Below are 245,709 nucleotides of genomic sequence, written 5' to 3'. Positions count from 1 at the left end.
CCCGCCATTTGGCGTGCTCCCGCACATGCGCCGTTTGCGCTAGTGCAGAACGGCGCAGCAGTGCGACCTGTCATCGGCCGTGTACCTCGGACACGGCCGATGAAAGATCCGAGTACCGGCTCCCATTGCTGGTACCATGTGACCTGCTGTGACCAATCACAGCAGGTCACATGACAGTTGTATACAATGGATGGCTTCATTCATGCCATCCATTGTATACTAGTGCCTAGCTGTGAATGGTCACAGCTAATCACATGCACATGTCATGTGATTAGCTGTGACCAAATCACAGCTAAGCACAAAAAAAAAAAAAAGCTGAATGAATCGATTTCATTCAGGTAAATGCTTGCTTATAGCAAAGTAATTCTTTGCTATAAGCAAATTGTGTAAAAAAAAAAAAAAAAAAAAATACTGATCACTTCCCCAAAGTAGTACAATGTTACTATGGTAACAGTGTACTATTTTGGTCATAGTGAAATATGAAAAAAAATCTTTAAAAAAATAAAAAAAAATGTAATAAAAAATTAAATATAATAAAAAAAAAAATATATATATATATATATATATTTTTTTCATACTGTCAACAGTCAGTGTCCCTGTTCACCGCCATGCCAGTTATATGATGACGCTGTACTGCACTGGTGACAGTATGTAAAAAAAGAAATAGTGAAAATAATTTTTTTCATTTTTTCATTTTCCGAAAAATTATGACAAAAAAATACAACTTCAAAAAACTCGCCATTCCTCTTATGAAGTACGTCGGACTGTCTACTCTGCAAAAAGGGGTCATTGGGGGATATCTGTACTGTCCTGACATTTGGGGGGATATCTGTACTGTTCTGACATTTGGGGGGATATCTGTACTGTTCTGACATTTGGGGGATATCTGTACTGTTCTGACATTCTTAGACCTCAAGAAATTAGATTGGCTGTCAGTACTTCAGGATTGATCAATATTCAGATCTATACCATAGTTTGTGAACTCTATAACTTTCCTAAAAACTAAATAATACATCCTAATTTGGGTTATTTTCACCAAAGACATGTAGCAGAATACATCTCGGCCTAAATTTATGAAGAACAATTATTTATTTGTAAACTTTTATAACAGAAACAAAGAAAATGTGTTTTTTTTTCAAAATTTTTGGTCTTTTTTTGTTAATTTAGCAAAAAATAAAAACCCCAGCGGTGATTAAATACCACCAAAAGAAAGCTCTAGTTGTGTGAAGAAAATGATAAAATTTTAGTTTGGGTACAAGGTTGTATGACCGCGCAATTGTCATTCAAAGTGTGAGAGCGCTGAAACCTGAAAAATGGCCTGGGCAGGAAGGTGTAAAATTGCCCGGTATTGAAACGGTTAAAGCAGAATCCCCCCCCCCCCCCTCACCTTTGTAGTTAAGAAAGCTGTCATTTTACAGGCGGTTGCCCTGGTCCGGCTCCTGTGTCCAGCTATGGCATGAAAAGTCAGTTGAGAGCTCTCATAGGCACACTGGTGACAGTTATCAGCAGAGGTATGATTTGAAAGTTACTGGCTGAACCTGCTCATTTGCATATCTTTGCAAAGGATTCTGGGAAATGGGTTTTGCCACCTCAGGGTTGATCAAATCTGAATTATTTGTGTTTTTAGATGGTTTACAGAGCCAGAAAGATTTGGATGCGAATATACAAGCCAAAAGAAAGATTTTAATGTTAAATTCAAATTTGACTCTCCATAGGTTGATATTTTGGTAGTTCGGGCGGTATAAAAAGACTCGAAGCTTACTGAGCAGATGGAGAGGTTGGGAAAGCTCAATGGACACCAAGTGAAGGCTCTCTCTAGGGCCAACTCAGTGACACTACTGAGGTGTAGATTCCTCTGAGGGAAGTTCATTGATACTGATGTGAGGATCTATCTGAGGGAAGTTCAGTGATTACTGACAGGAGTGAGACTCCCCCATGAGTGCTTACTACCATGAGGATCTCTCTGGGGAGTTCAGTGATACTGACAATGAGGATCTGATCTAATGAAGTTCAATGACAGGGTGAGGATGTCACCGGAGAAGTTCAGTGACACTGAGGCTTGGAAGTTGAGCGTAATGGTTGTTCCCTGTACCTCTCATTTTTAAGTGTTTTTGCAAGACCCCTTACATATATATTCTTATTATAGACAAATTTACCCCGCTAACTCCTCCCACAGTTTTTACACTACATAGTAATATACGGAAACGTGCGGATTGTTCCCGATTGGTGCGCTATCACTTGAATGGTTCACGAAATATCGCGTTTTTTGTGGTGAAATTGGTCCCATAGGAATGAATGGCGGAATGTTCAAAACTAGAGTGGGAGCTGAAAAATCAGGACATGATTTGTAAACTGCCATCACTCCCTCATTTTCAAGCCCACCTACACGTATCTTATATCAAAACGTTCGGCAATCCCCGCTGCCACTAAAAATGTCCACGGCTAAGCTATAGTCCTGATAGTTTTCACAATATCACCTTTTGTTTGCAACTCACACTGCCCATTGACTTTCATTGAAACTTCACTCGCAGCTACCTGAAATTTGAAGGGTCATTTCTAAACTGCGACTGTGCCTTCATTTTTAATATTTCAGAGACATACTATGCATCAAAATGTAGGTCTGGTTCTTGTGATTCTCACAATATAGCTCTTTGCAGTAGCATTTATACTTTTAAAACTACAAGTGTTTGAAAGTGGCAATCGCCAGTGAATTTGGCAAGTTGGAGCAGTGTGTTTATAAAAGCCCCTCTCAGCTTCCTGTGACTGACTCAGTGAGTTGCCATAGCAACCAAAGATGACTCACCAGGCAGCTGAGTGACCCAGGCTAGACTGTGAGCTGCAAAATACAAGTTGAAATGCATTTCTCAGTCTATCAGGCTTGCCATGTGCACTGCTTACATTTCATCAATCACTTGGTTAGGGTTGGATGCAAGAACACGTCACACAATTTCCCCAGAAATTGTACCTTTTCTAGTTAAGTGTTCTTGCATGGCGACCACTTCCTGTTATCTCACATATATATTCTTATTATTATAGCCAAATTTACCACCCTAACTCCTCCCACAGATTTTACACTACATAGACAGTAACATACCGAAACGTGAGGATTGTTCCCGATTGGTGTGCTATTACTTTGTGGAACGTTTCGCCGAATGGTTCACGAAATATCAGCGTTTTTGTGGTGAAATTGGTCCCATAGGAATGAATGGCGGAATGTTCAAAACTAGAGTGGGAGCTGACAAACCAGGACATGATTTCTAAACTGCCATCACTCCCTCATTTTGAAGCCCACCCAGGGGCGGACTGACCATTTGGAAACTCAGGCACTGCCCGAGGGCCCGAGGTCAGTAGGGGGCCCCATGAGATGCCCCTGGTACCTTTTTCATAAACTTTTTTGAGTTTGGGCAAGGACACAGGGGCCCCATGATCCCCTATTGCCCGGGGGGTCAGTAGGGGGCCCAATGAGATGCCCCTGGTACCTTTTTCATAGGCTTTTTTGAGTTTGGGCAAGGACACAGGGGCCCCATGATCCCCTATTGCCCGGGGGCCCCATGAGTTGTCAGTCGGCCCCTGAGCCCACCTGCACAAAATCTTATATCAAAATGTTCAGCTATCCCTGCTGCCACTAAAAATGTCCGCCCACTCCAGTTGTAGACTACTGGTGGAGGCAAGAACACTTCACACAATTTCCCCAGAAATTTTAGCTTTTCTAGTTCTTATTTTTATTCTTATTATAGCTAAATTTGCCACGCTAACTCCTCCCACAGTTTTTACACTACAAAGACAAGTAATATATCAAAACGTGCGGATTGTTCCCGATTGGTGTGCTATTACTTTGTGGAACGTTTTGCCGAATGTTTCACGAAATATCGTGGTTTTTGTGGTGAAATTTTCCTATAGGTCCCCTATAGGATAAGCTGGAGCGTGGTGGATTGCCCTCCTCTGGATGCTGGGGTGGTCAACAGGGTTTCTGGGGAATTAAATGCTCGGTACAGAGTAAAAATGGATATTGCCCATAGTGTAGTAATTAAATACCAGATTTTATTAAAGGGTTAAAATTCCAGAAAGCATTCCAAAATTAGCAGGAGATACATGCAGCTTAACCTCTTCACGCCGACCGAACGTAAATGTGCGGCCTCCCAGCGTCTGGGCCTAGACACCGAGCGGCCGCACATTTGCGTTCTATTAAAAAAAGACATATGTGCTGAGAGCGCGCGCCCTGCACGCTCCCAGCACACATGTCCGGTACTCACGGAAAGGTCCCGATCTCCTCTTTCGATCGGGACCTTTCTTGATCATGTGACGGGGTGTCACGGCGGTCACATGACCCTAAACCCAGCCCCCCGGCTGCTGAAACCCTTAAAGGGTCGGGAGGCACCGGCGCAAAGGGGTTAAAGCTGCTTGATGACTAACCAGCTTGTGTATAAAGATGGCCGCCGGACCTCCGTGTTCCGGCGGCGTCACGTCACAGCGTGCAGGCTCCTCCTTCATATTTATTTCATTTAGGATTGATGTATATGTGCCTACAAAGTCCACTGGTCCACAAACCTCACTAAAACTGAAGAGCGTTTTGAAAAATAATCCCCCCTGTGAGCAAAAGGCTTATTACTTTGCAAATTACAGCTCAGCCCTCCACAAGGGGGTAAGGTCATAGGTCAGAGATGAGTGATCAGATTCTTGGAGATTCTTGGAAAAATCCAAGAACTTCAGAATGTGCCGATATCCCCACCCCCACATAGCACCAGCTTAAGGTTGCCCTTAGAAGCTTTAATCTGTTTTCAGAATGATGGATGGTAAAAATTCAGCCTTTGCCATAATGGTGTCCCTTCAAGACCTGCCAGAACATTTATTCCGGACTTAAGAGGATGTTTGACACTAGCAGACATTCAGCGATGAGCCTTCTATAGCAAAAAGTAATGATCACTTACTGGTCCAAGAGAGATTTTAACACATTTAGGAAACCCTTTGTATACAAGTCGTTTAGATACCTGTACATCCTTGCTACTGGTATAGTGCAATTCTTGCAAAAAATTTTCCCATCAGTCACAAAACATGGAAATTAGGGCCACATATTGCCACAGGAAAGTGGAAACAGGCAAGCCTTGTAATCCTAGGATCCGCAGACCTGTGTGGTTCCTGATGTTACTATATACAGTACACATATCAATAGAGATTACTGTGCTTCCACATTTCGGGCAGCTATACCTGAGCCAACGGGTTCTCAGTCCTGGCCCATTACCAGTGAATTGCAGTCTGCAGTGGTTTACTTGCTAGAAAGCCAACCGGCTTTCCAAGGTGGAGGAGAAGTCCTCCGCTGAGGCCCCACAAGGATATAGATCCGGTCTTCACATTCTTTCAGAGCCACGGCCAGAGAAGTCCGTCTGCAGAGGCGCAATGTTATTGTCATAGGAAGCGTGGTCAGAGGTTCCAGTGCTGGCCAGTTTGAGTTGAGCTGCTGCATGTGAGAGCTGGAAGGCGGCATCAGGATGAGCGTTGTCAGGAAGCAGAGTACATTCCCTCTCCAGCATATCAGACACTCCCTTCAAGAGGTCCAGGAACCCGAAGGCAAGTGCTGCCTTTCGAAGACGATTCAACTCCTGAGAGAAAAATCACAAGCAAGAATGTCACGTGAGACAAGAAAGACACAAAACGCCATTAAAAGTAGCATCCTATATTGGAAGTACAGGAGCAGGCAGCAGAAGAGGCTATCACCACCCTGTATGCCCATCTTCTACATTGAATGTATTCTTATGGGAACAAAACCAGCTTCTTCTATGTATTCATGCCAGCATGTTTGCAGATTCTTCCAGCAAGAACGCAATGCAAGTGATGCGGTGCTGAAAACTCTCTTCTTGCAGAATACGTTTTAGGTCTGTGGGGACAATTCGCAAAGCGGTATCTTACCGCATCCAAGTATGTTTCAAAAAAAATTGTTGGCATTCACTAAAAAAAGTGTACCAAAATACAGCATGAGTTAGTGAAAACATGCGGTAATGTAACGAGTCATCAGCTGCCAGCAGGTTGTCACGCCCTCCCTGCCAAAACCATACCAGCCCACATGCCCTTTTGACAAGTCCTTTATTAAAAAAAACAAAAATATAAAAAACATCCCCTGGTTTAGAGCCCTCGTCAATCACAATGCCCGCTGCCACCGCCTTCCCAACAAAAAAAAAAAAAAAAAAAAAAAGGGCTCCGCTCCCGACATAGACTCCCCGTCTGACAGCTCTGCTGCCTGACAGTTCTTAAATAACTAAGGGGCAAGGTCAACCGGTGACCACGCCCCCCTAGTGGTATCAATGACTGGAGCAGAGCTGCCCCCCCATGTTGAGAAGGGGGGGGGGTGACTGCTTGTTCGCCCTCAGCCCCAACACCCACCCACCCCTTCCTGACCTGCATGCTCAGAAATCCCCACACCATTTTTTTTTGCTTGCCGTGGAGGTTCCCCTCAAAATCCATACCAGACCCAAAGGGCTTGCTATGGATTTTTTTTTGGGGGGGGGGGGGTTTGGAGAATGCTACTCCATACCGTTTTTTTCTTATTTTTTAATTGCTAGCAATTTTTTTTCTTCAGCAGGTGCCCAGCGGATGACTCGTTACATTACTGCATTTTTACAACGGGGCCTGGGTAGCAGGGGGAAACATATAGTGCACGCTGAGGCTTATGGGTGTGGCGGGGGTGGGGGGGTCAATTACTGGAACTTCCTAACAAACAAACCAGAAAAAAAAAAAAAAGGGCTCCGCTCCCGACAAAGACTCCCCCACAGCTCCGCTGCCTGACAGTTCTTAAATAACTAAGGGGCAAAGTCAACCGGTGACCACGCCCCCTTGTGGCATCAATTGGGGAGCAGAGCTGCCCCCCCATGTTGGGAAGGGGGGGTGACTTCTTGCTTGCCCCCAGCCCCAACACCCACCCCCCCCCCCCTTCCTGACCTGCACGCTCAGAAATCCCCACACTATTTTTTTTATTTTGCTTGCCGTGGAGGTTCCCCTCAAAATCCATACCGTTTGTTTCTTATTTTTTAATTGCTAGCAATTTTTTTTTTTCAGCAGGTGCCCCAGCAGATGACTCGTTACATTACTGCATTTTTTCATTACGAAAAGGATCCTGTTGTGTGCTGGCAGAAACCAGTGGGAAGGAGAGGAATACAATGGGGCCTGGGTAGCAGGGAGAAACATATAGTGCACACTGAGGTTTATGGGTGTGGCGGGTCAATTACTGGAACCAATCCCCTCTATAGCTCTCTCTGCAGCAGCTGAATGCCATCGGGAGGGAGAGGAGAAAAAGCCAGATTTCAGCTACTGCAGAGAGCCATACATGGAATCTGTTCCAGTAATTGCCCCCACTGTGCCAATCACCCTCCCTGCCCACATCAGATTCACCCAGCTGCCTGGGCCCCCCTGCTAGCCCGGGGCCCATACAGGAGGACAGGTGGTACCCCTTTATCCACGACCCTGTGTGACTGGGCAGACCATCACAACCCCCCGGATGATATAGCCCAACTAAAGCAATAGCAGGGCTGGGCAGAAGGGTTTAAAAATGTGTGAATTTTAAAACATACATGTTCCAAGGGTAACCTGCTAATACAGTATGCAATACATGGCCAAACGTTTGTCGTGTCCAGACAATCGCAGCTAAATAAGCTTGTTGGATGTCCCATTTCAAAATCACTGGCAATTATATGGCGCTAAATCCAAGAGCTCCACCCCCCTCATCTGCTACACTGCTATAACAGCCGCCACCATCCTGGGAGGACATTGCGCCAGATTTGTTTTAGTCATTTAGCCTGAAAGAGCACCTGTGACATCAGATATTGATACTGGATTAGAAGACTTGGCTTGCATTTGCATTCTACCAGAAAGGTGCCTGTGCAGTTCCTCCACATCAAGCCATGGGGAAGATTTACTAAACTGGAGCACTCAGAATCTGGTGCAGACGTACATGGTAACCAATCAGCTTCCAACTTCAGCTTGTTCAACTAAGCTTCGACAATAAGGCTCCATACACACTGGGGGGAGGGCGTTTTGAAACGCTGCTCAGGAAAAACCTGAGTTTTTCAGCGTTTTTAGCATTAGAGCTTTTTACAGCTAAAATACTCCTCTAGAAACCCACTAGTTCTGGGGTTTTTTTCAGCCAAAAAACACCCCTGCCAAAAAATGCTGATTCCAGTCTATGTGTGTATGGACACATGGGATAACATGCTGGGGGGTTTACTGGCTGTAGAAAGAAAAACAAAAAACATCAAAAGCCAAAAACAGCAGCTGTAAAAACATCAGGTGTGCATGAGGACTAAAACCTGGAAGCCCATTAGTTTCTATGCAGAGCCATACCAGATTTTGCATGCTCTATTGTTAGTAAATCCCCCCACCTCCATGGTGTCTATAAACCTGGCTTTGTGCACAGTTTTGCTGAACAGAAAAAAAGACCATCCTAAAACTGTTGCCACAAGGTTAGTAGCACACAATTGTCTAAAACAGCCTCTGTGAACCTTTTTAACACAGAGGAAGCCTTGATTTAACTTTCCGATCTCAGGGAACCCCTGCTAAAAATGGCTTTATTTACCATTCATGATGCATTAGTGTGATAGTCAGAGGTAAGAATTCTCCTCACACTTGTGGTCATTGGGAAGAATGCTCCTCACACTTGTGGTCATTGGGAAGAATGCTCCTCACACTTGTGGTCATTGGGAAGAATGCTCCTCACACTTGTGGTCATTGGGAAGAATGCTCCTTACACTTGTGGTCATTGGGAAGAATGCTCCTCTTACTTGTGGTCATTGGGAAGAATGCTCCTCACACTTGTGGTCATTGGGAAGAATGCTCCTCACACTTGTGGTCATTGGGAAGAATGCTCCTTACACTTGTGGTCATTGGGAAGAATGCTCCTCTTACTTGTGGTCATTGGGAAGAATGCTCCTCTTACTTGTGGTCATTGGGAAGAATGCTCCTGACACTTGTGGTCATTGGGAAGAATGCTCCTCACACTTGTGGACAGTGGGAAGAATGCTCCTCACACTTGTGGACAGTGGGAAGAATGCTCCTCACACTTGTGGACAGTGGGAAGAATGCTCCTCACACTTGTGGTCAGTGGGAAGAATGCTCCTCACACTTGTGGTCAGTGGGAAGAATGCTCCTCACACTTGTGGTCATTGGGAAGAATGCTCCTCACACTTGTGGTCAGTGGAAAGAATGCTCCTCACACTTGTGGTCAGTGGGAAGAATGCTCCTCACACTTGTGGTCAGTGGGAAGAATGCTCCTCACACTTGTGGTCATTGGGAAGAATGCTCCTCACACTCTTGGTCATTGGGAAGAATGCTCCTCACACTTGTGGTCATTGGGAAGAATGCTCCTCACACTTGTGGTCAGTGGGAAGAATGCTCCTCACACTTGTGGTCATTGGGAAGAATGCTCCTTACACTTGTGGTCATTGGGAAGAATGCTCCTCTTACTTGTGGTCATTGGGAAGAATGCTCCTCTTACTTGTGGTCATTGGGAAGAAAGCTCCTCACACTTGTGGTCATTGGGAAGAATGCTCCTCACACTTGTGGACAGTGGGAAGAATGCTCCTCACACTTGTGGACAGTGGGAAGAATGCTCCTCACACTTGTGGACAGTGGGAAGAATGCTCCTCACACTTGTGGTCAGTGGGAAGAATGCTCCTCACACTTGTGGTCAGTGGGAAGAATGCTCCTCACACTTGTGGTCATTGGGAAGAATGCTCCTCACACTTGTGGTCAGTGGAAAGAATGCTCCTCACACTTGTGGTCAGTGGGAAGAATGCTCCTCACACTTGTGGTCAGTGGGAAGAATGCTCCTCACACTTGTGGTCATTGGGAAGAATGCTCCTCACACTCTTGGTCATTGGGAAGAATGCTCCTCACACTTGTGGTCATTGGGAAGAATGCTCTTCACACTTGTGGTCAGTGGGAAGAATGCTCCTCACACTTGTGGTCATTGGGAAGAATGCTCCTCACACTTGTGGTCATTGGGAAGAATGCTCCTCACACTTGTGGTCATTGGGAAGAATGCTCTTCACACTTGTGGTCATTGGGAAGAATGCTCCTCACACTTGTGGACAGTGGGAAGAACGCTCCTCACACTTGTGGACAGTGGGAAGAACGCTCCTCACACTTGTGGACAGTGGGAAGAATGCTCCTCACACTTGTGGTCAGTGGGAAGAATGCTCCTCACACTTGTGGTCATTGGGAAGAATGCCCCTCACACTTGTGGTCATTGGGAAGAATGCTCCTCACACGTGTGGTCATTGGGAAGAATGCTCCTCACACTTGTGGTCAGTGGGAAGAATTCTCCTCACACTTGTGGTCATTGGGAAGAATGCTCCACACACTTGTGGTCATTGGGAAGAATGCTCCTCACACTTGTGGTCATTGGGAACAATGCTCCTCACACTTGTGGTCATTGGGAACAATGCTCCTCACACTTGTGGTCATTGGGAAGAATTACCCCCTTACAGATTGCTAAAAATATCAATGGTGTCAGCGGGAACTTACCTGAGAGGCAAAAATTGCTCATTGCTCAAGGAACCCCTGGCAACCTCTGGAGGAACCCTGGTTGAGAAACCCTGGCCTAAAATGTCTGAATACTGTAGCATTATTAGTACCCTTCACGGGAAACTACGAGAATCACATTTGGAGTGATGTCCACATACTGAACTTTTTGCATATAGTGTAACATACCTAAAAAGCTGGCTCAACAGCAAAACATCAGCTATAGTTCGGTATACTACCGGTACAAAATGAACAGAAAGCTGACTAGGCACAGCATCAGTGAACATCTTCCTGCAATACATCATAAAAAAAAAAAAAAAAAAGAAAGAAGAAGAAGAGCAGGCCAGCTGAGACATGATCAAAAGTTATTGCTTAATTTATTAAACACATCTTTGGAAAATACTAAAAATTAAGAAAAATTGTTACTCAAAAGATAAAGATCCCTTATAAATAAACGAAGGTGCTGTAAAATGTCCAGGCTTGGCTTCTCAACCTCAAAACAGATTCAGAGAGGCTACAGAGATGGAGCACAAGTCAGGATGGAAGAGCCGGGGATAATACCTCTATTATTCTTTTGCTTCCACTTCCTCTTTTAGGTTTGTTTGCACAGCATCCTACTAATCAAAGAATTGTTTCATCTTAAAGCAGAGTTCCACTCAATCTGTAAAAAAATAAAAGTCAGCAGCTACAAAAACTATAGCTGCTGACATTTAAAAAAACAGCCATTTACCTGTCCCACGATCCCGCGTTGCCCCCCGCCGCAGCGTTTTTTAACCGTCCGTCGTGTATTCCAGGCGCCGGCATCTTCAGTGTGGGCACACCACTTCAAGATGGCGACGGCCTCACCACAGCTGGTTTCACCAGCCGTCTTCTCTCCCCGGCGCCGGCATCTTCAGTGTGGGCACCCGGCTGTGACAGCTTGCGGCTTCACAGCCGGGTGCCCACTGCGCGAGTAGAGCTGCGCTTCCTGAATGGCCCCGTCGTCTTCTGGGACCTGTCACGTGTCCCACAAGACTTCGGGGAGGGAGGACAATTTCCGTTTCCGATCTCCTAGGCGATCGCAGTGGAAGTGGGAGCGGGTACCTGTCAAATTCGGGTACCAGCTCCTCAAAGGTACCAATCTTTAATGGGGAGCGGGGGACCAATCTTTAAAGCAGGACTTCCCCTTTTGGGTGGAACTCCGCTTTAATAAATAAAGAAGTAAAAGATATTGGGAACTTTATCTTACTTTGTAGAACGTCTGAGTTTTCTCCAGAAGTTTCCTGGCATTCCGCAGAATCTTCTGCACATCAGTCTAACAAAAAAGAAAAAGAAAAAAAAAGTAAAATGTGGCAAACAAGCAAGAGGGTTCCATACACTACTGATTTTAACAACTGCAAGAACTGCTAATTTTTAATGCTGACAACTACGGTACAATATGAGGGCGTCAATTCAAAACGGCTTTAACGCCATTTTTCTGGTGGTAGTTCCTTTAACCATTTGTCGCCCACCCTATGGCCGAATGGCGGCCGGCAAATGTCATCAGCGTTCCGTCCTCCCGCACATGCGTACTTTTCGCGCTTGCAGAGCCGCGCAGCGGCGCGATCTGTCACTGGCCGTGTACCTCAGACACGGCCAATGACAGATCTGAGTATCAGCCCCCGTTGCCAGTACCATGTGACCTGCTGTGACCAATCACAGCAGGTCACATGACAGTTGTATACAATGGATGGTTTTATTCATGCTATCCATTGTATACTACTGTCTAGCGGTGAATGGTCAAAGCTAATCACATGCACATGTCATGTGATTAGCTGTGGCCAAATCACAGCTAAGCACAAAAAAAAAAAAAAAAAAAAGAAAAAAAAAAGAAAACCCTGAATGAATCGATGTCATTCAGGTAAATGCTTGCTTATAGCAAAGTAATTCTTTGCTATAAGCAAATTGTGTAAAAAATAAAAAAATACTGATCACTGCCCCAAAGTAGTACAATGTTACTATGGTAAAATTGTACTACTTTGGACATAGTGAAATATGAAAAAAAAATATTAAAAAAAAAGAAACAAAATGTAATAAAAAATAAATAAATAAAAAAAAATATATATTTTTTTTTTTTCATACTGTCACCAGTCAGTGTCTCTGATCACCGCCATGCCAGTTATAAGAAGACGCTGTACTGCACTGGTGACAGTATGTAAAAAAAAAAAATAGTGAAAATAATTTTTTGCATTTTTTCATTTTCCGAAAAATTATGACTAAAAAAAATACAACTTCAAAAAACTCGCCACGTTTCTTATGAAGTACGTTGGACTGTCTACTCTGCAAAAATGGGTCATTTAGGGGATATCTGTACTGTTCTGAAATTCCTGGACCTCAAGAAATTAGATTGGCCGTCGGTACTTCAGGATTGATCAATATTCAGATCTATACCATAGTTTGTGAACTCTATAACTTTCCTACAAACTAAAAAATACATCCTAATTTGGGTTATTTTCACCAAAGACATGTAGCAGAATACATCTCGGCCTAAATTTATGAAGAACAATTATTTATTTGCAAACTTTTATAACAGAAACAAAGAAAAACGTGTTTTTTTTTTAATTTTTGGTCTTTTTTTGTTAATTTAGCAAAAAATAAAAACCCCGGCGGTGATTAAATACCACCAAAAGAAAGCTCTAGTTGTGTGAAGAAAATGATAAAATTTTAGTTTGGGTACAATGTTGTATGACCGCGCAATTGTCATTCAAAGTGTGAGAGCGCTGAAACCTGAAAACTGGCCTGGGCAGGAAGGTGTAAAATTGCCCGGTATTGAAATGGTTAAGAACTACGGTATGCATTGATGCTACCATACGCCTCTTCAAGAATCTATCAGTGACAAATTCTTAAAGAATTAACAAGTTTTCTGTTTAGGAAACTGGCAGTAATTAAAGTGATACTTTTTTTTTTTTTTGTAATTATTTATTGGTGAAATTAACATACAATAAAAAGAACCAGGAGAAAGATTCACCAGAATACAGGAAAAAAATCTAGACCAAGCCTGAAATAGTCACATAGAATCTTTAGGGGTTCATCAAGTTTGCATGTGAGAAGAAAGTATCAAGAGCGAATGAAACAGCACATATACTGTATGACAACAAAACAGGACCAGAACAAATCATCGGGTGATCGTTTAAATGACATCCTAAGAAAAGGAGGATTATGCCAAAGCACAAAGAGAGCGGATCGAATGTATAGTTACAAAGATGTGAAAAAGAACATAGAGAGAATATCAACCCGAGAGAGAAAAAACTCTACCAGTATCGAAAAGACATAATAGAATGGGGGGAAAAAGTGAGGGGGGACCCCACAGTAGGATACTGTAGGGGCTGGGACAGATAGGAAAAAAGAAAAACAAAGTCAGAAAGGCGCAGAGAGAGTTAAATGAAAAGGAGAGAGCAGAGGGAGAGGAGAGATGGGATATAGGAGAAACAGAACAAGAGCCTTGGGGGTTGCATCCCCTCCTGGAGTGAGAGGTCAAGCCATGTTACATAGTTAGTCTGGCTGAAAAAAGACAAAAGTCCATCCAGTTCAACCATAGAAAAAAAAAAAAGTTCTAATCCTACACCCACAGTTGATCCAGAGGAAGGCAAAAAACCCAGCAAAGCACGATCCAATTTGCTCCTGCAGGGGGAAAATTCCTTCCTGATCCCCCGAGAGGCAATCGGATATTCCCTGGATCAACTTTCCCTATAAATGTTATATCCAGTTATATCCAGGAATTTCCTACAGCAATCCACTGAGCTGGCCACAACCAACTCTTGAGGGAGTCTATTCCATATGTTCTCAGCTCAAACCTTTCCGTGTTTGGAGATTACATTTCTTTTCCTCCAGGTGTAAAGAGCGCCCCCTTGTCCTCTGTGATGACATCAGGGGGAATAACTACACCGAGTTCACTATATAACCACTGATGTATTTATACATGGAGATCATATCCCCCCTTATGTATTATACATGGAGATCATATCCCCCCTTATGTATTATACATGGAGATCATATCCCCCCTTATGTATTATACATGGAGATCATGTCCCCCCCTTATGTATTATACATAGAGATCATACCCCCCCTTATGTATTATACATGGAGATCATATCCCCCCTTATGTATTATACATGGAGATCATATCCCCCCTTATGTATTATACATGGAGATCATATCCCCCCTTATGTATTATACATGGAGATCATATCCCCCCTTATGTATTATACATGGAGATCATATCCCCCCTTATGTATTATACATGGAGATCATATCCCCCCTTATGTATTATACATGGAGATCATGTCCCCCCCTTATGTATTATACATAGAGATCATACCCCCCCTTATGTATGATACATGGAGATCATATCCCCCTTATGTATTATACATGGTGATCATATCCTCCCCTTATGTATTATACATGGAGATCATATCCCCCCCTTATGTATTATACATGGAGATCATACCCCCCCCCCCCTTATGTATTATACATGGAGATCATATCCCCCCTTATGTATTATACATGGAGATAATATCCCCCCTTATGTATTATACATGGAGATCATATCCCCCCCATATGTATTATACATGGAGATCATACCCCCCTTATGTATTATACATGGAGATCATATCCCCCTTATGTATTATACATGGAGATCATATCCTCCCCTTATGTATTATACATGGAGATCATATCCCCCTTATGTATTATACATGGAGATCATATCCTCCCCTTATGTATTATACATGGAGATCATATCCTCCCCTTATGTATTATACATGGAGATCATATCCCCCTTATGTATTATACATGGAGATCATATCCCCCCTTATGTATTATACATGGAGATCATATCCCCCCCTTATGTATTATACATGGAGATCATATCCCCCCTTATGTATTATACATGGAGATCATACCCCCCCTTATGTATTATACATGGAGATCATATCCCCCCCCTTATGTATTATACATGGAGATCATATCCCCCCCTTTATGTATTATACATGGAGATCATATCCCCCCCCCTTATGTATTATACATGGAGATCATATCCCCCCCCTTATGTATTATACATGGAGATCATATCCCCCCCTTATGTATTATACATGGAGATCATATCCCCCCCCTTATGTATTATACATGGTGATCATATCCCCCCCTTATGTATTATACATGGAGATCACATCCCCCCTTATGTATTATACATGGAGATCATATCCCCCCCCCCTTATGTATTATACATGGAGATCATATCCCCCCTTATGTATTATACATGGAGATCATATCCCCCCCCTTATGTATTATACATGGAGATCATATCCCCCCCTTATGTATTATACATGGAGATCATATCCCCCCTTATGTATTATACATGGAGATCATATCCCCCCCCTTATGTATTTTACATGGTGATCATATCCCCCCCTTATGTATTATACATGGAGATCACATCCCCCCTTATGTATTATACATGGAGATCATATCCCCCCCCCTATGTATTATACATGGAGATCATATCCCCCCTTATGTATTATACATGGAGATCATATCCCCCCCTTATGTATTATACATGGAGATCATATCCCCCCTTATGTATTATACATGGAGATCATATCCCCCTTATGTATTATACATGGAGATCATATCCCCCCCTTATGTATTATACATGGAGATCATATCCCCCCTTATGTATTATACATGGTGATCATATCCCCCCTTATGTATTACACATGGAGATCATATCCCCCCTTAATTACCTCTTCTCGAGAGAGAATAAATTCAGAGGCAAGACATTCACTGAGTATATTCAGTCAGGTATGCATCTGTAAAACACAAAATATTGCCAAGGGCGCCAGGTGTTCCAAAATATCTCATTATACAGGGTGGCCGTGAGATCCTCCATGTTCCTAAGCTCGTTCACCTTGGAGAACTACTCGCAGGTCCACAGTGGTAAGTTGTTTGAGAATGTCAGTCACCCCTCACCAAAAGGGCTGAAGCCTTGAGCACTGCCAAACGACATGGAGGAGAGTGCCACCATTGGCACCACATCGCCAACACACATCAGGAAGCTATGACGAAATATGGTGAAGTTTAGACGGCACCCGGTACCAACGTGTGAGGAGCTTATAATTGGTCTCCTGTACTTTGGTGGCCAAAGAAGACTTATGGGCAAAGTGCAAGATCTTTTCCCGTTGTAACGTGGTAAAGGAGTTGTCCAGGAAAGGACGAACAAAATTGTATAGGAAAGGACAAACAAAATTGGGTTCCAGGGGGAATAAGAGAAAAGTAGATGATGGAGAGGCTATGGTGAATTGGTTCTCCCTGGTGACATAGAGCTTCACAAGGCATTCAACTTTCAAGAAATACCAGGAGCACGCAAAATGGAAAGCAGGTAGGAGCGGAGCTGAATACCTCTCCAGAAACTCAATGGGGGATCCAACAGTCGAGTAAAATCATTGGCAAGAAGGACCCCAGTGGGATTGAGAAAGTCCACTAAGTGAGAGTAGCCAGTAGTTGTGAGACAAGCAAATTGAGGGTCTTCTTGTACTGAGGTCAGGGTTTCCCAGAATTGTAACCAGAGAATAAGGCGCTGGAGAGTTGGACGTGCTGTGGAATGCTTCTCGAGTAACTACAAGAGTGGCACCAAGAGTTGGGCGTGCTACTAGGTCGGGAGGTAAAGGACATCGCAGCCACGGCCAACACAGGGGCGTGCCCCCAGAGTCCTCCAATTCCATGGCCATTCAATGTTTGGCAGCACCATGGCAGTGCCAATCAGCCAGGCGAGTGAGGTGAGCGGCTCTATATTAGGAGCGAATATCCGGCAGCCCCCACCTCCACCTCTTAGGCAGGGTCAGAACATGGAAAGCAAAACGTGACCCCCCCATGTGACCAGATATAAGTGCGAAATAGGGCATTGACCTTCCGAAAGCTTGATGGGAAGCTTGATGGGGAGGGCTTGTAATAAGTACAGTATACGGGGCAGCACTGTCATCTTAAGTGCACTACATCGACCAAACCATGTCAGCGTAAGGGATTGCCATCGAAGAAGGTCTTCCTTAAGAGCAGAATCTGGCATAATATTAGTGCCCAGGTACCTGATTGAGTCCGTGGCCCAACGGAAAGAGAAGGAAGGGCGAAGGTGACTAAGGACCGTGGACTCGGTGGAAATATTCGGGGCCAAGGATTTCATGAGGCTGATTTTGAAGTAGCAGAGGCTACCATAGTCCCCAAGCACCTGCAAAATATTGGGCAATAAGAGGGTCGTTAAGAGAAAGAGATAAGATCGTCCGCAAACGCGGTCATTTTATGTTCCCCAGATGGTTTATGAAAACCAGAGATATTACAATCTGCTCGGATCTCACACAGAAAGGGCTCCAGCGACAAAAAAAAGATCAGAGGGGTGCGCAGCACGGAGCAGAGTCGAAAGACACTATTGGACTGAACAACACCTATAGATCTGCCCACTGCCATATGTTGTCAGTCAAATGTGGAGCAGACCTGATGGGGGAACCAATTTCTCAGTTCCCCCATCGGGCTCAGCCCATCTTCAGTATAAAACGATCCAGCCAAGCACCTGTCAGTGTGATGGGCGCAGTGGCCAAGGAGGGAGGGTGGAATGGTGCTGGGGGAAGTAGTGTGTAGTATGGATCCTCTGCTCTGTGTACTTTTCAGAGTCTTAGAACATACTAAACTCAAGCGGTTAGCTGACAGCCAGACAACAAGCATTTTAAGGTAGAGGTCAGCAGTAGCAGCCTCTATTATTTTTGTGTTTTCCTCAATAAGTATGGCGGCTGTGGCTTTAAAGCAACCTTGTTCCCAACTCTTCAAACCAACAATAAATCCACCCTGTAAAGAAAGAAGATGAATACATACTTATGTGGGTGGTGTGTTAAATCTTCACTATCATGAAGGAGTTGATCGGTCACCACCACCAACACACTTACAGCTGTCTTGGAAACCTGGTTCCTTGCCATGAACGGCGATTCCATCTGCTGGACCCTACATTTTCTACTGTATGCAATACTAAACTAGAAACATGACATACTTTGCGGTGTCTTGGATACCTGGTTCTCCGCCATGCACGGCGATTCCTTCTGCTGGACCCTACATTACTACAGTATGCAGTACTGAACTAGAAACATAACATACTTTCCTGGGTCTTGGATACCTGGCTCTCCGCCATGCACAGCGATTCCTTCTGCTGAACCCTAACATTACTACTGTATGCAGTACTGAACCGAGAACATGACATACTTTCCAGTGTCTTAGATACGTGGTTCTCCACCATGCACAGGGATTCCTTCTGCTGGACTCTACATTACTACTGTATGCAGTACTGAACCAAGAACATAACATACTTTACGGAGTCTTGGATACCTGGTTTTCCGCCACGCACGGCGATTCCTTCTGCTGAACCCTACATTACTACTGTATGCAGTACTGAACTAGGAACATGACATACTTTCTGGGGTCTTGGATACCTGGTTCTCCACCATGCATGTGATTCCTTCTGCTGGACCCTACATTACTACTGTATATAGTACTGAACCAAGAACATGACATACTTTCTGGTGTCTTGGATACCTGCTTCTCCGCCACACACAGCGATTCCTTCTGCTGGACCCTACATTACTACTGTATGTAGTACTGAACTAGAAACCTGACATACTTTCCGGTGTCCTGGATATCTGGTCCATTACCATGCACTGTGGTTCCTTCTGCTGGACCCTACATCACTACTGTATGCAATACTGAACCAAGAACATGACATACTTTCCGGAGTCTTGGGTACCTGGTTCTCTGCCATGCACAGCGATTCCTTCTGCTGGACCCTACATTACTACAGGACGCAGTACTGAACTAAGAACATACCATCAAGGCAGTTACCTGCAGCCCACCAGGTTTAATCCATACGGTTACATTCTGTGCATAGCTTCTCTTTGACTTGGGTTGCAGGGGAAATGGGCTCTTGTTGTCTTCTTCACCATATGGATTCTCCTTGGCATCTAAAAAAGAAATGTGTTCTCAGTATATGACGAATGAACATTTTACACTTTGACCAGTTGCCCTCCAGAGGATTTACCCCCCTTCCTGACCAGGCCATTTTATGCGATACGGCGCTGCGTTACTTTAACTGACAATTGCACAGTCATGCAACCCAAATGAAATTTACGTCCTTTTTTTCCCCCCACGAATATAGCTTTGTTTCGGTGGTATTTGATCGCCTGTGCGTTTTTTATTTTTTGCTCTATAAAAATAAAAAAAAAAAAAAAACCGACAATTTTGAGAAAAATAAATATTTTTTTTTGCTAATAAACATGTCCAGTAAAAAAAAAATTAAAAATCAAATATCAAGTTTCGTCATAAATTTAGGCCAAAATGTATTCTGCTCCGTGTCTTTGCTAAATAAAATCCCAATACGTGTAAATTAATTGGTTTACATGAAAGTTATAGCGTTTACAAAAGGCGGTATATATAGACTGAGATTTTTTTTTCTACTAGTAATGGCGGCGATCAGCGACGTATAGCACGACTGCAGTGGTCAATCTGACACTGGAGGGGGGGGGGGACTGACTTGGTGTCACTGACATCCCCAGTGACACCAATACAGTGATCAGTGCTAAAAAAAAGCACTGAAACTGTACTAATGGCACTGGGCAGGAAGGGGTTAACATGAGGGGCGATCAAAGGGTTAACTGTGTGCAGTGAGTTTTTTTACTAGAGGGCTGTGTGTGTGTGTGTGTGTGTATGTGTGTTTCACTGTAATCACACTGCTCTGGATGGCTGTGCTGTGCAGTGTGCCTGAGCTGACAGGGAGGAGAACAGTTAGCAAACAAACAGTCCTCTTCCGTCGGTGATCATTGGATATCACCGGGCGCCCGCGGGGGAAGCAGGTACCCAAATTTGACAGGAACCAGCTCCCACTTCCGGTCTGATCGCCTAGGTAATTGAAAGCAGAAGGTGTCCTCCCTCCCTCCCTGTAGTCTTTTGGGACACGTGACAGGTCCCAGAAGACTACAGGACCATTCATGAAGGGTGCCCACACTGAAGATGCTGCCCTTCTGGAATACAGGACGGCCGGTGAAACGGGCTGCGGGGGACACACCACGGGACCGAGGTACAGGTAAATGGCTGTTTTTTAAGTCAGAAGCTACAGTTTTTGAAGCTGCTGACTTTTAATTATTGATAGGTTGAGTGGAACTCCGCTTTAAGCTTTGACAATAAAACCTGGAAGCCGATTGGTTACTATGCACAGCTGCACCAGTTTTAGTAAATCCCCCCTAATATCTCCCAGACCAGTAACAACCAAGTATGCTAGAATGTTAAAAGGGATAGTTCACCATTACCAAAAAAACTGTCTAAGCAAGTAAAGGTGCTGGAGATGAAATCGAACTGCAGCTTTAACTATAGTTAGTTACTGTCTCCAAATATCACCCAAACTGTCCTCTGCGCCCCTCGCACGACCTCCTGCTCTCTAGGTTCCCTGGTCTTGTCCTTCCATGGTTGTCTCCAGGACTTCTCCAGAGCTTCCCCCATCCTCTGGAACTGGAACTCTCTACCCCAATTTAGCAGACTATCGCCTACTCTGCTCACTTTTAGGCGATCTCTGAAAACCTCTCTCTTCAGGGAAGCCTATCCTGCCCTCAGCCAATAATGGAATCTTTTATTCCTCCTACCAGTCCATCCCCCACAGTTACCACAGTACCGCTAGCCCCTCCCTCCTAGATTGTAAGCTCCCAGGATCAGGGCCCTCCTATCCCTCTTGTATTGAACTGTATTGTTGCTGTATTGTCTCCCGTTATATTGTAAAGTGCTGAGCAAACTGTTGGTGCCATAAATCCTGTATAATAATAATAATAGTTGGATATAGGTGTGGGCTATTTACATAACTTGCAAAGCCTGGCTGAAAAACTCTCAGGGACAGCATCAACCCATCCTGCCTTGTTGCTAGGACGTTTCTAAGACACTGCCAGTCGTACCTGCTTCCCCCCACCCCCCCAATCATCACAGGAGCATGCTCTCTAACCCCTGCACATGTGCGGTCCACTATCTTCTCCACTGCAGCATCGCTGAGCTTAGAGCTACTGCGACAGGGGAGAGAGCACATGTGTAAGGGGTTTGAATTAGTTCAGAGTGTCTTAGCAACGTCCTAGCAACAAGGCAAGCAGAATGATGCCACCCCTGGGAGTTTTTCCAGTCAGGCTTTGGGAGGTACGAAAATGACATAAAACTATAGTAGGCGAGTTATTTAAAGTGGTTGTAAAAGGTAAAAGATTTTTTTTACTTTAACCACTTCCAGTCCGGACACGTTTACCCCCTTCCTGTCCAGTCCAATTTTCAGCTTTCAGCGCTATCACACTTTGAATGACAATTGCGCGGTCATGCAACACTGCACCCATATGCAAGCAGCAGCTCTGCCGTCTCTCTTGGCTCTCAAAGGCTTGGCTGAGAGCAGTTGAAGCCACTGGCTCCTGCTGCTGTCAATCAAACCCTGCAAGCAGAGAGTGGAGGCGGGGTCAAGCTGGGCAGTGTGTCTGAATAGACACAAACAGCCTGGCTCGTGATCAAGCACGTACAAGTGTCCCCATAGGAAGCGGTTTCCTAGGGGGGTACTCGGCAGTGGGAAGGAGCCAAAAACCCTAGGGAAGGACCCCAGAAGAGGAGGATCAGGGCCACAGAGCAGGTAAGTATGTTTATTATTTCAATGGAAAATAAATGCTTTACAAATCACTTATACTTTGGTCAAAGCTTCACAGTTTGTGTCCATCTTCAAGCACCCGTGATCTGCATAGGCAGTTTCTAGTTGTCATTTAATAGATTATACTAAAAACAGTCAATGCGTTTCAGGGGGTCAGAAGAAAAACTCCCCCTTCATCAGGGCTTCAGTTAAAAGAAGCTCGAATTGACTCAAAATGGAGCTTTCCCATGTTAATCTGTGTAAGGAAGCCAACTGCTGGATCAGGAAAGATACTGGCCAGCAGTAAATGTGTGAGCAAGCTTGATCTTTTAACTGAAGCCATGATGAAGGGGTCGTTTTTTTCTAACACCTGAAACACGTTGGCTGTTTATTTGCTTTTTTTTAAATATGTAAATGAATGAATGTGGACACTCTTATCCTTTGGTCTGGTGCTCCTTCCATTGGTGCATGTTTTATTTTGAGGTAACCTGCTGGAGTACCCACTGGAGGGTAGACTTGCCTGTTGTGAGCTGCCTAAAATGAGCCAGAGAGCTCTCCGCATGTTTTTGTCTTCTCACTACATTGTATGAACGCCATTCAAAGTCCCAGCACCTCTTCTTCATACATTCTTAGTGGTCTGTCTTAACCACCTCCCGTCCGGCCGTTGTACATAAACGGCTGGATGGACGGTGGCAGTGCAGGGTCAGGTGGCCGTTTATAAAAGGCCTCCCTGCTTGTGCGAGCTCCCTGGAAGCGTGCAGCACCACGATCCGGTGCCAGCTGTGTCCTCTGAAAACAGTGGAACACCGATTGTCATACGGGACCTCTGTGCGAGGTCCCGATCATGTGATCACTGATTGGCCAATCAGTGATCACATGCAGAGTAGTAAGCAAGATGTCACTTCTGACATCGTTGCTTACTACGTGTGAAATCTGTGAATGATCACAGAGGTCACATGGTACAAGGCTATTCACAACAGCCTTATACCATGTGACAAGTTGTGACCAATCACAGCTCACACTGTAGTTCTCAATGGCAGCAAGAATGCAGCTAGAGAGAAGGAGAAATGATTGCTTTTACAGCCTTTATGGGTGTAAAAGCAATCAATGTAAAAAAAAAAAATCTTCATCACCCCCCACAAGTAGTACAGTGTCACCATGGTGACACTGTACTGCTAGGGTGACAGTGTGTAAAAAAAAAAAAAAAAAAACATAATATAAAAAAAAATAAAAATGTAAACAAAAAAAAGTTTAAAAATTATAATTTTTGGTTATAAACTAATTTGTTTTTTTTTAATAAAAAGATAACGGAATACATTTTGGCCAAGATTTATGATGAAATATTATTTATTTGCAAAATTTTATAAGAGAAAAACTTTTTTTCAAAATTTTTGGACTTTTTCATTTACATAGCAAAAAAAAAAAAATCCCTGCGGTGAATAAATACCACCAACATAAAGCTTTATCTGTCTTAAAAGAAAATGCTAAAAAATTCATATGGGTACAGTGTTGCATGACTGCGCAATTGTCGTTCAAAGTGTAACAGCTCTGAAAGCTGAAAATTGGCCTGGACAGGAAGGAGGTGAAAGTGTCCGGACTGGAAGGGGGGGAAAGTGTCCGGACTGGAAGGGGGGGAAAGTGTCCGGACTGGAAGGGGGGGAAAGTGTCCGGACTGGAAGGGGGGGAAAGTGTCCGGACTGGAAGGGGGGGGAAAGTGTCCGGACTGGAAGGGGGGGGAAAGTGTCCGGACTGGAAGGGGGGGGAAAGTGTCCGGACTGGAAGGGGGTGAAAGTGTCCGGACTGGAAGGGGCTGAAAGTGTCCGGACTGGAAGGGGCTGAAAGTGTCCGGACTGGAAGGGGGGGAAAGTGTCCGGACTGGAAGGGGGGGGAAGTGTCCGGACTGGAAGGGGCTGAAAGTGTCCGGACTGGAAGTGGTTAAGAAAACGGCTCTATAGCCTCACAGACTGATTCTTAAAACGTGGGCAACTGAAATGTAACATCTTATTAGTTCCACTGTACCAGATATAGGCCCAAGCTGCGAGATTTTCCCCAACCAGGGTAAGGGCTCTGGTCCATGCTCAAACAAAGACATCATTAGATTGGATTTCTTCTTGCTGTCAGCTTGGGAGTACAGCATACCACACCAGTCATTCCTACAGAAGTAACGGGGCAAGAAAAAAAACCAAAACAAAAAAAAAAACAAGGTTATTACCATCAAAGAGTTTATAGAATACTTATTTCGAGATATAGAACACACACACCAGCCATAAAACAGTATGACCAGCCACCTACTATTGGGTAGGTCCCCCTTTTGCCGCTAAAGCAGCCCTGACTTGTTGAGACATGGACTCCACTAGACAAAGCATCACTCTGCTTTCTCCAGCTTGCCTACTTCCTATACTGCATCCTGGTGCCATCTCTTCCCCAGGAAAGTGACACACACCTTGCCATCCACATGATATAACAAAAAAAACAAAAAACACGACTCATCAGACCAGGCCACCTTCTTCCATTGCTCCGTGGTCCAGTTCTGGGGTTCATGTGCCCATTGTAGGCACTTTTGGCTGTGGACACGGGTCATCACGGGCATCCTGACCGGTCTGCGGCTACACAGCCCCCATACACAACAATCTGCGATGCTCTGTGTGTTCTGACACCTTTCAATCAGAACCAACATTAACTTTTTCAGTAGTGTGAGCTCTAGTAGCTCTTCTATTGGACCAAACTACACAGGGCAGTCTTTGCCCCACCACGTGCATCAACGAGCCTTGGCCGCCGATGACACCGGTTTTCCTTCCTTGGACCACTTTTGTTTGGTCCTGACCCCTGCAGACTGGGAACATCACACAAGAGCTGCAATTTTGGAGTCGCACTGACCCAGTCCTCTAGTCATTACAATTTAGCCCTTATCAAAGTCGCTCAAATCCTTATGCTTGCCCATTTTTCAAAAACACATTAACTTCAGGGACAACATGTTCACTTGCTGCCTAATCCATCCCACCCACTTTCTGGTGTCATAATGAGATAACCAATGTTATTCACTTTACCGGTCACAGGCCATTATGCTATGGCGTGTGTGCGCGTGCGTGTGTAGTGACAGTAGGCAGGTGAAATCACCTGGTTGCGTCCTAGATGGACGATACATTTGTCCAAGGTTCAGACTCTATGGGGATTTGTTCCACTGGGGGGGGAAGTGCTGAGTCCTTCGGCACTGAGGTAATGAGCCCAGCTGAAGGTAGTGGGCTCATTAAGGCTGTTATAAAACTTCCCAGCCTGCTTAGGGAGTGGCTCCAACCTGGAACCAGATCTGTGCCTGAACTGACTCGGGAGCAACATATTATCTGTGTGCAGGGAGCCAAAAGCCTGTGTGGCTAGCCTCCAACTACCAGCGACTAGGTATAGCATCAGGCTGTACCTAGTGGATAGCTAGGGAAGCTGTTTGTACAGTAAGTAGTCAAGTTGGCCAGGATTTTATTTGATGTTTCTTTTTGGTCTGGCGTTTTCCTGTAAATATTGTAAATAAACTGCACCTTTTTGTTTTTTCACCTCCACTGTTGTTGTGCTGTGCCTGTGTTTTTGTGTTGTGCACCCATCCAGGGGGTCACCCCCCCCCCCCCCCGCTGCCGAGCGAACCCCATTACAATATATATATTATGTGACAGTATGAACGGCAAAGTGTTGGATGGACGATATGTGTCACCTCGCATGAGGTCATACGGTGAGGTGTAAGGTAGGGTCCACTCCGGGTTTTCGGGGCCACAATGGCAGAGGTGGTTCCGGACCAGAGTTTGGACTCCACTGATGTCCACCCACAGGTGATATAAAAAGGGCAGGGCTGGAGCAAGGAGTTGCTCGTGGCCTGGGACTCAGAGAGGTATTCTGAGAGAGCTGTGTGTATGGACTATACCTGCAAGAAAAGGTTTGCTGTTACTTTGTTTTGGTGACAGGGAGAAGCCCTTCACCTCTGAGAGAGGAATCATCTTTTGTTTAGTTAGTGCCTGGATGGCAAGGGTTTATTTTCATGTTCTGTTTATTTTCTGCAAACCTTTTAAATAAAGCTGACAACCAGTCAGATTTTGATGAAAGCCTGCTGTACGGTCTACCTTTGTCCCAGGGAAGGAGATCCCCCACCTGAGCTAACCCCACAATATATATATATATATATATACACACACACACACAGGTGAAACTCAAAAAATTTGAATATCGTGAAAAAGTCCATTTATTTCAGTAATGCAACTTAAAAGGTGAAGCTAATATATGAGATAGACTCATTACATGCAAAGCAAGATAGTTCAAGCCGTGATTTGTCATCATTGTGATGATTATGGCTTACAGCTCATGAAAACCCCAAATCCACAATCTCAGAAAATGAGAATATTGTGAAAAGGTGCAATATTCTCGGCTCAAAGTGTCCCACTCTAATCAGCTCATTAAGCCATAACACCTGTAAAGGGTTCCTGAGCCTTTAAATGGTCTCTCAGTCTGGTTCAGTAGGAATCACAATCATGGGAAAGGCTGCTGACCTGACAGTTGTGCAGAAAACCATCATTGACACCCTCCATAAGGAGGGAAAGCCTCAAAAGGTAATTGCAAAAGAAGTTGGATGTTCCCAAAGTGCTGTATCAAAGCACATTAATAGAAAGTTATGTGGAAGGGAAAAATGTGGGAAAAAAAGGTGCACAAGCAGCAGGGATGACCGCAGCCTGGAGAGGATTGTCAGGAAAAGGCCATTCAAAAGTGTTGGGGACTTTCACAAGGAGTGGACTGAGGCTGGAGTCAGTGCATCAAGAGCCATCACACACAGATGGATCCTGGACATGGGCTTCAAATGTCGCATTCCTCTTGTCAAGCCGCTCCTGAACAACAAATAACGTCAGAAGCGTCTTACCTGGGCTAAAGAAAAACAGACCTGGTCTGTTGCTCAGTGGTCCAAAGTCCTCTTTTCTGATGAGAGCAACTTTTGCATCTCATTTGGAAACCAAGGACCCCGAGTATGAAGGAAGAATGGAGAGGCCCAAGGACCCAGAGTATGGAGGAAGAATGGAGAGGCACAAGGACCCCGAGTATGGAGGAAGAATGGAGAGGCCCAAGGACCCCGAGTATGGAGGAAGAATGGAGAGGCACAAGGACCCCGAGTATGGAGGAAGAATGGAGAGGCACAAGGACCCCGAGTATAGAGGGAGAATGGAGAGGCCCAAGGACCCCGAATATGGAGGAAGAATGGAGAGGCACAAGGACCCCGAGTATGGAGGAAGAATGGAGAGGCACAAGGACCCCGAGTATGGAGGAAGAATGGAGAGGCACACACTGCCAGATGCTTGAAGTCCAGTGTGAAGTTTCCACAGTCTGTGTTGATTTGGGGAGCCATGTCATCTGCTGGTGTTGGTCCACTGTGCTTCATTAAGTCCAGGGTCAACACAGCCGTCTACCAGGAGATTTTGGAGCACTTCATGCTTCCTTCCGCAGACGAGCTTTATGGGGATGCTGACTTCATTTTCCAGCAGGACTTGGCACCTGCCCACACTGCCAAAAGCACCAAAACCTGGTTCAATGACCGTGGGATTACTGTGCTTGATTGGCAAGCAAACTCGCCTAACCTGAACCCCATAGAGAATCTATGGGGCATTGCCAAGAGAAAGATGAGAGACATGAGACCGAACAATGCAGAAGAGCTGAAGGCCGCTATTGAAGCATCCTGGTCTTCCATAACACCTCAGCAGTGCCACAGGCTGATAGCTTCCATGCCACACCGCATTGAGGCAGTATTTGCTGCAAAAGGGGCCCAAACCAAGTACTGAGTACATATGCATGCTTCTACTTTTCAGAGGTCCAATATTGTTCTATGTACAATCCTTGTTTTATTGATTGCATGGAATATTCTCATTTTCTGAGATTGTGGATTTGGGGTTTTCATGAGCTGTAAGCCATAATCATCACAATGATGACAAATCACGGCTTGAACTATCTTGCTTTGCATGTAATGAGTCTCATATATTAGTTTCACCTTTTAAGTTGCTGCACTGAAATAAATGAACTTTTGCATGATATTCTAATTTTTCGTGTTTCACCTGTGCATATATATATATATATATATACACATACACACACACACATATACACACACACACATATATATTAATATATATATATATATATTTATATACACACACATATACACACACACTTACCCCAACTGTACTAAGGCCACCATACCCTCCACCTTCAGGCTACCATGTAGAAGAACACAGAAATTTGGGATTTTTCCTGCTATCTGGCTGGCAGAATTCTCATCTTCTAAGTCATCCATGATTCCGGCCCCAATATCATCACCCTCTATGGAGACATCAAATAATTAGCACATACACTTCCAACCTGACCCAGCTAAGCCACATCTCATTAAATACTCACCTTTATTAACAGCAATAGGTAGGACCAGGTGACGAGAAAGGACAGGAGGACTGGAGATGTCCGCAATGTCAATAAAGCCAATGATTTCCAGTTCTGAAGAAAGAATACCAACAAACTGAAAATACATGCTGAAAATTCACCCTTCTGGCTCATGCAATACTGGGAGTAAAAAAAATATTTCTGTAAATTGAGTTCACCCAGCAACTATCTTAAACCTACTTTCAATCATTGCTCAATTCCTCTCCTGATTTGTATGGTCGGCGCCCTCCCCTTTCACAGCTATTAGCTTTCTCTGCCATCAATCATTTTGTTCCCAAGTGTTATATGAACAAAAGAGCACATCCTTGGCATCCTGGCTTAGGATATCAACCAGTAAATGGCACAGCTAAAGTCTTCCTCAAAGAAATTGCACTCCTCAAGTCTTCAAGGAGAAACATGCACATCTAAAGGGTGTCCAGGGATGTGTTCTTTCATGTAATGTTTTTAAAAGAAGATCCAAGGCAAAGTGCTGCAACCTTTACAATAGCCTGTTGGCCACTACCATCAAGAGACAGCAGTCAGACCCAGTGAAAACAGAATAACTTGACTGAAAAACATATAATTGCATGTTGATCGGGAAGGGGGTGGACAGGGACATGGCAAGGAATCAGCTTCAACTTACTTTGGGAGCACCTGAATTTCTCATTATATTCTTTAACTTCTGCTAAGCTGGGAGGGATATGAGCAGCACTCTGAGTCAGTCAGACTATATTGCACAATGCCCTCAGTCTATCACTGGGAGTTTGCACGTAGTAGAGGAGAGCGCAGAGAAATCCTCATCTGCGAGTCACTACTCCTTAAGACTGGTCGCAGGAATCGCATCTCTTCCCACATCCGCAACCACCCACAGCCAAACCATGCTACTCTTACGAGACACCACGCATTTTAGGCCTGCAGCGCGAGTGCGGATGCAAGAACCACAGGGACACCGCATGGTCAAAAAGACCATGAGCTGACCCTGCGGCCATGTTTTGTTGTACAGAAAACAGCCCGTAGTATTGTGAACCGAGCCTTGCTGTCAAATTGCAGGCCAAGACACATTCAAAGCCCCATAAAAGTGATCAGGCAGCTCTAGAACCTTTTATCTTAACGCCCTTTAGCCCGGGTTCACACTGATACAATGCAAAATTTGCAGCGTTTTCTGTGCGAATTCCGCACTGCATCAGAATCGCACCCCGTTCATGCGAACCGCTGCAGGTGTGTATGTTAAGTCAACAACACCCCAATAGCGGTCCACAAATCGCGGTGCGATGTGCAGAATTGGATCGCATAGGTGTGAATACCAATGCAATCCGATTCTAGTGCGGACCAAAAAAAAAAAAAAAAAGGGGTCCTGCACATTTTTGGTGCGATGTGATTAGAGCCATACAAAACGTACGGCTCCGATCGCACCGCACACAAATCGCATGGGATTTGCACAGGAATGCGGTGCGGTGGGTCCACAGTGAGTATAACAAGCATGCTTTACTGCACATACAGACTGATTGTACTGTGGTGGGTTCAGTAACACTTTAACCTCTTCCCGCCCGGCCTATGGCCAAATGGCGGCCGGCAAAAACCCTCACCTTTCCGGGTGGACGTCCTTTCGGGCATGTGCAGTTTGCGCGTCTGCAGAGCCGTGCAATCTGTCACCGGCCGTGTCGGCCGATGACAGATCTGAGTACCGGCCCTGTTGCCGGTGCCAAGTGACCTGCTGTGACCAATCACAGCAGGTCACATGACAGTTGTATACAATGGATGGCTTCATTCATGCCATCCATTGTATACTAGTGTGTCTAGCTGTGAATGGTCACAGTGATCACATGCACAAGCTGGGCCAATCACAGCCCAGCTGTGTCATGTGCTTAGCTGTGGCCAAATCACAGCTAAGCACAAAAAAAAAACCTGAATGAATCGATGTCATTCAGGTAAATGCTTGCTTATAGCAAAGTAATTTTTTGCTATAAGCAAATTGTGTAAAAAAAAAAAATACTGATCACTTTCCCAAAGTAGTACAATGTTACTATGGTAACATTGCACTACTTTGGTCATAGTGAAATCTGAAAAAAAATCTTAAAAAAAAAAAAAAATAATAATAAAAAAGTTTTTTTAAAAATATATTTTTTTTTTCATACTGTCACCAGTCAGTGTCCCTGATCACCGCCATGCCAGTTATATGATGACGCTGTACTGCACTGGTGACAGTATGTAAAAAACAAAAAGTGAAATTTTTTTTAATTTTTTAATTTTCCGAAAAAAATTATGACAAAAAAAAATACAACTTCAAAAAACTCACCATTCCTCTTATGAAATACGTTGGGACTGTCTACTCTGCAAAAAGGGGTCATTTGGGGGATATCTGTACTGTTCTGACATTTGGGGGGATATCTGTACTGTTCTGACATTTGGGGGATATCTGTACTGTTCTGACATTCTTGGACCTCAAGAAATTAGATTGGCTGTCAGTACTTCAGGATTGATCAAAATTCAGATCTATACCATAGTTTGTGAACTCTATAACTTTCCTAAAAACTAAAAAATACATCCTAATTTGGGTTATTTTCACCAAAGACATGGAGCAGAATACATCTCGGCCTAAATTTATGAAGAACAATTATTTATTTGCAAACTTTTATAACAGAAACAAAGAAAAACGTGGGTTTTTTTCAAAATTTTCGTGTCTTTTTGTTAATTTAGCAAAAAATAAAACCCCCAGAGGTGATTAAATACCACCAAAAGAAAGCTCTAGTTGTGTGAACAAAATGATAAAATTTTAGTTTGGGTACAATGTTGTATGACCGCGCAATTGTCATTCAAAATGTGAGAGCGCTGAAACCTGAAAACTGGCCTGGGCAGGAAGGGGGAAAAGTGCCCGGTATTGAAATGGTTAAGAAGCCGGTGCCTGGACCCAAAGCTGAATGAAGAATAGTCTCGGGTGAGGATATCGCTGGATCCCTGGACAGGTAAGTGTCCTTATAATAAAAGGACATTATTTACAGTATTACAGTATTTGTAGCTGCTAACTTTTTTTTTTTTGGGGGGGGGGGGGAGGCTTTAGAACCACTTAAAGTACACACTGTTGCTTTAACTAGTTGCCGACCGCAGATAGCCGAATGACGGCTTCACTGCGGCCGGCCAGTTCTGGGTGGACGTCATATGACGTCCCCCCAGAACGCGCTCTCCTCCTTAAGGTTACATCCCCCTGAGGAAGCCACGTGACCCTGTGGCGCAACGCGTAGGGGAGGGGCTCTGACGTCACGACGCCAATAGCAGCGGAACGGCGAGTACTGTCTTTGTGTGAGGGCACACATCTATACAAAAACGCTCTGTATTTATCTTGTGGAATGTGAGTTCGCATTTGTCTGGAAACGCATTAAACCCCTTTATAAAGGATAAAACACCATGTGGATATCTTTTTCTTCTATGGCCTAAACCGGAGGAATACAGGGGAGGAAGAGGTAATAGGAAATAGACCCCGGACAACACGAGGGGAGATATCTATATCCATCCATCCAGCCCTCATAACCCAGAAGGAATTGGGAGGCCATCTAGTGGAAGGAAAGTAGAACCACAGACTACCTCAATAATAATATACTTTCCATATATTTGCACAAATTAATTGGGACTATCACATGTCATTTAAAGCCAAAGGATAAGTAATACACAGCTGACACCACTATCCTTTGTTGCAATAAGTGAAGTATTGTTTGCACAGTTTTCCATCATTATTTACTGTTTATTTTTATTGTTATTTATTTTTTATATATCAATTTGATTATTACACTCCATTATATATAAATTTATCTTACATTAGTGTTTTGGGGCAACATTTGCAAATTTGCACATATTTATTTTTGCACACATATACATCACGGTGCAAGGAGGGTTTCTTTGCACATTTTTTATGTTATACAAATTAATTTTATGTACAATAAAAAAATTTTTTTAATCACAATTCAATTAATTACAGCACTGGGAGTTTTTAATATATATTATATCACAATGTATTAATATTTATGTAATATTTATTTAGATTTATTTATTTTATATATATCACATATTTCTAAGTAAACATTCACTTTGAGGAGCGCGACACATCCAATATATTATTTGTTCAGTGCCACCCGCAAGTTCCGCCCACCTGTGCCCAGCAGTGCGCCCACTAGCTCCGCCCACCTGTGCCCAGCAGATCACCCACCTGTGTCCAGCAGTGCACCCACCTGTGCCACTCTGCAGTGTCACACACCTGTGCCCAGAAGTGCCACCTACCTGTGCCCAGAAGTGCCACCCACCTGTGCCCACCCACCAGTGCTGCCCACCAGTGCCACCCACCAGTGCAGCCCAGCAGTGCTGCCAGTCAGTGCCACCAGTCAGTGCCCAGGGGTTGTGCCAGTCAGTGCCGCCAGTCAGTGCCCAGCAGTGATGCCAGTCAGTGCCGTCTATCAGTACCCATCATCAGTGTCACCTATCAGTGCCGCCTATCAGTGCTGCATATTAGTGCCGCCTATCCGTGACACCTCATTAGTGCTGTCTATCAGTGCTGCCTATCCGTGCCACCTCATTAGTACTGCCTATCAGTGCCCTTTAGTGCTGCCTATCAGTGCCCATCAGTGCCTCCTATCAGTGCCCATCAGTGCTGCCTCATCAACGCACATCAGTGAAGGAGAAAAAACACCTGTTTGAAAAATTTTATAATAGAAAGAAAGAAAAAATTTTTTTTTTTCAAATTTTTTGCACTTTTTTTATTTATAGCGCAAAAAGTAAAGCGCCCAGTGGCGATTAAATACCACCAAAAGAAAGCTCTATTTGTGAGAAAAAAATGATCAAAATTTCATATGGGTACAATGTTGCATGACCGCGCAATTGTCAATCAAAGTGCGGCAGCGCTGAAAGCTGCAAATTGGCCTGGTAAGGAAGGGGGTATAAGTGCCTGGTAGGCAAGGGGTTAATACAGACAGTAAACACCATATGACATGCCTCTACCTGTACTTAAAGATTTAGGAATTGGATCGGTCTCTTCATCTATGACAACAGATTCCGGCCTGGGGAAGACCTGGACATCAGAGGACAGGTTCCCACACTTCAGCACAGCATGGAACGGAGTGTACGCCACATCAATAAGTTTCCTGTAGGAGAAAAATGTTGTTTTACGTGGAATTAACTAAAAAAACGTCAGTTAGGAAGAGAAATCTGTCATGCTAAAAACTCAGAGCCAGCTCTACACTATAATCCTCTCACACGACAACTAATCTCTAACAAGCCCGGCAATATCCGGCAGTAAATTAACTAGAGACAGACTCCATGCAGGGCAGGCGAGCTCACTTACCCGAACATGGACTGGACATTCTTTAAGCACAGGGGCCCATCGATGGTAAAGATCTGACCCTCCCCATTATTGAGGTCAATAAGTCTTTCCAGAGTATCCAAGGAATCGGAGCTCTGCAGCTGAGGGGGTGGGGGGGACAAGAGGACAAAGAAAAGGAAATGCAATGAACACATCGTCATATATTCATAAAAAGCGTAAATTCACCCAAAAACATTCTCTCTTTATATTAGGAGAGAACGGGGGGATTACAACCACCTGCCAGGGTTAACTGCTAACCAGAGGTCTAGTTTCTCTTTTTTTTTCTCATAAGGAAGTGAAGGAAAGTCTGCAACAAGGACACAAAGGCAATATAAAGATGGCAGGAGGACCAGCCTTCCCCTATTCTACTAAAACAAAAAAAAAAACATAAAAAAACCCCCAAAACAAATAAACAAAAAAAAACAAAAACAGAAAAAAAAACCCCACTGTTTGTATTGCGGTAGATTATCCACTTACGCTCCAGAGGGTTTTACCCCCTTCATGACCAGGCCACTTTTTGCTATTCTGGACTGTGCTACTTTAACTGGTAATTGCGCTGTCACGCAACACTGTACCCAAATAGATTATCCACTTAAGCTCCAGAGGGTTTTACCCCCTTCATGACCAGGCCACTTTTTGCTATTCTGGACTGTGCTACTTTAACTGGTAATTGCGCTGTCACGCAACACTGTACCCAAATGGAATTTATATAATTTCACATTTTTTTGGTTGTATGTTATCACCATTTGGTTTTTATTTGTTATATAGACAAAAAAAGGCTGAAAATTTTGAAGACAGACAATATATTTTACTTTTTGCTATTAACCACTTGAGCCCCAGAGGATTTACCCCCCTTAATGACCACGCCTTTTTTTGCTGTTTGGCGCTGCACTAATTCAAATGATAATTGCGCGGTCATGCAATGCTGTACCCAAACGAAATTTACGTAAACTCAAAGTTAGTCATAAATTTCGGCCAAAATGTATTCTGCTCCATGTTTTTGGTAAAAAAATCCCAATAAGTGTATATTGATTGCTTTGTGTGAACGTTATAGCGTCTACAAACTATGGGATAGATACTGTAATTTATGCCTTTTTTTGCTATACAGCGCTGCACTAATTCAAATGATAATTGCGCGGTCATGCAATGCTGCACCCAAATGAAATTTACGTCCTTTATTTCACACAAATAGAGCTTTCTTTTGGTGCTATTTGATCACCTGTGCGCTTTTTATTTTTTGCACTATAATCAAAAAAAATACGAAAATTTTGAAAAAAAACAATATTTTCTACTTTAAGCTATAAAAAATATATCATAAACTACGCGTTACGCCACAGGGTCACGTGGCTTCCTCAGGGGGATGTGGGGGATCACACATCCCCCTGAGGAAGCCACGTGACCCTGTGGCGTAACGCGTAGGGGAGGGGCTCTGACGTCACGACGCCACTATCAGCGGAACGGCGAGTACTGTCTTTGTGCGAGGGCACACATTTTAAAAAAACGCTCTGTATTGCTCTGTGGAATGTGAGTTTGCATTTTTCTGGAGACGCATTAAAACCTTTTATAAAGGATAAAGCACCATGTGGGAATCTTTCTTTTTGGCCTAAATCGGAGGAGTAAAAGGGAAGAAGAGGAGATAGGAGATAGACCCCAAACAACAGGAGGGGAGATATCTATATCCATCCATCCAGCCCTCACAACCCAGAAGGAACTGGGAGGCCATCTAGTGGAAGGAAAGTAACATCACAGTCTACCTCAACAGCAATATACTTTCCATATATCTGTATAAACAGATTGGGACGATTATATGTTATCTAAGCTAAGGATAAGCAGTATATAGTTCTAATCACCACTTTAGGTTGCATAAGTGTAGTGATTATAACATATTATTTGCACAGTTTTATTATTATTTATCTTTCCATATTAATTTGGTTATTGCACTTTATTATATATATATATTTTATATAAATACCTTTTCTCATCAGCAGTTAGAGCAGTCTTGTGACTTCAATCAGTGTTCAGCTGAGCACTGGTTAAAGCTTGTAGGAGGAGTTTTCATTTTTCTCTCACTGTCCTATGAGACTGCAGGATTCCTGACCCTCTGTCTGGACAGCGTTGATCACATGCACCCTCCTGAAAAAAGAAAAAACTCTCTAGCAATACAAACCAAACCAGGGGCGGACTGACAACTCATGGGGCCCCCGGCAATAGGGGATCATGGGGCCCCTGTGTCCTTGCCCAAACTCAAAAAAGCCTATGAAAAAGGTACCAGGGATATCTCATGGGGCCCCCTACAGACCCGAGTTTCCAAATGGTCAGTCCGCCCCTGCACCAAACTGAACATGTGCAGCTTGCCCCAAGGCTCTGTCAGCAGATGGATTGGGGAAAGTAGAAGAAGGGGAGGATCAGAGAAGACAGGCTCAAACATCTTTTTTACACAATGCAGAGGAATAACACCTTAAGCTCCACAGGATTTCAAGCATGCTTTACTGCATATACAGACTGATTTTGCTGTTGTGGGTTTAGGAACACTTTAGAAACAAGGGGACTACTACTGCTAACTTGATTAGTTTTTGAAGGTACTTCGTTTTTTGTTTATTTTCTGATCCTGAATAAAACCAGCTTTCTTTTACGAAAGCTTTTTAAACTGTTACTAAACCCAGGACCCTGCATTCACTATATCTCATCTTCCACAATACAAAGAATATGGAAGTGTAATTATATTAATAAATATAAACTGGTAAATACCTTTTCTCATCAGCAGTTAGAGCAGTCTTGTGACTTCTAGCAGTGTCCAGCAGAGCACTGGTTAAAGCTTGTAGGAGTTTTCATTCTCTCCTGATTATCCTATGAGGCTACAGGACCCCTGACTCTTTGTCTGGACAGCACTGATTGGCCCTGTGCTGATCACATGCACTCTCACAAGAAAAAAAAACCCACTCTAGCAATACACACCAAACTGAGCATATGCAGCTTGCAAAGGCTCTGTTCTATCAAAGGATGGATTGGGGACAGCAGAAGAAGAGGAGGATCAGAGAAGTCAGGATCAAACATCCTTTTTACACAACGTGGAGGATTAACCCCTTAGGTTCCACAGTGAGTATAACAAGCATGTTTTACTGCATATACAGACTGATTTTACTGTTGTGGGTTTAATAACACTTTAACCACTTGCCCTCCAGAGGATTTGTCAAGTACCTGACTGAGGAACCCAAGATGCTGAAGGTGGCCTCTTGCCCAGTTTCCATCCAAGCACTTCTGATGTTGGAGACAGGGACTGCTACTGCAGGGGAAGGGCGCAAGCAGAGGTGGACTGACCATTTGGAAACTCGGGCACTGCCCGGGGGCCCGGGGTCAGAAGGGGGCCCCATGAGATGCCCCTGGTACTTTTTTCATAGGCTTTTTTGAGTCTGGGCAAGGACACAGGGGCCCCATGATCCCCTATTGCCCAGGGGCCCCATGAGTTGTCAGTCCACCCCTGGGCACAAATCCCGGAACGTTGGTGTAGAGAACTTGAACTTAGAGACTGGATGAACAGAAGAGTGGAGTCAGGTCACAATCCAAATTCTGTCACAACCAAATAGGTAGGTACAGAATCACGATCAGAATCCAGGTCAGAACCAGGCAGGGGTCAGCAGCATGCTGGCAGCGAGATATAAAATCAGCAGGCCGAATCGTAGTCACAAGTCCAGGACAGGGTTGGTAACATGGAACAAACATAACAGGGGAACCTGAAGAGAAGCTTCAGACATCATCAGGTCAGTAGTAAGGTCAGCAGGTTTTCAGGGGTACAGAATGCAGGAATTCAGAGCTGAAGACAATCCAACAATGAGGATAGGCAAATATTTGCTGGGTGCCAGGATCTGTGGCTGTGTTGTGTGTGCTGTGGCACATGCATGTGCATTTTTGTCCTTGCACGGCTTGTTGAACTCCTATGCTGTTGCTCCTCTGATTGCGTACGGATATGAGCACTCGCTACACCAGGTTCCTGACGAGGAGAGTCAAAAGAAAAGTAGGGAGTAGGTGAGGGTGGGGGGAGGTCTGGCATCACTTTCTATTCAGGCACTGAGCTTGGACAAGTGTGCAGTACCGCCCCGGTCACATCAAGCCCGACTTTGAAATCGTGTGACTTACAGTGAAGTTGCGCGATTTCAAAGTCGGGGGACATGCCGATTTTAAGTGCGATTTGAAAGACATCTGACACAGATGTATATGCAAATCGCACTAAAAGTAGTGCATGTACTATTTTAGAAATCAGTGCGGCTCTGACCAAGTCAGAACCGCACCGATATGACCGCTGTAGTTGTGGACAATAGAGTGCCACGTGGCATGCGATTTGCAAGTCGCATGGCATGCACACCGCATGCCAAGTCGCACCAAGTGCGTCCAGGGTCTTAAGGAGTTCAGACTCTCAGACTTCGCTAATGACATGTTTGTTTCAGGTCAGAGACTCAAACCATTCTGGCATAGTTAGTCTGGCTGAAAAAAAGACAAAAGTCCATCCAGTTCAACCATAAAAAAAAAAAATTATAATCCTATACCCACAGTTGATCCAGAGGAAGGCAAAAAACCCAGCAAAGCATGATCCAATTGCTCCTGCAGGGGTAATAATTCCTTCCTGATCCCCCCGAGAGGCAATTGGATATTCCCTGGATTACCTTTACCTATAAATGTTATATCCAGTTATATTCTGTGTATCCAAGAAAGAATCCAGGACTTTTTTGAAACAATCCACTGAGCTGGCCAGAACCAACTCTTGAGGGAGTCTATTCCACATTTTCACAGCTCTCACTGTGAAGAAACCTTTCTGTATTTGGAGATTACATTTCTTTTCCTTCAGACGTAAAGAGTGCTCCCTTATACATAAGGTTCAAATCTTACTCATTTAAGGGGAACATTTATTTTAAACAATTGCTACATGAATGTCCCAAGCATTCACATAGCTGTCATGAATAATTGTTGTATTTTCCCTAATATCTTTATTTTCTTTATTACCATCAGCTCCATCTAGTGACTATATTGCAGTATTTTCTTGAAATACCTTAATCAGGACAATAGCAATTTATGGCCACTAGATGGAGCTGACCATCAACAAAAATACACATATTAGGCAAAACATTTACATATTCATGAGGGCTGTGTTAAATGTTTATTTTTATAAGTAGACCTAGGTGTCTGATATGAGCAGATTTGCCATTTCCATTCTGTTTAGCGCACAAGCATACTGTATATTTGGCATGTGATCGACCATGCCAGAACAGGCAAGTCACAGGCAGTAGGCTAATGTGGCAGTTCAACATGTTATACTGTTCTGTGCAGTGGTTTTGCACAGAGCAGTCCCGATCATCCTCTTCTTTGGTCCTCCCCGCTGGCATTCCTGGCCTCTCCCCCTTGCGGAGTACCCCTGTAGCAAGCCACTGGCTATGGAGGCACTTATACGTGCTGACTCCTGAGCTGGCTCTGTGTCCATAGACACTGTGGCAAGCCAATCCAAGGGGCTGGGTACCATGTGATCGCTGTGATTAGTAATCTCAGTGATCACACGGTACTATTTACAGTGCTGTTTCCTCCCTTTCCCCTTACAACAGGGAGCAGAGAGCAGTGCTTATGAATGGGGACAAAATGAAAAGATCAGCAGCTGAAGCTGCTGATCCATTCATTTGGTTGCAGTGACAAATTCAATTATTTTAACCCTTTCATGCCCCCCTCCTCTCCTACACATGCCATCTTCATTATTATCCCCATGTGACCTGTATGTTAACCCTTCACCTCCCATATCCTGCCCATCTGAACACTAACCCCTTCTATCCTGCCACTGTATGCGACCAGTACATTAACCCCTTTAACTCCTTCCTCTGTATATGATCTGTACATTAATGTGCACCATTCCCAAACTCTGCGCCAATAGGGTCAATAGGGTTGGTGTCACCCAGTGTGGTAAAACTATGGTGTCACCCCTCCAGACTTCTCCATGGATCTCCTCCGAGTCCTCCTGTACCAGAGTCTGCCAGACCATACAGAATTGTCCAATATAAGCCCTTTTTTAGTAAAAACTCTTTGCTTCTATCCTACGAATTTCAATTCTGGTCACACGCTTGTCCGAGGTCGAAGTTCTTCACTGAAGCTGATTGGCTCCGATGATCACATGACTTGGGCATTTAAGTTCTTTGCCATTTGTTGTCTGGGTGTTAGATTCGATCACATGCGCAGTTCCTTCCTGTTCCTTAATCCCGCTTAATATTTGTTTTGTCTAATCAATCCAGAATTTGGCGCCACTGCCTTGCAAAGCACATGGAGAGGGTCTGGCCCAAATATAATTTTTGCTCTGTCAAAATTAAATTTTTTCATTTTGGTGTCACCCCCCTATGATGGTGCGATAGGTGTCACCCAGAGCGGCCCGCACACCCCGCACCCACCTAGGGACGCCACTGCTCTGTGTTTAACCCCCTCAGTACTGGCATGTCTCATCATTTCCAAAAAATGTGACAAAATAGGAGATCACCTTGGGGTGTCTGCTTTCCAAAAGAAGGGTCATCATGGGGGTGTACATACTATTCTGTTTCTATTCTATTTACTATTTTTATTTCAAAGTATATGTAAACCCTCACCTGGTAAAAATCCTGTTCAGTTTAAAATAGAAATGAAAGGCAAAACATTTGTGTATGGATATTATTATATTATTATTATACAGGATTTATATAGCGCCAACAGTTTGCTCAGCGCTTTACAATATAACGGGAGACAATACAGCAATGATACAGTTCAATACAACAGGGATAGGAGGGCCTGATCCTTGGAGCTTACAATCTAGAAAGGAGGGGCTGGTGGTACAAAAGGTAGTAACTGTGGGGGTTGGACTGGTAGGAGGAATAGAAGATTCCATTATTATCTGAGGGCAGGATAGGCTTCCCTGAAGAGATAGGTTTTCAGAGATCGCCTAAAAGTGAGCAGAGTAGGCGATAGTCTGATAAATTGGGGTAGAGAGTTCCAGAGGATGGGGGAAGCTCTGGAGAAGTCCTGGAGACGAGTATGGGAGGAGGAGACAAGGGAGCTAGAGAGTAGGAGCCTTGCAAGGAGCAGAGAGTACGGTTGGGTGATGTTTGGAGACAAGATCGGTGATGTAATTTGAGGCAGAGTTATAAATGGCTTTATAGGTTATTGTTAATGTTTTGAATTTTATCGGTTGGGGTGATGGGAAGCCAGTGGAGGGATTGGCAGAGAGGGGTGGCAGATATGGAACGGTTAGTAAGGTGGATGAGTCTGGCAGCAGCATTCATGACAGACTGAAGAGGGGATAGCCTGCGATGAGGTCGGCCAATGAGGAGGGCGTTACAATAGTCAAGGCGAGAGATAAGCAGGGAGTGAATACGTTGCTTAGTGGATTCTGAGGTTAAGAACGGGTGTATCTTGGAGATGTAGCGGAGGTGAAGTCTACAAGATTTGGACAGTGATTGGATTTGGGACTGAAAGGACAAAAAAAACATGAAAAACACCTTTTTTCTCCCTTTTTTATAAGTGATAACATTCCCTCTGTTCTCAGCTGCATAGAGAGGTGGGGGAGGAGAACCAAAATACACTGATCTTCCCAGTGAATGTTTGTGCATGGGGGTGCATTTGCAGAAAGTTTGATCATTAGTGGAGAGCAGGATGAGTTCCCAGCACAGCCAGAAAACTGACCATGCTGTGCTCTCAGCCTAGTGTGGTCAGTTTTTAATAGGGTACTGGCAGGAACACCAGGGATTTCACACAAAGAGAACAGGAGACTTTTTCATGCAAGTACACTGTACATCAGGCATATATCAGGATTATGAAATGCTGGGTTTACATATTCTTTAAGAGAGAGTAAGGCAAACAGTTTTTCTTCTATTTATAATAAAAACCTCAGCAGTTATTAAATACCACCAAAAGAAAGCTCTGTCTCACAAAAGTGATATAATTGGGTACAGCGTTGCATGATGCAGTAATTGTCGGTCAAACTATCATAGCACTGAAAACTGAAAATAGCCTGGTAATGAAGGGGAACTACAGGCTGGTATTCAGGTGTGTAAAGCGTTCCTAAACCCACAACAGTAAAATCAGTCTGTATATGCAGTAAAGCAGCTTGTTATACTCACTGTGGAACCTAAGGGGCTAATTCTCCGCATTGTGTAAAAAGGCTGCTTGATCCTGCCTTCTCTGATCCTCCCCTTCTTCTACTGTCTCCAATCCATCTCTTGATAGTACAGAGCAATAGAAGACACTCTGCACATGCTCAGTTTAGTGTGTATTGCTATGGAGTTTTTTTTTCTCTAGGAGAGAGTTTTTTCTTTTTTTCAGGAGGGTGCATGTGATCAGCACAGGGTCAATCAGCACTGCCCAGACAGAGGGTCAGGGGTCATGCAGCCTCATAGGACAGTCAGAGGAATGAAAACTCCTCCTACAAGCTTTAGCCAATGCTCATACTGCTGGTAAGAAAAGGTATTTAGCAGTTTAAATTTACTAAAAATAATTGCATTTCCATGTTGTATGTACTGTGGGAGACCAGGTATAGTGGATGCAGGGTTCTGGGTTTAGTAACACTTTAACCATCAGACAGTTGGTGTGGGGGTTTTAGAAATGGCTAAACTGATAGATGGATTTACAACATAAAAAGGCTGAGCAAGTGTAGTCTGAGAGCAAGAAGGTTATGCTGACATGTGCTGAACTAATGTCGGCCATACACGGGTCGAAATTCGACCGATTTTTCATCCGAAAATCGGACCTAAGAATACTCGGCTGATTTTCGCTCTGTTAGTGGGTCAATGGCACCGGACGATTTTCGTGGTTCCTCCCCTTTTCGGTTGAAAAATTTGTGAAAAACAACCGATTTTTGACTCAATGATGGTCAAATCGTACGATTGTTTTTCCGAAAAGAATATGTGCATGAGCTGTGACCTGGAAGGAGCAGAAGTTTCACCTGATATATTGGGTGAACTTTATGACTTGGTCGGCCGATTTTCAAAATCATCGATGGCATCATTGGATTACCGAGCGAATGACGTTTTCGATTTTCGGACGAAAAATCTTTCCGAAATTTGACCCATGTATGGCCTGCATAAGCAGATGGACAGTTTTCACCCAAAGAGGAAGAAGTACATAACTATAGAGCAACCTAAGTAGGATTATCAGCCAAGGCAGACTTTGTGGTCAAATGTTAGAGTAGACTGCATTATGGTCACTAGATGGAGCAGAGGATCATAGTAAAGATGTATTTATTTCCTACTATTATTATTATTACACAGTATTTATACAGCGCCAACGGTTTGCTCAGTGCTGTACATTATAATGGGGAACAGTACACGAGACAGTACAAAACAATACAATATAATACACGAGGGGTTTGAGGGCCCTGCTCCTTGGAGCTTACAATCTAGGAGGGAGGGGAGAGTGGTACAGGAGGAAATAGCTGTGGGGGATGGAGTGGTGGGGAGAGCGGAGGAGATCAGCAGTTAGGTGAGGGCGGGGTAGGCTTCTCTGAAGAGATGGGTTTTCAGGGTGCGTCTAAAGCTGAGGAGGGTAGGTGACAGTCTGATGGATTGGGGTAGGGAGTTCCAGAGGATGGGGGAAGCCCTGGAGAAATCCTGGAGACGGGCATGGGAGGAGGAGACCAGGGAACTAGAGAGTAGGAGGTCTTGTGAGGAGCAGAGAGTACGTTTTGGGTGGTAGATGGATATCAGGTCGGTGATGTAGTTTGGGGCAGCGTTATGAACAGCTTTGTACGTCAATGGTAATAATTTGAATTTTATGCATTGGGCAATCGGACGCCAGTGGAGGGATTGGCAGAGAGGGGTGGCGGATACGGAGCCTAGGATTGTCAGCGCCATCTATTTGCCATAATGCGGTATTTTTCTGATTCACACTATTCTGTATGAAGAACATCATTCGGCCCGGAGAGTAAATAGCCTAATATTCATTTTTGCACCTACTCACACAGAATGAATGTACATGTGACTTCACAGGACCAAGAACTCTGCAATTCTTAAAAAAAACAAAAAAAACCATACCTACAAAGATGAACTGCACCAATGGTGTGGAATTACAGTCTATGCATGCAGCCAGGGGTGTCCCTGGTGACCATCAAAATAAAGAAAAAAAAAACCCAAAGGGTTGCAGCACATTGGTCTAAATATGTATTGCTTATTGCTGTCATTTTTATTTTTTGAATGAGCAATACATTTAGCTGCAGGTCCTTTGCTTATTTTTTTTTTCATTAAAAAAAGTTGGATTTGATAAAGTGGAACAACGCTAAATCTGAGCACCACAAACCAAAAACTATTACTTAACCACTTACCCTCCAGAGAATTTACCCCCCTTCCTGACCAGGCCATTTTTTGCAATACAGCGCTGAGTTAGTGTAACTGACAATTGCGTGGTCATGCAACGCTGCACCTAAATGACATTTATGTCCTTTTTTCCCACAAATAGAGCTTTATTTTGGTGGTATTTGATCACCTGTGCATTTTTCATTATTTGCGCTATAAACAAAAAAAGACTGAAAATTTGGGAAAAAAACAATATTTTTGACTTTTTGCTATAAAACATGTCCAGAAAAAAAATTTTAAAAATCAAATTTCGGCATAATTTTAGGCCAAAATGTATTCTGCGACATGTCTTTGCTAAAAAAAAATCCCAATACGTGTAAATTAATTGGTTTACGTGAAAGTTATAGCTTCTACAAATGGCGGTATATATACTGGAATGTTTTTTTTTTTTTAATAGTAATGGCGGTGATCAGCGACCTACTGTGGCGAGCATTCTGACACTGGGGGCATTCTGACTAACTGCCACTGACATCCCCAGTGACACCAATACAGTGATCAGTGCTAAATAAAGCACTGACACTGTACTGATGGCACTGGGCAGGAAGGAGTTAACATGAGGGGTGATCAAAGTGTTAACTGTGTGCTGTTTTATTGCTTAAGCACACTGCTATGCAGAGACATACAAATCAGTGTGCAGAATCTGACAGGGGAGAGATCTGTATTGTTTACATACAGTTCTCTCCCCCATTGGAAATCCTCGGAGATCGCCGGGTGCTGGTGGGGAATCTCCGGCTGGGATTGACAGCCTAGGCCATGAATAGGGTGCACGTGCACCTCCTACCCAGAACGGCAAAATCATGTATATATATGTGATTTTGCACACCCGGGCTGCCCTGTAGCCGTATTTCTGCTATAGGGCGGCAAGGAAGTGGTTAATTAACTATATAATTCATTTTTCATATACAAAACAAACTCCTCCATCCATGTCTCCATCCTTTATTTTTCTGAGAAATCAGTTTGAAAAATATCCCCCCCCCAGCATTTCTGGACTATCTTGAGTAAGAGCAGATGGTTCATGTGGAATTTACTCCCAGGAATTCATCTGCCCTTAGCTCAGGAATGCAGGCAGCAGGGTGTGCTTAGCTGAGAAAACCTCCTCCCCTCCTGAGAACTCCTGGGATGTATGACGTCATTAGCCTAGGCATGGAAACCAGGAAGTAACTAAAAAAAGTTAAAAACAAGTAAATATGATATACTTTCCTATCTATTTACTAATGACAGTAGTATAAGGACTACAAATAGGCCATGTTGATTAAGAAAGTGAAGTTCTGCTTTAATACATCAGTGGTTCATATAGTGAACTCGGTGTAGAGCTATTCACCCTGAGGTCATCACAGAGGACAAGGGGGCACTCTTTACGTCTGGAGGAAAAGAAATGTAATCTCCAAACACAGAAAGGTTTCTTCACAGTGAGAGCTGTGAAAATGTGGAATAGACTCCCTCAAGAGTTGGTTCTGGCCAGCTCAGTGGATTGCTTTAAAAAAGTCCTGGATTCTTTCCTAGATACACAGAATATAACTGGATACTAACATTTATAGGTAAAGTTGATCCAGGGAATATCCGATTGCCTCTCGGGGGATCAGGAAGGAATTTTTTCCCTGCAGGAGCAAATTGGATCATGCTTTGCTGGGCTTTTTGCTTTCCTCTGGATCAACTGTGGGTATAGGATTATAATTTTGTTATTATTTTATTTTGTATGGTTGAACTGGTGGGCTTTTGTCTTTTTTCAGCCAGACTAACTATGCAAGTGAAAGCTTAAATTATGATGCCCTCCCTGGACTTCTAGCAAATCTGAATATACAAAAAGCAGACTAGTGCGCCACCTTCTGGCTGCATAGAAGACTGCATGATGCACAGTTTATATATATATATATACAGTAATACCTCGGTTTATGAATTTAATCCGTTCTGCGGGACTTTTTGTGAAATATTCATAAACTGAAATGCAGTTTACCATAGGAATGCACTGAAAACAAATTAATCCGTTCTGGAGGTCAGAAAAAAGTAAAAAAAAAAATCTGTTTAAAACTCTTTATAAAGTGCACTTTAAAGGCATGAATACTGTACAGGGACATGATTAAAAAAAAATGTGTAAATGCATTGAAAACCAATTAATCCGTTCGTGTTGCGAAAAAAAATGTGTAAACCGAGCCTTTATTTTCAATGGATTTTGATTTGTAAACCAAACAGGAACAATTGAGTTCTGACGTGATACTTTTTTTTATTTGCACTAACATACAATTTTGGGGACAAGCTTTCGGGGTATGTCCCCTTCTTCAAGGTCCAGGCAGTACTGGATTTGATTTGTAAACCAAACATTACATTAACCGTTCGTATTTGTATATATATAGAGAGAGTTAATTAACATTTACTATATAGTAGATAGTATTTATTTTATTGATGATTATCTGACATGAGAGCTGGAACTTTCACGTGTCTTCGAATATCGATCTTTATGACGCTATTGATCAGTATGACAACTCGCGCATGCGTGTTATCTCATTCCACTAGTAGCCCACGTGATGACATCCAGGTCCCACAATTCCTCCAGGTTTACGCACGCAACACCCGCAATATAACCACACCCCCAAGGAGGCGGGCCTGTAGATTCTATTGGCTGTAATGGCACTCAAACCCCGCCCGATCCTATTGTGGGTCGTGGTTACAGAAAATACACTGAGGTGGAGGTGGTTTCTTGCGCACGTGATATTCACCGACCAATTAGCTGTCAGTAGACGGCGATCCGCCGCACGGAGGAGGAAGTTGTTGTCGGAGCGGAGGGCGAGTGACGGGAGAGCTGAGCGATGACTCGTGAGTGTGTGAGGAGGAGGAAGAGTGAGGGGAGAGCGGGGGGTACACCGGGCGGAGGAGGACAGAGGCGCCGTCGTCTAGGCCCGAGGCTGCGGCCTCAGTGGTGCCACGTCAGAGCTGTGTGGGGGTCCCTGGAGCAGATGGAGGTGAGGGGGGACGGCGGTGTGTGATAGGGCAGGGCCATGGAGACCACACCCCCTCAGGTGAGCCTGCAGGAATTCGGTGCAAGGGTGACAACACCTACTGTACTTTATGTATGTGGGAGAAGCGTTGTCACCCTAGGACAGGAAGTTAATCAGGACTACACCTTCCTGTGCTATGGGGGGTGTTCTGTAGTGCACAGAGCTAGGAATAATGAAACTTTTTTTGTTTGTTTTAAATTCTTTTACAGAGATTATCGGGGTGTACAGGCTCCCCCAACATGGAGTGTGATGGATACACGTGCAGGAATAAGTCCTCATGCACTCTGGACGTTTGCCCAATGCTGGTAGCGTTAGCTGCGTGAAGTCGCGTTAGATTTCCAGCGGTTTTGTATCGCCGTTTATCTGCGTTAGTGTTTTTAAGTGTTTAATCCCCGTAGATAGAGCAGCAGATACGTCCCATCATAGCAGTAGGTGTAGAGCTCCCTTCACCCCGGGGCCCCGACCAGCATCAGTCCCGTATAACTCCATACAGGTGTGCAGAGAGACAGGAAGGAGGAAAGAAAAACGATGCAACTGGTAATGTCTGCCTGCCGGGGACACTCCTCACATACATGTTACAATCAGTGTTCATACTAGAAAATGACTCCGAGCCCCCCTCCCCCCGCCTGGACATCATCTGTTTCCTGAAAGCAGAAGCCCCGGAGAATAAAATGGTGGCTGCTGCAATCTTAATTAAGGCTTGGTTCACATCTGTGCGGGTGGTGCCGCTGTGGATCTGCACGAAAATCCTTGCAGCTGCACCACCCGCACAGAGGAATCCGGACCCGTGGGTGCCATTGGTTCTGATGGCACGCTGCCCACACTGGAAGACGCAACTGTACTGGGAACTAAATGGGCTCTTGTGCCCGTGCTAAACGCGGGCCACATATATGTGCACCGGGGCTAAAACCTCATCCCTTTTTCTTTATTTCACCAAGAAATTGGGTAATGTGTTTATGTGCCCTAAAAGTAAAGGGGACGTTCTGCTTTCTGTCCTCTCCCCCTCCCAACACCTTTAGGCTTTTGTTAGGGGGGGTGTTGGTACATAGTTTTGTTACATAGTTGTGTTAGGTTCCCGCTACACCCTGATTGCCAAGAGTACAACCATTCAGTCACCTCTACAGGCTCAACATCCCCCCCCCCCCCCCAACCTCTCCTGGGCAGCATGGTACCGCCACCACCTGGTGATTACTCAGAGGGGAGGAATGTCCATCCACACCCGGCTCCCCTCTGTGATGTAAGAGGATCTCCTCACTTCCTGTTTTGGTTTGATGTTTACAAGCCGTTACCAGGGTTACCAGGTAGTTCAGCATCTGATTAACCACTTGCCCTCCAGAGGATTTACCCCCCTTCCTGACCAGGCCATTTTTATGTGTTACGGCGCTGCATTACTGACAATTGCGCGGTCATGCAAATCTGCACCGTAATTAATTTTTTTTTTTTTTCCCCCCCACGAATAGAGCTTTCTTTCGGTGGTATTTGAACGCCTGTGCGTTTTTTTTTTGTTTGGTTTTGGTGTTTTGTTTTTTGCGCTATAAAAAAAACTGGAAATTGAGAAAAAAAAAAACCAATATTTTTTGACTTTTTGCTATTAACTACCTTCCGTCCAGCCGTTGTACATAAACGGCTGGACGGTGGCAGTGCAGGGTCGGGTGGCCGTTTATAAACGGCCTCCCCGCCCCCTGCTTGTGCGCGCTCCCTGGGAACACGCAGCACTGCGATCCGGTGCCCACTGTGTCCTCCGGACACAGTGAAACACAGATCGTTGTATGGGACCTCACACAGAGGTCCCGATCATGTGATCACTGATTAGCCAATCAGTGATCACATGCAGAGTAGTAAGCAAGATGTCACCTTTGACATCATTGCTTACTACATGTGAAATCTGTGAATGATCACAGTGGTCACATGGTACAAGGCTATTCACAACAGCCTTGTACCATGTGACAAGCTGTGACCAATCACAGCTCTCACAGTAGCTCTCAATGGCTGCAAGAATGCAGCCAGAGAGAGAAATGATTGCTTTTACAGCCTTTATGGGTGTAAAAGCAATCGGTGTGTAAAAAAAAAAAAAAAAAAAAAAAAATCTTCATCACCCCCCACAAGTAGTACAGTGTCACCATGGTGACACTGTACTGCTAGGGTGACAGTATGACAGTAAAAAAAAAAATGTAAAAAAAAAAGTTTAAAAATTATAATTTTTGGTTATAAACTAATTTGGTTTTTTTTTTTTTACTAAAAAGATAACGGAATAAATTTTGGCCAAGATTTATGATGAAATATTTTTTATTTGCAAAATTGTATAAGAAAAACACTTTTATTCAAAATTTGTGGACTTTTTCATTTAGCAAAAAAATATAATTCCCAGTGGTGCATAAATACCACCAAAATAAAGTGACACCAATACAGTGATCAGTGGTAAAAAAAAAAAAAAGCACTGACACTGTACTAATGGCACTGGGCAGGAAAGGGTTAACATGAGGGGCGATCAAAGGGTTAACTGTGTGCTGGGAATGTTTAAGGCTCCATGCACAGGGGGCGTTTTAATAATGCTGGTAACTTTAGCTGTGTAAGAAAGAAGCTAAAAATTTAAATATTTATTAGCTGTGTAAAGTCACACCTTTTGCAATTTTTAGAGTTTTATTTGACCAAAAACAAAATATATTTTTTTAGTCAGAAAAACATCCAAAAACATGGGTGTGCTGCAATTTACCGCATTTTTCAGCGTTAGAGCGTTTTTACATCTAAAATACTCCTCTAGAAACCCACTAGTTCTGGGGGTTTTTTTTCCAGTCAAAAAACGATTACAATCTATGTGCATGGACACATAGGATAACATGCTGGGGAGTTCACTGGCTGTAGAAAAAAATGTCAAAAGCCAAAAAAGCAGCTGTAAAACATCCAGTGTGCATGAGAACTTACTAGGGGGCGGTGTGTTGGTGCTTCACTGTAAACACACTGCTCTGGATGGCTGTGCTCTGCACAGCCATCCAGAGCAGTGTGCCGGAGCCGACAGGGAGGAGAACTGTTAGTAAACAAAACAGTCCACCTCCCTGTCAGAGATGCTCGGTAAGCATCGGCACCAGTGGGTAATCACCAGCCAGGACCCGGTGATTGATGGCCAGTAATTAAAAATTGCGTATATATAAGTGATTTTGCGCACCCATGCCGCCTTGTAGCAGTATTTCTGCTATAGGGCGGTCAGGAAGCGGTTAACCACTGATGCGACCAGTGATGTCACGGTATGTCTCTGGACTTTGTGTTTATACCATGATGATGTCTGCAGCTGCAGGTATCATCCCAGTATTGTTTTTGAGCAGCCAGCGGTTGGCTTTCTTGTAAAAGAAATCCTAAGAGCTATTTAGCTGCTGGATTGCTTTTACAAGCAGTGGGAGGGGATGTCCCTGCCTTTCGCTGCTCTCTGGAGCTCTCCTGTCCCACCGTAAGACACAAACATTCCGACAGCTTACCATAGAGGTAATTGGAGACCGGAAAAGCTCTGATCATCTCTATGTAAGAAAACAGGAGCGGCGGAGCATTTCATCACATGCGGTTTTGCAGCTGTAAACATACCCTTAGGGGTTTGAAGAAACCATCAGATCCTGCCAATATTGGTATGACCTGAAGCTTTTAAGGGCAGAGGAGAGACCTGGGGTCTACCAGACCCCAGATCTCTCAGTAAAGAGTACCTGTTACTGTCTATTGCTATCACAGAGGATATTTGTAACAAAAGTGATAAATTTAAAAAAAAATATATAAAATTTAAAAAAATTAAAACTCCCCCTCGCTCACGTACAAAGGCAAACGCACACATGAGGTATCACTGCGAAGAATTGGAGATGATCAGAGGTCTAGTGATCTGATCAGAAGAATTGTGGTGATCTGAGGTGTGAAGGTGCAGGACTTTTGATCGGAGTTCTGGGGGTTCAAGAAATGGGGCTTATCTGAGGCCTGAAGGAGCAGGAATTGGGGCTGATCTGAGGCCTGAAGGAGCAGGAATTGGGGCTGATCTGAGGCCTGAAGGAGCAGGAATTGGGGCTGATCTGAGGCCTGAAGGCATAGGAATCGGATCTAGGGCAGTAATTCTAGCACTAGAACTCCTGTGTAACTCCAGTGTAAAGTGGTAACCTGAAAAGGCATTTAGAGCGTGGATAATAAAGTTTACATCGCCTACCACCGTTGCATGGGCGTACACAATTTTAAAGCGTGACGTGTTTGGTATCTATTTATCCGGCGTAACATCATCCTTTAAATTTTATCAAACAGTTGGGTATTATTTTGTGGGTTTTTTTTTTCTGTTATTGTGTTTGAAAAACCACGGCACAAATACCATGTGACATAAAAAAAATTGCAACACCACCCAATTTATTCTCTAGAGCTTGTATATAATGTTGGGGGTTCTAAGTAATTTTGTAGAAAAATACAGATTTTTGCATGTAAACAAAGTGTCAGAATAGGCCTGGTCTTCAAGTGGTTAAACCGAGGGCAGAGGAGAGATCTGGGGTCTAATATCCCTCCATAAGAGAACCTGTCATGCTTATTGTTATCACAAGGGATGTTGTTCATCATTTGTGATAGCAATAAGGTTGATTAAAATTATAGGAACAGTGCAAAAAAAAAAAAATAAGTAAAGCACCCACCTTATTACCTAATTTTAATTTACACGAACACAATAAAATACCCAATTGTTCGATAGAATATAAAGATGTTATGTTGAGTAAATGGATACCAAACATGTCATGCTTTAAAATTGCGTCCGCCCATGGAACAGCGCCAAATTACAGTACCTAAGAGAAAAAAAAATCTCCATTGGCAACACTTTAAAAGCCTTTCCAAGTTACCAGATTTGAGCTACAGAGGAGGTCTGGCGCTAAAATTATTGCTCTCACTCTGATGTTTCGATGCAATTCCTCACTAGTGTGGTGTGATCGCCATTTACATACGTGTGTGGCAGGAACAACATCTGCTCTCTCACTGTGTGCCTAGGGCTGGATGCCTCTGGATGTGTCCTTGCTGGGCTTTCCAATCGCACAGGAAAGGCGGCGCCAGGAGGGGGGTGGGACACCCTTCTGCCATCTGTAAACGTAATCCAGCGGTTTGTTAGCTGCTCAGATTACTTTTATTTTGTAGGAAATTGCCAGGGCTTGCTGCAGCGATGACCGAAATATCGCCCTTCTCGTCCAAGGACATTTATAAGTTTACCTTGGACGGGAAGTGGTTAAAGTGTATTTTTTCCAAGAAATTTGTTCTAAAAAATGGCTGCTGAAATATTGTGCAACAAAAAAAAAATTGCAACAACCACCATTTTATTCCCCGGGGCCTCTGCTTAAAAAAACCCCCAAAACATAATGATTGGGTGTTCTGAAATGCCAGAATTGGCGTGGGGGTAAAGTGGTTAAAACTATAGACAACTTTATGTTTTAATGTTTGTGGACTGTCTTTTTATTTTAATAACTTGTTTGTCCATTTTAAAGTGATTTTAAGAGAAATCCATTCAGTGTTTAGAAATGTTTGAGCAGTTTGTAAATATGTTTTGTTATTGTGCAGGTGGAAACCAGCGTGAGCTTGCTCGAGCAAAGAATCTAAAGAAACATCAGGATAAATCGAAGAAGCCGGATGATGGATTATCAGCTGCGGCACGAAAGCAGAGGTATTTGAGTGATGATCTATTTCTGCTACAACACAGCACAAGCGCAGAATATTATTAACATTAAAGCTGGGTGCCATTCAGAGAACGCTTTGCATTTTTCTCAATGAATGCAGTGATCTCTGATTGAACAAGCTAGAGAGGTGTCACAGGGATGTTCAATCGGCGAGAGGTTTGCATTCATTGAGAAAATGCATAGTGTTCTCTAAATGGTACCTGTGCTGAGTGAGCGACCTAGTCGAGCAGACTCTTAATACGTGACCCAGAAGGCAGCAGCAATCACTAGTTTTCACAGGGATGCCACAGGTAGGGAACATGCATAGTTATTTTGGTCCAAGCTGGATAGCCATGCCTGGAAATAATCTTTAACCACCTCCCACCCGCCATATAAGGAAATGACAGGAGGACGGTGGCTCTCTTGTTCTGGGAGGACGTCATATGACGTCCTCACGTTCTAGCTGCACGTTTGCCCCCAAGGGCCCTGGGACACAGCGGATAACCGATCGCAGTAAAGAGCCAATGACATAGGGTCTATCATGTGATCAGCTGTGTCCAATCACAGCTGATTGCATGTAAATAGAAATTGCCGGTTATCTACAGTCCTCTCCTCGCGCTGACAGCGCGTGAGGAGAGCTGGTAAGCGGCATTCCTCAGAGGGAACATGTACACAAGGCACTGATGATCAGTGTAGCCCCATAGTTGCCACCTGTCAGTGCCCATAATTGCTGCCCGTCAGTGCCACCTATCAATGCTGCCTATCCATGTTTGTCAGTGCCATGTATGAGTGCTGTCTATCAGTGCAGCCTCATTAGCGCATATCAGTAAAGGAGAAAAATGATTTACAAAATTTTATAACAGAAACTAAAACTTTTTTTTTTTTCTTCAAAATTTTCAGTCTTTTTTTAAAGACTCTGTTTTAAAAATGATAAAAATTTTGTTTGGGTACAGTGTTGCGTGACTGCACAGTTGTCATTCAAAGTGCGACAGTGCTGAAAGCTGAAATTTGGCCTGGGCAGGAAGGGGGTAAAAGTGCCGGTGGTTAAAGGGATAATTCACCTTCACCAAAAGTGAAGCCTCTGCAGGTAAGGGGTGTCTGTTGATAAAAAGAAACTCTGCAGCTCTGACTAAAGTTGAATAATGTCCTTGCTATAGGTGTAGGCCATTTTATGTACCTCATGAAGCTTGGCTGGAATACTCCCTATCTACCCCTGCCTGTCAGTGGTTAATGTGATCTGAGCCACACATGTGCAGCTCTGGCCACGTTTGCGGCCTGCTCTGTGTGCTATGGCGATGTGATTCCAGTGCGCATGTGCAGAAATAGGGTTACCTCACCCCAGCCATTCAAGTGGCTAAAGATACAGAACTTAGAAGGAAGACCAGGTGTGGATTGAGGATCCAAGGACCAAGGGGAGCTCTGACAACTCAGAGCTGGAGGACTCTATGCAGGGAAGTCTGTCATAATGTACTAGTATGCACTGCATATGATTTAAACCTGTAAAGGTTCACTTCCCCCCTCCAATACTTTTCTACCACTTTAAACACTGTAGAGTAGCCTTTCTCAACCACTCTACCCTAGAGGAACTCTTGAAACCATTTTCAGATCTTGGGCACCCCCTGCCACAACCAATTCATTAGGGGGTTAATGGGAAGAATATCTCTTAAATTGGGGGTCAGTGGCGATCAGAACGTTCCCCTTACAGACAGGTAAAAAGATCATTGGCGTAATGCTGCTCTGCAGTGGCTTTGTCCCCCAAACGTTACAGGCACCATCACATGGGGAGGTCAGTCAACAGCTCATAAAACCTCTAGCAAACTCTGGAGGAACCTTAGGGTTTCATGAAACCCTAGTTGACAGTGGCTGCTGTAGAGCCTTAGGCTGGCATGTCTACATCTGAGGCCCTTGGTCCAAACTTAAAGTGGATGTAAACCCTTACATATACTCAGTGAAGTGACTGGCCTCAGCTGATATGCAGAGATTAAACAAATCCTCCTACATAAGTTGTACCTGTCTACCTGCAGTCATCTCTTCTCTACATCCAAAGTTCAGAATGTATAAAGCTTGTCTGAGCTGTCTGAAAACAGGGAGCAGAGAGCTGAAATTACACACTGCTGAGCTCCGTAAAGAGATCTCTAAGAACTGATTGGCGGTAAAGGACACACCCCCCTTCACGCAGGGTAGCAGAGCTGAGACTGTCAAGCTGCTGGAGATCCCTCCTCTGTCACCATTTTTCTCTTGGTGTCAGGGAAAACTTGTCAGAAGTGATTCCTGCTAACAGAGAAACAAAGCGGGAGACAGAGTTGACACGATGACAGAAATGACTAAGGGGTTTGTTTACTAAAGCTGGTTCACTCAGAATCTTGTGCACTTCTGCATAGAAACCAGCTTACAGTTTTTATTGCTAAAGCTTAATTCAGCAAGCTGAGGCTAGAAGCTGATTGGCTACCATGCACAGGTGCATGAGGTTCTGAGTGGATCAGCTTTAGTAAATAAACCATTAATGCTCTTGAGACAAGTAGAGGGATATGCTTTGTTCATATTTCATGTTAGAAGTTTACCGCCACTTTACAACTTGATAGAGGTGAGTGGTGGTAAGATATAGGGCTTCATGTGAAACTGGAGTTATACTTTTTTTTTTCTGTCTTCTTTCACTTATTCTAGAGATGCTCAGATAATGCAGGAAAAGCAGAAAAAGGCAATGGAGAAAAAGGACGACCCAAAATAGCATCTGTGGAACGCTGCGTGACTAAAGGCAGAAGATGACCTGAAGATCTATCATTCAGACCATGAAAAAAACATTCGACTAAATGGTTTTGTTTGCCCAGATGCAGTAATTTTTTTTCCTCGCTGTGCATTGTTCCCAGCCATTTCTTTGTCAAAAAAAACTAGTAGCGTAAAACTTTTCTGCCACATGTACATATTATAAATATACACCACTTAATCCCAAACCTGCACAAAATTCAGGCCCCTTTTTTACCTTTTAGCTTTTTCTGCATGCTGATCTACAAATGATTAAGTCAGCTATTGCAAATACCTGTCACTGAGTTTATCTCTGAACAAGGTGCTTTTACCATGACTGAAGTAACCTGTCATTTTTGTATTCACGGTAGACCTTGTCAAATATTTAATAAAGTGACTTTTTTTCCGTGAAAACTTTAAGTGTCTTTTGTAGATTTTAAGGGACCAGTCTAAAAGTTGGGAAATCTTGTTTCTGTATGATCACTTTTTGAATATAGAAAGGATTAAAAAGATCTGTGCAGGTCAGTGGGATACAGTGGCTACATTAACACTGGTGCTGCTTACAATTTGACATCTGTAACACTCACTGTCTGCCTTCTGAGACATACATCCAGACGGATGTCAAATTAGGAGCAATGGCTGTGTCCATAAATGGAACTGCCTGTATGGGGATTATTATTATACAGGATTTATTTAGCGCCAACAGTTTGCTAAGCACTTTACAATATAACGGGAGACAATACAGTTCAATACAAGAGGGATTTGAGGGCTCTGCTCTGCATCGAATAACTTTTACATGGATGTACACTGAAGTAGGCATGCTTCATATTTTTTTTTTTTTTCCACTTACAAGAATTAAGCGTGCATGAAATGTGTCTGTCCCATAACAAAGGAGGTTGGGGATAAAACAAACTTTGCTAAAGAAGTGTCTTTAGGCAGTATATGCAGTAGCCGAGTGCAGAGAGTATAGATCCATTCACATAGACATCCTATCACAACTGCCTGTTCGTTTTTTCAGGTGGATCTGAAGGGTATAACAGTGTGTGGTATGTATGGGGGAGGGTATGACACAGGACTCCATGGATAGTAGGAGAGTGGCTAGTGTTTGGCAGCACACAGCATGTACAATAGAACTTAGAATCCCTGTGCTCAAATACCATTAATTTTATTAACATTAAGACCACCCAGCATTATCCATCAAGATCCATTGGATTCCACTACACCTCTGAAGGTATACTTGGCACCAAGCCACCAGCAGCAGATCCTTTTAAGTCCTGTAAGCTGAGATGTGGGGTTGTTTTTTCAGCACATCACACAGATGCTTGATTGTATAGAGATTTGGAGGCCAAGTCAACACCTTTAAACTCATATTCCGCAAACCATTCTTGAATTTATCAGACCAGGCCATTTTCTTCCAGTGCTCAATTCTGATTCCTGCTTGCCCATCGTAGGAGCTTTTGGCTGTGGGCACCGATCAGCATAGGTACCCTGACTGGTCTGCAGCTACGCAGCCCCATATGCAACAAATGCAACAAACCGTGATGCTTTGTATGTTCTGTCACCTTTCTATTGGAACCAGCATTAACATTTTTTCAGTAGTTTGAGCTCCAGTAGTTCTTCTAATGGATCAGAGTTCACAAGCCAGCCTCCATTCCCCACATACATCAGTGATCCTTGGCTGCCATGACCGTCGCCAGTTTTCCTTCCTTGGATCACTTTTGGTCGGTCCTGCCAACTGCAGACATGAACATCCTACGAGAGCCTCGTTTTAGAGTTGCTTTGGCCCATTCTTCTAACCATCACAGTTTGGACCTTGTCAGAGTTGCTCAAACCTCTACAAAGAAACAAATAACTGTGCTCAAGTGTTAAACTATCTAAAATGGAAAACGTGTTAAAATAATATATAACATGTATTGACAAAATATTATGCAACTTCACAAAATGCTACTGTACTGAGGCTACAGGTCGGGTGAGAGGGTTCCATACCCAGATCATCAAAAGTTGCAAGTGACTGTTCAATTGTTCCTTTCAGTTCAGCACACCTTACATTTGTGGCTTATCACACTGAGGCCCAGACTGTCTAGCTTACTGCGGCCTTCTGATTAGTGCTTTATTAGCATCCTAAGCCGCAGGACTTTGCTACAGTATATGCACCCTGCGTAAAGAATCACATTAGCGTCTCTTTTCAAGTCTCTAATGCCCAAGGAACTTGCTTCTTCAGACTAGCTCACTACTTTTTGAGGAGTCCACCTCTGCTAAAGTCTGCTTCTGTCCTTTTTACAATCTAAGTAAATCTTTGTCTTCACCCTTTTGTATTAGAGATTTCATTTAAATTCAGCATTACTTTGAAGGACGAGTTTTCCTTTTCTTAGACTACAGCACCTTGAGCGAAACTTGCTTTCACACAAGGAAAAAAAATCTGAACCTTAACGTGCACCAACTAGGGCCCCATCGAGCGCACAGAAGATTGGACACTTGCTAAAAAGAGATACCTAAAAGGGGACATTGTTGCTTTTCACCAGAGATTTCACCTTCAGCATTAAACCCAGTCACCAGCAACTGAGAGCCCAAAAGTGAGTTAGTCTGACAGTTTGATAATTTCTCCCAGCTCTCTTGGGTAGAGATATCTCAGAGGCTGGTACTGATGTTAAATTCTGATTCTGCAGGACATTTGGGAGTTGCTTAAAGTGATACTGTGTTACAATATTTTGTTGAACCTTTTAAAGCATTTAACTTATATTGCATGCTCATCTACTGGTATCTTTTGTTGTGCTTGCACTCTTATTATTCTGACCTCAGTCTAACCAGAAAACGTCTGCACCCTAGACTGTTTATTTTATGGTTCCAAGCCAGGGTGTCCTCTTGGTCAAATGTTTACAGTGGTGTCGGCAGGGGTTGAGCTTCCAAAGCAGGTTCTGGGCAGACTGGGTACCCAAAAAAACTTTGACTCTTAAAGAGGTAGCGCTACATTTACAACCTTGATTACCACTTTTAAGATTGGAATAAGAAGGACCCTTTTCTAATTAATTTGGTCTAGATCTACAGAAAGTTGAATGTTATTGATATTGTTATGCCAAGAAACATTCCTTTAACCTCCCTGGCGGTCTGATTATGTCAATATTTTTGAATGTCAAAGCAGTACAGTGTTTTGCATGGAAAATTGTTTTTTTATATTATAGGTCTGTAATTCTTAGGAATAACTCACTTAAATCTGTCCAAACGAGTCTAGTAAACATCCCGGGTATGATAAAGTTTGAAACCCAAAATCATAAATTATAATTATAAAAAATAATATAATTAATTCAATAACGTAATCAAACCAAAAACACTGAATTTTGAAACTGAGCACCAAGTTCACACATCACTGAGCTTAGTTCAAGAATAGTCGCTTTCAGTGTCTGATGATGAATTTCCCCACGAATCACTATCGCACAATTCTGCAAGTGGTTCTAAATCACTATCACTGTTCTCTAGCTGGCCTAAAACTGCTTTTTGGATGCTGAGGACATTCTCAGGTTTCCAGGCAGAAAGAACAGTAACAGTGCAAGGCAGGGCATGGGACAAAACTGAGGTGAAACGGTTTGATACAGTAATGTAATCCTAACAGATTACAATGTATTGTGTGTATGTCATGTTTTTGTTTACTTTTTTTGAATCTCCCACCGGTTCCGCTCCCTGTGTTGTGGCGCTTGCAGGGAAGGGACCCCAGAGGACATCGGGGGATCGCAGGGACAAGGTAAGTTACACTACAGTGTAATCCCGAGTGTGGTTTGGGGTTACCGCTTTTGGTACTGAAAATTAACCCCAAGCCACACACGGGATTACTGCCAGGGAGGTTAAAATGGTTGCAATTTTAGCTGGCATAGCTATGTGTGGGATATACACAAAAAGACAACCGATAATCCCCCCTGACTTTTATCTGTTTAGTTTGCTCCCTTACCCACTTGCCCTTTCTAATCTTTGGTCATGTTTATAAAGACCTTTTTACCCTCAAACAGAAACAAATTAAGGCAGAATGGGCTCCTAGGCAAGGTAGTAGTTTTAACCTCCCATCCCTGACTAGAATTGATATGGATTTACACAAGGAAGGTGTCCCATTTGTACTGTCTGTATTGGCATGACCCCAATAGACACAAACTCCCTTGTAAATTTACAGGCAGGTGCACAGCTATGACCAATTGCCCTAACCCGCTAGTTTAGTGCAAGAGCATGAAGGTTGTAGCTGGGACCCCTTGACATACACTGGTCCTAGGTTCCCGATTAGGGTTGCCTTGTGGATGATCTGGCTCTATGCTGGTTGATGTGCTCTGTATGTGGAGGACAAAGTACATTCTGTATATAAGAAAATTATAGGAAATCATGCATTTCATGCAAAAGGCTTCTTTCTTGTTTGCAAATTCACAGTGCTCATCATGACTGCCATTGGCTAATGCTAAATTAGGATGTTATGTACCAAAATGCATTTCCATGTGCACATGACAACTTCCGTTTACCATAAGAGATAATGGCAGAATCTCAATGTGTCAGGAACAGACACTGTACAGGTTAGTACCAGGGGCGGACTTACCATCTGGAAACTCGGGCACTGTCCGAGAGCCCGGGGTCAGTAGGGGGCCCCATGAGATGCCCCTGGTACCTTTTTCATAGGCTTTTTTGAGTTTGGGTAAGGACACAGGGGACCCATGAGTTAGTCCGCCCCTGGTTAGTACAAGCTTGGTCTAAAAAGAGGAACAGTAGAAGAAAAGCAGACAAACATAAGATATACCAACACTCCAAATGCATAGACTGGTGCACTGTTTAATATTAATTTGACGTGAGGCAAGAATTTAGAATACTCCTACAAATCTCCTTTTTTAAAAAGATTACTTGGCTATCTGAAATGCTGACCATGGCTAAAATGGTTTCAGTATATTTTCTGAGTCATGACCTAAAACCAGTGTGCATTTGCTCAGAAGCAACAGTGTTGATTATTAACAGCAAATAGACTGGTCACTTTGAAAGAGAAATTGCATCTTGGAAAGGAATTTTACCCACAGCGTAGTGAATGAGGTGAAATTCCACTTTGCAAAGAATACCCATTCATGTGGAAGGAAAATAATAAAAAAAACAGCATGTTTGCTTGCAGATGATTGGATGATGGAAGTTAGAACTTCACCTCATTCACTAAGCTCTTGGGTAACGTTTCCATTACAAAGCGAACAGTCTTAATTGCTTATTGTAAAACAACCCCAATGACAAACTGAAACCAGAGACTCCGCTGCCATTACTGCAGGCACGTTATATTATTTGACGACTGTTGCTGTACGTTCTATTTAACAGTCAGTTTACAAAGATTATCAACTGGGTCTTTGCTCCTAAATATTGCTAGCTTCTATGGCTATTGTTGGAATATTTAGAAACAATTCAATAGCTTTAATAGCCACTTCTGAAAAAGTGATGAGCCAAGCTGAACATGGATGACCCTACACTTCAAATCCTACCCCAGATAACTATCAAAGCTGTTTTCCAAAAAAAGAGGAAACACAAATTCCTTTCTGCGACAACACATTAGGATGCATTTGCTTTATACTAACCAAAAAATCTGTGTTCCCCAATAAAGCTGGGAGGCTATTGGCTTATCTAGCCAAACCAGAATACAGCCCAACAGCTGAATCTAGAAATATAGACCACCTAGGGAACAAATACACCCAAACACCACAAATTCTGGATGCCCTCACATCCTTTTATGTGCAATTACACTGTATATCTCTACTGCCTGGTATACACTAGTACAGTGGTCTCCAAACTTTCTAAACAAAGGGCCAGTTTACCGTTGTTCAAACTTTAAGGGGGCCGCACTGTGGCCAGTGGGAGTAGAAAATGTACTGGCTTCAAGGAGTAAACCGTGCCCCATATTTGGTATTGGGGGGGGGGGGGGGGGGATAGTGCCCCATCATTGGTATCAATCGAAGAAATGGTGCCCCATCATTGGTGTCAATGGGAGGAATAGTGCCCCATTATTGATGTCAGTGGCAGGAGCTATGCCCTACTGTTGCTGACAGTGGGGGGATAATGCCCCAAGAGCTGGATAACAGCAAGCAAAGGGCCACATTCAGCCCCCAGGCCCCAGTTTGGAGACCACTGCACTAGAGAAATTAAGTTCTTGTGTAAATTATCCCTATTCCCATCACTATCATCAAGTGCTAAGGAGGACTTGCAATACCCCATTTACAAAGAAATGACCTTCAGTACCCAATTTACAAAACTTTCAATTTCTAAACTCCTAACTAGAAAACACTTGGTTTTGGATGGGTTTCCAGCAGATTGGTATGGTACATATAACACATTGTCTAACAGCGACCAGACGTATAGGTAGGGCCACCTTTGTTAATATTTTTAGTTACAATTTACAACATTCCCATGTTAACTCTGAGAGCTGTGTGATGGTCTTTTTAGATAGACACAAAGCAGTTGATGGAGTGTAGTAGCTCTATTGTTTACAAATCCTCCCCTCCCATGAATCTGGACCTAACCTGATAAGCTGGGTCGAATGTAAAGTTCTTCTTTGGCCAGAATCAGCTATGCAGTCTTCGTTCACTATTTTCAGAGGTAAGACATTGGGCTGCCTTCTGCCCCCAATACTTTTTTGCATTGGCAATGGAATCCCTTGCAATCCTGGTTTGTATCCCACCTAGATTTGAAAGCTTATGCATAAACTCCCTAGAGAAATGTATCTCACTGTACACAGACAATACTATCCTATATTTGGCAGACCCAGATCACTCCTATTCCAATGTTTTAGATATTTTCAGACATATTTGCCTTTAGATGGGTTTTATCCAGTGGATGCAGCTCCATCTAGGTACCTGGTGCCCAACATGTGGCCTGCAGGCCCTCTGTGGGTCCAGGTTACTTGGAAGCAGTTAGGCAGCAGAGTGACAGCAAGATGCAGAGTGCTGGAATGCTGTCTGTGTTCTGGCACTCAACACAGAAATAAAGATTGTATTGTGGGAGGTGTACAAGTACTACTGGGCACAGTACAATTAATTTCTGTCCTACGGATGGAGAAAGAGAAGCACATGGTAAGGTAATGACCACCAATGGGGGATGGGGGGGTTAATTTGCAATGCCACTGACCACCAATATGGTGGGGTTAACTCACTGCCATTGACCACTAATTCTAGGGGAGGGGGATTAACTTCCACTCTACTAACTACTAATGCAGCAGGTGGTGGGGGAGTTAACTATCACTGCCACTGATCACAATGCATTGGTGGGGCATGGGGGTTGGCTTTTGCTGCCACTGACCACAAATAACGGCATTTGTACTTAAAAAGGTATCCCATTCTCTTTGTATTTCTTTCATTGTGAACTGCCTGGACCTTGAAGAAGGGGACATACCCCGAAAGCTTGTCCTCAAAATGATATGTTAGTGCAAATAAAAAAAGTATCACGTCAGTACTCAATTGTTTCATTGTGTGAAATACTTAATAATCCTGACAGTATTTTTGCTTTCCTAGCCCACTGTCAGCTAACATCACTCAGCTGGTCTGGGCTCAGAAAAGATCCTGACTTTAAAGTCAGAATCCAACTAGATGCCTGGACTGGCAACTGCCTCAGCCTCTCACTGAGCCGCTGAGAGTGAGAGCCTTAGCAAGCCACTCTGCCCCCTACACAGCCCAGTGCTCCAGTGAACGCTGGAGGGGCAGAGCAGAGAGCCAGTGACTGATAGTTGCCGCTCTTTGCTTACTGAAGACCAAGAATTGAGCGACCAGGGGTATTTGATTGCTCAGTTCTAGGTCTTAGAGGTGACGGGGGACTGATGCTGCATCCAGCTAGGCGAGTATGAATGTTTGCTTTTTTTTTTTAAGCCCACACTTCTCTTTTTAAAGGGGAAGCAGGTTGTGTTTTCCTGATGCATTCTAAGCAACCTCCACTTTTCAGGGGCTGCACAACTCAGCAAAGACCAGCACTCAAAGAAGCCACATTGTGCCTGCAGTCTCTGATCCACAGTAGATGTGCAACATAATTGACTTATTGCACCCGCTATCACGTCCCTTTTTGTAAAGTGGTGGGACATAAGACCTTGATGAAGCCTGTGTGTGTTTCCCATTAGAGATTGCTAAAATATATGTAAGCCAAATCCTTAAAATCTAAGTAGTATAGGCAAATACAAACAGTGCAGCATGTTGTCCACATAAAAGTCAACAGTGCAGACTTGAAGACAAATTATTTTTTTAATCTGTAGCTTTATTCAAAGAAAACCTGGTAATCCTACCCTGAAAGACCTTGTGCAGGCCCTTTCCCTCCGATTGAGACTGCAAGTGGCAATTGTAAGACACAATGCATAGGCATGGTCCACTGTTGTCACCATCAATAATTCCTGAGAAATGCCTTGCATTCATTGCTGGAGTGCATGCATTTACAGCCATGACCAAACATTTTTACAATGGCACAAATATTAATTTTCACAAAGTCTACTTACTTAGTTCTTATGATGGCAATTTGCATATACTCCAGAATGTTATGAAGAGTGAACAAATTAATTGCGATTAATTGCAAAGTCCTTCTTTGCCATGAAAATGAACTTAATTCCAAAAAAAATTTCCATTGCAGTTCAGCCCTGCCACAAAAGGACCAGCTGACATCATGTCAGTGATTCTCTCATTAACACAGGTGTCAGTGTTGATGATGACAAGGCTGGAGATCACTCTGTCATGCTGACTGAGTTAGAATAACAGACTGGAAGCTTTAAAAGGAGGGTGGCGCTTGTAATCATTGTTCTTCCTCTGTCAACCATGGTTACCTGCAAGGAAACACGTGCAGTCATAATTGCTTTGAACAAAAAGGGGATTCACAGACAAGTATATTAATGCTACTAAGATTGCACCTAAATCAACCATTTATCAGATCATCAAGAACTTCAAGAAGAGAGGTTCAATTGTTGTGAAGAAGGCTTCAGGACGCCCAAGAAAGTCCAGTAAGCGCCAGAACTGTCTCCTAAAGTTGATTCAGCTGCAGGATTGGGGCACCACCAGTGGAGAGCTTGCTCAGGAATGGCAGTAGGCAGGAGTGAGTGCATCTGCACGCACTGTGAGGTGAAGTCTCTTGGAGGATGGCCTAGTGTCAAGAAGGGTAGCAAAGAAGCCACTTCTCTCCAAGAAAAACATCAGGGACAGACTGATATTCTGCAAAAGGTATATGGATTGGTCTGTTGAGGACTGGGGTAAAGTCATTTTCTCTAATGAATCCCCTTTTTATTTGTTTGGGGCATCTGGAAAAAGCTTTGTCCGGAGAAGAAAAGGTGAGCACTACCATCAGTCCTGTGTCATTCCAACAGTAAAGCATCCTGAGACCATTCATGTGTGGGGTTGCTTCTCAGCCAAGGGAGTGGGCTCACTCACAATTTTGCCTAAGAATGCAGCCATGAATAAAGAATGGTACAAAAACATCCTCCGAGAACAGCTTCTCCCAATCAGTTTGGTGATGAACAATGCCTTTTCCAGCATGATGGAGGACCTTGCCATAAGGCAAATGTGAAAACTAAGTGGTTGGGGAACAAAATCGAAATTTTGGGTCCATGGGCAGGAAACTCCCCAGACCTTTATCTCATTGAAAACTTGTCAATTCTCAAGAGGCGGCTGAACAAAAAAAACCCACAAATTCTGACAAACTCCAAGCACTGATCATGCAAGAATGGGCTGCCATCAGTCAGGATGTGACCCAGAAGTTGACCGATAGCATGTCAGGGCAAACTGCAGAGGTGTTGAAAAAGAAGGGTCAAAACTGCAAATATTGACTGCATAAACATAATGTAATTGTCAAGAAAAGCCTTTGACACTTATGAAATGCTTGTAATTATACTTCAGTATACCACAGTAACATCTGACAAAAAGATCTCAAAACACTGAAGCAGCAGACTTTGTGAAAATTAATATTTGTGTCATTCTAAAGCTTATGGCCACAACTGTAGATAGGTGGCTGCAGAGAGGCTTCAGGAGATAAATAGCACTGAGGGGCAATAAAGGATGAAAAATTGATTAAAAGAAGTATTTTCATTAAAAAGGGGCATTTGTTTATGATATACAGTGCTTTAGCAAAATGTATTTCAGTCACTTAGGGTTTGCAGTGGGAAAAATAATTCTTTGATCCCTTGCAGATTTTGTACGTTTGCCCACTTACATCTATGATAAAAAATTATAGACCCTTCATTTCTTTGTATTTTAAATGATAGAAACAGAATATCAACCGAAAATCCAGAAACAAACACGATACAAATGTTATAAATTGAGTTGTAGTTCAGTAAGTAAAATCGGTATTTGATCTGTAAAGAAGAGTGGACCAAAATCCCTCCTAAGATGTGTGCAAACCTGGTAACCAACTACAAGAAACATCTTACCTCTGTGCTTGCCAACAAGGGTTTCTCCACCAAGTACTAAGTCATGTTTTGCTTGGGGATCAAATACTTATTTACTCACTGAACTGCACCTCAATTTGTACCATTTGTATCATGTTTTTTTTTTCTGGATTTTTGGTTGACATTCTGTATCTATCATTTAAAATACACCTATGATAAAAATGATAGACTTTTCATTTCTTTGTAAGTGGGCAAACTTACAAAATCTGCAGGGGATCAAATAATAATTTTCCCCACTGTACATATACTTTTATTTGAAATATGCATATTGAAGGTCCAGTTATTATTTAAAGCAGAACTATACTCCTCTGTTCTCCTGCGCTGTGAATGCCCAGAGCTCCACACTGACATCTTTAGCCTGATGGCTTTCAGGTATCAATCCCCGGTTGTTTCTAGTAGCCGAGACTACATGATGTAATTTCACCATTGCTGTAATTCTTACACTGAGCTGCATGTGCGCAGCTCAGTGTACAGTGCTAACAGTCAAGTAAGTAACTTTAAAGAATAATTTCACCTTTAAAAAAATTTTTAAATAAATAAATCCACATCTTTTTGCAGGTAAAAAATTATACATTTATTATTTTTTTATCTTGGATCCTAGAAAGCATTGCACCTGCGATCAGCATATCGCAGGTTCCATGCAGGACTCCTGCAGACTTGTCAGTGTATCTGTGTGCTTGTACCTCGTATGGACAGGCAGACACACACTGACAGGAAGAGAAGGTGAACCACGACGGTGCTCAAGAGTACCATGGTAGTTACATAGTTAGTCTGGCTTAAAAAAGACAAAAGTCCATCCAGTTCAACATTAAAAAAAAAAAATTTTATAATCCTATACCCACAGTTGATCCAGAGGAAGGCAAAAAAAAAAGCCCAGCAAAGCATGATCCAATTTGCTGCTGCAGGGAAAAAAATTCCTTCCTGATACCCCGAGAGGCAATCGGATATTCCCTGGATCAACTTTACCTATAAATGTTATATCCAGTTATATTCTGTGTATCTAAGAAAGAATCCAGGACCTTTTTTTACAGTGATCCACGGAGCTGGCCAGAACCAACTCTTGAGGGAGTCTACTCCACATTTTCACAGCTTTCACTGTGAAGAAACCTTTCCGTGTTTGGAGATTACATTTCTTTTCCTCCAGACGTAAAGAGTGCCCCGTTGTCCTCTGTGATGACCTCAGAATGAATAACTCTACACAGAGTTCACTATACGAACCACTGATGTATTTATACATGTTCATCATATCCCCCCTTATGTATTATACATGGAGATCATATCCCCCCTTATGTATTATACATGGAGATCATATCCCCCCCTTATGTATTATACATGGAGATCATATCCCCCCTTATGTATTATACATGGAGATCATACCCCCCCTTATGTATTATACATGGAGATCATATCCCCCCCTTATGTATTATACATGGAGATCATATCCCCCCTTATGTATTATACATGGTGATCATATCCCCCCTTAATCTCCTCTTCTCAAGAGAGAATAAATTCAGTTCCTCTAATCTTTCCTCATAGCTGAGCTCCTCCATGCCTCTTATCAGTTTGGTTGCCCTTCTCTGTACTTTCTCCAGTTCCTCAATGTTCTTTTTGTGAATTGGTGCCCAAAACTGAACTGCATATTCCAGATGAGGTCTTACTAATGATTTGTACCGGGGGAAATGATATCTCTCTCTGGAGTCTATACCTCTTTTAATACAAGAGAGGATTTTGCTCGCTTTAGAAACCGCAGCTTGGCATTGCATGCCATTATTAAGCCTGTGATCTACCAGAACTCCCAGATCCTTCTCCACCATTGATTCCCCCAGTTGTACTTCATTGAGAACTACAAGCCAACAGCTGCAAGGGCCGTTGGTGCTTGTAGTTTTCCATTCACAAAATTCTGTGAATGAATGACGCGGCTGAGTGAATGTTTTATTTTAAATAGTGAATTAGTGACAGCTATCAAGGGGAAAAAGATCTCCCACTAGATGTCGCTAGATGCAGCGGCACCAGGAGTAGGAACATGTTGCATGTTCCACCCTAAAAACAGGTGGAACAAGTAACATGTTCCCAAAGGTGAACTTATACATAGCATGTCTCTTCTGCAATAAAAAAACCTGCCTGTTAGTTTTTTATTAGCTACTTCAGCTCCGGAAGGTGTTACCCCCCCCCCCCCTCATGAGTAAGCCATTTTTTGCTATTTAGCACGATGTTAATTTAGCTGGTAATTGCATGGTCATGCAACTCTGTACCCAAACAAAGTTTACATCATTTTTTTTCACCCAAATAGACCTTTTTTTTGGTGGTATTTGATCGCCATTGGGTTTTTTATTTTTTATTATATAAACAAAAAAAATCAACAAGTTTGAAAAAGAACAATATTTTTTAACATCTGTTATAAAACATAGCCAAGAAATCAAATTTCTTCATTAATTTAGGCCAAACTGCATTTTGCTTTATGTTTTTGGTAAAAACTAAATTCTAATAAGTGTATATTGATTGGTTTGCATGAAAGTTATAGCATCTACAAACTATCATATAAATACTGGAATTTTTTTTTTTATATACTAGTAATGGCGGCAATCAGCAACTTATATTGGGACTGCGATAGTGTGGTGGGCAATCGGACACTAGGTGGGAACTGACATGGACATCACCAGTGACACTAATACAGTGATCAGTGGTAATACTATACACTGTCACTGTATTGACACTGGATAGGAAAGGGTTAACATCTCGAGTAATCCAGGAGTTAACTGTGTGCCTAACAAGTGTTAATGTGTATAATATGCACTGCTTTTTACAAAAAAAAAATTTCTGTTTCTTCTCCCATTGCACTACAAATAGAGTGTTCCTTCTATACAGAGCCCTGTGTTGATTGTCAGCACAGGGCTCTGGTCTGTGATTGGACACAGCAAAGCAGCCAGCCAGGAATCATTAGCTGGAACATGCTGACAAACTCCTGCTGTGTACAATCACAGTGGGAGTCAGTTGGCAGGGGTGCATGCACCCTGTACCTGGAAGAGGCCAGCGACTTGCAGGTATATCACTGTGCCTGTATGGGCTGCCCGTCTGCAGTACATTGTGGGTGGGCGGGCAGCCCTTAAGTGGGCTTATTGTTTTTTGTAGGAAGCACAAAATATTCAGGAGAAAAATATATTCTGGAGACCATTTACTTGCTGCTAGCTTCCTATCTTATCTGGCCAAGTATCTTCTGTATATTCCATGGAATGGTGAGTCATGTGATCAATGCATTGTGTAATCATTGAAATATGAGTGTATCAGCTATTAAACCTTAGAGGTCATATACTGCAGCTACCAATCGGAGGGGTGGGTAGTGTCAGGGGTTGGATTTTGGAGGGTTAACATCGGTGTAGGGTAGTCCCAGTGGACATTTTTTCATCCTTGGTCCGTTCTCAAGGACTCCCCTCTCTCGAATCCCCTGTTGGGGGGTGGTGTCCCCTGGTATGCAGGATTGTTTGTCATACCTCCGATGGTTTATTACTGTCAGGAAAGGCCTGGCCATAGTGCAGGTGAAGTTCCACGGTGCACAAATATGCGCATGCACAGAGTCCTTACGAGCGAACAGATGTGCAGGCACGTGGACATAGGCGTGGGCATGCGCACTCGCGCATACCTGTCACAAATGGGCTATTTAAACTGGCTGCAGTAGATGTCCCATTGCCGTATGGTCTCATCCCTGCTTGTGTTCCCCGATTCCTGTGATTGACTCCTGATATTGAACCAGCCTGTTCCTGACCTCCGCTTGATCACTACCTGCCCTGACCTCTGGCTTGTCTTGGATTATTCTTCTGTCTCCACTCCTGTCTGATTGATCTTCCGTTGCTGACCTGACCTGTGACCCGACTACTCTTCCTCCTGCCGCTTAAGCCTGATCTGCCTGACCGATACCGAACCCGGCTCGTCTGACCCTGCATCCTCAGCACGCAGCTCTAGAGTATCCATCCATCCAGCATGGCTGCATCAGAATCCTGCTCCCTGCCTACAACTCATCAGCTATTACTGGACTGATCTCAGGCACTCATACCCCACCGTGCCCCTGCAACCGCTGTCCCACCATCAGTGGTCCTTGAGCCGGAGTTGTACGGGAGGCCTGCCTCTTCACGTCAGGCTCACGTGACAATTACTGAGTATGGTGTAAATATAATTCGCATGGAAGTTAGCCAATTAGGTGTGCAGCCTTTTTTCTATTTTGTTTTGTTGATATATTGCAGCTTACCAATCATTAGATGTGATGGCTGCATTAGTTTTTTTTTTTTTAGGCTTTCTTCCTCTGTTTTTCTCTGGTGATCTGGCCAGTAACACACCTCCTGTATTAGAGTGCCAGTCGGGGGGGGGGGCAGGGGGGAGGAAGTGTTAGCGGATAGCTAACTGATTTTGATACAATAACAAATTGAAGCCAAACTCCAGCTACACCCTATAGTCAGTTACAACAACAGTTTTGTTTTCTTTTGGGATAAAGGTATTACATGATTAAAAAAAGCTGAGCCTTGCAAGCACCCCTGTCAATGGTAAATAGTTTGTCTCAATCCTATAACTGCTACATCTGCAGGACAGCTTGTTCTGTAGAAAAACAACAGACCAGGGACGGACTGACAACTTATGGGGCCCCTGTGTCCTTACCCAAACTCAAAAAAGCCTATGAAAAAGGTACCAGGGGCATCTCATGGGGCCCCCTACTGACCCCGGGCCCTCGGGCAGTGCCCGAGTTTCCAAATGGTCAGTCCGCCCCTGCAACAGACTTACTAGCCAGATCACCAGGTGAAAATAAAGGGAACCAAGGCTAAAAGAGAATGCAGCCATCCCATCTAAGAATTGGAAGCTGCAATATACTAAATGTGTGCTTTGGGGTTTAATACTGCTTTAAATTGACCATAAAAGTTTTTTTTTTAAAGAAACATAAAAGATCGGCTTAGTGTAAATGATCTTATCATTATCTGTTGTGTATTTTAAATGTTTTATCATTCTGTTGTAACTGCACTGTGCCACTCCATGGCAAATCTTTATATAAAATGCAGTATAAAAAATACAGAAGCGCAGGCATGTAACAATTTGTAATGAGTAAGTAACTTTGCTGTAATAATACATGAAGATTATCGCTCTGAAAATATACATTTTCATTTTAACAGCAGTGTTGGTGTTACTTACCTTATCAGTGCAAAGAAATGAAAACACGATCTCAATACAAATTCCAGAATCATTGAAGCATAGCACAGATAAAGGCTGAATATGTAGAATCATTTATTCAGACTTGCATATTTTTAGGCTGTTTTGTGGTGGGCCTAGCTGCTGTGTTGGGGAGCATGTCCAACCCATTCACAGCCATGTGGTGGGGGAGCACGGTACTCTATAACCCATTCCTGCCTGGCAGAGGTTGGCCTCCTTAGACTCACTGAGGCGCTATTGGCATGGGATCTTTCCCTGAACGCCATTACAGAGGCATCCTAATCAGCACCACGCAGGAGCCAAGTCCTCTGAAAGTACACTGTGGTATCTTGCACCAAGCAATCAGAAGCAGATCCTTTGAAGAGGTTCTAAATTCATATAATTTTTTTACCCTCACCAGGGATTTCCCATATCCTTGAAGAGGAGCTGCTGGAGAAGATTTGTGCCTTTCCACTTCCGCCATCCCAGTTGTCCATCGACTTTTGCCATGAATATTATAAACGCATTGATTTTTGCCACTGTGGTTTGGCACTGATTGTGCTTACAAGTCTGTTTTTGATTACACAAGGATGCCTCTTTTCCATTCATCCTTTTCCTGCTTCACTCTTCAGCTTCTCTAACACAGCTTCTATGGTAGTAGTGGCTAAAATCTTTACAACCTTTTCTCGACTTTTGCCTCCCTGTTAGAAACGGAGAAAAAATTCAGTTCTTGTTTTTAAATAAACTACTTTATTATTGCCACTAAACTACCACCATGAAAATAAATCAAGCCATGTTCGTGCTGATAGTAATAATACATTGCACACATTGTATGGTATAGGCTGAATTATCAGGAGTAAAGCTTACATTTTCTAAGCTGTGTTGCAGTGGATCACATTATTATTATTATTATTATACAGTATTTATATAGCACCAAAGGGTTTACTCAGCGCTGTACAATAGCGAGGGGGACAGAACATGAGACAATACAGTAACAATACACTGAACGAGGGGTTCGAGGGCCCTGCTTTTTCGAGCTTACAATCTAGGAGGGAGGGGGAGAGGCACAGGAGGAAGTGGCTGTGGGGGATGGAGTGGTAGGAGGAGTGGAGGAGAACGGCTGTTAGATGAGGGTGGGGTAGGCTTCCCTAAAGAGATGGGTTTTCAGGGTGCGCCTGAAGGTGAGGAGGGTAGGTGACAGTCTGATGGATTGGGGTAGGGAGTTCCAGAGGATGGGGGAAGTCCTGGAGAAGTCCTGTAGTCAGGCATGGGAGGAGGAGACCAGGGAGCAAGAGAGTAGGAGGTCTTGTGAGGAGCACGGGTTGGGTGGTATTTGGATATCAGGTCGGTGAGGTCATTTGGGGCAACGTTATGAATGGCTTTGTATGTCAGAGCATGTCAGGAAGGTATATTATTATTATTATACAGGATTTATATAGCGCCAACAGTTTATGCAGCACTTACAATATAAAGGGGGACAGTACGATTCCAATAGAGTTCAATACAGAAGGAATAGGAGGGCCGGCTCATGGAGCTTACAATCTAAAGGGATTATTATATTTACTTGTTCATTATTTTTTTTTTTACTTTTATTCAGTTGCTTCCTGGTGTCTGACCTAGGCCATAATGATGCTATGCATCCCATGAGTTTTCAGGAGGGGAAGAGGGGCTTTCTCAGCTAAGCGCACCCACCTGCTTGCATGCCTGAGCTAAAGGCAGATGGATTTCAGGAGGTAAATGCTCCATGAATCATCTGCCCTTACTCAAGATGGCCACAGCCAGAAATGCTAGGGGGGGGGGGGTGTTTTTCAAAGTGATTTCTCCAAAAAATAAAGCATGGAGACATGGATGGGGGGGGGGGGTTGCTTTGAAAATAAAAATGAATTAAACAGTATTTTTGGTTTGTAGCTCTTAGATTCAGTGTAGTTCCACTTTAACTAGCCACATCTGAAGGAACCCCTAGCAACTGCTGATTGAGAAAGCCTGAACAGGACTTCCAGTTATGGGGGGAGAATGTGACCTCTCCCATGTGACAGTGCACCGGTCTGACCAGTCAACTGCCAGGCCCAAACGCTGTCATAAGGTCGGGACAGGGATTTCAACTACCCAGGTAATTTCCAACTCCAAAGGGCAGCATTATCGATGTAAGGCCCCATTCACTCGAGTGATTTGATATTTCATCAGAAGCACTTTCCATGCTCGATTATATACAGTGGTGCCCATTCACACCGGAGTGTAGTGTTGCTTGAAGCTCATCGCTCAAAAACAATGTATGACCTTCATTTAGGACAGAGTCACACATATTGACTCTAATAGACTTCAATGAGAACACAAGAAAAATGCATATAAAGCATTTTTGTTTGCATATTTTTTTGCCTAGTAACTAAACACAGCTTAAAGTGTTACTAAACCCAGGACCCTGCATTCACTATATCTGGTCTCCCGCAGTACACACTACATGGAAATGCAATTAGTTTAGTAAATATAAACTGCTAAATACCTTTTCTCATCAGCAGTATATAGCAGTCTTTTGACTTCTATCAGTGTCCAGCAAAGCACTGGTTAAAGCTTGTAGGAAGAGTTTTCATTTTGCTCTAGAAGGATGCAGAACCCCCTGACCTCTGTCTGGACAATGCTGATGGGAGAGTGCAAGTGATCTGCACAGGGCCAAAGAAAAACAAGACCCTCTCTAGCAATACACACCAAATGTGCAGAGTGACTCCACACAATTTATCTTATCAGGAGATAAGAGGGGGACACTGGAAGAAGGGGAGGGTCAGAGAAGTCAGGATCAAACAGCCTTTTTACACAATGCGGATTAACCCCTTAGGTTCCACAGTGAGTATAACAAGCATGCTTTACTGCATATACAGACTGATTTTACTGTTGTGGGTTTAGTAACACTGTAAGTCTAAATTGTGTGGGAAACACCTATACAAACTAAGAGATAAAAAACAAAAATAAAACAAAAATTGGTCAAGTATGAATGGGGCCAAAAAGTCTAAACAACTTTAATACATACACATGCTAGGGCCAATTTAGACAGGAGACAATTCACCTACCAGCATGTCTTTGGAGTGTGGGAGGAAACCAGAGTACCCAGAGGAAACCCATGCAGGCACAGGGAAAACATGCAAACTCCAGGCAGGTGGTGTCATGGTTAGGATTGGAACCGACAACCCTAGTGCTGATAGGTGGAATTACTAACCACTACCCAGAATCCGACTATATGGCTGCTATGAGCCCATCCTTGTATAGTGTGATGGCTGCATGATCCATTCCTTCATATTATTGGCTCTTGTGACTTAACTGACCAGGAGCAAAGGATATGAATGTATGATATATATATGTGAAAAGCGATGCATAAATTGACAGCACTATACAATTACCTGTATTAATAAAAATAATAATAATATAGATATGTGCTATACTGTTGACGGCAGTGATGGGCAGCAAATCCTTTGATACCTTGCTCTAAAACATCACATACAGATTTACCCCTGGTTCACATATATGCGGCCGTGCGGTCACGAGAGCCCATTCAATTGGATGGACTCCCGTGCCCCGTGACGCACAGAGAAAAAGTCCCTGCACTTCTGAAAAAGCAGCCCAAGGTTCCCAGTATGGTTACGTTTTCTAGTGCGGGCGGCGTGCCATTAGAACTAAAGGCCGCGGGTCCGCATTCCTCTGTGCGGGTGGTGCGGCTGCACGGATTTTCGCGCTGATCCGCAGCGGCACCACCTGCACATATGTGAACCAAGCCTTAAAGCTGATCTGCAGCTTTACCGTCACTTTAACTAGTTTGATTAGGCCAAGCTGGCCCACACAATTTACTACACTAACAGGTGTGTCCACTGGGTGGGAAGAGACCTTCCTGGCCCACACCCAGAAAAAAAAAAATTGAGTCAAGCTGAACTTTGCTCAGCCATTCATGGGCTCAGTTTTATTTCGGGTGCGATATGGGAAGTTCATGTCCCACAGCCAGAGCACAGCACTGTATACTATTATGTAGCAAAGGCTATATACCATTTATATAGTGTGTCCAGCAGGCACACGTGTTAGTGTAGGAAATAGTCATTTGGGACAACTCGAAAAGTATGAAAGTAAGAAAACGTATGTCAGTATGTCATATGGCGCATGTGCAGGATAACTGTGCGGCTGCTGTTACCACTACCTTTAAGGGAACCAGAAAGTGGATGCAAAAAAGGTAAGTCAATCAAAATCCTTTTTCTTTTTTTTTTTTAAATCAGTGTCAGATGATTTCACATCAGCATGCACTGATGAATTCTGATTTGAAATCAGGAAAAAGGGTAGGAGTCGACTTTAAAGAATTTGTGTATTTTCAATATCTCATTTAAAGCTACATGAAACAGGCCCTCCCCCATCTGTACAGTATTTTTTTGGCATTGGTACAAGTCCCCCCATGCCTTTTATTTAACAACTACTTATTTATCATCACTATAAATGGCCTGAATTGAATAGCAAGATTTGGACCCCATAGACTTCACTGGAGTTTGACAAATTTTGAGCAAAACTCACAAAACAGCTTGCAAATCAATTCTGGGCCTGTTTGATGGTCGCTATCACCAAGTATGGGGAGTGGTAAGTCACTTACCTTGTCGAGAACAACTTCACTCTTCTTTATTTCCAAAACCTTTGATAGATAGCGGCACAATTCAGCATTCGCCTCTCCTTCAGTTGGAGGAGCAGCAATGGCAACACCAACAGCCTCTGACGTTACGTCTGTCATGGAAACAGTCATATGCAGTCATTGACAAGATGAAACAGATAAAAGGCAGGCAGATTTCATATTGTAATTGCATACACTGCATGAAATGAAATGTAAAAGAATGAAAAATTTTTTTTTAAAGGGGGAGTTGAATGGAAAACCCAAACTGGAAGAAAGTGAATTGTCAGTAGAGCAGCTGTATCCAAGCTACCAGGATACATAGGACATTACATCTCCACCAGTTACAGTGCTCAGAAGGATAGAACAACATCAAAGAAACCCTAATTCTGGCTATATAATAGGAGAGCTCCCAGTCTTCTGTCATGACCACTGATTTTTGCCAAGCACTTACCGTATTTTTCGCTCCATAAGACGCACTTTTTTCCCCCAAAAAAAGGGGGGAAAATGTCAGTGCGTCTTATGGAGCGAATATAAAGCGGCCGGTCCGGTATTTCTGCCGCCACCATGTCAGAATACCGGGCCGGCCGCTCAGCTGTTCTCTCCTGCAAGGCCTTACCTGTTCCTCGCTCCAGCGTTGCAGTCTTCCCGCGCTGGCTTCTGTGACAGCCGGGTGCCCACTGCGCATGCGCTGCGCTTTGTGAATGGTCCAGTGTTTTCTCGGACACATGACAGGTCCCAGAAGGCGCTGGGCCATTCACAAAGCGCAGCGCTTCTCGCGCATACGCAGTGGGCACCCAGCTGTCACAGAAGCCGGCGCAAGAAGAAGAGGGAAAGACAACACCGCGGAAGTGGGAGCGGGTACCTGTCAAATTCAGGTACCCGCTCCCCCTCCCTCCCCAAAGGTCAGCAGTCTCTGGTCATTCCCTGCACTGTCTGCAGTCTCTGGTCATCTGTACTGTGTCCCTGGTATTTTCCCTGTACTGTGTCCGCAGTCTCTGGTCACCCCCTGTACTGTGTCCGCAGTCTCTGGTCACCCCCTGTACTGTGTACGCAGTCTCTGGTCACCCCCTGTACTGTGTACGCAGTCTCTGGTCACCCCCTGTACTGTGTACGCAGTCTCTGGTCACCCCCTGTACTGTGTCCGCAGTCTCTCGTCACCCCCTGTACTGTGTCCGCAGTCTCTCGTCACCCCCTGTACTGTGTCCGCAGTCTCTCGTCACCCCCTGTACTGTGTCCGCAGTCTCTCGTCACCCCCTGTACTGTGTCCGCAGTCTCTCGTCACCCCCTGTACTGTGTCCGCAGTCTCTCGTCACCCCCTGTACTGTGTCCGCAGTCTCTCGTCACCCCCTGTACTGTGTCCGCAGTCTCTCGTCACCCCCTGTACTGTGTCCGCAGTCTCTCGTCACCCCCTGTACTGTGTCCGCAGTCTCTCGTCACCCCCTGTACTGTGTCCGCAGTCTCTCGTCACCCCCTGTACTGTGTCCGCAGTCTCTGGTCACCCCCTGTACTGTGTCCGCAGTCTCTCGTCACCCCCTGTACTGTGTCCGCAGTCTCTGGTCACCCCCTGTACTGTGTCCGCAGTCTCTGGTCACCCCCTGTACTGTGTCCGCAGTCTCTGGTCACCCCCTGTACTGTGTCCGCAGTCTCTGGTCACCCCCTGTACTGTGTCCGCAGTCTCTGGTCATCCCCTGTACTGTGTCCGCAGTCTCTGGTCATCCCCTGTACTGTGTCCGCAGTCTCTGGTCATCCCCTGTACTGTGTCCGCAGTCTCTGGTCATCCCCTGTACTGTGTCCGCAGTCTCTGGTCATCCCCTGTACTGTGTCCGCAGTCTCTGGTCATCCCCTGTACTGTGTCCGCAGTCTCTGGTCATCCCCTGTACTGTGTCCGCAGTCTCTGGTCATCCCCTGTACTGTGTCCGCAGTCTCTGGTCATCCCCTGTACTGTGTCCGCAGTCTCTGGTCATCCCCTGTACTGTGTCCGCAGTCTCTGGTCATCCCCTGTACTGTGTCCGCAGTCTCTGGTCATCCCCTGTACTGTGTCCGCAGTCTCTGGTCATCCCCTGTACTGTGTCCGCAGTCTCTGGTCATCCCCTGTACTGTGTCCGCAGTCTCTGGTCATCCCCTGTACTGTGTCCGCAGTCTCTGGTCATCCCCTGTACTGTGTCCGCAGTCTCTGGTCATCCCCTGTACTGTGTCCGCAGTCTCTGGTCATCCCCTGTACTGTGTCCGCAGTCTCTGGTCATCCCCTGTACGGTGTCCGCAGTCTCTGGTCATCTCCTGTACGGTGTCCGCAGTCTCTGGTCATCTCCTGTACGGTGTCATCAGTCTCTGGTCATCTCCTGTAGTGTGTCATCAGTCTCTGGTCATCTCCTGTAGTGTGTCATCAGTCTCTGGTCATCTCCTGTAGTGTGTCTGCAGTCCATTGGTTCAGAATATTTTTTTTCCTTGTTTTTTGCCTCTAAAACCTAGGTGCGTCTTATATAACGAAAAATACGGTACTTTGTGAGTGCAGTTTACTTTTGTTTTTTTTTGTTTTTTTAAAAGTAGTATTACAGTCAAAGTTTTCTTTTTTGTACCTTTGCTTCATCTTGCCAATCATGTATCCAAGTGTTTCTCAACCTTTTTTCAGTCGAGGCACCCTTTAAAATTATGGAAAATCTCAATTGTTTGTAAACAAAAAAAAAATTATGGAAAATCTCAAGACACCCCATTCTAAAAGACAAAAAAAATTTCTAATAGTTTTACGGCACCATCCACACGTGTAGGACACCCAACATTAGAGGGGATTTATTCTTCCAAAGCAAATACACTTTTGCACACTGGTACTGATTAGTATTTCAATGTTCCTCTTCTTCCTCAGTTTCTCTCTTTCACTCAGCTAATGTGACCCCAGTGCTGATGGAGAGGGGCAAACAAGGATGCTGTGTAGGCATCCTCCTTATCAACTAATGATAGAATTGGTTGTTAGGATGCCGGCAGCTGGTAAGTTGTAACACTGCACAGTGAATACCTATGGCTTTAAAAGGCAAGCTTAGTCCACTTGTAGGCTTGTATGCAATTTTTTGAGCAGTTTTTAAGCATTTTGCCACGGCTCCCCTGAAAAAGCCTTAAGGCACCCTGGTTGAGAAAGGCTGATGTAACGCATATGTACAGTGGTAAGGTGGGTCTTAACACATGAATCCATGGTGGTTTAAGGTCAACATAGTGAGACCGAGCTATCACCGACTGTGGCAAGTGATCGACAAATCCGTTTTAAAAAAACAAGGTATAAATCACTTGGATACACTAAGTAGTTGTAATGATATGTACAGTTATACTAACACATGCCAAATTAGCAAAACTAGGGTCAGGTGTTAAAGGACAAGTACAGTCAAAGCTCTGTTGGCTATACTTCTCCTAGGGGATCACAACACTCCTGTGACCCGTTTTCAGCTGGCAGGCAGAAGCTTGCTGGTACTAAAGGTAATTGTTAAGAGGTTATCAGTTAAGTTATCATGTCACCCAATATTCGGTTTCTATTCAGTAGCCAAAAAAGGCATTCAAAAAAGAGGGGTTTGTGAAAAGAGATTCACAGAAAAGCGGCTACATAATGAATAGAACGTGACACTCAGAAAATTTCCAAAAATTATGCTTTATTACACATATATAGATATGACATATGGGCATATGCCCTGGTTCACCATCACCTCAGTATGAGACAATAACACACAGACCTAAAACCATATAAAATGACATCAAGACCGGTCTAAATGCATGTGCAACAGAAAGAATGACTTCAAGAGTCTAATACCTCTGCAGCGCAAGCACATAGGTGAACACTTCCATGGGGAGGTGTATCCAAAAATTGTACCATAAGTATACCATAATATTGAATATATAATAAGTGACCATATCAATCTAGTGAATCCCAATAAGGGAATCCAAAAATTATACTATGGATATATATGTATATCACATGTATGCAAGGCAGCAGCACAAAAAGCGTGAAGAAGAGAACAATAGGCCTAGGGCCTGTATGGAAAAAGACATAAATGTCCAATAAATGATACAATGCATTCCTGTGCCAGCACACGTGGTTGGGGCCCATTCATCTGTAATATGAACAGCTGTATCTCAGAGCTTTTGAATGAAAATAAGCCCCAGTTATTCCCAGGATGGGAGAAAAGATGCAAATAGCAACATTCTGCTTGAAATGGTGTCTTCACCACTGTTTGTGGACTACACACCACCTTTTGTAGAAAAAACAACAAGACATATCCCAAGGTATCTTCTGCTTGTAGAAATATATATGGTGTTATATCCTGTGTCCTACATAAAGCACCATGATGTCCCCATCCTGTAGTAAAACAAATAATGTGGGAAGTCACTGACAGAGCTTACACTCAGTAAGATATATAGATCATATAGATCACAGAGGATCATATATCTAATGTCCCGCAACAATCCACTCACCACCTGTGCTGTGGAAAATGAGAATAAAAGAAATGTCCTTCATGGGTATTGCCATACACGGCCACAGAGACCAGGGAGCCACCGCTGACATCCACCGATATACCGCGGGCTCCAGCCCCCTCTTGGCGCTTGTGCTGCTCACACTTGCCTCATGGCATGTGAAGATGGCTTCCTCCTCATGGACCAGCGTGCGTTCCACCTAGTGCGCATGACCGGAAGTGACGTAACTGACGTATGACGTCAACGCGTTTCGCCGATGGGCGTATCTCACTCAGCTTCGTCAGGACCAATACGAAGCTGAGTGAGATACGCCCATCGGCGAAACGCGTTGACGTCATACGTCAGTTACGTCACTTCCGGTCATGCGCACTAGGTGGAACGCACGCTGGTCCATGAGGAGGAAGCCATCTTCACATGCCATGAGGCAAGTGTGAGCAGCACAAGCGCCAAGAGGGGGCTGGAGCCCGCGGTATATCGGTGGATGTCAGCGGTGGCTCCCTGGTCTCTGTGGCCGTGTATGGCAATACCCATGAAGGACATTTCTTTTATTCTCATTTTCCACAGCACAGGTGGTGAGTGGATTGTTGCGGGACATTAGATATATGATCCTCTGTGATCTATATGATCTATATATCTTACTGAGTGTAAGCTCTGTCAGTGACTTCCCACATTATTTGTTTTACTACAGGATGGGGACATCATGGTGCTTTATGTAGGACACAGGATATAACACCATATATATTTCTACAAGCAGAAGATACCTTGGGATATGTCTTGTTGTTTTTTCTACAAAAGGTGGTGTGTAGTCCACAAACAGTGGTGAAGACACCATTTCAAGCAGAATGTTGCTATTTGCATCTTTTCTCCCATCCTGGGAATAACTGGGGCTTATTTTCATTCAAAAGCTCTGAGATACAGCTGTTCATATTACAGATGAATGGGCCCCAACCACGTGTGCTGGCACAGGAATGCATTGTATCATTTATTGGACATTTATGTCTTTTTCCATACAGGCCCTAGGCCTATTGTTCTCTTCTTCACGCTTTTTGTGCTGCTGCCTTGCATACATGTGATATACATATATATCCATAGTATAATTTTTGGATTCCCTTATTGGGATTCACTAGATTGATATGGTCACTTATTATATATTCAATATTATGGTATACTTATGGTACAATTTTTGGATACACCTCCCCATGGAAGTGTTCACCTATGTGCTTGCGCTGCAGAGGTATTAGACTCTTGAAGTCATTCTTTCTGTTGCACATGCATTTAGACCGGTCTTGATGTCATTTTATATGGTTTTAGGTCTGTGTGTTATTGTCTCATACTGAGGTGATGGTGAACCAGGGCATATGCCCATATGTCATATCTATATATGTGTAATAAAGCATAATTTTTGGAAATTTTCTGAGTGTCACGTTCTATTCATTATGTAGCCGCTTTTCTGTGAATCTCTTTTCACAAACCCCTCTTTTTTAGAAGCTTGCTGGTGCCTGACGTCACTCAGCCAGTGGAAGGATCCCGACTTTCGGCAGCTGGCTCAGCCTCTCATTGACCCACTTGGAGACTGAGCCAGCAGCTCAATACAGAAGCATAGCACTATACCATGTGGGACACCAGCATACCAGGCACTAGGGGTCATAACTTGTGGCCATTTGCACATCAACGCATGCACTAAAAACATAAATGAAATATATTGCGCTACATTCATTACTCAGGAAAGGCCTATGTTACTCACAAATAGTTTACCTGTTATAGCATTTTGTTTGGAACCTGGCTTAGCGTGAATAGCAATAGAAATGGATCCACTTTTATCTCTTATAACTGGACCTGTGGGCTGCGGACTCTGGGGGGCATCTTTCTTCTGACCCTTACCCTGCAAGGAAAAACAAACACTAACTCTAATAGCCTCATAACAAAATTAACATACAAAAAGTCAAAGGAAATTGAAATCAGACACACAAAGAAACACATACATGCCTAGATATTGTAGTGACAAATATATATCAGGTTTTTCAGTATTGCAGTTGCTAAAATATATTGACTGAAACTAAAACCCAAATTTTATATGTAGGAAACGCTAGTAACAAAACAGACAAAAATAATCCTCCAATCGAGAAGGATTGTGGTTGCTCTGTACAAAACCAGTACGCACAGCAGGTCAGTATAACATGTTTGTTATTTTTTTTTTTAAATAAAATTGTCTTTGATATCACTTTAAAGTGGCATTTCCCTCAATTTTCAAAAAATGCTGATGGGGTTTTTATGACAGAAATCAGTCTCTTTTGTCATAAATGCTTCCTTTTGCCAGTCAGCGGTAATGTACACTGAGCCGAGCATGCGCAGCTCAGAGTGGATTTACGGAGCCTCATCTGTGCTGTGATGATGTGACTCCTGTGTGCATACACGGGAGTGACATCATTGTGGTGCGGCCATTCAGGTGGCCAGACAGACGAAACCCAGAAGGAAGACTGTGCGAAGATGGAAGTACCCGGGACAAGCGGGAGGGCACCATTTCGCAGGTAAGTCTGTCAAAATGTGCTAATATAATGTACATGCTAGCACATTATGGCATTCCGCCTCAAACTCCGCAACATCTCCAGAATACGCCTCTTTTTAACCAATGATACCACGAAGCTCCTAATTCACTCCCTGGTTATCTCTCGCCTCAACCACTGCAACTCCCTCCTCATTGGCTTACCTGTACATAGACTATCCCCCCTCCAGTCCATCATGAATACTGCTGCCAGGCTCATCCACCTTACCAACCGTTCAGTGTCTGCTACCCCTCTCTGCCAATCGCTCCACTGGCTTCCACTCACCCAACGAATACAAATCAAAATACTAACAACAACTTACAAAGCCATCCACAACTCTGCCCCCAGACACATCACCAACCTGGTCTCAAAATATCAACCAAACCGCTGTCTTCGATCCTCCCAAGACCTTCTCTGCCCTCTAGTTCCCGTGTCACCTCCTCCCATGCTCGACTCCAGAACTTCTCCCGAGCTTCTCCCATCCTATGGAACTCCCTACCCCAATCTGTCCGACTATGTCCTAATCTATCCACCCTTAGACGATCCCTGAAAACCATTCTCTTTAAAGAAGCCTATCCTGCTTCTAACTAGTAAACTGCCATTTATTTCCTCCATTAGCTCATCCCTCCCACAGCTATTACCTTTTGTATCACTCAACCCTTCCTCCTAGATTGTAAGCTCTAACGAGCCGGGCCCTCTGTTTCCTCTTGTACCAAATGGTATTGTAACTGTAATGTCTACCTTCATTTTGTAAAGCACTGCGCAAACTGTTGGCGCTAAATCCTGTATAATAATAATAACCCACCAGAGGCCCATTCAACGACAAAAAAAAAAAAAAAGTTTAATACCACTTAAATGCAACCCTAGGCGATGCATTTTTTTTTTTAAACTAATCTGAATGCAGCCCATTGGTGTACACAGTCCCATAAATATCAGTAAACTAGAGCAGCATTTAGATCAGTGAAAAATAAAAAAAATCTGCATTAGTGGTCAGTATTTCTCATGTTTGTAAATGCATAAATCACACCCATATTTAAATATTTGGTATTCTGGAAGCTGGAGGAAATTTTACACGTGTATACATGCGTCAACACACGCACTATATGGACCATATTTGTGTTTTTTTGCTCAGGAACTTTTTGCCAGGAAGATCTGGTGTTCATATGTCAGTACTGTGTACAAGGACCCCTGAGGGCATCCATTCCATTCATTTGAATGAGAATATTAACCACTTCCTGTTCGTAGATGTCCTGGACTTGAAGTGGAGATATGGGGATGATGCCTGCAGCTACAGGCCTCCTGGTATCTTTAATTTTTTCAGCCAGCGATTCCCTCAAATATAAAAGTCATCTTAGTGGCTGGATTGCTTTTAAAGGAAGGGGGATGGGGTGCCCCCCCCCTTTCTCCACCCACTGGATCCTCTCTGGACTCTCCCGTGCGATCAGGGAGCCTGGTATCCAATTGGACGGTGCCTCCTGGTCATCATGGAGCTGGCTGTGGACTAGATAGTCCCTATGGTCCTGAGACGGGAAGCAACATCATGACATCACTTCCGGTTCTGGCAGATGTAAACTCTGCCATTTTGTCCCTGGAAAGCATGAGATCAATGGTTTTTTTAGCTCATACTCTTCAGGGTAGAGGAGATATTTGGGGTCTTATAAACCCCAGCTGTCTCCAAAAAAATTACCTGTCATGCTTTATTTTTATCACAAGGTATGTTTACATTTCTTGTGATTGGAATAAAAGTGATAAAAATAAATAAAAGGGACAGTGTAAAAAAAAAAAAAAATTAATAATAATAATTATTTAAAACCCCCCATGTTTATGTGCAGCAGTGAATTTGATAGGTCACACCCACATATGTAAACATTGTTTGCACCACACATGAGGTACAGCAGCAAATATTATAGTGATAGCAATAACTCTAGTGATAGACTTCCTCTGGAACTCTAAATTGGTAACCTGTAAAAATTTTTAACGCATCACCTATAGAGATTTTTGAGTACTGTAGTTTTGGTGCCAGTCCATGAGTGTGCGCAATTTTAAGCCTTGACATGTTAGGTATCCATTTACTCGCTACAACATCAACTTTTACACCTTACCAAAAAACTGGGATATTTACATTAAAATTCATTAAAGTGTTTTTTTTTCCCAAGCCATTCCACACAGCCGTTCACTGCCCAGATCAGCGTATTTCTCTGGTGAGTACGGCCAAGTACTCACATTAAGTTGTAACCAATGACAGGCTAAAACGGTCCACACATCATCACACATGGGAGTAATTAGGGATAGGCAAGGGCCCTGGTAGAAAACTGTTGGTGTACAGGGCCACTTATCTGTCCCCAATTACCTGAAATGGCTTCATGTGTGATCAGATGTGGAACCTCTTAGCCCGTTATTGGTTTGTACAGGACTAGCAGCTGTAGGTGAACCCTAAAGAGGAACTTCACTTCCCATCCCCCCCCCCTTACCTTTTGCAAGTGTTATGCACACAAGCACACACTGAGCAGTATGTAGTTTGTGAAGGTGTGACATTTTTTAGGTTGTATTTTACCTGCCTTTAACCACTTCAATACTGGGCACTGTCACCCCCTTCCTGCTCAGCAATTTTCAGCTTTCAGCACTGTCATACTTTGAATGACAATTGCGCGGTCATGCAACACTGTACCTATATGCAATTTTTATCATTGTTTTGAGACAGAGCTTTTTTGGTGGTATTTATTCACCACTTGTTTTTTTTTTTTCCTACACAAACAAAAGAGACCGAATATATTGTACAAAATAAAAAAAAAAAAAAAAAAAGTTAGATTCTGTTATAAAATTTTGCAAAAAAGTAATTTTTCTTCTACGCTGATAAGGCAGCACTGATATGCTGCATTGTCGGGCACTAATGAGCTGCATCGATAATTGGGGCACTGATCATCAGTGTAAATGTGTCTTGTAAGGATTGCAGGTTATCAGCTATCCTTTCCTCACACAGTGAGAGATCATGAGGAAAGGAAATGCCAATATCCGGCAAGTTTGTATACATGTGATCAGCTGTGATTGGACACAGCTGATCACATGGTAAAGGGCCGCTGTGGCCCTGTACCTCAGTCTGTAATAAGCTGTGTCTGAAGTACACAGCGATCACAGAGTGCACCTAATGTGCACCCCGCGTGTGTGTAGGGGGGAATCTGACACCAGCTAGGCGATAGGGAGATAGACGCTTAAATACTGCAGATTGTTTTGGCTATGGATACTTTCCTGAGACAAGCAATGGAAAGGGGAATGTGGTCGGGGGGGGGGGGGGGGGGGAATGGCTTTGCATTCCTCTTTCCATTGCTTGTCTCTAGAAATGTCCCACAGCGGAAACAACAATCTGCTGTTATTAAGCGTCCATCTCCTTCCTAGCTGTTGTTGGATCAGGAGTGGCAGAAGGGGTAGGTCAGACCTCACAACTAGGGTTAGAAAGCACTTAGGGCTGGTGGATCACTTTTCAGAGGGTGTTTGACAAGCAGTGTCACTGCCTGTTTTAACCCATTTAAGCCCACATCACAACCGCATGCATCACACATGGTCACAGGGGGCCCCATTCAGTAAAATAGGTCATGTGGGACGGTCAGTACTGCCAAATGAACATGTCAGGGGGCATTTTTGCTGTACAATGCCATGTGTACACCCCATCCTGTGATTGTGGGAAATGCAGGGAAAAGTCCCCGTCCCTTTTTCCAAAACACAACTGCACAGTGCTACGGTACCATGTGGATTTCCACTGTGTTTTAGATGCTGGGGATGCCACTAAGACTTAATAGTGCCCCCCCATGAGTCTGTTAAACAGCGAGGTGTTCTGGATGTGGGAAGACATGTGATCTATATGTGACCCCATACTAAGGGGTGATAGGAATGTCGCTCAATCGTGATTATACTGCCTCTACCCCAGCTGTATACAAGCACAGGGGGCAGAGTACTATAATTACTACAAGAGTACTCTACATCAGGGCTTGACCAATTTGCTTTGAACGTAGGAGCCAAATAAAAAAAAAAAAAGGAGCGAGTTTTTCCTTTAGAGTAGCGTGGGTTGTCAGAGGCAAGGCAACACTAGGGTGACAAGCTTCAGGCAATGTGATTTCCTGCACAGAAAAACCGAACCGTGTTTTAGGTGCCATTAAAAATCTGAACCTGCGTTTTGTGATCACAGCGATTCTGCAACTATCCCAAAAGTCCAGATGTGAATGGAGCCACCCTGGTTTACATATATGTGATTCTGGATGCATTTCAAACTTACAGATTCGCATGACAGGCAAGATATTATGTCTTCCTATTCAGGTGGTTCACACAGATGCCATCAAAAAGCATTTTTGAGTGCCGTCATTAAAAGGGTCCTGTGCGAGTTTGTAGCGGTGCATTCCAGACTCACAAGTGATAGAGTAGAGTGGCATGCGGAGATAAGTGATCATATAGGATTGCTATTGACAGGAGCTTTTGCAATGACGCCATCAGAACGCGGTTTCTGCACAGACGGCAATAGGGGGCGTTTCTGCACTGAAGCCAATGGGACGCGATTTTGCACTGAAGCCATCGGGATGCAGTTTTACACTGATGCCAATAGGGCGTGATTTTGCACTGAAGCCAACGGGACGTGTTTTCGCACTGAAGCCAACGGGGGGTGTTTTTTGACGCACACGCGGTTTCGCACTGACGCACACGGGGCGTGGTTTTGCACTGAAGCCAATAGGGGGTGTTTTTTGATGCACACAGGACGCAGTTTCGCACTGACGCACACGGGGCGCGGTTTCGCACTGATGCACATGGGGCGCACACAGGATGCGATTTCGCACTGCTAAACATACACAATTACAAGATGCGCACTCACCTCTCTGCTCTCCTTGCGCGGCATTGTGCGCACTCCCGCGGCTACCTGCTGAGTGGAGATCACACGGGAACGGCTGAGGCGGACGAGCATATAGATCCAGAAGGGGACTGAGCGCAGGAGGAAGAGCCGTAGGTGTGTGCTGAGCAGACTCTATAGACGTCCAATCACTTCCATGTGTACTGCAGATCTATAACTGGAGTGTGTTATGTGATCTTCACATCTCCCTACACCAAGCCATGCTGTCATGAATGTCAATGGATCACTTCCGGGTTTACATCACGTGATCACTCCCCAAAATAGGAAGAGACCTAGGGCTGTGTATAATCTGCAGACCACAGCGACCTCTACTGGCTGCACTGAAAACTCCTATTCATAAGATTCACAGCACAGAGTACGAGTGTCCGTATTAGGGGGATGATATTACAGGGTACACACTTTCGCACCCTGGAAGAACGGGGGCTCCCAATTGTTATCTGCAGACCACAGCGCCGCCTGCTGCCCACACTGCAGACTTCTTCCCATAAGATAGACTGCATAGCACAGAATACGAGTGTTATACAGCGTACAAATGGGGGGTGATAATATAGAGTACACACGGGGGAAAATACAGGGTACACAGAGGGGGGTGATAATATAGAGCAGCCTTTTTCAACCAGGGTGCCTTGAGGTTTCTTTAGGGGTGCTTTGACAAAATGCCTAACAATTGTCCAAAAATTGTATAAAAGTCAGCAGGTGGATCAAGCGTGCCTTTTAGTTATACAAAGCCCCGGTTCTCATTGTGCACCATTACAACCTTTTAGCTGCCAGCGACATAACAATCAATGATGTTGTCAGTTGATAAGGAGGACGTTGGCCATTGCGCAGCATCCTGGCTTGCACCTCGGTCACATTAGCTGAGTGAGGGTGAGAAACTGAGGGAGAAGAGAAACAATGGAATACTAGTCAGTACGAGTGTACAAAGGTATATTTGCTTTGGAAGAATAAATCACCTCTAATGCTGGGTGTCCTACATGTGTGGATGTTATTCTGCTCTGTAAAACAATTTGTTCAGTTTTTTACATTTTGTAATGGGTGTCTCAAGATTGTGGAGAATTTTGTAGGGTGCCTTGACTGAAAAAAGATTGAGAAACACTGATATAGAGAACACAAAGAGCACTGGATAGAGAGGAGGAGTCAGGAGCACTGGATAGAGAGGAGGAGTCAGGAGCACTGGATAGAGAGGAGGAGTCAGGAGCACTGGATAGAGAGGAGGAGTCAGGACCACTGGATAGAGAGGAGTCAGGAACACTGGATAGAGAGGAGGAGTCAGAAGCACTTGCGGGGGCACCCAAGAAGAGGATCGGTGGGATGAGAGTAATAGAAGGGACTTTTGAGTTAAGACTACATACTGAAATAGATTTTTTTTTAAACCAAAATTTAGTGTCACTGTAACTAATCTAGATGCATGTGAAGACACATAAATCTCTGTAGAAAACACATACAATTGGGGTTACATAGTTAGTCGGTTGAAAAAAGACAAAAGTTCATCCAGTTCAACCATTAAAAAAAATATATATATACAGTTGTGTTCAAAATAATAGCAGTGTGTTGAAAAAAGTGAATAAAGCTCAAAATCCTTCTAATAGCTTTTATTTCCATACACACAAATGCATTGGGAACACTACACATTCTATTCCAAATCAAAACATGAAGAAAAATATATCAAATTTGTGTTGATTCCTCTAAAAATAATTGAAGAAAAGTGAATATTAGACTGTTCAAAAAAATAGCAGTGTTCGGCGTATGATGAAGTCACATGACATTGTGACGTAACGCGTTGGCGTAGCGCGGTGACGTATTTCCGGCGTGGCGGCCATCTTGGTACACCTGTGCATTCAGCTGTACACCCAACAGACATATCCTCATCTGAAAGCATGAGGCTTTAATGTGGACTGGCTGCTATGTGAGTTCTTATTTACACTTGTTACATGTTCCTATGGTATAATAAATATACTACACTATGGGAGGATTCTTTTGTCTCATTCTGAGAGATTGATATTTCAACTTTTCCTGGAGAAGAGCCTGAGTGGGAATATTATATTCTGAGAGCTGTCTTGGAGTGCTTTGGTACCTGGAGGATCTGTGAGAGGGATCCACTACTGCTCTTTGACCCGCAAGGGTCGAAGGGATGAGGTGAGAGGCCAATCCAGAAGGTGGTTGGATTCATAGATCTATATACACCCAGAAACCTGCACGATTTTTTTCACTCGTGGTCACTAACAGTATAATTTGGAAGCACCGTTTACTGTTTTTCACTTACAATATTCTATTTTTGGACTTTGAGATATAAGTTTGCGTGTATCAATATTTTGGTCATTCTTTTTCACTTCACAACAGGCACGTGTGTTTTAAGTATATATATATGTGTTTGTATTTATGCACATACGTATGGATACAGTTTTTTGTGTTTCTATATTATTTTTAAGTGATTTAATTGATTTTGATAGTATTAGTAAGCACTTATAGATTAATATTGGTAATATTGTCACACTTTTTGATTTAATATTTTGGGATCCCACATTCACAAATTGATTTGAATGTAGCGCAGCATTCCTTATGTTTTATATTCACTTGATCACTGGTATATGATTTAATGCTAGCAGCTCCCTTTGGGATACATACACCCATTTATTCATTTGGTTTAATATCATTTTTAAACACACACTTGAAGCGCAGGAGGGTCACACCACTAGTGTTTGTATTCTTCTTTACAATCTCAAACATTCACTATATAAACTGAAAAATGTTTGAAGATTTTGCTTTCCTTTGAATCACTTAATGAATATTTCGTTGTAGTCGCACTGTTTCTGAGAACTGCTGTACATCTGTGTTGCATGGAGTCACCCAACTTCTGGCACCTGTGATCAGGTATTCCAGCCCAGGATGATTGGGCTACATTCCACAGTTCTTCTCTATTTCTTGGTTTTGCCTCACAAACTGCATTTTTGATGTCACCCCACAAGTTTTCTATTGGATTAAGATCCGGGGATTGGGCTGGCCACTCCATAACGTCAATCCTGTTGGTCTGGAACCAAGATGTTGCACGTTTACTGGTGTGTTTGGGGTCGTTGTCTTGTTGGAACACCCATTTCAAGGGCATTTCCTCTTCACCATAAGGTAGCATGACCTCTTCAAGTATTCTGATGTATTCAAACTGATCCATGATCCCTGGTATGCGATAAATAGGCCCAACACCGTAGTATGAGAAACATCCCCATATCATGATGCTTGCACCACCATGCTTCACTGTCTTCACAGTGTACTGTGGCTTGAATTCAGTGTTTGGGGGTCGTCTGACAAACTGTCTCCGGCCACTAGACCCAAAAAGAACAATCTTACTTTCATCAGTCCACAAAATGTTGCGCCATTTCTCTTTAGGCCAGTCAATGTGCTCTTTGGCAAATTGTAACCTCTTCCGCACGTCTCTTTCCAACAGTGGGACTTTGCGGGGGCTTCTTGCAGATAGCTTGGCTTCACATAGGCGTCTTCTAATTGTAACAGTACTCACAGGTAACTTTACACCTTCTTTGATCTTCCTGGAGCTGATTGTTGGCTGAGTCCTTGCCATTTTGGCTATTCTTCTATACATTTGAATGGTAGTTTTTCGCTTTCTTCCACGTCTTTCAGGTTTTGGTTGCCATTTTAAAGCATTTGCGATCATTTTAGCTGAGCAGCCTATCATTTTCTGCACTTCTTTATATGTTTTCCCCTCTCCAATCAACTTTTTAATCAAGGTACGCTGTTCTTTTGAACAATGTCTGGAACGACCCATTTTCCTCAGAATTTCAGAGAGAAACGCACTGTAACCAGCATGTACAACATTTGCTGCCTTCCTTCCTTAAATAAGGGCAATAATTGCCACCTGTTTTTCAAAGAATGAATGACCTCACTAATAGAACTCCACACTGCTATTATTTTGAACATGCCCCTTTCAATTAGTGATTCAATTACACAGAATCAGCAGCATGCATGTCATGACTGTTGGGTCTGTCGGATTTCTATTACTCTACTACACCTGCTAGTAAATTATTTGCCATGTAGAAATATAATTTCTACCAAAAACAGTGATTGATCAGGTTAGTGATGTCTGACTGCTATTATTTTGAACACAAATGTACATATATTCTTCTAGTTTACAATCTCTCTAATTCAGAAAAAGTTTTTTTGTTTGTTATCCTTTTACTAGTGTAGTCTAATGAGCCACCTTCCCCCCCCCCCCCCTCCTTCCTCATAGACTGCACTGATGTGTCCAGCCTCTCCCTGTGCCTACAGACAGTGTCAGGAACCATAGCAAGCAGAGACAGAAAGTGCAGTTAAAATTTCACCTTTAATGAAAACAGTAAAAATATCACAGTTCAGGAACGTAGTCAAAAACAGAAGCCAGGCTTTGATTGCCAGAGCGGGTAATCAGACGAGCCAGGGACCGGCAGCATGGAGAGGCTGGAAATGAATGGATTACGTGTTCCACCCATTGGCTATGATTGATACCTTAGCATGTCAGGTGGAGAGACCAGGAGAAATTTTCAGCAGTTCATTGCACATGCAGATTGCTAATATGTGCAAGGGACAATGGGAGGAGGTAGTCCTACTGGTGGGTGAGAGCTCCTGGATCAGAAGGTGCATGGAGGACCTGGAGCTATGGCAGTAATGTTTTTTTAACTGTGAGTGTTTATTGGCATTGTTGACCATAATAACTGCCAGTCCAGTGTTTAACCGATTAAGAGTGATGGTTTCATAATAAAAAATTGGGGTTTTAATACTACATTCATATTACTGGATTGGAAGTGATTTGAAGGTGAATCCTGATTGTTTGTTTTATAGAGTGGTGCAGTGAGCACATTACTAGTTACCTGATTGAATTATGATGCACACCCGTCAGCCCAAACATTATGACCACCCACCATAGCATGATAGCCACCCACCTAATATTTAGTAGGTCCCTTTTTTTGCCACCAAAACATCCTTGACCCATCAAGGCATGGACTGTGCTAGACAAAGCATCACACTATCTCCACCAGCTTGCCTTCTTTACTTAGTGCATCCTGGTGCCATCTCTTTCCTAGGTAACCAACGCCATCCACATGATGTAAAAGAATATGTGATTCATCAGACCAGGCCACCTTCTTCCATTGCTCCATGGTCCAGTCCTGATACTCACATGCCATTTTGGCTGTGGACACAAGTCAGTATGGGCACCCTGACCGGTCTGCAGCTACACAGCCCCATACACAACAATCTACAAAGCACTGTGTGTACTGACACCTTTCTATCAGAAACTTTTTTCAGCAGTTTGAGCTACAGTAGTTCTTCTACTGGATAAGACTACACAAGCCAGCCTTTGCTCATCAAGTGCACCCATGACCCAGTCGCCAGTTCCCTGGGTATTCTTCCTTGGACCACTTTTGGTTGGCTGAGTCCTTGCCATTTTGGCTATTCTTCTATCCATTCAAATGGTAGTTTTTCGCTTTCTTCCACGTCTTTCAGGTTTTGGTTGCCATTTTAAAGCATTTGCGATCATTTTAGCTGAGCAGCCTATCTCTTTCTGCACTTCTTTATATGTTTCCCCTCTCCAATCAACTTCTACCAAAAACAGTGATTGATCAGGTTAGTGATGTCTGACTGCTATTATTTTGAACACAACTGTATATAATCCTATACCCACAGTTGATCTAGAGAGGAAGGCAAAAAACCCAGCAAAGCATGATCCAATTTGCTGCTCCAGGGAACAAAATTCCTTCCTGATCCCCCGAGAGGGGATCAGATATTCCCTGGATCAACTTTACCTATAAATGTTAGCTACATTATTCAGTATGCAGCTTTCTACAGCAAGACGTCAAAGACGTTTTTGATCAATTTCCAGCTAGGATGTGTTTTCTGCAAAATAAATAATGCAGATAGAAGTACAAAGAAGTATAGAAGGCCATTTACGAACATTATACTAATGCTGGCCATACATGAATCAATAGCAGGAACTGGCCGAACTATGATCGCTATGTAGTCATTTCTGTTCAACAGAAGTCGATCAGTAGACCAGCTTCTGTCAAACATTCCTGCTGCAAAATCAGCATTCAATCAGCACATGCAGCCAATGAGCTGCCACACTGATCAGTGTATTCTGCCAAAAGGGGATAGATGGAGAAATCGGCTCATTTTTTTCATTCAGCTAGCTGGCTGAACAGAAAATAATTGAGCACTGTATGGCCAGCTTAAGTTGCCCCCAGCTACATCACCAACCTGGTCTCAAAATATCAACCATACCACTCTCTTCGATCCTCCCAAGACCTTCTGCTCTCTATTTCCCATGTCACCTTTTTCCATGCTCGCCTTCAGAACTTCTTCCGAGCTTCTCCCATCCTTTGGAACTCCCTACCCCAATCTGTCCGGCTATATCCTAATCTATCCACCTTTAGATGACCCCTGAATACCTTTCTCTTTAAAGAAGCTTATCCTGCTTCTAACTAATAAACTGCCATTTATTTCCTCCATCAACTCATACCCCACAGCTATTACCTTTTGTATCACTCAACCCTTTTTCCTAGATTGTAAGCTCTAACGAGCCGGGCCCTCTGTTTCCTTTTGTACCAAATTGTATAGTAACTGTAATGTCTACCTTCATTTTGTATAGCACTGCGCAAACTGTTGGTGATATATAAATCCTGTATAATAATAATATAGTTCATATGGTTATCCAAGTCAGCACAACACTGGGGAAGCTCTAACTACTATTCCTAGTAATGTCCTGGCCTATCACTTTGATGTACTCATTTACTGGCCAATAAAAATATATTACTGGCCAATTATAGGGTACATACAGAGTGAGGATGACAATACAGGGTACACACAGAGTGGGGATGATAATACAGGGTGCATACAGAGTGAGGATGATAATACAGGGTGCACACAGAGTGAGGATGATAATACAGGGTGCACATAGAGTGAGGATGATAATACAGGGTGCACACAGAGTGAGGATGATAATACAGGGTGCACATAGAGTGAGGATGATAATACAGGGTGCACATAGAGTGAGGATGATAATACAGGGTGCACACAGAGTGGGGATGATAATACTGGGGTACACACAGAGTGGGGATGATAATACAGGGTGCACACGGGGGGGGGGGGGTGATAATACAGGGTACACACAGAGTGGGGATGATAATACAGGGTGCACACAGAGTGGGGATGATTATACACAGAGGGGGAATGATAATACTGGGGTACACACAGTGTGTGGAAGGTTAAACATGGTACACACAGAGTGGGGATGATAATACAGGGTGCACACAGAGGGGGGATGATAATACAGGGTGCACACAGAGGGGGGATGATAATACAAGGTGCACACAGAGTGGGGATGATAATACAAGGTGCACGCATAGTGGGGATGATAATACAGGGTGCACGCAGAGTGGGGATGATAATACAGGGGTGCACGCAGAGTGGGGATGATAATTCAGGGTGCACACAGAGTGGGGATGATAATACAGGGTACACACAGAGTGGGGATGATAATACATTGTACACACAGAGGGAGGATGATAATACAGGGTGCACACAGAGTGGGGATGATAATACAGGGTGCACACAGAGTGAGGATGATAATACAGGGTGCACACAGAGTGAGGATGATAATACAGGGTGCACATAGAGTGAGGATGATAATACAGGGTGCACACAGAGTGAGGATGATAATACAGGGTGCACATAGAGTGAGGATGATAATACAGGGTGCACACAGAGTGGGGATGATAATACTGGGGTACACACAGAGTGGGGATGATAATACAGGGTGCATACAGAGTGAGGATGATAATACAGGGTGCACACAGAGTGAGGATGATAATACAGGGTGCACATAGAGTGAGGATGATAATACAGGGTGCACACAGAGTGGGGATGATAATACTGGGGTACACACAGAGTGGGGATGATAATACAGGGTGCACACGGGGGGGGGGTGATAATACAGGGTACACACAGAGTGGGGATGATAATACAGGGTGCACACAGAGTGGGGATGATTATACACAGAGGGGGAATGATAATACTGGGGTACACACAGTGTGTGGAAGGTTAAACATGGTACACACAGAGTGGGGATGATAATACAGGGTGCACACAGAGGGGGGATGATAATACAGGGTGCACACAGAGGGGGGATGATAATACAAGGTGCACACAGAGTGGGGATGATAATACAAGGTGCACGCATAGTGGGGATGATAATACAGGGTGCACGCAGAGTGGGGATGAGAATACAGGGGTGCACGCAGAGTGGGGATGATAATTCAGGGTGCACACAGAGTGGGGATGATAATACAGGGTACACACAGAGTGGGGATGATAATACATTGTACACACAGAGGGAGGATGATAATACAGGGTGCACGCAGAGTGGGGATGATAATACAGGGTGCACGCAGAGTGGGGATGATAATACAGGGTGCACGCAGAGTGGGGATGATAATACAGGGTGCACGCAGAGTGGGGATGATAATACCGGGGTGCACACAGAGTGAGGATGATAATACAGGGTGCACACAGAGTGAGGATGATAATACAGGGTGCACACAGGCTCAGAGTTTTAGCCCAGTAAAGCTATGTTCATGTCGGTCATGTTGGGTAATGAACACAGGTCCACTCAACTAAGCAGAGTTTCCCCCTTTAGTCCCATGGACAGTCCATGAAGGTAGGTTGCTGCACATAGTGTTCCATGGTTCAAACCGATGTCATTTATCTAAGTGCCTGCTCCTTTAGTCTTGGGGAGAGTAAAGCTCTTACCTTACCTAATCCTCTGCTTCCCCGACAGGCGGCGCTCCCACAATGGACTGTTTCTCGGTGTCATCACCTCCAGTACAGGGCTATGGTACCTGCACTGGTCTTGATGATGTTAGGATCAAAGAATGGGGGAGAAGACTCTGCGGGGACCGGTCTAGAGGATCAGGTAAGTAAAGCTGCTTATCTATGTCTGCTAGACCTAAACGAGCAATTCATCTTTGCAGTGCAGTCTCAGCCTCACTGAAAGGAATAATTTTTAAGTCCCCAGAGATTGGCTGTAAACTCGAGGCCTGTGACTTTGCCTAGGCCGATCTGATATTATCTCTTTGCTGCAGGCACAAGGAAGCCCTTCCTCACTTTCCTCTCTCCAGGGATCAGACTGCTGTAATGTAATGAGACACAAGGTAAGAGGCTGCGGAAGTTCATATTTTGAGCTTCACTTTCCCTGCAGTGTTTGTTCGGGTGGTTGAAGTGACTACGACTGAACACGCTGTGTAAATACCAAATCATAGAATGGGAAGTCACAAGAACGCCAAAATGGAGATTTCCACACTTTATTGCACATAGGGGTTCATTTACTAAAAGCAAATAGGCTGTTCACTTTGCAAGTGAAATTTAATTTCTCTTACCTTAGTGAATGTGGTCAAATTTTACATTGCAAAGAATACCCAATTATGCACAAGGAAAATTTAAAAAAAAAAAAGGAATTTTGCTCACACATGATTGGATGATGGAAATCAGCAGATCTTCACCTCATTCACCAAGCTAAGTAAAAATTCCCCTGCAAAATGAACAGCCCATTGGCCTTTAGTAAATCTATCCCATATTGTCACTTGGGTTGATTAGCCAATGTTTCACGATTGCGCACAGTCCCCTTTCTTAGGGTAACGCAATGAACTGTGTGACATTATGGGATATATTTATAAAACTTATTTTTCAAGAATGTCAGAAGCATCCGTACATGCTGAACATAACGTGCTTGTAATCATTGCTCATATCTTCAGCTCTATCTAGTGGCCAAAATGCAGGATAGTTTTCTCAGTGATTTATTTCAGAAAATGATACAGCATGGAGCTGAAAATAGAAGATACTGGCATTAAAGTATTACTAAACCCCGGACCCTGCATTCACTATATCTGGTCTCCCACAGTACACAGAATATGGAGATGCAATTATTTTAGGAAATATAAACTGATAAATACCTTTTTCTCATAAGAAATTGGAGCAGTCTTGTGACTTCTATCAGTGTCCAGCTGAGCACTGGTTAATCTTGTAGGAGGAGTTTTCATTCTCCCCTGATTGCCCTAAGAGGCTCCATACCCCTGACCCTCTGTCTAGACAGTGCTGATTGGCCCTGTGCTGATCACATGCACTCTCCCAAGAAAAAAAAAACCTCCCTAGCAATTCACACTAAACTGAGCATGTGCATGTGACTACGGGTTCAGTTTGTCTTATTAGGAGATAAGAGGTGGACATTTGAACAAGAGCAGGGGCAGAGAAGACAGGATCAAACAGCCTTTTTACACAATGCAGAGTATTAACCCCTTAGGTTCCACAGTGAGTATAACAAGCATGCTTTTCTCATCAGTAGTTAGCGCAGTTTCGTAACTTCAGAGCACTGGTTAAAGCTTGTATGAGGAGTTTTCTTTCTGCTCTAGGAGGATGCAGAACCCCTGAGCTCTGTTTGAACAGTGCTGATTGGCCCTGTGCTGATCACTTGCACTCTCCCAAGACAAAAAAAAAAACCCTCTCTAGCAATACACACTAAACTGAGCATGTGCATGAAGCTACGGGTTTGGTCTGTCTTATTAGGAGATAAGAGGTGGACATTTGAACAAGAGCAGGGGCAGAGAAGACAGGATCAAACAGCCTTTTTACACAATGCAGAGTATTAACCCCTTAGGTTCCACAGTGAGTATAACAAGCATGCTTTACTGCATATACAGACTGATGGTACTGTTGTGGGTTTAGTAACACTTTAAAGTTTAGTACACAGCACACGTCAGCAATATATATTGTTACACTACAATGTGTATACCTTGGTGTGCCTGTTCAGACCTTAGATTACTTTTTAAAGACCCATAACCAGGGGCGGACTGACCATTCGGAAACTCGGGCACTGCCCGAGGGCCCGGGGTCAGTAGGGGGCCCCATGAGATGCCCCTGGTACCTTTTTCATAGGCTTTTTTGAGTTTGGGCAAGGACACAGGGGCCCCATGATCCCCTATTGCCCGGGGGCCCCATAAGTTGTCAGTCTGCCCCTGCCCATAACACTTTAATAATCAAATTGTAGTGTTCCTAGCAGTGTCCGGGATGACCTGCCCCCTCCTACCTCCTGCACTTGTTAGTAGGCCAACACTATGGTCTGCTAATTTACTGGCCGATAGGAAGGTGTTGGATGGGGCCGGTCAGCTGAGAAAATGTTCATAATTGCATATTAGAGTGCCTCAGGATATTCAGATTGATAGAACATCTGAGTATGTGTAGGCACCACTAGGTACCTGCACTGCAGCCCTGAAATCAGTTACCATTCTTATATCTGTCCAACAGGTGAGCACTAAACCCTGCAACCTTTCTGCTCATCTAAAGAGAAGAGAAAGACGAACACAACGTACAAATACTAGTGCATGTGAGTAAACAGAAAAACGTATAAAAAGGACCCTTACATGTAAATGACTTCCTTCCTTACCAAGCCTGCTCCACAAATACAGCCACAACCCTTTTCATGTCTTCTGGAGAATATTGTCACAAGTATGATATACAATATACAGTCTGTCTATATAAATACTGGATAGAAACATTTGCAGAGATTCTCCACATCAGGTTAATCACCAGCAAATGTTTCAAAGCTAACTTCATCTTTTGCACCATTTTCCATGTTGCACCCATATTCAGAGTGGGTTCACACTGATGCGGTTGGAATTTGCAGCATTTTCAGTGCAAATTCCGCACCGCATCACAATCGCACCACGTTCATGTGAACCGCTGTGGGTGTGTATGTTAAGTTAACCACTTCCCATCCGGCCCGTGTATATAAACGGCCGGACGGGAGTATCGCATGAGTGGGTGGCCATTTATAAATGCTGCTCCTCACCCGTGCGCACTCCTTGGGACACAGCGTTACACCGATCGCTGTGCGGGACCTCTGTGTGAGGTCCTGATCATGTTATCACTGATTGGCCAATCAGTGATCACATGAATAGTAGTAAGCAAGATATCACTCCTGACATCATTGCTTACTACGTGTGAAATCTGCGAATGATCACAGAGGTCACATTGTACAAGGCTATTCACAACAGCCTTGTACCATGTGACATGCTATGACCAATCACAGCTCACACAGTATTTCTCAATGGCTGCAAGAATGCAGCCAGAGAGAAGGAGAAATGATTGCTTTTACAGCCTTTCTGGGTGTAAAAGCAATCAGTGTAAAGGAAAAATAAATTTTCATCACCCCCCACAAGTAGTACAGTGCCACTATGGTGATACTGTACTGCTAGGGTGACAGTATGTTGAACAAAAAAACAAATAATATAAAAACATAAAAAAAAAAAAATCAGAACATTTTTTGAACAATTATCATTTTTGGTTATAAACTAATTTGGGTTATGTTTTTTTTACTAAAAAGATAGCTGAATACATTCTGGCCAAGATTTATGAAGAAAGATTATTTATTTGCAAAATTTTATAAGAAAAACGCTTTTTTTCAAAATTTTTGGACTTTTTCATTTATATAGCAAAAAAATAAAAATCCCAGTGGTGAATAAATACCGCAAAATAAAGTTTTATCTGTCTCAAAAAAATGCTAAAAAATTCATATTTGTACAGAGTTGTCATTCAAAGTGTGATAGCGCTAAAAGCTGAAAATTGGCCTGGACAGGAAAGGGATGAAAGTGTCCAGACTTGAAGTGGTTAACAACACCCCAAAATCGGTCCACAAAACGCTGTGCGATGTGCAGAATTGGATCGCATAGGTGTGAACACCCATGTGATCCAATTCTAGTGCAGACAAAACAAAGGGTCCTGCACCTTTTTGGTGTGGATGCGGTGCGATTTGAACCATACAGAATGTATGGCTCAAATCGCACTGCACACAATTTGCATGTGATTTGCGCAGAATGCGGTGCAGTTCCTTTGCAAATCACGTGATGTGCCGCACCGCACAAGTGTGAACCCAGGCTCAGGGTGTAATATGTAACATTGTGCAAATGGACCGTTCTTCTCCCCTGCAGCCACTGCAACTTTTGAAATTGGTGCAGCTGTGTGGAGCCTCTCCCATACAGCCACATCAGTCACAAAGGTCTCCATGGAACATAAGTACTTATGATCCATTTACAGTCCTTCCAGCTGAAAGCCTGTACTTCTGTATGGACAGACAGCTGGAGGAAGAGTCTGCAGGAGCCCGATGTTATACTCATGATCCACTGATTGCGGGTGCAATAATTTGCAACCTCCTGTGACAAAAAAAAAATTAAATGCACATTTCTTTCTGCAAAAATATGTGCATTTATTTATTTTTTTAACGGCCAAGTGAACTTGGACATTAAAGCACAGCAACTATTGTGGTGCTGGGGAATGTGCCAACTAGAACTGTTCATAGTGCTGAAACTGTGTTTAATAAATGTATTCAAAATTATGAGAACATTTCTTAAAAGCTCTTAAAACACATGGGCGCTGATTTATTAAAGTTTTACTAAACCCAGGAGCCTGCATTCACTATATCTGGTCTCCCCGGACCCTGCATTCACTATATCTGGTCTCCCCGGACCCCGCATTCACTATATCTGGTCTCCCCGGACCCTGCATTCACTATATCTGGACTCCCACAGTACACAGAACATGGAAATGCAATTATTGTAGCAATTATAAACTGCTAAATACCTTTTCTCATCAGCAGTTAGAGCAGTCTTTTGACTTCAGAAGAGCACTGGTTAAAGCTTGTAGGATGAATTTTCTTTCTGCTCTAGGAGGATGAAGAACCCCTGACCCCTGTCTGGAGAGTGCTGATTGGCCCTGTGCTGATCACATGCCCTCTCCCAAAAAAAAAACCTCCCTATCAATTCACACTAAACTGAACATGTGCAGAAGGGCTACTGGTTCAGTTTGTCTTATCAGCATGGACATTTGAACAAGAGGAGGAGCAGAGAAGACAGGATCAAACATCCTTTTGCACAATGCAATTAACCTCTTAGGTTCCACAGTGAGTATAACAGGCATGCTTTACTGCATGTATAGGCTGAATTTACTGTTGTGGGTTTAGTAACACTTTAAAGGCAAATAGGCTGTTCACTTTGCAAGGGACTTTGCCCAAGTACTTAATGAATGAGGTGAAGTTCTGCGCTGACTTCCATCATCCAATTATGTGCAAACAAAAAAGAAGTTTTTTAAAATTTTCTTTGCACATGATTGGGTATTTTTTACAAAGTGAAATTTTACCGCATTCACTAAGCTCTGGGAAAAACTTCCTTCCAGAATGAACCACCTATTTGCCTTTAGTAAATCAACCCCACAGACTTAGTTTACTCCTGATAGATTTGAAACACTGTTCTAGAAGCTCTTTAATGCTCAACATGAGGAGTTCCATTGTATTCCATGGTGTTCGTTCACACCTGGCCTGTCATGTAAAACTCACTCCAAGCTCAGAAGTGTACATGAGCTTCTTTGGGGCAGAGTTGCGTGTTTTTGGTTCCTATAGACTTCAATGGGAGCACATGAAAAACACACATAACACGCATTTGATTTTTTCTGTCTCTCCTCCTAATAACTAACTCCATTGGCTAAAAAAGAAACCCTCAAGCCTGAAAAACCCTGTTTACAAACGTACATCTAAAAGGATAAAAATATTAATAAAAAATACTTGAAGAAGTGCAGGTGTGAATCTAAGGGTAGTTTTGATAATGCAGACCAGAGGCCAGATGTTTGATATCAGTAACACAGCGCTCTTCTTCATACGGTTCTCTGAGTCAGCACAACACTGCCGAAGCTCTAGTCAGCTGCGTAGACTATTATGGACAGCAATTCAGTCTCTCCAGGAGCTGAAGTATAATCAGCCCATTGAAATCCATTCAGCCCACTAGTGCTTGTGCAGTTCTGAAGACAGATGGCTCTGGAAAAAAAAGACATGTACTCAAAGCTGGAGTGCGGTAGGTCAGTCTGCTGGTGGAATCCAATATCTGATCTGACTTCTGCATTTTTAATTATCCCCTTCCCCAGGCCTGCATGCCATGCATCATTAGTGGTGATGAAAGCATTGACTTCAGTGCTGATGTGCCCAGGCTTCTTAGCACCCAAAGCCCAAAAGGAGCTGTTAGCATTGACTGGCTTATATGCTACCAACCCGCTCGTTGTAAGGGGCAAGTAGGTGGTCACGCCATCATGGTGACCTGGTTTTTAGGGGATCTTTGAACTCTTGTCCCATTTAACAAAGCTACATAGTTAGTCTTGTTGAAAAAAGACAAAAGTCCATCCAGTTCAACCATTGAAAAAAAAGAAAGTTATAATCCTATACCCACAGTTGATCCAGAGGAAGGCAAAAAAAAACAGCAAAGCATGATCCAATTTGCTCCTGCAGGGAAAAAAATTCCTTCCTGATCCCCCGAGAGGCAGTCGGATATTTCCTGGATCAACTTTAACTATAAATGTAGTTATATTCTGTGTATCTAGGAAAGAATCCAGGACTTTTTTAAAGCAATCCACTGAGCTGGCCAGAACCAACTCTTGAGGGACTCTATTCCACATTTTCACAGCTCTCACTGTGAAGAAACCTTTCCATGTTTGGAGATTATATTTCTTTTCCTCATGAATGAATGAGGGTTGAAAGGAAAACTTTGACCTTCATAAGAAAAACAGCTTTCAAGTATATACTGTATATAGCCAAAAAATGTTTAATTTTATAGCAAGTAGGGAAGTGTTAAAAATCCCTGTGTTAGTATGATTTTTGCTCTCTATGTCCTATTAGGGAGATTTACCATCAAGGAATTCTTCAGAGAAGCAACAGGAAATGAGAAAAAAAATCTCTGAAAAGAAAGGTACATTTCTCTCTTAGACAATCAGAGGTGGCTCTCTAATTAGGAAAATTAGGCAATCGCCTAAGGCCTCTTTCTCACAGGGGCCTTGCCGCCACCTAGCGCAGCTAGGCGGATGGTGAGCTTCCTTCTTATGGTATGGTCATTAAGCCTGGGGCAGTATGGAAATCTGGTCCCCTTAAGGATGGATGGGTGCTCAGCCTGGATACAGGGCTCCCAGGATTTCCATACTGCCCCAGGCTTGATGACCATACCATAAGAAGGAAGCTCACCATCTGCCTACCTAAGAGACCCCTGGTGGTTATATACATAAATGACCATTATCTATGCGCTTGCGGTGAGTGCGCATTTTTACCATTTGTTCCAGTCACAAGTTTGCTTAGAAATCTGCTGTTGAGAAGATCTTCCACATTTTGGATGAACTATTATTGATTGATTTTTTATGATCTATTATTTATGCTCATTATCTTTAATAACTACTTACTAGCGCTGCACTTTATTTTATCTACTGGTATTTGAAGGTTTACTGGGTTACCTTGAGTGTTACAGCTGCTATATTTAGAGCGCTCACTTTTATTACCATTTTTACTCTGTCTGTTCTTAACCATTATCAGTTGGTAGCTGCTCTTTTATTGCTTTTTATCGTCTCTATTGCTTTTTAGTATCCTATTTATTTATGGTCACTATGGGAGATATATTTGACCTCAGATTATCCAGGACCACTATTTCCGAGGACTTTTTTACACTTGACAATGATACTGATGACCTTAAAGGTCTTTTTTTACACCTGAAGAATTTGACCACAGCAGAGATTAAAACATTATGGGACATCTCATTCCTAGATAAGTACATCAAGGAACAGATGGTTCCCAGGTCACTACAACGGGACATCCGTCCTGACTCAGAGGATACCAGCAGCCACCTTGAGTGGTATCAATTCTTTAATAACGCAGGAATTGATCTACTTAAGTTTTTAATTATACGCAAAAAGAAAAAACTTGCGTACCTTGATAAGGAAATCAACCTAGTATGAGATAAATTAGCACCACTCAAGGGTAATGATAATTATAGGATTGAATCCGATAAATTGAAATTGCACATGGAGGGGGTGGAAAAAGAGCAAAGAATTAAGAAAAAGAGAAAATACCATAGGGATCATAAAGATTACTCGGACCAAGTGGTATTTAACTGGCAGAAATGTAATGAAACAACTTCTGCTCCACCCATCCCTAATCCAAAACCTCCAACATCGAGACCTAGACCATCCTTTGTTAACTATAATGGTTATGGGGATAAACCGAATACCAAGTCGTCTAATAATTATAATAACCGACAACACGATGTACCTACCTTCAAGAGGTTTGAACCCCTCCGTGATGACAATATAGGATCTAGGGATCTTCGGTGGCATCCTAATGGGCACACGCCTCGTAGAAGAAGCTACACACCTTTTTATCTCAATAACAATACCCCCTTTTGAAATACCCACACTACTACTCACCGTAATAATTTCCAACGCCAAGGTCCACATTACATGGGTCAGCAGGATAAACCCTACTATCCGTCTCCGCGTGGTGTGGCCCAACAAGCAATAATCAACCTCATATGTACAGAGCACCTCCCTCAACCCCTGAACATAATGGTAATCATCAATTCAACAACTACTCTAGACAGCCTTTTTTAGGAGGAGCTGACAGAGCGTGACGTCACTGCCGCCGGAGCCACGAGGAAGCCCGGCGGCCATCTTTAATGATGGTCAGTGCTGCCTAACTCTGCATTTGCCTGATATTTGTTGCATACTACCCTATTTTACCCCATACTTCAATAAACATTTTTCTGGATATACTACACTATGGGCACCTGTTTTTTGGCTCCTTTATGGAGCTATTAAACCTGTAGATAATCCCCACTGAATCCAGCATCCAGAGGAGGGAGCCCTGTATCCAGGCTGAGCACCCATCCATCCTTAAGGGGACCTCTGGACCCAGCAGATTTCCATACTGCCCCAGGCTTGATGACCATACCATAAGAAGGAAGCTCACCATCCGCCTACCTAAGAGACCCCTGGTGGTTATATGCATAAATGCGCATTACCTATGTGCTTGCGGTGAGTGCGCATTTTTACCATTTGTTCCAGTCACAAGTTTGCTTAGAAATCTGCTGTTGAAAAGATCTTCCACATTTTGAACTAGATATTGTACATACATTTTAAAAGCTTATCATAATTACAGAGGAGTAAGGCTCCGTTCGCACATATGCAGTTTGCTTTTTGTCCGTTTTGCAGTGCTTTTCACAGTTCGTTTTGTGTTTTTCTATATGCATTTTTGCCACGATTTTGCTGCGATTAGCTTTTTGCTCAGCTCTTTTTTTTTCTTTTAAAGTGGAATTTTTTTTTCTGCTGGGCAGAATAAAAATGCAAATTGCGGCAAAATCTCTGCAAAAATGCACTTCCATGCGATTCAGCAAAATCTCCATTGAACTCTATTGTAGCAAAAAAGCTGCTTTTCGCTTTTAAAAAGGTCCCTGGCCCTTTCTAAAAACACAGCAGCTCAAAAAAGCATAGATGTGAACTTGTTCCATAGGAATTCATGTTAAATGGACTGCAGTGCATTTCTGCAAAAAGCACTAAAAAACGCATTGGTGTGAACGGAGCCTAAATCAATTTATCATCAGCTGGCGCAATGAATTTAAAAGCAAGAAAGTAATTTACATAGTATATATGCATATCACAAACTACACTGAAGTTTGAGTCAAGGAAAATTGTTTATGCCATTGGTCTGACCTGTTGCTAGATTGCCAATGAATGTCCTCATGTATAATGATGATCTTATTAGCACAACGTGTGATTAACTAGTTGCCGACCGCAGATAGCCGAATGACGGCTGCACTGCGGCCGGCCAGTTCTGGGTGGACGTCATATGACGGCCTCCCAGAACGCGCTGGGGCGCGCACCCGGCGATCTCCATGATCGCTGTGTCCTACGGACACAGCTGATCACGTGATGTGGTAAAAGGCCGATCACAGCGGCCTTTTACCACGTGATCAGTGGTGTTCAATGACACGCTGATCAGAGGGAAATGCAAGTGCCGGTTCTCGGCTGCACTTTCCTCACGCTGTCAGATCGTGAGGAAAGTACTGCCGAGAACCGGCAGTTGTCAGAGCGGGGATCGGCACCGATCATCAGGGCACTGATGATCAGTGCCCTGATGATCGGTGCCCAGCAGTGCCACCCGCAAGTTCCGCCCACCTGTGCCCAGCAGTGCGCCCACTAGCTCCGCCCACCTGTGCCCAGCAGATCACCCACCTGTGCCCAGCAGTGCACCCACCTGTGCCACTCTGCAGTGTCACACACCTGTGCCCAGAAGTGCCACCTACCTGTGCCCAGCAGTGCCACCCACCTGTGCCCACCCACCTGTGCCCACCAGTGCCACCCACCTGTGCCCACCCACCAGTGCTGCCCACCAGTGCCACCCACCAGTGCAGCCCAGCAGTGCTGCCAGTCAGTGCCACCAGTCAGTGCCAGTCAGTGCCGCCAGTCAGTGCCCAGCAGTGATGCCAGTCAGTGCCGTCTATCAGTACCCATCATCAGTGTCGCCTATCAGTGCTGCATATTAGTGCCGCCTATCCGTGACACCTCATTAGTGCTGTCTATCAGTGCCCTTTAGTGCTGCCTATCAGTGCCCATCAGTGCTGCCTATCAGTGCCCATCAGTGCTGCCTCATCAACGTACATCAGTGAAGGAGAAAAAATACCTGTTTGAAAAATTTTATAATAGAAACAAAGAAACGTTTCTTTTTCAAATTTTTTGCATTTTTTTTATTTATAGCGCAAAAAGTAAAGCGCCCAGCGGCGATTAAATACCACCAAAAGAAAGCTCTATTTGTGAGAAAAAAATGATCAAAATTTCATATGGGTACAATGTTGCATGACTGCGCAATTGTCAATCAAAGTGCGGCAGCGCTGAAAATTGGCCTGGTAAATAAGGGGGTATAAGTGCCTGGTAGGCAAGTGGTTAAAGGAAGCCAGCCTACATAAAAGGAGAAGTTCATGTTTAGGAGCATATTACATGTTACACCCATATTTAGGGTGTAACATGTAACATGCTGCTAAGCACCCACCTCCCACTGCTAGCGCTCCCCTCTCTGTGACAGCGGGTGGGGCCACTGACACAATTTGAAAACAGAGCAGTTTCCTATGAATGAATAGATTACAATATCAGCCGCAATGCTTGCAGTTCCTAATGAATTGCAATGGTGCTGGTGAGTGCTCTGGTAGATCTTTGATTCTTTCTGTCATTCAGTAACTGCCTGCCCTTACGAGAGATACAGCAGAGAGTTTACTGAGTGTCTGCTGGATCCTGACATTGCACCTGCGATCACCCGTAGGTGCAATGCTTTACAGGCTGCAATGTAAAAACAATAATAATTTTTTTTTTTTTTTAAGGTGCAACTGAACCTAGCCTTTAGCCTGGATTCACACTTCTGCAGTGCAGCATATCGCATGTGATTCACACTGGAACTGCACCACATTCCTGTGCAAATCACATGCAAATTCTGTGTGGTGCGATTGGAGCCATATATTTTGTATGGCTCAAATCGCACCGCATCCACACCAAAAAATGTGCAGGACCCTTTTTTTGGGTCCGCACTAGAATCAGAACGCATAGGTATTCACATCCATGCAATCCGATTCTGCACATCGCACCACATTTTGCAAACTGATTTTGGGGTGTTGGTAACTTAACATATACACCCGCAGTGGTTTGCATGAACGGGGTGCGACTGTGATACGGTGCGGAATTCGCACAGAAACCGGTGCAAATTCCGCACCGCATCAGTGTCAACCCAGGCAAAAAGATTCAGTACTACGTGGCATCCATTGAGTAATGGTGCTTTGCATGATTTTATCATTCTCTTCAGTGCCAAGACAATATATTCTTAAAGTGTATTCTATTGTGCTCTGATTATAAAGAATGTGAACATTTCTTTTTTTTTTTTTTTTTTTTATAAATATTTATTAATTTTCAACAAAATTCATATTACAATCCTTTTCCCCACTTAACGGAAAAAGGAAAACAAACAAAACGATACAATTTTACAAATAATAATCTCCCTAAAATAACTCCATAACCCTCCCCAAAATGTGGACATTTCTAATCCAATCCATGGATTCCTCAGGTGAAATAAACTGAGAAGTTAGAGGACTTTGTAGTAAATCCACGTTTTCAAAATGCAGGGTGAGCACAGTTTAGAGACTGAAGATCCAGGAAAAAAATCTCTAATGCTTTTCGGGAATTTATCTTTTAGGCCTCATGCGCACAGGGCGTTTTTGCAGCCACTTTTAGGGGTGTCTGGCGTTTTTTTTTATTATTTTTACTGCTTCCAAACGACCCTCTATGTTATCATATGTGTCCATGCACACATAGACTTTTAGAGGCTCTAGTAGCAGTGTGTCCAGGAGTAGCAGTGCGCCCATCAGTGCTGCCCAGCAGTACCGTCTATCAGTGCCAGCTCATCAGTGCCGCCTATTAGTGCCTCCTATCAGTGCCCATCAGTGCTGCCTATCAGTGCAGCTTTATCAACACACATCAGTGAAGGAGAAAAATTACCTGTTTGCAAAATGTTATAATAGATACAAAGAAACTTTTTTTTTGATCTTTTTTTGTTTATAGCGCAAAAAATAAAACACCCAGCAGTGATTAAATGCCACCTAAAGAAAACTCTATTTGTGTGAAAAAAATTATAAAAATTTCATATGGGTGCAATGTTGCATGACCATACAATTGTCATTCAAAGTGTGACAGCTCTGACAGCTAAATATTGGGCTGGGAAGGAAGGGGGTATAAGTGCCCAGTAGGAAAGTGGTTATTAAAGATCTGATTCTGCCAAAGTACAGAGAGAAGAGTTTTTACTGTTAGAACAATAATACTGTGAAAAGTGAGGACTAAGCATTAGAATCTGGAAATCAAAGAGCTGATTTTTCTATACAAGGTTCACAATTTGTAGGCCTCCTGTGTTTAATAACTTGCCTGCCTTCTCCATCTAAGAATACAACAGAGTTTTCTTTGTGCACTATAATATTGTCTCTGGAAGTTAGTTGCATCTTATGAAGTTATTTCACACAGTTTATACACTGCTCCAAAAAATTAAAGGAACACTTTAGAATCAGAGTATAGCGTCAAATCAATGAAACTCCGGGGATATTAATTTGGTCAGTTAAGTAGCAGAGGGGGTTGTTAGTCAGTTTCAGCTGCTTTGGTGTTAATGAAATTACCACCAGGTGCACTAGATAGGCAACAATGAGATGGTCCCCCAAAACAGGAATGGTTTTACAGGTGGAGTGCACTGACAGTTGTTTCCCTACTCATCTTTTCTGACTGTTTTTTAAGAGTTTTGCATTTGTCTAGGGTCATTGTCATTACTGGTAGCATGAGGCCATACCTGGACCCTACAGAGGTTGCACAGGTAGTCCAACTCCTCCAGGATGGCACATCAATACGTGCCATTGCCAGAAGGTTTGCTGTGTCTCCCATCACAATCTCAAGAGCATGGAGGAGATTCCAGGAGACAGGCAGTTACTCTAGGAGAGCTGTAGAAGGTCCTTAACCCATCAGCAGGACCATTATCTTCTCCTTTGTGCAAGGAGGAACAGGATGAGCACTGCCAGAGTCCTACAAAATTACCTCCAGTAGGCCACTGGTGTGAATGTCTCTGATCAATCAGAAACAGACTTCATGAGGGTGGCCTCAAGGCACGACGTCCTGTAGTGGGCCCTGTGCTCACGCCCGGAACCACAGAGCTCGATTGGCATTTGCTATTGAACACCACAATTGGCAGGTTCACCACTGGCACCCTGTGTTTTTCACAGATGAGAGCAGGTTCACCCTGAGCACGTGACAGACGTGAAAGGGTCTGGAGAAGCCGTGGAGAACGTTATGCTGCCTGTAACATCGTTCAGCATGACCGTTTTGGTGGTGGGTCAGTGATGGTCTGGGGAGGCATATCCATGGAGGGATGCACAGACCTCTACAGGCTACACAATGGCACTCTGAGTGACATTAGGTATCAGGATGAAATCCTTGGACCCATTGTCAGACCCTACGCTGGTGCAGGGGGTCTTGGGTTCCTCCTGGTGCACCATAATGTCTGGCCTCATGTGGTGAGAGTATGCAGGCAGTTCCTGGAGGATGAAGGAATTCATACCTTTGAATGGCCCCCGCGCTTGCCTGACCTAAATCCAATAGAACACCTCTGGAATATCATGTTTCGGTCCATCCGACGCCGTCAGGTTGCACCTCGGACTGTTCAGGAGCTCATTGATGCCTTGGTCCAGATCTGGGAGGAAATACCCCCAGACACCATCCGTCGTCTCATCAGGAACATGCCACAATGTTGTCAGGCATGCATACAAGCACGTGGAGGCCATACAAACTACTGAGGACCATTTTGAGTTGCTGCAATGAAATTTCAGCAAATGGACTAGCCTGCTGCATCATTTTTTCACTTTGATTTTTGGGGTGCCTTTGAATTCAGTCCTCTGTAGGTTGATAATTTTGATTGGGGCGTCCTTATGTTCCTAACACATTACCCAGTCCAAGTCAGTATAGCTATCCAGCATAATATTTTTTCCCCATTGAGATCTGATGTGTTTTCAGTGTTCCTTTAATTTTTCTGAGCAGTATATATCTCCCTCCTCTTCTTTCATTGGAAACTATATAAAATATAAAAATGTTTTAATATTTTAATACACCTTTCAGCCTTTACCGTTGAGCCCTTTCAGAAAATCTTGCAGTCTCTCAATGGATTAATTTAATTGTACTTCTAAATCCTGAACAGAAAAAATGTTAGCACATTTAGAGCAGATTAAAGAATAATGATGTTTTTCAGAAATATTAAAATGCAGCAACAATAGTTGTTAAACAACAATTTAGCACAAACTGTTAACTTTTCTACAAATCTGTGTGGAAGGTCAACTGCATCTGTAATTGTATGATGAACCTACTTTGATCTTGTGCCCTTTGGATCTGTTGATTGAGTTGGTAGGCTGTCTTATTTATTATTTTACTTATTTATTACAGGTACTTATATAGATCTATCAATTTACACAGTGCTTTACATATATATTGTACATTCACATCAGTCCTTACCCTCAAGGGGTGTACAATCTGAGGTCCCTAACTCACATTCATACATACACATACTAGGGCCAATTTAGACAGGATCCAATTAACCTACCAGCTCTCTTGGCTTGTATATCCTACAATTCCAGTTAGGCCGGCCATACATGGGTCGATTTTCGAACGATATTTTGCTCTGTTAGTGGGCAATGGCACCGGGCGATTTTCATGGTTCCTCCCCATTTTGTTTATCAGGCATTCAGCCATTGGCTGTTTTGCTATCAGTGGTGAGGAGACTTGAATGTTGTCTGGAAAGCTCCATAAGTGAACTATGAGTTGCTAGACCACCTGCATATTATCTGTGGAGGAGAGGAGGAGTGCAAGTGCTGTACCCATTCCCAATAAGGATCACTGGTAATACCTGATATCTGACTTGGTGAATATATACTGGCTACCATTGGCAACGTCGTGAAATATATGTAACATCATTGGTACCATCAACACATGGCATTTTGGGTCAGTCCCAAACAAAGCGCTAGTGACCTACCTAGAGATAAGTGGTCATAGCACGATGGTGAGTGTACATCCATGTGGGGCACCAGTCTGAGCACTATGAAGCACTTGTCACTGTAATTGCGGAATCCAATACCAAGGAATTAGAACGTTTGCACTTTATGTTGGGACTGCACAAAAGTTTTTTTTGATTGTTATTTGTAATTATGGTTATTATTATATTTACAAATATGTTTTTTGTGTCACATTCTGTATGCGCAGTCTATATGATAGAGTTTGCATATATAAAACTCAATTTATGTATCTCCGTGGTCTGATGGGTTTGGCAGTGAACACATTTATTGTTTATGGTTTTCTCAGTGGCCCTCAAGAGCAAATGTTCTTCCCTGTCTTTAGTATAGAGATGGGGGAATAGATCGCTTAGTGCTCTCTTGAAAGTCTTAAGTTGGCTTCAGTTATGAAGAGCTATGGAGTAGTGGCTGCAGAACTGATATCAGGTCACATTTTCTGGATTGCAAAGCAATTGCACAGCTGTAATGATTAAAGTGTTACTAAAATCAGTCTGTATATTATTATTATACAGGATTTATATAGCACCAACAGTTTGCTCAGTGCTTTACAATATAAAGGGAGACAATACAGCAACAATACAGTTCAATACAAGAGGGTTAGGAGGGCCCTGCTCCTTGGAGCTTACGATCTAAGAAGGAGGGGCTGGCGTTACAAAAAGGTAATAACTGTGGGGGATGAACGTATGGGAGAAATAGAAGATTTGGTTATTAGCTGAGGGCAGGATAGGCTTCTCTGAAGAGAGAGGTTTTCAGAGATTGCCTAAAAGTGGGCAGAGTAGGCGATAGTCGGATAGATTGGGGTAGAGAGTTCCAGAGGATGGGGGAGGCTCTGGAGAAGTCCTGGAGACAAGCATGGGAGGAGGAGACAAGGGAGCTAGAGAGCAGAACATCGTGAGAGGAACGGAGAGGAATGTTTGGGTGATATTTGGAGACCAGATCGGTGATGTAATTTGGGGCAGAGTTATAAATGGCTTTATATGTTGTTGTTAATGTTTTGAATTTTATTCGTTGGGCAATGGGAAGCCAATGGAGGGATTGGCAGAGAGGGAAGACAGATATGGAATGGTTCGTAAGGTGGATGAGTCTGGCTGCAGCATTCATGATAGACTGAAGAGGGGATAGCCTGCGATTATGTAAGCCAATGAGGAGGGAGTTACAATAGTTAAGGCGAGAGATTACCAGGGAGTGAATAAGTTGCTTAGTAGTTTCCGAGGTTAGGAACGGGTGTATCTTGGAGATGTTGCGGAGGTGAAGTCTACAAGATTTGGACAGCGATTGGATTTGGGGCTGAAAGGATAGATGCGAGTCTAGGATTACACCTAGTACCCTGGCATGAGGGGAGGGACTGATGGTTGCATTATATATGCAGTAAAGCATGCTCCTTATACTCACTGTGGAACCTAAGGGGTTAATCCTCTGCATCGTGTAAAAGGATGTTTGATCCTGATCCTCCCCTTCTTCCAGTGTCCCCCTCTTATCTCCTGATAAGACATATTGTGTGGAGTCATTCTGTACATGCTCAGTTTGGTGTGTATTGCTAGAGGTTTTTTTTTTTTTTTCTTGGGAGGGTGCATGTGATCAGCACAGGGCCAATCAAAACTATCCACATAGAGGTCAGGGGTCCTGCATCCTCCTTGAGCAGAATGAACACTCCTCCTACAATTTTTAACATGTGCTCTGCTGGACACTGATAGAAATCACAAGACTGCTATATAATGCTGATGAGAAACGGTATTTAGCAGTTTATATTTACTCAAATTTTGCACTTCCATGTTCTGTGTACTGTGGGAGATGAGATATAGTAAATGCAGGGTCCTGGGTTTAGTAACACTTTAACCACATTTTAAAAGAAGTATGTAGGGTGGTGGAGGATTTGGTTACCGATACTCCAACTATGTAAACTTGTGGGCAGGGTCTTCATGCCTGTGCACTGGGGGTACCTTTACCAGGGGAGTGGTCCCTGGACCCTGCTGCACTGATGAGGCCTTGGCAATCTTTCCTTAGTTGCTGAGAGCTGCAGAATTAACCCACCTGTGACTAAAGGTACTCAGGAATCCCATGTATGCCCTCCAACCCTCTGCTGAACTGGTAATGTCCATGCCTAGTACAGGAGGTCTGGCTCTCTTTACGGATAGGTGGCCCTGATTATACATGGTAATGTTTGTGGAGATAAAGACATTAGATCTCCTAGTTGAAATTAAAAAAAAAGTTTTATTCTGTTATATCAGTTCTCTAAGTTGTTTCAGTTTTTTGTGAAATTCTCCCCAAACTTTTTTTTTCATGAACTGTAAACGGAGCTATTCACCCAATTCTGCACTCTATTAATAGTTTTGTTTACCATCATCATCTGGAGCTTGAAGATATTCTGAAGGGTCTCTTCAAATTATTTGGTTTATTTGTTGGAATCAGAAATATGTCAGAATCATCATTTTGAAAGTGAGCATAAAGAATGCTGTTGGGAAGGTTGTGATATGTCGGGTCCTAATGATGCTGTTATCAGTCTTCCTCAGCAGTGGGAATGGTCAACTAGCCAAAACCAGATTGCTCCTTTTTAAACCGAAAACGACTTATTACATTTATTTTACCCGTTAAAGCGGTAGCAAGCTCTTAGTATGAACTTGTACCGACAGGGAAGCTTGTGATAAGTCTTACCTGTAGGTTCCATCAATATCTTCTAAATTACAGCTGGTGACGTCACTGGTGCATGCACAGTAGCTCTGCATTCATGGCACACTTAGGGCTCATGTACACTGCAGCTGATAAACTCACGTTTAGGAGCTTTTCTGCGTTTTTTTTTTTTCAGCAGCCCCTGAACTCTCCCTAATGTTTTCCTATGTGTCCATGTACACTATGTTGTTTACAGTCATTTACAGGCAGTTGAGTTTACAGTCGTTTTTTTAACACAATAAACTTGCGTTCAGGAGTAGATTTTATCAGTGTTTCAAACGCTTGTAAATGTGGCTAATCGCGTTTATAAGCGCTTTTTTTTAACTGTTCTATTTCCAGATGCTGTCCATATCCTTTTTTCATCATGAAAAATGTATGCAAATCGTTTTCAAGGTACTCAAATGGACAAAACCCTGAATACAGGATGTTCCTACCAAGCTTGTCACACATTGAATGACCAATTCACACCTCAGACCTCTCCCACCCTTAGAAACAAAAGATATGTTAATGACCATTCACACCTCAAATTCCTCCTGAAGACCCCCTGCCAGGTTGCCTTAACCTCCTTGGCGGTATGATTCTTTCCGATTTTTTGTGCTGAAAGCGGTACCATTTTTTTGCATGGAAATATGTAGTTTTTTATTGTAGGATGTAATTTTTAGGAATAACTTACTGAAATCTGTACGTACAAGAGTCTAGTAAACATTCCGGATATGATAAAACTTGAAACACGAAATCATAAATTATAATTTAATAAATAATCATAAAAAATAATATAATAATAATAAATTTAATTCAATAATATAATCAAACCAAAAACACTGAAATTTGAAATACAGAGGCAAATTCGCACATCGCTGAGCAAAATCGTTTTCAGTGTCTGATGACGAATTTCCCCACGAATCATTATCACTCAATTCTGCAAGTGGTTCTGATTTACTATCGCTGTTTTAAACCGCTTTTGATGTAAAGGGACGCTTTTTGGACGCCATGGACTTTTCTAAGTTTCCAGGCAGAAAGAACAGTCAAAATGCAGGCAGGGCGCAGGACAAAGCAGTAGGGACAAAATATATGTGAAATGCATTGAAACAGCAATGACAGCAAAAATGACATTTTTTAAAAAGTTAAAATTTCCCGCTGGTTCCAGCGCCCGTACGTCCCGACGTCACAGGGACCGGAACACAGGAGCCGGATGCCAGCATCGGCCGGAGGAGATGGCCGGGGACGCTGCAGGGGACACATCGCTTGAGCAAAGGACAAGGTAAGTGCTGCAGGGACCCCCTGAGCAACGCCACATGGTAAGCCCGAGTGTAGCTCGGGGTTACCGCTCTTGGTACTGAAATTTTACCCCGAGTTACACTCGGGAAAATCGCTAAGGAGGTTAATGACTCCCTCCACCAGACACCTTTCCCACCCTTGGAAACAAAAGAAATGTTAATCAGCAACTCACAGCTAAGCTAATCACAACACATACTGCTGTCTCTGCTTCTACTCTCTGTATTTCTCTGAAACAGTCTGAAATAGTTAATAATTTATCACTTTTCTGGGCATTTGGGAGGTTCTCCTGTGCTTATCTTTAAAAAACGCTTCTAAATGCAAATGTGCATAAACACGGTATGCAAACGTGGCTAAACAGATGTTTTTAAGCAACGTTTTCCAGCAGTCATTTTCCATCGTTCAGAAGTGTCCCGTGTACATGGGGGGCCTTAGTATGCCCTGATTGCAAACAGAGCTGCAATAGTAACTCCCGTGTGCATCTGCCAGAGTGACATCATTGCGGTTCGACTGTTCAAACAGGCAGAGAGCGCAAACCTGGAAGGAAGACCAGGCGAAGATGGAAGTGCTGGGAGCGGTGACGGCACCGTTTCAAGGGTAAGTCTGTCACAATGTGTTAGTATGCGGTGCATACTAGTACATTGGGGCATAAACCTTCAAAGGGCCCTATTAAAAAAATAAAATGTAGAGATTACTACCGCTTTAATACAAAGCAGTCTTTACAGCCATAAAAAAGTATCCCCTTGTGTCTGTGTATTTATCATCTCATTGGGTATTACCTGCTGTTTGCAATTGTCCCATGTACTATCCCATGCATTATATATGGTATTTAAAAACATTTTAACACAAAGTAACCAAAAGGGATTTTAAATACACAAATCCTGCTAACTTGCCGACCTCCTCCACTCTTCCTACCACTTCATCCCCCACAGCTATCTCCTCCTGTACCACTATCCCCCCCTCCTAGATTGTAAGCTCGAAAGAGCAGGGCCCTCGATCCCCTCATGTTTTGCATTGTATTGGTATTGTTCTGTCACATGTTCTGTCCCCCTTTGTAATGTACAGCGCTGAGCGAACTATTGGCGCTTTATAAATACTGTATAATAATAATAATATGCAAAGTTTTTTGTTTTAATAAAAATTTATTTAACATAAAAATAGAGAATTTTTAATTCATTTAGCATATCATAGGCAACAGATACTATTTATTGGTGATGTCATTGAAGGTTAACATAACATATGGGTACCATCTTGTATGAACCAATCATAGTGTAGCTTACACCAGGTAGATGCCGACAGGCAGTTTTCACGTAAATGCAGTGTTGGTCAGTTATGAGAAGAATGGTACAGAGTACATTTTTGCAATATTCAGACAGATTTCCTACAGATGTAGACAAGTTACAGAGCTATGCAGTTGTTTCTCTAAATTATACAGAATATACACCCAGCCAGAACTTACTTTTGCTTTTGGATAGAGTGGCAATAGATTAGAACCCTTTGTAGTTTTCTTTTATTGCCATCTAGTTCTCCATTAAGGCTTGGTTCACACTGTCGTGACTTGGGATCCGACTTGTGAGACCCCAAGTCGCATGAAATATGAAATCCCATGTTAGTCAATGAGAGCTGTCCTAATTAGCACTACTGAAGTCGCTCCGACTTTACAAAAGGTTCCTGTACTGCTTCAAGGCAACTTCTATCTGACTTGTGCCCATAGACTTTAACCACTTGCCCTCCTGAGGATTTACCCTCCTTCATGACCAGGCCAGTTTTTGCGTTATGGCGCTGCGTTAATTTAACCTGACAATTGCGCGGTCATACAACGCTGCACCCAAATGAAATTTGTGTCCTTTTTTTCCCACAAACTGAGCTTTCTTTTGGTGGTATTTGATCGCCTGTGCGGTTTTTATTTTTTGCACAATTTTGAGAAAAAAAACAATATTTTGGATTTTTTGTTATTAGACATGTCCAGTAAAAATTTTTAAAAATTCATTCGTCATAAATTAGGCCCAAATGTATTCTGCGACATGTCTTTGCTACAAAAAATCCCAATACATGTAAATTAATTGGTTTACGTGAAAATTATAGCATTTACAAATGGTGGTATAGATAATGGGATTTTTTTTTCTTCTACTAGTAATGGCGGTGATCAGTGACTTTTAGTGGGACTGCAGCAGACATTCTGACAGTGGGGAGGACTAACTTGGTGTCATTGACACCCCAGTGACACCAATACAGTGATCAGTGCTAAAAAAAAAGCACCGACACTGTACTAATGGCACTGGGCAAGAAGGGGCTAATGTGAGGGGCGATCAAAGGGTTAACTGTGTGCTGGGAGTGTTTTACTAGGGGGTGGGGGGTGTGTTCTTCACTGTAAGCACACTGATCGGGATGGCTGTACTGTACTGTGCACAGCCATCCCGAGCAGTGTGCTTGAGCTGTCAGTGAGGAAGATTGTTTGTAATCAAAACAATCTTCCTCCCCGTCGGAGATGCTCGGTAATCACCAGGAGCCGGCGGGTAATTACCTGCTGGAACCCGGTGATTGACATTGCGTGTGCCCCCTACCCGGAAATGTAAAATCACCTATATATACGTGATTCTGCACAAAGGTGCCACCCTGTAGCAGTATTTCTGCTATAGGGCGGTCTTTAAGCGGTTAATGAAAGTCGACTCCAAGTCAGATCCTCATCTATATTGATGTGGTTTGGATCCAACATTACAGGAAGATTACCTAGGCATTCCTTGAAAGTTGCTTCAGAGTTGCTTCAAAGTTGTTCTCAAAATGCCTAGCAAAGTTGCACTGTAAGTCGCGTGACTTTCAGGTCGCAGTAGTGTGAACCAAGACTAAAATGAATTTCCTTCACTTGACTACTGTCACTATGACAGTAAGCGGCCTATTTATTAAATCAATTGCTGTGCGAATGTCTCAGGTATGCACTCAGCTGTCATGAATAATCCTCCTAATGTGCCTAATACATTCATTACCTATGTTCATCAGCTTCATCTAGTGGCCATAACTTAGTATTTTCCTGATTGAGGTATTGCAGAAAAATAGCGCATTATGGCCCCTAGATAGAGCTGACGATCATAAAAAAAAAATAAATGTATTAGGCAAATTATGAGGATAATTAAAATGCTCAAGACATTTGCACAACAAATCTTTTTTGTGTATGATATTACACAAAGTGCAAGTATTGCTACTGTAAATAAAACAAAGTTAGACAATTAAAAAAAAAGAAAAAAAATGACACACACATTGTACCTTATTCACAGTTGCTAAAATAAACGTTGTGCTGAGCGAAACAACAGATTCACTGAAATGAAAACATAATAAACTGCGAGCAGACAGTATTTATTGCAGAAGAGTCATGCAATGTCTTTTTGCCATTAAACAAATATAACTTCCCATTAGCAATCTTCTTTGGAACGCACTGAGCTCTGCAGGTGTAGTTCAGTGTTCTTTCCCAGCACATCTTGGTGCCAGCATGAACAAACTCCTGCACATATGTGTGGTGGTTATGTCAATCCCGACGAGCCAATCAAGACGGTCAAAGACCCGGCATTCAGAAGAAGCCAGCAAGGTTTTGTCGGCAGGGGTGGGGGAGTGAATTTATTTGCAGATTTTAGTTCCTGCATTATTTGGTTGCATTCCAAGCTGCACATACTCATCCACCCTTTGCATCTCCCGCTATTCAGTGACTGGATGCAAAGAGGAATACTGGTATTTCCAGGTATGGGGAGCAAATGTTTCACTCCTCTTCTTTCCATGTGACAACTGTTGTGCTTGGTGATTGGCTGCTCAGGCATCCAGCGCTGTCACATGGGGGCGGGAAGAAATCCCTCAGCTCTGCATGGTCAAAGCATAGGTTCGATCTGAAATATCATAAGAAAAATATGAAGTCTGCCACTGCTGACCACTCCTTATGAAAATGTTAATTGCCGGGTTGTCATGCTAACCTCTTGCTTCACTTCATTTAGTCACTGAGCTGGAAAAAGTATGTGGATAAAGTCTGTTAAAGCTGAACTCCAGGTATGATCTTCATGGAAAAGTACATTGATCCAACTTGGCACAACGTATACATATAATACCTGAAGGACCATTGGGGAAGCTGACAATTACTGTAGTATACAATGCCACTGCAGTGATCTTCAAGATCTTTCAGGTTCTGTGCCTTGCGGCTTCCCCTCTGCACACTGACCACAATGGGCTGCTCATTTGGCACCTCCACCATTCACATACCACCTTGTATTTTTGAAATGTATACAAGGTGTTCTCTGATTGGATGAAGTGTAGATCATTAAGGACAGTAGAAAAATAGTGCTGAACTGTAAGGTTATCTTATTGATATTGCTATCTTAACCCCTTGACACAAATAAGCGGCCTCTCGGTGTCTGGGCCTAGAAAATACATATGTGCTGAAAGCGCACGCCCTGCATGCTCTCAGCACATATTATTATTATTATACAGTATTTATAAAGCGCCGATAGTTCACTCAGCGCTGTACATTACAAAGGGGGACAGAACATGTGACAGAACAATACCAATACAATGCAAAACATGAAGGGGATCGAGGGCCCTGCTCTTTCGAGCTTACATATGTCCGTGACTCAAGGAAAGGTCACGATCTCCCCTTGCGATCGGGACCTTTTCCGATCATGTGACAGCGAATCACGGCAGTCACATGACCCTAAAACCCTGCCCCGCCTCCTGGCTTCTGAAACCCTTAAAGGATCGGGAGGTGCCAGCACTAAGAGGTTAAGGTACTGATGTTGATGTAGGTGATCTGGTTTCCAGACAGGCGGTGTCTACACCCCAGAGGATCTACCCAGAGGGTCTCCTTGGCTGGTAAGTTAACAAAAATGAAAATGGACACCACTACTAAAAGTTCAACATAAGACTTTATTCCAGTAAAGGTTAGGAGGGCAATCAGAAGAGTAGACAATGCACATCAGGGGTCCAAATCACCACAGAGATAATGGAGCCAGGAAACCAGGCAAGGCAAATAGCATTTTTGCAATGACAGAAATGGCTGTTTCCATATTTCTCATATGATAGATTTTCTTTAAAAGAACAGAGAGGAAAGGACACTACAGAATTCTGCCAGCATTTATATATATATATTGCTGAAGGGGTCTGCTTTGTAACGCAGCACTAGAGTACACTGAATGAATGCTTCAATAAGAAAACAAAAAGGTAAATGGCCTCACAGAGGAGCATTCCTTACTATTGTTCTGCCATGTGCCGCATTTACATGCCAAACCTGGAAAAACAACAATTCATCTTATATTTTCTAAAAATATGTTAGAAAGGTCAATATTATTTTATAAACATAAAATTATATTTTTTACTACTGCTAAAACAATAAAATTCCAAAATACCATAAGCGATAGATAAATATCGACAAAGACTTTTTTTTTTAGTATTAAGGCTCATTCACACGGGCGTCTAAAACACTGCATTTAAATGTGTCCAGAGATTTTGGATGCATGTAAATCTATGGGGCCATACACACACAGCTGCATCTACAAACAAAAATGTGCTCTGCATGTAGCAGCATAGAGAACATAGTAAGACACAGCTGCATCTGGAGCCGTTCATATCTGCATGTATAAATGTAAATTGACGCCTACAAGCATAAAGTCACTAGAATAATTGTAGGAGTCTAAATGTGAGCACTTTGGGTGCATATTTTTCTAGTACCTCTGCCAGCAAGAAGCTGCGTTCTGTGCAGAAAATATGCATATACCTGTGTGAATAAGCCTTGAAGGCAGTGAAGAACCAGTTGTCAGAATTAAAGTGTACCTGTCTCTGCTCACAGTGAAGCAGTTTTGTGGCTTCCCCACAATCAACCTAGCAAGGTATAAGGAACAAAGTGATGTCACTAGTCCATAAGGGCACCAGCTGTGCTATAGAGCAGTGTTTCTCAACCTTTTCTCAGTCAAGGCACCATTTAAATTGATGGACAGTCCCGAGGCACCCTTTAAAATTATGGACAGTCCCGAGGCACCCTATAAAATTATGGACAGTCCCGAGGCACCCTTTAAAATTATGGACAGTCCAGAGGCACCCTATAAAATTATGGACAGTCCAGAGGCACCCTTTCAAATTGTGAACAGTCCCGAGGCACCCTTTAAAATTATGGACAGTCCCGAGACACCCTATAAAATTATGGACAGTCCCGAGGCACCCTTTCAAATTGTGAACAGTCCCGAGGCACCCTTTCAAATTGTGGACAGGCCCGAGGCACCCTTCATAATTATAAAGGGTGCCTCGGGACTGTCCATAATTATAAAGGGTGCACTTTTTTTTTGTGGCTTCCCCACAATCAACCTAGCAAGGTATAAGGAACAAAATGATGTCACTAGTCCATAAGGGCACCAGCTGTGCTATAGAGCAGTGTTTCTCAACCTTTTCTCAGTCAAGGCACCATTTAAATTGATGGACTGTCCCGAGGCACCCTTTATAATTATGGACAGTCCAGAGGCACCCTATAAAATTATGGACAGTCCCGAGGCACCCTTTATAATTATGGACAGTCCCAAGGCACCTTTTATAATTATGGACAGTCCAGAGGCACCCTATAAAATTATGGACAGTCCAGAGGCACCCTATAAAATTATGGACAGTCCCGAGGCACCTTTTATAATTATGGACAGTCCAGAGGCACCCTATAAAATTATGGACAGTCCAGAGGCACCCTTTAAAATTATGGACAGTCTTGCAGTCTTGAGGCACCCCATTCTAAAATGTGAAGAACTATTCTAATAGTTTTATATAAAGCAGCAACATCCACACATGTAGGACACCCAGAATTAGAGGTGATTTATTCTTCCAAAGCAAATATACGTTTGCACATTGGTACTGAATAGTATTCCAGTGTTTCTTTTCTCCATGTTTTTATCCATCAATGAGCTAATGTGACCCCAGCACTGATGGAGAGGGGCATGGAGGGTCAAACTAGGATGCTGTGCAGGCAGCCGACATTCTCCTTATCAACTGATGTCATTGGTTGTCAGGACGCTGGCGGCCAGAAGGTCATAATGGTGTACAATAAAAACCTGTGGCTTTGTGTACCTAAAAGGCAAGCTTGTTCCAACCGCAGGCTTGTATACAAGTTTTGGGCAATTTTTAGATGTTTTAATAAGGCACCCCTGAAGAAACCTCAAGGCACCCTGGTTGAGAAAGGCTGCTATAGATACATACATAAGGCATAGCACAGTAAAGCTGGCCATATACTGTTTTCCTACAACCAGCAGGCTGAATGAAAAAAAACGAAGATTCCTGCATCCACACAAATGAGGGGGATGGAGGAATCAACTCCCTGCTGGAAAATTGTGAGAATACAGTGATCAGCAGCTGCAGCCATTGATTGATGGAAAGTTTCCCAACACGTCCCTTCGACAGGCGAGGATTAAACATTTGGCTTCTGCCTAGCAGGGAAGCCCTACACACCAATGGAAATTCGGCCAATCCTTGCTGGACCTGCTCAAAACAATCAACCTTTATCTTATCACTGATCTGACTTCAGTAAACTAAAATCTAATTGTTCTTTCTGGGTGACTGCACCATACACACCGTCAAAGCACTTTGCAGTGCATGATTATATAGGATGAAAGTGTTTACTGGATGTCCAAAAATGAAGATTTATAGCATTGCTTAGCAAAGTCTTTGTTCACCTGAGAGTTCAATTATTTTCCTTCTTGACAAAGAGTGGTTTTGTTCATGTTTAAAGCTTAAAAATCTAAAATTAGAGAATACAGCTGTGCAAACCATCACAGTGATATGTTCCTTCATGTTTCTACGTCACAGACTGAAATATTTAGATCTTGCAGCAACTAGTTTTCTTGTCTGGAATACTGAGCTTAGTCACTGCTTCTGTGTCTTCTTCCACAGGATTCACCGTTTTCTTCACTTCTCTGTACGGCAAAAGAAAGCACACATACATGACAATATGGTTTACGAAGCAGAAGCTACAAGTACCAAAAAGTATCTTATTATACACCTGCACTGACCGCATGATAACGCTTTCAATGACTCCCAGTTTCTGTATTTAGGATAATGAAGAAAACTAGTTGTCAGCAAATCAAGGAAATGCAAGTCTAAGGCCTCATGCACACAGGACATTTAAAAAAAGAAAAAACTCTCCTAGAACCCTTCCTCCTGGCAGCAGCGGTTTTACAGAAAAAACACCTGACGCTTGTAAGAGTATCCAACGTGTTTACAAGCATCAAGCTCTTGGGCAATAATTAATTTCATTGGCCAGAATAATAATTTATTATGGCCACTGAAATTAATCACTTGCCCTCCAGAGGATTTACCCTCCCTTCCTGACCAGGCTATTTTTTGCAATACAGCGCTGCATTATTTTAACTGACAATTGCGCGGTTATGCAATGCTGTCGATAAATAAAATTTATATCCTTTTTTCCCAACAAATAGAGCTTTCTTTTGGTGGTATTTGATCATCTCAGCTGTTTTTATTTTTTGCGCTATAAACAAAAAAAGACCAATAATTTTGAAAAAAAAAAAAAAATACTTTTTCCTAGAAAACATATCCAATAAAAAATTTAAAAAAATTTAATTTCTTCATAAATTTCGGCCAAAATGTGTTCTGCTCCATGTCTTTGCTAAAAAAAAAATCCCAGTATGTGTAAATTGATTGGTTTACGTGAAAGTTATAGCATCTACAAATGCCGGTATATATTGTATACAGGAATATTTTTTTTTATACTAGTGATGGTGGTGATTAGCGACTTATAGTGGGACTGCGGTGGGCATTCTGACACTGGGTGGGCACTAACTGTCACTGACATCCCCAGTGGCACTAACACAGTGACCAGTGCTAATAAAAAGCACTGACACTGTACTAATGACACTGGGCAGGAAGGGGTTAACATCTGGGGTGATCAAAGGGCTAACTGTGTGCTGTTTGTGTTTTATTATGGAGACATGTCCTTGCTGACAGGAGAGAGATCTGTGTTGTTTACACACAGGTCTCTCCCCTGTCAGCTTTCCCCAACAATCACTGAGTGCCAGCTGGGAATCAGCAGTCGGGATCCGGTGATTGACATCCCTAGCCACCAATAGTGGCGCGGTTAGGGTGGCGTGCGTGCCCCCTACCAGGAAATGCAAATCACGTATATATACACGTGATTTTGCGCAGCCCTGCCACCCTGTAGCAGTGCTTCTGCTACAGGATGGCGGGCAAATGGTTAATTAACACTCAAGCACTAAACGTGCCTAGCATTAGTATGCGTTTAGACATGTCAAGCATTTTTTTGCCAAAACGCTGCTGTCCCTGGACGCACTGGCCCTGGGGTTTTTAACTGCTGGTAAACACTACTGCTACTAAAAGATTCTAGAAGTCCCTGTGTGCATGGACACATAGGACAACATGGAGAGCCATTTGAAAGCTGTAAAAAAAAAAAATCCTGACGCCCCTAAAAGTGACTGCAAAAATGCCCTGTGTGCATGAGGCCTAATATATGCATTTTAAAACTGAACTTTAGGAATAAGCCAAAATGTAGCCTTGCAGTAGGCCACCACCCCACCCCCTGCACTACAAGGGTTATATGCTCATTAGGTCCAGATCATGAGTCTCCAATTGCCCACGGACCAAATGCAGCTTGCTACAGGTTCCCCCCCCAGTGTACTGTGATCAGCCCTTTAGCTGGATAATAGGACAGCCAGCATCCTAGCAACCTATGATTTACTTGCCCCAGCACAGTCAGTTTCCACCCACTGAGCTTTCTCCAATTAACTTGGTTACTAGGACTCCTGGCATCCTAGCAACCAATGATATGCTTTCTCCAACAGAAGGATGGAACCTCCTTCGTCCACACCTGCTCCTCCTCCTGTCCGGCTGCTTTACTGACTACAGCCATATTGTAAACACTGTAAGGGCTGACAACTGATAGGGAATCTGACGTAAAGGGGGACTTTGATGGGGACCTTGATGTAAAAGGGACTATGATGGTATCCCTCATGTAAGGGAGGACTCTGATAGGAAACCTGATGTTAGCAAGGGGCTGATGGAGACCTTGATGTTAGAAGGGCTCTTATGGGGGAACTTGAAGTAAGGGGGGGGGCTCTGATGGGGACCCTGATATAATGGGATACTCTGATGCAAAGGGTGATTTTGTTTTTTTTTTTTACTAAACGTTTTCTTTTGTTCTGAATAATATCATGCTGATTGCAAACAGACATCAAATAAAACATATTCATTCATATATTATTCATTGATTTATAAAACTGATTTTTTTGGCCCACGAATATTTGTAAAATAGTCAACATTGCCCTTTCCTACTGAAAAGTCTGAAGACCCCTGCTCTACATAATAGGAATTTATGGACACACCAAAATGTGAGTCCTTAATTGTTACCCAATATACAAAGTGAATCTTTCATTCTGGCTGGAGACTGTTCTGGTTCCATTTTGTGTGGGCTCCATGGCCAATCATTACTTTGTAGATATTGCAAGCATGTCTAACCAGCCTTTACATAATAATCCAGTGTAGTTGGTGTACCTGGCCAGATGTAGAACAGCTTCCACTACATTGGTTCCATCCCTTGCACTCGTCTCACAGAAGAGGGAGCCATAGGCCTAGAAATAAAAGCAGCACATTTACAGCCATGCAGACAGGTTTGCCCACATGCCATTCAATGATCAGGCTGTGTATTATCCACTTACCATCGCTAGCTTCTCTCCCATTGACGTATGAATTACTCCCGGTTCATTACTTTCTGACCGCAGGTCAGTCTTATTGCCAATTAGCATCAGGGGGATCGACCTGTCACAGGATGTCTTAGATAGAAAAATTAATTTTGTGATAAAAAATTGTAATTAGGTACTCTGATATAGTGTGTAAATGACATTACTATTATTATATATATTATTATACAGGATTTATATAGCGCCAATAGTTTGCTCAGCGCTTTACAATATAAAGGGAGACAATACAGTTCAACACAAGAGGGATGGGAGGTCCCTGCTCCTTGGAGCTTACTACAGATTTGTCTCGTCTTGGAAGAGCGTTGTTTTTATTATTATACAGGATTTATATGGAGCCAACAGTTTACGCAGCACTTTACAAAATAAGGGCAGTCAGTAGAGTTACAATACAATTCAATACAGGAGGAATCAGAGGGCTCTGCTCGATAGGCCTGGTTCACACCAATGCAGTTTGCATTTTGTCCTTTGTCTTTTTGTGCTTCTTGCGGTGCATTTTTGCACATGCGGTTGACGCATTTTCAATTTTTTTTATGCTTTTCTTTTTTTGGGACCAACTTGTTGCTGAGCAGAACAACAACATACTACATGTGTTTTCTGCAGTGTCTCTATTGAAGTCTATCGAACCAAAAACACAACCTTTTGCATTTAAAAAAGTCCCTGTCCCTTTCCAAAAACGCAGCAGCTCAAAAACGAATACATGTGAACATGTGCCATAGAAAATCATGTTAAATGAACTGTAGTGCTTTTTTGCAAAAAGCACAAAAAAATTGCATTGGTGTGAACCAGACTTTAGAGCTTACAAATTATTATTATTATTATTATACAGTATTTATAAAGCGCCAATAGTTAACTCAGCGCTGTACATTACAAAGGGGGACAGAACATGTGACAGAACAATACCAATACAATGCAAAACATGAGGGGATCGAGGGCCCTGCTCTTTCGAGCTTACAATCTAGAAGGGATGGGGCAGTGGTACAGGAGGAGATAGCTGTGGGGGATGGAGTGGTAGGAAGAGTGGAGGAGGTCAGCAAGTTAGCAGGGGATGAGGTAGGCTTCCCTGAAGAGATGGGTTTTCAGGGTGCGCCTAAAGGAGAGGAGAGTAGGTGATAATCTGATGGGTTGGGGCAGGGAGTTCCAGAGGATGGGTGACACCCTGGAGAAGTCCTGGAGGCGGGCATGGGAGGAGGAGACCAGGGAACTAGAGAGAAGGAGGTCTTGTGAGGAGCGGAGTGTGCGTGCTGGGCGGTACTTGGATATTAGGTCAGTGATGTAGTTCGGGGCAGTATGGTGGACAGCTTTGTACGTCAGTGTTAGGATTTTAAATTTGATCCGTTGCGCAATCGGAAGCCAGTGGAGGGATTGGCAGAGGGGGGTGGCGGAAATGGAGCGGTTGGAAAGGTGAATGAGTCTGGCAGCCGTATTCAGGATCGACTGAAGCGGGGATAGCCAGCAGCGAGGCAGGCCAGTGAGGAGGGAGTTGCAGTAGTCGAGTCGTGATATGATGAGGGAGTGGATGAGCTGTTTAGTGGTCTTCATACACATGGATTTCTCTTGATGAGTAAGGAGCTGCTCACATTTGTGTATTTTTGTGTCTTTTGGGTGCAGGGGGTTAAAAAAATGTTGCTTTGATGCACTGTCAAGAGCTTAATGAAAATGCACCTAAAATGTATGTAAAATGAAATGCGCTGGACAGATGTGAGCCAGCCCTAAATCTGGCCATACACATTAAAGTGATGCTAAACCCATTGTTTTTTTTTTTTATTTTAGTCCAGGAAGTCCAGACTTACATATAATATATAGTTTGCCGCCTTAAAAAAAAAACCTTTCCTGGCTTCCCAGCCAGTACCTGAACTGCTGCCCTTGCTTCCCTGTTTACAGATTTCTCCTTTGCTTAGCTGGCTCCAAAGTAGACAACCAAGTGCATGCTTCTGGCCAGGGCTGTGTGTGTCCATTAAAACACACAGCGCCTAGCAAGCCATGGCACTGTTACCTCCTTCTAGCTCCTGACAGTCAGCGCAGGTGCTTATCACAACCCCCACCCTCACCTCTCCTCTGCAAATAGGAAGTTCCAGGGAAAAGTGCTGATCATGGAGGACCCAGCAGTGGTGACAAAAACCGCAGGGTAAATGTAAGGCACGGGTGTCAAACTGGCAGCCCTCCAGCTGTTGCCAACTACAAGTCCCATGAAGCATTGCAAGATTGACAGTTGCAAGCATGACTCCCAAAGGCAGAGGCATGATGGGACTTGTAGTTTTGCAACAGCTGGAGGGCTGCCAGTTTGACACCTCTGATGTAAGGGGAAAGAGGGTTGTAATTGTAGTGGGGCTTTTTTTTTTTTACCTTAATTCTGTGAATGCATTACAGGTAAAAAATACTTCTCTTTTAGTCCTACTTTAAGTTTACATTGATTTCCCCATACATGCTAAACAGTGTGGATGGCCGAATATGCAGTGCCAGCTAATGTATTCTGACTGCCAGGACCCATGGCTATCAGGATACCTGAACAGTGCCTGCATCCGATTGGAAAAGTATAGTGAAAAAAAGAATTGTTTCAGCTCATAATTAAAGTGTATATCAAGCCAAACTCTTAGATATTAGATTTTCCACCTAGTTCCACTGGGAAAAGTTGATTAAAAAATGCCAACAGGGCCACCCACGGAATGAATTTTGACCAATTCAGCTGGGATTGAATTTTCAGCAGAAATCTGATCCATGTATAGCCTGCTTAAAGGATAAGTTCACCTTTTTGACAAAAATAATAAATGCAAATATTTTTGAAGTTAAAAAAATTAGCATTTATTATTTTTATCCAAAGGAGCCTGGAAAGCATTGCACCAGCGATCAGTAGATTGTTGATGCCATGCAGGTCTCCTGCAGACCTGTGAGAATATCTGCTTGCCATACAGGATGTACGAGCAAGCAGATATTCTCACAGGAAGCTTCAATGAACTACCACAGTGCTCCACAATGCCGTTGTAGTTCATTGAAAACTACAAGCCGACAGCTGCTAAGGCTGCCGGGACTTGTAGGCACTCATTCACAGAACTCTGTGAATGACCGACGTGGCCGTGTCGGCGGAGCCCCGCATGGCCACGCTGTTTTCAAATCTGACAGATAGTATGGAGAAGATTCTCCCCATACTATCTGCCAGAGGGAGGGGGGGTGGCAGGCACGGCTGCAACTATGGGAACATGTTACATATTCCACCCTAAAAATGGGTGGTACTTGTAACACGTTCCCAAAGGTGAACGTATTATAAAGTTTGCTTTTTCTTGTCTTAAAAAACATTTAATACTATCACAAAATCCCATTATATAACCTTTTTGTGATATACCAAAAATTATGATAATATTATAACACATTAAAAACATAAAAATTCAAATCAAATCATGAAGTGTCCAATACCAAAAAAAGTCCAAAATTTCAAACTTTCATCCAATAAGGATTGACTCCTATTTCTTTTTATTGGATGAAAGTTTGAAATTTTGGACTTTTTTTGGACACTTTTGGGACTTTTATTGGTATTGGACACTTCATGATTTGATTTGAATTTTTATGTTTTTAATGTGTTATAATGTTATCATAATTTTTGGTATATCACAAAAAGGTTATATAATTTGAACTTTCTAGGGAGAAAGTGTGACTTTTTGAGGGGATTGTGGAGGAGGTTATATATTTATTTGTTTAGCACAAAATCACACTTGGTAACAATTCCCATTTGCAAGGCTACTCATATCAAGTGTAATTCCAATTCTGAATATGTCTTCAGTAAATGTCATTATAGGAATACAATGCAGGTTTCACCAATATAACTGTTGGCTCTAACTTTAGTACAGACATCTTTGGAAATACTCAGAAATATCTCAGAAATACAAGAAAATGGCCAATCGTTGAGCTGGCTGCATAATATCCATCTACATATGCAGATACCATCATCATATAATCACATTCACCATTCTAGCTGTTTGAGATACAGTATGAGTGGATATCTTGGTCTCCCAAACCTACATGCTAAATAGACAACCTGTCTGGCTCACCTAGAATCAGGTAGTACTTCGGGGCCATAGCTCTGGTTTTTCTCTTAAGTAAAAGTAGTGACACCTCTGCTCCTAGTTTTGTGCTTGCACTGAGCATAGTCATTCATTTTTAGGTGAGCCCAGAGTGCATACATGAATTTAGTACTTTTGGGGAAAAGTGTAATAACTGCTGAAAATGGCAGAGCCGCAGTATGTGAGGACTGCCCAATCCTGGGTAAGTCAGGCAGTTTTCCTGGATTGCATGTAGTCTTGTTATGCTTAGTAATAATTAGGACAGCCGGGAGTAAATTGGAGAAAATTAACTTACACATTAAAGTCCTACTCCAGGGTTTAGAAAGAATCTACCCTTGCAGTGGGATTGCTCGCATTGCAAGGGTTAAATGCGTGTCAAGTAAATGGGGTGCAGGAAGAGGCAGGTTTATTTTCTGTATACCCTTTCTCCAGCCGGCTCTCCTGCTGCCCTGCTCCAGTCTGTGTGTGGTCCCTCGGTGTCATCACATATGTGGTGGGGGCGAGAGTGCAACTGCAGCCAAGAGCAGTTTAAGCTGGCCTTACGCTGATCAAAATTTGGCTGGTTCAGCAGAGATCAGCCAAATTTCAATCAGTGTGTGGCTGTCCCTGCTCGACAGAAGTTGGTTGTTTAATCAACGTCTGTCCAACGGATATGTTAGAAAGGCTTCCCCGATTAGCAGCTACAGCCGCTGATCTGTGTATTTTGACAGTGGCAGGTTCCGCTGTCTGAATACAATGTCCTGTCAAGAAAATTCCTCTATCCACCTCCTTTGTGTGGATGTAGGAGTCTTAGTTCACATGGATGTATTACAGCATACTCCAAGTGGGGGCCGTGTTTACCCGCATGGACATGCATAGGTGTTCCGTGCAGCCCTGTGTAGGCAGTCCCAATTATGTCATCTGTGCACTCTGGTTGCAAAGACACAGCCGCTGCTCCCAATATGACATTTGTGCGGGTGCGTGTTCCTGAATGCAGACAGTATGAGTTCTGGGGGACACACCAGTACTGATGTCAAATTGGGAGCAGCGGCTGTGTCCATGCAGCTGCAGCTCCTAATAGACATGAATGGGACTGCTCGCTACTGGATGCACAGTACATCCTTGCACAGGTGCACGCTTACATATGCCCATGTGAACAAGTCCTTACTCCTTATTCCCCTAGACATAACGAGCATGGAGTAAGGGGGTTGAGGGGGTACTGCAAGAGTAGATTTTTTCCTAATTCCTGAAGTTAGGTTTCAAGTCTAAAACTACTTAATTAGGTTGGGCATAGGTACATTTAATCTATGCCTGAGGCAGAAATAAATTTCAAGGATCTAGCACTGCACAGCACAACAAACCAAGAAAGAATCCATCCCACTGAACAACAGTAATTATCTAATAGGTGAGAGAAATCTTTCATATGGATTACAAATGTATATTACCAAGTGAAATCAATCACAAGTATTAGATGTCTGCAAATAACAGGCCTCCTCCATCCCAGCCTACCTTGATTTCATCGATCCACTGACGTACACTGAGGAAACTTGTTTCTGATGTTACATCATACATTAGAAGTACCCCGTGTGCTTTCCGGAAGTAAGACTTTGCTATGCTGCGGAACCTAAAAGGTACAAATATATATGTTGGACTTCATCAAGCATTAAATATAGGAAATGAAAGGGGTAAAAAAGAAAAAAAAGGTAATCTCTGTGCACTTACCGGAACTACAGCCCTCGCGGCTTCTAAACTGCTATATCTATAAATTCTATAGGAACGTGCATGTCTCTGGGAAAAATTGGCAAGACATATGAATCTCAATATATGTAAAAAAATGTATTTTTCTGTAGCCCCTAGCTAAGAATTCAAAGAATGCCGATTGCATGGTAATTTGGGCCAAGACTACAGCCCTGGCCAAAAGTTTTGAGAATGACACAAATGTTAATTCACCTGCAAGCAAACACATGCAGTCACCACTGCTTTGCATAAAAAGGGATTAGCAGGCAAGGATATTGCTGCTACTAAGATTGCACCTAAATCAACCATTTATCGGATCATCAAGTACTTCAAGGCGAGAGGTTCAATTGTTGTTAAAAAGGCTTCAGGGCATCCAAGAAAGTCCACCAAGCAACAGGACCATCTCCTAAAGTTTATTCAGCTGCGAGATTGGGGCACCACCTGTGCAGAGCTTGCTCAGGAATGGCAGCAGGCAAGTGTGAGTGTATTTTCATGCACAGTGAGGTGAAGACTTTTGGAGGATGGTGTGGTGTCAAGAAGGGCAGCAAAGAAGCCACTTCTCTCCAGGAAAAACATCAGGGACAGACTGATATTCTGTAAAAGGTACAGAGATTGGACTGCTGAGGAGTGGGGTAAAGTCATTTTCTCTGATGAATACCCTTTCCGATTGATTGGGGCATCTGGAAGAAACCTTGTTCGGAGAAGAAAAGGTGAGCGCTACGATCAGTCCTGTGTCATGCCAAGAGTAAAGCATCCTGAGACCATTCATGTGTAGGGTTGCTTCTCAGCCAATGGAGTGGGCTCACTCACAATTTTGCCTTACGAATGCAGCCATGAATAAAGAATGGGGTAAAGTAATTTTCTCTGATGAATCCCCTTTTTAATTGTTTGGGGCATCTGGAAAAAGCCTTGTCCGGAGAAGAAAAAGCGAGAGCTACCTTCAGTCCTGTGTCATTCCGACAGTAAAGCATCCTCAGACCATTCATGTGTAGGGTTGCTTCTCAGCCAGTGGAGTGGGCTCACTCACAATTTTGCCTAAGAACAAAGCCATGAATAAAGAATGGTACAAAAACATCCTCTGAGAACAGCTTCTCCCAACCATCCAAGAACAGTTTGGTGATGAACACTGCCTTTTCCAGCATGATGGATCTCCTTGCCATAAGGCAAATATAATAACTAAGTGGCTTGGGGAACAAAACAACAACATTTTGGGTCCATGGCCCGAAAACTCCCCAGACCTTTATCCCATTGAGAACTTGTGGTCAATCCTCAAGAGGAGGGTGAACAAATAAACCCCACAAATTCTGACAAACTCCAAGTATTTATTATGCAAGAATGGGCTGCCATCAGTCAGGATGTGACCCAGACGTTGACTGACAGCATGCCAGGGCGAATTGCAGAGGTCTTGAAAATTGACTCTTTGCATAAACTTCATGTAATTGTCAATAAAAGCCTTTGACACTTATGAAATGCTTGAAATTACATTTCAGTATACCATAGTAACATTCGACAAAAGGATCTAAAAACACTGAAGCAGCAGACTTTGTGAAAATTAATATTTGTGTCATTCTCAAAACGTTTGGCAAGGGCTGTACATGAGTGATGCTGACTTGGAGGGACTAAAAGTAGATCTAAAAGGCAATTGTTTTCATTTTGGATAGAGTAAGAGAGGGTTATAACCCGACAGGTTTTTTTTGCCATGTGTATCCCATTGAGGAGATTTCTCTTCACTTCCTGTCCCATAGCCACAACAGGAAGTGAGAAGCAATTCTTCCAATGTGAGGAAAATCCCTGGTAATCACCAGAACTAATGTTTTTATTGGAAGATTTCCCATCTATTCCTGTTCTGATGACCAATAAAATTTGGAATTTTCTTTCACTTTTGGTGACAATGGTTACCAGGACAAATAGAGATGGCAAATCTCCCTAACAGGGACACAGATAGCAATAAAAGCATGACAGATGTTCTAGTCCCTCTGCACTCTATCAACAAAAAGTTTTGACTTCAGTTATACTTTATCGCTGAAGTTTAGATATGGCAGTTTTTACAAGTACGTTGATCCAGCTTGGACCAATGTAAGTATGTATGTGCCATACCTGTGGGATCCCTATAGAAGCTGGAAATAATTGTAGTAGACACCGCTACCCTAGTGATCTCTACTAGCTTCTAGGTCTCATGCCGAGTAGCTGCCTTGCTGCTTCCTGAAAACAAGAGGTTGCCTGCTCAGCACAGGCATCATTCAGAGAATGGTTTATATTTCCTCAATGAATACAAACTTTTCTCAGATTGGACAAGGTGGAGATTGTGACATCACCACCCCACCTCTCCATCTTGTCCAATCAGAAAATGCTTTGCATTCAATGAGAAAATGCACAGTTTCCTGAATGGCTCCCATGCCAACCAAGCAACCTCCTTTGTTCAGTAAGCAGCAGGGCAGCCACTTGGCACGGGACCCAGAAGCTAGAGGACATCCCTGTAGTAGCGGTGTATACTTCTGGGATTTGCAGCTTCCACAGGGATCCCACAGGTATGGCACAAACATACACTGGCATAGCATCAGGTGTCACAGGGGTCACGTGACCCCACCTCTGTTTCAGGGGGCCTGGGTGTCTTCCCTGTGAGACAGATTTTATGCCATGCATCTTGGCCGGCTGTGGTCCTGCTACTTAGGAGCCGCTGGCATTCTCTCAGAGCCATCTGCTGGAGGCGGGACAGCTCTGCATGGAGGGCTGCCCATTTTAACAAGCATGTGATTGGCTGTTAGGATACAGGGCGGTCCTAGCAACCAATCACCAGCTTGCAGCTTGTACCACCCAGCCCTCTGTTCAGACTAGCTGTTCGTCCGTCCCTCCCTCTGGGTTCCCTAAGGGAAGACGGGGGAGGGGGGTGGCGTTGTGGGGTGGAGGACTAAGGACAATTACTGGAGGGGGGGCTGAGGATATTAATGGATGAGGGGAGGGGCTGAGGTCATTAACAGAGGGGGGATAAGGATATTAATGGGGGAGCTAAGGACTTTCATTGGTGAACGAAGGCTAAGGACATTAATTGAGGGGGGAGCTGAGGACATTTATTAGGGGTAGGCTAAGGATATTCATGGAGGGGGGGGGTCTGGGACATTAATGGGGGAGAGCTTAGGACATTAAAGGAGGAGGGCTGAGGTCATTCATGGAGGGGGAACTGAGGTCATTAATGGAGGGAGAACTGAGGTCATTAATGGAGGGAGAACTGAGGTCATTAATGGAGGGAGAACTGAGGTCATTAATGGGGGAACTGAGGATGTTAATGGAGGGGGGCTGAGAACATTAATGGAGGGGAGGGGCTGAGGACATTCATGGAGGGGTGCCGAGGACATTCATGGAGGGGTGCCAAGGACATTAATGGGGGGGCTAAGGACACTAATGGGGTGGGGCTAAGGACATTCATGTGGGGGTGAGATCATTAATGGAGGGGGGCTGAGGACATTAATGGGGTAGCTGAGGATGTTAATGGAAAGTGGGGCTGTGGACATTAATAGAGGAGCTGTGGACAATAATGAAGGGGGGGGGGCTGAAGACATTAATGGGGGGGAGCTGAGGTCATTAATGGAGGGGGAGCTAAAGTCAATAATGTAAATTTGAGTGAATTATGCACACTACACGGGTAGGGCAGCCCATTCATTTTAATGGGCTGCCCTTCCTGCAAGACCCTTTTTTTTAAAAACTGCGCTACACCAAGCCGCATGGTGCTGCAGCACCATATGGTTTGGTATACAATAAAATGTGCTGCGGAGCTGATGTGTGGGGTTGCTATTAAAAGGTCAGTGTGTGACAGCTCCAGGCCACACAGAGTCTGTGGGCCAGTCACTCTGTGAGGGGTCACTGATGTAAGGGGGGACACTGATATAAAGGTTCCCTCTTATATCAGTGTCCTCACTCCCCTCTTACATCAGTGAACTCCTTACCTTAGTGTATTCCCTCTACAGACTCTGGTGTAAAGGGGAACCCTGGTCACCAGAGCTCCCCACATCCCTCCTTACATCAGAGTCAGCAGAGTTCACCCTTACAGTGTAAGTGGAAACTTTGCAGACTCTAAGGTAAAGAGGAACTCTGCAAACTCTGATGTAAGGGGGGCTCTGACGACAAGAGAACCTCTTACATCAGAGTTCCCCTTTACACCAGAGTGTGGAGCATTCCCCTTTACATCAGGGTCCGCAGAGTTCCCCTTTACATTAAGGTCAGCAGAGTTCCCCCTTGAACTGTAAAGGGGAACTCTGATGCAAAGAGGGCTCTGGGGATGCTCGGAACTGTGATGTAAGGGAGACTCTAATGTAAATAGGGGGCCCACTGCAGAACATGCTAAAGGGTCCCGATGCATGACTGTAATAAAGGGCCCCACGACGGGAGTAAAGAGGTCTGGGATCAAAAAAAGGGGCTCGGGTCAGGGGGGCCCTTCATGGTTTCTTGCACCGGGGCCCTGAAGTTTCCAGTTACGCCTCTGCATACATACCTCCCTTCGTCCAAGCTGAACCAATATAACTATATAAAATGTGCCATTCTTAAACGTTAGCTTTAAAATAAACATGTCGTGAAAGAAATATGGTGGCTGGTATTGGCTGACTTCAGTACTTTCTAAGTCACAGACCCAGAACAAGAAGGCTCTCATCCTACCTGTCACAACGCTCTTTCAGCGTTACCTATAATGCTACCACCTCCCCCTCTCTGTTGGGGTCCCTCAAGGCTCTGTCCTCGGGCCCCTTCTCTTCTCCATCTACACCTCCTCCCTTGGCCAACTCATACACTTTCACGGCTTCAACTACCACCTCTATGCCGACGACACACAAATCTATCTCTCAACCCCCCACCTCACCCCCTCGGTCTCCTCCCGAATCACACACCTACTGAGCGACATATCAGATTGGATGTCGCTCCACTTCCTTAAACTGAACCTCTCCAAAACCGAGTTTCTTGTCTTCCCCCCAGCCCGGACCCCGCCCCCCCATTGACTTCTCCATCACATCCAACAACGCCAATATCAAACCCGCCCCGCAGGCCAGAGTACTTGGTGTCATTCTGGACTCCAACCTATCCTTCCAGCCCCAAGTCCAATCTTTAACAAACTTGTGCAGACTCCACCTCCGCAACATCGCCAAAATACACGCGTTCCTAACCCCGGAAACCACTAAACAGCTCATCCACTCCCTCATCATATCACGACTCGACTACTGCAACTCCCTCCTCACTGGCCTGCCTCGCTGCTGGCTATCCCCGCTTCAGTCCATCCTGAATACGGCTTCCAGACTCATTCACCTTTCCAACCGCTCCGTTTCCGCCACCCCCCTCTGCCAATCCCTCCACTGGCTTCTGATTGCGCAACAGATCAAATTCAAAATCCTAACATTGACGTACAAAGCCGTCCACCATACTGCCCCGAACTACATCACTGACCTAATATCCAAGTACCGCCCAGCACGCACACTCCGCTCCTCACAAGACCTCCTTCTCTCTAGTTCCCTGGTCTCCTCCTCCCATGCCCGCCTCCAGGACTTCTCCAGGGTGTCACCCATCCTCTGGAACTCCCTGCCCCAACCCATCAGATTATCACCTACTCTCCTCTCCTTTAGGCGCACCCTGAAAACCCATCTCTTCAGGGAAGCCTACCCCACCCCCTGCTAACCTGCCGACCTCCTCCACTCTTCCTACCACTCCATCCCCCACAGCTATCTCCTCCTGTACCACTATCCCCTCCCTCCTAGATTGTAAGCTCCAAGGAGCAGGGCCCTCAATACCCCCATGTTTTGCATTGTATTGGTATTGTTCTGTCACATGTTCTGTCCCCCTTTGTAATGTACAGCGCTGAGCGAACTATTGGCGCTTTATAAATACTGTATAATAATAATAATAATAATTTAGGAAACTCAGAGAAAAGTCATAACTTGTTCCATGTCAGTGACCCAAAGTATTGAAGCAAGGGGATCAGCATGGCAGTCGGGCAACTAGCATTTTCAGAATAAGAAGTCAGCAGCCTTTGTGTTTCTTTTGTGCCAGTTTTCCTTTAGCTGTGAATCATTACACATGGCATGGCTTCCCCCAATCCACCTTAGGACCGGGTACAGGTCAATCAGTCTACGGGAGTCTATGTATCAGCTGCAGGATATTATTATATATAGTTGGTTTGACTATCACTAGCTGGAGATAAGAGTGTCAGACGTGTGCAGCCATTCTCACAGGGCCTGACATATTTGCCAAGCAGGAAGCGTAATCCTGCAGGTACACCTGTAACACAGTAAACACAATCAATCTGACACTGAGAGATTACTGCACATACCTGTATGAGAAGAATGCAGAGGAGGGGGTATAGGTAAATGTTCCTATCCCATAGCTACACACCCAGCACTTAGGGTGGTTAGGAATATCAAAAAGGTCATTTTCGGTGCCTGCTATTACAGGTCATTATCAGCTTTATTATATTCCCTATATAAAAATGTTATTATAATATTGTTTCATATTTCATTTCAGACATTGCAGCAGGAGAAGCAAGACTATGTGATGAAAGGGCAACAAACTGGAACAAAGGTGTTAATTGTTTTTACTAAGGGTATTCATCCCCCCTATGTGGCCTCCTGGTAGTCTTTTAAGTGGACTTCAATGCCCAGGAGGTGGTTGGGTTTCTCTGTCTTGTGACTACTTTGATTGGCTCTCACAGTGGTCACATGATTGGTAGTCCATCCTGCTGGCAATAGATCAGAAGTCATAATGGAGAGCTGTGGGCGATGGCTTGGTCAGTGAGCTGGAAGTGCACATTGAGCGCGTTCTCCACACACAGGCTCAGGCAGCCATGGATGCACATGTGCAGCAGATGGACATTAAAGCTTACCCTCTTTGCCACCAACAAGAGATTAAATTGCACCTACAATTTGCACAGCATTGTACATTCTAATCAGTCCCTGCCCCCAAAGAGCTTGCAAATGAAGGTCCGTATCTCACATGCCTACATACACATACTAGGACCAATTTAGACAGGAGCCAATTCACCGGCTGAATGTAATATACAGAGTGCTATTTTTGAACATGAGAAGTCTTATCAGCACAGATAGGAATATATGTTCAAGGTTTGCCCATACCTTTCCTGACCAGCTGTGTCCCAGATCTGCAGCGTTGTACACTGCCCGTCAACTAGAAGTTTCTTCATTTGAAAGTCGACTCCTAAATGAAAAGAGAAGGATTCTTATCTGACGTGTTTAAAGCAATCTTGCAGTTAAAATATCATAAAACACAGGAGATAGGAAGACAGAAGAGGCTTAGCAGGCACTGCTGGTAATGTGGTGATCTGGAATCAAAATAAATATGAAGGCAGATGTAAAGCCGGTCTCAGCTAAACCCTTGACATTTTGTGCTTAAGGCCTCATTCACATGGGCGTACTTATCTGTATGTTTTTGCCCATAAGGGATGCACAAGTATTCCAGGCATCCATATGCAAGCAGTCTCATTCATGTCTGTTGGGATGCAGCGGCTGCATGGACAAAGATGCCAGTCCCAATTTGACAGCTACATAGGTGCGTGTCCCCGAACGCAGAGAGCATGCGTGCAGGAACGTGCACCTGTGCGACTGTCAATTTGGGACCACAGGCTGTGTCTGTGCAGCCACTGCATCAAAATTTGTTTGGGGAACTGTGTGGGTGCTGGCATTGGGGGACTGGAAGTACAGACTAACTTCGGAGTCCACCCGTCTGGGGTTTACTCCTGCGTTAGTCTCCTGCCGAAAGGGGAGATATGTGACGGGAGTGACTTTGGGTGGGGGGCCCATGGAACACAGCTCACTTTGGAGGGGTGGAGAGACCCCTGTCTCAGCTCCCCATATCCCTCTTATGTGTAAGTCACCCTGTGCCTGTTAGGGGTACAGGGTGGAATGTCCTGATATTGTGTAGACATGTATAAGTGGGGTGGGGGGTTGTTCATTGTTTACTGCCATGTGGTGCATACCATTGTTCTATTGTGTGTCTTGCTTGGGAGCAAACTATTATGGGATGTATGCGTTTGTGTATTGGCTTGGTGGGGGTGTCTGCTGATGTGTCTCTGGTTGCTAGATTTAGTCTACCACGCCCTGTGTCCATATGCAGGGAGGTGGGTTGTTCCTTTGAATGTTTATATCTTGTGTCTGTGTTAAAATAAAGCAGTCTATTTCCTGGTTTCCTTCAAGTCTGGTGGTTTCTAGTCTGGTATGGCCAGCGGTGTTGTCCGTGGATCTGTGTTCGGACAGGGAAACGGGAGTCTAACGGAAATACCCTAGTGTAGTGAGGGTCCAGTTCCGTTACACGAATGGGACTGCCTGCATGTGGATGCATGAAACAACTGGTGCAGGTAATGGCGGCCCTTTTCACAGGTGTTCGGATAGGTATGCCCATGTGAATGAGGCTTAAAGCTGAAATCCCAGGTATGATCTGTATTGCATACATACATTGGTCCAGCTTGGCACAATGTGACTATGCATATCTCATACCTAAGAGGTCACTGTGGAAGCTACAAATCACTGCAGTAGTTGGCACTACTACTATGATAGTTGTAATCTTCCCGTCCTGTGCCGTTTGCATAGTAACTACAGAGGGTCACTCGCTCAGCACTGCCTCTATTCACAGAATGCCTGAAATTTTTTTTAATGAATACAAGTCATTCTCTGATTGAAGGAGGAGTAGAGGAAAAGCTTTGATGTCACAATCACCACCTTGTCCAGAGAATGCCTTGCATTCATTGAAAAAAATACAAGGCGTTCTGTGAATGGAGGCAGTGCTGAGTGAAAAATTTTCTGTGGTCAGTGTGCAGAAGGGAAGTCACTTGGCATAGAATCTGAAAGATAGCAGCTATCACTATAGGCGTCACTTTTCACTCATATGCCCTTCCTCCATTCATAGAGAGCTTTTCACTGATGGAAACTACAGCTTCCTTGAATGAAGGAGCTGGCAGAAAGGGCGGGCATAGTCGGCACTCTTAGCCTATGATAGGTCCAGTGGCTCAATTACCACCGCGGCAGTGGAAGACTACTTGTCAGGAATGGACTGGCCAGCTATGGTGGGACTCACCTGCCTTTTGATCTGCAGTACTAGGGCTGGCCAGCGGGTGTTCCCAGCAATCAGAGACTCAACTTTGCAGCCAGCTAACACCTGTAACTGATTATGCTGGGGTATTTAAGGGATGGCCAGACCCACAGACTCTGCCTTGGTGTGTGTTTGTCCTGGGCCCTGTATCCTGTTTCTGTCCTGTATCCTGTTTCTGAACCGCTGCTGACTTCTCCTGCTCTGATCCCGGCTCGCTCCTGACCATCCCTCTGTCTGACCCTCTGTACCACGCTGCTTGCTACCTGTTCTGATCCCTGGCTTGTGACCCTGACCAATCTCCGCTTGCTCCCCCTGTACCTACCTGCCCTATTGATATTGACCCGGCCTGCCTGACGACGCTTGCTTGTATGTACTGTTATCTGTGGGTGGTTTGGTTTGGTTTGTTTGCACTGTATTATGTTTTAGTATTGCACTGCGTTTATGTTTGTATTGTTAGTGTTAATAAATTATATTGTTTATAACATATCTGAGGTCTGCGTTTCCCTGCGTCAGTCACACATCTCTGGTCACACCTGGGAGCCCTGACATTACACCAAGGCCAATCCTGACCAGAAGTGGCTGCACAGGGAAGCCATCTTGGCTTGTTGATGGGAAGGATGGATCTGGATGAGGTTGAGTATTTATCTCTGCTAGTGCTTGATGACAGAGAGTATGCTTATCAGACTCTGAAGGAGTATCCCCGGGATGAACTGCTAGAATGTATACGGCTCGCTCATGTTCTAGTAGATCAGGGCACAGATTTCTCTATGGTGCAGCCATTGATTCAGGTTTGTGTTGAGTTGGTTTCATCTGGTTCCCCCGAATGCAGGGATGAATTTTTGCCACCATTTAGTGCAGACCAGGTAGAGTCCCTGGTGTGGTTATTAGAGGATGATGTGGGTTACTTTCTGGAGCGTTATTCCACATGTTCACCACAGACACTAAGAGATTGTATAAACGCAGTGCAGTCATTGGCCAGACAGGCTTTGTGTAAGCTCAGCTTTGTTCAACCCATACTGCAGACATGGACAGACTTGTTGCACCCAGCCTCAGTCAGCTTACAAAAACCCAGTCCTGCTTCTAACTCTACTCCTGTATTCCCACCAGCTCCCCCAGTTACAGCCCAGTATACTTGGCTATCTACCGCATGTCAGTACCCTGTTCCCACTCGCTGCACCAATCCTGCCTTTAACCCTGTAAAAAAGCCCTCTGTAGCAACTGCTCCCTCTCCTGTTCCATCCTCCAGTTTTTCTCTGTCTCCAGCTGCTCCATTCGTTTGCAGACCTGCGTTTACTTGCAGTGCTCCAGTAGTTAAAACCAGAAAAAAGCGAAAATTCTTTCCAACCAATACCATCCTGCCAGTATCCAAACCGGTGAGCCTGCCTTCCGTGGTTCAGCCTGAAGCCTCTCCTCAGCCTGAGGCCTCTCCTCAGCCTGAGGCCTCTCCTCAGCCGGATGCCTCTCCTCAGCCGGAGGCCTCTCCTCAGCCGGATGCCTCTCCTCAGCCGGATGCCTCTCCTCAGCCGGATGCCTCTCCTCAGCCGGATGCCTCTCCTCAGCCGGATGCCTCTCCTCAGCCGGATGCTTCTCCTCAGCCTGAAGCCTCTCCTCAGCCTGAAGCCTCTCCTCAGCCTGAAGCCTCTCCTCAGCCTGAAGCCTCTCCTCAGCCTGAAGCCTCTCCTCAGCCTGAAGCCTCTCCTCAGCCTGAAGCCTCTCCTCAGCCTGATGCCTGCATTCAGCCTGATGCCGCTACTCAGCATGATGAACTGATCCAGCCCGACGATCCTATTAGGCCAGTTGACTCGATGCCCGCTGTTGATCCAGATGATCCGGTACCTGATCCAGTGCCCGCTGTCGTGCCAATTGACTCAGAGCCCGCTGTCATACCTGGTGACCCGGTGCCCACTGCCTTGCCAGATGACGCGGTGCCCGCTGGCAAGCCAAATGACCTGATGCCTGGTGACCCAGTGCCCGCTGTCATACCTGGTGACCCGATGCCCGCTGTCGAGCCAGACAATCCGATACCTGATGACCCGGTGCCCACTGTTGTGCCTGTTGACTCGGTGCCCGCAGTCTTGCCAGACGACTCGGTGCCCGCAGCCTTGCCAGACGACTCGGTGCCCGCAGTCTTGCCAGACGACTCGGTGCCCGCAGCCTTGCCAGACGACTCGGTGCCCGCAGTCCCGCCAGTTGACTCGATGCCCGCAGTCCCGCCAGTTGACTCGGTGCCCGCAGTCTTGCCAGGCGACTCGGTGCCCGCAGTCTTGCCAGGCGACTCAGTGCCCGCAGTCTTGCCAGGCGACTCGGTGCCCGCAGTCTTGCCAGGCGACTCGGTGCCTGCTGTTCCGCCAGTTGACTCGATGCCCGCTGTTCCGCCAGTTGACTCGGTGCCCGCAGTCTTGCCAGACGACTCGGTGCCCGCAGTCTTGCCAGGCGACTCGGTGCCCGCAGTCTTGCCAGGCGACTCGGTGCCCGCAGCCTTGCCAGACGACTCGGTGCCCGCAGTCCCGCCAGTTGACTCGATGCCCGCTGTTCCGCCAGTTGACTCGGTGCCCGCAGTCTTGCCAGACGACTCGGTGCCCGCTGTTCCGCCAGTCGACTCGGTGCCCGCAGTCTTGCCAGTCGACTCGGTGCCCGCAGTCTTGCCAGACGACTCGGTGCCCGCAGTCTTGCCAGACGACTCGGTGCCCGCAGTCTTGCCAGACGACTCGGTGCCCGCAGTCTTGCCAGACGACTCGGTGCCCGCTGTTCCGCCAGTTGACTCGATGCCCGCTGTTCCGCCAGTTGACTCGGTGCCCGCAGTCTTGCCAGACGACTCGGTGCCCACTGTCGTGCCTGGTGACTCGGTGCCCGCCGCTTCGTCTGGGGGCCCGAGACCTGTTGCTCCGCCTGAGGGCCCGAGACCTGTCGCTCCATCTGGGGGTCCGGCGCCCGCCGCTCCGCCTGAGGGCCCGAGACCTGTAGCTCCGCCTGGGGGTCCGGCGCCCGCCGCTCCGCATGGGGGTCCGGCGCCCGCCGCCCCGCCTGGGGGCCCGATGCCCGTCGCCCCGCCTGGGAGTCCGATGCCCGTCGCCCCGCCTGGGGGTCCGATGCCCGTCGCCCCGCCTGGGGGTCCGATGCCCGTCGCCCCGCCTGGGGGTCCGATGCCCGTCGCCCCGCCTGGGGGTCCGATGCCCGTCGCCCCGCCTGGGGGTCCGATGCCTGTCGCTCCGCCTGAGGGCCCGAGACCTGTAGTTCCGCCTGGGGGTCCGGCGCCCGCCGCTCCGCCTGGGGGTCCGAGGCCTGTCGCCCCGCCTGGGGGTCCGAGGCCTGTCGCCCCGCCTGGGGGTCCGATGCCTGTCGCCCCGCATGGGGGTCCGGCGCCCGCCGCCCCGCCTGGGGGCCCGATGCCCGTCGCCCCGCCTGGGAGTCCGATGCCTGTCGCTCCGCCTGAGGGCCCGAGACCTGTAGTTCCGCCTGGGGGTCCGGCGCCCGCCGCTCCGCCTGGGGGTCCGAGGCCTGTCGCCCCGCCTGAGGGCCCGAGACCTGTAGCTCCGCCTGGGGGTCCGGCGCCCGCCGCTCCGCATGGGGGTCCGGCGCCCGCCGCCCCGCCTGGGGGCCCGATGCCCGTCGCCCCGCCTGGGAGTCCGATGCCCGTCGCCCCGCCTGGGGGTCCGATGCCCGTCGCCCCGCCTGGGGGTCCGATGCCCGTCGCCCCGCCTGGGGGTCCGATGCCCGTCGCCCCGCCTGGGGGTCCGATGCCTGTCGCTCCGCCTGAGGGCCCGAGACCTGTAGTTCCGCCTGGGGGTCCGGCGCCCGCCGCTCCGCCTGGGGGTCCGAGGCCTGTCGCCCCGCCTGGGGGTCCGAGGCCTGTCGCCCCGCCTGGGGGTCCGATGCCTGTCGCCCCGCCTGGGGGTCCGGTGCCTGTCGCCCCGCCTGGGGGCCCGGTGCCTGTCGCCCCGCCCGGGGGCCCGGTGCCTGTCGCCCCGCCCGGGGGCCCGGTGCCTGTCGCCCCGCCCGGGGGCCCGGTGCCTGTCGCCCCGCCCGGGGGCCCGGTGCCTGTCGCTCCGCCTGGTGGCCCGGTGCCTGCTGCTTCGCCTGGTAGCCCGATGTGCCTCTGCCCGGGGTCCTGCCCGATGTGCCTCTGCCCGGAGTCCTGCCCGATGTGCCTCTGCCCGGAGTCGCCCTGCCCGGGGGCCCGGTGCCTGTCGCTCCGCCTGGTGGCCCGGTGCCTGCTGCTTCGCCTGGTAGCCCGATGTGCCTCTGCCCGGGGTCCTGCCCGATGTGCCTCTGCCCGGAGTCATGCCCGATGTGCCTCTGCCCGGAGTCCTGCCCGATGTGCCTCTGCCCGGAGTCCTGCCCGATGTGCCTCTGCCCGGAGTCCGGCCCGATGTGCCTCTGCCCGGAGTCCGGCCCGATGTGCCTCTGCCCGGAGTCCGGCCCGATGTGCCTCTGCCCGGAGTCCGGCCCGATGTGCCTCTGCCCGGAGTCCGGCCCGATGTGCCTCTGCCCGGAGTCCGGCCCGATGTGCCTCTGCCCGGAGTCCAGCCCGGTGTGCCTCTGCCCGGTGTGCCTCTGCCCGGAGTCCGGCCCGATGTGCCTCTGCCCGGAGTCCGGCCCGATGTGCCTCTGCCCGGAGTCCGGCCCGATGTGCCTCTGCCCGGAGTCCGGCCCGATGTGCCTCTGCCCGGAGTCCGGCCCGGTGTGCCTCTGCCCGCCGCTTCGTCTGGGGGCCCGAGACCTGTTGCTCCGCCTGAGGGCCCGAGACCTGTCGCTCCATCTGGGGGTCCGGCGCCCGCCGCTCCGCCTGAGGGCCCGAGACCTGTAGCTCCGCCTGGGGGTCCGGCGCCCGCCGCTCCGCATGGGGGTCCGGCGCCCGCCGCCCCGCCTGGGGGCCCGATGCCCGTCGCCCCGCCTGGGGGTCCGATGCCCGTCGCCCCGCCTGGGGGTCCGATGCCCGTCGCCCCGCCTGGGGGTCCGATGCCCGTCGCCCCGCCTGGGGGTCCGATGCCCGTCGCCCCGCCTGGGGGTCCGATGCCTGTCGCTCCGCCTGAGGGCCCGAGACCTGTAGTTCCGCCTGGGGGTCCGGCGCCCGCCGCTCCGCCTGGGGGTCCGAGGCCTGTCGCCCCGCCTGGGGGTCCGAGGCCTGTCGCCCCGCCTGGGGGTCCGATGCCTGTCGCCCCGCCTGGGGGTCCGGTGCCTGTCGCCCCGCCTGGGGGCCCGGTGCCTGTCGCCCCGCCCGGGGGCCCGGTGCCTGTCGCCCCGCCCGGGGGCCCGGTGCCTGTCGCCCCGCCCGGGGGCCCGGTGCCTGTCGCCCCGCCCGGGGGCCCGGTGCCTGTCGCTCCGCCTGGTGGCCCGGTGCCTGCTGCTTCGCCTGGTAGCCCGATGTGCCTCTGCCCGGGGTCCTGCCCGATGTGCCTCTGCCCGGAGTCCTGCCCGATGTGCCTCTGCCCGGAGTCGCCCTGCCCGGGGGCCCGGTGCCTGTCGCTCCGCCTGGTGGCCCGGTGCCTGCTGCTTCGCCTGGTAGCCCGATGTGCCTCTGCCCGGGGTCCTGCCCGATGTGCCTCTGCCCGGAGTCATGCCCGATGTGCCTCTGCCCGGAGTCCTGCCCGATGTGCCTCTGCCCGGAGTCCTGCCCGATGTGCCTCTGCCCGGAGTCCGGCCCGATGTGCCTCTGCCCGGAGTCCGGCCCGATGTGCCTCTGCCCGGAGTCCGGCCCGATGTGCCTCTGCCCGGAGTCCGGCCCGATGTGCCTCTGCCCGGAGTCCGGCCCGATGTGCCTCTGCCCGGAGTCCAGCCCGGTGTGCCTCTGCCCGGTGTGCCTCTGCCCGGAGTCCGGCCCGATGTGCCTCTGCCCGGAGTCCGGCCCGATGTGCCTCTGCCCGGAGTCCGGCCCGATGTGCCTCTGCCCGGAGTCCGGCCCGATGTGCCTCTGCCCGGAGTCCGGCCCGGTGTGCCTCTGCCCGGTGTGCCTCTGCCCGGAGTCCAGCCCGATGTGCCTCTGCCCGGAGTCCAGCCCGATGTACCGCTGCCCGGAGTCCAGCCCGATGTGCCAGTCTTTGATATCCCGCCAGTTACCAGACCCGGGCGGTGGAACATTTTTCCCAGCTAGGACTGTTTGGAGCGTCCTGAGGCCGCTCCTTGAGGGGGGGGTACTGTCAGGAATGGACTGGCCAGCTATGGTGGGACTCACCTGCCTTTTGATCTGCAGTACTAGGGCTGGCCAGCGGGTGTTCCCAGCAATCAGAGACTCAACTTTGCAGCCAGCTAACACCTGTAACTGATTATGCTGGGGTATTTAAGGGATGGCCAGACCCACAGACTCTGCCTTGGTGTGTGTTTGTCCTGGGCCCTGTATCCTGTTTCTGTCCTGCATCCTGTTTCTGAACCGCTGCTGACTTCTCCTGCTCTGATCCCGGCTCGCTCCTGACCATCCCTCTGTCTGACCCTCTGTACCACGCTGCTTGCTACCTGTTCTGATCCCTGGCTTGTGACCCTGACCAATCTCCGCTTGCTCCCCCTGTACCTACCTGCCCTATTGATATTGACCCGGCCTGCCTGACGACGCTTGCTTGTATGTACTGTTATCTGTGGGTGGTTTGGTTTGGTTTGTTTGCACTGTATTATGTTTTAGTATTGCACTGCGTTTATGTTTGTATTGTTAGTGTTAATAAATTATATTGTTTATAACATATCTGAGGTCTGCGTTTCCCTGCGTCAGTCACACATCTCTGGTCACACCTGGGAGCCCTGACACTACTGCTATGCTGGTGTATGTGTGTGTGAAAAGGGTAAGGGGGCAGAGTAGAGAAGATTTCAACTAGGATGGCTGGCATCAGTGCAAGGGACACTTCTCATTAAAGTGGTTGTAAAAAATCAAGAATGTTTACTTTCATGCATTCTATGCATGAAGATAAAAAAACCTTCTTCGTGCAGCAGTGCCCCCAGCCCCCTCAATACTTACTTGAGCCTCATCGCGATCCAATGTTGTAAAAAACAGCCTCGGCTCTCCTGGGTCTCTGCCTCCTAATTGGCTGAGACAACAAGCGGGAGCCATTGGCTCCTGCTGCTGTCAATCACAGCCAGTCAGCCAATGAGGAGAGAGGGGGAGGCGGAGCCAAGCCGTGGCTCCATGTCTGAATGGACACACGGAACAGCGGGTGCCCCCATAGCAAGCTGCTTGCTATGGGGGCACCTGACAGGCAGGAGGAGCCAGGGGAGCCTGTGGGGGACCTGGGAAGAGGAGGATCCAGGGTGCTCTGTGCAAAACCACTACAAACAGCAGGTAAGTAAAGACATGTTTGTTATTTTACAAAAAAAAAAAACCTTTAGAATCGCTTTAAACTCTCCAGTATCTTCCCGAATATAGAAGTTAAACTAACAAAAAAAAGTAACCTTTAGAATCACTTTAAATTTAAGTAGTCTCCCTTGCTCTGTTTTCTTTACTTTTAATTTTGACTAAACGTAAGGTAGTCATAGATGGTTGAAATTCAGCCAGTTCAGCCGGGACCAGATGAAATGTGACCAGTGTGTGGCCATCCCTGTTCAACAGAAGTCAATTGTTAGATCGACTTCTGCAGAATGAACAGGGTAGACAGTTCTACTGTCAGAAAACAATGTCCTGACACAGGGGATACCTTCATCCACCTCATCTATGTGGAGAAAATAATCTTGTTTTTTTTTCTTTCAGCCCACTGACTGATCAAAAATAAAATCATTATCTATGGCCAGCTTTAGGCTTTAAGCAGCAAATTACACTTTCTGAATGGAACTGCAGTTGACATTCGTGTAGTAGCACAGTGTGAGTGTGTGATTACAGGTAGCAATTTTGAATCCCCTGGGGAAGATGTGTCCAGGTATAATTGGTCAATATGATGAGCATAAATCACACATTCCTGGACATGCACACCAACAAGCCTTGTGTAATTAAGGTGCATTCCATCGGTCCATCATCCCTCAGCATACCAGTACATGAGGCTCCTAGAGTGCACCACTAGTTACCAGCCCCAGGGCAAACCTTGTCCATAGCAAGAAATTCTTGTACTACAAGACTTGGCCCCTCCCTCTGATTTCTAACATCTATAATAAAGTATATATAGGGACCCCTGTGAATAAATAAGCAGTCAGACAAAGGGGTAAGATCAGACTGCCCAATGATTTATTTTATAACTTCTAAATTAAACGTGTACTTAGATTGTGAGAGTCTTCACAAAGTAAGTTTACAAACCTTAAGGTCATTCGGATTAACAAGAGTAGGCTAGAAATTATTGAAATACAATGTGGAAATCATTACAGGATTTTACATTTTTACCATAGATACGCTTTAAGTTTAAAGCAGTATTAATCCCAATAGAAAACATTTATTATATTGCAGCGTAACAATTCTTAGATATAATGGCTGCATTAGTTTTCTTTTTAGGTTCTTTCTTCTATTTTCACCTGGTGATCCTGCCAGTGAGTCTGTTGGTTTTCAAAAGAACAAGTTCTGTGCCAGATGCATCATTTAACAAGAATGAGACAAACCATCTAACACTGGCAAGGGCACTTACAATGATCAGTTTTTATTTATTCATGTAATACCTTTATCCCAAAAAAAGAAAAACAAAAACATGTTGCTGTACCTGAATATTTATTTGTTAATGAATTTAAGTCTGCTAGTAGATCTTTATATATTCATAACTCTGCCCCAAATTACATCAACGATCTTGTCTTTAAATATCACCCAAACCGTACTCTCCGCTCCTCGCAAGACCTCCTGCTCTTTAGCTCCCTTATCTCCTCCTCCCATGCTCATCTCCAGGACTTTTCCAGAGCTTCCCCTATCCTCTGGAACTCTCTACCCCAATTTATCAGACTATCGCCTACTCTGCTCACTTTTAGGCGATCTCGGAAAACCTATCTCTTCAGGAAAGCCTATCCTGCCCTCTGCTAATAATTGAATCTTCTACTCTTTCTACCAGTCCATCCCCCACAGTTACTACCTTTTGTACCACTAGCCCCTCCCTCCTAGATTGTAAACTCCCAGGATCAGGCCCTCCTTTCCCTCTTGTATTGAACTGTATTGTTGCTGTATTGTCTCCTGTTATATTGTAAAGCGCTGAGCAAACTGTTGGCGCTATATAAATCCTGTATAATAATAATAATATCTTACATGGATATACATACAATACATTAGGCTACCCTATCAGCGGTTTGGTGGTGTTATCCCAATGAAAGGTTATTCCAGGCTGGATTCAGACCAGTACTTATTTAACAAAAAAAGATTTGAACATTTAAAAACAAAAAAATGGCAATGCTTTGTAAAGTGAATAAAACAAACTCACCTAACGTGGTAGGAATGTCTCCTCTGAATTCATTCATACATAGTCTTAGAAGGAAACTGGACTTCCCTGACCCAGCATCCCCAGCCAGAACGAGACGATAAATTGGACTTGGTGATTGAGAACCTTCTTCTATAACTAGACCTTCTTTCTGTACAGAACACAGGCACAAAATATGTTCACAAACACAAGCAAGGACCATCTGCAAATCAGTTATATCATTATTACTAATATAAAAGAGTCATCCAGGTGGTTCTCAACCACCAGGCCATAGCCCACTGTCAGATCATAGCCTTCCTCCTACCAGGCATCAAGGCAGCTGAAGATCGCCTAACCTGCCTCTGTGCCTCCTACCTCCTATAGTGTCCTCAATTTTCCAAGGTGGACCACAGTGCTCCTAAGCCTCAACAGTGCCAAACCTCCCACAGTGCCGCACAGTCTCTGCCCCCCCCCCCCCTTAGAGCTCTTAATCTCCTATGGTGTCCCTCATTGCTCCCCAACCCCTGCAATACCCTCCAGTTTTGCACAGTGCCCCTGCAAAGTCCCCACCCTCCTGGATAGACCCCAGGCCCCTCCAGAAACCCTATCCCCCACAGCTTTTCTCAGCCCTCTCCAGAAACCTCATCCCTCCACGGCCACCAAGTTTGTTGCAGAGCCCCCTAACCCATTCCCCATAACGACACCCAGCTCCACGCAGAGCCTTCTAGACTTTCAATACATATTTTGCATTGCCATACTTTTATTGTGTGAGTATAAAGTTTTGTTTTACTGTTGGGGCATGGTGGAAGGCTTTGGAAGAATTTACCAGGCCCAGGTAACAATAGGGCTGAGAACCACTGACCTAGGCCACATACTGTATATAGAAAACACATGTAACTAGAAAAACATTTTGCACCACACTATTATCTGCACTGTTTTGCAACCAACAACTAAAGTTTGTTAGGGTGCTTAAACCCCTGCACAGTGTATTCCCTCCTGGGTTCTTGAAGCAGGAGGATCTTTACAAAGGGGGTCCTACACCCCTGAAATGTTGGGATATTCCTCTTTCTCTCGCATTTCTCCAAGGAGTCCAAGTCCCAGGCCAGAATAAGGGGTGGGCAGAAGGGGTTGCTGCCCTAAGGGTGGTGGGAATGTGGGGGGGTTGTGCTTGAAGAGGTGGACTTGGGGGGGGGGGGGGGGGAGTTGTGTTAGTAGGGATGATTGGAGGGAACTTGTGCTAGAAGGGGAAATTCGGGGGAAGGAGATTAGTGCTAGGAGAAGGGATTTGTGCAGAGAGTGGGGAATTTAGAGGTGAGGAGAGAATTTATGCTCAGGGGGAAGTTTGGGAGGGGGGATTTGGGGAGGATTTGGGCTAGGAGGCAGGATTTGTACTGGGAGGGGCGAAGGGAGGGATTTTTGCTGACAGATAAAGCTCATACATTTTGGGAGGGAGCTCTATTCGGCATATTTGACATGAGCACTAGATGACCTTGTCCTGGCACTGCCTATGCATGTATTTTTTTTTGGGCTATAGACTGGAATTTACAGTGAAGCACATTCACCTTTACTGTATTATTCCTGATGTGATATTTTTACCATTTGTAATTGTGTTTACATACTGATTACAACTTTACTGTAAAATGCATTCTCGGTATGTGGTGTGGCTTACTCTATATATTTACAATTCACATACTGTATATAGGCCCAAAGATATGAGTACATCATTTCTACAATACTCTCTGACCATCTGAAACGGCTTATAAAGGGCCGAGGATATTTCTTACTTTTAAAACATGCAACCTATACAGTAGTGCTGTTGCTGATCATATTTGATTGTAGAAAACAATCTTATGAACAGTGAAAAAAATAAGAGGAAGCTCATGAACAAAGATGAGGTTTACACTTGCGTTTGGGGGGGTAAAAACATGCTGTTCTGATGTGTTTTTACAACTCCATAACCATTCCCCCTTAAGCAGCAAAAGGCAGCAGATTGAGGGTCTACACATTCCGAGACAAAATGATCTTTGGTAGGCAGTACCACCCCACCGAACATGAGTCATTTAACTGAATGGGGCTGCCCCGCAACTGAATGCAATGCATATGGTTTCAAGGCGGAGGTGCCAGTTTGTAGGTCATAAAGCAGGCGGTGAGGAGGTAACATAACACCTCCTCACTGCCAGCCAAACGCCCTCTGAAAAATGATCCACCGCTAATGTAAATGAGCCCTAAAAGATAGTCGTTTGTTTTGTACTTACTTTGGGTGTAAATGCTGGAAGTCGCCTTTTTGAAGAGGCAGTAGAACCACTGCGGCTTACAGGCTGAGATGGGGTCCATTTAGTTCTTCCATCAATTTCTGATCTGGCTTCTATTGTCTGGCAAAATAAAGACAATTATATCATGCAGCAGACTATGTAAGACTGATATTGGAAGAGCTTCAGGGTCCTATCAAATATACACCAATCAGCCATAACATTAGTACATATGACAGGTAAAGTGAATAACATTGACTATCTTGTTACAATGACACCTAAAAGTCGGTGGGATATTTTAGGCAGTAAGTTATCATGTTGTCCCTGAAGCTGATGTGTTGAAAGTAAGTTGATAAAATGTGCAAGTATAAGGATTTGAGGAACTTTGACAAGGACCAAACTGTGAAGGCTAGACGACTGGGTCAAAGCAACCACAAAACTGCAGCTCTTGTGGGATGTTACCAGTCTGCAGTGGTCAGGACCTACCAAAGTGGTCCAAGGAAGAATATCCAGGGAACTGGCGACAGGGTCATGGGTGACCAAGGCTCATTGATGCCCGTGACGAGCAAAGGCTGGCTTGTGTAGTCTTATCCAATAGAAGAACTACTGTAGCTCAAATTGCTAAAAAAAAAACTCTGATAGAAAGGTGCAGAACACACAGTGCGTTGTAGATTGTTGTGTATGGGGCTGTGTAGCCGCAGACCGGTCAGGGTGCCCATAATGACTTGTGTCCACAGCCAAAATGGCATGTGAGCATCAGGACTGGACCATGGAGCAATGGAAGAAGGTGGCCTGGTCTGATGAATCACATATTCTTTTACATCATGTGGATGGCTGGATGTGTGTGCTTTGGTTACCTAGGAAAGAGATGGCACCAGGATGCACTAAGTAAAGAAGACAAGCTGGTGGAGATAGTGTGATGCTTTGTCTAGAACAGGTCATATCTCGATGGGTCAGGGCTGTTTTGGTGGCAAAAAAAAAGGACCAACTAAATATTAGGTGGTGGCTATAATGTTATGGTGGGTGGTGGGTGTGCATCATAATTCAATCAGATAACTAGTAATGTGCTGACTACACCACTCTATAAAAACAATCAGGATTCACCTTCAAATCACTTCCAATCCAGTAATATGAATGTAGTATTAAAACCCCATTTTTTTTTATTATGAAACCATCACTGGACTGGCTAGTTATGTTCAACAATACCAATAAACACTCACAGTTGAAAAACATTACTGCCATAGCTCCAGGTCCTCCATGCACCTTCTGATCCAGGAGCTCTCACCCACCAGTAGGACTACCTCCTCCCATCGTCCCTTGCACATATTAGCAATCTGCATGTGCAATGAACTGCTGAAAATTTCCCCTGGTCTCTCCACCTGACATGCTAAGGTATCAATCATAGCAGATGGGTGGAACACGTAATCCATTCATTTCCAGCCTCTCCATGCTGCCGGTCCCTGGCTTGTCTGATTACCCGCTCTGGCATTCAAAGCCTGGCTTCTGTTTTTGACTACGTTCCTGAACTGTGATATTTTTACTCTTTTTACTTTTTTCCATTAAAGGTGAAATTTTAACTGCACTTTCTGTCTCTGCTTGCTATGGTTCCTGACACTGTCTGTAGGCACAGAGAGAGGCTGGACACATTAGTGCAGTCCATGATAAAGGAAGGGGGGGGAGGTGGCTCATTAGACTACACTAGAAATAGGATAACAAACAAAAACCTTTTTCTGAATTAGAGAGATTGTAAACTAGAAGAATATATGTCAGTATGCAAAATGCATTTTTTTTTTAATTTGGCTTCTAACAGCTCGCCCCACTCAGCATGAATAGCAAGGCAGAAAATGTCTTCTGGCGGCAGCTCCAAATTTTGATTTCTTCTTCCCTTTTAGTCCCAGTGCAACTAGTCACCAGGACAAATTGAGAGAATATCTTCCTAAGAGGGACATAGCAATAAAGACAGGACAGGGGTTCTAAGAACTCTGCCCAAAATAAAAAAAAAATAGTTTTGCTATAGATACACATAAAGGATAAGTTCACCTTTAAAAAAAAAAAACAAATCCACATTTTTTTTGCAGGTAAAAAAATGCATTTACAATTTTTTGTTTTGGGAGCCTGGAAAGCATTGCACCAGCGATCAGCAGACTGCTAGGACCTCTGCAGAACTACAAGCAGACAGCTGCAAAGACATTGGAATTTGTAGTTTTCTCATTCACAGGATACAGTGAATGAGTGACACGGCCGGGTGGGTGGGGGGAGGGCGGTAGTTTCGTAACATGTTACATCCGGAATATGGGTGTAATATGTAGCATCTTACGAAAGGTGAACTTATCCTTTAAGCAGAATAAAGCAAATGTGGATCTTTCACTGCGATCAATCAACCAGCCAATCAAGTTTCCTCCTTTGGAATGCAGAATCATAAGGAACCCGTCTGGCTGTTTTAGGCAACAGAATCTTCTTTATGGAGTGGTCATGTGCAAGGTCTGAAAATGTGGCACTTACCTCTGCTTCTGAGTTCACATAGGAGACACTTCCTTCCCAGGGCTCCTCAGAGCTCTGACTGTGGTCACTTCCAAATTCACTGGCGTAGCTATCCACATCGCTGTACCCAAGACTGCGAGGCAGGGAGACGCCACTGTCCCTACATTTATTGGCCCATGAGGCTACATCAGAAAATCTGTGATATGGATCGTCGTCTCCTCCATAGCTATTGACAAAGTCACAGCAGGAAAAGCACATTAGATATACCCCAGGTCAAACTTACAAAACTGTACAACTTATAATGCAGTAAGCTGGGCAAAACAATAGTTGCTAATAGGTGAAAGTCTCGGCATGCTTTCTTTCAACTTATCCAGTCTTATGTTTAAAAATAAAAAATACATAAGACGCCAGGGGGTGGTAAAAGCATTTTAAGCATTTAAATGGCACTGCCGCCTAAAGTGACCCATTCATATGAATGGAGCCACGCCATGCCACAACCGCCCTGCAACCACTGCACACAGTTGTGGAGTGTTGGGTCAGCATTTTTAGGGTTAAAACAGGTGATGAGGAGGCAATGTATCACCTCTCTACTGTCTGACAATCATACTCTGAAAAACGATCCACCATGGATCACTTTGCAGTGGGACATCGACAATAGCCTGCACATGTGAATAAGCCATAAAATATACAGAACATTGCTTTTAAAATTTTTGCTTTTATTATTTTTTAAACAATAAAAATATCTTGATTTTAGCTGCAGATTTCAGCAAATATGAGTAAGCCAGTTCTCTGCAACAATGAATCACCAATTTTCCCTAAAGTACTTTTTGGGATGTATTAGAATTTTCCCTCCACTATCCCTCCGAGACTCAACAGTAGGGGAGACAACATCTCTCCAAAGTCAGGGGAACCCCCCTACCCCTCACACTTTGGTAAATGATGGATTTCTTTTCCAATCATTCTCTCCTGGTAGGAATACAGGCAGTTCCTGAGTTACAAACATCCGACTTATATACAACTCATACTTGAGAACAGAGGCAGTGCGAGGTCACACTGGTCCCAGAAACCGCTGGGCAGACATTTTGCTGCTCCCCCACATGCTGCCACCTACTGCGTGGTGGATCTCTCAGCACTCCCACATCACTGCATGGCCAGGTAACCTTTCCCTATGCTATCCAAAACTTAAAAATTATTTTTTGGCTGGAGTTACACTTTAAAAATGTACCTGCTTCAACTTTGCATACAAATCAAACTTACGACCAAACCTACAGAACCTATCTTGTTTGTAACCTGGGGACTGCCTGTAATTGATATATAGATAAACCATTTGGTCGATAGTTGGAAGATATGATCATAAGTTATTGATCACATGTCTGTTTTCACCATGCAATCTCACAACCAGATCAATCAAAATGCGATCAAATTCATGTAATTCTCCTCCCATGCTCGTCTCCAGGACTTCTCCAGAGCTTCCCCCATCCTCTGGAACTCTCTACCCAATTTATCAGACTATCGCCTACACTGCTCACTTTTAGGCAATCTCTGAAAACCTCTCTCTTCAGGGAAGCCTATCCTGCCCTCAACTAATAATGGAATCTTCTATTCCTCCTACCAGTCCATCCACCACAGTTATTACCTTTTGTACCACTAGCCCCTCCCTCTTAGATTGTAAGCTCCAAGGATCAGGCCCTCCTATCCCTCTTGTATTGAACTGTATTGTTGCTGTATTGTCTCCCGTTATATTGTAAAGCGCTGAGCAAACTGTTGGCGCTATATAAATCCTGTATAATAATAATATTAATGTACAAAGCTTCTCAGTGCTGCTGATCAATGCACCATCATTTTTTCTATCTTTCACTTGGATGTTATAAGTTGTACTGAATATATACAGCTGGATAAAACAAAAACTGTCTGTCTTCATTTCAGGCTGCAAAGCAACAAAATGTGATTATTTTAGGAGAGATTGTTTTCTATACCCATGCATGGGGTTGGTATAGTTATGAATACATTTTAATGATTGTGTTGTGAAGGTTTGTACCGTGTGAACTGCACTGATGCATTTTTGTCCTTAGTTTACATTTACACCGTACCTGCTGTAAGTAATCACAGGTGGCTCTTTTTGTTGGTTTGGAGAGGACTGCTGAAATCAGAGAAGATAGATATGAGAACAATGAAATACATAATCCCTTTCTTTCTACAGCTACACACCACTTCCTTTACTGTGCACCCCCAACACATTTGTGATTTCAACTTCATTCAATTGTTCTTCCGGCTGGATTTACACCATTTGTGTACACATGTAGTAGTGAATGGGCCAATAGCGGGTTTCTTTGCCTTTCACACTAAACTGCAGAACATAGATGTAACCAACCACACAGGAAAGAATGGGTTTTCATGCAGCAAATGCAAGAGTGTTGCTGCAATAAAACAGTCAAATGTGATCGGGTCCTTACTATAGTAAAGAAACAATATATATATTGTATACACACACATATACACACTGCACACATATACAGACATCATTTCACTTGTCTAAACAGAACTCACCCGCCTGCGCTCATTTTCAAGGTTTGATAAAGCTGACCGCATGAAGTCATTACTGTCATACAGGGACTTGTTGGCCTCGCTGGAACCAGAAAAAGTAAGTTAGGACATGTGCTCATAAAAGGACAAAGGCAAAGTATTCTTGTTGAATTTCTGGGATTAAATATTCAGATTTGTTATCTGATTACTTATCTCCTTTAACAGATTGAGAATCGTGAATTAGAATGATCAAGAATTATTCATGTCGGTTTTCACCCTAGCGGCCAATCAAATTTCAACTTGAAAGGTTTACATAAATTAATTTTATTTTTTTTTAATGTTGGTTACTGTATGTGCACACTGCTCTCTTTTTTGTCCTTTGTCCCATTCACACATATACGCTTGGTGCAGTTTACATTTGTGTGGGCACAGCAATCTATTCACTTAAATTAGTTTCTGAACCGTTAGGAAATGGAGAAAAAATGTCCCTGCGCATTTTTTAAATTGCAGCCAAAATAGCACCATGTGATATTCCACACTCGAAAATGCATTGTGTAAGAATTAATGGCACTCCTGTGCGCCTGCTAAAAACCTATCCCTAACTTACCCACCCTCCTTTATCTTAACCCACCTTCATCTAAGCCAGTGTTTCTCAACTCCAGTCCTCATGGACCCCCAACAGGTCATGTTTTCAGGATTTCCCTCAGATGAAACGGCTGTGGTAATTACTAAGGCAGTGAAACTGATCAAATCACCTGTGCAAAATAATGGAAATCCTGAAAACATGACCTGTTGGGGGTCCATGAGGACTGGAATTGAGAAACACTGATCTAAGCTAACCAACCCTCCCCTATCTTAACCAACCCTCCTCCCACCTAACCCACCTTCCCTTAAATTAACCCACCCTCCTTCCACCTAACACACCTTCCCTTAAATAAACCCACACTCCTCCCACCTAACACCTCCTTCCTCCAACCTAACCCACCCTCCTCCATCTTAACCCACCCTCCTCCATCCTAACCCACCCTCCTCCATCCTAACCCACCCTCCTCCATCCTAACCCACCCTCCTCCATCCTAACCCACCCTCCTCCATCCTAACCCACCCTCCTCCATCCTAACCCACCCTCCTCCATCCTAACCCACCCTCCTCCATCCTAACCCACCCTCTTCCATCCTAACCCACCCTCTTCTATCCTAACCCACCCTCCCCTATCTTAACCAACCCTCCACCCACCTAACCAACCTTCCCTTAAATTAACCCACCCTCCTTCCACCTAACACACCTTCCCCTATCTTAACCCACCCTCCTTCCACCTAACACACCTTCCCTTAAATAAACCCACGCTGCTCCCAGCTAACACCTCCTTCCTCCAAACTAACCCACCCTCCTCCATCCTAACAAATTCTCTTCAATCCTAACCCACCCTCCTCCATCCTAACCAACTCTCTTCTATCCTAACCCACCCTCCTCCATCCTAACCAACTCTCTTCTATCCTAACCCACCCTCCTCCGACCTAACCCACCCTCCTCCATCCTAACCAACCCTCCTCCATCCTAACCAACCCTCCTCCGACCTAACCCACCCTCCTCCGACCTAACCCACCCTCCTCCGACCTAACCCACCCTCCTCCGACCTAACCCACCCTCCTCCATCCTAACCCACCCTCCTCCATCCTAACCAACTCTCCTTCGATCTATCGCACCCTCCTCCAACCTAATCCACCCTCCTCCAACCTAACCCACCCTCCTCCAACCTAACCCACCCTCCTCCAACCTAACCCACCCTCCTCCAACCTAACTTACGCTCCTCCAACCTAACTTACCCTCCTCCAACCTAACCCACCCTCCTCCAACCTAATCCACTCTCCCATTCCACAGAGTTCCCCCTTCACAGTAGCTGTGTCCCAAGACCAAAGATAAAGGGAGAAGGCCCTCTAGAAGTCTGTATGGGGCTGTAATGCACAGTGGCGACCATGACAATGAGACTTTTGGTGTCAGATGTACACAAACACTGTAGGCCGTGGCTGTTAGAACATGGTAAGTAGGCATCAGTGGAGGGTTAGGTTGGGTCAGGGTACAAAGGCAAAAAGATAAGCTGGACTACGAAAAGAGGATTTTTTTTACACTCACTTTAGTATCTGAATTTGGCTAGTAAATCCTCTGCTTTCATCTATCATTGTTTTCATCAGATCCTTCTCCCTGTGTTAAATAAAAAAGAATTACTGTATACAATTACATGTACATAATAGCTGGCACATCATCAACAGCTCCTCCAACCGCTCTCCCACAGAGCTTCCGGTTGGACCAGTGTCTGCTATCACGCTGTGACTCACCTGACGTCAATGGCCCTCAGAAGTGGCTACACACAGGCCAGATCTTTAATCTCTTTCTTTTTTTTCTGCCTGAGTGGCTCAGCCATAATCACCGCTGTGATTTACTTGAAGTGTGCTTTAAAGTTTCACAAAAAGTCTGGCCCTGCGTGTAATGAGCGACTGCAGCAAATACTAGAAGCATGATTAAATAAAGCCAACCATGTAATGATGGGAATAAGTCTCACCATAAATTCTAATAACATTTTAAAACCTTATTTGCTGTCACTTCCTATGATGAAGTCCTGTGAAGAGGGTGCAGCACCATCTGTATAGAGCCACAATTACAATGTTCATGTGCTACAAGGGAAACCTTGTACATAAAAAAATAATGCTAGTGTATTGTAATGGTGATGAGAAAAATTAAGCATGACAAGAATAGATTAAAAGAGACTGGTAGGAAATAACCTTTCCTCCTTCATCCCCCATTTGTGGCTATATTGAGATGTGATGACAAGACTAGGAATCACAATTTTTCTTGATATTTTTTTTATGAAAATAGAGACACAACCCATCTATTCCTGCTACTATTAGGCTAAGTCCACCTCGGGCGGACTCACCATTTGGAAACTCGAGCACTGCCCGAGGGCCCGAGGTCAGTAGGGGGCCCCATGAGATGCCCCTGGTACCTTTTTCATAGGCTTTTTTGAGTTTGGGTAAGGACACAGGGGCCCCATGATCCCCAATTGCCCGGGGGCCCCATGAGTTGTCAGTCCGCCCCTGGTCCACCTTATGCAAAAAAAAAAATAATAAAGGCATCCACAGTTGCAGAAAAAAAAAGTTCGCATTTTTGTGTTTTATCTCTATTTTACTATTAAATTTTGCAGATATTAAAGTAAAAAAAAGACAAATGTCTGTGATGGACCAGAAAGGTACAAACATATCCGTAACAGGAAAATAGGCATAGCCATACATATACAGTTGCAAGAAAAAGTATGTGCAATTAAACCATGGCAACATCTAATGTTTGTGTAGTATTATGTTCAGCAGACTGTGTTCTTCTATTGTTGTGACTTAGATGACGTTCAGAGCACATTTTATGCCCAATTCATGCAAAACTCCACGTAATCCCAAGGGGTTTACATACTTTTTCTTGCAACTGTAGGTGCTTTACAGTGAATTCAGTAGAAACCATAACAATTTGGTCATATTATACTGAAGAATGAGAAAGGACAAAAATCCTCAAACAGAAGCTAACCAAATACATACTAGGTATAATGATATAACCCAAACAAACAGAAAGGGGAATAGGGTTCCCATTTATAATATAGAGGAGAGAGCGTCAACATATGTGGAAGTCCATTTGGAAAACAACTCTAGGTCTAGGATGCTATCATTGAATAGTGAGCCCAAAATGGGACAATCCAAGGAGAAAAGAGAGAGAGAAAAGAGGGGGATAAAAAAAAGGGGGGGCAGGGGAGGGGTTACTTGGCCAATGAATGACAGTAGAAGGGCACGTCCACCTAACAGGATCCTGGAAGTAAGTACACACTCAAACCGTAATAGAAATAAAAGAGGCAAAATTGGAAGAGTAACAGAAACGAGTCCAAACCATCCACATGAGGCTGTGAAATTTGGATTTGTCCTCATCCCAGGCAATTATGTTTTACATATTGTTCATCCCTTGTTCAAGCCCAAGCAGCCAAAGATGATGGTTCAGGCTGACGACAGCATCTGGCAGTGACAGATCGGGCTGCTGTCAGGAAGTGCATAGACAGTATCGTGATTTGGGTATTTATCACCCACCAAGGCATCATACAAATGCAAGATTTCATCCCACAAAGGAAGAATGCACAGACATGTACCCCAAATATGAAGCATTGTGCCAGGAGCCTGCAAACAACACCAACATACATCAGGAATAGAAGGGTCAATTTTGTGAAGGGTGGTAGGGCAACGTTACCAACGAGAAAGAATACTTTAACTGTGTTCTTGGGCATAGGATGCCACCGAAAGTTTGTATGATAACGTAGTTACATGGTTAGTCTTGCTGAAAAAAGATACAAGTCCATCTAGTTCAACTATAAAAGGGAAGACAAAAAAATGATAATCCTATATCCACAGTTGATCCAGTGGTGGGCAAAAAAAACCCCAGCAAAGCATAATCTTTCCCATTTGGAAATGAATGGGGTTGGGCCCGGGTAAGATTCCTGGAGCTAAATTTGGTATATCTGAGAGAGCAGATGATTGGGTCTGCTTTGTTTTTTTTGGAATATGAACCTGCAAAGAGCTGTAACCATGATCAGTGGATTGCAGGTGCAGTACACAGGCTCCTGCAGACACTTCCTCCTGCTCCATGTCTGTACCAAGTTACTTTTGGTTACAGAGCTGGGGAAAGTGCCAATGGACTACAAGTGCAATGATCAATTGTGTCCCATTGATAACTACAAGTCCCTCTGCCATAATAGATGCAATTTATTTTTTCACAGATCTAGCACAGCCGCACTAGCTGGGGAGAACCCACAATCCTGTAAGGCCCATTGGGGGGTGGGGTGAATAGTGCAGCTTGGCACCATGTTACACTCTAAATATGGGTGTAAGTGTAGCATGATATAAAATGTGGACTAGCCCATTAAAGTATATTCAACTGTTCCTTTTTTTTCCTTTCTATGTGTTGCTTACCTTGCCCAGTGTGCCATCCTTTAGGCTACATTCACACTAGCCCTGTTTGCAAGCGGCAGACAGGCGTTTGGGAAGCGTTTTTACCGCTTCCCAAACGCCTGGGAAAATTCTGCACATTGCAGCATTGCATGCTGTTCACACGTGAGCGTTAGCGTCGTGGCAAAACGGACGCCTCTGGTCGAGTCAGGAGGAGTTGAAGCCTCCTATTCAAGTCTATGGTGCCGCTCCGCAAACGCCTAGCCGGCGTTTGCGGTGCGGTTGCGACATGGTTGCGGGGCGTATGCGGAGCGGTAACACCATTCAAACTTCATTATAGGTATTTGTGGGGTGTTTTTAACGCTTTGCAAACGCCTAGCAACCGCCGCTAAACCGCGCTACTTTCACACAGATGTGCTGCGGTTTTATCCACACCGCGGGTACAGTGCAGTCTACCGTACCTGCAGCTTTCCTTCAGGTTTGCTGCACTTAGCCATAGACTTCTATTATATCCTGCAGGTGAGGTGCACTTTCAGAATTGTGCACCAAAACTCCTGAATGCACGCGTTTTGTTGCGCTTTCAGGAACTGCACCACACCTGCAGGATATAATAGAAGTCTATGGCAAAGCACAGCCAACCCAGATGCTCCCCGCTGCACCCACAGTGCAGGTAAATCACAGCATATCAGTGTGAAAGCAGCCTTATAGGGGGCTCAGAACCAGGGGCGGACTGACAACTCATGGGGCCTCCGGGCAATAGGGGATCATGGGGCCCCTGTGTCCTTGCCCAAACTCAAAAAAGCCTATGAAAAAGGTACCAGGGGCATCTCATGGGGCCCCCTACTGACCCCGGGCCCTCGGCACTGCCAGAGTTTCCAAATGGTCAGTCCGCCCCTGCTCAGAACAGTAAGGGTTCATTTACATTTGCAGTTTGGGGGGTGGTAAAACCCCATATCTAAGATGTATTTTTACCACCCCTGAACCAACCGCACCCCCTTTAGCTGCAGTGGCCAGGGGTGTACACATGCCACAGCTGCAGCAGGAGTTAGACACCCTGTCATGGTTGGTGGGTGTAGTACCTGCCAAGCATGACCCATTGAAGTGAATGAGGCTGCTCTGCAAGTGCCCTGCAACCTTGTACAGTACAGCAAACAAGGGGTTAAAGTAGGCAGCATCTGCCTCGTGGCGATCCCTAGGTAATACTGGGATGTGTGGGAGGTGAGTGGGGGGTGGTAACGCATTTCAGAGGGACACTCCTCCTTAGTCATAACCTCATTAGTCATAACCCTGGTCACCACGAGGCAATGCATAGCACTGCAGGATGGATGGACTGGAATCTGCATGTTAATGGGGATCCCGCGCTACTGTTCTTTTACCTCCTAGATTGTAAGCTCCCAGGATCAGGCTCTCCTATCCCTCTTGTATTGAACTGTATTGTTGCTGTATTGTCTCCCGATATATTGTACAGCGCTGAGCAAACTGTTGGCGCTATATAAATCCTGTATAATAATAATAATAATAATCTTTTGAGCTCTGCTGATCTACCTGGATCTACTTGGATCTCCTGTTGAAAGCTGCAGGATCCTGGTTTGCATGGCCCTTTCAGCCCATCATTGAGCATGAATTATTGATATAACCTGTGAAGGCTGGAACTTGTAGTGCGTTGTCTGGTTTGTAAAAATTTTTTTTACCAAAAGCAATAGGGGGTTTAATTTCTGCTGTGACATGTGTACACCTTTGGCTGTTGCCGCAGCAGATGTGGAGGGTAGGGAATGAGGGCGGAAGAAACGCGACTCAACCGCATGGTTTTACCATCCCCCAACTTTATGTGTGAACGAGCACTGAATACAACTAAGGGCTCATTCACAAGTGCAGCAGGTACTGCCGTGCTGCTGCTCTGAAAAATCGATCCGAGTTCGCTTAACAGGTGCTGAGGAAGCAATATGTTGCCTCCTCACCACCTGATTTAAACCCATGATTGCCATGCAATGCCTTGCAATTGTGACACGGTAGTACGGCAATTAAAGGTTTAAATTAGGTGTGAGAGGAGACACTGTGCCCATTGATCTTTGACTTCTCCTATGTTGCTCAGATAGACCTCCACCTCTTTAAGGTTGCCTACCCCGGCCTTAAAGTTATTGAAAACCTTCAAATATTTAAAAAAAAATAATAAACATGTTAGACTTACCGGCTCTGTGTAATGGTTTTGCACAGAGCAGCCCTGATCCACCTCTTCTCAGGTCCCCTGCCAGCGCTCCTGGCTCCTCCCCCCTGCCAAGTGCCCCCATAGCAAGCCACTTGCCATGGGGGCATTTGTGCCAGCTCTGTGTGATCATTGAAACACAGAGCGTGACTTGGCCCCACCCCAAGCCTCTCCTCACTGACTGTGACTGACACCAGCAGGAGCCAATGTCTCCCACTGCTGTCTCTGAGCAGAAGAGGAGAGAGAGAGCCATTGCTCTCGTGCACAGCACTGGATGAAAATCAGGCTCAGATAAATTAAGGGGTGGAACGGTGGGACAGCAGACCACAGAATGATTTTTACTTCAACCCCTTGACGCCGATCGCACGCAAATATGTGGCCTCTCGGTGTCTGGGCCTTGATGCCGAGCGGCCGCATATTTGTGTGCGATTAGAAAATACATATGTGCTGAGAGTGCGCGCCATGCGTGCTCCCAGCACATATGTCCACGACTCCCAGAAAGGTCCCGATCTCCCCTTTCGATCGGGACCTTTTCCGATCATATGACCCCGTGATTCACCATCACGGCGGTCACATGACCCTAAAACCCCATCCCACCTCCCGGCTTCTGAAACTTTTAAAGGGCCGGGAGGCGCCGATGACAAGAGGTTAATGAATAAAGGTTGAAAAAAAAAAAACCTTCTAGCTTTACAACCACTTTAAGTTGGCTGAACGAAAAAAAGCAAAAAAAAAAACAAACAGATTCCTTCATCCATGTTAAACAGCATGGATGGACAAATCTCCCCCTGCAGCTATTACATTCTGACAGCCAGCACCGGTGGCTGTCAGAATACCCAAACAGCAGCTGTATATGATTGGATGCAGCCACTGTCCAGCCAAAAATTTTCTGTCCAGCTCATTCGATTTCTATATCAAAGGAGGTGGGAAGGTGGTAACGGGAACCATGGAGAAAATTTCAGCCGGTTCATCAGAAACAAGCCAAAATTCACATGGTCTATGGCCAGCTTTACTCTCAGTATCTAATATCCATACATTTCGGTTGCTGTGCTTTTTCCCCATACACCATTACCTTTCGTGGTGCAAGTGCTGATCAGAAAAGTCATTCTTCAGCCTGTCCAATTCAGTCTGTAGAAGGGAGATGTTGGTTTGTGTTTCTAGCAGGTTCATTTTCAGGAGCTCATTCTCCTACAGGAGGAACACAAAATTTCAGAATAAGAAAAATGTTGTCATGCCCCTAGTCATACAAATGATGATACTACTATGGGGGAGATTTACTAAGGCTGGCCATCCCTGAACACTATAGAAAAACAGTCCAGATGCATTTTTGCATGCGCGTTTTTGACGTGTGTTTGGCGCATTCTGGTGCATTTTTTATGCACTCTGGTTCATTTTTTCCCCCTCTATTTTTCTTCAATTTAAATAGGGACATGTGCGTTTTTGGTGCATTCCAGTGCATTTTTGATGCGCTTTACCACATTCCAGTACAGTTCTGTGAAGAAAAAATACAGCATGTTCTACTTTTTTTTTCTGCAACCGGAACGCAATGGAACTGCAAGCACTGATGTGAACTATGGCATTGAAAACCATATAATCTACTTTCTGTGCGTTTTGGATGTAGAAAAAAAGCAACTGAAATTCATGTAGTGTGAACTGGTCCTTATACTTTTTGGTTATGTCCATGACAGTAACGTTTACTGTACCCCCCAGGATCTCAACTGAAGGCTTTTAAAAAGTAGGATTCCTCAACAAGTATTAGCCTAAACATTATCATGTTCACTTATTAAGAAGTACAAAGGCAAGATTCTATGGCTGTTTATAAACATCTTGGAAATCAAGGGGTTAAAACTGTGGAGATTGGCACCGTTTTATTCAGCCAGCTCCTGAATATCAAGTAAAAGTGACTTGGGCAGGTGTGGTGCTCGATCACTTTTACAAAACTGTGAAATAGTTTTTCATTATTTGGCAGGCACACGCAGTTTTAAAGTGTTAATAAACCCACAACAGTAAAATCAGTCTGTATATGCAGTAAAGCATGCTTGTTATACTCACTGTGGCACCTAAGGGGTTAATCCTCTGCATTGTGTAAAAAGGCTGTTTGATCCTGAATTCTCTGTTCCTCCCATTTTTCAAGTGACCACCAGTTATCTCCAGACTGAACTGTAGGCATGCACATGCTCAATTTGGTGTGTATTGCTAGAGAGGTTTTTTTTTCTTGGGAGCGTGCATGTGATCAGCACAGGGCCAATCAGCACTGTCCAGACAGAGGTCAGAGGATTTGTATCCTCCTAGAGCAGAAAGAAAACTCCTCCTACAAGCTTTAACCAGTGCTCTGCTGAAGTCACAAGACTGCTCTAACTGCTGATGAGAAAAGGTGTTTAGCAGTTTATATTAACTAAAATAATTTCACTTCCATGTTCTGTGTACTGTGGGAGACCAGATATAGTGAATGCAGGGTCCGGGGTTTAGTAACACTTTAAAGGACAATTCACCTTTTAGAAAAAAAACAACAAATGCACATTTTTTTGCAGGTAAAAAAAAAATGTGCATTTATTATTTTTGTCTGCAGGATCCTGTACCATTGCACCGTGTGAGCCACATTTTGAAAAAATTTGGCTGCAGGGGCCGGTCTGATCGTAACATGTTACACCCTGAATATGGGTGTAACTTAAGATGTTACGAAAGGTGAACTTATCCTTTAAGGCTTGACATATTTGGTAACTATTTAATGCAACCCCATCTTTTATAATTTACCGAACAATTGGGTATTATGCTGTGTGCAGTAAAATTCAGTTTAGTGTGTGTTTTTTTCCTGAAAATATATATTTGATAATCAGTCACATAATTAAAATGCAACATAAAAATTGCAACTGCCACTATTTTATTCTACAGGACCTTTGCTTTCAGAAAAAAAATGTTTGGGGCAAAAAAAAAAATACAGGATTTTAATGTTTGCTAAAAATGTCAAAATGTCTCTAAGCATTTCTCTTGGCAAAAAGTGGTTAATATAACACATAAAGGCCAGTTTCAGCTTTTCTGTTCATCAGACTATTGTAGCCCAATAGTTTGCTCTAGAAAATTACATTTTGTTCTATCTTATTAAATAAGCGTGAATAGGAGATTCAACACTCCATATCCCTTGTAATAATGAACAGTTACGGTTGCCCTGTGTGCGACACATGCCCAGAAAATGCAATCTAAATATTTTGGGAGTGTGTAACACGCCCAATCCCTGCTCCTCCACAGCAGCTCTCTGACAGCATGAACCAACAAAGTATAACAAATAGATAAAACATTGACGCTGGAGAGGTAAAAAGGATTAAGTCCAAATGTTTGGTAACAGTCCAACTGTGTGTGGAGGGGAGGGAATGGGGAGCGGACTGTAAAAAGTTCCAATAGGTAATGGACAACAGACAGCAGCATCAGTGGCAGCACCCTTAGAGTAAAGCTGGACTCTGTAGGCAAGGAAAGAGAAGAGAGGGGCGCCAGACTAAGTGCAGCATTAAAAACTAAGTAATTTATTGCAAGGTAAAAAATTTCAACTAACTAGAAGTGAATTAGGATCAGGTATGTCACCCTAGACGTCATCCTGTATGGGTCCAGGGAGCCAATGGAGAGGGTTCAGGAGTCTGTAATGCAGGAGCTGCAGCAGAAAACCTGGTCTCCTGGGTGCTCAGTGCTTGTTGCGGCCAGTCGCTGGAGGGAAAACCAGCCTGGAACACAAATGGCGCCGGGGCAGACGTGACGTCAGACGTAGGAGCCTGGTGCCGTAAGAGGGGGTGGTTCCAGGCTGGTTTTCCCTCCAGCGACTGGCCGCAACAAACACTGAGCACCCAGGAGACCCGGTTTTCTGCTGCAGCTCCTGCATTACACACTCCTGAACCCTCTCCATTGGCTCCCGGGACCCATACAGGACGACATCTAGGGTGACATGCCTGATCCTAATTCACTTCTAGTTAGTTGACATTTTTTACCTTGCAATAAATGACTTACTTTTTAATGCTGCACTTAGTCTGGCGCCCCTTTCTTCTCTTTCCTGAACCAACAAAGTGATAGCCTGGACTTTTTTACAGAATCACAGAAGCAAATCTTATTTCTGTGTATATTGGCATTAGAAAACCTCTATGTCATACTCCTAGATTGTAAGCTCCCATGAGCAAGGCTCTCCTAACCATCTGGCATTGAACTGTATTGTCTCCCGTTATATTGTAAAGCGCTGAGCAAACTGTTGGTGCTATAGAAATCCTGTATAATAATAATACTTGCTTAAAACACTAACACTGACAGTAATGCAAACCCAGGTATCTATAGCAATAACACGTGTTTTTGCCGCGTTTAACATGCATTTAACCTGTATAACAAAAAAAAAACCCTCTCCAGACGTCTTCCAAGAGATTTTTTTTTATTAACACTTGTCAAAATGCTACAGGCATTACCATACACTTGAATGGAAGGAGTTGACAGGCTTCCACTCCTCCCAGGCTCCACATGTTGCTTCATTTTTGCCGCACTCTGACGCAAAGCAACGCAAATGTTATATGTTTGTCAGATGTTGGAGTTATGATGAAGCAATGTCATTGTTGCTTCATTGTAACTTCTATGGTTCATTCTGGTCAGATCAAAGGCATGACCTACACACTCATGCATGCCGTACAGATCCCTGGCGGCTGTGTGTATGACTGCTAACTGCAACTATTAACCTCCCCAATGCTCCCCACTCCCAGCTTGTCTGTGTCAGTTCACTGACCTGTATATTAGCTTTATGTGTATGCAGCTTGTAACATTTAGATGTGTTTGTTATGTACCTGCTCCCATTCTACCATAAAAGCAAACTATTTGCGACAGTCAATCGTGCCGTGAAGAGTGATTTTGCCTATTTGCAGTAATGTATGCATTGTGGTAACCTCAGACAGATCCTTTCACGACTTCAGTGTGTGAATTAGAAAGTAAACATTTCTCTACACAGAAACGTGCCCAATGCAAATACTGGGAACCCGCCGTGTTCCGTACACCTCACTGATCAGCGCCATGATACTGGCTGATAACGCATTAGTAACAGCTGCTCACAGCAATCCCCGTCATATCGCTGGCTGCTAGTCAATGGGATAGTTTCATCAAACGCATGCATGCACCGAGTGTAGGAACTGCCTAGACGTAGGGTCCCGCCATAAGGAACAAGAATTGAGCCGGATCTAATGGTAGGTAGAGGAAGTTCTTGGCATTCAGAAAACAAACACTACAGCTGATGATTCCAAGTTTTGCATAAACCATTATTGATAGTGTCTAACAAAAGAAAATATTAATAGACATTAAAGGCCTGTTCGCACCATTTGCATTGGGATGCAGTGGGTGAGGTTGCCCATTGCATCCCAATGCAAATGGTGTGAACAGGCCTTTAATGTCTATTAATATTTTCTTTTGTCTGGGGTTGCCCACAGCAGTTCCAACGCAAAGACAAGGCGTTTTGCCTGGTTTGCTATGAAGTCAGTTAACATCAGGAGTGCTGTAGTACTAAAGTATTATTATTATTATTATACAGGATTTATATAGCGCCAACAGTTTGCTCAGCGCTTTACAATACAACGGGAGACAATACAGTTCAATACAAGAGGGATAGGAGGGCCCTGCAGGTAAACCCTCACCTTGTACAACAACCCAATCAGTTTAAAAAAGAAATGAAAGGCAAAACATTTGTGCATAGATATAAAAAACATTATAAATACCTTTTTTCGCTATTTTATAAGTGATCACATACCTCTAAGCTCCTAATGCAGCTGACAACAGACAGCTGGGGAATAGAAAGCATCACACTGAACTTCCCAGTGAATGGCTGTGCAGGAGTGGGGGGGGGGGTTTGGGGTGTGTCAGTAGAAGTCTGATCATTGGAGGAGAGCACACTGAGTTTCCAGGATAGCTAGAGAAATGACCAAGCTAAGCTCTCCTGCTTAGCGTGGTCAGTTTTTAATAGGAAAACAGAGGAAGTGGCAGGAACAACAGAGATTTCACAAAAAGGAAACAATACAAAGAGAGCAGGATACTTTTTTATACTAGTACAGCAGGCACATAGCAGGAATATGAAATGTTGGGTTTACATACTCTTTAAATACTGCATGCAGTACTTTTTTTTTTAGCACTCTGGGTTGCAACACAGACCACTGCAGCGCAACTCTGTTGGAGTGAATACAAGTAAATGAAATGTCACTTGGGACATTTCAATAAAGTTATAACAAAAAAAAAGCAATAAAAAAAACAACAACAACAGTGCGATGTGCCAGATTTGGTGATATTGGCAGGATTGCTCCAAGAGCACACCAGCAGCCATGCACTCCGTTTCTGGTGTAAATGACCACCTAGAAAATCAGACTCTTGCTCCCACATTTAGATAATAGAAATTGCACATATAGATATAACAACTTAATAAATTACATTAGTTTTAATGGAGCATATCAAATGAGAAACAAATCTGGGAATTCCTTGTGTTTCCTATATATATATATATATATATATATATTATACACACACATAGGGGTACATTTATAAAGTATTTGCAGAGCATTCCTCCTTTGAAACTACATTTACATTTTTCTATGCGAATGCCAGCAAAATTAAAAGTTATTAAACGATTTTCTTTCCAGGTCAGAGGTTATTCATTTATAATAGCCTAAATCTGAAAAAAACAGCATTATAGCCACTAGATGAAGTTAATGATCTTAGGAACAGCTCCATCTAGTGGCTATAATGCTGTATTTTCCAGATTCACACTCAGAAATGAAGAACATCCAACCGTGTATTCAATTTAGCTGGCATTCACACAGAACAAATCTACATACAGTTTTTCAGGACAAATAGCTCTGCAAAATTTTATAAATACACCCCATATAGTATATACAAAAAAGGAGATATGGTAGGTCTTCCAAAGAAATAACTGGGATGGTAGCACTATAACATATTTCTACATTTAACATTTGCAAGACTTCCTATGTTATAGCCTCCAAACTGAAGTGGTATCATATGCAAATGTCATACCTGGGAAAGGTCAAAGATTTGATTTTTCAGCTTGGTACTTTCTTCTTTGGTTTCTTGAGCCTTCTTCTCATCTTTGTTCTACAGTATAGACAAACCACAACAAAAACTGTCATTAAAACACATGCAATACGTGATACGTGCGCAAATGGCATAAATTGTGGTCCACACTGCTTTGTGCAATCTTTTGTGTCAGCTGCAAGAAAGTTGTATTGTGACAATGATCCTATATTACATTGCCGAAAATGCAGCAGGTATCATTACAGGGCGGTTTTGGTGCATTTCGTGCCCCATTCAAATTAATGGGATGCATAATATAGCATGACAACCCATGTGCTTTAGCCTCATTCACATGGCAGTCCAGGGCCATACATACCCCGATCAATGTACTTGTGCAGCAGGTACGGCAATGTGTTTGCGATCAGCTCTGGCTGTACAAATCAATGACAGGCTGACACCGTTTTACAGGAAACAATGCATGCAGTTAGGGACAGATGGGAGACCCATACACAGGCAATATCATCCGTGTCTAACCTCAGGTTATTGCTCCATGTTCAATTGCATGTGAACAGCCATGGAGCTTGTCATTGACTTGTACAGGTTGAGTTGCAGAACCTGTTAGTCCTCACTCGCATGGGACGTTTTCATAACGCTGGTAACGTCAGCTTTTTTTAGCATTTTTGCATTAGCGTTTAGTGGTGTTTTGCCACGTTTAGCAATGTTTTCCCATGTTTTTAGCTTTTTTTAACCAAAAGAAAAAAATTTTTTTTTTGGGTAAAAAAAAAATCCAAAAATGTCGGTTGGCGGTGTTTTACCTTACCGCGTTTTTCCACGTTGTTCAGCATTAGAGCGTTTTTATAGCTAAAAAACTTTAGAAACCCACTGATTCTGGGTTTTTTTCCAGTCATAAAACATCCCAGACAGAAAATGTTGATTGCAGTCTATGTGTGTATGGACACATAGGATAACATGTTGGGGGGTTTACTGGCTGTAGAAAAAAACATCAAAAGCCAAAAACAGCCGCTGTAAAAACATCAAGTGTGCATGAGGACCTATAGGTGGCATACAATCCTGGATAGGCACGTGAATGAGGCTTTATAAGCACTGCAATAGATTGTCTTGTTCTTAATAAACCCTAAAGTCAAGTTTCAGGTAGTTCCCAACACCTATATGAGTTCACATTAGCAGACTGGCAGGCAGCCAAGTTTCTGCTCTCCATAAAAAATAAAGAAGACAAGAGCAGAGATTTAGTGCCTCTGTTTAAGAAAAAAAAATTGAAAATGAATTTCTCCACAATGACTAATACAGCGCTGACTGAGGTTTGTTTTGAAGAACTTTTTCTGCTTATGTAAATTCTTTATAGTATGCATGGTCAAGGCACTGGTACACTTTAAAGCGAAGTTCCACCCAAAAGATGAAGCTCCACTTGGTTGCCTCCTCCCCACCTCCACTGCCATATTTGGCACCTTTTGGGGGAAGCAGGTATATGGTTTTGACAGGTACCCGCTCTCACTTCCGTCTCCATTCACTCCGGCAAAGTGAGCCGAAAGTTTGGCCCTCTCCTTCCTCCTGCAGTCTCCTGGGAACCTTCACAGGTCCCAGAAGACTGCTGAACCAATCAGGAGGCACAAAGTGCTTGCGCATGTGCAGTGGGCACCCGGCTGTGAAGCCGCAAGCTGGTGCCCACAGTTGAGATGCTGGCGTCATGGAGAGAAGGGATGATGCTGGTGAGAAGATCGCTGAACTCCTGGACAGGTGTGTGTTTATTAAAAGTCAGCAGCTACAGTTTTTGTAGGTGCTGACTTTTAAGTAAACACAAAAACGGCCGTTAAGCCAGCTTGAACTGCTATTTCACCTTAAAAGTGAAATTCCTGCTGCTCCCCCCCCCCCCCCCCCATTTGTTTTTTTTTGTTTTTTTTTACAGGGAGCGGACACCTATTTCTCCCTACCTCTGCCCACAACCTACTGGGACATGTCACAGGCCCCAGGATGCTGCAGGTCCATGCACAAAGTACAGCATGACTCGCACATTCCCACAGTAATCATGGTGTCGGCAAGGACCTGAAGACCAGCATGGAACTGGTCCGGGTGAGGACACCGCTGGATCCCTGGACTGGTAAGTGTCTTTTGCAGCTGCTGACTTCATTTTTTTTTCCAGGGTGAAGATCCTTTAACGGGCTATATTTTGAAGCAATATTAAAGTAAAAAACAGAAATATATGGTATCTTGTAGTTTACCAGTTCTTATATTTGTTAGCTGCATTCATTTTCTTTTTTTTTTCTACTTTAATCAGGCCAGTAAGTTTATTTTTCAACTTCCTTTAACATACCAAACTGTCTAGCAAAAATAGCAGTTGCAGGGATGAGAAAAAGCACTAACCACTGACAGGGCAGCTTACAATGATCAGCTTTTATTCATTTATGTAAAACCTTTATCACAAAAGGAAAACAAAATGTTTCTGTAACTTCTGTGTTACTGGCAGGATCACTAGCTGAAAATAAAGCCAATAAAAAGAAAAGAAAAGTAAACTAATGGAGCCACCACCTTTAGGCTACTTTCACACTGATCTGCCACAAAAACACAGAAAAAATGCATAGGCGTTTTTACTGTGCTTTTTTCACGCTTTCTGAGTGTTTTTTAAAGGAAACTGCATCACAAACGCTCCTCAGAGGTGTTTTTCAGGCATTTTTTAGGCGTTTTCCATTGATTTCAATGGGATGAGGCGTTTTTTGGATCATTTTTTTTAACTCACCAAAGATGCCCCAAAGATGCTGCAAGTAGGAGTTTTTAAACCGCACCGCAAGCGCAACACCACATACATAGATATACATTCACATACATAGGGAAGCATTATTCTTGAGCTTTTCAGTAGATTTTTTTAATACAAAAACGCTTCAAAAACACCGCAGTGTAAAAGTAGCCTTAAGGATTGGTAAGCTTCAATATATTATATTTTTGTTTCTGGGATTAATATTGCTTTAAGGTGTAAAGTAGCGAACACACAGACCGGAATTTTTACTAACGCACATGAAAAACCTGCCTAACCACATCCACAACAGCAAAGCACTCTGAGTAATTAGACTTCACCTTTTGTCTTTATTTCCCTTCAGTTTATATTTATGAAGAACATAGAGAATACACGCCAGTAACAACATCTCTGCGTACAATTAAAAAGGATGGTATTTCAGACACTGCAGGAATGATTGTATGACTGACTTTGACATTGCGGATGCTACAGCTGGTCAGATACAATGAGGCCGAGTAGGCATTTTCAGATACATATTTATCTTTCCTTAAAATTGATGCTGCTTAATACCCAGCTACAGACATTTTTTGGAGGTTTAAAGTGTAGCCAGGCCATGCTGTGTGTGTCTATGGACACACACAGCCTGGCTCGGGAGCACCCGTATGTGTGCCCACATAGCACATAGCTTGTTATGGGGGCACGCGGAGAAGAGGAGCAGCAGACAGTGCCAGTGGGAGACTCAGAAGAGGAGGTAAGGGACCACTCTCAGGGACCACTCTCTGCAATACCATTGTATAGTGCAGGTATGTATAATAATAAAAAAAAAAATTTGACTTTACAACTGCTTTAAACCTCTTGCTGACTACACATGACCACGTATGTTCAGAAGCGGGGAGGGTGGACCTTAAAACCCACACACCGCACACATGCGTCCATGGTGGCCAATTTTTCAGCTCACAAAACTTGATATGTTACCCTGGCCATCCGGTCAATCCTGGCCTGCAGGTCTGACTTTTCGGTGTCATGCTTCCTTTGTAACTCCTGAAGAGCAGCTTCAAGTCTTTGCTGTTCCTATAAAAAAAAAGAATCAGTAATTATGTCCTTTTCATATACTGATATATGAGCAGCCATGCTAAATATGGTGTTCCACCTCTTTTCCAGCTGTTAGTTTAAATGCTACAAATTTATCAGTATAATGCAAAAAAAAATAAAATTGTAGGCTTCATAAGTATGTAAAAACATGTATACCATGCATGTACCTTAGATTGTACACTCCTTGAGGGTTAGGGACTGATGTGAATCTACAAATATATATGTAAAGTGCTACATAAATTGACAGTGCTATATAAGTACCTGTAATAAATAAATAAATAAACGTACCAACAATCTTTGGCATGTGGATAAAGAGAGCGCTCATAGTTCAGCTGCTGGAACACTCTAAGGAATCACTGGACCTTTAAACAAGAATAATAATATATAGTGCAGCGCTGGTGTATTAATTAAAAATGAACATGCTAAAATGAATACAAATAAAATAGCTCATAAAGTCCTTCCACAATTAAGTGACCATAGGTGTATGAAGGTCTTCCTCCTTATTAAGGTGACTGGTATCAGGTAGAAAAAATGCGCACTCACCGACCGCACATTTTAAATGTACTAACCTGGCAAAGATCAAAGACCACCTCTGATGAAGTGCTGTGGCACGAAAGGCCTCAGGAGGAGCCAGTAGCAAGTGTGACTTCCTAACCACTGGGACCACGAGGAGGTCCGGTGGTCTTTGATCTTTGCCGGGTTAGTACATGTTTATTTTCATATTTACCAGTCTGCTTGACGGCTAACGGTATTTGTGTGTACATGCGACCCTGGCCTAATTACTGTTGACCCAATAAAGTTCTTGAACCTACTACACTATTGGCATTCCCTCTTTCTTGACCCTCTTTTTGGAGGGTTTCAGATCTGCATCTACCACTTCTGGAGTACCTGGGACCAGGAGGGGGACCCCTGCCTGCTTATCGTTTGGAACAAAAGGGCCCTTTGTACCTGGAGGTATAGTACTGCACCCAAGGCCGATGTCAGTATTTGAGAGGGATGGTCCATGTGTCCTTAGGATCTGCATGTCTGGCTGGTTATCCGCATAAGAGTGTACACAGGCGCATTTAAAATGTGCGGTCGGTGAGTGCGCATTTTTTCTACCTGATACCAGTCACCTTAATAAGGAGGAAGACCTTCATACACCTATGGTCACTTAATTGTGGAAGGACTTTATGAGCTATTTTATTTGTATTCATTTTAGCATGTTCATTTTTAATTAATACACCAGCGCTGCACTATATATTATTACCAACAATCTTTCCCTGCGTATTATTGAAAGTGTACGTCTAACCATTTTTTCAGTTTTGGATAGAGCAGGGATGAGTTAGACCCCCTGTCCACGTGTCCAGATCTTTACTGGTGATCACTGTCACCAAGAATGAAAGCGATGTTAGGTCCGAAATTTTAGACTTGTCACCAAAACAGGAGGTTTTGCGTGTTCACCTGTTACAGGGACATCTGTTTAAGACAGGCATTCTCTACCAGCACAACTGTAATGTGGCATTCTTGCCACTGGCCTCAGGTTGCTAGGAGTTCCTTGAACTGTGGCTAACTGATCTTCCATCTGATGGTGCCTATATAGTTTCAGGTCCATTGCCACTTGGCAGAACCACTAGCACGATACCAATAATCCTTTCAGCTGACGGTAAGAGTGGCATTCCAACCAGCACTGTAAGGTGTTAATTCTTTCACTGACCACCATGGTAAGAGGCACTTATGACCCTAATGGACTGATACCTGCACATTTTGTAAAGGGTTCCTCTCAGGTAAAAAGGTTGAGAATGGCTGGTCTAAGAGGTGAATTCCACTTACTTTTTAGTGATTCTCTTACTTTCTGCTGCAACTGCAGAACAGGAAGAAGGAAAATGTCCCCAATGTGACACAGACAATAAAAAATAAACTCACAGACTGTAACCCTATTATAGCCCAAACTAAATACAGTGGGGAAAAAAATTATTTGATCCCCTGAAGATTTTATAAGTTTGTTCACCTACAAAGAAATGAAGGGTCTATATTTTTATCATAGGTGTATTTTAAATGATAGAGACAGAATATCAACCAAAAATTCAGAAAAACACATGATACAAATGTTGTAAATTGAGTTCAGTGAGTATTTCCAGTATTTAAGTGAGTTCAACAAGTATTTGATCCCCTACCAACCAACAATAATTCTGGCTCCCAGAGACTGGCTATGTACTCATGTAGTACACAGATAAGTCCTGCCAATTTAAGAAGGTGCTCCTAACGACAACTCGTAATGTGTAAAAAAAGACACCTGTCCACAGAATCTTTTTCTTCCATTCAAACCTCACCATCATGGGCAACGAGCTGTCAAAGGACATCAGGGACAAGATTGTAGACCTGCACAAGGCTGGAATGGGCTACAAGACCATCAGCAAGAAGCTTGGTGAGAAGGAGACAACTGTTGGAGCGATTATTTGCAAATGGAAGAAATACAAACTAAACATCAATTGCCCTTGATCTGGATCTTCATGCAAGATTTCGCCTCATGGGGTAAGGATGATCATGAAAAAAGTGAGAACCCACCCCGAACTACACGGGAGGTGCTTGTAAATGACCTCAAGGCAGTTGGGACCACAGTCACCAAACAAACCATTGGTAACACAATACGCCGCCATGGATTTTAACCTGCAGCCCCGGCAAGGTCCCCCTCCTCAAGAAAGCACATGTACAGACCCGTCTGAAGTTTGCCAATGAACATTTAAATGATTCAGAGAAAGTTTGGGAGAAAGTACTGTGGTTAGATGAGACCAAAATTAAGCTCTTTGGCCTTAACTCGACTTGCCATGTTTGGAGAAAGAAAAATGCTGACTGTGACCCAAAGAACATCATCCCTACAGTCAAGCATGGAGGTGGAAACATTATGCTTTGGGGCTGTTTCTCTGCTGAAGGTACAGGCCGACTTTGCGGCATTGAGGGGCTAATGGACAGGGCCATGTATTGTAAAATCTTGGATGAGAACCTTCTTCCCTCAGCCAGAACACTGAAAATGGGTCGTGGATGGGTCTTCCAGAATGACAATGACCCAAAACATACTGCCAAGGCAAAAAAGGAATGGCTCAAGAAGAAGCACATTAAGGTCATGGAGTGGCGTAACCAGTCTCGAGATCTTAATACTATAGAAAATGTATGGAGGGAGCTGAAACTTCAAGTTGCCAAGCAACAGCCAAGAAACCTTAAGGATTAGGAGAAGATCTGTAAAGAAGAGTGGACCAAAATCCCTCCTAAAATGTGTGCAAACCTGGTAACCAACTACAAGAAACGTCTGACCTCTGTGCTTGCCAACAAGGGTTTCTCCACCATGTACTAAGTCATGTTTTGCTTGGGGATCAAATATTTATTTTACTCGCTGAACTGCAACTCATTCATATCATGTGGTTTTTTTTTTTTAATTCTGGTTGATATTCTGTATGTATCATTTAAATTACACCCATGATAAAAATTATAGACCCTTCATTTCTTTGTAAATGTGCAAACTTACAAAATCTGCATGTGATCATATAATTATTTTCCCCACTGTATGTAAGTTTTGACAATACATAATTAAAATTCATTATCAGCATTTATAATATGGATTTTTTAAAAAGTAATAAATAAAGCTGATATAATCAATACTTCAAATGAAAAATTACAAAATTGAGTGACTTGTTTATTATGGCCAGCAGAGAATTACAATATTTGGTCTGATATATACAGTAGCTAAGTCACAAGTGATCAAAGACCCTTCTTTCCCAAGAGAAAACTAGTGGAGTCGAAAGAAGCTAACCGCTATTGCACTTATGTACGATGGTACAGAGGGAATGCTTACATTAGGGCTACTATGCCCTCTGCCCCACCCCTGCACCTTTTATGTGAATATAAATTGAACAGCTGTTTGCCATTTATTTTAATCTGTTTTCAGTGTTATTTATATGGAAAAAAAAGGTTTTCAGCTGCCATGATGAATCTGGGTCTTGCACAACCGCTTTACCTTTAAAATGGTCTAGGATAGCCTCATTGTTACAGGTATTCCATTTATTCTATGCCACTATGGGTATTTTCACAGATAAGAATAGAAATGAAGAGGTAGGATACTGTGTATAAGATACATTGGGGTGTAAGGTTCAAGGTGGCTATACAGCATTGCCCCAACACCTCACTTTGTATTATATAGTGAGTCCCACCATTGGTTTTGGCATTGCCATTTTGAAGGATGTTTTAATTTTGCATCTAAAATGAAAAATAAATCTACCATCAATTTAAGGTCAGATTTTGGTATGATTGCTATTTTTGTTTTCCTGCTGAATGATGGTGAGAGTAGTTAATTTTTTTTAATGTAATTAATATAGTGGGTAAGCAGGGCATTTTTATTATAGCAGACAAGATAATTTAAATTATACAGGTTTTTAGAAGACTAAATTGCTATTGCGATCTCTTCTCTTCAAAATAACAACAGTCTGGGTTCTGACGGTTATACTGCCTAATTTTATAAAACCCTCCGGGAGCCTTTAGTACCGATTCTTCCTAAAATGTACAACACAATTTCACCCGACTCTCCTTTTCCACCGCAGGCTTTGGAGGCCCATATCGCAATCTTGCCCAAACCGAGCAAAGACCCCACCTTGTGTAGGAATTAACGCCCCATCTCCTTGACCAATATTTTTATACGCCTATATTCTAAACTGATAGCTACTCGCCTCATGCCTTTATTACCGGACCTGATCCATCTTGATCAGCTGGGCATTGTCCCTGACAGGGAAGCGAGGGAGAACACCCCTAAGAGGCTCCTTTTAATGGAGTATGCCCAACGATGCAAGATACCTGCATGCCTCACTCATATCGGTTGATGCCGAGAAGACATTTGACCAGGTACATTGAATTTTTTTTTAACACACCCTGCCTCAGATAGCTTTGGGACCGAACCTGTTACATAAAATGCTTGTCCCATATAGTTACCCATCTGTGTGTATTTTCTCTAATGGTCTTCTTTCTCCTCCCATACAAATCTGTAATGGCACTCGACAGGGGTGCCCTCTTTCTCCCCTGTTGTAACTCTGGATGCATATTAAGGATGCTCCGGATCTCACCTCTCTACTGTGGACGGACGCTATCCATAGACCCATGACAGATCATTTGCCGACTGTTACCTATGGCACTTTTCGTATTTGGGACTGTTATTTGAGTAAGGGACTACTTTCTTTAAGAGTGAGTCCCCGGACACCATTATTCGGTAATGCATCTTTTTCCCAGACTATTAGAGGTTCTAGATTTCTCTCTTGGCTTAGGAGCACCATTCCTCTTTAGAGCCATATGTTGTCTGGCAGCAATCTCCTCCCTCTCTTACATATACTCCAAAATTGCCACAATCCACAGGGCATTTGGTTGGAATATACGCAGCTGCAACACTTCCTTAGACAACACCCCTCCTCGGCCTCTCTTACTAGAGCACTCACAGATTTCAAGTCATTGCTCTTCCAATTCTCCAGACCTGATCATACACTCTCCCCGATATACTGATTCCTATTGCGAGAATCCTATCCACACTCGCCCTTAGGAATGTCCAAATGGGAACAGGAACTGAGTGTATCGGCGGATGATCTTGATTGGACAACAATATTGGCATTATCTTGCAAACTGTCAGCATCTTCAGCCGCTCAAGAAAGTAATTATTGCATATTCACTATGTGGTATATGGTCCCTCGATCCTTCATAAATTTGATCCCGTTATCCCCGATGTCTGTTGGCGATGTTTGTGGGCTCCTGGCACTATGCTCTGGAGCACTGGCCTTAGCATTATCCTTTTTTGGGACAAAATTCTACAACTATTCACGGATCTAGTGGGTGCCACCTGTGATGAACGCAATGCCCAACCCTGCCCTTCTTACCTACTCGTGACAAAAGACCAGCCAATCTCACACCGTGTTGTCACTTGCGTAACAATGCCACTCTCAGCTGCACCCTGCACAAAGATTTTCCAGCTCGCGGGACCACAATCTAGGTGCCAGCAGCCTGAGAGCGATTGTCACTGGGTTAGGTTAATTACACAATTAACCCTTCAAACTCCAAACTGCCACCAGATAGCTTTGGGACTATCAACCCTTCACAATGTTAGCAAGAACAAATGTGAACAATAAACATCTGTGACACACACTGTCACCACAGACAGGTATATTCAGAGGATTATTATCAGTATCACTCTTCAAGAGATAGGGCTTCTTTAGTTTGCATTAGAATCCTTATAGATAATTTTAATACTTTTCAAAATAGGGTTTATTAATGAAAAGGTCAAATGGTGCAATGTAAATATTTACAGAAAGAAATGTTACAAATAAATAAAGAGAACAACAAAGCAACAGAGAAAAAAAAAAGAAAGGAGTTAAGAAGGCAGATTACTTGCAAAGTCCTTGGTTTTAGTCCAATTGTCCAAGCAAAAACATTGCCATGGCTCTCTTGGGTGTTCCTTGGTTGATGGTAAAATGAGAGCTCCCCTTAACCAACCATGTCAGTCCCTTTTCTGTGACATCAAAGGGGTGTGGACTGAGAACAACTGACAAATCATCCGGTTTAGGGGAGGGGTTCTAGGAGGTCACCAAATTTATGACCAAGTCGCAACTACAGTTTCATACTAATATAAATAACGTCCAGTATATGCAGGTGGTATTTTAGTGACTGGCAAGTTAATATTCAAAATTGTATTTTGAATCCAGGTGTCAGGCTCCGCCCAACGGGATCTCTAGTGGTCCACGGCACGGGGTTTCCCAGGACGCGGAGTCTAAGTCCCAGTCTGCCTTTTCACCAGGGCCCCTGATGGTGGGGATGGACTTGGTGCAAGACTGAAACCAGGTCGCGTCCCTGGGCACCCCCGGCGGCGGCAGAGGGGTCCCGCTGAGGGTATGTGCCCGGGTTGAGCCTGCTGTGAAGGGGATGACAGATCCCGATCCGAGTGGGATGGATGGGATGACAGATCCCGATCCGAGCGGGATGGATGGGATGACAGATCCCGATCCGAGCGGGATGGATGGGCAACAGATCCCGATCCGAGCGGGATGGATGGGCAACAGATCCCGATCCGAGCGGGATGGATGGGCAACTATCAGGAGTAGGCGAGGTCAGACTAGCCGGGTCGGTATTGTGCGGGCAGCGTGGTACAGGGGAGTAAGCGGAGAATGGTTGGGGTCACAAGCCAGGTTCAGCAGGTAGCGGGCAGCGCGGTACAGAGGGTCAGGCAGAAGGATGGTCAGGGACGAGCCGGGGTCAGAGCAGGAGAAGGTCAGCATAAACAGAACAGGCAGAGTTTGGCAACAAGGAAGCGTACTTACAGGAACAGGAACGAGACCTTGCGGCAACTTGGAGATGCACAGGGCAGCTTTAAATAGAGCGCCCTGCTCTCCCATTGGTGCGGCCGCGATCGCTACTGCGCATGCACGGCCGCCGCGATCGCCGAGGATTCTGCGCTCGCCGGCTGGGACGGATCGGTGGTCTGCGCATGCGCGCGCCGCCGAGGACCCGGGATCCCTGACATTGCCCCCCCCCTACGGGCAACCTTCGGATGCCCAACCGACCCCCACTCAACGGCTGGTTCCGAAAAAATTCCCGCACAAGCCTTGGGGCGTGCACATTTTGGGCCGGCTCCCATGAATTTTCCTCCGCCCCATATCCTTTCCATTTAACCAGAAACTGAGTTTGGCCTCCCCTCTTCCTGCAATCTAAGATAGCTTCAACTTCAAATTCCTCCTCCCCATCCACGTCTACTGCCTCCGGTGGCTTAGACCTTTGATCCGGGAAGGGGTCTGGAGTTGCCGGTTTTAACAGGGACACATGGAAGACCGGATGAAGCTTCATAGATTCGGGCAGTGCCAGCTCGTATGCCACCTCGTTGATCTTACGTTTGACCCGGAAAGGCCCCAAGAACTTGGGAGCCAATTTCTTCGAAGGGCAGGACATTTTCAAATTTGCGGTGGACAACCAAACCTGGTCCTCTGGCCGCAAACTCAATTCCCCTCTTCTCTTCCTATCAAACGCCCTCTTATTGTCATCCTGGGCCTTTGCCATTGCTTCCTGCAATACCTTGCTATTGGTTGACAGAAAAGTCAACATATCCTGCGTGGCTGGGACTGCGACCTCTGGGATTAGATCTGGCAGGAATACAGGGTGGAACCCATAGTTTGCGAAAAACGGGGACTGTCTAGTAGCAGAGTGACTTGCATTATTATATGCGAATTCCGCAAGCGGCAGGAGAGTAACCCAGTCGTCTTGGAGGAAGGTGGTATAGCACCTGAGGTACTGCTCTAGGGTCTGGTTTGTACGCTCCGTCTGGCCATTGGTCTGTGGGTGATAAGCTGAAGAGAACGATAACTTAATTCCCAGGGTTTCACATAGAGCTTTCCAGAACCTGGATGTAAACTGAACCCCTCTGTCAGATACAATGTCCCTGGGAATTCCGTGGAGTCTTACCACTTCCTTAATAAACACACGTGCTGTCTCAAGGGCCGTAGGTGTGTCCTTTAAAGGTACAAAATGGGCCATCTTGGACAGGCGGTCTACAATCACGAAGATTGCTGTGTGGTCCTGAGAAGGTGGAAGTTCCACGATAAAGTCAATGGAAATCATGGTCCATGGCTTGTCGGGTATGGGTAATGGGCGCAAGAGACCCCAAGCTTTATTCCTAGTGGGTTTGTTTCTCTGACACACGGGACAGGTCTTTATGTAGGTTTCGCACTCCCTGGCCATATTAGGCCACCAGAAAGTACGCTGCAGCAGCTCCAAGGTCTTACGTACCCCAAAGTGCCCGGCCAGCGGGTGATCGTGGCAGTATCCTAATACCAATGTACGGGCCTCCTCAGGGACCACAATCTGATCCTCCTTCCAAAAAAGTCCTTCCCTATTTAGTAAGGGAACACCAGGTGGACCTTGCATTCCTACGGACGCGGTCTGCAGTTGAGAATGGAGCTCCGATTGGAGAACTAAGAAATTTCCTGGGGACAGGATAGTGTCTGGCTTGGGGTTCTCTTCGGAATCCCCAAACATGCGGGAGAGCGCATCTGGTTTTGTGTTCTTAGACCCTGGCCTATAGGTTATATGGAAAAAGAACCGTGAAAAGAACAGCGCCCACCTGGCTTGACGTGGCCTCAGACGTTTAGCTGTCCTCAGATATTCTAGGTTCTTATGATCCGTAAAAATCAATATTGGGTGTACCGCCCCTTCTAACAAGTATCTCCATTCCTCTAGTGCCACCTTAATCGCCAAGAGCTCCCGATCCCCGATATCATAATTCCTTTCCGCAGGAGTTAGTTTCCTGGAGAAGAAAGCCACTGGGTGCATGAGTTCTTTGATGCCCTTCCTCTGGGACAGGATCGCCCCGACCGCATTCTCGGATGCGTCCACCTCCAAGATATATGGCAAGGACGAATCAGGGTGGCTCAGAATAGGAGCCGCCGTAAACAATTCCTTCAAGGCTTCGAAAGCCCTCTGTGCCTCAGGTGTCCATTGGAAGCGAACCCCCTGCCTGGTCAGCTGGGTGATAGGGGACACTAGGCCCGAAAAGTTCTTAATGAACTTTCTGTAGAAGTTCGCGAAGCCGATGAAGCGTTGGACCGCTTTCTTATCGGTGGGGGCTGGCCAATCTAAAATGGCCAAAACCTTTTGAGGATCCATGGCTATTCCCGTGGGAGAGATGGTTAGACCCAGAAACGAAATGCTACTCTGTTCAAAGCAGCACTTGTCTGCCTTGGCATATAAGCTGTGTTGGCGGGGCCGTTCTAACACGCGCCTCACGTGACCTCTATGGTCCTCCAGGGTTGGGGAAAAGACAAGGATATCGTCCAGGTATACAATGATGAAGATATCTAGGTAGTCCCTGAACACATCGTTTATGAAATGTTGGAAGGTGGCAGGGGCGTTGCATAGGCCGAAGGGCATAACCAAGTATTCAAAGTGTCCGAATCTGGTACGGAATGCTGTCTTCCACTCGTCCCCCTCTCTGATACGAACTAAATTATAGGCACCTCTTAAGTCTAGTTTAGTGAAGACAGATGCTGACTTCAGCCTCTGAAACAGCTCGGGGACGAGTGGTAGCGGGTAACGGTTTTTTACTGTGACCTTATTCAAGTCCCGGTAATCTACGCAGGGCCGGAGGGACTTGTCCTTTTTCTCCACAAAGAAAATGCCCGCCCCGGCTGGTGACGTGGAGGGTCTAATAAACCCCTCATGGAGGTTTTCATCTATATACTCTTTTAGTACCCCTAACTCCCGCTCGGATAAGGGGAATATCCGCCCAAATGGGATTTCCGACCCTGGGAGGAGATCAATTGGGCAGTCATAAGCTCGGTGCGGAGGGAGAGTGTCCGCCCCCCGCTTGCTAAACACATCCAGAAAATTATGGTAGACTGACGGAATGACTTGCGCCTGCTCTGCATCTGTCTCTAGACACAACAAAGTCGGTGGAATCGGGGAGATCTTAGGGAGGCAATGCTGCTGGCAGTATGGGGAGAGGAACTGCATAGAACCCGCCTTCCAGTCCACCTGGGGATTATGGGCTCGTAACCACGGGAGCCCCAAAATAATTGGAAATAGTGGGGATGCTATGGCGTCCAACCGAAGGAGTTCTTCATGATGGGTCGATATGGTAGTACGGATAGGTGGGGTCTCGTGGTCCACCACCCCTGACTTAATACGTGACCCATCTGCTAGAAAAATATTCAATCCCACCTCCTTGGTTTTGTTGCTGAACTGCAAAGTCTAAATCTATGAAGCAACTACACGCCCCAGAATCCACAATAGCCGTGGTCACCACTGTTCTCCCTGGCAGCTGAAGTGACACAGGTACCGCTAGATAACTAGTATTGCCCACACTGTTAGAAGTGACTGTAGAGAAAACAGCGGAACACTTACCCCTCTTGACTGGACAGGTACGTACCACATGGCCTGCTCCCCCACAGTAGAGGCAGAGATGGTTGGTAAGACGCCTCTGGCGTTCCTCAGGCGTAAGTGTCGGTCGGATCCTTCCCGATGGCCCGGTCTCGGGTGAATCCATGGCAACCTGATTCTGGCCTGCCGGCTGTAACTGGGTTGAGGCCTGAGGGGGTGTTCCAGTTGATCCTTGTCCTTGGTTGCATCTTTCCTGCCTGCGCTCCCGCAACCAGTGGTCAATTCGAATAGTCAAAGCTATCAAGGCCTCCAAAGTGCTAGGTATGTCTATTCGGGCCAATTCGTCCTTCAGGGATTCAGCTAACCCTACGCGGAACTGGTGGTGCAGAGCCGCCTCGTTCCATTGGCAGTCACTATGCCAACGCCTGAATTCGGCGGTATAGTCCTCCACTGTCCGGTGACCCTGCCTGAGTGTATATAGGGCCCTCTCGGCCGTTGCGGTGCGCAGCGGGTCGTCATACAAGAGGGCCATAGCCTCAAAAAATACCGTCACTGACTGCAATAGTGGGTCTCGCTTCTCTCGGAGACGGTGGGCCCAGTCTTGGGGTCCCCCCTGTAGTAGGGAAATAATGAACCCTACCCTCACCGATTCGGAGGAAAAGGTCTGAGGCTGGAGGTCAAAGTATAGCTGACAGGAGTTACGAAAGGCCCTGAATCTACTTCGGTCTCCGGAAAAACGTTCCGGTGTGGGGACACGGGGTTCTGGTGCGGGTAACAACCCCGGAGTCTTCCTAATGGGTTCCCCAGACCCCCTGGTAGAGGTAGCTAAGGTCTGCATGCGTCTGTCCAATACCGTATAACCTTCCTGTAGGCCCCTAATTCCCAGTGTAAGGGTCTCCATCTGTTGGCAGATGTCGTCCAGAGGGGAAGTTCCCCTTCCAGGCTCAGTCATGGCCGCAAGGTACTGTCAGGCTCCGCCCAACGGGATCTCTAGTGGTCTACGGCACGGGGTTTCCCAGGACACGGAGTCTAAGTCCCAGTCTGCCTTTTCACCAGGGCCCCTGATGGTGGGGATGGACTTGGTGCAAGACTGAAACCAGGTCGCGTCCCTGGGCACCCCCGGCGGCGGCAGAGGGGTCCCGCTGAGGGTATGTGCCCGGGTCGAGCCTGCTGTGAAGGGGATGACAGATCCCGATCCGAGCGGGATGGATGGGATGACAGATCCCGATCCGAGCGGGATGGATGGGATGACAGATCCCGATCCGAGCGGGATGGATGGGCAACAGATCCCGATCCGAGCGGGATGGATGGGCAACTATCAGGAGTAGGCGAGGTCAGACTAGCCGGGTCGGTATTGTGCGGGCAGCGTGGTACAGGGGGAGTAAGCGGAGAATGGTCGGGGTCACAAGCCAGGTTCAGCAGGTAGTGGGCAGCGCGGTACAGAGGGTCAGGCAGAAGGATGGTCAGGGACGAGCCGGGGTCAGAGCAGGAGAAGGTCAGCATAAACAGAACAGGCAGAGTTTGGCAACAAGGAAGCGTACTTACAGGAACAGGAACGAGACCTTGCGGCAACTTGGAGATGCACAGGGCAGCTTTAAATAGAGCGCCCTGCTCTCCCATTGGTGCGGCCGCGATCGCTACTGCGCATGCGCGGCCGCCGCGATCGCCGAGGATTCTGCGCTCGCCGGCTGGGACGGATCGGCGGTCTGCGCATGCGCGCGCCGCCGAGGACCCGGGATCCCTGACACCAGGGATACCAAACACAGCGTACCTTTGTCACCCAGGAGGCAGGAGACTGCTTTCTCCCCTTTTCTATGTGCTAACATAGTCATGTATGACCTTGATTTGTTCGGTATGATACTCCTCATTCAAATATATACCTAATATTAATGTGTCCTGTTCCTGTTGAATTCTACGAATTGTATGTGGAATTTTTACGTTGAGGAATAGACGTTTTATGGCACTGCATTCCTAGAGCCTTACTGGCCTTATATTTCTTGTGTGACAGCTTGACTGAGTTATTATTGTTTTACGATAGGTCAGAGGGAAGTGTTTTTCATGGTTCGTGGAAACAGACATCTTGCCAAGACTAATTAGCTGTTTACAGCTCTGGACAGGTCTGGACTCTGCATCTATTTGTGTTTTAGTTAAGATAAGAGGCTCTTTTGAAGTTCGTTAAAACTTACAGCTGCAAATTTCACAGTTTTCAGGAGGAGTGAGGGGAGGAAGGTCATTGCTCATGAAAAACAAAAATGGCTGTCGCATACAGGTTCCATGTTCCTATTGCGCACAATCGTTACAACACCTACCCAAACCTGCCCCAGATTACTGTATTGTTTCTGTTGCCGGGCTCCTACAAACAAACCAAAAGAAGTTTGATTAGGCATTTTCTGACCGTGGCTTGATCTGTTATAGCCAAGTGCTGCTGGCAACGGTGCCAACAGGTGCTGACCACCTACTTTGACCGCTTGGGCTTGTGAAATTATTCAGATTGAATATGTAGAAAGTATGATAGCATTGGATGAGGACAAATTGGACTCTTACAGTCTCACATGGACTGTCTGGAATAATTTCCAGTATTCTTCAAATTTTCATTCTTTTACCTCCTGTACGGTTTAATTTTCTGTTCGATTCCTGGATCCTTTCAGGAACTGGTGTTGCATTGCTGTTGGTTCAGTCAATACCTAAGGTTCTCTACCCCCTTCCCCACACCCTTGTCCCCCACCCTTTTTTTTCTTCTCACTTCCTTTTTCCTCTTTGATCTCTCTTTGCCTTCCTACATTATGTTTCTGTATATACGTCCCCCCCAGATCGTTTCTAAATAGGGCCAGAGATATACTCTCTCTGCTATTCTTATGTTCTCTCAGGTCCCTTGATATGTACCTGCAGGGAGATGTTAGATGATTTCCTTCTTTTTCTTTGATTATGCTCCTAATCTATGCTCTGATACTCTCTAGAGGGCTTCTCTTCCAGTTTCACATGCCTACTCATATATATATATATATATATATATATACACACACACACACACACACACACTGTATGTATTCCTGTTATGTACTGCCTACATAAGTGGAAACAAATCTGTAAGCACTTTATTTGCTTAGTTTGTACCCTCTTAGTATGCTTCAAGTTTTGTCTACTTGTATTGTTTATATTTTTAAAAACTTTAATAACACAGATTAAACATAAATTACACAGGTTAAAAAACTTTTGCTCCATGCTGAAACAACAGATTAGTAAATCAAAGCTCTATTCTGTATAGTTCCATCAATATGTTTTTAACACAAGATGGTTAATGCATTAAGGCAAAGGAAATTGAGAATTATAACCCCTTGCAGTCAACCGGATTAGTACAGGCAGACAATTGGTTTGTATAGCATCCTACAATTTGAACACTGCTTTCTGACCTACAGATTAAGCCACAGTATGACACATTTTCTTTGTATCTAGGAGCCAGCTAAAAAAGTTAGGAGCCAGTTTTTTTTTTTTTTTAACAAAAAAAGTTTTTTTTCCAACGACAAAACACTTTCTCTTATGTAGCACTGATGTGTATCTTTACAGATGCATGACACAGGTCTACACACAGTTATGCCTCTCAGCTTTTGCCTAATAACTTTTATAGGATCCCTAAGAATTTAATACATTAAAATTGTAATAAGTGAACAATAGTCTCCAGTCTCTGAAGGGAAACTCTGCAGACCCTGATGTAAAGGGGAACTCTGCGGCCCCCTTTACATCACAGTCCTGCATCATTCTCCTTTTCATCATGGAGTAGTAGCTAAATAGGCAGTCTGCCATCCAACAGCCTCCAGGGGGAAGCCATCCACCCTATTTTTATGAATAGTTTTGTGCCCTTGTAAAAACAAGGACAGTTTCCAACCCTGATGGGGCCCACTACTGACCCCGGTCCCTTGGGTAGTGCTTGAGTGCCTGAATGATCAGCCCACCCCCAGGTGCCAGAATGCATTTTCTAGTTGACATGGAGACCTGGCGCCTGGGACTTGTTGAGCCCTGAATTAAACTACTTTTATTAACCATATTGGCATGATTTTCTGTTTATTTAAAAGCTTAACTCGGCGTATAAAAAGAACCTCCTCTCACCCCTCCCCCCCCCCCCCCCATAACTGATAGCTACCGTGAACCCTTCCTCTAAGCCAGTCATTCTCAACAAGGGTTCTGTGGAACCCTAGGGTTTCTCTAGACATTGCAACGAGTTCCTTGCGATGTGGTTGAGGGACCTCTCATTTGAAGGACCAACACCACATTGTAGAGCCAGCCAGCAAGACATCAATGATCATTTTATCTGTAGCACAACTGTAATGCGGCATTCTTGCCACTGGCCACTGATGTAAAGGGCCTTTTTCCCAACCAACCATCAACAAATTAGTTTTAGCAGGGTTTCCCCAAGACCTGAAAATTATTTCAAGGTTTCCTTTGAGGCCAGAGGTTGAGAAAGGCTACTAATGACTGCCCAACAGCAGGATCCTCTCAGGATCTAAAAGAGAAGTGATGTTGTAGGAGGACTATCAGGGAACCGACAGCGTTATACACATCTGAAATGCTGGATTAGCAGTCCCCGCACCAGGAAAACAACGCCAACTAAAGACTTAGATGGAGGACTTAGGTGAGCATACCATTCTTCATGATAAACCATGTAGGGTGGGTTTAGAGAGAGGTTGGAGCGATTGGATGGAAGGGGGTCATGTATTGACCAGAGTTGGACTTTAATACTGTACACATAATTAAATGACAATTTAATATAGTATTCTATATTGGGATCAGTTTAGGTAAAAAGCAAAACATTGTTATAGTTCTTCAGCATACTAGATGCTCTGTCTCACCTGTCCACGCATTTGATTTTCAACTTTGGCCAAATGGTGCTGTAAGTCTTCTTCAAGTTCTGCCATCTGCATGGCTGTTGTCTCCTCAGTCCTAGAAAAAAAGAAAAATGTAAAACCTTACAGTATATGTAAACCCTCACCTTGCAAAACAACCCCCTCAGTTTATAACAGAAATGAAAAGCAAAACGTGTGCAGATGTAAAAAATATTATAAATATCTTTTTAATAAGTGATCACATACCCTCAGTTCTCAGCTGCATAAGGAGCACAGAGAGCTGGGGGAGGAGAAACAGCAGGACACTGGTCTTCCAGTGTGTGGCTGTGCAGTGTGTGTATGCGTGTGTGTGTGTGTGTGTGGGGGGGGGGGGTGAGGGTGTCAGCAGAAGTCTGGTTATTGGAGGAGAGCAGGCTGAATTCCAGCACTGCCAGAAAACTGACCGGGCTGTGCTCTTCTGCCTAGTTTGGTCAGTTTTTAATAGGAATGCAGAGGTACTGACAGGAACACTGCAGAAAACAATATTGTTATGTTTGATTAAAGAGTTTAATAACATTAAGGGGACATTTTTAACTTGAGTTTTTTCTTTTTGGTGGGTTTAAGCTTTTATAGTAGTGTAGCATAGCTTACAGGGCAGCTGTACATGTTATTTACTTGTGTTCTCATCCTGTCAGAGCAGAAATGTCAGGCCTGAGTCAGTCTGTCAGTCCTTATGGAAGCTGATCAGTCTCCAGCTTGAGCTCAGTACAATTCAATAATAAAAGAGGGTTAGGAAGGCCCTGCTCCTGGGAGCTTACAATCTAATAGGGAGTGGCAAGTAGAACAAAAAGGTAAGAACTGAGGGATAAACTGATGGGAGGAATAAAAGATTCAGTTGTTGGCTGAAGGCAGGATAGGCTGGAATCCTTTCCTGGAAAGAGGAGTTTCCAGGGATCACCTAAAAGTGGACAGAGTAGGAGATAGGTGGACAGATTGGGGCAGGGAGTTCCAGAGGATGGTGTGTGTGTATTCTTTTTTTTGGGGGGGGGCGCGTAGATACACTTTAAACCCCCTGCCCAACCTTTGGCCTGGGGGCTGCATGTAGCCCTTTGGCACTTTTTGCATGGCCCTTGAGACTCTGCAGACACTAATCTGTATTTCCTTGCTGCCTTCAGCCTAATGTTTCTTAAGCCTGGGTTGACACTGATGCTTTGCAGAATTCACATTGTTTTTTTGTCCGAATTCTGCACCGCATTTGCACCCCGTTCACGCAACAGCCCAAAATCGATTCGCAAAACGCGGTGCGATGTGCAGAATTGGAACCCATAGGTGTGAATACCCATGCAATACGATTCTAGTGCAAACCAAAAAAAGGGTCCTGCACCTTTTTTGGTGCGGATGCGGTGCGATTTGAACCATACAAAATGTATGGCTCAAATCGCACCGCACAGCATTCGCATGTGATTTGCACAGGAATGCGGTGCGGGTCCTGTGCGAATCACATGCGATATACTGCACCGTATCAGTGTGAACCCAGGCTCAGTTTATGTCTTCTGAAGCAGTGCCCAAAAACTCCTCATGTCAGCAGTCTATGGCCATCCCTTGTATCATGCCTATAGTCTTTGACCATATCCTTTTGTTTGCCTGCTGTCTTGAGTTTTATGTGGGGCCCCTTGGTAATATCAGGGCCCACACCTGAGGCCCCCATAACAAGAAAGTTGGCCACCGCTTCTTTAGACTATCATTTTGCAAAGCCTTCAGTGTTCTTCATGTATTCCTGACAGTACCTGTGTTATATTAGTTTTTTTGAGTGTCTGATATCAGTTTGGAGGAAGACATAGAAGGTCCTTACATCCTGCCACTTTGGGGCTTATTTAAAAAGCAGCGGTATGGACACTTGGACGCTACAGATTTCAAGGCATTTGTATCTCTGCAATGCAGATCAGTGGTGGGAGAGGCAAGTATGAACTCTTCTTTGCTGGTAACATTTTGTTTTTCAATACCTATTTTAGCAAGAGTCACTTTCAGCACTCATTTTAGGAAATTTATGGAATTAATGAGGTATTAAATCCCAAACCAAAAATGTGATACATTGCAGCGTACCAGTCATTAGATGTGGTGGCTGCATTTGTTTTCTTTAGGCATTTTTCCTTCTGTTTTCACCTGTATATCTGGCTAATAACACACCCTCTGTAATAGAGTGCCTCTATTCTGGATGAATGAGCACAGGGGGCACATTTGGACAGCAGCATTGTCAGTCTGGGAGAGGGAGTTGTTGGATGCGCAGTTTTAGAAACATTAACAAATTAAAGGCATACTCTAGCTCACACTTTGTAATCAGTTACAATAACAGTTTTTTCTCTTTTTGGACAAAGGTTTTATATAAATACAAATTGATCACTGTAAGCAGGGCAGCAGTTAGAAACCACAGGGCCCCATACAGCCAACCTGACAGGGCCCTTCCCAAAAGAAACACATTTTACTATGCTTTGGTTTATGAATGAAAACAGTGAATGATCATTACCGATCACTCATTGCGTTCATTCAGGAAAGGAAGGGGCTGGTAAATGTGACATATTTACCATCCCCTTCCCCACTCTCCATCCTGAAGGATCCTATTGTGCGCTTGCAGCTGCCGGTGGGAAGGAGAGGAGGGAAGCCAGGAGCATTGCGGGGGTGGGGGGCACACAGGGGGGTCCAGGGCAGCAGGGGAAAACGTATGGTGCACAGAGAAGGTGATAAGTGCAGCAGGGGGGGCATTACTGGAACCGATCACCTGTATGTCTCTCTCTCTGCAGCAGCTGAAAGCCAGCAGGAGGGAGAGGAGAAGCTTTCAGCTGATGCAGAGAGAGACATTTATCGGTTCCAGTAATTGCCTCCCCCCACTGTGCCAATCTCTCTCCCAGCTCACATCTGATTCACCCAGCTGCCTGGGCCCCACTACTGACTTGGGCCCCGTATAGGAGGACTGGTGGTACCCCATTATCCACAGCCCTGACTGTAAGCACCCCTGTCAGTGGCAATCTATTAACTGTGACATCTGCTGGAGAGCTTGTTCTGTTGAAAAACAACAGATTTACTGACCAAATCATCAGGTGAAAAAAAAAAAGAAGGAAAGCCTAAAAAAGGAAACTGATGCAATATAATAAATGTTGGCTTTTGGGTTTAATACCACTTTAAGTCTACTGCTAGAATTAATTAACATCAGTAAAACAAATGAGAAAACAGGAAGCATTTAAATAAAAAAAGCATGAAAAAGATGAGATTTGTTTCTGCACGTTCTGTGTTCAGATGGTTCAATACTATGAAGTAACATATTGTTCTGGATCACTGCCTGTAATGAAAGCTGTGGTAGATCCTCAGCACTGAAGGAATGGATTTCCGCATGGTGAGAGCATTGAACGTAGAGTATCATAATACTCCTCAAGCAGTTCCCTGCTCCATTTCTTCATGGATGAAAGGACACATTCCTCTAGTAGAGTCACGGAGATTTCACACAACATGTCAGCAAATTAAACCACCAGAGCAAACAAAGATTTCCAACATATGACATATCAGACTTTTATAAAGAGGCTCGATACTCAATAAAATAGTAAAGTCTAACCCCCTGTTCATACATTCTTAAATAGACTGCCAGTACGAAGTAGACAACTGGGGCTGATTCACATGGGAGCTGCGGCTAGCAGAGTGTGAATGAGCACCTTGTTAATGCACCTGGAGCTGCGGGCAGGATCGTGCAGAGGCAACAGGCGTGAGCGGCGTGCAGGGGTAGCTGAGCTGTTCCAAATTCAGACAGTTACTAAAATTGAAGAGTGCAAAATCTGGGGCAGCTCTGCAGAGAAACCAATCAGCTTCCAGATTTTTTTTAACTGAAGCAAAAATTGGAACTTTAGTATACAACTTAAAAAGGAGCGGACAGGCGGAATTTTAATACAGAAGAGACATGCTTTGTCTCTTCTGCATTAAAGTTACCTACCAGCCTGTCCGCTCCTGTACAGTGAGCCACGCAGGCGCAGCTCACTGCACAAAATTACCAATAAATCCTCAAAAAGTGCAGCGCCACCAAAATAACTGTGTGATAGCAAACATGTGATCAAAGAAGTACAGTATATAAAAAGTAAAATGAAATAAAATAAATTCCACATGAAATAGTTTCAAAGTCTCAGTGAAACTCAAAACAAATCCACCGCCTTGCCAGTTGTGATCATTCTTCATATAGTGTAATCAGAGGTCCACCATCACCTCCCTGTGAATTAAAAATTCACCAGCACTGATGGCCGCCATTATTACAGCATATGTGCTCATATAAAATCTTCACAACAACCAGTGTGTATGCGATATCTCCCAGTAACTGGATCAACAGGCACCTCTCAGTGGGAACAGGGCTTCATTCTTCCTCTGGAGGGCCTGTTACCTGTATATATTTGTGTAGGTTTGTTGTACTACCTTTGGGTGAGATACACAGAATATAACTGAATACTAACATTTATAGGTAAAGTTGATCCAGGGAATATCCGATTGCCTCTCGGGGATCAGGAAGGATTTTTTTCCCTGCAGGAGCAAATTGGATCATTCTTTGCTGGGTTTTTTTTGCCTTCCTCTGGATCAACTGTGGGTGTAGGATTATAACTTTTTTTTTAATGGATGAACTGGATGGACTTTTATCTTTTTTTCAGCCATATTACCTATGTGAGAGCGCCACACAGCAGAATACACAGCGTAGATTTATTCTTCGATTTGATTCAATCAAATGAAAATCTGACTGAACTCCCGGGAGCGATGCGCGGGAGTGATGTCATCCCCACCTGGCCAATGACAGCGGCCGCCGTTTGGGAAATGAAAGCTGGCTGCCTGAAGAGGTCAGCGGCCGGGTGTGGAGCCCTGGGACTGCTCAGCACTGAATCAGAGAGAGTATAGTTCTGCTTTAACTGAACAAGCAGACGTTAGAAGCCGATTGGTTTCTATGTAGAGCTTCACCAGATTTTACTCTCTCCAGTGTGTGTTCAGGTCTACTCACCCATCCCTGCATGCCTGGAAGCAGAAATACAGTGGGTATAGAAAATAATCACCCCTTCAAAATAATCACATTTTGATGCTTTGCAGCCTGAAATGAAGACAGACACTGTTTTTGTTTTATCCAGCTGGATTTACAGCTGTGCAACCTATAACATCCAAGTGAAAGATATCAACATGCCAGAAAAAGACAAAAAAGTTAAAAAACAGAATCACTGAGTTGGAAAATGGATCACCCCCTTATGTCAGTATTTTGTTGGACCACCTTTTGCTTTATTTCCAGCCTTTAGTCTGTCGGGATATGTCTCCACTAATTTTGCACATCTAGACTCTGCAATATTTGCCCATTTTTCTTTGCAGAACTGCTCAAGTTCAGTCAAATTTGATGGTGACCATTTGTGGACTGCAGTCTTCAAGTCATTCCTCAGATTTTCAATGGTGTTTAAGTCTGGGCTCTGACTAGGCCATGCAAGGACATTCACCTTTTTCTCCTTCAACCATTGTGTGGTCATTTTTGCTGTGTGCTTTGGGTTCTTGTAATGTTGGAAGGTAAACCTTTTTCCCACTGACAATTTTCTGGCAGCGGGCTCCAGATTTTCCTCAAGAATTTGATAGTATTTTGCCCCATCCATTTTTTCTTCTATCCTGACAAGTGCTCTAGTCCCTGCTGCAGAGATCCCCCATAACAGGATATTCCCACCTCCATGCTCTACTGTAGGAATGGTGTTATTTGGATGGTGAGCTGGATTGGATTTCCACCAGACATATCGTTTAGTGTTGAGTCCAAGTAATTCAATTTTAGTCTCATCTGACCAGAACACCTTTTTCCATGTGACCTCAGAATCTTCAAGGTGCATTTTGGTAAAGCTCAGTCATGACTGCATGTGGCCCGCCTTGAGGAGCGGCTTTTTTCTTGCAACCCTCCCATACAAGTCACATTTGTGGAGAATTTCTGATATTGTTGTCACATGCACACAATGACTACTCTTTGTCATAAATTCCTGCAACTGCTTCAGGGTTGCTGTAGGCCTCTTGGTTGCCTCTCTGACCAGTTTCCTCCTGGCTCTTTCATCCAGTTTGGAGCGACTTCCTGATCCAGGGAGGGTCTGTGTTGTACCAAATACCTTCCAAATCCTAATAATAGACTTCACTGTGCTTCTAGGCATTGATAAAGCCTTTGAAATGTTTTTATTTTATCCATCCCCTGACTTGTGCCTGTCCACAATTTTATCCTGGAGATCTTTTGACAGTGCCTTGCCACCCATAGCTGATTGCTTCAGTTGCACTAGCAGGGACTGAAATGCTCCTGGAAAGCTCTTTTCATGCTGAGCTAATCAAAATGACCACAGCTTACCACAGTTGAAAGTCAAATGGCTTTGTATGCCATTGAGAAGGTGATTAACTACACCTGATTGAGTCATTTTTAGGAGAGGGGGTGATTCTTTTTCCAACTCAGTGATTCTGTTTTTCATTTTTTAAATTTTTTTTCTGACATGTTGGTGTTATATCTTTTACTTGGATGTTATAAGTTGCGCTAAGTAAATACAGTTGAATAAAATAAAAACTGTGTCTGTCTTCATTTCAGCAAGGGAGAATTTCACCAGCACACCGAGGATCACCAATATGAATCCAAAAGTTTTAATGAACGATCACATAGTTACAGCAAGGCAACGTTTCAGAGTCTCACAGGATGACGATGTAACAAGCCTGATGAAGGGGTCCTGTGAGACTCCGAAACGTTGCCTTGCTGTAACTATGTGATGGTTTATTAAAACGTTTGGACCCATATTGGTGATCCTTGGTGTGCTGGTGACATTCTCCCTTGCTGATTCTGTATGGTTCAAGCCTAAAGGTGTTACACACTTTTACAAGTGCCAGGTATTTTTTACTGCCAAAATGATGCTTCCAGGACCAAAGGTTTCTAGGAGAGTTGGCAAAATCCAGTCCAGTGTGCATGAGTATTTAATTGTGGTAACTACATTAGTTTTCTTTAGGCTTTATTCCAGGACACTGCTGTGGGGGGAGGTGATATGAAGGGGGCAGAGGACACTGCTGTGGGGGAAGGTGAGGTGAAGGGGGCAGAGGACACTGCTGTGGGGGGAGGTGATATGAAGGGGGCAGAGGACACTGCTGTGGGGGAAGGTGAGGTGAAGGGGGCAGAGGACACTGCTGTGGGGGGAGGTGATGTGAAGGGGGCAGAGGACACTGCTGTGGGGGGAGGTGATATGAAGGGGGCAGAGGACACTGCTGTGGGGGGAGATGATGTGAAGGGGCAGAGGACACTGCTATGGGCAGGGCCACCCCCATAGCAGTATCCTCTACCACCCTTCTCCGCCCCCACACTAATGTTCTCTGCCCTCCCTTTCCCCCATAGCAGTGACCTCTTACTCCCTCTCCCCCCTCTCCAGTAGTGTCCTCTGCTCAACCCTTCCCTCCCATTGACAGGTATTTTCAAAATCTGATTGCCAGCAAATGGCTGGGGATTTGGATTTTACCGCCCTTTCTACCCTAGCGCCCTTAGGCAGCTGCCTAAGCAGCCTTATGCTGGCATCCAGGGGGCCTTTATTTTCCTCCTGCAGCAACTGAAAGCCAGCATGTCCTCCTCTCCCTCCCACCAGTGTACAATTGCTGCAGGAGGAAAATCCAGGGGATCAGGTCCAGTAAATGCCTCCCCAACCGCCCTACTGACACCGTCTATTTTTCAGGTAGGCTAAGCTTGTATTTTTACTGTGACATTTGTTTTATTATATTTTTCAATAATTTCCTTACCATTTAGTTAGGCCTTGCTAGTTATTATTTTTTTTTTTTTTTTTAATGGCGCTGAACCCAGGTGATCTTGGATCTCTTTCGTGTTGTTCAGTAAGATCTCCACCTCTCAAACGTTGCCTACCCCTGAGCTACACTAACATAAAGTCAGCTCCAGCTAACACTTTACAAGCACTTACAGCAACAGTTTTTTTCTTTTTGGGATAAAGTTTTTACAGAAATTAATAAAAGCTGACCATTGTATGCACCCTTGTCAGTGGTAAATAGTTTGTCTCATCCCTCTAACTGCCGCTTATGCTGGACAGTTTGTTCTATCCATTCACATTACTGTAAAAATCACATATACAAGTGATTTTTAGCCCTGGTTCACACTAAAAGCAATTTTTAAATCGTACTACTTCACCTGAAGTAGAGCAATACCAAAGCCGCAGATCAGTGCGAATTGTACCTCCGATTTCACTGGGGCTTGCAATGTTATTTAACAGAAGCTCTGAGGAAGAGGGTTCTGCCCCCGAAACGCGTCAACTCATCCGCATCACTGATTCAGCATTTGTGACTGTTTTTGTGGACCTTTTCACACTGCTTTTACTCATCGTTAGTTTGTGAGTAAATTCATTTGTCTTTCAATAAATTCGTGGTCTACCACATTAATGTACGATGAGAGTGCACCCTTGTTTTGTTCTTCCTTAGAAGTCAATGCAAGTCGCAATGAAATCAGAAAAAAGTAGTGCAGGAACTATTTTTAAAATCGCACTTCAAATCGCAATGATTAAAACAGTGCCATAGAAATACATTAGATGCAACTTCAGGTGCGATTTGTATATTGCGTGTCACATCTGAAGTCGCACCGGTGTGAACCAGGGCTTAATTACCAGCCCGAGCATAGTTGCATTGTTTTCAATAAAGCCATTCACACAGATGCGTATACATGAGCTGCTTTTACATCCGTAACACAGAATCCAAAAATATGCACCTTAAAACATGCACTTTGCCTGCTTTTAGGCCCGTAAATTAAATCTAAACAAAGGGATAAAGTAAATGATCATGAAAAGAAACCATGTACTAGACATGTGTACAGGGGCGGACTGACAACTCATGGGGCCCCTGGGCAATAGGGGATCATGGGGCCCCTGTGTCCTTGCCCACACTCAAAAAAAAAGCCTATAAAAAAGTACCAGGGGCATTTCATAGGGCCCCCTACTGACCCCGGGCCCTTGGGCAGTGCCCAAGTTCTCGAATGGTCAGTCCGCCCCTGCATGTGTAGTAACATCAGCTACATTTTTATGGCTGTTTGAAAGAGATTGCAGAATGACAGGCGTAATGGCTGGATCACCAGGTGAAAATAAAGGATAAAAGTCTGAAAAAAGAAAACTAATGTAGCCACCACATCCAAGAATTGGTAAAGCCACAATATAATATTTTTTTTCTGTTTTAAATGAGTATAAAAGATTTAAAAAAACATCCCGTCACCCATATCATGCTCACAACAAATCCCTTTACAACAAATACAAATACACATCACGTGCCCTCTTCCTATATTGTAGTAACTTTGTCTCCCATGAAAGCATGTTCATTGATCTCCATCCAGTACCAGAGGTTAGCGGGTTCTATACACATAACACAACAACAACACATAAACACACAAACCTTTTGAGGACAGATTCCAGCTTTTCAGTGTTCAGCCGCTGAGTGCGGAACTCATAGGACATGTTTTCAACCAGCCTTTCATATTGCTGAAGCAGTCCGGGCACCGGGACCCCCTGGAGTTCCTGGTATAAGTTCCATAGCTGTTCTCTGGTATCACTACAAAAAATAGAGAGATTCAAATCTTCACCAACATACATACATTAGTTGTTATATATATATATATATATATATATATATATATATATACTTTACAAATTCTGCTATAGATGACAATGATGAACAAGAAAACAGTCTTCCCTTTCCTATGCAAAAGACTTTTCCTGATTAGCTACATGGCTTTTTCATGTTACCTGCTAACATGTAAGATTACAATGTGTTCACATTTCTCCCATGTGCCTAAAACCATTTATTTGTATGTCACGGACACCAATGAGGGGGAGGAAGGTTTTAATTACTGCCACTGTCACTGACACCAATGAAGGGGAGGGAGGTTTTAGTTACTGCCACTGTCACTGACACCAATGAAGGGGAAGCAGGTTATTATTGCTGCCATTGTCACTGACACCAATGAACAGGAGGGAGGTTATTATTGCTGCCACTGTCACTGCCACCATTGATGGGGAGGGAGGCTAATATTGCTGCCACTGTCACCGACACCAATGAAATGAAGGGAGGTATTACTGCTGCCACTGTCACCGACACCAATGAAGGGGAGGGAGGTTATTATTGCTGCCACTGTCACTGACACCAATGAAGGGGAGGGAGGTTTTTATTGCTGCCACTGTCACTGACACCAATGAAGGAAGGAGGGTTATTATTCCTGCCACTGCCACTAACAAAGGGGAGGGAGGTTATTATTGCTGCCACTGACACCAATGAAGGGGAGGGAGGTTATTATTGCTGCCACTGACACCAATGAAGGGGACGGAGGTTATTATTGCTGCCACTGACACCAATGAAGGGGAGGGAGGTTATTATTACTGCCATGGTCACTGACACCAATTAAGGAGAGAGAGGTTATTATTGCTGCCACTGATACCAATAAAGGGGAGGGAGGTTACTATTGCTGCCAAGGTCACTGACACCAATGAAGGGGAGGGAGGTTATTATTGCTGCCACTGACACCAATGAAGGGGAGGGAGGTTATTATTGCTGCCAAAGTCACTGACACCAATGAAGGGGAGGGAGGTTATTATTGCTGCCACTGCCGTCAATGAAGGGGAGGGAGGTTAATATTGCTGCCACTGACACCAATGAAGGAGAGGGAGGTTATTGCTGCCACGGTCACTGACACCAATGAAGAAAGGAGGGTTATTATTGCTGTCACTGCCACCAATGAAGGGGAGGGAGGTTATTATTCCTGTCACTGTCACCGACACCAATGAAGGGGAGGGAGGTTATTATTGCTGCCACTGTCACTGACACCAATGATGGGGGGAGGGTTATTGTTGCTGCCACTGACACCAAAAAAAGAAAGGTAGGGTATTATTGCTACCACTGTCACTGACAACAATGAAGCAGAGGGAGCTTATTATTGCTAAAAAATATAAAATAAAAACTGCGCTTAGTGCGCCAATAATCAATACTCACAGACAGCTGCACTCAAGGAAACACCAAATACAAAAATGTAAAGAAAGTTAAGTAACTAAATATTGTTGCGCTGTGCCTTTAAATCTTGTGCAAACAACAAGTGCTCCATACAGATATGCAGTGCTTATAAAACACAACCATATAGAACAAATGTGTCAAAAAGAGCAATGCCTTATGAACATCAAACACAATCAATTTTATATTAAAAATACAACAGATAAATGTACTATGCCTTTAAATGATACATCAAATGAATGTACTGTGCCTTTAAATAATAAAACCATAATAAATGTCAAATAGCAATACTATAAATATACTGTATATCAATGGTGCATAAGGGACACAATTAACAGTGCTCCAGCCATCCGGCAAGAGAGAACAAATGGCAGTCCATAGTGTAAAACTCAATATTTTTATTAATAAAAAATAAGTATACATCTAGCACTGCATATTTGTAAGGCGCACTCATTGCACACATACGTTTGCCAAGATTTAAAGGCACAGCGCAGCAATATTTAGTTACTTAAGGTTAATATTGCTGCCACTTTCACAGACACCAATGCGGGGGAAGAGTTAATACGTCACCAGGGGCGGACTGACAAATCATGGTTCCCCCAGGCAATTTTGGATCATGGGGCCCCTGTGTCCTTGCCCACACTCAAAAAAGCCTATAAAAAAAGATACCAGGGGCATTTCCTGGGGCCCCCTACTGACCCTGGGCCCTCGGGCAGTGCCCGAGTGCTGGAATGGTCAGTCCGCCCCTGTAGGTCACTGTTGCTGACACCAATGAATGGTGGGGGGGTATTATCACAGTCAATGTCACTGACACCAGTGGGGGGTAATATTGTTGACTCTACTCTAAGCTGAACGGCACTTGTGCAGCCATGTCTATGGCAATATGTTGCTTTCATACAGGCTGCTGTGAGAGATGGATACAGCAGCAAAGAAGAGCAATCGTAAAGCTTCTGGGGTGGTGGTGGTGGGGGGGTAATCACCGTTATGCACATGTCTATTCTTGGTTTTATTACTATACATATTGCTATCAGCTGATATATTTTAGATTAGAAATTGTACAAAAAAAACTGACACATGGATAGGCCCTTTTACCCAGACACCACTGCTCTATATTACTTATACAGGCGTACCTCGGTTTATGAATTTATTGCGTTCTTTGGGACATTTCGTATTGCGAATAATTTGTAAATCGAAACACGATTTCACATTGGAATGTAGTGAAAACCAATTAATCCATACTGAAGGTCAGAAAAAAGTAAAAAGAAAGTCTTTCATCTATTCAAAACTCTTTATAAAGTGCACTTTAAAGGCATAAATACTGTACAGGGACATGATTAAAATAAATTTGTAAATGCATTGCAAAGCAATTAATCCGTTCCGGAGGTCAGAAAATCAGAAAAAAGTTAAAAAATGGTCTTATCTGTTCAAAACTCTTTATAAAGTGCACTTTAAAGGCACGGGGCCGGCGCTATAAACGCTTCATATTGCGAAAAAAAATTAGTAAACTGAGACATTATTTTCAATGGATTTTCATTCGTAAACCGAAAATTACATTAACTGAAGCGTTCGTAAACAGAGGTACAATGAAAAAAATCAGCGAGCTCTTAAGATAAAATCAGCAGCAAATGCACTAAAAGGGAACCAGAAACCTTCAATAGCATAAATGATCAGAGTGCAGTGCTATAAAATTAATGACGTGTCTAATATCAAATAATAAAAAGTATATAAAATTGATAATGATGCGTATAGTGCAAAAAACAAACAAACCACACACTGTAATTAAAGTGCAATAGTATAACATCAATATATGCAAAAAAAAAAAAAAAAAAATAATATATATATATATATATATATATATATATGGATGAAAGTCCATGTGGTGGTGAATTTCTGACATCAATTAGGTAGTAATGTTACGTGAAGATCCTGTGCTCAGGTGATCTCAAATACATTCCATGTGCTATTATTCTGTTCGGTGAAGTGCAGGAGATATAATACAAATGCGCACTCACCAGATGCGCATTATAAATACGCAATTTGTATAAATGGTATAATCTGCCAGAGGTCCCCTTTAAGGTGGAACGGATGTGCAGCCTGGATAGAATCTCTCTCCTCTGGATCCGGAGCAGCTCTACAGCTGTCCTTCACATGGGATTCTGAAAATTATTAGCTCAGTGCAGAGCCAAGAAAGAGGGTGCCCATAGTGTAGTATTTACTGATTTATTGCATAAAAGCATAAGTATCATCCACGTGGAGAAAAATGACATGTATAAGCAAAGCCGTGGAGTATTGCACTGACCAGCCACTCTCTAAGATGGCCACCGGACCTTCGCGAGGCTCCGGCGGCGTGACGTTTCGGCTCCTCCTCGACGCGTTTCGTGCCACGCACATTTTCAAAAGATATATATCTTTTTGCATATATTGATGTTTTACTATTGCACTTTAATTAGTGTTTTTTTTTTTTTTTTGCACAATAAGGACAATACACATCATTATCAGTTTTATATATAATTTGTTTGATATTAAACACATCATTAATTTTATAGTGCTGCACTCTTTGATCATGTAAACAGAGGTACACCTGTATATGTAGAAACTAGGCCAGTCACTAAATTATCATTTATTTCCTAGTCTTCCTTTGCCTCAACACTTTACATTCTGTGCATTTACATCAGTGCCGGCCTCAAGGAGCGTACAATCTCAGGGCCCGATCTCACATTCATACATACACATACTAGGGCTAATTCAGACAGGCCCTAGTATGTGTATGTATGAACAGAATGTGGGTCCAATGCAGTCATGGTGTGTGCTGCTCTGAAAGGTGGCAGGAGCTCAGTGGACAACCATCCCCTGAGCCTCCCTACTTTATACAGAGCAGGATGTGACGTGTGTGACGTCACTTCCTAGCCTGGAGCGGTCAGTTTCTGGGATCAGTGCACAGGGAAGCAGCAATTTGAACATGATCTGTATTCCATCAGCTGCAGTGGGGTACAATGGAGACATCCAGGGTCTAATAGACACCGAATGTCTCAAAGAGAACCTGTCACTTACATGCTACTTTTGGTCCCCTACATGATAGCAATATAAGTTCTGTAAAAAAACTAAATAACAAAACAAAAAACATTTTTTATTTAAAGAGACACATAAAAAATATTTTTTTACAGTTCCCCTCCCCCATACACACACGCAAGCAAAAACACACTGCACGTTACATATTGCTGTGCACTGATGCCACTGATGTCCACAGTGGGATCAGGAGCCGGAGCTAGTGGAACCCTACATACAGGGAGGTTTCCCGCACCACTCCTACATGAACTCAGACTCAAAGTCACTATGACAAGCTTGGGTTCACACAGCAGCTATGCAGGAAACCACGAGAATTGCACAGCATACCTGTTCAAATCGCATGCAATTCTTTGCAGTGCGATTTTAGCAAATTCATTTTGTATGGGCTCAACTCGCACTGCAAAAGTATCAGTTTCGGTATCGGGAACATTTGTGCAAGTACTCGGTATTGGCACCGATTCCGGTATTGGTATCGCTGAAACCCTAGTTTAAAATACCAGTCTTCCGATCACGAACGCTCTGACCTCTTTTCTACCAGGAGCAGAAGTTTTAGTTTGCCTCACCTGCCCGCAGCCAGTAAGGGGAAGCAGGGAATGCATAACCACGTCCCCTCTTTACACACTGCCATTTTGTTCCACTGACCACCAGCACAAGGGGACAAAGTTCCACTGACCACCAGCACAAGGGGGCAATGTTCCACTGACCACCAGCACAAAGTGGCAAAGTTCCCCTGACCACCAGCACAAAGTGACAAAGTTCCACTGACCACCAGCACAAGGGGACAAAGTTCCACTGACCACCAGCACAAGGGGACAAAGTTCCACTGACCACCAGCACAAGGGGACAAAGTTCCACTGACCACCAGCACAAGGGAGCAAAGTTCCCCTGACCACCAGCACAAAGTGACAAAGTTCCACTGACCACCAGCACAAGGGGACAAAGTTCCACTGACCACCAGCACAAGGGGACAAAGTTCCACTGACCACCAGCACAAGGGGACAAAGTTCCGCTGACCACCAGCACAAGGGGACAAAGTTCCACTGACCACCAGCACAAGGGGACAAAGTTCCACTGACCACCAGCACAAGGGGACAAAGTTCCACTGACCACCAGCACAAGGGGACAAAGTTCCACTGACCACCAGCACAAGGGAGCAAAGTTCCACTGACCACCAGCACAAGGGGGCAATGTTCCACTGACCACCAGCACAAGGGGGCAAAGTTCCACTGACCACCAGCACAAGGGGGCAAAGTTCCACTGACCACCAGCACAAGGGGGCAAAGTTCCACTGACCACCAGCACAAGCTAAATTCTTGTGTTAATGAAAGTGAATGTATTAAAACTCACAGCCAGTCCAATACATATATATCCTTGACAGCACACTGACCGGCCATGCAAAAGCTCAGACAAGTCACGGCTAATGAGTCGCGGCTCATGTTGTCATCGCCTGGCGCCGCTACTCCTTTCCGAGCATGCGCATGGTCCCTATGTGCACTATTATGCAATTCTTGGTGGTTGGGGTGATGCTGGTGCGACTTGGCTCACGTGCCGACAGAGGGCTCAGCATGCCTGCTGCGGCACGCGTGCCATAGGTTAGCCACCACTGTTATAGAGTCTCAAGGTTGCTCTTTCCTTTGGTGGATACTAGAGGGACTGAGGGACAAAGAGGAGAGTGTCCTCTTATTGCTTCCCGGTGTTGCTGGAGTATCCCACAGCTACCTGCACCCCATTCAAGTTCAAGTTTAAAATAAAGCAACAAAAAGACACCCATAGACTGTTCATTGACCCAGAAAGAGTGACCGTTGCCGTGTGCCTGGATGCCGCACCAACTTGGGGAAGAAACCTGGGACAAATCAGCGGGCCCTTCTGGGGGTGAGCACTACACTAGAACAGGGAGAACATATGCAATCAAACCAAGGACTCTAGTGCAGCTAGATACATGTGCTAACCACATACATTAAAGATACATAAAATTTAAAATGACAGGTTCATGTTGTGCATAAACTATCTAATATCACCATCAGCAAAACCTCTAATTGACATATAATGATGCATCAAATAAGCAGCACCTTTTGCTGTGGCCTCTAAAAACTCCGACATGTATAAACAGCTTTAAATGAAGCTTATTCATACATGTCTCGTCTAGAAAACCAAACCTCTGCTGAAGTTCTGCTGAATGCGTTAATTGCCAATGATTGCACGCCGCTTGCGTCCTTAATAGAGAGGCAATAAACGGGGATTATGAGTTGTATCAACATAGTAAAACAAGAAGGAGTCGCAGCAGGCTGGGGCTAGGACTGCGAAGAATGTGGGCGATGGCACGTTTCTTTTATCTTCATTAAACAGGTGTAACTCTTGAGGCTGGTTTTACGCGGCTCCTGTACCGTCAGATAGACCTGCACTGACATCTCAGGAAATGTTTGCAGTCTAGGTGGAGGATCAGAGCCATGACTCAATGAGTCAATGTGAGTCATTCAGACAGGCATTCGGCCAAACACGCTCTATCACAGTCACTGGAAGTGTTATCATACGCACAGACATATTTTATGGTTTATATTAGATGCTTAGATACTCTTGTCCCATTTAAGGCCAGCCATCTAACCATCTTCATGGTGCATGTGCTTTGTGGATTCATGTCTCTACAGTTCACTTAAAAGGATTCTGGTTGTGTCTAGGCACCAATAAGCATGAGATTTCCGGCCTCCACAGGTCTGATTTAATTGTTGCCGCCGCCTCATGACTGTTGGAGGGATGGCCAACACGTCAACGTGAGCTGCTGTACCGCTCACAGACACCCATGACAATTGACTTGACAAGGCTGCAGTTATTCACAATTATCACGGGTCTGAAGTCGTACAAGGGTTCACATTCATTTCCCTGGTTACAAAACCCATGATTAGTCATGGCACAGTGGTGGTAATGTATGGTGAGGTAGTTGGGAATCAACTGCGTAAATGAGGCCTAAGAAGGAGGTAGGTGAAGGTAATTCAATAACCTGTGACTCACATATAAAAGACGTCAAAGTCTTTTAAGCAGACCTGAAGGCAAAACATTTTTTTTTTCATTTTGGATAGAGTAAGGGAGGGCTATAATGCCTTCCCATTTGTGTCCCACTGGGGAGATTTTCCTTCACTTCCTGTCCAAGAGCCACAACAGGAAGTAAGAGGAAATCCTTCCATAGTGAGGGAAATCCGTGGTAATCACAAGAACTGTGAGTGTCCCTGTTGGAAGGTTTCTCCTCCATTGCTGTTCTGGTGACCATGCAAAATTTGGGATTTACTTTCAGTGATAATGGTCACCAGGACAAATAGAGAGGATTTATCAACTAACAACTATAAACGTTAGTTGGCAGGAGTTGCCTGCTTCCTAGCAACCAAGAACACTAGGCAACCTGAGCCACCTGCATCTTAGCAATGAAGGACACTAGTTTGCATAAACTGTCTGCACCCTAGCAACCAAAGAAGCTAGTTGGCAGGAACCCCTGGCATTCTAGCAACCAAGAACACTAGGCAGCAGGAGTTGCCTGCATCCTACCAACAAAGGATGCTAGATAGCAGGACACTAGTTAGAATTCTGGAGGAGGGGATGAGGCTCAGATCTGCGTACTTGAGGGACCTTGGCCAATCTCCTGGCAGGAGCCTGGGCATGCCGACCAAGGCAACCCTTAGCATCTTCCCACCCGGCCTATAGCAGATATACAGTCTGCTATTGGCTGAGCGGGACTCTTCTCCTTCTGAGTGGGCATCATATGACGTCCTGTCAGAAGGTGCCGCTCACGTGGAACTGTGGGTGACCCTGTTGGAAGGTTTCCCCTCTATTGCTGTTCTGGTGACCATGCAAAATTTGGGATTTGCTTTCAGTGATAACGGCCACCAGGACAAATAGAGAGGATTTATCAACCAATTAACAACTATGAACGTTAGTTGGCAGGAGTTGCCTGCTTCCTAGCAACCAAGAAAACTAGGCAGCCTGAGCCACCTGCATCTTAGCAATGAAGGACACTAGTTTGCATAAACTGCCTGAACCCTAGCATCCAAAGAGGCTAGTTGGCAGGAATCCCCGGAATTCTAGCAACCAAGAACACTAGGCAGCAGGAGTTGCCTGCATCCTACCAACAAAGAACGCTAAAAAGCAGGACACTAGTTCGAATTCTGGAGGAAGGGATGAGGCTCAGATCTGCGTATTTGAGGGACCTTAGCCAATCCTCTGGCTGGAGGCTGGGCATGGTGACCAAGGCAAACCTTAACACCTTCCCACATGGCCCATAGCAGATTTACAATCTGCTATAGGCCGAGCGGGACTCTTCTTCTTCTGAGTGGGCATCATATGACATCCTGTCAGAAGGTGCCGCTCGCGCAGAACTGCGGGTGTCCCTGCTGGAAGGTTTCTCCTCCATTGCTGTTCTGGCGACCAGAGATAATGGTCACCAGGACAAAGAGAGGATTTATCAACCAATTAACAACTATGAACGTTAGTTGGCAGGCGTTGCCTGCTTCCTAGCAACCAAGAAAACTAAGCAGCCTGAGCCACCTGCATCTTAGCAATGAAGGACACTAGTTTGCATAAACTGCCTGCACCTTAGCAACCAAAGAAGCTAGTTGGCAGGAACCCCTGGCATTCTAGCAACCAAGAACACTAGGCAGCAGGAGTTGCCTGCGTCCTACCAACAAAGGATGCTAGTTAGCAGGAGCCGCCTGCATCCTAGCAAGCATGAACAGTAGGTGGTAGTCCTAGCAACCAGAAACACAAGACAGTGGAAGGCACCTGCATCCTAACAACCAAGGACTCTAGTTGGCAGGAGCTGCCTGTGTCCAGCAACCAAGAACACTAGGAGGCAGGAGCTGCCTGCATCCTAGCAGCCAAGGATGCTAGTTGGCAGGAGTCTCTTGCATGGTAGCAACCAAGTGCACCAGGCAATAGGAGTGTCCTAGGAACTGAGAATGCTAGGTGGCATAATTTCCCTTTGCATAGTACACTGTACGCATGTAACATAAACACAAGATATTACGTATTACGAATCCAACATAATACTGAGTACGTGTTTTATCGGAACACACTTTTAAATATCAGGTGAATCATTGTCTCTTAAAAAGAAAAATGTTGATATCTTCCAGGGATTGGCCTACTGACAGAGGAGAAAAACTATTTATAGCCAACAAATATAACTATAAAATAAAACTCCATTTTTATGGACAGAATAGGAATGGGGCAGAAATTCTGGTAAAGTATGGTATGTCCAGCTAAACATTTTTGTGTTTTATACAGAAAAAGGAAGGACCGATACCCCTGTCTTGTTTTTACTGCTATCTGGGGCTCTGTTACAGAAATTTTCCTTCACTTCCTGTCCTAGTGACAATGGTTTCATCAGGCAGAAGTGAGCAAAAATTTCCAACAACAACACAGACAAAATGTAAAGTACTTGTTTGAATTAGAGTAGTGGGAAAGGTTAGAACCCCTGGCAGCAGGAGACTAGTTAGAATTCTGGAGGAGGGGATGAGGCTCAGATCTGCGTATTTGAGGGACCTTGGCCAATCCTCTGGCTGGAGGCTGGGCATGGTGACCAAGGCAATCCTTAACACCTTCCCACATGGCCCATAGCAGATTTACAATCTGCTATAGGCCGAGCGGGACTCTTCTTCTTCTGAGTGGGCACCATATGACATCCTGTCAGAAGGTTCCGCTCGCGCAGAACTGTGGGTGTCCCTGCTGGAAGGTTTCTCCTCCATTGCTGTTCTGGCGACCAGTGATAATGGTCACCAGGACAAATAGAGAGGATTTATCAACCAATTAACAACTATGAACGTTAGTTGGCAGGCGTTGCCTGCTTCCTAGCAACCAAGAAAACTAAGCAGCCTGAGCCACCTGCATCTTAGCAATAAAGGACACTAGTTTGCATAAACTGCCTGCACCTTAGCAACCAAAGAAGTTAGTTGGCAGGAACCCCTGGCATTCTAGCAACCAAGAACACTAGGCAGCAGAAGTTGCCTGCGTCCTAGCAACAAAGGATGCTAGTTAGCAGGAACCGCCTGCATCCTAGAAAGCATGAACAGTAGGTGGTAGTCCTAGCAACCAGAAACGCAAGACAGTGGAAGGCACCTGCATCCTAACAACCAAGGACTCTAGTTGGCAGGAGCTGCCTGTGTCCTAGCAGCCAAGAACACTAGGCGGCAGGAGCTGCCTGCATCCAAGCAGCCAAGGATGCTAGTTGGCAGGAGTCTCTTGCATGGTAGCAACCAAGTGCACTAGGCAATAGGAGTGTCCTAGGAACTGAGAATGCTAGGTGGCATAATTTCCCTTTGCATAGTACACTGTACGCATGTAACATTAACACAAGATATTATGTAGGACGAATCCAACATAATACTGAGTACGTGTTTTATCGGGAACACACTTTTAAATATCAGGTGAATCATTGTCTCTTAAAAAGAAAAATGTTGATATCTTCCAGGGATTGGCCTATTGACAGAGGAGAAAAACTATTTATCGCCAACAAATATAACTATAAAATAAAAATCCATTTTTATGGACAGAATAGGAATGGGGCAGGAATTCTGGTAAAGTATGGTATGTCCAGCTAAACATTTTTTTGTTTTATACAGAGAAAGGAAGGACCGATACCCCTGTCTTGCTTTTACTGCTATGTGGGGCTCTGTTACAGAAATTTTCCTTCACTTCCTGTCCTAGTGACAATGGTTTCATCAGGCAGGAAGTGAGCAAAAATTTCCAACAGCAACACAGACAAAACATAAAGTACTTGTTTGAATTAGAGTAGTGGGAAAGGTTAGAACCCCTGCCAGCTTTTTATTGCTGTTTTGTGTCCCTGCTGCAGACTTTTTCCTCACTTCCAAGTAACGCACAAAATACCACAATGCGTACTTGAGGGACCCTGGCCAATCCCATGGCAGGAGGCTGGGCAAGGCGACCAAGGAAACCCTTGACACCTTCCCGTCTGGCCTATAGCAGATTAGCTATAGCCCGAGCAGGACTCTCCTCCTTCTGAGTGGGCATCACATGACGTCCTGTCAGAAGGTGCCATGCAGCGGCCAATCACAGCCCATATGTACCATGTGATGAGCTTCCAATCACAGCTAATCACAACAAAAGACTGAATGAATCAGTTTCATTCAGTAAAAATGGTTGCTAATGTCAATGAAATGCATTGGTATTAGCAATCATAATGTGCCTAGTGTAGTACAATGTGTTCGAAAAAAAATAGTAAAAAAAAGAAAAGAAAATGTAATAAAGAAAAAAATAATAGAATAAAAATTCTTATTCTTATTTTAAATTTTTTTTTAAATACTATCACCATCAGTGTCCCAGATCACTACCACACCAGTTACATGATAACGCTGTACTGGACTGGTGACAATATGGGGGGTATTTGTATTATCCTGGCGTTTTCATGCCTCAAGAAATGAGAAGGGCAGTCAGTACATTGATAAATTGTCAGATATATGTACTATAGATTGTGGTCTCTATAACTTTCCTACAGACTAAATAATATACACTAATTTAAAGTATTTTCACCAACAAAATGTAGCACAATACATTTCGACCTAAATTTATGAAGAAAGGTTATTTATTTGCAAAATTTTATAACAGATATGAAGAAAAACATGTTTTTTTTTTAAAAAATTTAGATTTTTTTTGTTTATTTAGCAAAACATAAAAAAAAACTCAGTGGTGATTAAATACCAGCAAAAGAAAGCTCTGTTTGTGTGAAAAAAAGTATAGGAATTTGATATGGGTACAGTGTTGCATGACACTCAAAGTGCAACAACGCTGAAAGCTGAAAATTGGCCTAGGCAGGAAGGGGGTGAAAGTGCCCGGTATTGAAGTGGTTAAAGCGGAGTTGCAGCCATTTTTGTGTTTACTAACTATAGCTGCTGACTTTTAATAGACACTCACTTACCTGTCCCGGAGTCCAGCGATGTTCTCACCCGCGCAGTCCCTTCTCTTCTGTCCTCCATGGTGCCGGCATCTACACTGTGGGCACCAGGCTGTGAAAGCTTGCAGCTTCACAGTCTGGAACCCACTGCACATGCGCGAGTCGCGCTGCGCTTCCAAATTGGTCCGGCAGTCCTTTGGGATCTGTGAAAGTTCCCAGGAGACCGCGGGAGGGAGGAGGGGGATCCGAACGTCCGCCTCACTGTGACGAAATGAGCCGGAAGTGGAAGCGGGTACCTGTCAAAAACAGGTATCCACTCCCCCAAAAAAAGGTGTCAAATATGGCAGTGGAGGGGGGGAGGAGGCAAATAAGTGGAGCTTCAAGTATCTCAGAGCCTTGGACAGTCAGAGTAGTGTTAGGTGGAAGATGGACCGAGAGGAAGACGGCGGAAGATGGACCGAGAGGAAGACGGCGGAAGATGGACCGAGAGGAAGACGGCGGAAGATGGACCGAGAGGAAGACGGCGGAAGATGGACCGAGAGGAAGACGGCGGAGGATGGACCGAGAGGAAGACGGTGGAAGATGGAATGAGAGGAAGACGGTGGAGGATGGAATGAGAGGAAGACGGCGGAGGATGGACCGAGAGGAAGACGGCGGAGGATGGACTGAGAGGAAGACGGTGGAAGATGGAATGAGAGGAAGATGGTGGAGGATGGAATGAGAGGAAGACGGCGGAGGATGGACCGAGAGGAAGACGGCGGAGGATGGACTGAGAGGAAGACGGCGGAGGATGGACCGAGAGGAAGACGGCGGAGGATGGACTGAGAGGAAGACGGCGGAGGATGGACTGAGAGGAAGACGGCGGAGGATGGACTGAGAGGAAGACGGCGGAGGATGGACTGAGAGGAAGAAGGCGGAAGATGGACTGAGAGGAAGACGGCGGAAGATGAACTAAGAGGTAGACGGTTGAAGATGGACTGAGAGGAAGACTGGAATGAGCAGCCTAGGAGGGGGCCACAGAGAGAGGAGCCTACCTACAGGCAGGTCACTGGAAAAGAGGATCTCCACTGCCTGAAAATCTCCCAGGGAGGACAGCCTGTGTAGCAGGGAAGGTGCCAGCCCAGCATAAAACCTGCAGGCAGTCACCGACCCACCAAGCTAACAGCAGAGGACAGTGTGAGTACTACTGCACCCCCTGGGCCAGATAAGGGGAGAAGGCAGTCAGGTGCAAGACCCAACTAGCTTCTCATCTACAACTGTTTCTAAATTAACAGGTCTTGGGCCCCCTTGCCCAGGGAACACCCTCAGAGCAGCTGGATAGAGAGGAGGAATCATCCAGGGTCTGAGAAGGTACACTAGAAAGAGTCTTTGGAGCTCTTCAAGGAAAGAGACTGTTGCTATCCACATTTTTGTACATAGTTGCTAAGGAGTTTGTCCTCAAGTTCTGCAGTGCCTCTGGCACCCCATATACCCCTAGACCCCATCCAAGTACTTAACCCCTTAATAAAATGACAAAAAAAAGCTTAAGGACTGTTCTTTGACTCCAGTGTGCAAGGTGTGGAAAATGCGTGTTGCCTGGCCGTGCGGAGCACAGGGGGGTAGTGCTACATGAATTAACATGCAGGTTAGATGGACAAACAGATGGCCAAACAGCTATACAATTGCTTCCAATAAATACAACCCGTTAAGTTTCTATTGATCTTTTCATGCTTGTTGGAATGATTTCCTCTATTATTGCTACAGAAAGAAGTAGTGAAGAGAAGTTTCTATAACATGGACACATACATACAATAAGATTCCCCACTAAGATTTCTCTTCAACATAGCGAACACAATTATTTCACTTTTTTGTAAATGGAAGCAGACTGCATAGCCCCCTGGACTTATACAGCATTCTCAGATAGCGGATTAATTTGTAGGATACCCACCTGCCGTGTATCCTGCAAGAAAGTCTTTCAGGCCAGGTTCACACCTATGCAGCTTGCGCTTGAGCGGTTTCTGCATTGCGTTTTAGCAGCGTTTTGCTTAATTTTTTTTCATTTTTTTAAATTTTCTTGTTGTTAGGCAGAATTAAATTACAAAATGCATCAAAAACGCACTGCATGCTTTTCTGCAGCATCTCTATTGAAATCTATAGATCCAAAAACGCAAAAAAAAAAAAAGCTCTGACCATTTCCAAAAAACGCATTGGGTTAAAATGCGGAGATGTGAACCTGTCCCATAGGAAATCATGTTAAAAGAACTGCTGTGCATTTCCACAAAACGCAGCAGAAAATGCATAGGTGTGAACCTAGCCTTACAGAAAGTACAGCCGCATAGTGAGATGGATTTGCTTCCTTTAGCAACAGAGTCCACAGTATGTTTTTAAATCCAATGGGTGCTTTAACCTACTAGCACTCCTCTGCAATGGACAGAAGGTTGAATTCACATGGGTGGCAAAGGGGTGGTAAAAACATGCGGCTGATCTATGCTTTTACCCCCCTCAACAGACTACCTACAAAATAGCAGGGTGGCCGCAGTCTGTCTTTTCACATTACCGTGGCCATGGCACCTTGAGGTATAGCAATTTTAAACAGACATGCCACATTTGGCAGGCGGTTCTGCTTGCTAAATATGCCCATTGAAGATAATGGGACTGCGCCGTAATGGCGTGCCAACTGCCTACCACATGATTGTAGTGTAGTATTGCAATGCAACTTCCCGCTTAGGATTGGAAAACAAAACAACCCCTTCCCCCAACAAAAATGGGTACTCAATTGCCATGGTGGATTGCTTTTCAGAAGGGCAGTAAACTTGTCACCATCGTAAACAACGCCTAAAACCGGCCATACACTAGTATTATTTTTTTCTAAGTTTTATGTTTTAAGAATGTACCGCAAACTGTCACAGCCGCGTGCCCACACTGAAGATGCCGGCGCCGGAAACACAGGGCGGGTGGTGAAGCGAGCTGCAGGGAGGACACCGCAGGATCGAGGGACAGGTGAGTGGCTGTTTTTTTAAAAGTCAACAGCTACAGTTTTTGTAGCTGCTGACTTTTATTTTTTTTGCAGTTTGACTGGAACTCTGCATTAATGTATGGAATGCATTAGGGTAAAAAAATGTTTAACAATGAAAACCAGCGCAAACCCACATAATCAATTGCATTACTCAACTTAGAAAACCACTTAGTGTTAATAAAAATATATATAATAAATTATATATAAATAAATTAATATAAAAATATTAAATTCATAAGTCCAGTGACTAAAAATCAAGTGAAAAAAAAATCAAAAAATCCCAAAAAATATATATTTAACAGTCCCGTGACAAAAAAAATCAAATAAATTATAATTTTCATTGGATTCTTCCGTGTTTATGATCCCTTCACCATCCACCAGTGCAGAAATCAACATTAACCGCACTCACCAGATAGTAGTGAGTCACACGCCTTTCAGGAATATTAAGGGATCCTGGACCCCCTTTACTTTTTGTGAGACCTCCAAATGCTGTTTCTTCTTATGTATGGGTACCTCTTCTGCTTACTCCTCTCACCGAATCCCCCAAGGAAAATCAGGAAGAAGAAAAGACCATAGCGTGATACCGTAGTAATTTCTCCTCAAAGTAATCTCTCCAGACCACTCACATTCTTTTGCGGGATATAACCCACCTTTTATTCAAAACAACAATAATTTTCTTCCAAAGTGATCCACTTTTCAAGTACACCGACTTTTGAAGAGACCCCACAGCCTCGTATGCAGCAGGATGGCAGACCTCAGCTACAGACTCATCTGCTAAGCTAAGATGGCCCCTTGGAACGCACCGCTCGGCGTGCGCTCCACTCACCGGAAATGACGTCAGACGACGGAACAGGCAACCGGAAGTGCGTCAACGCGTTTCGCCCCACCCACAGGGCGTTATCAAGACCCTGTGGGTGGTGCGAAACGCGTTGACGCACTTCCGGTTGCCTGTTCCGTCGTCTGACGTCATTTCCGGTGAGTGGAGCGCACGCCGAGCGGTGCGTTCCAAGGGGCCATCTTAGCTTAGCAGATGAGTCTGTAGCTGAGGTCTGCCATCCTGCTGCATACGAGGCTGTGGGGTCTCTTCAAAAGTCGGTGTACTTGAAAAGTGGATCACTTTGGAAGAAAATTATTGTTGTTTTGAATAAAAGGTGGGTTATATCCCGCAAAAGAATGTGAGTGGTCTGGAGAGATTACTTTGAGGAGAAATTACTACGGTATCACGCTATGGTCTTTTCTTCTTCCTGATTTTCCTTGGGGGATTCGGTGAGAGGAGTAAGCAGAAGAGGTACCCAGACATAAGAAGAAACAGCATTTGGAGGTCTCACAAAAAGTAAAGGGGGTCCAGGAGCCCTTAATATTCCTGAAAGGCGTGTGACTCACTACTATCTGGTGAGTGCGGTTAATGTTGATTTCTGCACTGGTGGATGGTGAAGGGATCATAAACACGGAAGAATCCAATGAAAATTATAATTTATTTGATTTTTTTGTCACGGGACTGTTATATATATATTTTTTGGGATCTTTTGATTTTTTTGTCACTTGATTTTTAGTCACTGGACTTATGAATTTAATATTTTTATATTAATTTATTTATATATAATTTATTATATATATTTTTATTAACACTAAGTGGTTTTCTAAGTTGAGTAATGCAATTGATTATGTGGGTTTGCGCTGGTTTTCATTGATAAAAGTTTTTTGGTTTTTTGTACCTGTGCACAGCAGCATCTCACGGGGATTTGTATGGTTAATAGGAGAGTCCTGGGCGCTGAGGTTTTGTTTTCTTTATAAAAAAATGTTTAGACTTTAGAAGTACTTTCATAGTTACATAGTTAGTCTGGCCAAAAAAAGACAAAAGTCCATCCAGTTCAACCATTAAAAAAAAAAAAGTTATAATCCTACACCCACAGTTGATCCGGAGGAAGGCAAAAAACCCAGCAAAGCATGATCCAATTTGCTCCTGCTGGGAAAAAAAATTCCTTCCTGATCTCCCGAGAGGCAATCAGATATTCCCTGGATCAACTTTACCTATAAATGTTAGTATCCAGTTATATTCTGTGTATCTAAGAAAGAATCCAGGACTTTTTTAAAGCAATCCACTGAGCTGGCCAGAACCAATTCTTGAGGGAGTCTATTCCACATTTTCACAGCTTTCACTGTGAAGAAACCTTTCCGTGTTTGGAGATTAAATTTCTGTTCCTCCAGACGTAAAGAGTCAATCTGTGATGACCTCAGGGTCATTAACTCAGTATGTTGTGTTTGGCAGGTGGCTCTGCTTGCCAAATGTGCCAACTGAAGTCAATGGAGCTGTGCCATAATGGCGTGCCAACTGCTTAGCACATTGTTGCACTATGGTTTTGCAATGCAAATTCCCACTTGGGGTTGGAACAAAAAAAATAAAAAAAATAAAAATGGACATACACTAGTAGAACTTTGAAATTGCTCATTTTAATAATGTACCTTCGATTTTCTAATCTTTAGTGGGGTCAAATTGATCTTTGTTTTCAAACACCATAGTGAAGAGAAAATTCAAAGGAGGAGGACAGAATTCTTTTTGGTTTGCAAAACAAAATTTTTACAGTGCTCCATTTCAAAATGTTCAAACCACATTCATCCGGTCATCAAATGTACAAAGAGTTTTCATATGAATGTTCGTACAAATGTGAATGGTACAATGGTTCCCCCATTTCAGTCCTCAAGCACACGGGACGTTTTGAGAACACTGGTAACATAAGCTGTGTAAAGTCACGTTAAAAACGTGAGTTTTTCAGCTTTTTTTAATTTTTGCATTAGCGTTTAGCCGCGATTAGCTGCATTTTTCTGCGCTTGCATTTATTAGCAGTTTTTGCCAAAAAAAAATTTTCTTAGGGGTCAAAAAAAAGTCCAAAAACGCAGTTTTACAGAGTTTTACTGTGTTTTTCAGCATTTTTTACAGCTAAAAAACTCCTCTAGAATCCCACTAGTCCTGGGTTTTTTTTTCCAGCAGAAAAACGTTGATTACAGTCTGTGTGTATGGACACATAGGATAACATATTGGGGGGTTTCTAGCTGTAGAAAAAAATGTTAAAAGCCAAAAACAACCGCTGGAAAAATGTCCAGTGTGCATGAGGACTCAATAGGCTGCCCTATGTGTGTGAAAAACAAAAATAAGGTACCGGTGTGATTTTTAAAATCATGCTGTACCAAAGGGCATGGTGATGTGTTACCATGAGTTTTGGTGGGTGCGAACATCGGCGTGTATTCTAGATGCATGGGGGTACCAGTAAGAGTTAATGGCACCCGGTCATGTGTGCAAAAAGCAGTGCGTTTTTGAGTGGTGCATGAAAACGCACAATTTTGCATGCATTCCAGCATCATACCTGGTCTGAACAAGCCCTGACCCCCGGTTCACATATATGCAGCCATGCGGGCCGCGTTTTGCACAGGCACGAAACCCCATTCATGTGAATGGACTCTCGTGCCTCGTGACACACAGGGAATAAGTCCCTGCACTTCTTCTGAAAAAGCAGCCCGCATGGGAACCTCGGTTCCCAGTACGATTGCGTTTTCCAGTGCGGGCAGCGTGCCATTAAAACTAATGGCACCCACCCGTGGGTCCGCATTTCTCTGTGCGGGTGGTGCAGCTGCGTGGATTTTCATGTGGATCCGCAGCAAGACCACCCGCACAGATGTGAACCTAGCCATAGGGTTTGGATGGGCACAGCATTTTAATTAGGCATGCTGAGCACTATTACCCTCGGTTCACATATATACGGGCCGCGTTTTGCACGGGCACAAGAGCCCATTCATTTAATTGTATTCCCGTGCCCCGTGACATGCAGGGAAGAAGTCCCTGTACTTCTTTTTCGAAACGCAGCCTGCACGGGAACCTCGGTTCCCAGTAAGGTTGCGTTATCCAGTGCGGGCGGCGTGCCTTTAAAACTAATGGCACCTGCCTGTGGGTCCGCATTTCTCTGTGCGGGTGGTGCAGCTGCATGGATTTTCCTGTGGATCCGCAGCGGCACCACTCGCACAGATGTGAACCTAGGGCTAGCCCTGGGTTACACATATGCGGCCATGCGGGCTGCATTTTGCATGGGCATGAGAGCCCATTCATTTGAATGGACTCCCGTGCCCTGGGACACACAGGGAAGAAGTCCCTGCACTTCTTTGGAATCCGCAGCCCGCATGGGAACCTCGGTTCCCAGTACGGTTGCGATCTCCAGTGCGGGCGACGTACCATTAGAATTAATGGCACCCGCCCGCGGGTCCGCATTCCTCTGTGCGGGTGGTGTGACTGCACGGATTTTTGTGCGGATCCACAGCGGCACCGCCCGCACAGATGTAAACCTAGGGTTACAGTGTCACAGCCGGATGTCACCTTCATCTGCATGGAATAGGTGAGTGTAGAGATAGGAAACAGGTCATTACAAAACGATTTACTGCATATATTTAAATATATTTGTCACAAAATGTCATTACAGCCTTAAAGGCAGAATGTGGGTAAAGAAGAAAGGAAACATGAACTAATTTTTGGTGTAAATGATACAGGTATCACAGATAAGCTGAAAACAATGGCCTTCTGGTCCTTAACCTGATTCTCAGGCCTCAAATCCAAACAACATTCTTGTAACAGATTGTCCACAATTAAACAATAAAAACCTGAGAGAGGTTCTGACCCTTCTCACTCAGTCTGGGACACGAAGCGAGTTAAAATAGCTGAAACCAGGAACAAAACTGCAGGCATTGTTTGTCAAATGTTATTGCAGAATACCAGTTCTTGGATGGTGGCTGCATTAGTTTTCTTTTTGTAACCACTTCCCTCCAGAGGATTTACCCCCCCCCCCCTTCCTGACCAGGCCACTTTTTGCGATACGGCGCTGCGTTATTTTAACCGACAATTGCACGGTCATGCGATGCTGCACCTAAATGAAATGTATGTCCTTTTTTTCCAACAAATAGAGCTTTCTTTCGGTGGTGTTTGATTGCCTGTGAATTTTTTTTTTTTTTGGCTATAAACAAAAAAAGACCAAAAATATTGAAAAAAAAAACAATATTTATTACTTTTTGCTATTAAACATGTCCAGTAAAAAAAATTTTAAATTCAAATTTCGTCATAAATTTAGGCCAAAATTTAGTCTGCTCCATGTCTTTGCTAAAAAAAAATCCCAATACGTGTAAATTAATTGGTTTATGTGAAAGTTATAGCATTTACAAATGGTGGTATATATACTGTAATTTTTTTTTTATACTAGTAATGGCGGCGATCAGTGACTTATACCGGGACTGTGGCGAGCATTCTGAGGCTGGGGGGAACTGACAAACTGTCACTGACATCCCCAGTGACACTATTACAGTGATCAGTACTAATAAAAAGCACTAACACTGTACTAATGAAAGTGGGCATGAAGGGGTTAACATCTGAAGCGATCAAAAGGTTAACTGTGTGCTGCGTGTGTCTCACTGTGTCAGCACATTGCTTTGTATGGCTGTGCTATGCAGAGCCATACAAAGCAGTGTGCAGGAGCTGACAGGGGAGAGATCTGTATTGTTTACATACAGGTCTCTGACCCGTCAGTGATACTGAGCACGGAAATGCAAAATCACGTATATACAGGGGCGTCCCTAGGGTTGGTGTCACCCGGTGCGGTAACACTTGGTGTCACCCCTCCGACGATCCCCGCAGGATGGATCGGATCTGCAGATTGAGCATAATGGATCGGAGTCCAATCCATTATGCTCCCCAATCCACAGATCCGATCCATCCTGCAGGGATCGCCGCCTTGCAACCTATACGGAGTTAACTGATCTTTCAACATCGGTCCGGTCTGCACATGCTCCAGAAGTGATGTCAGATGGAGGAGGTTCCTGCTATTGCGGCCGCATTTCCTGGTTACAGACAAGTCCCAGATATTGCACAGCCTTACCTAGATCAGTTAACCCCGTATAGGTTGCAAGCCAACGATCCCCGCAAGATGGATCGGATCTGTGGATTGGGGAATAATAGATTGGACTCCCATTCATTATGCTCAATCTGCAGATCCGATCCATCTAGCGGGGATTGTTGGCTTGCTTTAATACATTCCTTTTCATGGAGCTCGTGGAGAGGGTCCGTTGTCACCTGGTGTGATAGGTATCACCTGGTGCGGCACGCACACCCTGCACCCACCTAGGGACGCCACTGCGTATATATGCGTGATTTTGCGCAGACCTACCGCCCTGTAGCAGTATCTTTTGCTACAGGGCGGCAGAAAAGCGGTTAAACCCCTCATCTTACTTCTTGCTGTCTGCGTACCATTGGGGAATTCGCTTCCTGTCCCAGAGACACAACAGAGTCAAAGTCAAAGGAAATCGCTACATAGTGAGGAGAATTCCCCTCCTAATGAGTTGTCACTGGAACAGGTATTCTGGTGACAGCACTAAAACTGTTCGAATCGAAAGAAAACTCTTCATTACGATTATCAAAAGAAAATTCTTAATTACGATTATTGAAGTAAAATTCTTTTGGAATTCGACCATTGTATATCCTGCATGACATGAGAGTAATAAAAACCCTACAGAGGCGCTAATCCTTCCCCAATACACAAGAAGCTGTGTTTTTGTTGCGGTCTCTGTACCCATTGGTTGTAAAAACAGGAGGTTGAGTCACGGTTTTTCTTTCACTAATGCAGGCCATACTTGAGTCGAATTCTAAACTAATTTTTTTTCAAAAATCAAACATTTTGTGTATTTTGTAATCCAATGATGCCACCACTGATTTTGAAATTCGACCAATCAAGCCTTCCATTTCACCTCCTGTTGCTACAGAAAAGAATTTTCATGCCTGGGAATCTCCTTTTCTTTCCAGGTCACAGCTCAATTTCATTTCTTTTTTTATTCTATTTCTCGCACAATTCTCCCATCATTGATTAGAAAATCGGTCGCTTTTTCAAAAAAATTCCTACATGCCGATCACTCAAATTTGATGGCCGCACGTAAATCGGCTGCCGCGGCTCACTAATAGTGTGATAATCGTAAGAAAATTCTTAATTACGATTGTTGAAAGAAATTTCTTAATTACGATTTTTGAAGTCAAATTCTTTTGGAATTCGACCATTGTATATCCTGCATGACACAAAAGTAATAAAAACCTTACAGAGGCGCTAATCCTTTTCCAATACACTAGCAGTTGTGTTTTTGCTGCAGTCTCTGTACCCATTGGCTGTAAAAACAAGAGGTTGAGTCACGGTTCTACGGTCACTGCATTAGGCCATACTTGAGTCGAAAATTTTTTTTTTTTAAAAATCAAACATTTTGTGTATTTTGTAATCCAACTGATTTTGAAATTCGACCAATCAAGCCTTCTATTTCACCTCCTGTTGCTACAGAAAAGAATTTTCATGGCTGGGAATCTCCTTTTCTTTCAGGTCATAGCTCAATCTCATTTCTTTTTTGATTCTATTTCTCGCACGATTCTCCCATCATTGATTAGAAAATCGTTCTCTTTTCAAAAATTTCCAACATGCCAATCACTCAAATTTGATGGCTGCACGAAAATCGTCCGTTGCTTCTGCAGCCCACTAATGGTGCAATCTTCAAAAGAAGCCCTTTCCCAATGCAATAGAAGTTGTGTCTTTGTTGCGGTCTCCGTACCCATTGGCTGTAAAAACAGGAGGTTGAATCACGGTTTTGCTGTCACTACCTTCACACCTGATGTATACATGGGGCGAATTCCGAACAAATTTTCTGCAGAAAATGAGAAATTTTGTGCGTTTTGTAATCCGATGGTGCCACCATTGATTTCAAAATCACCACTGATTTTCTAAAGAAAATTCGTTTGGAATTCGACCCATGAAGGCTGCCTTCACACTTAAGCGCTCCCAGAATTCTGGCAGAAATGCGTGTTTCTGTCCCTATTTTCGGAAAGGAGCTAAAAACGCAAAAAAATGTGCGACAAGCTGTGAAAATTTGTTCAGAATTCGCCCCATGTATACATCAGGTGTGAAGGTAGTGACAGCAAAACCGTGATTCAACCTCCTGTTTTTACAGCCAATGGGTATGGAGACCCCAACAAAAACACAACTTCTATTGCATTGGGAAAGGGTTTCTTTTGAAGATTGCACCATTAGTGGGCCGCAGAAGCATCGGACGATTTTTGTGCAGCCATCAAATTTGAGTGATCGGCATGTAGGAATGTTTTGGAAAAGCGAACGATTTTCTAATCAATGATGGGAGAATCGTGCGAGAAATAGAATCAAAAAAGAAATGAGATTGAGCTGTGACCTGGAAAGAAAAGAAGATTCCCAGCCATGAAAATTCTTTTCTGTAGCAACAAGCGGTGAAATGGAAGGCTTGATTGGTCGAATTTCAAAATCATTGGTGGCATCGTTGGATTACAAGATGCACAAAATGATTGATTTTTAAAAAAAATTAGTTTAGAATTCGACCTGCATTAGTGAAAGAAAAACCGTGACCAGGGGCGGACTGACCATTTGGAAACTCGGGCACTGCCCGAGGGCCCGGGGTTAGTAGGGGGCCCCATGAGATGCCCCTGGTACCTTTTCCATAGGCTTTTTTTGAGTTTGGGCAAGGACACAGGGGCCCCATGATCCCCTATTGCCCTGGGGCCCCATGAGTTGTCAGTCCACCCCTGCCCATGACTCAACCTCCTGTTTTTACAACCAATGGGTACAGAGACCGCAACAAAAACACAACTTCTAGTGTATTGGGGAAGGATTAGCGCCTCTGTAAGGTTTTTATCACTCTCGTGTCATGCAGGATATACAATGGTCAAATTCCAAAAGAAATTTACTTCAAAAATCGTTACTGAGAATTTTCTTTCGATAATCGTAATTAATAATTTTCTTACGATTATCACACTATTAGTGGGCCTCAGCAGCCGATTTGCGTGCGGCCATCAAATTTGAGTGATTGGCATGTTGGAAATTTTTTTAAAAATGAACGATTTTCTAATCAATGATGGGAGAATCGTGCGAGAAATAGAATCGAAAAAGAAATGAGAATGAGCTGTGACCTGGAAGGAAAAGGAGATTCCCAGCCATGAAAATTCTTTTCTGTAGCAACATGAGGTGAAATGGAAGGCTTGATTGGTCAAATTTCAAAATCAGTGGTGGCATCATTGGATTACAAGATGCACGAAATGTTTGATTTTTTAAAAAAAAAAATAGTTTTCGACTTATGTATGGCCTAATGCAGTGACCGCAGAACCGGGACTCAACCTCCTGTTTTTGCAGCCAATGGGTACAGAGACTGCAACAAAAACACAACTTTTAGTGTATTGGGGAAGGATTAGCGCCTCTGTAAGGTTTTTATCACTCTCGTGTCATGCAGGATATACAATGGTCGAATTCCAAAAGAATTTGACTTCAAAAATCGTAATTAAGAAATTTCTTACGATTATCACACTATTAGTGGGCTGCAGCAACCGATTTATGTGCGGCCATCAAATTTGAGTGATCGGCACGTAGGAATTTTTTTGAAAAAGTGACCGATTTTCTAATCAATGATGGGAGAATCGTGCGAGAAATATAATCGAAAAAGAAATGAGAATGAGCTGTGACCTGGAAAGAAAAGAAGATTCCCAACCATGAAAAGTCTTTTCTGTAGCAACAGGAGGTGAAATGGAAGGCTTGATTGGTCGAATTTCAAAATCAGTGGTGGCATCATTGGATTACAAAATGCACAAAATGTTTGATCTTTGAAAAAAAATGAGTTTAGAATTCGCCTGCATTAGTAAAAGAAACACCGTGACTCAACCTCCTGTTGTTACAGCCAATGGGTACAGAGACCGCAACAAAAACACAACTTCTAGTGTATTGGGGAAGGATTAGCGCCTCTGTAAGGTTTTTATTACTCTCATGTCATGCAGGATATACAATGGTCGAATTTCAAAAGAATTTTACTTCAAAAATCGTAATCACTTCAAGTAGAACTAAAGGCAAAACCTTATTTATTGATTTTGGATAGAATAAGGCCCCTCTCACAGGATCGCTCCGATTGAGTCCACCTGTCAGTTTTTCAGGTAGACCTGATCAGACCCTCCATTCACCTCTATGGAGCGGCGGGTGTAAATTGACTTGTGTCTGTTCACACCTGCCTGCCTCCAATCCCATTGAATTTGATCCTTTCTCCTTCCGTCCAGCACAGGGGTCTCCAAACTGCAGCCCGTGGGCCAGATGTGGCCCTCTGCTTGCCTTTATTTGGCCCCTGGGGCACTATTCTTTCCACTGACAGGCAAAATTCCTCCCACTGACACTAATGACGGGGCACTATTCCTCCCACTGACACCAATGATGGAGCATTATTCCTCCCACTGACACCAATGATGGGGCACCATTCCTCCCACTGACACCAATGATGGGGCACCATTCCTCCCACTGACACCAGTGATGGGGCACCATTCCTCCCACTGACACCAGTGATGGGGCACCATTCCTCCCACTGACACCAGTGATGGGGCACCATTCCTCCCACTGACACCAGTGATGGGGCACCATTCCTCCCACTGACACCAATGATGGGGCACCATTCCTCCCACTGACACCAATGATGGGGCACCATTCCTCCCACTGACACCAATGATGGGGCACCATTCCTCCCACTGACACCAATGATGGGGCACCATTCCTCCCACTGACACCAATGATGGGGCACTATTCATCCCACTGACACCAATGATGGGGCACTATTCCTCCAACTGACACCAATGATGGGGCACTATTCCTCCAACTGACACCAATGATGGGGCACTATTCCTCCAACTGACACCAATGATGGGGCACTATTCCTCCCACGGACACCAATGACGGGGCACTATTCCTCCCACTGACACCAATGATAGGGCACTATTCCTCCCACTGACACCAATGATGGGACACTATTCCTCCCACTGACATCAGTTATGTAATTTTTTTTTACTCCCACTGACCCCCAAGTCTATGGATTGGTTTCCTCCCACCGATGCCAGGGCATTTTCTACTTTGCCTGGCCGTAGTCAGGCTCCTCTAAAGTTTGAAGGGCATTAAACTGGCCCATTGTGTTGAATGTTCGGAGACCCCTGGTCTAGCGGATCGGAGGATAGTCGGGTGTCAATGGACAGCTGGCCCCTTTACACCCGGCCGCCCATAGAGCAGAGCGGGATATATCTGTGTCCGCTCTGCATAAACGAAGTGGATACGGACCTGTCATCCGCCTGCTCTGCACAGATGACGCACTGAGCAAAGCAGAGTCCATCCCATGTGAAAGAAGCCTAAGGAAGGATTGTAACCCCTGTCAGATTTTTTAACCTCTAAATCCCATTGGGGAAATTTCTTTCCATTTCCTCTCCCATAGCAAAAACAGGAAGTGAGAGAAAATCCCTCCAATGTGAGGGAATCCCTGGTTGTCACCATTGAAAGATTTCCCCTCTATTCTTGTTCTGGTGACAACCAAGAAATTGGGATTTTCTTCCGTTCCTGTAATAACGGTGAACAGGAGAAATAGAGAGGGGGGGGGGGGTCTCTCTCTAATGGGGACACAGACAGCAATAAAAACCTGACAGGGGTTCTGATACCTCGCCAATTTATCCAAATCTAAGAAAGTGTCACCATTATACAGATCACTTTGTGAGCAGATCACTGGGAAGGGCTCCCCCCCCCCCCACACACACACACAGAGGGCCCCCATACCTGGCCAGGCGCTGAGTCTCTCCCCCCAGCCTCCTCTCCAGCTCCTCCCAGGCGGGGGGCGGCCCGGCAGATGGGAAAGCCGACAGATTGAGAGCTTCGGAGACCTCCTCAAAGCGGGCGGCGAAGTCCTGGAAGTCGATGATACCGTCCTGATCTACATCCAGCCTGCGGAACAGGGGCCGCACCAGACTGGGCTGCACCCCCAGATCCCTGCACACCGCCGCAAAGTCCTCCAGCTCCACCAACCCGGAGCCATTCACATCGCAGGCGGCGAACAGACTCCGGAGCTGGGAGAGATCAGGGGCTGAGCCCATCCCCTCCGATGGGGGAAGGGGGGGATTCCAGCAGAGTCCTCCTAGGTGATCAACATGGGTGATACCAGCCAGAGACACCAGATCCGGAGAGGGAGAGCACTGCAACTATGTATCAATGTGAAGATCAGCACTGCAACTATGTATCAATGTGAAGATCAACACTTCCTCAATGTATACAAAGTATCAATCTGGTGATCAGCACTGACACTATGTATACAATGTATCAATGTCAATGTGTATCAAATATCAACACTTCCTTTATGTATACTATATATGTATGTAGATTGCGTCTCCCTCTGTGTATACAATGTATCAGTATGTAGATGAGCTCCCCCTCTGTGTATACAATGTATCAGTATGAAGCTGAGGTCTCCCTCTCTGTATACAATGTATCAGTATGATGATGAGGTCTCCCTCCCTGTATACAATGTATCAGTATGATGATGAGGTCTCCCTCCCTGTATACAATGTATCAGTATGTAGATCAGGTCTCCCTCCCTGTATACAATGTATCAGTATGTAGATCAGGTCTCCCTCCGTGTATACAATGTATCAGTATGTAGATCAGGTCTCCCTCCCTGTATACAATGTATCAGTATGTAGATCAGGTCTCCCTCCGTGTATACAATGTATCAGTATGTAGATGAGGTCTCCCTCCCTGTATACAATGTATCAGTATGTAGATCAGGTCTCCCTCCGTGTATACAATGTATCAGTGTGTAGATGAGGTCTCCCTCCCTGTATACAATGTATCAGTATGTAGATGAGGTCTCCCTCCCTGTATACAATGTATCAGTATGTAGATCAGGTCTCCCTCCGTGTATACAATGTATCAGTGTGTAGATCAGGTCTCCCTCCCTGTATACAATGTATCAGTATGTAGATCAGGTCTCCCTCCGTGTATACAATGTATCAGTATGTAGATGAGGTCTCCCTCCCTGTATACAATGTATCAGTGTGTAGATCAGGTCTCCCTCCCTGTATACAATGTATCAGTATGTAGATCAGGTCTCCCTCCGTGTATACAATGTATCAGTGTGTAGATCAGGTCTCCCTCCGTGTATACAATGTATCAGTATGTAGATCAGGTCTCCCTCCGTGTATACAGACAGAATGTTATATGGAGAGGAGTGTCATTCCATCCAGTTGTTGATCCCAGAAGTTGTAGAACTTCCCGCAGACTCCAGTGTAGCCATGGTCGGTGTGCTGTCAGTGTGTCTCCCGGGTAGCAGTCCTCAGTGCCCGCTCCAGGATCAGATTAGGAAGTCCGATCTCCTCTTTGCCTGCTCCAGCCTTCCCTAATGTTTCCCATACACCTTCCTTGCAGCTCCGCCCCCACACACCTCTGCGTCCCGAGGCTCCTCACAGTGCCCGCCCCCTGCTCCACCCCTCACACATTGGGTCTCGTTCTCCTTGCAGTTCCCGCCCCCTACACCACCCCTACCTCCACTCAGTGCCCGCCCTTGCTCCACCCCCCCACCTCTGTGTCCTGGGCTCCGCTCAGTGCCCGCCTCCTGCTCCACCCCTCACACATTTGGTCTCGTTCTCCTTGCAGTTCCCGCCCCCTACTCCACCCCTACCTCCACTCAGTGCCCGCCCTTGCTCCACCCCCCCCCCCCCCACACCTCTGTTTCCTGGGCTCCACTCAGTGCCCGCCTCCTGCTCCATCCCTGTACTGCTCGGTCTCTCGGGCTCTGTCCAGTACCCGCCCCTTGCTCCACCCCCACACACGCCTTTGTGTCTCCGGGCTCCGCTGAGTGCCCGCCCTTTACTCCGCTCTTGTCTCCAGCCTGCACCTAATTCTTTGGCCGTAGGCTAAGGTCAGCACAAGTGACAGTGCTGGTGTGACCACATATTTTCCGGCACACCTCACCCTCCACACAGGAGGATCACACTCTACGGATCTGCTGCAGATTGCATCATTAACCCCTTCTAGGGACCCAGATCGGAGATATGTTTGTGTCATCCTTGATCTGTTAACAACATTTTCTAAATGTTTCACAAATATGTTAAAAATCAGCATTTTTTTGCTAGAAGATTACTTAGAACCCCCAAACGTGAAATATTTCCTGAAAGCAGAGGCCCTGGAGAATAAAATGGTGGTAGCTGCAATTTTTTTTGATATTTGCAAATGCAAGTGCATAGTCCAAACGCACACGTTCCCGCGTTAAAAAATGGCTGTGTGTATAAGTGGGTGCTGCAGCGACCGTCGGCTGGAACCGAACAGAATCAGCGAGGGAGAATGTCACCAGCACACCGAGGATCACCAATATGGGTCCAAACGTTTTAATAAACCATCACATAGTTACAGCAAGGCAACGTTTCGGAGTCTCGCAGGACCCCTTCATCAGGCATGTGACCACACATTGCCTCGCAATGTGATGGTTTATTAAAACCTTTGGATCCATATTGGTGATCCTCGGTGTGCTGGTGACATTTTTTCCTTGCTGATATTTGCAAAGGCTCTTATCAAACACAATTTTTCTAGAACAAATATATGTAAAGTGGCTGTAAAGGCTCAAGGTTTTTACCTTCATGCATTCCATGGGTACATCACCCCAGCCCCCCTTACCTCCTTGGTGCTGGCCCTTTAAGGGTTTCAGAAGTCGGGGAGGTGGGGGTGGGGTTTTAGGGTCATGTGATTCACTGTCAAGGCAGTCTCATGATTGGGAAAGGTCCCGATCGAGAGAGGAGATCGGGACCTTTCCGTGAATACTTACATGTGCTGGGAACGCACAGGGCGCACGCTCTCAGCACATATGTTTCTCTTGATTGCACACAAATGTGCGGCCGTTCGGCGTCAAGGGCCAGACGCCAGGAGGCCGCACATTTGCGTGCGGCCGGCGCCAAGAGGTTAATACTCACCTAAGACCCCTCTCGATCCAGCAATGTGCGTGTGAGTCTCAGCTATCCATGACTCCCTCTCCTCATTGGCTGAGACAGCAGTGAGCCAATGAGAAGAGAGAGGGAGTGGGGCTGAGCTGCAGCTCCATGTGTGAATGAACACACAAAGTGGCTTCTGGGGAGTGCGCATACTTAGGTGCCCCCATAACAAGCTGCTTGCTGTGAGGGCATCCGACAGAAATGAGGGGCCAGGAGTGCCAGCAGGGGACCCAAGAAGAGGATCCAGTCTGCTCTGTGCAAAACCACTGCACACAGCAGGTAAGTATATATTATTATTATTATTATTATACAGTATTTATAAAGCCCCAATAGTTCGCTCAGCGCTGTACATTACGAAGGGGGACAGAAAATGTGACAGAACAATAACAATACAAGTATATACATATTTTTTTTAAATTAAGCCTTTAGAATCACTTTAAATGAATTTTAATGCACACAAACATAATATAATATCCAGTTTTTTTAAGATATAAAAAATGAGGTTGCGTCGAGTAAATAGATACCTAACATGTCAAACATTAAAACTGCGTGCACTTGTGATATTGTGAAAAACAATGGTACTCATAAATCTCCATAGGTGACACTTCAAAAGTCTTTACCCCGTTCACACCTGAGTGTAGTGGTCATTTTTTTAGTGGGCTTTTCATGCGTTAAGACGCAACGTGACTTGGGCTGCCCATTCCCTACATGAGACAAATGCCCCAAAGTAGCTACAGAGTCTTTTTGGTCATGCAGCATTAGGTATTTTTTCAGTGGGCGTTTTGTTGCACAGCAAAATGCACATCTGCTTCCTGCTGTTGGGGTGCCTTTAACAATTAATTTTGTTAATGTTTTGTCGCGCGTTTAAGAAACGTGCAGGTTTGAATGCAGCTTTAGAGTTACTTTGAGCATTGGTGCTAGAGTTATTGCTCTCACTCCATCATTCATGGTGACAGCAAAAGGAAAGGTGGTGGTGTCTGTCTCTATGTGAGAAGTGATCTCAGAGTGAGTGTGAAGACCTAGCTGATGGAGAGTGTGATGAGGCTGAAGTATTATGGGTGGAACTGCAGATGGGGGGTGTACTACAAAGGTAATCATTGGAGTTTGTTATAAGCCTCCCAGTGTTAATAAGGAAGTGGAGACTCGGCTCCTTGCACAGATTGAAAGGGCTGCAAGGGCTGGGACAGTGATAATAATGGGGGATTTTAACAACCCAGAAATTGACTGGAGTAATGGTACTGCAGGAACAGTTAAAGGGCAAAAAATTTATAAACCTACTACAGGACAATTTTCTGGTGCAGTTCATAGAGGCCCCAACTAGGAATGATGCTCTGCTGGATCTGGTAATCTCAAACCATGCAGAGCTTATTACAAATGTCCATATAAAAGAACATCTGGGTAGCAGTGACCATAACAGGATTTCATTTATTGTTAGCTGTACACAGCGAGCACATACGGGAAAAATAAAAACACTCAACTTTAAGAGAACTCATCTTCCAACGCTGAGAGCTGCTCTCCAAGACTTAGACTGGGAGGGAATATTGGCATCAATGAACACAACACAGAAATGGGAGTTCTTCAAAAAGACTGTATGTGAACACACTGCAAAATATATTCCCATGGGCAACAAGTTTAAAAGGTTAAACATCAACCTATGAGGCTTACGGCCAAACTTAAAAAAGCTATAAATAATAAGAAAAGAGCTTTTATTCAATATAAAAATGAAGGAATGCTATCATCGTTTAAACATTACAAAGAATATAACAGAATATGCAAAAAGGAGATAAAGACCACAAAAATTGAAAGCGAACAACAGATTGCAAAAGATAGCAGGACCAACCCCCAAACAATTCTTCAAATATATTAACAGTAAAAAGGTTCGGTCCAAGCATGTAGGCCCTTTACAAAATAATCTAGAGTGGGTGACTGGGGACAAAGAGAAGGAAAATGTATTAAATACCTTCTTCAGCTCTGTGTATACAAAGGAGCATGGGGGAGCTCTTGTCCATAATGGACATGGTATTGACACAGCACCAGATGATCCGCATTGGATCACAATTGATATGATCCAAAAATATTTAGACAGAATAAAGGTGAATAAAGCACCTGGACCAGATGGCATACACCCACGGGTCCATAACCACTTCCTGACCGGCCGTTGCATATGAACAGCCGGACAGTGGCAGTGCAGAGTCGGGTGGCCGTTTATAAACGGCCTCCCCACCCCCTGCTTGTGCGCACTCCCTCGGAGCGCGCAGCACCGCGACTCGGTGCCCGCTGTGTCCTCCGGACACAGTGAAACACCGATCGTCGGACGGGACCTCTGTACGAGGTCCCGATCATGTGATCACTGATTGGCCAATCAGTGATCACATGGAAAGTAGTAAGCAAGATATCACTTGTGACATCATTGCTTACTACGTGTGAAATCTGTGAATGATCACAGAGGTCACATGGTACAACGCTATTCACAACAGCCTTGTACCATGTGACAAGCTGTGACCAATTACAGCTCACTCAGTACTTCTCAATGAGTGCAAGAATGCACACAGAGAGAAAGAGAAATGATTGCTTTTACATCCTATATGGGTGTAAAAGCAATCAGTGTAAAAAAAAAAAAAAAAATCTTCATCACCCCCAAGTAATACAGTGTCACCATGGTGACACTGTACTTCTAGGGTGACAGTATGTAAAAAAAAAAAAAAAAAAAAATATATAATATAAAAAATAAAATAAAAATGTAAAAAACAATGTTTAAAAATTATAATTTTTGGTTATAAACTAATTTGGATTTTTTTTTACTAAAAGGATAATGGAATACATTGTGGCAAAGATTTATGATGAAATATTATTTATTTGCAAAATTTTATAAAAAAACACTTTATTAAAAATTTTTTGGACGTTTTCATTTACATAGCAAAAAAAAATAAAAATCCCAGCGGTGAATAAATACCACCAAAATAAATCTTTATCTGTCTCAACAAAATGGTAAAAAATTCATTTGGGTACAGTGTTTCATGACCGCGCAATTGTCATTCAAAGTGTGATAGCGCTGAAAGCTGAAAATTGCCCTGGTCAGGAAGGGGGTAAAAGTGTCCAGTCTGGAAGTGGTTAAAGAATTGAGCTCTGTCATTTCAAAGCCATTGTTTCTAATTTTTAGGGACTCTTTAATGACTGGCATAGTACTACTGGATTGGCGTAAGGCCAATTTGGTGCCAATATTTAAAAAGGGGTCAAAATCTTTACCAAGTAATTATAGAGCTGTTAGTTTAACTTCTATAGTTGGGAAGATACTGGAGAGTTTAATAAAAGACCACATAGATGAGTTCTTGCTGGAAAAAAATATTTTAAGCAACAGACAGCATGGATTCATGAAAGACAGAAGTTGTCAAACAAATCTGATTTCTTTTTATGAAGAGGTGAGCAAAACCTTGGACAGAGGGGTGGCGGTGGGTGTGGTATACTTGGACAGAGGGGTGGACGTGGTATACTTGGACAGAGGGGTGGCGGTGGACGTGGTATACTTGGACAGAGGGGTGGCAGTGGACGTGGTATACTTGGACAGAGGGGTGGCGGTGGACGTGGTATACTTGGACAGAGGGGTGGCAGTGGACGTGGTATACTTGGACAGAGGGGTGGCGGTGGACGTGGTATACTTGGACAGAGGGGTGGCGGTGGACGTGGTATACTTGGACAGAGGGGTGGCAGTGGACGTGGTATACTTGGACAGAGGGGTGGCGGTGGGCATGGTATACTTGGACAGAGGGTGGCGGTGGACGTGGTATACTTGGACAGAGGGGTGGCGGTGGGCGTGGTATACTTGGATTTTGCAAAAGCGTTTCACACAGTTCCCCACACACAGCTAATGTGTAAGGTAAAGTCTACAGGCTTGGAAAAATCAGAATGTAAATGCATCGAAAACTGGCTAAATGATCGTATTCAGAGAGTAGTGGTTAATGATTCATACTCTGAATGGTCTGGGGTCATCAGTGGTGTACCCCAAGGTTCAGTGTTGGGACCCTTACTTTTTAATATATTTATAAACAATATAGGGTCTGGGATTAAAAATACAATTTCAGTCAATTAAATACCACGGAAATAAAGCTCTATTTGTGTGAAAAAAAATGATAAAAATTTCATATGGGTACAGTGTTGCATGACTGTGCAATTGTCATTCAAAGTGCAACAGCACTGAAAGCTGAAAATTGGGGTAAAAGTGCCTGGTAGGCAAGTGGTAAAAAAATGCCCTGGATTCTTTCTTAGATACACAGAATATAACTGGATACTAACATTTATAGGTAAAGTTGATCAAGGCAGGGGCGTCCCTAGGGTTGGTGTCACCCGGTGTGGTAACACTAGGTGATACCCCCTCCGACCAGTGGTGTATTTAGATTTTCTGCTGCCCTAGACAACACAAAAATGTTGCCCCCCCCATGGGAGAGCGAGAGAGTCAATAAGTGTGTGTATGTATATTTGATTCTCTTCTTTCTCTCTCTTTCTTTCTCTTCTCACTCTCCCTCTCTCTCCCTTCCCTCTCTCTCTTCCCTCTCCCCCCTTCTCTCTCTCCTCTCACTTCCTTCTCTCCCCCCCCCCTCTCTCTTCCCCCTCTCTCTTCCCCCTTCCTCTCTTCCCCCTCTTCCTCTCTTCCCTCTCTCTTCCCCCTTCCTCTCTTCCCCCTCTTCCTCTCTTCCCTCTCTTCCCCCTCTCTCTCTTCCCCCTTCTCTCTCTCTTCCCTCTATCTCTCTTTCCCCCTCTCTCTTCCTTCCCTCTCTCTTGCCTCCCTCTCTCTTCCCTCCCTCTCTCTTCCCCTCCCCATCTCTCTTCCCTCTCTCTTTCTCTCTCTTCCCCCTCCCCCTCTCTCTTCCCTCTCTCTCTCTCTTCCCCCTCTCTACCCTCTCTCTCTTCTCTCTCTTCCCCCTCCCCCTCTCTTCCCTCTCTCTCTTCCCCCTCCCCCTCTCTTCCCTCTCTCTCTTCCCCCTCCCCCTCTCTTCCCTCTCTTTCTTCCCTCTATCCCCCTCCTCTCTCTCTCGGTCTCTCTCTCTCCCTTCTATCTCCCTCTCTGTTCCCTCTCTCCCTTCCCCCTACCCACCTCTCTCTTCCCCCCCTCTCTCTCTTCCCTCTCTGTCGTCCCTCCCCCCTCTCTCTACCTTCTATCTCTCTTCCCTCTCTCTATTCTCTCTCTTCCCTCTCTCTCCCCCCTCTTCCCTCTCTCTCCACATCCATGTCCTATCCCCCTCCTCTCTCTCTCTGTCTCTCTCTCTCCCTTCTATCTCCCTCTCTGTTCCCTCTCTCCCTTCCCCCTACCCACCTCTCTCTTCCCCCTCTCTCTCTCTTCCCTCTCTGTTGTCCCTCCCCCTCTTTCTACCTTCTATCTCTCTTCTCTCTATCTTTTCTCTCTTTCCCCCCTCTCTCTCTTTCTCTCTTCCCTCTCCCCCTCTCTCTACCTTCTCTCTCTCTCTCTCTCTTCCCTCTCTCTATTCTCTCTCTCCCCCTCTCTCTTCCCTCTCTCCCCCCATCTCTCTCTTCCCCCCCTCTCTCTCTTCCCTCTCTCTTCCCCGTCTCCTCTCTCTCTCTCTCTCTCTCTCTCTCTCTCTCTCTCTCTCTCTGCCTTCTCTCCCTCCCTCCTCTCTCTTTCTCTCTTCCCTCTCTCTCTCTTTCTCTCTTCCCTCTCTCTCTCTCTTTCTCTCTTACTGTTACTCCCGACTTTATTAGTCACAGAGATCAAGGAACAGATGTTTCTCCATCTTCTCTGTGTGAAGGGATTCTTTACCGTGGTCTCAGGATCCGTAGAGAAATAGCAGAACCCAGGTACCACCCTGGTGGCGATGGAGGGGGGTGCATTTGCCCCTTCTCAGTAGTGGAGCCACCCAGATCACTTTTACTAGACAGCCAATTGCCATCCTGGTAGCAATTAGTTATACCAAGATCATGGCTACAGCTGCAGGCTGACACCACTTGCTGACAGGCTGTAAGTATATGGCGGTCAGCAAGCTTTAAACCCCCTCTTTTCCTTTTTTTAATCCCTTGTTCAGTGTCCTAGCAACCAGTGATGCTATGTGGTGGAAAGCATTTCTAGCAATCACTGACGCTATGCAGCAAAGAGCCTTCCTAGCAACTAGTGCTGCTATTTAATGGACAACATTCTTTGCAACCAGTGACTCTAGGCAGCTGACAGCAACCTAGCAACCAGTGACACTATGGGGTTTGACTCATTTCTAGCAACCACTGACGCTATGCAGTGAACAGCTTTGCTAGCAATCAGTGGTGCTATGCAGCAGACAGCATTCCTAGCAACCAGTGACTCTAGGCAGCTGACAGCACCCTAGCAACCAGGGTCACTATGCAGTCGACAGCATTTCTAGCAACCACTGATGCTATGCAGTGAACAGCTTTGTTAGCAATCAGTGGTGCTATGCAGCAGGCAGCATTGCTAGCAACTAGTGACCCTAGGCAGCTGACAGCACCCTAGCAACCAGTGACTCTATGCAGTAGACAGCATTTCTAGCAACCAGTGTTTCTATGCAGCGAACAGCGCTCCTAGCAACTAGTGATGCTATGCAGTGGAAAGCATTCCTAGCAACCAATGATGTTATGCAGTTGACAACGTTCCTAGCAACCAGTGATGCTATGCAGTATGGTTAGATCTAGGGGGGTGCTGGAGTGGGTTGTGCCCCCACCCTCGATTTCAGTTGCCCCCTAACCAGGCAATCCGCTATGGTTGTGCTCAGGCAGGGTTGCCATCAGGAGATTCTGCCCATAAACTTATGGGCAGGCTGGCTACAGCTGGCAGAGTCTGTGACATTCTCACACTTCCCAGCCAGAACTCATTCCTCCCCTCCCTGCATACATGGAAAAGGAGAGAGAAGAATCGATCAGTTCCGCCTCCTCTCGCTGCTATCCTCTGTCTTTGCCCATCCACACTGCAATCTCCTATGTGCAGCCAATGCTGTGCCTTACAAAGGGGATGTGTGGGCAGGTGATTTGAAGCCAGCATTCAGCAGATCCATTGTGGCTGTATGATTGATGCTTCTGCCGAGCCTGCAGATCCCAGCCTGGGGAGAGTTAGCTGTTCACTGAATACTCCCCATCTACCTCCGTTCTGTCCCACACCTGCCCCCCCCCCCCATTCTTCCAGGAGCTCCACACACTTGCCCAGGTGATTTCATGTCCAGTTAAAAATTAGGGACAACTGAACTCTAATGTGAGGGGGCACTCCGCTGGATTCTGATGTAAGGGTGCACTCCGTTGGATTCTGATGTAAGGGGGCACTTCGCTGGATTCTGATATAAGGGGGAACACTGGTGGGTTCTGATGTAAGAGGGAACTCTTCTGGATTCTGATGTAAGAGGGAACTCTGCTGGATTCTGATGTAAGGGGCACTCCACTGGATTCTGATGTAAGGGTGCACTCCATTGGATTCTGATGCAAGAGGGCACTCCATTGGATTCTGATGCAAGAGGGCACTCTGTTGGACTCTGATGTAAGCGGACACTCGCTAGATTCTAATGTAAAAGGGAACTCTAGCAGATTATGATGTAAAGGGGCATTCTGCTTGACTATGATGTAAAGGGGCACTCCACTGGATTCTGATGTAAGGGGCACTCCGCTGGAACCGGATGTAAGGGGGCACTACACTGAACTCTGATGTAAGGAGGCACTCCACTGAATTCTGATGTAAGAGGGCACTATACTGGATTCTGATATAAGGGGCTCTCTGCCATGCTCTGATGTAAGGGGAGATGTAAGGTGTAATGGAGAACTCTGCTGTAAGGTGAGGCTCTGCTGTAAGGGGGGACTCTGTAGAATCTGATGTAAGGTGGTGGAACTCTGGAGACACTAATTTAAGTGGGACTTTAGAGACACAGATGTAAGGGGGGACTCTGATGTATAAAATCCATGTTGTTCATAATCCTAATTTTGTTTACATTTTGTCATGCTGTCTTGACTTTTAAATTGTAAAGCGAGGCAGATTACTTGTTATGAGTACTGCAATCACAATAAACAACCCCACTAGTAGAATGTCAATAAATCTGAAAAAAAAATTTGGATGACATCACATGATGCGATAGTAGTTTGGGCCAATGAGAAAATTAACTCAATATTCAAATGTGTTTGAAAATTTGGAATCAAGTAAAGTTGTGATTTAAATTGAATTTGTATATGTCACAATCAGTCACTTCAGTTCCACAGTGTAAAGCAGTTCTTAGCTTTGGAAAATTTGGGGCCAACAAATTTTGCATTGTTTATTCCATTGTGTCCAAAAATATTGAATAGTTTCAATGTATGAATAATGAATCCACCCAAAATATTGAAACTGAAAACTAATATATAGCAATCTTAAAAAAAAAAACTGCAAAATGTTCAAATCCACCCAGACTATCGAATATACAAAACAAACGCTGAAGATATGAAACGAATTCCGAAAACAAAACGGTTCAACGTAATGAATATGACAAAATGAAATTATTCAATGAACGAATGCATCCAAATTGAAACAAAAATTTCCAGCGTGCACATGTTTATCTATCACCTTTGCCATGTGCTAGGCAAGAATCTTAGTAAAAACGCTTCAATCCACAATTAAAAGAGGAATAGGTCTCAAAGTACATATTAATGGGTTGTTACCCTGTTTATGAAGGAGTAGAACTTGCACCTGGTACATGGAAAAAGTTACGTATAAAATAGCCTTTTAGCTAGGGAGACAATTAATTATATTTAGAACATTCTGGTGGGAGCCCATCTGGTTACATTTTTTTCCTGTTAGAGAATGAGTTGAAGGCTTCAAGTACACTGGCGGCTCCTAAACTTGAGTTTAGAAGCTTTTGGAGTTTTTTTTGCCAAAGCTCTTAAACTCGACTCCATAAAAGCCTATGTGTCCATGTACACATAGGCTTTAAAGCGGAGCTCCACCCAAAAGGGAAAGTTCTGCTTAAAGACTGGTCCCCCGCTCCCCATTAAGTATTGGCACCTTTGGGGAGCGAGGCAGGGGCCGAAATTGACAGGTGCCCGCTCCCACTTCCGCTGCAATCGCCTAGGTGATTGGAAGTGGAAGTTGTACTCCCCCCTCCCTCCCCGTAGTCTTGTGGGACACGTGACAGGTCCCAGAAGACTACAGGGCCATTCAGGAAGAGCAGCGCTACTCGCTCATGTGCAGCGGGCACCCGGCTATGAAGCCGCAAGCTGTCACAGCTGGGTGCCCACACTGAAGATGCCAGTGCCTGGAACACCAGACGGCTGGTTAAATGGGTTGCAGGAAGCACACCTCAGGATCGAGGGACAGGTGAGTGGTTGTTTTTTAAAAGTCAGCAGCTATAGTTTTCGTAGCTGCTGATTTTTATTTTTTTACAATGTGAGTGGAACTCCGCTTTAAGCAGAATTTAGATGCTGCCACGTTTAGATGAGGTTAAACCTCCCTCTCCTAAATGCTGAAGAATTGCGTTCAGCATAGGAACGTTTTGACCGCTGGCTGCAGGAAAATGCAAAACGTGACAAAAACATATCTGTATGTGTTTTTGCTGCGTTTTGCATTTTCCCACTGTCAGGGTAGGCTCGTGTACATGTAGCCTTAGCCCTGGTTCACATATATGCGGCCTGCTTTGCGTTTTGCGTGGACATGAGACCCCATTCATATGAATAGACTCCCGTGCCCTGTGACACGCAGGGAAGAAGTCCCTGCACTTCTTCTGAAAACGCAGCCCGCACGGGAACCTCGGATCCCAGTACTGTTGCGTTTTCCAGTGCAGGAGGCGCGCCATTAGAACTAATGGCACCCACCCGCGAGTACGCATTCCTCTGTGAGGTTGGTGCGGCTGGATTTCCGTGTGGATCCGCAGCGGCACCACCTGCACATATGTGAACCAAGTCGTAGTGTTATGGGGGGGAGTTACAAAAACTGGTGCACACAGAATTTGGTGCAGCTGTGTATAGTAACCAATCAGCTTCTACATTTTATTATCAAAGCTTAATTGGACAAGTTGAAGTTTGAAGCTGATGGATTACCATGCATAGCTGGACCAGATTCTGAGTGCATCAGTTTTAGTAAATCCCCCCCATGTCTGCATCTAGAAATGTGGAGTTTGCATGTTCTCCCCGTGTCTGCATAGATTTCCTTCAGGAGCTCTGGACTTTTCCCACACTCCAAACACATGCTAATAGGTTAATTGGCTCCTGTGTAAATTGGCACTAACATGTTAGGGACCTTAGATTGTATGCTCCTTGAGCCTGCGTTCACACTGATGCGGTGCGGAATTTGCACCGTTTCTGTGCGATTACCGCAACATAAGCACACCCCATTCATACGAACCAACATGGGTGTGTATTTTAAGTTAACGACACTCCAAAATCAGTTAGCAAAACATGCAGCGATGTGCTGAATCGGATCGCATTGGTGTAAAGGTCCGATTCTGGTGCAGACTAAAAAAAGGGTCCTGCACATTTTTGGTGCAGATGCAATACAATTTGAGCCTTACAAAATGTATGGCTGAAATTGCACCACACAGAAATTGCATGTGATTTGCACAGGAATGCGGTGCAGTTCCTATGCGAATCACATGCGATGTGCCACACTGCATCAGTGTGAACCCGGTCTCAGGGTTAAAGACTGATGTGAATGTACAATATAGATATAAAGTACTGCATGACTTGTTGGTGACATATAAATACCTGTAATAAAAACATAAAATAATAATATTCAGCATTGGATAAAGTCAACAAAAGGAGGTTTTTTTTAAACCTAGCTTGCAAGGTGGAGTGTTTGGGGGCATACAGGTGCTGATGATAATCATAAAACACCTGGAGTATAGTAAAAAATGTGAATCGCCCTCAAGCCAAGGTGCTGCCACATCCCCAAATGCTAAAGACAACAGAGAATTCTCTCATAGGACATTTTTGCAGCAATAACACAAATTATATTTTATTAAAACTGATTAATTTTATTATTGTACATAAGGTCAATAGAAAACCTTTATATAAAAGGAATGATACATCAATACTTTGGTGTCATGATAACATGTGATTGTACCCCTTAAATTTAGGCATGAGAATAGCAATGAAACATCATAATACTACAATTCCTTTCTGCCAAAATCACCAACGCGTTTCAATTGACTTTCATAATCTTCATCAAGGGGTAGTAGGGGTGTCTACAGTGACTCAAAGTATATAAGGGAAATACTGTTTATTTCAGCACCAGAAACCTCAAACCCGGCCACGCCAAAGCCCACAAGGGGTCATGATGACTGACAGCGGGCAGCCAAACACCAATGGTAATATAAAAAAAATATATGTTTTTCTGGCAGTCTGCCCAGGACTGGGGAAGTGTGTTTATAATGAGCTTTAGGCTTCCTGGTTAGTTTGATTGTGAGGAGTCTGTGTTGATTTTGTCATTCGGTCTGGAGATACAAGATTTTTACTATCTTGATATTGACGAGGGTGGTTATTGGCCTGGGTCGTCTCTGGTCAGTCACCATGACCCCTTGTGGGCTTTGGCGTGGGGACAGCTGTAGCTGGATTTGAGGTTTCTGGTGCTGGAATAAATGGTATTTCCCCTATATATTCTAGGCCACTGTAGACACCCCTACTGCCTCCTGATAGTGATTGTGAAAGTCAATTGAAACCCATTGGGGATTTTGGCAGAAAGAAATGATACTATTATGATGTTTCAGTGCTATTCTAATGCCTACATTTTAACATGACACCGGAGTATTGGTGTATTATTCCTTTTATATTGTGTTGTTATAGTGATCTTTTGTACAGTAAAACAAGAAATTCATTTTTGTTATTTACGATATGTGTTTTTGCTGCAAGATAGTCCCATAGGAGAATTCTCTGTTGTCTTTAATACCCGGAGTCAGGGGCGGACTGAGCATTTGGAAACTCGGGCACTGCCCGAGGGCCCGGGGTCAGTAGGGGGCCCCATGAGATGCCCCTGGTACCTTTTTCATAGGCTTTTTTGAGTTTGGGCAAGGACACGGGCCCCATGATCCCCTATTGCCCGGGGGCCCCATGAGTTGTCAGTCCACCCCTGCCTGGAGTATTTCCTAGGGGTTCATAGTCACCAGGTTCTTGTATGGCATCCCATCTTGTTCTTGTCCTTAGTAATAATAGGAACATGGCCATGAATTCATTGTGCTCTCTTCCCCCATGTATTCTCAGTACATTTGCTGTGCTCAGATCACAGCTCCACGTTCCTCAGAACTTGCAACCGAAAAGATAAGGAACATTGATTTTCTATCCTGTAATAAACGTCTGGGAGACCGCAGAATTGTTCTGTAAATTTAGACAAGGCACCTTTTGCGTTTCTTACTGACATGATCAAAATCCATTAGGCACAAGAACTCAGCTCTGTGAAAACAAGTCTTCCTATTGTACAATTCTAGTGTTATCCAGTAGGGCAAAACTTGATTATTTTTGTATAATTTTGCTTTCAGAAAACAAGCGTATTTAAAAATCTCCATGTTATTTTTCCTATTCTTCACATTACCCACTGGCATTGCTTGCCTTAAGGAACCCTGTGGCTTGCTAAAACTATAGTAAGTGATGCATACACTATAATTACATAGTTACATAGTTAGTCTGGCTGAAAAAAGACAAACGTCCATCCAGTTCAACCATTAAAAAAAAAAGTTATAATTCTATACCCACAGTTGATCCAGAGAAAGGCAAAAAACCCAGTACAGCTGATCACAATGATATTATTAGATGCCCATAGACATTGGCTGACAGACTATTAACCACCTCCCGCCTACCATATAGTAATATGATGGACGCAAGGTGGTTCTCTTGTTCTGGGAGGACGTCATATGACGTCCTCCCATTCTCACCGCACATGCGCGGCTCAGGGAGCGCGCAGCGCGGTGATTGGCGGTGCACTGTGTCCCTCGGACACAGTGGATCACCGATCACAGAAAGAGCCGGAGATGTTGGCTCGGTCATGTGATCAGCTGCATCCAATCACAGCTGATCACATGTAAACGGGGAAATGCTGGTTATCGGCATTTCTCTCCTCTCGAGCTGTCACGCTGCCAGCTCGAGAGGAGAGGAGAGCCGGTAATCGGCTTTCCGCGGAGGGGACATGTACACTGATCATCAGGGTACTGATGATCAGTGTGCCCTGATGATCAGTGTAGCCCCAGCAGTGCCACCTGTCAGTGCTCATCAGTGCCTTGTGCCAGTGCCCATCAGTACCACATCAGTGCCACATATCAGTGCCTACCAGTGCACATCAATGCCACATATCAGTGCCCATCTGAGCTGCCTTTCAGTGTCACCCATCAGTGCCAGTCAGTGCCACCTATCAATGCCAATCAGTGCCACCTATCAGTGCCAGTCAGTGCCGCCTATCAGTGCCAGTCAGTGCCACCTGTCAGTGCCGCCTATCAGTGCCAGTCAGTGCCGCCTAACAGTGCCAGTCAGTGCCGCCTAACAGTGCCATATATCAGTGCCATGTATCAGTGCTGCCTTTCAATGCCCATCAGTGCCACCTACCAGTGCCTCCTCATCAGTGCCCATCAGTGCCACCTATCAGTGTCCATCAGTGCAGCCTATCAGTGCCTATCACTGCAGCCTCATTAGCGCACATCAGTGAAGGAGAAAAATCACTTATTTACAACATTTTATAACAAAAACTAAGAGAAAACTTTTTTTCAAAATTTTCAGTGGTTTTTGGTTTGTTTAAGAAAAAATAAAAAATCCAGAGGTGATTAAATACTACCAAAATAAAGCTCTATCTGTCACAAAAAAATTATAAAAATTTCATATGGGTACAGTGTTGCATGACCGCGCAATTGTCACTCAAAGTGCGACAGCGCTGAAAGCTGGATATTGGCCTGGGCTGGAAGGGGGTATAAGTGCCCTGTAGGCTAGTGGT

At 44.4% G+C, this 245,709-nt stretch overlaps 4 protein-coding genes and 1 long non-coding RNA gene across 7 annotated transcripts; 1 reads left to right on the top strand and 4 right to left on the bottom strand.

Annotated features, from left to right (window-relative positions):
- Window positions 1-4,021: 4,021 nt before the first annotated feature.
- On the bottom strand, window positions 4,022-11,789 carry LOC149452445 (uncharacterized). Its single transcript, XR_016314868.1, has 2 exons — window positions 11,735-11,789; window positions 4,022-5,597 (listed from the first exon to the last, which is right to left on the bottom strand). It is a non-coding gene; the product is annotated as an uncharacterized LOC149452445 (long non-coding RNA).
- Window positions 11,790-17,061: 5,272 nt separating this feature from the next.
- LOC149452444 (integrator complex subunit 14-like) lies at window positions 17,062-34,114 on the bottom strand. Its single transcript, XM_089689374.1, has 8 exons — window positions 33,942-34,114; window positions 33,599-33,741; window positions 28,598-28,690; window positions 28,378-28,522; window positions 24,206-24,339; window positions 19,396-19,514; window positions 17,604-17,743; window positions 17,062-17,137 (listed from the first exon to the last, which is right to left on the bottom strand). Exons 1-8 carry the CDS (start codon window positions 34,112-34,114, stop codon window positions 17,062-17,064), a joined length of 1,023 nt encoding a protein of 340 aa, XP_089545500.1.
- A 12,840-nt stretch (window positions 34,115-46,954) lies between these two features.
- Window positions 46,955-56,090, top strand: SERF2 (small EDRK-rich factor 2). The gene is made up of 3 exons (XM_089689388.1): window positions 46,955-47,110; window positions 52,840-52,942; window positions 55,599-56,090. Exons 1-3 carry the CDS (start codon window positions 47,104-47,106, stop codon window positions 55,660-55,662), a joined length of 174 nt encoding a protein of 57 aa, XP_089545514.1. The 5' UTR covers window positions 46,955-47,103; the 3' UTR covers window positions 55,663-56,090.
- On the bottom strand, window positions 55,651-87,980 carry CUNH15orf40 (chromosome unknown C15orf40 homolog). 2 transcript variants are annotated; one of them, XR_016314867.1, is made up of 5 exons: window positions 87,719-87,980; window positions 82,076-82,202; window positions 75,854-75,981; window positions 71,657-71,939; window positions 55,651-57,510 (listed from the first exon to the last, which is right to left on the bottom strand). XR_016314867.1 is itself a non-coding variant. In XM_089689387.1 (4 exons), the coding sequence occupies exons 1-4, from the start codon at window positions 87,806-87,808 to the stop codon at window positions 71,844-71,846; spliced, it is 441 nt and encodes a 146-aa protein (XP_089545513.1). In that variant the 5' UTR covers window positions 87,809-87,980; the 3' UTR covers window positions 71,318-71,843. The 2 variants fall into 2 exon arrangements, 1 of the variants encoding a protein (XP_089545513.1); XM_089689387.1 differs by lacking the exon at window positions 55,651-57,510 and having other exon boundaries at window positions 71,318-71,939.
- A 33,104-nt stretch (window positions 87,981-121,084) lies between these two features.
- On the bottom strand, window positions 121,085-230,289 carry LOC149452441 (ras and EF-hand domain-containing protein-like). 2 transcript variants are annotated; one of them, XM_089689385.1, is made up of 17 exons: window positions 228,646-230,289; window positions 201,444-201,599; window positions 192,045-192,135; window positions 176,218-176,313; window positions 172,500-172,577; window positions 166,546-166,661; window positions 160,437-160,505; window positions 158,328-158,406; window positions 157,871-157,920; window positions 155,802-156,006; window positions 153,306-153,422; window positions 151,075-151,222; window positions 139,804-139,885; window positions 132,476-132,590; window positions 126,894-127,007; window positions 126,730-126,806; window positions 121,085-124,121 (listed from the first exon to the last, which is right to left on the bottom strand). In XM_089689385.1, exons 1-17 carry the CDS (start codon window positions 228,957-228,959, stop codon window positions 124,025-124,027), a joined length of 2,004 nt encoding a protein of 667 aa, XP_089545511.1. In that variant the 5' UTR covers window positions 228,960-230,289; the 3' UTR covers window positions 121,085-124,024. The 2 variants fall into 2 exon arrangements, with proteins under 2 accessions (XP_089545511.1, XP_089545512.1); XM_089689386.1 differs by having other exon boundaries at window positions 157,871-157,917.
- Window positions 230,290-245,709: the final 15,420 nt, after the last annotated feature.

Source organism: Staurois parvus, unplaced genomic scaffold (assembly GCF_062004578.1).
Source record: "Staurois parvus isolate SC_StPar_1 unplaced genomic scaffold, SC_StPar_1.0 ptg000472l, whole genome shotgun sequence".
Classification (NCBI taxonomy): domain Eukaryota; kingdom Metazoa; phylum Chordata; class Amphibia; order Anura; family Ranidae; genus Staurois; species Staurois parvus.
The sequence above is the reverse complement of the archived record's forward strand: the minus strand, read 5'-3'. Positions and strand labels throughout refer to the sequence as shown.

Bases quoted from the DNA above. Each gene is read 5' to 3' on its own strand.
- LOC149452444 (XM_089689374.1), bottom strand. From the start codon at position 34,114: ATGTGTTCATTGCATTTCCTTTTCTTTGTCCTCTTGTCCCCCCCACCC. The intron at 24,340-28,377 runs GTAAGTGTGTGT...TTACTTCTGTAG, and splicing joins GTGGCCTTAGTACAGTTGGG to GAATGACTGGTGTGGTATGC. The intron at 17,744-19,395 runs GTAACTGCCTTG...AATATTTTGCAG, and splicing joins TTAAACCTGGTGGGCTGCAG to GTGCTTGGGGACTATGGTAG.
- SERF2 (XM_089689388.1), top strand. The intron at 52,943-55,598 runs GTATTTGAGTGA...CACTTATTCTAG, and splicing joins GCTGCGGCACGAAAGCAGAG to AGATGCTCAGATAATGCAGG.
- CUNH15orf40 (XM_089689387.1), bottom strand. From the start codon at position 87,808: ATGCTCGTCCGCCTCAGCCGTTCCCGTGTGATCTCCACTCAGCAGGTA. The intron at 82,203-87,718 runs GTGAGTGCGCAT...TTTTCCTTGCAG, and splicing joins CGCGCAAGGAGAGCAGAGAG to GGTAAGGGTCAGAAGAAAGA. The intron at 75,982-82,075 runs GTAAACTATTTG...TTTCCATGACAG, and splicing joins CAAACAAAATGCTATAACAG to ACGTAACGTCAGAGGCTGTT.
- LOC149452441 (XM_089689385.1), bottom strand. From the start codon at position 228,959: ATGGGCTCAGCCCCTGATCTCTCCCAGCTCCGGAGTCTGTTCGCCGCC. The intron at 192,136-201,443 runs GTTTGTGTGTTT...CTTTTTTTCTAG, and splicing joins CTGGAATCTGTCCTCAAAAG to GACTGAGGAGACAACAGCCA. The intron at 157,921-158,327 runs GTGAGTTCTGTT...CTCTGATTTCAG, and splicing joins TTGAAAATGAGCGCAGGCGG to CAGTCCTCTCCAAACCAACA.